General features: G+C 40.6%; 4 protein-coding genes and 4 non-coding genes across 11 annotated transcripts; 3 read left to right on the top strand and 5 right to left on the bottom strand.

Moving 5' to 3' along the window:
- Positions 1–57,212: 57,212 nt before the first annotated feature.
- Positions 57,213–57,353, bottom strand: LOC146382914 (U4 spliceosomal RNA). Its single transcript, XR_014800930.1, has one exon. It is a non-coding gene; the product is annotated as a U4 spliceosomal RNA (small nuclear RNA).
- A 534-nt stretch (positions 57,354–57,887) lies between these two features.
- On the bottom strand, positions 57,888–58,028 carry LOC146382913 (U4 spliceosomal RNA). The gene has a single exon (XR_014800927.1). It is a non-coding gene; the product is annotated as a U4 spliceosomal RNA (small nuclear RNA).
- Positions 58,029–58,751: 723 nt separating this feature from the next.
- Positions 58,752–58,892, bottom strand: LOC146382912 (U4 spliceosomal RNA). The gene has a single exon (XR_014800929.1). It is a non-coding gene; the product is annotated as a U4 spliceosomal RNA (small nuclear RNA).
- A 612-nt stretch (positions 58,893–59,504) lies between these two features.
- On the bottom strand, positions 59,505–59,645 carry LOC146382911 (U4 spliceosomal RNA). The gene has a single exon (XR_014800928.1). It is a non-coding gene; the product is annotated as a U4 spliceosomal RNA (small nuclear RNA).
- A 7,339-nt stretch (positions 59,646–66,984) lies between these two features.
- plxnb2b (plexin b2b) lies at positions 66,985–197,094 on the top strand. 3 transcript variants are annotated; one of them, XM_084933911.1, is made up of 37 exons: positions 66,985–67,767; positions 94,881–95,067; positions 151,131–152,260; positions 154,907–155,095; positions 155,224–155,355; positions 156,295–156,395; positions 157,684–157,810; positions 158,266–158,425; positions 158,995–159,106; positions 159,622–159,733; positions 160,082–160,183; positions 162,899–162,991; positions 163,527–163,614; positions 163,949–164,115; positions 165,201–165,349; positions 168,926–169,031; positions 169,741–169,877; positions 170,330–170,512; positions 171,501–171,594; positions 174,436–174,633; positions 175,953–176,138; positions 177,223–177,359; positions 177,728–177,828; positions 178,165–178,394; positions 180,275–180,456; positions 183,337–183,403; positions 183,851–183,997; positions 185,121–185,277; positions 186,111–186,211; positions 187,588–187,672; positions 188,082–188,233; positions 188,476–188,636; positions 191,360–191,507; positions 191,695–191,759; positions 191,888–191,963; positions 193,393–193,467; positions 194,036–197,094. In XM_084933911.1, the coding sequence occupies exons 3-37, from the start codon at positions 151,133–151,135 to the stop codon at positions 194,138–194,140; spliced, it is 5,553 nt and encodes a 1,850-aa protein (XP_084790037.1). In that variant the 5' UTR covers positions 66,985–67,767; positions 94,881–95,067; positions 151,131–151,132; the 3' UTR covers positions 194,141–197,094. The 3 variants fall into 3 exon arrangements, with proteins under 3 accessions (XP_084790037.1, XP_084790039.1, XP_084790038.1); XM_084933913.1 differs by lacking the exon at positions 94,881–95,067; XM_084933912.1 differs by lacking the exons at positions 66,985–67,767; positions 94,881–95,067 and adding an exon at positions 146,263–146,492.
- Positions 197,095–199,972: 2,878 nt separating this feature from the next.
- On the top strand, positions 199,973–225,562 carry tubgcp6 (tubulin gamma complex component 6). 2 transcript variants are annotated; one of them, XM_084933907.1, is made up of 25 exons: positions 199,973–200,259; positions 200,720–201,525; positions 201,691–201,854; positions 202,483–202,696; positions 204,034–204,192; positions 204,536–204,657; positions 204,816–204,879; positions 204,981–205,090; positions 205,223–205,314; positions 207,341–207,480; positions 210,947–211,096; positions 212,599–212,680; positions 213,233–213,321; positions 213,484–213,599; positions 214,729–214,867; positions 214,944–214,991; positions 215,137–216,949; positions 217,388–217,549; positions 219,698–219,866; positions 220,573–220,714; positions 222,346–222,540; positions 223,145–223,277; positions 223,974–224,187; positions 224,663–224,856; positions 225,064–225,562. In XM_084933907.1, the coding sequence occupies exons 2-25, from the start codon at positions 200,740–200,742 to the stop codon at positions 225,153–225,155; spliced, it is 5,589 nt and encodes a 1,862-aa protein (XP_084790033.1). In that variant the 5' UTR covers positions 199,973–200,259; positions 200,720–200,739; the 3' UTR covers positions 225,156–225,562. The 2 variants fall into 2 exon arrangements, with proteins under 2 accessions (XP_084790033.1, XP_084790034.1); XM_084933908.1 differs by lacking the exon at positions 214,944–214,991.
- Positions 225,563–225,632: 70 nt separating this feature from the next.
- Positions 225,633–242,468, bottom strand: appl2 (adaptor protein, phosphotyrosine interaction, PH domain and leucine zipper containing 2). The gene is made up of 21 exons (XM_084933909.1): positions 242,185–242,468; positions 240,608–240,706; positions 239,965–240,024; positions 239,049–239,120; positions 238,107–238,194; positions 237,936–237,977; positions 237,787–237,845; positions 237,315–237,461; positions 237,021–237,103; positions 236,597–236,749; positions 233,675–233,863; positions 233,545–233,587; positions 233,229–233,285; positions 231,921–232,015; positions 231,106–231,261; positions 230,836–230,888; positions 230,486–230,660; positions 229,431–229,467; positions 229,164–229,319; positions 229,021–229,068; positions 225,633–228,803 (listed from the first exon to the last, which is right to left on the bottom strand). Exons 1-21 carry the CDS (start codon positions 242,239–242,241, stop codon positions 228,672–228,674), a joined length of 2,001 nt encoding a protein of 666 aa, XP_084790035.1. The 5' UTR covers positions 242,242–242,468; the 3' UTR covers positions 225,633–228,671.
- A 4,672-nt stretch (positions 242,469–247,140) lies between these two features.
- Positions 247,141–258,837, top strand: c25h12orf75 (chromosome 25 C12orf75 homolog). Its single transcript, XM_084933910.1, has 6 exons — positions 247,141–247,538; positions 252,004–252,028; positions 253,859–253,894; positions 254,226–254,305; positions 255,066–255,096; positions 255,203–258,837. The coding sequence occupies exons 1-5, from the start codon at positions 247,496–247,498 to the stop codon at positions 255,068–255,070; spliced, it is 189 nt and encodes a 62-aa protein (XP_084790036.1). The 5' UTR covers positions 247,141–247,495; the 3' UTR covers positions 255,071–255,096; positions 255,203–258,837.
- Positions 258,838–286,812: the final 27,975 nt, after the last annotated feature.

Genomic DNA, 286,812 nt, shown 5'->3' with positions numbered 1-286,812 from the left:
GATCATCACTTTAATTGTCAATCAGCATAAGGGTCTTTTCATGTGATTGCACACGGTCATTAGATAGTTACTGAATTGCCTTCAAGCGCGCACTAGCATAGTTGTGCTTTTAGAGAGGTCCTTCTGCATAATATCAGGAGACCTGGGGGATGTGAGGGGAGCTCACGACCCATGACTGATGAGATGACCTCTGACCTCAAGAAACTCACGATATTAAAAGACAGTACCAATACATTCACACACTTAAGTCCGAGCTTGAGAATTCTAATGCACGATGATGCAATAATCTAAAATCTGTTTAATCAATTTTATGTGCTTCATATGTTTTGCTTAAGATCAGTGAGATAAATTACAGTTTGATGTGGAAAATGAACACAGAAAATGATAGCATTAACAAAGTGTTGCTGTGGTCAGACACAAATCTGAAATATATAAGTGGCAAAATACAGAGAAATTTCATATTATGATAACAGAAGGTTAGGTCAGTCAGGGTACTATAGTTGCTTTTAAATATTTTATGGCACTTCAGTGGTGGTTACATAGGAAACACTTTCAGCTACGGTAGGTGAAGGTGAGTGTAGCTCAACAGCCAGGGGAATAGGGTGTGAAAGACTATACACCATATTACTCTGAATAATTCATCTATCTACTCACAAGGCTTTCTTTGCCCTATTGACAAGCTTCAAGGCGGTGTGAGTGCACATTTCAGGCTTTCATGTTATCATGAATGTTTCTTATCTGTGTTGTATAGATAGCTGTGTGCTTTATAGATGAGTGCTGACCTCTGTGTGTTTTCAGGCATGACTGTCAGTCATACGCAGCCTGATTGGAGTTGCCATCTGCTCGGTGACTCATTGAAGGCCATGTAGCCTTACACAATGGATGGATAAATATAAACTGTTCAGTTGCTTTTTCCAATAAAAGAAACCCAGTATGTGGATGTACTGTCATTTTTAATGTTGCCATAATCAATAAAATGTCATTTCTAGCCCTCCTGTAAACTACGTGTGCAATCATAATTTCAGCTATAGAAAGTACTTTTGTTTGAGTTGCAAGTGTTTCCTAAAACTTTGAACAGGAAGGTGATTTAGATTCTTGGATGGACTAAGATTAAAAATAACATAATAATTCATACAGTGGTGTGAAAAAGTATTTGCACCGATGTCATTGTTGCCCAGTATCTTTTATCTTCTATCTGAAACAAGTATGACCAATATGTAAATGCATTGATCTCAGTTCAAAATGAAGAGGTGGACATTACTGTATTTGGTTGAGTTTAAGAAGAACACTGTTCAAATGTGTTTATGAATATAAAAAATATTGTTATTCTAAATTGTCACTCATTTGTTTGCAAAACCTTTAATAGAAGGCACAGTTTGTTTCATCACTGAGAGAAGTTGTTATTCACAAACCGTTTGTTTTACAGCTTCCCATTTCTGCAGACTAAACAACAGGCTGACTGGAAATTCCTTTACAATTCATCATATTCTTAAGGGATTCTGCCAGTGCATTACAACCCCAGTGGCCATCAGGCCTAAGCTGCCCCACAAGGTGTTTTCACACGGTTGTTTGTTTTGGCACATGTATTCAGCACCCTTTTTTCTGTACATCTTACTAGCACTGGGTTGAACCCCCTTTTAACTTCATGGCATGGATTCAACAAGATTCTGGAAACATTCCTCAGAGATTTTCGGTCAATACTACCATGATACTATCATTCAGTTGCTGCAGATTTATCAGCTGAACATCCATCATGTCAATCCCCCATTCCACCACATCCCAGAGGTGCTCTACTGGTGGAGCTCTGGTAACTGTGGAGTTCATGAACTCGCTGGCATGTTCAAGGAACCAGTGTGGATCATTTGAGCTTCGTGGCATGGTATATTGTCCTATTTGAAGCACCCATCAGAAGATGAATGCATGGCAGGCATAAAGGGATGGATATGGTCAGAAACAATCCTGAGGTGGGCTGTGGTGTTTAAATCATGCTTACTTGAACTCACTCAAACTGGGCCAAGAAAATATCTTGCAAACAATTTCATTACTACCGTCAGCCTGAACAGGTAATACAAGGCAGGATGGATTCATGGTATCAAGTTGTTTACACCAAATTCTGTCCCAGTGGGATTCAAGACTTATCAGACGAAATAATATATTTTTAATCTACTCTGGTGAACCTTGTTCTTACCTGACAGGAGCGATATCTGGTCTGGTGTTCTTCTGCTATAGGTTCGATGTGCTGTGTTTTCAGAGATGTTCTTTTGCATACCTTAGATGTAATGAGTGCTTGAGTTACTGTTGCCTTCCCACCAGCTTGATGTAGTCTGTCCATTCTCTTCTGACCTCTGGCATCAATGAGGCATTTCCCCCCAAAGAACTGTTTCTCATTTTCTCTTTTCCAGACCATTCTCCGTAGACGCTAAAGATGGTTATGCACAAAAAAATCACATGAGATCAGCAGTTTCTGAAATACTCAGAACAGCCCTCTGGCACCAACAACCATGTCACATTCAAAGTCATTTAAATCACCTTTCTTTTCGATTATGATACTTGTTTAAATTTCAGCAGATCATGTTGACCATGTCTACATAGCTAAATGCGTGGTTGTTGTTGACTGAGCTGTGGCTGATAACGTAATTATTTTTACTATTTATTTATATAGTGCCAAATCATAACAACAGTCACCTCAAGGAACTTCATATTGTAAAATAATGACTCCACAGTGATATAGAGAAAACCCCAACAAGCCAATAACTCCTAATGAGCAAGCACTTGGCAACAGTAGGAGCCAGGAAGAAACTTCCAACAGAACCAGACTTTGTTCACAGCTGTTAAATTATTAGCACCTTTTTGCCATTAATTGTTATATTAAAATACTTTTTGAGGCCATCTGCTGCCAGTCAATCCACATACAGTACAAACAGCATATGACATCTGCAAAGAGTTCCTTGGCAGATGTAAGAGTCCTCCTTATGCCGAACCAAACCTTTCTAAGTGTTGTATCCCATCTATAAACTGTAAACACCCCCCCCCCCCCCCCCCCAAAAAAAAAAAACCCAAAACAAAACAAAACAAAACAAACAAACAGCAATTTGCAATCAGTGCAGTGGAGTACAAAATGTCCCACTTTTTAAAAATGCGGCGAAGCATACCAATCATTCATATCTAGTTATTTAATTTTGTTAATACTTATATCTCGTCCCACAATAGAAGCTCAGACTTGTTGAGGTGTGGATATAGGTCCTCTGGAAGCTTGGGGCCTGGTTTGCAACAATAATTAGATGGGTGAGAAAGACCATAAAAAGCCATAGAGTGGACAGAAATAATATTTAGCCTGCTAGCAGCATGACTGTAGGAATGTTTTGACTGGTTTGACCACTTTGGCCTTTACTGAAACATTTCAATAAATACGCTACTGGATAGACTGTCATGAAATCTTTTATGCAAATTTGTGGAAGAAGTTTGAGAGTTTACATAAAAGAATCAGCGTTGCTTAGGATAACCTCAAAAGTCTCTTGGTACATTGGTCTGCTGTGTTTAACCATCTTAATAAAAATATTATTAACCTTAAAAAGATTTTCTTTAGTGCACTTAATAAGTTCTGTCTACCAAGTGGTTATTTAGAAAAAGAACATTTTCTTCATGAGTGAGGAACAAAAAACCCCGACCAATCTACCATCTTTCCAAATTCCAGAGAAGAAGAGGGATGGAAAAAAAACAAACAATGGATTTTAATTTTGTGATTCTTAATGCTGTCACGAAAAAGTATTAACTACTACAAGTAAGGGCAGAGAGCCAAGGACATCTGCTGACATTCTGCATTTGTCCTGCCAGCGCAATCCTTGATTACTGGTGTCCTTGGCGACTGGCTGAAAATAATGCATTAAAAAGAAACAGACTCCTCTAATACATAAACCTTTGTTTTTCCATGCACTGCATAGGGTTTGGCTGCACGAGACAGCACAAGAGTGACTCATCACCTCGAAGACCATTTATAAAACGAACAATATAATTTTAATAGCTCAAACGAAACAACAGGGAACACAGAGTACGAGAAGGGGAAATTCTAAAAGTGTTAAAACAACATGATCATAATTTTGTGTACCAAAAAAATATATCCACTAGATGTGCACTAAATAACTACTGCAACTGAACAGATCCCAGTTACTTCATCCTTGCAGAGCTAAAACAGGCTGTACTCTTATCACGTTTGGCCAATTATCTTCTGGTAGTTATGCAATTTATCAATGTCCTTGCTGATCTAAATCCCACAGTCAATGGTCTTCTGATACTAGTCACACACTGCTAATCTAAGTTTCCCCAATTTGCTTTGTTGCATTTAAGTAATCACTCCAAAGAAACCAGGAGAGACCCTCAACAAGGAAGATAGATGGGCAAGAGATTTATTAGCAGTATAGATCTCATTGCTCCCGGCAGACCTGCAACACAGCATTGAAAAATGTTACGAATGTAAATGTGATATGAGCCCTGTGCAAAGTCTCAGCAAATATCAGTCATCTTTTTTTCTCCCTGTGCTGTGACGTTATTTGAGTTATCGATATTTATGTGAAAACGACAGTGCTCAGAGGTTCTCAGCTGCTGTACTAAATCTCCTCCAAGGTGTCCTGAGATCACGCTACATGGTTGAGAGGATAATAAATGCATATCTGATTTGGAAATATGTTATCCCGCTTCCCGTCTTGACTTGGTGCTGACCTGCATTCTTTCCTTGGGATGTGAAAAAAATTCTGTAATTCCAGTCGTAGCTATGTATTCACAACCAGGCCTATGCTGAGCAAACAGTGACACTGTGTTTTGAGAGATCGCCTTAAGGAAAGGCAAGATTAGCTTTGATCATATCCACACACACACTTGTGCGCGCACACATACATACACACACAGTAACCAACAGACATTGTGTGCCTTGTCTTTCATCTGTTCTCACTGTTTGATTCCATCTGTCAATTCTTCAGACTTAACACACCTCAGGGTCTGTGTTTTATCTTTCCTGTGTGTGTGTGTGTGTGTGTGTGTGTGTGTGTGTGTATATATATACGTGCATCCCTTTGAAATTGGTGGGAGGAAGAGAGAGACAAACTCTCTTGCCCTCTCGAAAGCCTTGCAAAAAGCAGACAAGGTGATTTCGATTTGATTTGTCATGAATCACAAAAAACATTAACTCAACATGACACAAGACAGACATTACACACAGGCACTGACCGAACACTCGGAAGCCTTTTGCATTTAGAGGAGCATCCGCTGCAGGCTGACAAAGCTCAGTGCTTTTCGGGCTCTTGTTTCTTTCTGATTCACCACCACCAAGATGTCCAAGTATTCTTATAAGTCCAGTTCACTTAACACATACTGTTTATATAATAATCTAAGGTATGTCAGATTCATTTTAATATTATGTAGTTATTCATGAAATATTTAAGCTTATAATAATAATACTTTTATACAAAGCCTTCAGTGTTTGAATCAAGTAGTTCATAAAAAATAAAGTGCTCCAAACATCATTTTACTACTATTATTTACATTTGTAAGATACACAATTTCACTCATGTATAAAAAAAAATGTGCACAGACTGACAAACCACTTGAAATTGGGATGATGGTGAAAGAAAACTTTTATGACACACCTCATGAGTTTTCCTAAATTATAACTGATTGTGGCAAAAAAAAACAGGTGCGGGGGAATAATTGCGTCCTCAGTTATAATAATATTGGATTACTCTAGGCCACAGAACGTTCAGATTTTATTTTTATGCTCAGCAAATCTCAAAGAACAATTACAACATGCACTGATCATTAAACCGTAGGAGGGTTTGGCAAGAGCTCTGTTTTCTCCCCTGCACTGGCATGTAAACACACACGCCTACATGCGCATGCACAGATGCACCTGAGCGATGGATAAGAAAAAGAAGTTTGACTGTTCACTGAAGAAGGCAGATGCGTGTTGACAGCATACAGATAAAGACACGCAGCTGCCTGCAGCTTCGTAGAAAACGAGCGACCAGGCGGAAATTAACAAATAGAAAGTAATTTAATTTGATAGCATTAACATAGCAAAAAAAGGCCCCTCTTCTGTTGCAGTTAACTGCTGTTGACTTAAGTGCTGTCCATTAAGCTTGTTAAAGTGGGCAATATTATTACTGCCACATGGTTTTCTCTACCATCGCTCTCATTGCTTAATCACTTTCTGAAACAAACAGTGGTTTCAGTGGTTATTACTCAAAACATCCTGTATGTTTTATAATTAACAGCCAAATTACATCAAGCGTATTATTGACAGAGTGAATCAACACTAATTTTGCTGGGAAACGACTCATTCTTTTAACTATTGATGAAAACAGGATTGTCAAGAATTTAGAAATCTATACAAGAAAATATCCTTCCAAGAGTACATATTATCATATCGTTTTAGGTATAACCCTAACCCACATGCTTAATCACTTACTCATCAAATTTTACTCTCTAAATTCTGACAGGAAGTGGTTACTTCTTTTAGGATGTTATCCTAAATCATAAAAAGCAGGAACATTTGGACAGTGCTGTTATCTGTTAAGTGCTAGATGTGTTTTATTTTGAAACTTCAGCTGGTACAAAAGTAAATTTTGTGTCATGTCTGTGTAGTTTCTCGGTCATCCAGGTCATGGTAGTAAAAAGAGCTTGGAAATAAGGCGACTGAACTTCTTTAAGTTATATTTTTTTGTTTTTGTGTTTTTTGTTCAGCTCTAAAACCAAAAGATGGAGCATTCCAGGTATTTAAACCCTAGTGGGTGTTGTCCCTCAGGAGGGCCGTTGACCCAGTAATAATCATGTGTGTCATCAGATGAGCCAAGGTATAAAAAAATGTCAGTAGAGGTTGAGGTGCCTATGATCCCTTCCCAGGCATCTCAATCCCCACTCAAATCTTGCATCAGGCGACTTCAATAGGTCAGGCGCGTCTCTACTGTCACTCAAGTGGCACTGTATTGGACTGCTGTTGACAATGTTAGTCCAGAATTTCTGTCACTATACCAAGTTCAGCGTGGGGGTGCAGAAGAACTACCATCACCTACCTATTTATTTTCCCTGGTATTGTCTTTAGTTTGGATATATGACTAAACACAAATTTGCAACTTTTTTGTAATTTTACACTTTCTGAGGTACACCATTCTAGTACCAGTTTGAACCCATTTTGAATTCAGAAGTGCCATTAATTCTTCACAATGGAGTCCCAGCAATGTGCTGGGAGCATTCCTCAGAGATATTGGCATGGTAACACCATGTAGTTGCTTCTGATTTGTCAGCTGCACAACCAATATGTCAATCTCCCATTCCATTGCATCTCAAAGGTGCTCTACTGGTTTGAGGTCTGGTGACTGTGGAGGCTATTTGAGTACAGTGAACTCACTGTCATGTCCAAGAAACCAGTTCGAGATGATCTGAGCTTTGTGACATGGCACATTATCCTGTTGGATGTACCAATCTACTCTGCTCATAAAGGAATGGACATTTTCAGCAACAACACTGTGTCATTTAAACAATGCTCAGTTGGTATTAAGAGGCCCAAAGTGCGACAAGAAAATATCTCTCACACCATTACCACACCATTACCCACCCTGGGGCGCCTCTGTCAGTGCGCCCCAGGGTGGCTGTGGCTACAATGTAGCTTGTCATCACCAGTGTGTGAATGTGTGTGTGAATGGGTGGATGACTGGTTGTGTAAAGTGCTTTGGGGTCCTTAGGGACTAGTAAAGCGCTATACAAATACAGGCCATTTACCATTCACCATTACACCACCAGTAGCAGTCTGAACTGCTGGTAGAGTGGATGGTGTCAGATGGGTTGGCACCATCAACCATCTCACATTCAAAGTCATGTAAATCACCTTTATTCTCCATTCTGATGCTCAGGTTGAACTTCAGCAGGTCGTCTTGTTCATGTCTAAATGCAAAGAATTGCTCCAATTTGATTGGCAGATTAGATATTTGAGTTAACGAGCACTTGAACAGATGTACCTGATGAAGTGTCGGTTAAGCCTATACACTTGGAAGTCTATACGACCCTGTGACTTTGAATTGTTTGCTTTATGTCAGTAGAAAGTAGTTTAGTGTCTCACACACCAAACTGGAAGAGTGTCAAATAAGGTGGCCAAAAGAGGACAGATGTGGGACAGCAGGGCCATTTCCTGAAGCCAGGCCTGAGGGAGCCGGCCAGACTTGGAGCTATGGGCCTTGGCTTTCGACAGGCAAGGAGAGGAATGTTGAGCAGCACCAACAAGATCCACAGGCTTGAGCTTTCCCCCTGTGCTCAGTGCTGGCTCTACAGCCAACCTCCACAGTCAAGACTGAACCCTCAGTGACAACAACAGGTCCCTAGTACTGTGAAAAACAATAACATCTAAAAGTTAATTTGAAGCACCTGTAAATTTAAACTAACATAATAAGAAATAAAAAATGACTATATGAAGGTAAACAGGATTGCTTGTAGCAATAAATCAAAGCAGAACGCCAAACCCTACCACTTCTACCCCACCTCTACCTCACTCTTCCCTCTACCTTAGATCTTTCAGCTCCGTGTTTTGTTATCCACGCTCAAAGTTTCACTTATTTGATTCACTCCTGGGCAGCTGCTTTGAAAGTTTGGAAAATGAAAACAACCAACCTCCCCCAAGAACCGACTAAACACTACCTGCTGAGCACAAAACAGCACACAAATGCAGCAAGAAACTGGTGAACATATTGATGCACTCAGCAGCTACAGAGTCAGGTGTGTCCCTCAACACAGGTTGGAGAGTGCTAAGAAGCAAAAGGGAGATTGGATCTAGGACCTATGTTAATCTACTCTGTCCACAGGAGGTGTAAACAGGTCACCGTTTTCTAATTGTCTGCCAAAGTGCTGTGTTCAGAACTTGTTTTTCATTGCCCCCTAATGCTCAGCTTTTTGAGTTTGAAAATGCAGTAAAGACAGAATAACAACTGGGATTCACCATGCTCTGTGCAGCAAATCACATCTGAGTACCCTGGCGGAGGCACGCAAACAATTAAAGACTTAACATTTCCTTTGTGATACACTAAATGTCTGATCAGGCTGATGAAGCAGAAATACATCTGTATACTTGACACACTTGAGCTGTGTTTTGTCTGCATGTCACTGTTTTAAAGTAGTGCTTCTCCTAATCCGGCAATAGGCTGCTTTAATACTGAATTTCAATTTTCAATCAGCCCTCATTTGTAACATAGTGGTCTGCAAATAGAGTTACCATGCAGCACGTCGCACATGTAGAGAACAGCAGAAGGGGGAGGAACAAATAAAAGGCTGGATGTAATACTTGTGTCACTCTCTGCTGTCCCCTTTGTACTGTTTGAGCGTGTTTGCTCCTTCAAACCGCATATTATAATGCTTGATCATTACGTGACGCACCGCAAACAGAATACAGCGTGCTGTATTGGTGTGGACACTCTCTGATGTTAATAAAAAGAAACATTTGAAGAAGAAGGGGAGACGCTCACAAACAAAGACCAGTTGCTATGGCAGGGCTGACGCAAAAAGAGGACCATCCACACTCCCTCCACACACACAAACACAGAGACACACACATACACAGTTCCTGCCTATTTTAAGCTCCACAAGACTGTAATTTGAGTGCTCCATTTTTGACCATTGTAACTCAGGGTGCAAATGGGAAAAAAAAGAGAGAGGGACAAAAGGCTCACAGGGCTGGGGTGAGAGCCTGGCGGGTGAGCGCATTATAGGAAGACAGCCTGAAATGCCAGCAGGCAGGTCAAGGGAGGCACTTGTTATCCCGTCCACCTGTGCCCCTAAACACACATCTGTTTTCAGAGACAAAGCCCTCCTGTAGACACATGGATTGCCTGTCAAATTGCAATGTAATCTCAATGCGTTTTCACAGTAAGAAGCAAAGTTTTGCTTCTGTCTTGCTTCTAAAGTTTAAAAAAAAAAAATAGTAAAAACAAAAACAAATTGCTCTGTTTCATTTGGAGTCACAGATTCTTCACAATCACACATTTTCCTAAACACACCAAGGGACCCTAACCCCTTGTGTGACAGGAAAAAACAGAAGCTTTAGTGACTCATCCATGTGTACTATTCTCTAATCATACATCATACCCATACACTGACAGGAGAGTAAAAGCACTGGACAGATGCCACTTTGGATTCTTTGCGAGGTGAGTGGGTGGAAGTCAGATCTATTCTTGGACCTGGATGGGTTTGCTTTTCAGACATCAATTAGTCTGGGAATAGCAGCAAGTCAGAGAGAATATTACCAGGATGATTCTGAGAGGAGGCAGACACCTGTGCCTGGCTGTTTGTTACGGAAGTTCCCAAGCAGCTGTCCTGCACATCTGGGTAATGTCACAAAAGCTTATGTGTTACTAGTCTCCAAGACTTTGTAAACCACTGGCCCTCATTTGCTTACGATCATTAATATTTTATCATCTTTTTTCACCATTTAAATTAGAAACCGAACTGTTGGATATATTTACTTCATAATTTTCATAAAGAGTAATCTAAAAGCTCAGGCATCAGACCACTGTAATGATTTTTATTTTTTTAATTATGTGCTGGAGAAAAGGAGGACAATTTGTAACACAAGAGTTGCCCCCTGTTGGTCATTAAACAAAATATAGACTTGAGTTACTCCCTGTCTAACACCTTTTATATAGAATATATGACATCAAGAAAAAAAATTGCTACTTTTTTATATTCTATTTCTGTCTTCTACATTGTTGGACTTCTTTTTGTAACCACACTCAACGATGTTGGCTTTAAAAAAAACACAAAGCAGAAGCCTAAGCCCATGATTAGTATACACAGTCTAAGAGTATAGCTCACAAATGAAAAGTCAGCATAGCATATTTTAAAACAATAAAGCAGAAAAACTGTTTATAATTATTTCCCACACATTTAATATTACCAAAGACCAATAAAACTAGTCAACTAAAAATTTTAATATGTTGCATTTGTCATAATTTATCCATTACAATTTTTGCCACTTAATCATCAAACCATTGTAGCTATCAACTCATTTACCTCAAGATTTATCACATACTGCAACATGCATGCAATATTATCTGGTTGCCTGTAATTCCTTTCTTAAGGAATGCCATTAATTTTGGTCTTTTCTCGATTTAGGGTCCAGATAATAATATAGTTAATGACCAGGAATTTAACCAGGAAGACGTTTTGCATCTCTGTTTCTTGTAACGCAGCTCATTATTTGCACTAGACGTTAGATAGATAATTGGATATGGTGAAATATTTTGGCATGGACCCAGAGTGAAGCTCTGTTTTGGATGCAATTCATTCCATTTTCAAAGTCTTGTATGCTACACTGCATAATTGGCTTGTTGACAGCAAGCCTGTCACAGTCAATATGAACGTATAACGTTGTGACAGTGTGGCCATCTAGCAGCACTGGGTGAGTTATGAAGGCTAAGTGAATACCAGATGAAATGAAACCATAACCCTCTGAATACGGCTGCGCAGTAAGGAATACTCATAAAACATTCATATACAGAGACAGCAGTGAAGATGTGGACAAAAAAAACTGTAAGCAGTTTTATTGTTTTGTTTTTTTAACTGACAGCTGACATATACATTTGAAACTTTATTTCAACTGGTATATGCAGCATTGCCCCATTCAGACCAGACAATGTTTTTCCAAACTTCTGTTGTTCAATTTTGATGAGCCCATGCAAATTGTATTAGGAAAATCCTAGTAGACCATATCAGCACATCAGGTATTATCTATCATAGATTTTTAAAGTCACTTAAATCACCTTTCATTCTGATGCTTGGTTTAAACTTCACACAGGTCGTCTTGACTATGTCTAGATGACACGGTTAAGACGACCACGCAGTCGATGAGTGTATTTTGGGTATATACTGCAAAAAGTCTTAATATTCAGTGTTGGGGAGTAACGGAGTACATGTACCGGCGTTACGTATTTAAAATACAAAATATGAGTAACTGTACCACTTTTGAGTAACTGTTTAAAAAAGTGGTATTCAGAATATAGTTACTTTTTTTTTTAAATAAAGCGATAACTGCGGTTTTCCTGTTTCATATGTTAGGCTATGCCCTCTCTATTTTTCGTAATTCCACATCGGTGGAAACCCAAACAAAACACGCATTAAGAATGCCTGTGTCTCAATCTCGCGGCCCATGTCACCCCTACTTCCAGCTCGCAAAATGACGTGACGAAATATTTTTTTTTTTAATTCTTGTTCAAAAAACTATTTAATATGAAGGCAGTAGGCAGAGTGTTACAGGCAGTGTTGGGAAGGTTACTTTTAAAATGTATTCCACTACAGATTACAGAATACATGCCCCAAAATGTATTTTGTAACGTATTACGTTACTCAATGACAGTAACGTATTCTGAATACTTTGGAGTACCTATTATATTATCATGCTTTTTTACAACGACATGAATGCACTATTGCCGTGTGATTTATTACTATTACTGAAGGTTACTTGCCATACCAATACCAACTAGATGTTTAAATCTTAATATAAAATGAGTAACAGTAGGGTGGACATTAGGTAAGGCTGCACTTTTTGCAGCGATCTCATATAGAAAACTATTGCGCGCGTATATAAAACAGGTCAGCGGCTCCGAACCGTAGTAAAGGGACCTCTGGCTAACACGTCGGGCTCCGTGTCGGGCTCCGTGTCGGGCTCGTAGCCGAAAACTAGCTTTACTTTGTTGTCTGGGTCAACTTTGCTAGCGAGAGATGGGTTGAAAGGCTGCTCCAAAGGAACTTATTGTTTCAGAGGAAAACACGAACACAGTGTACAGTCGAGTCTTAATAGCTTACTTACAACTGGGCTCGTCAGGCACTCTTTTTGGCTGCAGTGGTTATTATTATATTTACATGCTTCCAGCTCCCGTTTTTGCTCAGTGACAACTCGTACTTTTCCTTTTTCTCCCTCCCTCGCTCACAGACACATAACGGGTACGGCAGTCCATTCTCCCTGCAGCACGGACTACACTGCCCATGAGGCTACATTCTTTAGGGCGATGCCTGTAACACTCTGCGTATTGCCTTCATATTAAATCATTTTTGTGAATAATTTTTTAAAAATATTTCTTCACGTCATTATGCGAGCCGCAAGTAGGGGTGACATGGGCCGCGAGATTGAGACACAGACATTAGAGCCTCTTAATGCGTGTTTTGTTTGTATTCTGTAATCTGTAGTGGAAAACATTTTAAAAGTAACCTTCCCAACACTGTTAATATTACACTTTGACATGACCAAAACCTTTCCCTTTCTCTAGGCTTCTTAATCACTATGGCTCTGCTTCAATCAAAATTAGCAGTTTATTAACATCTAGCTGTTTTCAGTCAGTATAAGTATTCCTCTTTGCTGTGGACACCCTTCCACTAATCACTGTGATCCCAGTGTCTCTGTGAATGTAGCTCCTGTGACATGCATATTAATTTCTCTTTTATTATCAAGACTAAATACCAAAAGAATATAACATCTAGCATAGGTGCTTAGAAAAGGTGTTATTTACTGAAAATTGATAGCACTCCATAATTAAGTCGCATCACTCCCCTGACAGCCTTAGTCGCTTTCTGAACTGACAGTATGCTTACAGACTGTGTGTAATGAGGGACCTCAGTTTCATTAAAATACTTTATGCAAACTAAACGAGGTAACAAGGGCTTGAGTCAAAAACGAGTTTTTGCATGGGACTGCAAATCATCCTTAGTTTGCAAATTGTTGCCACAGACACAAAGGAAGAGAATGAGGGAGAGAGAAAAAGAAATGTTTCAGTAGGAGTTCAAAGGCAACAGCAAATACGAACCATCTGTGCGAGCCCCAATTTCTTGGTTGTAAAATAAAGAAAAAAATTTTTTTTTGCATATTTTTGTTTCTAATAACTGGGCAGAGCGCCTTGTGGCTTTTTGCGAGGCACAGATTTCACAGAGTTCACTGGCGAACAAACAGTGAAACAATTAGTCATTGGTAAAATATACAATGTAAAACAGTTATAATGCTACCCAGGGGTCACATTTAGTTTAAAGTTGCCTGACATTCTTGGTAGCGAAAAAAAAAAAAAAATCTGCCCACAGTTCTGGATCTTCAAACACTGGTGGCAGCTGATAGAAGAAACAAAAGAAAGTGCCCTTCACAAGTTTCTTTCCATTGCTTCTTTTATATCTCGGAGTTGTAAAAAACTGTTCTGTGTCTTATTTCTCTCTGTCAGGAACTGAGCACGTTTCCATGGCGACCACACTGCCGTTAGCCAGCTGTCCAAAGTGAGATAATGCAACAGGCAAAGTTGAGAGGGAGTTCTATAAATCCCATAGATTAGGTGCAGCCATTGTGTTTGTAGAGGTGGAGGTGTGAGTTTACCTCACTGGAGCCTCATTAGATACCATCATACCACTGCCTCACGTCAGCTGATTTTAATCTGCTTCACAAGGAAAGCTCTCCGAACTTTTTTTTTTAGTACATTTGATACATTATACTACTTAAAACTGGTTAGCACTAATTAGCATAACTGTTGCCAGAAGTTTTCAATGTATTTAACACCCTTCCTGTACAACTGTACGGTGCAACCACATGCCCTATGGCATGAATGCATCAGTTAGGCCACCATCTGGCAGCTTGTGCAATATTTGTCCTGTTGTGCTCTGCAAGTGCTCTCACTGAAATGGCAGAATTGGTAATGTAGAAACAGCTTGTCTGAGACATATAAGCTTTATTTACATGGCTGTCCTTAAAGGAAAAAGCAAACTTGCGGGAAACTTATCATTTTGCATTATGGAAAGGAGGTTGTGCAAGTATATCCATATAGATTCTCAGTGAAGATCATTGCTAATGTTTGAAGATGCCATGCTCAAAAGTATGCATGCAGAGATACTGATGAGATGTACACCATATAACTGTTCAAAAAGGCCAATAGGACTGAAAAATGTGCATCTGTCTGCTCTTGCAGTGGCTAATAAGTTACCATGACAACCAGAGAGTGCAGAGGATGCCCTGGTTGAGCTTGAGCTCTTTTTTGCCGGAAAGGTTTCCCTGTATCTCCCGTGGCCTTCAGTAAGCACCTCTCAATAATCTTGAATATATAATAAAGCAAAAAAAGAAGACGTCTTAAAGGCGATCAATTTAGGAATATCCACACTGACTCCTGTGCTTTTGTTCCCGCACTTGATGAGCTCCTGCAGCATCAGAACTGTCAGTTCTTTGATGAAATAGCTTTTCTCCATTGGGGCTTTCTGTCCCTGTCATTTTCTATGTGAACACTAGTCAGTTTTATCTTATCTTAGCGTTGTCTTTCAGCACCTTTCTTTTAGAGATAGTCTTAGGTTGTTGTGGATTTGTGCGTTGTATAGAAAGACTTGTGAAACCATTTACCTAATACTGGAAAATTGACTAAACAAAAACCAAAATAAATAATAAATAAATAATGATTTTCATTAGCTTCTGCAGCAGTAGTGAGGAACCACTCAGTGAACCACTCATGGCATTACCGTAATCAACACTCCTGCACCTGTTGAAGAGGATTAGCATTTGAGCCCATTTTCGCATCTTTAATCCCCATTTTATATGCACTTCATGTAATAATGAACTGCTTGACTTCTCTGATAGCACGGCTTGAATCTGATTCAAAGCCACCCCGCAGCTTGTAGAGCTCCTTATCTGCCTCAGCAACTAAACTTTCTTCCGCTATTTTGTACATACCCTGCTCACCATCACCACCACCCCACCTCCATCTCCTCTCTGTCTTTCACTGCCTGCCAAGGGAGCACACATGTCGAAATAGCTACTCATCTACTGGCTGATCTGAGTAGGCTCCAACTGACAACTGAAGGGGCACAGTTCATCATTTTTGCGGTGGAGCGTTGCGGCATGCATGCTCCACAGCAAAAAGGCAAATGAATTGGGTCACGGTAGCTCCTTGTTTGTTTTTAAATCTCTAGTATTAGGAGGCTTTGATGAGGATTTTATGTTTACTGGTTGGAGAATTGATAGAAAATAATAGTTTTGTTTACTATTATCCCAATATTAATTAGTCTCCCAATTAGGAGTCTGTCAAAATGTAAAATGTAAATAAATAAATAAATAAAATTCAGTTTCCATGGGTCCCATTTTCAAATGTCACTGCTTTTTCTGTCCAATTAAAGGTCCAAAACACAAATTCATTTCATAATCATGGAAGGCTAGGAAAATCACAAAATATTTACATCCAAATGAACCTCTGGCATGGTTTCCCAGTGTCATTTTAACACTTTAGTGAATTATTTGTCACTTTGAGATGTAAACATGTAAGGGCAATAAACACTTGTCCACTCAAGTGAAACTTCATCATTCTGTTTTAATGCAAACCAACCAGAACAGCAGCTGAATATTGCATTCACTAATGTCTTTTCTTTTTCCAGAAGCAGGACATTCACAGACTTGGCTTCTTGTTTATCTAGACGTACAGTATTGAAGGATACCTGAAAAGTCTGACAGATGTTTCTCATCTTCAATGAATCCCCAGACCATTTGATCTGCCTTTGTTATGCCATTCTTTGCTTAATCATGAGCCACCGATTAAAATTTTACTCATCGTGCATAACGTGCATCACAGCATTGAGGCACTCGGAAAAACACACGGAGACAAAAGTGCAGAGGCTGACATTTCAATATTGATTCCTAGCTTTAGCAAGGAATTGAACTGTGTTGATTGCGTCCACAAGAGAGCGAGGAAAATTTGTCAAGGTGAGCTTGTGATAAATGAGAATGACAAATATTGTGACATAAATGCTAAAGGTCATGAGTGACATTGGGCGCATAGTGTACTGCTCTAACCAGGAGAGTGAGCCATGTCATTATCTCCTCTTCCAGCTCAAAAGGGGGGACCAGCAGGGCAACGGCCAGCTAAATGTCACATCTGCACTGCCAATGCATGCCGACGGAGCACGCTGACAGCCCCGTGGTGCCACAGGCTGCCACTTGCTTTGCCAGTTCATTATAAAGTACCCATCTCAGGACTGGCACACAATAGCTACTGTCACATCGTCACCTGAGTGCCTCGCCTCTAGCAGACAATGGCCGCGCCGCTGTTGCTCGGGTGGGAATGTGGGTGTTCTCGCATGTTTGGAAAGATAACTGAGTGTAGCCTGGACCTTTTTCTCAGCCCACCGCAATCCTCCTTCACCTCACTCCTCACTGAGCTCTCTGATTTGTTGGATCTTTCTTTGAAAAATGCTAGAAAACCCTCTTTGTTCAAAGAGGGATTCACTTGGTTATTTCTTGGACTGCAAGATGTGCTATTGTAAGCCGTCACGAAAGAGCAAAAAACCTGCAAGCTGAAACCTTACTCTGAATGACAGATGTCAAGCTGTTTGTGTGAGTTGAAAAGTACACAGTTCTGCTGACTGTAAAACACTTCAGTCATTCCTTTCACTTTGTGGCAGCTTGATGGGAGTATGCAGCTGTTGTCTGAAGGCATTATTGTATGATAAATGTGTTTTCATACATGTTTGGTTGCATATATCACTGGTACAATTTAACGCATCCATTTTATTTTTCTAAATTACTGGAAGAAGATTTGAAAGCCAATGGGGTAAAAGAAGAAGGGGGGGGGGGATGTGACTCTTATTGAGGGATTATGCATCATCATTGACATTTGCAGAACATTTTTATCAAGCTATATTCATTATCTGGTGAATTACTCCCTTTTTAGCACCTAATCAGCCCGCCGCGGATTAGCTTCAGCTCATGTAAAATTTATGTCATGCTTTGGCTTCCATGGAAGCAGGGTGCGAAAAACTACTCAGACCAGTGACTGTGCTGCAGGCAATGTAAATAAATGACACTTTGGACAGGTTGAATATTATATGGAGTTTCATTAAGCATATTAAGTGATCATTCCTAAATTACAAAACACATCATACTGTTCCACTTGATACACTACACTACAAATTTATTAGAAAAATAAATAACTGGTAAAAACATTTTCCAGGATTTCAAAGAACTGCATTTCTCCAGCCTCTATGCCATTCTTTCTCTTTCATGTATCCAGACAAGTTGCAATGTGACCGACCTTTAACTAGTGAGAGTATTAAGTTATCCACTAGGCATATTTCTATAGAGAACAGCACATCATTAATATGTTAATACTTGCCGATGCTTCCCTGCTTCGCATTTAAGAAAGGAATATTTGACCTTTGCTGACATTCTGCCAACAATGTCAAGCTGGCCTCATTTATGAAAGTTGTTTAACTTCAGTTGCCCTTTGCTCCAAAAGCACAGGGTAATACACTGATGAGCAAATGACAGGCGTGAAAAATGTCAGTGGGACCAGAAATGCTGCTATGATGTGCAGGAATGCAAAAAAAAAAAAAAAAGAAGTAAAGAGTAAAATTATATCATGTCTCTAAACTTCTAACCTGTTTTCAGTGTCACAATATGTACATTAATATACAATATGTATATTAAATTGCCCTCGTGGCTGCTTTTTTGGTGTTGTATCTGTGTGCTGTCAGCAGGGGGCAGTGTTATGAATATGTGGCACAACTGATAATGTGGGATATTGTTGTTTCTGTTGGTGATACTGTTGGTTCTTTACCTCAGTCCTTGTGGTGGAACAGACAGAATTCCAAATTTAAAAAGAGATTTACTTTCCATGGATGGATGGATGGATGGGTTTCTGTTCGGCCCAGCTTTTCAACCAATCTGCATTTAATGTACGCATAGTATTGTTGTGGCTGAGCAACACACTCATGGTGTTTTGCAAGACAATATATACGTGTTTCTTTATACCCTCTGGCTGTGAGATTTTGATAAAATTTACAGAATCCTTAATCCACAATTTCACCCTGTTATGATTTATAGAAATATACTCTGCGCAGTCAGTGAGTAATTTTTATGGACCGAATTTCAAGGCCCGGCCAACGGGAGGAGGGTATTGGGTTTGGTAGTCTAAGGACCTCATCGATCTTATTTGTGCATGACGTAGTCCTGTCAGTTTCATCGAACCATGACTTCCAGCTTGCACTGGGGTATTTTGGATGAAAATTAGCACCTCCAAGTCTAAAGCACTGGTTCTCAGCCAGAAAAGAGTGGAGTGCTCAATCCAGGTCTGGAATAAGTTACGAGTTTTAAGTATCACTTGTTCTTGGTCTTTAGTAGGGCAGGAACAGATGGATTGGTGGGGCGTCTGCTGTCACGTGTACACTGTACCAGTCTGTTGCATTGATGAGAGCTGAATGTGAAAGCAAACCTGCCAATTTACTGTACAACTTATGTTGACATTCTCCAGGTCATGAGCTCTGGGTAGTGACCCAAAGAATGACACTGCTCACACAAATGGCAGAAATTAGGGTGGCTAGGTTCTCCTTTAGAGACAAGGCGAGATTACTCTGCTTGGACATGACCTGGAACCAGATAAGTAGCACAAAGCTTGGATGGATGGATGGATGGGTTTCTATAGTATTTAGTCAAATTCAAACTAAATATGGGTTCTGTTTGCTACACTTGTGCTTCTTAACATCTGTGTCACAGACCACACAGCTGATATTTTATGGGGACCATTTTTTCAGCAGGGAGCAGCTCTACTGAAAGCTACAGACATTGTGTTATTCTTTTTCTCATAAAGATTCTAAGGTCAAAATCTCTGCAAACATAAACATTCTCTAATTTAATATAGACTTTAAGGGGCTGTATATGTGCGCATGGAAGTGTAATGCCTGCACACACTTACACAATGATCTCAAGAGTTGGATCAATGTGAACTCAAACGAACATTTCTCCTTTAAACAGAATATAGTCTAGTTGAATGCCGATTGGCTGCAACATTATCTCTGCCAGAGATGCTTTTGTATCACCACACTGAATACACAAGAGCAGAGTTTGACAAACACTAGTAGTGCTCCTGAAACACCAAATAGGCTTCATTGATCCATGGCGAGAGTAAATTTTTTTTTTTTTCTCCAGTGCCTTTAGGTTGACGAAGCCCATGAGGTTTCTCCCATGTACAGCAGGGACAGTGACAGTGACCCTTGGACGATAGTGATTTATCATCAGGCTTCTCTGATTCTCTGGGACTTCAGCAAGCTATAGGCTCAGTCTACAGTGGTATAGTGTTAAATACACACTGGTGATCCACTGGGCCAAACATTAAGGATTTTGTGGTAGCCTGAAATATTGGTAGAACTATAAAGAATCACAACCAAAAGGTACAAACAGAGCCAGACAAATGTTACAAATTCTTGCCGTTGTTCCCAGGCTGTTGAGCTTATATCCATCCAATTTTGTCCAATAATTGTTGCAGGTTGGATGACTGCCGTTTCTGTAGGTTTACTAGGATCCATCTGTTCCCCGCCTGGTATAGACTATGTTACTTTCTCTTCATGTTAAAGAGATGGGAGAAAAAGACAAAGAAAGAAAGACCACGGTTTTAGCCGCACATTAGTGTGTTGTCACGGAAAAAGCAGCGAGAGCTGCACCTACACAGTTTCACTGCTCCATCTGTGACATGCGGTACGTGTTATAGCAGTTGGACAGCGATACGTTAGGCATGTGCCACGTTTCATGTAATGTAATCTAGCAGCTATGAAGACAGTTCTCCTGAAATCTGTTAATTTCCTTTTTCTTATTAAGCTATAAGCTGAGAATTCCCTATATTAAATATTTCATAATACTCCCCAAAATATCAAAAAATCCACACAGTTTTCATAATTGCGCCTCATTAATGACATGATGCACTAGATTTCCTGTATGTTATTTTATGTGCAAAATGTGAAAATATTAGTGCAAACTACAAAAATCTGCACTTGAAAATTATTTTGTGGTATTTTGTGCAAATTATAGGTACAAAACATACTGTCTTTATAAATAGAGCTGTGACTTTTGTTTTAAAATTCTGATAGCAGAAGTATGATGATTATGATGACTGAACAATTGGCTGGCTTTTATATGTATAGCGTTTCAAATAACTGCACAGAAACCTGGTAGCAGAATTTCAGACAGGGTTGACATAACCTTTTGTTTGAAGAAATTGAATATTAAAACTTCATGTGCATTTACACATTACTAGAAGGACTCCGTTTTTGCCTGCAAAGTGCTGCTCAACCTTCATCACTTGACTGAAATTTCTTTGACACAGGTGCACAGCTGAATAGCAGTTCACAGTGACTGATGTGGTTAAATTACCAAGTCTGAAACTCAAGTTTGAGCTTTGTGATTTCAGCAGCACAGAAGGCCTTCCTGCAAAGAGCCAATATCTGTAAAAGATCTCAATGACTCAAAGGTCAAACTTAACACACTTTTATTGCAGAAGGAGAGCTGTGAGTCACATTCATGGAGTTCAATCTATCTGACAGTGTTCAGGGTGACTATTCTAAAGTGGAGAATATTTTTGTTGAATTTTACCAATTCTTGATAAAAGCAGAGCACTGTATGAAGCAGAAAGCTTTAAAGACAATATTCACTTACTATCTTTGTTTTAAAGACTTCTCAGTGAACCTGTTAAGGGGCAGCAGATCTTAAATGTACTCCTATTTCTGAGAACAGACATGTTATTGAAATACCAGTTTTATAAGTGAGTTCATTAGACTGTCTGCATAACACTGGACAGAGGCGCCTTGCAGCCATGGTATGAAATGAATGGTAGTTCAGCCCACTGAGCGTTTGTTTGTGTCAGAGCACATAGTTACTGACATTTGTGTTTAGATAGAGCAATAAATGGAGATAGCACTACTGTGCCAAACTAATAGACGGTGTCAGAGTTTGGTGAGGTGGCTGGCAAGTGGGACTCAGTCTCTTCTCACTTTTAATGATCTCCCTTGTGTGTTTTGGCAGATACGGAGTTTGAGCAACGTTCCAGCAACCGAGGCGATTTCATTTCACCAGACTGTTTAATGTGCACATCGGTGTGAAGTTTAGACCAAGCATACCCAGGGATGAAACAAGCTTTGGGCTTTTTTAAATTTAATTTACTTTGACTTGGAGGTGCATTATGTAATGCCTGACTTTCTTTGACCTCTTCTTGGAACTAATGGTACACGTATCAACATCATTAGAATTTACTTCTTCCCCACACAAGTTTCCAGTAAAGCCTCCCCCCTAACTCTGGGAGCGTAGCCTGCAATTAACATAAATAAGTCAAATAAGAAAAAAGAAGTAAATCTCCCTACAGAAATGTTTAGATTCGATATATGCAATTCTGGTGAATATCACGGATTAATTTCTTTTATCAGGTTCTGACTTGGGCTGTGAGGTAATATTTAACCTGCTTACACTTGACTGCTCTGGTGGAAGTACAGCAGGGGCTCTTCTGACAGCCAGATTCTGTTTGCTTTGCTGGGAGTGCTGGCTGACAAAACAATTAATGCTGCTGTGCCTTAGAGATGCACAGCTGTCCAGCTGCCAGCCTCTCGTCCTGTCATGACACTGTTGGAGCGCGACATACTGCAGCTCCTCACGTTTAGCTCTATCGTTTATACACCAGATTCCTTATTTAGCAAACATTACACTGAAAAGCATTTAAAAGCATATTGTAAATGGTTAATTAATTATGAGCTGCGATAGGAGGACGTATGCCTGCATGTTTTTCGTGAAGGGGATCCTTTAGAGAATCAAAATATGACAGAAATATATTAACCTAAATGCCATTTTTTCTCACTATGACACTGCATACTGAACCGTTTAATATTTCAGAGTCTTCAGAATATGCTATGCAGTGTGCTTGGCCACACTATAGAGCAATGCAACGACTAAGACAATGTAGCATTTGTCAAAGTTGGATTTCTGCATGCAGTGTTGGGAAGGTTACTTTTAAAATGTATTCCATTACAGAATACAGAATACATGCCCTAAAATGTATTCTGTAACGTATTCTGTTACGTTACTCAATGAGAGTAACGTATTCTGAATACTTTGGATTACTTAACATATTATCATGCATTTTACAACTACGTGAATGTACTATTGCTGTGTGATTTATTACTATTACTGAAGGTCCGCGGCTCCGAACTGTAGTAAAGGGACCTCTGACTAATACGGGTTCCGTGTCGGGCTCGTAGCTGAAAAATAGCTTTACTTTGTTGTCTGGGTCAACTCTGCTTGCGAGAGACAGAGAGAGGCCTTGAAAGGCTGCTCCAACGGAACTTATTGTTTCGGAGGAAAACACGAACAAAGCGTACAGTCGAGTTTTAATAGCTTACTTACAACTGGGCTCGTCAGGCACTCTTCTTGGCTGCAGTGGTTATTATTATATTTACATGCTTCCAGCTCCCGTTTTTAATCGATGACAACTCGTACTTTTCGACTGTCCTTTTTCTCCCACCTCGCGCTCACAGACACATAACGAGTATGGCAGTCCATTCTCCCTGCAGCACGGACTACACTGCCCATGATGCTACATTCTGCATTCTGCCTATTAGCTTAGCACAACAACAACAACAAAAAGGCGCTCTCTCACCCAGGAAACACGCAGAGCGAGAGCATCACCCTGTAACCATGGCAACCGCAACGCTGCCGCCTGGAACTACAGAACACAGCTGTCAAACAAAACCGAAACAGTCCTGACCCGCCACAATATGAAACAGGAAAGTACCGCCGTGTAATCCATTTATTTCAACAAAGTAACTGTATTCTGAATACCACCTTTTTAAACGGTAACTGTAACGGAATACAGTTACTCATATTTTGTATTTTAAATACGTAACGGCGGTACATGTATTCCGTTACTCCCCAACACTGTCTGCATGTTATAGTAAATATGGACAATATTTGAGTTTTGCCAGAGATAATATATGTGTAATTAAAGCATGTTTAAACAGTTACCACACATTACCTAAAGCCTGAAAAATCAAATCACATTGTGTGTTTCAGCACTGACATCAGTAAGATGACATCTCTAATAACAGATCCAGGTTGTAATTTAATGTTTTGTTTTGCATGGATTACACTTTTTGATCTATGTCCACAACTTCAATGTCAATTGCCCAAATACATTGACAGATTTCACGGGATAGTGATGCAGAATTTTGTTAAGCTAATGAAAATTTACATGTATGACATAAACAATAAATATTTTGCTCTCCTTTAGAGCAAAGGTTTTCACCAAACATCAGTCAGTTAAAATCGTCTTTGACAATGCCTGAAGAGAAACACTGTGAGGCTAATTATTAGGGAACTCATTTACATTTTTAAATCCACTTACAAAAATTTATCTTTTGCTTCACAGAGCAAATCATTGTCATTAAGGGAGCCTGGAACTTAAATCATCCCCAGTGATCTAAGACTGCTCTGTTAAAACTGACCACTTTGAATTTAAATGTATGTTTTTCAAAGACTAAAAACACAGACATCATTAACTCTCCTCTTTCAAAGTGCTATAGGTGCAGTCTGCATGTTGTTCTTACAAAATTCTGGCCGTTCAGTTAATTTCCCAAATGGCTTTATCAGCAGCCATAGAGCGAAGCTCCCTGGAGACAGAGGCTGCTATTTTAAATGGCATTTGTTGTTCCCTTCAATACGTATTTAAGTTGTCAGCTCAAAAGCCTCTGTTCGAAATCACAAAGCCGGGAAACTGATGGAGAGATAGAGACTGAACAAGTAAGAATGAGCTTCAAAGCTGCCTTTTGTACAATACTGAAGATTTATGTCCTTTGAATTTAAAATAAATAAAGTGGGAATGCTGGCCTCCGCATTTCATTCTATGTTTAGGTAATGAATCATTTGCATTCTCTAGAAAAATCTGCTTCTGTCATTTTGCCAGTGTAATGTGGCAACAAAACTTTAGCATTAAACAAGCTCATTGTCAAAATTATAAGACAATGCACAACAGTTGGGTTTATGTTTATGTAGGTGAACTTTTACAGTTGAGGCAATTAGTGCATGTAAAAGTTTCCTAACCTTTCAGAAGGCACACTGTATATTATATTTAGTGGATCTTTTCATACCTAATTTTCTAATAAAAATTTAAAGTTGTGAATGAGCCTTCTTTTTTTTTAAACCTAAACCAATTACTATGACTGATAATACATTTTTTTGTAAGTAATTTTTAGGTTATAATAATAATAAGTGAGCCAAGTCTAAAAATAACGACCCCAGTAAGTCCTGTGGTCCTTGATCGGTTCCTCCACCAATCCCACTTCCTCTGAACCAGCCAAAGCATAACTAATTAACTCCTAAACTATACTGTAAAGTAGTTTGATGAAATGACTTAGTCCTGAAAATGAAACTACATTTGTATATTTATGCCTTCATTAGTGTCAGAATTTGTGTGAAATTGGGGGACCTTTACCTTACCAAGGCAACCAATGATTTCATATGAGAAAAATATAAAACAGGTCTGAATTCTTTACTAAACACACCTCCGATAACAGCTCTATTTTACAAAGGGAAATCTTAAACATGAATTAAAGTGATAATAAACAGATTCCCAGTCCTTGTATAGTCAGCTGCCACTCCACACTTTGATGCCACTGTTCCTTTCTAACCGTCAGAGGGGATTAGTCAGTCCGTCAAATGCCTTTGATCAACAAACAGGCTTAAAAGGGACAAGACACTCCACTTCCCAGCAGCTAATTATCTTGAGTGAGCTACTAGGACAGTGACAAAGCCAGTGCTGAAGCCATCAGCTCTATACTACATGCTTATCATTTGCTGCCACTGATAAAATACCATTACAAGGTCGTAGCTTGGAGTCACTGTGTTGCACTTGGTTATAAATAATGGCCTGTTCATATGAAGGTTCCAGCTGACATTTTTGGTTTAAAGTGAGTCAGTTTCGTCTCTCATAATACAAACACAAGGCCAAATTTTCAGCTTTTTAAACTTAGATAAAGAGTAAAAAAGATTTCTGCTGCCATATTACACATATACCTATTATTGCTTGAAACAATATTTATACTACCCCGTTTAAACTTCAGCAAATTTAACCTAGCAAATAAAGGATTTCTAATTTGATAAATATGTGATTAACCTTATATATAATATGCTTTAACTTAAGATTAGTTTCAAATTGGTAACCTTTTTGCTTCCACCCCTGCTAAATCTTCCTAAATCTGATGTGTCCACTTACATTTGTGTCTGTTAAAAAAACAAAAGAAACATCCACAGCTACTAACTAAAACAGACACAACAATGAAACAGAGATGTGCTTTCCTCAATATGACACTCGATCCTATGCAAAGTAAGGTTAAACCTTGCTCTGAGAAGCCGTCCTGTCATCACCATAAATGTATCCTCCAGCTCTTACTGCTGAGACACAAGAGAATGGAGGGTGGTCTTTAGCCTCAGTGTATATGGCACCATTACAGCCATCCAGCCCGTAGGTTGGCTCTGTGCATCACTCTGTATTATTGTGAATGCGCATGCATTTCCATGAAACAACCTCCCCATCTAAGCAAGGACACATCCTTTCCATCATCAGCATCATCTATCAAAGATGAAAACGTCACATGTAGATGAAGCAATGACCAGAGAACAGTTTAGAACCAACAAAAGCTACAAGTATTGATTCTGTTCATCTGGTCATCCAGATGAACAGAATCAACCTTTTGGGATTTACCTACATGGATGATTGAGCATGCATCAAGACATACCTGATGCATATTTGTTTTTATCAAAAGCATAACTAACTGCTCTGTAAGGTTGTACTTGGGTACAGCAGTGCTTTGAGTTATAGAGTAACCAGTAAACTACCATGCTCTGTGCAGATGTTTAGCAGCATTAATGCTCACCGTTTTCTTGTGGTAGAACACAAACACGAAATATTGCACAAGGACATTTCTTACTTAATGATGGTGCTATAATAATCCTGTTTTGTCATTTTCTTAAAGCTGCTCTTGAGCGGTTTCTGAGCTGTGGTTTGGCGCACTGTCCTGTGGTGAGAAGCTGCTGCCATTAGGTAATGACTTTGCCATTTGGGGTATATGTAGCATACAACAGTGTTTAGGTGTGTGGAAATTAGCATCAATATAAATGTCAGGACCCAAAATTACGTATATAAACTCTGAAAAGTTTATCACTTGCATACAGCAAAATGTCAGATTTGTTTTTGACAATCTTTCTTAATTAGAAATCATACAGATCGCCCAGAACCTTAGTCCAATCAGAAGGTACATGAACAATAAAACCCACTGAAATTCTGATTTTTTCGGTGGGAGGCCAAGGAAATAAGGAAACGGCCACAGGTGCTCTCATTTTAAAATCAATATCCAAGCAGGGGAAAAAAGAGGCACAGATGAAAAACTGATGTGGAAAACAGTTCGTCTCCCCTTTTCATCATAGAAGATTATTGGTTTGCTTTTCATGCATCTCTGAGAGGATTGCCCTTTGAAGTAATCACTATGTAAGTAAGCTAGCAAGACAGAAGCTAAGCTCGTTGCAACATGGCAATTGCCTCAATGCTACCCGAAATTGAGCCTCCCCCACCCTCATTCAGATCTGGCGTTTGGAACTATCTTGGTTTTCATGTGAAGCATGACCCTGATGGTAAGCGCGTCATGGACAAAAGTAAAACAGTATGTCGGATGTGCCACGCAATGCTCAATTACATTGGTGGGTACTAGCGCGTTAGCGCAGTTAGCTCGTTAACGTGTTGATGCCGTCCAGCCCCAGGCACGGGGCGATCCGCGGTAACTCGTTAACGGAGGTTTGCCGCGTTATGGCGTTAATGTCATTTTAGCGAGATTAGCGCTGACAGCACTAGTGGGAACACAACGAATATGACTGCACATTTACGCCAACATCATCCTAGTGAAAAGACAAGTGGAAGCAGACAAAAACAACAAGCACGCATGCTACAAACTTTACCCGAGTCATTTAGACAGCCGTTAGCACATGATTCTCCTTATGAGAGTATACCCCAGAAGAAGCGTATAGTATAATTTTTATTTTGGAAAGAGCCATTTCAGTGTAATAAACTCTCTTTTCCAAAGATGAGTGATTTCTCGATCAGATAGATTTATTATTTTATCCCTTTGTTGTTTCAGCAACATTAAATTTAAAAACTGTACATTTGAGTTAAAATATATATTTATAATTTTAATAAATGACAAATTAAAAAAGCATGAACATGTTTTGTATCGAAAAAATATCGAACCGTGACACCAAAGTATCGAACCGAACCGTGAATTTTATGTATCGTTGCACCCCTAAGATATATATATATATATATATATATATATATATATATATATATATATATATATTAGGGTAAGCCTGAGCCTGAGTACTCTACAATGAGATCCTGAAATGTTGAATTCATTAAAAACATTAATAACTGATTTGATCATGCAATTTGAGAGCATGCTGTTGGCTGGCAGTACATGAAACGATGTAAAAGAGGATCCCTGTCATATCCCATCTTTGTCAAATACATCTGCAGAAAAGACAAACGCCCTAAACCACAGTAAGTTAGGGTGTTTGTTAAACTGCCAGGAACAACAATGACATGCAACTTTTAAGTGCTGCTATCCTGATAGTGACATTTAAAAGCTAAATTTAGCAACTGGCTGCATGGCTGGATTATCCTGTAGGGGGCCCCCTGGCAAAATTGAATTGCTGGACCCCTTTCAATCTTCCTCTTGCTCTCTGTGCAGTATGTGCAATGGAGCTCAACAGTTAGGTGAAATTAAAAAAACAACCATCCAACCCAGACTTGCTACAAAATAAAACATTGTCAAACGATGGTATGTGCTTCTGAATGAGATCAACCTTGCTTTATTAAAAACCCATTTTATTTGTGATGCTGAAGAAGAGTACTACTCAACCACTAAGTGGTGGAGGTAGCTGTTACCATGGAAATGTTGAAACCCATGAACGGCAGGATGCCTGTGTAGGCATGATTGCCGTCAGGAACGAAACATCATATCACACCGATCACTGCCCTATGCTTTATTACACAAACTACAAAAACGTAAACCAAGATGCCATTATACAATACTATTATTAAAAATATAAACATTCTGATAACAGAAAGGATTAAATTAATTCTAACTGTAATCTGGGAATGGCACTGGGCTATGGGATGAGTAGGTTGAGTAGACTGTAATTATGTACACAGTCTTGTACCTTTGCCTTTTTCCATTTTCCTTTATTTTATTTATTTTTTTAATCTAAATCAAACTGCTTGACCAAGAATTTTCTGAGAGGATTACATTATATATTGCTATTATTAAGAAATTGACTTCCAGAACTTGGAGACCTTAGTGGATGATTTTTTTGTCCCAGCATTGTTCCAAAACAACTAAAATTATCCAGAAAAATTGTTATCTACCTTTTATTAGCTTTTCATTCTACATTTTTCTAAAATTTAGGTAGGTCACATTTATAATTTCTGTATTTTATTATGCCCTACTGATTGGCATAAAGCAGACAAAGCTTCACTGAAAAAAATGCTATCATGAACTTGCTCAGGATGAGATTCTGCAACTTATGATTAACAATGTGATTCCAGTTGAGTTTGCTTAATGTTTAAATCTTGATAAATAATACCCAAGAATGTTTTTCATACCTGTGTGAATAACTTTTTAAAACCCTTTCATCAACCACACCAGAGAATTTCCATCTGTCACAATTCTTCTTAAAATGTCACAATTTGTTCAAAAAAAAAAAAAAAAACAAGTTAAAAAATGTTATTAAGGAAAATGACGAGACACCAAGCACATCACTGCTGGAGCAGCTATCCTTTTCCATGACCAGTATCCTTGTCTGTCCTTGCTAAGAAAGAAAGTGAGAAAGTTTGTGCCAGGTTTATACAATCTATATTTATGTTTGGAAAAAGGCATGCACATGGGTTCTGATGTGTGTGTCATGCTTTATACTCTGACCTCTTTAGTTCTTGCATTAACAGTTTGCCTCCTTGGTGCAGGCCTGACTGGGGGCTGACGTGCAGTAGCATCATTGTGGTCTGCTCGCTGCATGAACGAAAACTGTGCTGAATATCAGCCATATTTTACTTTTCTCTGATGTATTCCTGCTCTATTAAGGCTGTGTTTTTGCTACCGATGTACACAGAGCATTTCCTGCTTTTGTTGCTTCACACTAAAAGCCTTTCATGGTTAACAGCAGCATGTTGGCAGAGATGTTATAATAACAGAAATGTGCTTATCACACAGTTAGTGGAGATTTATAAAGGGTTCAGGTAAACCAACTCTGTGTGGTATGCTAAAGAAACACTCATGGTGAGCCAGAGCAAATGGATTGACTGTGGCTGCTCAGGACCACCCTACAGTGGAAAAAATCAATTAATAATGCTTATCAATTCACGTTTTTCTGGGGAAAACAATTTAGAAATGTAATTTATTCTCTTGATTATTCCAAGTTAAGTAAACCTGAACGATGTGTATACTGAAAGAGGGAGACTATTCAAATGTTGTTAAACAAAAACGAAACAGCCATTCACTGCTAACTTGGCAAATTGGGACAACTATTGTATTCTTTGCTGTAACAAGCTGTTACAATGTCTTCTCTGTTTCTCACTGAGTCCTGATGTAGGCTATGTCATTTTTTCCCCATCTGAGGATTCCCCCAGCCAAAATCATAATAACACTTATTTATTTCATATTCACTGGCGAGGCTCTCTTTCATTTGGCTATGCCGGAGGTCTTCCAAGAGGCTCCATTAGCAGACTTCTCGTCACAGTGTTTACTTTGGTTCCGACACATATGGGGGGGCAACATTCCTCGTGCTCGTCTCTCCATCACATGCTGGATAAATTATTCACAAGTGATCACATTCCAGAAGTATAATTATCACTGTCCGACACCATCACCTCAGCAGTTTCTTAGCAACTGCTATTGGCTCCTTTCTTTCTTCCACAACAGCAAGACCTTTATGTTAGTTGAAACCAGACTCGCTGTTTGTAGAGTTTATAGAAAAAAATATTGCAGGGATTGTCCTGAATATAAATGCACATGCTGCATCTTTATCAGTAACTCCTAAGCTAAAGTCATAAACGTTTCTTCCTTTAGTTGGAGTGACGTGAACGTATCCTTGGAAACACTGGTTCTTGATGGGGGAGTTGAAGACAAAGGAGAGAGAGGGGGAGAAAGAGACAGCTCCATACACATTGGTTGGCGAGATGAAAAACATAATGGACGACATCTAAGTCGTCCATTATTCATCCACCCTTTAGAGCTGGCCTGTGCTGTGCATGTCAGCATGGATGGCAGACAACCACCCCGGGCAACATGCAGAGGGAGTCAGTCTTGGTCTCCATGAGCCGGTGGCTCAGATGGCTGTGTGGATGTCAGCCAAGACAAACAGAAGGGAGGTTAAAAGAATGGAGTAGGGAAATCATTGCGGTTTTGTTTGGGAAGGTTTTCGAATCAGTGAACTGGTGCTTGGAAAAGTTAGCTTGTTGGCTGTTTTGACCAGATACCCCCAGGAATTAAAGTCAGGACCCAAACAGGAACTAGAAGTTACTTTTCTGAGTTTAGAGTTGAACCACATGTTAAGAAATGTTAAGCACTACAGCAGCTTTCTTACATGGAACATTTTTGTGCATAATGTGCTCTCATCCATCCGAACAAGCTCCCATCTGACTGAGATATCGATTGGATGTGGTAAAGATGTGCATCGCCGCCAAACAATCCCTGACCCTGCTGAGTGTTTTGTGTTTATTATTCTGTTCATAATGCACCCATAATAAAGAATTTAGAATTAGACATGCCTCACCAGGCCAATATATTAGCAGATTCTAGCTTAACCCATTACAAGGAGCATACATGGAAATTAAAAACGTCAGTGTTATTGGAGCATATTACAAGACTTTTTTTACTTGTGTGACTTTTTTCAAAATGTTTCATTTTTATAGCACAAAAGCAAGGTCAATTAAATTTCCATATATGGTTCCTCACGTGTTTACGATAGACATTTTTCCAAAACGCATGTTTTCTAAAAACTACACGAATAACATGTTTTTTCTTTATTCACTCTAAAAATCTTTACAAATACATACATACTAAAGTGCAGCCCTGTACAGTCACTGTTTCATGGTACTTGTGAAACTGCTGTAACATGCCAAAAAAAATCAGTAATTTCTAAAAATCCAACACAAACAACACCCATCTCAATTTCTAGAACAACTATTGAACTAAAAACACTGGGTTTCATCATCTTACCACTGTTAGGTTTGTTGTTATGACCACAAGCGTGGGAGTGGGTAGGGGTGAAAAACCCAATTTCTCAAATTCTGGAAGAACACGGAAGTTCAACATGCTCCAGGCCATTACTGACTGGCCAGATGCAGTAATGTCACTATCTGTCACATAACCTGGTATTTGCTGATTAGTTGTGAGAAATGCAAGTGGTTCTACAACCTTACAATGAGCCATGGGGAGGCTGCTTACCCAATAAATGGTTAAGCAGATATGTAAGTAAAAATGGCCTGTATTTATATAGCGCTTTACTAGTCCCTAAGGACCCCAAAGCGCTTTACACATCCAGCCATCCACCCATTCACACACTGGTGATGGCAAGTAAGTAAGTAAGTAAAATTTATTTATATAGCGCTTTTCACAGATAAAAATCACAAAGTGCTTTACAACACAGGAAATGGGAATATAAAAACAATATAACAGTAAATAAAACAATGTAAAACAATAAAACTATAAAAACAGCATAAGAAGAAATTAATCAAATGCTTTTCTAAATAAAAATGTCTTCAGCTGTTTCTTAAAAGAATCAATGGAGTCCGTGCAGCGAAGAGACAGTGGGAGAGAATTCCACAACCGTGGTGCCACAGTCTGAAAGGCCCGATCACCACGAGTTTTAAAACGAGTGCGCGGTACCACCAGCAGTCTCTGATCTAATGACCTTAAAGCCCGAGAAGATGTATGTGGTTTCAGCAGGTCAGATAAATATTGAGGAGCCTGACCATGTAGGGCCCTAAAGGTTAGAACTAAAATTTTAAAATGAAACCTAAAATTTACAGGCAACCAGTGAAGGGAGGCCAAGACTGGAGTGATATGCGATCTTCTCTTGGTGCCTGTTACGAGACGTGCTGCAGCATTCTGCACAGTCTGAAGACGATTTAAGGCTGATTTGTTAAAACAAGTAAAAAGGCCATTACAGTAGTCTAAACGAGAAGAAATAAAAGCATGAATAATCATCTCAAGTTCAAGCTTTGATACCATTAGTCTGAGTTTAGAAATATTCCGTAAATGATAAAAACAGTTTCGGACCAGCTGCTTAGAATGCTGCTCGAGCGACATCGAGCTGTCAAATATGACACCGAGATTTCTAAGGCTTGATTTTACATAAGGGTCTAAGAAGCTGATATGCTGTCTAATTTCTGGGACCATGTGGTCTGGAGCAATAATTAGAGTTTCTGTTTTATCAGAGTTTAGTTGGAGAAAATTGTCATATAACCATTTGTTGATTTCTGTCAGGCAATTACTTAAATTAGACAATTTATAAAACTCAGACATTTTGAAGGAACAGTATAGTTGGATGTCGTCAGCATAGAGATGATAGGAGATATATTTATAGCGCTTAATAATTTGGCCTAGGGGAAATACATAAAGTAAAAAGAGAATTGGACCCAGGACAGATCCCTGAGGTACCCCACACGGCAAAACTGTTGATTCTGATGTGACATGATTCATGCAAACAGTAAAAGATCTCTCAGACAGATATGATATAAACCATTTTAAAACAACACCAGTAATCCCAAACAAGTTCTCGAGTCTGTTTATCATGATACTGTGATCTACAGTGTCAAAAGCAGAGCTGAGATCCAACAGGACCAGCACTGTATATTCTCCAGAGTCTGCTGCCATCAAGATATCACTAGATACTCTAAGTAAGGCCGTTTCAGTGGAATGCAATTTACGATGGCAAGCTACATTGTAGCCACAGCCACCCTGGGGCGCACTGACAGAAGCGAGTAGTAGTGTAGCAACTGTACATCATCATTATTCTTTTAAAAACAAACAGAATAAAACCTTGTCAAATCATTTTTGTATCAGCTAAAATATTCTTCTTGGAATCTTCCTGACCAAACAATGAAAATAAAGATAGTTAAAAATCCTGGTCTTCCCCAGCTAGCCAATATTACTAAAATAACTATGCTAACACAAGGCCCAATTTGACTTTCACACACAGCATTGTTACATATTACATAAGGAAAGACAAACAAAAAATTATAAATATGAAGCAGTTTTGTTTGTCTGCAGCTGCAGCAAACATCAGGTCCTACAACTGGTAGAGCAAATTCCCTGGTAGCAAATAAAAAACTACCCAAAAACAAAAGATGTTGCAGTCAAAATGAAGCCACAAGTACAACACAAATGTATAAAGTTTCCCTAAAAAGCTCAAGTCAAAAAGGATAATTGCTCTTGCAGCTCCTGGAAAGTTAAGGTGATCACAAATTACGACATGCTTTTTGGCTGCACTACAGGGAGGCGATGACTGGGTGGTGATGTGTTCTAAATTTAACAGTTAGCAATCTGTCTCTGGAGGAGGCAATTTATTTCACCCAGTGACTTTAACACAGTTGTCACAGCATGGACAATGTTTGACTGAAATCCAGATTGTGAGGAAGCAACTTCCTACACTTTGTCAGACTCTATCTATTATCAATTGTTGCTATTTGGAGGAAGCTTTCAAGCAGGAGCTGCCGAAACAATCACCACAACAGCCAGTCTCCTCAATCTGCGTTTCATTTCGCTGCGGATATTAAAGTCCTGTTTTCTTATCAGTGTACAGTGAGTACTTGGCTGCACTAATACTGATATTTAAAGCGCTCCTTTACAAAAAGAAAGAAAAAACATATCATAAAGATGACAGTTGATCTCAACTGGCTAAATTGCCTTTTCACAATTTTTAGTGAAGATTTATGAGATGTTGACTAATTTCCTCAAAAGCTATTTGCTTTCAGCCCTGTTCACACAAAAGGTTGACTGAGTCCAATCACAGCAGGCCATTGGAAAGAGTGTTCAAACTGAAATCAATTACTTAATTTCCTGCTTATGTCTAATTCTGAGTTTGACATTTTAAAGTAGTCTGAGTTTGCTCACAAAACAAGTTATCATCGGTTTCAAATAAAGTTTGGGAATGCCAGGTGACATAAAGCTGGGACATTGTGGTTTGGCAACATCAAATAAAGTTGTCAGTTAACCTTGTTTACACTGAATAAACCCCATCTTTAACCTTTTACATATGCTGCCTTGACAAGTCAAGAAGCTGTCAATCTAGTTGTCAACAATTTGACAACTAGACTAAAACGATGTACCGATTTATGTACTAGGCTATAGATATGCTTTTAAATGAATGTGCAATTTAACGTTGGAGTCTGCTGGGATTAACTTGCTTTTTGAGGCGGCCTCAAGTGGCCTCTAGAGGAACTGCAGTTTTTGTCACACTGGCACAGGCCTCATTTCTAAGCTCTGACTTGGACCTCTCTGCATTGAATCATACTTGTTATTAACCTCTGGCTCTCTTCCACAGCATGTCTTTTATCCTGTCTTATTTCTCTCTCCCCAACCAGTCGCAGCAGATTGCCCCTCCCTGAGCCTGGTTCTGCCGGAGATTTCTTCCTGTTAAAAGGGAGTTTTTCTTTCCCACTGTTGCCAAAGTGCTTGCTCATAGGGGGTCATATGATTGTTGGGTTTTTCTCTGTATGTATTATTGTAGGGTTTACCTTACAATATAAAGTGCATTGAAATCACAACTGTTGTTCTTCATTCATCAGAAGTAGTCCTGCACAAAACTAAAGCAGTTCCATTATTTGCACGTTTGCAAACATTTTGTCCCTAAAACTAATTTCAAATTTACAATAGCTGTAAAAAGTCTAACAGACAGGATTCAACTGTACTTAAAGATGTATTTGTTTTTTACTAACCTCTGTGTTTTTATTTTGAAATCCTTCAGAAGTAACATGTTACAACATAATGTTTACATTTTGGTGTTTGTTATGGCTTAAAACTAAGAGACAACTGTACATGTACTACAAAATGCAGTAATTACAGATCTCTAATGCTGATCGGGGAGTTAGGAATGCAAAGGAAAGGAGAGGATTACAGGCTCCCTTTTCAAGGAAAAAATGCATTTCTGCTTATTTTTGTGTTGATTTCATAACTTGGCTTCTTTGATATTAAGTTGCTTGTAGTGATTGGAGTGGGGGCTTTTTTGTTTGTTTGTGTTTTTTTTATTTAGCAATGTGGAGCAGAGAGGTTATAGTTCACAGATTACAAAAACTCCAGGCCAGATCAAAAACTAAAACAAGGAGACAGCTGTAAAGTATTCACCTTCATCAACTTTTTCCTGTCAGCTCTTACTTTCTTATTCTGGGCATCCACTAATGACAGCCCTTACTCCGGTGTCTTCTCTTCTCTCCCTCCCTGCATCTCTGTATTCTTTAATTGGTTGTTCATTTGAAGCAGATGCCATTGTAGCCTGCTATTGCTCTGGCCAGCACTAGTTTACCTACCTACTAACAGACTGTTAAGGTTTACTGCATTGACAGTAATGGAAGCAGTTGTCATCATTTCATGTTCAATTACATTCACGCCATCTCTGTGTCCTCTGCTTGTTTAGCCCTTGTCCTTGCACACACACAAACGGTGAAATGATACAGGCATGGAGACACATTGTCTCTCCCAATGAATGAGATTCTCTTAATAACTTTCTTCTATGCTGAACGCTTTGCATTAACATATATGTACCTTTGGCAATCTGTAATAGTAATAACACATTTCAAAACTGACTTCACTGTATTTTACAGTCATAGGAAAAAGTGAGTTTTTATGGGTCTGTGTACAACACTGTGAAAAACTAAGATAACACCATGATTCAGCAGCTTGTAGAACAACCTTTAGCAGCAATTATTTGAAGTAATCATTCTCTGTATGACTCTCAGCTTCTCACATTTTTAATGGTCATTGCAAAATCAGACTTGACAGGAAGGAAGAAATAGCGTAAATGGGGGACAAAATAGGTGAAAAGATAAGTTCTGAATGAATTTTGATGCTTGACTTCATTGAGGTTTGCAGGCATTCATTTACATACTGCTCTCTTAAGGTCCTGCCACAGTATTCCACTCAGGTTAAGGCTTGGACTGCAACCCTCTGATTATTCAGCCGCTCTGTGGTAGTTTTGCTCCTGTGGGTTAATTGTCCTATTGCATGACCTAAGTTTGGCCAAGCTTTAGCTATTAGTCATATGATCTCACGTTTGACTGTAAAATAGGTGCCCATGTGCTGCAGCTGCAAAACAACCTCAATCATCAGCCCTCCACCCCTATGCTTGAAAGTTAGTATGAGGTGGTTTTTCTGATTTGCTGTGTTTGGCTTTTGAGAAATATGGTAAACAAGTGCATTATAGCCAAACATTACCACTTCAATGTCATCCGACCCAAGGACATTGTTCCAGAGGTCCTGCAGTTTGTTCAGATGCAACTTTGCAAAATGAAGCCGAGCTGCTATGTTCTTTTTAAAGAGAATATTTAAAATTTATTTCTGGTATTCGAAGCCTTTATTTGACAGGACAGAGTAGATAGGAAAGTACTGAGAAAGCAGGGGGGAATGACATACAGGACATGGTCTGGGGCAGACTCAAACCCAGGACCCCTGTGGTAGGCTTTGGGATATGGGTCACCAGCTTAACCAGGTGAGCTATAATGGTGTCTGTACTGTCGTGAGCTTTAACATTTAACATGCTGAGGCCTGTAGAGTCTGAGATGTAGTTTGTGGCACTTTTTCTGAGCACCGCATGGTGAATCTGCTGGGATGCCCACTCCTGGGAAGCTAGCGGCATTGTTTTAACACACACACCTGAATGCTCCAGAACAGTAAACTACTAAAGCTTCTGCTTTTATAGGAATGGTCATGCCTGCTCTTGATCACTTAGCCTCTTAATTCCTATGGAAGAAGTAAGGTTGTACTTTGACATGAATGCATATTTTCCTTTCTTTTAAAAGCAACACCAGCATGTACTTGTAACAGTTTTTAAGATCGACTCACAAACCCAAGGTAAAAATGTTACTGAACTCATTCTGGAAATGTTGAGTGACATTAGTGTTGAGAATGATTACATTAAGGTTGTTTTGTTCAACAAGATTTCCTCAAAACACATCAGTAATATACAATACAAGCAGAATTATGGCCAGATGGTGTTGTTGATTCACAGTTTGCATCTATTACTGGTCATACTATTGCCAACTGCATGGGTTTCATTTGATCCACATTAGTTTTACTCATCGCTAGCATTTGTTACACAAGCTTTCAGAAGTGTTTGTTACGCTCATTACCGTCTGGTAGACAATATTTCTTTTCATGATATAATAATTTTTAATATAAAGACACTGGTAAACAAAGACATTGCCTTAATCAAAATAATCTTAGTGGCAATCTTATTAAGGTTTCTAATAATTTCTCATTGGGGCAAAATAGTCTAGACCCTTTTTTCTCTTGTTTTCTGTCTGGCTTTGGAGTCTATACCGATGTTTGCTTCTTAAAAAGCTAGATATTGCCTCGAAGATAATGTTTTCCCTTCCATGTTTAGTAGGTGGAATGAGAACCCATCTGACAGGAGATTTGTCATGGATGTTGACCATGCACTGACGCTCTAAAGCTCCCGGGTTTCTGCGTGGGTATTTGTGACCTAACGGGAAACAAAGATCAGCCTGCTCTTTGGGAAATATTCACTGCTCACACAGGAAACAGGTAGAGGTTTGGGGTCCTGCTGGTTCATTGACATTCCTCATAAGTCAACATTTCCTCTTTATGACAGCGCTTGACTTACTGGTATTGACACAGAAGAGCTTTGTACAGCAAATGTCAAAAACGAGTAGTTTCATTGACTTGTCTCCAACCCCCACAGTTCAAGTTGCCACAAATAACAATGACTCTTTTACTTACAAAAGATCATGACATGCTGAGTCAGTTGGCTGAGTTAAATGGCAAACCTGTTGGAGGCATTCAGTGGAATGTTATTCTCAGCTAATTTTATGGGTGCAAAAACAAGTTTCCATTTGAAGACAGAACCAGTTACTGAAATGTTCAAAATGAGTCCCAATTATATTCTCTGTAAAACACATTTCATTTTGTTCAGCAGGTCGTCTTACATATTGTGTAACTGGCCGATCAAGTTTTGTATAGCGTGTGAGACCTGGAGCCACATTCATTAACCATTTTTTTGATGCTAAAAAGCTACTGTCAGGATTTACTAAAGAGGCACGATGCCACTTTTACAACTGAAAGGCATGGACAAAAGTGGTTTTGTGGCTAGCCTTAATGCATATATATTTGTAGGACCTTTCCCTTTGAGGGTGCAAATTTTAGGAGAGTATTTAAATTAACACACAAACTTAATTTGCTAAGGTCTGCAGCACACAATTAACTGGAAATTAAGCTAAATTTAACGATGTGGTTGTGATAGTATTTGCTAGCAGCATTAATCAATTTGGAATGCCAGGAGGCGATATTATCAGAATGAGTGCGTAACTGGCACAGATGGACAGCTGAAAGCTGCGAGCGCAGTGCCAAAGCTTTGGCTGTCTCCTATAACTCCTCAGTGAGTCCTCAATAATACCAGTATTTTGAAGAAAGAGCAAAACTTAACAGAACTGAATGTGAAGCATGAGAGGTTATTACATGCTATTACTGGCAGCCAAGGTTTTTTTTTTTTTTTTTAAAACAGCTAGCCAGTGAGTTTGTATTGTTTCAGGTTTTTACACAGTGAAGCCTCTATGCTGCACAAAGGCAGCCTCACATAGCATCCAAGAGAAAAATAGTCAAAACAAGTATGTGCATTAATATGCATGTGGGTCAAGATCTCACAGTAAGTAAGCTTTCCTTTTCTTGTTCTGCCATCATATAGGTCAGCTGTTACACACAGGTTTCAGGTAAGCAACTGCTCTACACATTTGACCCTTTAAGTGGTATTACACCTGAACCCCCCCAAAAATCTACAGACAAAATCAATATTTTAATGTATACCCAGTCACTTGCAAATACCCTCATATTTACTACATACTCTGTGCTGTGCACCAAAAGCCTTTAAAAGGAAATGAAACACGACAGACATAAACATTAATTTACATCATGAAGTCCTGTTCTCAAAAACTGACATGAAGCTGAAGCTGGATTTATGAAAAAAGTGCTTAAAATGTCAACTTTGAGAACATGTGCAGTGCCACCTTCTATCAGTATGGAACATCAATCAAAAAAAAAAAAAATCAAAATTTATTTATATAGCACATTTTAAAGACCGAAGTACACCAAAGTGCTTTCCAATAAAATCATGATACAGATAAAAATAAAAAAAATAAAATAAAAAATAAAAAAATCACAAATCACAATATAAAATATAAATTACAGATATAAATAAAATATAAAATAATTACATAATCTAAATTCAAAGCCAGATGTAAATTACCCTAATTAGCCTTGAATGCCAGGTTAAACATACATTTTTAGACGTGATTTAAAAGACTGAATGGAATCTGATGCGCGAATATGAAGAGGAAGAGTATTCCATAACCTGGGTGCGGCAACGGCAAAGGCACGGTCTCCTCTGGTCTTCAGCAGAGACCTAGGTTGCACTAAGAACAGTTGGCCCGATGATCTTAGTGCTCTCTGAGGGCTATACAGACAGAGGAGATCAGCTAGGTAGTCAGGTGCCAACCAACCACATGACGTCATGTGGTTGGTTGGTTAGCTGTTTGTAAAATACCTACATGTTAGTTTATGTTAACTAACTAGCAATAGAATCGATAACTCGGAGAATAAGGACACTAAAACTCAAAATCACTTTAAGGGGATCACATTTGCGCTGCCCCTTGCTGCAACAATGAGGTTTACGTTGATAAACAAGGATACACAGTCCACTTTCACTGTCTGTCTCTTTAGCAGTAAATAAATTATATATTCATAAATATAAAATATAGATTAAATCTACTGGGAGAAAAACATGCCAAAATTACTCCACATGGAAAAATCAATCTTCTTTTCACAACAGCGGTCCTGCCTGAACTTGTCTTTGTCACATCTAGCAAAGCGATTTCTACTGCACACATTTTGCCTGGCGCAATCACCACTCTTTGCCACAGTAATTTAGAGTATCCTATTCAGACAAGGAAGCCTTTAAGTTATTGCTCTAGTCAATCATCTCAGAGTGCAGACAATTAAATGTGACAAAGCTGATGGGGCTCTAAAAAGTGACAAAAAAATAAAGAAAAAACACTCCTCTGTATTTCTGAGCGAAAGGCTTCTGTCTGCCAGTGGCTCACACAATCTGGGTATAAAAAAAAAAAAAGTATGACTACTTTCTCTAAACCAGCTGGACCCTAAGGAGACTCATTTAACTGCCAATAAAGGCGCATAATTGATTCTGACCTCTAAATTTGATTTGTGCGGACGGAGAGATGAATTGCAATTCCAGTGGCTCTAATGACTGCTATGTTTCATGGGGGCAACCGCTACAACATCAGTGGGGAGCGTACTTGCCGTGCTATATTAAACATTTTACTACAATATGAATTATGCATACTGTTTCAATATTATAGTGAGTTAAGTGCCAAGAATAACAGAAATTAAATTTACTGAGAAGAAAAATTATGTATCAAGTGCAGTGCTAGTTATACTAATATCTGTCTTTTAAAAATAATGGCTAAATCCTGCCTATATGAATATTAAAGACTGTATTCTGTTTGCTCCTGTTTAATTATTCTCACTGCAAAAATTAAATGCAATTTACGATTACATTATATTTATATGGTGCCAAATTAGAACAACAGTCACCTCAAGGCACTTATATTGTAAGAGTAAAATAATACAGAGAAAATCCCAACAATCAGAAACCCCCCATGAGCAAGCAATTAGCGACAGTGGGAAGGAAAAACTCCCTTTTAACAGGAAGAAACCTCTGGCAGAACCAGCATGGGGCTATGTGACAAAGTCGGTGAGAAGACCATTTGTCCATATTCTTAGTTAACATTCTTGTTTTGATTTAACCATATTTCATATATAGTCTGCAACAGGCAAACATCTACTATCCCGGGTTTGCTTATGTTTTGCACTTTTACAGATTATATAACATCTTGGTTTAAATCAATTCCTACGAGTTTCTTAAGTTAACATGTTATTTATTTCAACTGTTAATTTGTATTGTTTAGAACTTACCTTACCTACCTGTCTTCCAGAAACAAAAGGAGGAAATGTAGTTTTACTTCCTGCTTTATACCTTCTGGGTTCATCTGAGGTCACAGGATGACACCAAGTGCAGAAGGGGAAGAATTCTTGTAATTTAATAAAGTTGATTTTAGAGTGTTTATGGAGAAATAGATTTATTGTTGTACACAGCAAAATCTCCAGTGTTAAATTAACACTCAGAGAGTGTCTATATGGGTCCACTCCTCTGAGTGTTAAACACTGTTGAGTGTTAAATTAACACTTTTGACAGTGTTATATGTTTAAAAGTAACCTAGTCAGTTTTGAAGATTAACAATGGCTAACACTGAGCAGTGCTGATTTTCTAACACTGGAAAATAACTCAAAATGTTAGAAATATTCCAGTGTTAGAAAATCAGCACTGCTCAGTGTTAGCCATTGTTAATCTTCAAAACTGACTAGGTTACTTTTAAACATATAACACTGTCAAAAGTGTTAATTTAACACTCAGTGTTGTATTTAACACTCAGAGGAGTGGACCCATATAGACACTCTCTAGTGTTAATTTAACACTGGAGATTTTGCTGTGTACTATGTATTGATTACACCATAGAGTTTATGTTGCCAGTAAAGAGTGGCAGTAGAGGTTTGAATATAACCATGTTCATCTTACCTACCTACTGAATGGAATAGTCCAGAGGAGAAATTGTTTGGTTCAGTTGACTATTTAAGCAGAAGAACTCAGGTGTTTGAAGAGAAAGGTTCAGGTCAGTGTAGCTGTGTGCAGTTTGACCTTAATTTCCGTTGATTTAAGTTCAGTTATGTTTATTTGAACTGAGTTAATTTGGAGTTGAGTTTCTTATTTGTTTCTTTGTAAATATTGTTTGGGTCACAAAATGGTGAATAAATCGGTTGCTGCACTGGACAGCATCAGTCAATTCAATTCAATTCAATTCAATTTTATTTATATAGCGCCAAATCACAACAAAAGTCGCCTCAAGGCGCTTCATAGATACAGAGAAAAACCCAACAATCATATGACCCCCTATGAGCAAGCACTTTGGCGACAGTGGGAAGGAAAAACTCCCTTTTAACAGGAAGAAACCTCCGGCAGAACCAGGCTCAGGGAGGGGCGGCCATCTGCTGCGACCGGTTGGGGTGAGAGAAGGAAGACAGGATAAAAGACATGCTGTGGAAGAGAGACAGAGGTTAATAACAGATATGATTCAATGCAGAGAGGTCTATTAATACATAGTGAGTGAGAAAGGTGACTGGAAAGGAAAAACTCAATGCATCATGGGAATCCCCCGGCAGCCTACGTCTATTGCAGCATAACTAAGGGAGGATTCAGGGTCACCTGGTCCAGCCCTAACTATATGCTTTAGCAAAAAGGAAAGTTTTAAGCCTAATCTTAAAAGTAGAGATAGTTTCTGTCTCCCGAATCCAAACTGGAAGCTGGTTCCACAGAAGAGGGGCCTGAAAACTGAAGGCTCTGCCTCCCATTCTACTTTTAAATACTCTAGGAACAACAAGTAGGCCTGCAGAGCGAGAGCGAAGTGCTCTAATAGGGTGATATGGTACTACAAGGTCATTAAGATAAGATGGGGCCTGATTATTTAAGACCTCGTATGTGAGGAGCAGGATTTTGAATTCAATTCTGGATTTAACAGGAAGCCAATGAAGGGAAGCCAAAACAGGAGAAATATGCTCTCTCCTTCTAGTCCCTGTCAGTACTCTTGCTGCAGCATTTTGGATTAGCTGAAGGCTTTTCAGTGAGTTTTTTGGACATCCTGATAATAATGAATTACAGTAGTCCAGCCTGGAAGTAATAAATGCATGAACTAGTTTTTCAGCGTCACTCTGAGACAGGATATTTCTAATTTTAGAGATGTTGCGCAAATGGAAGAAAGCAGTCTTACATATTTGTTTAATATGTGCGTTGAAGGACATATCCTGGTCAAAAATGACTCCAAGGTTCCTCACAGCGTTACTGGAGGCCAAGGTAATGCCATCCAGAGTATGAATCTGGTTAGATACCATATTTCTAAGATTTTCAGGGCCGAGTACAATAACCTCAGTTTTATCTGAATTAAGAAGCAGAAAGTTAGCGGCCATCCAGGTCTTTATGTCTTTAAGACATTCCTGCAGTTTAACTAATTGGTGTGTGTTATCTGGCTTCATGGACAGATAGAGCTGGGTGTCATCTGCATAGCAGTGAAAATGTATGCTATGTCTTCTAATGATGCTGCCTAAGGGAAGCATGTATAATGTAAACAGAATTGGTCCTAGCACTGAACCCTGTGGAACTCCATAATTAACCTCAGTGTGTGAAGAGGACTCTCCATTTACATGCACAAATTGGAGTCTATTAGATAGATATGATACAAACCACTGCAGCGCAGTACCTGTAATACCTACAGCATGTTCTAATCGCTCTAATAGGATATTATGGTCGACAGTATCGAACGCTGCACTGAGGTCTAGCAGGACAAGCACAGAGATGAGTCCACTGTCAGAGGCCATAAGAAGATCATTTGTAACCTTCACTAAAGCTGTTTCTGTGCTGTGATGAGCTCTGAAACCTGACTGAAACTCTTCAAATAAACCATTCCTCTGCAGATGATCTGTTAGCTGTTTGACAACTACTCTTTCAAGGATTTTTGATATGAAAGGAAGGTTGGAGATTGGCCTATAATTAGCTAAGACTGCTGGGTCTAGAGATGGCTTTTTGAGTAAAGGTTTAACCACAGCCAGCTTGAAGGCCTGTGGTACATAGCCGACCATTAGAGATAGGTTGATCATATTTAAGATCGAAGAATTAATCAATGGCAGGACTTCTTTGAGCAGTTTTGTAGGAATGGGGTCTAAAAGACACGTTGATGGTTTGGAGGAAGTAATTATTGAAGTTAACTCAGAAAGATCAATTGGAGAAAAAGAGTCTAACTTAACATCAATGGTACTAAGAGTAGCTGTAGATAATATTACATCTGTGGGATGATTACTGGTAATTTTTTCTCTAATGATAAAAATTTTATTTGTGAAGAAGTTCATGAAGTCATTACTAGTTAACGTTAAAGGGATGGTTGGCTCAACAGAGCTCTGACTCTTTGTCAGCCTGGCTACAGTGCTGAAGAGAAACCTGGGGTTGTTCTTATTTTCTTCAATCAGTGATGAATAGTAAGATGTTCTGGCTTTGCGGAGGGCTTTCTTATAAAGCAGCAAACTATTTCTCCAGGCTAAATGATGATCCTCTAAATTTGTGACACGCCATTTCCTCTCCAGATTACGAGTCATCTGCTTTAGGGTACGTGTTTGAGAATTATACCACGGAGTCAGGTACTTCTGATTAGAGACCTTAGTTTTCACTGGAGCTACAGTATCCAGAGTCGTACGTAGTGAGGAGGTGAAATTATTAACAAGATAATCAACCTCTGTTGGGGTAGCGTTCAGATAGCTGCTCTGCTCTGTGTTGGTACAGGGCATTGAAGATGATAACAGTGGGTGGATTATATTCTTAAACTTAGTTACAGCGCTTTCAGAAAGACATCTACTTTGATAAAATCTACTCTCCACCGCTGTGTAATCAATTATTGTAAATGTAAATGTTATCAGGAAATGATCAGACAGGAGAGGGTTTTCAGGAAACACTGTTAAATGTTCAGTTTCTATGCCATATGTTAAAACAAGATCTAGAGTGTGATTAAAGTGGTGGGTGGGTTCTTTTACATTTTGAGAGAAGCCAATTGAGTCTAATAACAGACTAAATGCCATGTTGAGGCTGTCATTTTTAGCATCTACATGGATGTTAAAATCACCCACAATAATTATTTTATTTGAGCTCAGAACTAAATTAGATATAAAGTCTGAGAAATCAGACAGAAACTCTGTGTAAGGCCCAGGTGGACGATAGATGATAACAAGTAAGACTGGTTTCTGAGTTTCACAGCTGGGGTGGACAATGTTAAGCATCAGGCTTTCAAATGAATTAAAAGTCTGTCTTGGTCTTTCATTAATTAATAGGCTGGTGTGAAAAATTGCTGCCACACCGCCCCCTCGGCCTGTGCTTCGAGGTTTCTGGTAGTTAGAATGACTCGGGGGTGTTGATTCATTTAAACTAACATAATCATCCTGCTGCAACCAGGTTTCTGTAAGGCAGAGTAAATCAATTTGTTGATCAATTATTAAGTCATGTACTAACAGAGACTTGGAGGAGAGAGACCTAATATTTAATAATCCACATTTCACTGTTTTACTCTTTGGTTCAGATGTGGATACTGTATTGTTCTTTCTTTTTGATTGTTTATGTTTAAGTTGTTTGTTGCTGGTTTTTAGTTTGTTTTTTGTCTTTTTGGAAGCTGACACAGTCTCTATGGAGATGGTTTTTTGGGGGGGTAGCAGGAGGAGAGAAGCTGCAGAGAGGCGTGTAAGACTGCAACTCTGCTTCCTGGTCCCAACTCTGGATAGTCATATTTTGGGGGGTTTAATAAATTTGTCCATATTTCTAGAAATGAGAGCTGCTCCATCCAAAGTGGGATGGATGCCGTCTCTCCTAACAAGACCAGGTTTCCTCCAGAAGGTTTGCCAATTATATATGAAGCCCACATCGTTTCTGGGACACCACTCAGACAGCCAGCAATTTAAGGAGAACATGCGGATAAACATGTCACTCCTGGTCTGATTGGGGAGGGGACCAGAGAAAACTACAGAGTCCGACATTGTTTTAGCAAAGTTGCACACCGATTCAATATTGATTTTAGTGACCTCCGATTGGCGTAACCGGGTGTCATTACTGCCGACGTGAATTATGATTTTACTGAATTTACGTTTACCCTTAGCCAGCAGTTTTAAATTTCCTTCAATGTCGCCTGCTCTGGCCCCTGGAAGACAATTGACTATGGTTGCCGGTGTCTCTAGCTTCACATGTCTGAGAACAGAATCACCAATTACCAGAGTTTGACCCCCGGCGGGTGTGTCACCGAGTGGGGAAAAACGGTTAGACACATGAACGGGTTGGTGGTGTACCTGGGGCTTCTGTTTAGGACTATGCTTCCTCCTCACCGTGACCCAGCTGCCCTCTTTCCCCAGCTGCTTGGGGTCTGCCGGGGAACAGCTAGCGGGGCCTACGCTATCTTCGGCTGCACCAGCTACAGGGGCCTGGCTAGCTACGGGTGAATGAAGGGTGCGAAGCCGAGTCTCCAATTCAGTAATCCTGGCCTCCAGAGCTGCAAATATGCTACATTTGTTACAGATATCATTACTGCTAAAGGAGGCCGAGGAGTAACTAAACATCTGACACAATGAGCAAGAAAGTGCAGGAGGGACAGGTGAAGTAGCCATGGTGCTAACGAGTCGGCTACGAGCTAAGCTAAGCTAGCGAAACAGTACAGAGACAGTGAGTGAATACTTTGGCTATAAATTAGGTAGTGAGTACACAGAAAGTGTGCTTCGGATGAAGCACGTGAAGATTATACTATGAAAGAAGAATGTATTTAAAAGTTGTTAATTAAATTGCTAAGCAAATAAGCTACTCAGAAACACCACTGTGTTTGAGCAGGAACAGGAAGTGATACTCTACCGCAGAGCAAGCGAACACCAAGTGACAGCCTCCTGTCCCAGTCTCCTGCACTTCTTTGACCGCTTAAGTCAAGTCCTACCACAGGCTATCTAACTGGTTGGGGATTAGGGGAGGAAGAGAGACAGAGGTCAATAATAAGTAACGATCGAGTGCGGAGTGGTGTATAAAGACATAGAGAGTGAAAAAGGTGAATGAAGAAGAAACACTCATGGGGAAGTCCCGAGCAGCCTAGACCTACTGCAATGTAACTAAGAGATGATTCAGGGTCACCTGATCCAGCTTAAAACTTTCCTTTTGTCAAAAAGGAAAGTTTTAAGCTTAATATTAAAAGTAGACAGGGGGTCTGTCTCCAGAATCCAAGCTGGTTCCACAGAAGAGGGGCCTGGAAGATGAAGTCTCTGTCTCCCATTCTACTTTTAAAAATCCTAGGAACCACAAGTAAGCCTGAAATCCGAGAGTGAAGTGCTCTATTAGGGTAATATGATACCATGTGGTCTTTAAGATAAGACGGGGCATCAAGATCTTTTACACAAATTCCATCCTGGATTTAAATCCTGGAAAAACTTCTAAATACTCTTCTAGCCTTTGTTCATAACCTGTTTGCTAAGTGTATTTTGGTTTGTTTGCGTGATAACAGTGTTTATATATTTCCATTAGAAATAACTGAAACTTTTTTCTTTAATACTTATAGAGTGATTTCAATCTCTCCCAGTATAAAAATGTATATTCATAGAAATGTATATCCATCTAAATAACATAGAAGGGGGAAATCGTAGCATTAAAGAGAAAAACATAACAGAAAAACAAATCATATCTTTCATAAATAATAACCCCAGTGTCTTGCATATTTATGCTGTATATAGTGCACATATTTTGAGCTCAAAATGAAGAAACATAATAAACAAAATGACAAAATTTACATTGAATAGCTATGTTTGTATCCGTTTCTTGTAAAATAAAGCAAGCACATCCCTGGCTAAGGCACCGATTGTTTTTTAACGACCCAGTCGTCTAAAACAGTCTCCGTGGGCTCAGCAGTGGCAACAATAGCGACCCAATATTTGGCAAGGACAACAATTCTTTCAAACATCTTTCCTTCCTTTGCAAGTTAAATTAGGTTGGCTCGTTTCAACAAGCTTTCTGTATTTTGGTGTGTTTGTAGACATCAGTATGTTTCTTAATCCTATAGTTCCCAAACAGAATACTCACAACTATAAATATCACCAAGGGGTTTTGATCAAAGTCAAGTGGTTCAACTTCTGGGGAGCATGAATGTCTTCCAACATGTTACACCAACCCATCCATTTTTTTTTTTAAGTTTTTCTGTCTAGACCAAAGTGGCAGACTGACTGATCGGCCAAGACAAATATTCCCAACACATTAATGTAACTTCCACTTGCTTCAACAGCTCTGACTTGAGTGAAACTTATTCTCAGTTGTGAAGTTTTCACCCTTGCTACTACTCAGATTTTAGCATGTGGAGTTCCAAAAACACATATGGCACTATAATAGTGCAAGCAACACCAGAACCCATTTTTAGCTGGCTATATAACAAGTGGCAAGACAAAGACAGATGAGACACAGCATGCAGAGCATGACACAGTGGATATAGAAGTTGTCTCTTAATAAATTCCCACCTGATGTCCCAACTTCAAAGTCCTGCACCTTGTTAAAATTTCCCAGCTGAGCCTCGTGAAAAGTAGCTTATATCTTACTTCATACTTTGCTCTCACTCTGCTGAAAAGCCTCTCAGCAGTAACATGAAAGAATACTATCAGAGACAGCACTACAACAGTGGACAAAGATCATATCCCATGGGTTGACCATTTTTATTGATTTTTAAATTTTGTATTTATATTTTATATTTCTTGATATTTATTTTTTTTCCCTGGCTATTCAAACGGGTTAAATCAACTACAACTGACTGGATTTCACTGCAGTAAACTGGTGTAAATCTTTCTAAATGAGCTTTTACTGAATCACTGAAACTGGGCCTCTGCTGCTCCGCTGACTTACCTTCCAATAATTCAAACGCATTCATTTCAGGTGACATTTTTCCATTAAGCCACACATGTTGAAAGTGAAATCACAATAATTTTGGATATTAACTATCTTGCAATTATGAACAATAACTTATATAATAAAGGTCCTCGTGAAAGCACCAAGTAGCTTAGCTCTATTAATTAAAACTTAAAACAATAAAACATTCAAATTGGCATGATAAGATCCTATTCTTTGTCTTTATCATTTTTTGTACCCATTCAGACATTTAATGTTGCTCATTTCCTCTGACTAATTGCTTTGACCAGGTTTGGACCTACTCTCCCGTTATAATAGGATTTTAAAAGAGCCTTTTTCTAAGGGATTATATGGCTGGCTGGTATAACTCGCTGGCTTCAGTACACGCTCTTCTTAAATTCTGTTTCATTTAAGAAGGTCAGAATACCTTGGAGGGCTGGGTCCATGGGAATAAAATGCTTTTATAACAGACTATACATTGGGGATTTCAGTTCATCCCCTGGTAAAGCTAGTTCTACAAATTGACTCTGGAAATATTCAGCAGTGGCACGTCTCTAATTTCTTCCATGTTGTGGTATTAAATAAAGATATACATGTATATGATTAATAGTGTAAAACTTATTGAAGTCACACTAGGCTAAACAGAGGATTACATCAAATTGCAACACTGGAAAGGGTGGGTGTAGGGTCAACACTTGGTCACACTGTAATTTTTAATCAAGTGAAAGTTCTTTGTGAAGTTTGCTCATGATTAAAGGGGCTATATAGGGACGCTTGTTAAAATACACACTATCCAAGTTTGGCCTGAGAGCAGGCAATAATCTTGTCAAAGAAATCCAATTAAAAGCACCTGGATCCTGGGGAAACACAGGAGACTGGTACCTTTTGATAAGTTATTTCTGAGAGCCGCGGGCTACTCTAGGCTACAAGGTCTCGGCACCTAATAGTCTGAAGCAGCTATGGTTTCCTTTTTTGACAACCGGTACACTTACGTGTTTATATGAACGTGCAAACATGATGATACTATACACTGACTTCAATAACAATTCCTATACAGCATAAATTTAGAAACTATTTGCCAATGATATTCTGGCTACACAGAAGAAGCCTCATAGCACAACAAGAAACTGAAACGTTCTGTTACGGACATCCTGGTTACATTGCAGTTCCACTGTGTGAATATTCACACATTCAGTCTGCTGTGAAAATTAGAAGGATTGAACCAGTTGTACACAGGAGAAGAATTAAAGACATGGCATCTGAGAACTGGACTGTGACGAGTTTCTAAAATAGAAAAGTCCACAATTAAATTATGTTAGACAAATTTTAAATGGTTTGATTTTCGTTCAACCTGTGTAATATTATTGCTGATCATTTCTGTTTTCATTTGTAGATATTATGTAAATTCGGATCTCACTAAGCTAACTCGTGAGTTGGACTGTATTGTATTGTACTGTATGACTGAATTCTTTAGCTTTACCTTTCTTACTAGCTTGTTACATCAATTCTTTCATACTTTTCATACACATACTGTTAATTTCCAGTACAATGTTATTATGCACTGAGGGAATTGTCTTGAGATTGTGTAAGTAATTAAATGGTAAATGGCCTGTATTTGTATAACGCTTTTCTAGTCCCTAAGGACCCCAAAGCGCTTTACACAACCTGTCATCCACCCATTCACACACTGGTGATAGCAAGCTACATTGTAGCCACGGCCACCCTGGGGCGCACTGACAGAGGCGAGGCTGCCGGACACTGGCGCCACCGGGCCCTCTGACCACCACCAGTAGGCAACAGGTGAAGTGTCTTGCCCAAGGACACAACGACCGAGACTGTCCAAGCCGGGGCTCGAACCGACAACCTTCCAATTACAAGGCGAACTCCCAACTCTTGAGCCACGATCGCCCCCTCACAGTGACTTGGATATGGCAACTGTGGGGTTTGTTTGACAGCACAATTAATATGTCCTGTTGCACTAAAGTATTTTTGATTTTTGTTCTGCTGTTAAGCTTGTATTGTAGAAACCATATCGTAAAATCAACAGTATTAAATAGTGGTATCATTGTAATAACTGCTGTTCATTATATGCAATGTTACATATGTATATAAAATATATATAAGCACATCTATCTGCCCATTTTTGCTAACTGGTTTTCCACTTCAGGGTTGCAGGGGGATAGGGCCAGAGTCTATGGTGAGATGCACACTGGAGAGGTCACCAGTTGATCACAGGTTAAAAATATCACTGTCATTATCTGTAGAGAATGGAACAAATGCAATACTAGCAGGCAAAACTGAGAAAGCAGAAACAAACCTTGATTAGCCAATATACCAAGTCCAGGAATAAAGTCCAGCATGTGAATCAATGGAAATCAAAAGAAATCCCATACATGCAGGAAAACACAAAGAGCACACGTGGAAGGTAAACAGACTCTAAGACAAAGAGTGAGGGGAAGGACTATTTATACACAAGTGGCCATAAGGAAAACTGAAACATGAGGGTAACAAAACACAGCTGAACCAAGTCCACACAAGAAGGGAAGTAAAAATAAATGGAAGACAAAAGAGACAAATAACTACCACATTAAAACAGAAATGATTAATAATCACTGAAACAGGGGAACAGAGACATAATGAACTCAAAGGGGGAAAGACACAGGTGTCTTGCTTAAAATAGGGATACATGATAATCAAATCCTAACAATAAACGATCCATCTATTCATCTATCCATTTATTTTGTGTTTATTTCCAGGTCCAGGTCATGAAGGACAGCCTAAAAAGAAAAGCCCTGACCTCCCTCTCCTCAGCCACATCCTCCAGCTCATCCGGGGTAACAGTGAGGCATACCCAGGCCAGCCAAGAGATGCAATCTCTCTAGCGTGTCCTTGGTCTGCCGCAGGGCCTCCTCCCAGTGGCACATGCCCAGAACACCTCATCCAGAAAGCCTCAGGCGGTATCTTAGTGAGATGCCCGAACCATCATAATTCAATGTGGAAGAGTAGCAGGTATCTAAATCTCCATGCAACATTGCAGAGAACTGTCAATCAAGGTAGCCCCACAACATCGAGAGCCCAAAGGAACTCAGAGCGGATCTCATCCGCCCCATGCACCCTGCCACAAAGGAGTTCTTTGTCTATTTCAGTGACCTCACCCCAGTGACGGGTGAGTCAGAGTCATCAGACAGAGCTGTCCCTAGACTTTACTTCCTCCCTTTGGAAGGCATGTCAGTGGGATTGAGGAGGTACTCAAAACATTCGTTCTTCAACTGACTATATCCTCAGTCAAAGTCATCAGCACTCCACATGCAATATACACTGTGTGGCTAAAACACCACTCTCCCTTCTTTGTTACTTACGGTTTGCCAGAACTGCTTCCAGGCAAACCAAAAGTCTTGTTACATGACCTCACCTAACTGCTCCCACACCTGAATCTTTGCTTCAGCTACTGCCAGAGCTGCACACCACTCAACCTGCCTGTACCTGTCAGCTGCCTCTTGATTCCCACAAGTTAACAGAGCTCGATGGGGCTCCTTCAGCTCTTCTCTCTTCAGTCCACCATCCAGTTCAGGGATTACCACCATGACAGACAGCAACCACTTCGTGGATCACTCTTCATCTGGCTCCTCACCCAGGATCAATTTCCATTTGGAGACCTACGGGACACACAAACCTATCCACCATGGTAAGGTGGGAAACAATGAGCTAAAATAAGAATAAAGAAACCATGAAGCAACTAAACAGAGAGCAACTAAAAACAAACAAGAGACAAATCCCAAAATTCAAAACTCTGGGACAAGAATCGTGAAAACAGCACAGTAATTCAGTTTCAACGCTGCGCTATTTTTTTTCCCTCATGTGTTCCTTCTTCCTCGCATTAACAAACTTCTGTTAACTTTAACTTTGACAAACATCACCACAGGAGGTAAATGTTCTTACGTTTCAAGCGCATTTCTTATTTATGTGCACTGACTGAGAAGAAAATATGCAGTTCATCTTTGAAATTATGATGTTTCTACAGTGTAAAAACCATAATTATTACCTTCATCCTCACTAAAAGGACTAATCGTCAGTTTAATGCTACAGAATATGTTTCGTGATGTACTGGCTATGCTATAAAACTAAGATGGAAAACCATTAAGACTGTAACCTCAAATTATCTGCTATTAAATGACTTTTTATAACCATTTACTCCTCATATAACTAAAATGACCTCAAAGTTCACTGACAATCAGGTGCAAAAATCATTTTGAATGAGTTTAAGTAAAATTACTGCACATTTGCATCCCCAAAAATATATTTCAGACATTTGTAAATTAAATTCATGGAACATTAACATCATGCTACACCTATTTTGATGAAAGAAAATCCAGCCGTATTTAAAACATTTTAAAAATACAGTTGTTAAAAATAGCTTCTTTATCTCTTTAGAATGGCGTGATTACAAAACACGGATACGATTGTTATCCAAACACGATGGACTACCCTTCGACACCCTGTAACAATCAAACGAAAGAAGACGGACAAAGAAAGGCAGATAAAAGACCCGAGGAGACCGTTCACCTCTGCCTGAACAGTTTTCAACGTAATTGAGGCTGAAATACAATCACAATAGCCGTCTTCCGAGTCAGGGTGTCACATGAGGCAACTAATTGGGGGCAACCCCTTGTACGCCACGCAGCGATTAAGAGGGAAATGGCATTGGAGGATTGTAACAAGTTTAATTGGGTGTGTTGAATAACTTGATAACTTTTGAGGTTTCTGCTCACTCGTGCGATCGCTACATTACTGGTTCTCTTCCAAGAATAGCGGACGTAGCTTCGAGGAAAAAGGGCCCTTACAAAAAGGTGAAGCAACAAGGATGTCCATAATTGGCCACAAATCAAAGCATCTCTATTAGAGTTGCACCTGCTTTTTTTTTTTTTTTTAAACATAGAATAGGCTGTGATGTCTCTGTCTTTGAAGAGAAGCTTGATTTTCCATTTGGAGCACGGAGTTGTAACTGGATTTGTGATAAACAGGATCAAAACAAAAGACCTCATGCAAAGCAGATTGCAAATTGCCCGCTGAACAAAAGATCTAAGGAAAATGATTAAAACAAGTTTTTGTTTACTCTGATCTTGACAAATGTCTTCATTTGCAGTGTGCTTCGTGCAAATTACAGTATCATATAAGCTAAAAGAAAGACATGAAAGCAGAGCAGTTAATTGCACGGTAATATAGAAAAGTAGGTCTGATATTTTAGGAAGCTTTGTCAACTCAATTTATTATGAAACATGTTTTTCCCCCTCCTTGTAAACAGTCTGTGGTATTTAAGCGTACCTGAATTTATGCTACATCTCTATGAGGGGAAATTACCTTCTGTGATGTGATACTGAGTCTACGCCATTGTCCAACCTGGAAAGTAAAAGCAATTCACAGGGAAAATTCTCACACATTTCCTGAAAGACCCGAGAGATACATTGGAGGTGGGGTGATGGAGAGAAAGACACCGAGAGTGGGGACACGCTGGTTTCCATAGCAATTGTCGGTACTGTCACATGGTTACCTAGGAACTAGTCCTTGTGATGCTGTGCAATTTATTTGTTTATGTTTGGCATGTCTGCAGCTGTCGCTAACATGAAAAAAACCCAAAGTCTTCCATTTCATTTCTGACACATACAGAGCTGTTATATGAAATCGGAAAGGTCAGAGTTTGAGAGATTACAATAAATGACAAAAATAAAAATAATAAAATATTATCGGACATTATTCCACTGAGAGAATAATTACCTTCTTAGAGTTAGAAAACACAGGGCCATAACCAGGTAACGAGGAATATTGAGTATGGCACCGGCTGATCAATGCTCGGTGGATGTGTACAACAGACAGTAAAAGCAAACTATTCATGGGTCACACTGAATGCAGATTAAATGCAAAAGCCGACTTGGGTCATTAATGGAAATACGAATCACTCTTCAAAGCCAGAGTGTCACCTTTGATGAACAAAAACAAATGTATTACTTGTCTGAAAGCGTTCTTTTTTTTTTTTTTTCACCCTCTGGTTAACAGAAATGGAGACTGATACGCTACAAGCAGCAAGATTACGTAAATCACATTACAACATATCTGATTAATTAAAGATACAGAAATAAAATGCAGGCTAATCTTATGATTGCTCAGACACAAATCAAAATGAGTCAATGTATTTCATTGTTTTTAATAGTGCTGATAATTTAACTGCAGTACTGTGAGTGAAAATGTATTTGCGAACATCTTAAAGCAATTTTTTTTTTTTTACGTATTACCAAAGCTGCTGACACAAGTTATAAATCTCAGCCAATGTTGCGCTGATTTAGCAGTGTTAGAAAAATGAATGTATCACAGTTTCATGTACTTACAGTATGAAAGGGGAGGGAAAGAGGGAAGTGCTTTCACGTGACAACAAGGGTGTAATAATGTTTACAGGCTTGACGAGTGGCTTGGAGCTCATCTGCCAAACGAGAACACCGCCTTGATTAAAACCTCCACCCCTGTGATTGACTAAAACCCACCCTTCTTCTAATCAGAGATCACTGCAATCACAAGTCTCTACAGGGTGCTGAAACATGATTACGCAAATGTCACTTTCACTTGAGAAAAAGAATCTCAATTACAAGCAACTACCGAGCACAAGGGACCATGATACGGCAATCACCATCAAATTTGAAAAACTTTTTTTTTAAAGCATATGTATAAATTCTTCATTTTTCTGCTAAAAAATAGATGACCTTTGGTTTAAAGACTTTAAACATACAAACAAAATACAAGTTCTGCTTTAGGCTTTTGTCATCCTCCAGTTCAGCATAACTATATAGTGACCCCTAATGGTCTGGTAGCTTCACTGCATTGTACACACTGGTGATTAAAAATGCATTAAAAATCCATGTATAAGAATTTACAGTATGTCACTACAAGAGAGCAGAGTTTTGAGTTCTCAATGAATATATCTAAAAGAAAAAGATTTCCAGTATTAACAGTAAAGACATACAGCAACTGTCAACAAAAACTATCCAGCCATGGTCTGAGTAAACCCCATCACTCAGGTCACTAATGCACACACTCTATTCAGACCATTCAGACTATTAAGCTGTTGCCTGCAGTCTGTCTGTGTTTAAGTAAGGTAATATAAGTGGCTATATTTTTAAAATAAAACTGACCTTAAAAATGTATCTTTAGCTTTCAAGCTCTGATTGTATTTTACAAGCCAATTAACTTTTTTTTAATGTATTTTAAAAGTAAAATTGAGTTAAAAAAAAAAAAAAAGAGTTTGTTTCAAGCTCTGGTTATACAACCTTACAGTGCAATATTTTCTCTTTTATGACTTCAGTAATATATGAAGGCAAGGGTGAGAATAACACACTGTCCTTTCTTTATAGTACCCTAACGTAGATGGCAACATAGTCTGGAAACTACAATATAGACGCTAATGATACACAACTCAAACAATTACACTGACCTCATGTAACTCTTTCTAACTAACAAGATCTTACTTCAAACAGAAGATAAGTCCCCGTAGAGACCGTCAAAAATTGCCATTGCCGACTATATTTCAAGTCGCCAAGGCGGGGTATTGGGTAAAGTTTTCAACTAGCAATAATCGCGCCTCGGATAAACCTCATAGGCTACAATACTGCCACTGCGCAAAGCTAAGGAGCTACTTCGCCGACAGGGTAGTCTCTCTGGGCCCTACACCTTTCTGTTAGGGTTTTAACCGTGGCCGTGGCTTTAACATGCACAATTTATAGAGCTGTAATTAAACGTATATATAGCTATAAACAATATTAGTGGCACAGAATATCCAAAATAAAAAATATACATAAAAATCCTTGCAAATGACAATGTTTTGATCATGAACAGAACACAAAAAGCGCTCGTTGTAATCCAAAACAACATCATCACGTGTGAATGCACGTGATGGCTTGTTATCAATGCGTGTAAAATCACGGGCAAACCGCCTGAGTAACTAAATAGCAACAACAAAAACACGCCAACAAAAATTATAAATACAAGTACTGGAAATAACTTGTAACCGGAAGTGATGTGCCCCGGTACGTCACTTTAGGGCTCCTGTATTCAGCCAGAAAGTTTTAATCGTGCCATTCTCGAAGTATTCCACACATTTATAGTACTAAAACAGTGGTGAATGTGCTTGATTAGAGTTCCTTTTTAACAAGAAAACTAGTCTCCTTAGAGACCGTCAAAAATTGCCATTGCCGACTATATTTCAAGTCGTCAAGGCGGGGTATTGGGTAAAGTTTTCAACTAGCAATAATCGCGCCTCGGATAAACCTCATAGGCTACGATACTGCCACTGCGCAAAGCTAAGGAGCTACTTCGCCGACAGGGTAGTCTCTCTGGGCCCTACACCTTTCTGTTAGGGTTTTAACCGTGGGCGTGGCTTTAACATGCATGATTTATGGAGCTGTAATTAAATGTTTATATAGCTATAAACAATATTAGTGGCACAGAATATCCAAAATAAAAAATATACATAAAATCCTTCCAAATGATAATGTTTTGATCATGAACAAAACACAAAAAGCGCTCGTTGTAATCCAAAACACCATCATCACGTGTGAATGCACGTGATGGCTTGTTATCAATGCGTGTAAAATCACGGGCAAACCGCCTAAATAGCAACAACAAAAACACGCCAACAAAAATTATAAATACAAGTACTGGAAATAACTTGTAACCGGAAGTGACGTGCTCCGGTACGTCACTTTAGGGCTCCTGTATTCAGCCAGAACGTTTTAACCGTTCCATTTCAAAAACTGAGAGGATAGCCAATGATACAAACTTATACAACACACAGAACATAAGATATTAAGTACGAATTAAAACTGCGATTCACACATTTACTCAATAAAATGTGAATAAATAAGGCATCATACTCTTCGTTATTAAACGCGAACACCGTAGCCCACAATAAAACCATTTTAATACTTTAACTACCAGCTAGCTTCTCGAAGTGTTCCACACATTTATAGTAATAAAACAGCGGTGAATGTGTTTGATTAGAGCTTATTTTTAACAAGAAAACTAGTCCCCGTAGAGACCGTCAAAAATTGCCATTGCCGACTGTATTTCAAGTCGTCAAGGCGGGGTATTGGGTAAAGTTTTCAACTAGCAATAATCGCGCCTCGGATAAACCTCATAGGCTACGATACTGCCACTGCGCAAAGCTGAAGAGCTAGTTTGCCGACAGGGTAGCCTCTCTGGGCCCTACATGTCTCTATCATGGTTGTAGGAGTGGGTGTGGTTTATAATTCAAAAGACTAAAACTGTAGAAATGTAGCCGATATCATTTACCGCGAACTCACGCAAATGAACACAAACACGAGAAAGCTGGGATTATACTGATGCAAAACACACCGAAGCGTTCCCCTTATCCTAAACAATGAACTGGCGGGGCTGGCAGGTAGTGTTGAATGTAACTGCGGTTAAATACCCAGGGGGCTTATCAGTGTGAATAAAGTCAAATATAAATATAAATGTTAAAAAAATGATGAATTAAGAGAATTTACTTTTAAGCGCAGCGGATATATATATCATAATTAAGCGCTATGGATTTAAAAAAGGAAATGACGTAGTCTACGGTACGTCTATCAATGTGGGCTCGGAAACTGAGCAGTTTAGCTTTTGAAGATGTAGTACTCTCAAAATCATCACAATAAACCAACAGTATAGCTTGCTAACCTTTCAACATGAGCTAGTTAAATAGTATAAACACTTAATCTAATGGTTTTAACTAATTTTCTATAATTTTTAGAACCTTGATGTTGTACAATAAAAGAAGTCTCCGTAGAGACCGTCAAAAATTGCCATTGCCGACTATATTTCAAGTCGTCAAGGCGGGGTATTGGGTAAAGTTTTCAACTAGCAATAATCGCGCCTCGGATAAACCTCATAGGCTACGATACTGCCACTGCGCAAAGCTAACCTCCTCTCTGCACGAGCAGAGGGGCCATTTCGCTGCATGCGATCCTTAGTTATGGTGCTATCGTTCATGTTTTTGTTTTGATAATTTTACGGTCCCTTGATCACAATCACAATCGTTCACTTGTCCACCGCCGATGTTTGCCGAAGTATGCACCATTGGTTGTTTAAAATTATTTAGAAATTGTTACCAAGCCGCAGTGCATCATGGGACATTCAATCCTCCACTGTCGTTTCAGCCCCGCCCTGTCCTTCATTTAGAGCTTCACGCTGCCCAGAAAATGCTTACACGCAAATAACACACCAAATAGCTGTTTTTTGTTTGTTTTTTAAATTAACATTTTACCACGGTTGGCAGCTTCCTTCGATAGTCAACACTTCAAACGTCCAGTGGGTTCAACAACGTTATTATAAAACACCACCAGATGTCAGTATAGGCACGAATACGCCTGCTTAGGTTTCAGCGAAGGCCTACAATACTGAAAAAATAATACGAATAAATAATTAAATACACAGGAAGGCCTGCGTGTATCTCCTAATTCCAAAATACATGTAAAATACTGTAGGCTTCAGATGCGTTGTCTATTAACTACTGGTTAGTTGAAATCGCATGTAGACCGCAGATTTAAGTTTGTGTTGGCCTGACTGACGCCACCTGACCATCACACGGTTATTTATTACCGTCCAAATACGTTTAACATTATCACAAGGGGATGAACGAGCAAAACAACTACGTAAGTGAATGAAGTCTGCAGACATAGATGCTAAACAAAGCTCAAGGCCCACGCTCAAACACACTGAAACTGGTGTTTCTCACCTGCATGCTCCTGCTCGTCGTCTGCCGAAAAGTTCAATTTAAAATGGGGGGAGGGAACAAATTTGGCAGTGTTAGTTATTTATATAGTGTTATATATAAATAAATAAAAACTAAGTCGGGCACTCAAGGTAAAGTAATTTCCTTTTTCCAATTCCTGTTGAAACGATGCACTCCCTGGTGATCCTCGGTAAAACTAAGTGGAAGGAATGAAAAATGACCAGACCGGAAATTGATTAAACACCTCCCCACCACCATCACCACCCTTGTGTTTTTTTAAGTATAGATATGTGAGTGTGTAATGGATTGCCTTTCATATTGCTTTAAACAAATTCCATATTTGCAGAAGGGCCATTAATTTTCCACTGATCCAGAGACTATTTTAGACTGTCATCTCTGGAAGCATGGGGCTTTGAATATTTATATCCCTGAGAAAGTTCTAAATACGTAAACTGCACTGTTGTTAGCAGTGTTAGAGTTCAAAATAAGCACCAACTCAACCTGCCGCTGGTTTAAATCCTTCTTTTAAATTAATGCATGAGTAACAATGATCAAATTATATAATATGTGATACTAACACTCACAAGGGATGCACTGTATTGAGTACTTTTCAGTTTTAATACTTTAAGTCCATCTACGTGACAAAACTAATGCACAAAATTCACTCTACAAAGTACAGGTTTGGGGATAAAGACTTAATTCTTGGGCATATTTGATCATCAGTATAGCTCAAAAGCTTAAGTGCAGAGTTTTAATGAAGCTCCCTTGAGTATGAGTTGAAGAAGCAACACTATTCTTTGTTTCATCAGTTTTGAAACCCTCTCAGTGTCGACCACCAGAAGACAGGGTGCTGAAAATCATGAGGTGTATCTCATGCTGTATGTGTATTTTTCATCAGGTTATTAGCCCCTCATACTGGCGCGTACTTTGCACGCTGTGTGTCTGACGCAGTAATTTCACTGTGTGGATATTAGAGGCCTTTTTCACTTGTTGTGAAGCTTCAGTAGGATAATGCAGGTGCTTTTGGGTGCTCAGCAGATAAGCACTGGCGTGCCAGGTGTTAAAGCTACCTGGGCTGACACATTAGACAGGGATTTTTCTACTGCCAGAATGTCAGGCCAATGAGGCTCATAGAGGTAGGCTTGGATCACTGTCAGGGACAGGTAAGTACACAGATAAGGGGATTACACCATGTTTGTGCCAAGTAATCTCAAATGAATCCTGCCAGCCTCTGTTTCATCCTCACCTGCAAAGCTCAAATTTGTCTTTTCTCATCCCAAGAAATACATTAGACGAACAAAGTTCAATTCACAAGATGATCCTTTTAACCTGGCTTTAAATGAATTTGAGGACACGCCGGGCTATGGTCACTTAACAACTGTGACAGTAATAATCTCTTCTAATTCTCTGAGGCACCTGATTGCTTTTTTTGGTATTAGTATAGTCCCTTTTATCACCAGCTCTGCCCAGTCAAGCAACGTGTGGGTTTTATAATCACCTGGACTGTGTAATAAAATGAGATCTGGCTTGGTGGTCCCTCACTGCAAGGCTTAAACTTGACCTGTTGAACAAATAGGAGTCTGTGAGAGTAGCTGAAAGTCCCTTTGGGCCGTGGCTCTCCCCCGCTGGTAGGCAGACTGATGAAAATAGAGTGTAACAGATGGCTTAGCTGTTTCCACCGTTCAGCACAGGCTGCTGGGCAGCCCACATAAAAAACATGGCATCCAAAAGGGGCTCAGTGGAAAGCCCATAGCCTTCAACAAGCTGAGAGCTATTTTCCTCCTGAACCACCAATCACAAGGCTCATAAAAGAGGAGAAAAAAAATCACCGTCACATTCAAGTCATGATCTAATCTGTCTTGCACCATGTAGAGCAGCTTGTAGTATTTTAAGAAACGCTGTTTTGGTTTGAGAAAATGAAAGATTTCCAGTCAAATCCACTCTGTGTATGCACCAAGCGGGCTTATCCAGCTTTTTTTACAAAGTGCAGCTTACTCGTTTTATTCCCACATTTACAGACGTTGTCAAGGACAAGGCAGCTCTTGGATTCTCTGATCAGAGTCTCAACAGGAAACAGGCAGGACACACATATAAGTGCAACCGGTGGATTTATGCATTTGTTTACTTACAAGAGTACGGCTGGACGTAAAGAGGCCATTGTGTAATCTGGTCTGTGTCACATCAGCCTGGTTAAGGACATTTATTAATGCTAAAACCCCCTCTATTAGCTCTCAGAGTGAGGCCACCTGGACCATACAGGATGAGCTGAGTGAGCTGTGATTAGATTGCGATATGAGCAGAAGGAGAAGGAAAACAATGACATTTTTCTTGGGTAAAATGACAGTTCGGCTGGTCTGAAGGGGCATCTGATAACACAAGACAAATGTTTCTTACTATGCCTTTTAGGTTCTGCAAAGACACCTTCAGCATTGCAGTTTCACTTCCGTAGGTCAGTAAGTTTACATGATACACATTAACTGTACATATCTATATATTCAACCACACCAGCCTCCTTTAAATATTGTGTTTTTCTGTCTCTCTGACACACACACATGCAAAATAAAAACACACACACACATGCTTGCAGACTGTTCACACCAACCCACACACTGCTGCCACCCTGCTATTCCCAGCTTGTGGTTATTCCCAGACTGAGTCAGAACAGCACCATAAGCCTGTCTATCCCTTTTATGCCAAACCTGATGTCTCCCTGTCGCACATGCTTTTTGCAAAGGATGTGAGCCCTGCAAACAGTAGCCACAGCTCGGTTTACTCGCACGCTCGCCCCTTTTTTAATTACTTGTAAGTCACACTGACAGCTGGAGATGCACTTCGCTAAGTCAGGAAGCCATTCATATCAAAGTGCAGCCTATGCTTTAAATAACCCTTCCCCTGTCTCCCAGTCGAGTCTCTCTTCACACCTTTATCAATCACCACCATGACAAGATCCTGTGTCTGTGAACTGCTCCATCTGTTGTCTCTCCGTCTTTATGTTTGCTACAACAGTATGTCTGGCAACCTTCACCTGGTGATAAAGGGAATAGCAAAACTGAAAGATAGTGACAATACACCTACACAGCGAGAGCACCGGGGCACAATTATGTGAACGTACAGGATGTTTTAACATCCTTATTCTTTACTGAAGAGATGATTGCGATGCACGCACACTGATGCTCACGCGCCATTACAAAAAAAAAAGGCCAGGACGCTATTACAAATGATTGGTTGCATGGATTTTTGTGTGAAAGCCAAGATCAACTGTTTTGTGTTATTTACCAACTGTGAAAGACTTACACAGTTTCATCTGTGGGACTCTCGTGGTTTCTAGTGAGGAATAAAGCCATATGAACTCCATATGCCATCTGTATGGGAGGAAACGGCGCGATAAGTCACACTGCAGTCAGTTTACCTTAAACACAATAAACAATCCAAAAACAAGACACAGTGCCTTCTGTGCAATGTGGATTCATTACATTCATTATATCACACCTATATTACTACTGTGTGTAAGAGACATGCATATGCATATATGAACTAAATGATGCCATTGTAGGAAAAACGTCAAACGAACAAAGCTACAACAAAGACAACACTAGTAATAATGAACTATTTGTGAGTTTTACCTGATTCTTTTTTGTCTTCATGTATGATTTGTACACAAAGACAAGTGCAAGATGTGTAAGTCACAGTACTGCCATGGCTAAAACAATCAAACAAATTCACAAGCACTAACCAAACCCCCCACCCCATCCGTTTTCAGAATTGGGCCACCTGGACCATATCTGCAAAGAAACCCTCTTAAATAAGCATGCAACTACTGTATGGTGCAATATAAAGCATTGCCCAATAGGTTGACTTAGGTTATGCTCCTGCTATTTTCAGGTTATAAATTACTGATTAAAAACAATATAAGCCGCAGCCAACAGAGGGCAGTCTGTCCACATGACAAACAGAGTTTGAACTCTGAACCTTGAATGTAATATGACCACTATATCACTATGGACAGCCAGAACGCTGTACCATAAATTACACTGTATAATATGTTGATAGTCAAACGTTTTACTGCCAAGACCAGCTGAGGGACACCGCGTGACAAATGGCGGTGTTTGACACCAGCTTGATAACATATCATCACTATTCAAGCAACATAAAGGCGAGCTGCAGGAAGGTATGGGCACATTGATCAAAATGTCATCACAGCCAGGCTATCTTAGCAAAACAAAGTGAACTTCTATTCCACTTCAGTGAATTTAGAAAGCCTTGACTTGGACTCTACAGAGATCCCCTGGGCCAGCATGTTCCACGACTCTCAGCAGCCTCATTACTCTTTAGACAAACAGATTTGGACATATTGAACTCAGACCCCAAACAAGCCAGCTCTACCCCCACCACTTTCCACTCTCCCAGTCCGACGTGTGATTGGAAGGTGTTTGTCTCTCTCACTCCATCTCTGGGTGTCTGTTTCCTTGACACTTGTCTGGCTTGGCCTACTTTCTTCTTGATCTCATCAGTCAGTGTGAGGACCTGTGAAGGCCATCTCCCCCATCTTCGCCAGCTCTGTGCCTGTGTCAGCACTTAGGGACTGACTCACACCCCCACGCTGTCTCCACTCTTTTGCTCTGGGGCGAAGGCAGCACATCTCCTCGTTCAACAGACAGTCTCATTTGCATGCCCATAAATCACTCTCGGAGCTGACATGCAGCCACACAACAAGGCATGACACAGTGTCACAAAACTCAGTGCGCCAAATTGCAATGTTATGTGATATTAGGCTCCAAGGCAAAAAAACAAAAAAACACTGGGTGTAACCTCTTGAGTGAAAAAGAGCCAATCAAGCTCAAAGAGCACTTAAAAACACATATGGCCCATATCTGAAATCAATGCTACTTTCAGTTCCTTGCTGCTTGCATGTCTGAAGAATCTGTAGAAACTCTGACTCATATTTTGTTTTAAGTGATGAAAACATATTGCTGATTTAAAGGTTGCTACAGAGTCATGGGCCAATGAGAGATTGTTTCACTATCTGGATTTAAGAGCTGCAAAGACGATGCTTCTCGTGATTAACGATTCACAGCTGAGGTACAGCGATCACACCACTAATTTGTGGTATAATGACTACTAATACAGCTCTTGTAAATTCACAGTCAAAACGGGGGCTTGGTGAATTATAAATAAACGACGAGTGGTTGCTTTTGAAAATATTTTTAAACCAAACAGAGTCCCCGGATTGCCTCCCTACATTAATCTGCATTCATTTGTATGGAGTGCTGGTGGATTATTTATGTCTCTGTTTTGTTGTTTATCGGGGTTAAAGGAGCAATTAACATAATTCATAATTCATCCACTTTAAATATACCAGTAAAGCACCTATTGTTTACGGCATTCTGACAGCTAATTTACAGTGACTGTCAGGTCGCTTTAAAGGAAGGCTTCTGCTGCCAATCATGATACACGATGTCAGGGAAAACTTGCTGGGGGAATCTCACAGGATCAACAAATGCCAGCTCAACAGCAATGTGTCTTTCTCTGGAGACATGACAGGCCTCCTTGTCAACAGTTCTTCCCGAGAACTAGTGAAAACCCTTTCCAATGCAATATGCGGTGGAAGCTTCCCACAGCGATGCCTGTTGATTATCCTGGACGAATGGAAATGATGTACTTTTAAATGCGCACTGATTTAAAGGTGCTGAAAGACCCTGCAAACTGCTTGAGGGAAGGTGGAGTGCAAACCTGAGGAGTGCATGCCCTGCAGTTAAACACATATTAGGCTATGCTTCAACAAAAGCTGCTGTAATTGTAATTGAGTTAATAGAGTCTAGAGAATCTATTTTGAGACCGAAGAATAAATAAAATACAAATGTTATGGTTCAAGAGTTGGGTTGCTCCAGGAAGAATTTGGGATTCCTGACCTCAGTATTTCATAAATGCACCGAGTGGAAGAAAGCTAATGAAACAGCGTGAGTGATAACTATATTCCATTAAGCCGCCTCGGCTGCTGGGTCCTTTTATGGGTCTATAACGGCTCAGTGCCACACCGTCATGGTTTACTGAGACGCCACAGTTAATAAATAAATAACCAAGACATTGCGTTGTTTTCTTGTAACCACCATTTCCTATCATGCATGCGGATGGGGAAGCCTTTATTATGTTATTTTGGTGGCAAAGATCAGCAGCATATAACTGCTTAAACAAAAATAAAATCATCTGTGGATTCCACGTGGTTAGTTGTCTGTTGCTTTTGGGGAACTAATTCCCTAACTTGTGATGTGGCGGGAAAACTGCTGACAGATTCTGTCCCAATAAAGGCGATTTAACGTGGCGAGCTCTAACTAGACAGAACTGTGCGTGTGCCTGTGTAGTGTACCATATACCCGGGTGAGAATGGGATCAATTGAAACCGAAACCTAATCGGCTGTTTTCCACACATTCCTAACAATTCTTTGCGAGCACTGCCTGGTTTGACCTGGAACCGCCCCCGCAGACTGAGGAGTCCGGACCACAATTTGGGAACCACAGCACGGCGGCAGGGGGGGCTTACCACACCGCTACCGTCGCGCGGAAATATTTCGGTGCGTCAGAGAACAGACGATACAAGTTGCTCCGTTTTCCCTCCCCGCTACTTCCCGGCTGTTGTCTCCTCGTACAGTAGCTTCGCCGGCAGAGTGGAGTAGGAGGAGAAGGAGGAGGAGGCGAAGGAGAGAGAGAGGGGGGGGTCAGACTACTTCCTTTTGCGATCCCAGCGACGTCTGTTCTCCGTTCAGTGCGCGCTTCTCTCTCTCTCTTCCTCTCTCTCCCCGTTTCATCCCATTCCGTTTTTCTGTATTTTTTTTTTTACTTCCCCATCCCTATGTACAACCTCCGCGTTTCCGGACGAGATGACTGTCAGAGCGACCGCACGAGCGCATCCCACAGGTGTGTCGCTTGCCAACTGATCTGCAGCTACGAGACACGCACACCTGGAAACTAACCTACCATGTGACTCGGCACCTGGGCGTGGAGAAAGTCCCGAAATTCTAAGCAAAGACACTCTTTTGTTGAAGGAGTTGTTCGCGTCGTCTCTCAGCGGGAATTGACAATTCGTGTAACCAAGCAGTCCGGGTTTTGTTTTTCTTTTTTCTACTACGGAATAGTGCCTTTCTGAAGCCCCCCACCCTCCTCACAGGAGAGGAGAGTAAAATGTAAACTTGCTTACGGACGTCTTTCTCCTTTTTTTGTATCGTTCAACCAGGAAGGAGGGGGTAGATTCTTCAGGATTTGGAGTGTTCGCGTTTGTGCCACTGTCTTCGCTCTCTCTTTTCCCCCTTTCAAGGTGAGTTCCAGGGGGGGGGGGGGTGCTGGTGTATCCCCGTTAAAGCGGGGTTGGGACTGTTTGCTTCATAGTTCATAAACGCAGAGTCAATTTCAGACCCCGGTGCGTATGGAACCAAGTTTGGATATCTTATTTTGCGCCCGATTGACGGAGCAGGGGAGCGTGAACCTTGTGCCAGGAACGCTGTTACGCTGATGTAACGCCGCTGTTCTTTGCTTGTTATTGTTTTACTTATTGTAACGTTTGTGGCTTGAAAATATACTACAAAGAGAGTTAAAAGGTGCTGTTTAGTTTTCTTAACATTCTAAAACAGTGTCCTTAACGCCGTCTTTTTACAGGGCTTTTCAAAATCTCATTACAGCCCGTAGTTGCATAGTTGTTGTTATGGCTGTCTGGGTGCCAACTTGCTCTACTTTTCTCAAACTCAACAGCTGATTGTTCTAGAAGACAAACCTCTGGGAGACATTCGTGTCTCGCAACCATGCATTTCACCTCAGCAGCGCTACGAGACGCCCGGGGAAGCTGTCTGTCCCCAATACACAGGCAGCTTCAGAGAGAAATGGGCATGCGACTGTGTCCCTCACCTCTGGACACTAGGCTGTATATCTGCATGAGAGAGGACAGAAGTGGTAGTGAACTACGCCTTCTGTTTGTCTTTCCTTTTTTTGCTTTCTGCCTTGTCTCTCTTGTGGAAAACAAGAAGGACAGAAGCACTATTCATGTCCCTGTTGAATCTCCTGTGTAGTTCTGTCAGTCTGTATCTCTCCGTCCCTGGCGCAGACCTCAACAGACCACTGTACTGCCTTGTTGCCTTTCTAAATAGTGCTTTTATTAACAGCCCTTGCCATCCTCTGCCCCCTCTTTGTGGAGAGGTCTACTGTATGTAGGATGCTCCATCGCCCTGGGGATTATTCTCATTAAATAACATTATACAAGCAGTCTCATAGTGGGAATGGATTAGTAGTGTGAGGGGAAACGTGAAAGCAAGAAAGGTGGCTGTAGGTGGTAGTAAGTACTGGTGGCTTGGAGGGATGTTACTGTAGAGCAGGGGTCAGCCTCCCAATACCCTGGCTGCACAGGGATAAATGCCATCTGCTCACATGGACACACACAGGCAATTGAGAACCAAGCTGCTTCCTTGTCCTTTCCCCCCCTTTTATGCCACCATCTCTCTCTCTCTTCTTTCTTTCTCTCAGTCTGTCCCACACTGCTTCATTCAGTGTTTATCTCCTCTGCTCTGAATAAATAGAGACACCTTATCTGCGCAGAGGAGAGCGGTGATAAATGTTTTCTCCTGCTCCCCGCAAGGGTGAAGAAGACAAGCGTACCGCGCTTCTTCATCATAGATGCTCTTTTCAGGACAACTGAATAGGAAGACATTTCTCATTCAGGTCATGCTAGTGTTTCAGGATTCTGCAAAACAATCCCCAAAGCCGAATGCAAGCTCATACGCTGTAATAGGAAAGCGGGGAAAACAACAAGCAAAGCAAGCATTTCCATGAGCCCGCTCTCACCCCTGCCTGACTTTTATGGGAAATATGCAGTTAGGTTTCAAAATGAAACTTTGCCATATGATCCACTGTGTGTATTTTTGGATCTGGTAAATAACCTCTGACCAGTTGAGAACTAGAGCTAGTGAATCACTGGGTAGTGAGCACTCGGCTGTAAAGCTGCTACGTGTTTTTGGTTGTGCTAAAGTTCATCCTGTAACTTCGTAGTGCTGCACAGTTTTTGCTCATATCTCAAAACCATGTCGTCTCCTACATATACACCGGTTTGCCAATATTTTTGAGGTCAAATGAATTTAAACTAATCCACTGTGGGGGTTTTATGTTTCCTTTGCTCTGGATTACTGACTTCTGCCGTTTTCATTTTAAAAAATGAAACCATAATCTTTGTAAGCAACAGGCAATCCAATTTCTCCTCTATCTGCCACAAATTCACCCCTAAACCGATACTTGACATGTGTATATTAATTGCAAAAGGTTCATGTCAGTGTATTACCGCTAGTTAATCTTGTTTTTTCTGACCATAATAAATATAGTATGTCATCTGATTCATAATTTAAATGCCGTATTTGTTAGGCTTACTTTCACTTTTGAAAGGCATACTGTCGGATATTATTTGCACAACATTTTTTGTTTCCGAGTGGACTTTGTAAACTTACTGGTCATAAAATAGGTGTGGAATGCATGAGTACTTTGCTCCTCTCCCTTAACAGAAGTACAAATAGGTTTCAGGGGAGTGTGGGTAAATGTTTGAAGGGTGTGTCAGTTTGGCATTAGAGATTTCCTTCAGATTGGCGATAGGCTCGTCTTTTTATGCCCGAGGATTATCCCGTGATGAAGGGACGTCATGCTGAGGTGGATTTCTGATCTTATCACCACAGGGTTTTACAGTTGCCACCCCTGTCCTGGGATTCCACAGCCTTGTCCTAAACTATCTTCTCAGCAGCATTCCTGCCGTTACACCACCATCTTGACCTGATTTGGTGTTGTTTGTACTATGGAGGTCATGCTACTAGATATATGGTATTTGGTCCCAGTACCAATAAACCTCCTCTGCTTATACACATAAACACAACAGTGAGCTAGGACCACTTCAGCCTAAACCACGTGACACCAGCCTTTGCAAATACTGTTTTCTAAAACAGATGGATATCAAACTGGTTTTCCAGTCTTACTAACCACTCCATTCACCCATTCATGGAGGGCTTTTTTGCCTATGTCATGCACAGTCATACACCACTTTGGAGCTCAATTACAGTACTGTGAAAAAGTATTTGACCTCTTGCTGATTTCTTAGCTTTTTGCATATTTCACAGTAAATACAAAATGCAGTTTATAAATGATGATTTCATTTATTAAGGGAAATGGGTTATCTAACCCTAACTGGAACTTTGTGGAAAAAAAAATCCCCCCTAAACCTAATAAGTGGTTGTGCCACCCTTGGCAGCAAGAACTGCAGTCAAGAAATGGCAATAACTGCCAATAAGTCCTTGACATCACTGCGGAAGACTTTTGGTCCACTTCTCTTTGAAGACTTGTTTTAATTCATCCACACTGGAGGGTTTTTGAGCATTAGCGGCCTTTTTAAGGTCATGCCAAAGCATCTCATTTTGATTTAGTTCCGTACTTTCACTAGGCCACTCCAAAAGCATCTCTCTCTCTCTTTTTTTTTTTTTTTTTGAGCCCTTCAGAGGTAGACTCGCATAACCCAACCTTGAGGGAACAAACTGATGACATTCTCCTTCAGGATTTTCTGAAGGACAGAATTCATGATTCCATCAATTACGGCTAGTCATCCTGTTCCTGATGCAGGAAAGCAGCCCCAGGCCGTCACACTACCACCTGACTGTTGGTATGATGTTCTTTTTATGAAGTGATGTGTTAGTTTTGTACCAGATCACGAGGAACACAAACCTTCCAAAAAGTTAAATTTTTGTCTCATCAGTCCACTGAATATGTTCCCAAAAGTCTTCCTTATTAAGATGTGTTTTGGCAAATGTCTTTAAGTTTTTGGGGTCTTTTTGGTCAGCAGGCATTTACTCCTTGGAAGTCTCCCTGTTTTGCCCAGTCTGTTTCTTATTGTTGAATCCTGAACTGTGACCTTAACTGAGACAAGTGAGGACTGGAGTTCTTTAGATGGTGTTCAGGGTTCTTTTGTAACTTCCTGGATGACTTGTTGATGCACTCTTGGAGTAATTTTGGTAGGCTGGCCACTCCTATGAGGTTTCACCAGTGTTCCAAGTTTTCGCTGTTTGTGGATAATGGCTATCACTGTGGTGTACTGGAGTCCCAAAGTTGTAGAACCGACTTTGTAACCCTTATCAGACTGATAGATGTCACAGAATTTGTTCCTCAGCTATTTCCTTAGATCGTGACATGCTGTTGGAGATCTTTGACCCTACTTCACTTCGTCAGGTGACCTGATTCAACAGGTCTTACTGTATTCAGGCCTGGGTGTAGCTAAGCTAAAACTAAACTTTAAAAAAATGTGGTAAATCAAAGTTAATGATTTAACAATTATTTATCTAATTTAACTATTGTTAATGTTTTTGATGATCAGAAACATTACATTCTAGCTTTTGGTTGTCTATGTCACTGATTGTCCAAATCAATCCCTATATATCACTTCAGATCTCATCACACCTGTTGGTGTGCATGCACTGTCATTTCATGTGTTCTTTTTATCTATAGGTACTCCAGTACCTGTGGCATCTTTAATGCCATCATGTTTTCCACAGCTTTGTATCAGCACGATACCAAAGCAATGTGACGTTCCGACTCAAATGAAACCCTCGCGACTCAGCCACATCCACTTAGAATTAAAAATAGCATAACAAACTTGCCAGGTGCGACAGTGGTAATTTTCATCCCTACTCCCTCAGCAGCAGGCTATGCGATGGGCTGTGTGGAGGAAGAAACCAAGGCGAGACAAAGCACCCATCTCCCTCAACAGAAAGTTCCCCGCAACGGTTTAAGCTGGTCTGCTTGCAGAGCAGTTCACAAATAAAGTGGTCATGTACAGCTCAGTGGGGTGTACTTTTACCACTATAACAATCATGACACTTTGTCAGCACATGCTGTCTTTTAGCCCACGCCAACAACCGAACATACCATGCAGTCGGTTCTTGAGAAAATGTTTTCCTCAATGCTGCTGCATACTTTCACTGGTTTTCCCCCCACTCCTGCCCATTCTGCTCTTTCTCTGTCCTCACGTCCACCTTTTAAACATTGTGACTCTTCTTTCCCCTCTCTGTGCTCAGAGCATAAGAGGAATGTGATGAATATTGTAAACACACTCGCATTCCTGAAGGAGCTAAATTATTTGCATAGGGAGGGAGCTTCCTTTTTATTACTGAGTTAAGTGGTTTTGTTCAGGATGTTCTGCAGAAGAACTGAGATATCCCATCTCCTTTTGAGGGCGAGAGAGCAGAGGAGGAGAAGACTGATGATGATGATGATGTATTCAGAGCTAAGCGAACACTTGAAAAAGTTAGCCCAGAGGAAATCATGATCTGCACTGCTGTTCAAAGGGCGTTTTTTGGGAACGAGTGTGGTATTGGCTGTCAGCGTCATCGCATGGATGAAGGCTGAACTCTGTGATGGATAGAGAACACAGATGTTTGCCTCGGTTTCTCCCTCCTCTCACCAGCTTCCCCTGTGGCATCTGAGCTGACTGGTTGAAACTGACACATAGTATCACAGAGGCTACTGATGTGCCTGCTTACTGGAAGCAAGTCAACCAAACCACCTATTTAGGCCGCTGGCAAAGGTTAACAACCACTGAGTCATTTTGCCTGACAGCCCAGAGGAGGGTATCTGAAAATTTATCACAAGTGATGAGATTCGTGGGTCACCTTGATTTATCTGAGCAAATGTGTTCACTTCACAGGTTTTGTATTGGCAGGAGAAAAGTGAGCAGCAATTTCATTTTTATTTTTTATTTTTTGCTTTGGTGCATATTGCTATGAAAAAAGTAAACACTTTAGGTCGTGCCTGCTTCAGTCAGCTGGAACGTGAAAGGTCCACCTCCCTAGCCATTACGATGAAAAGACAAGTCCTATCTCTCAGACTTTTAACACATAGAAGATGAGACGATGCTTAATTCCGCACAAATTGAGCCGGCTGTGCAGGATTTATCGGCCCATTGATAGATCTTTGTCGAGGAGATCTAGGTTTAAAAGAGGTTTGCAGAAACCTCTGAATAATAAAAACTATGTAGAGCTACTTATACCACCTGTACTGCATTTTCCCTGCACTTTTTGTTCTTGGCTGAGAGTTACTCTATCTGGAGTGCCATTTAATCCTAGGCGAGGCACCAGAGACTACAATTCATTTTTATCCAAGTGAGTCATTTCACAGTTAATCCTCAAACTGACCAATTTCCTCCTGCCAAGATCATTTTTAATTATCACCTCTGCTTTACAGCTAAAATGACGACCTGCTGGTTTATGTTAATATGGTTGAGTGCAGGCCCTCTTTTTTCTTTTCTTTGTTTTTTTTGTTTTTGTTTTTTTTGATCATGTACACTGGGCGATTAATTAGGAAGAACTGAATGTGAGTCTCAGCCAGAAACGGTGGGTGACAGATGCGTAAGGGGTCACTGCACTGGCAGCAGCTGCAGATGAAGGTCACACCAACCTGAGAGGGATGTGGGGGACCGTAATGTGGCAAACTGAGGAAGACATAGAGGAATGGTGTGTGCCAGTGTAACTTTGTTAAAGAGATGAATGATCCGTCTGAATCTAAGGAACCCACCTGGAGAGCCTTTAAAAAAAATACACAGACTTCTTAATGAATTGGGGTTTTAAAAGAATTTGAAATTGGGCATATGTTTAAAAACATATTTTTTGTTACCAACAGTGTAGGGCTGCCACAAACGATTATTTTGATAGTCGACTAGTCACCGATTATTTTTGCGATTAGTCGACTAATCAGATCATCATCCATTGAACGTATAACGTACAGCTTATTGCACCAGCAGCATCTGCTCTTATATGACTATCATTAGCTTACAGCTTTAAGTGTTTATGGTATGTGCTAACTAAAAATAAAGACAAGATGATAGTTTATTAAATTTTAATTAAATTTGCAGATTGTTTTGGTTAAGTTTAATAAACACCTTGCTATCTAAAATATAACAGGACACCGGAGTATATTCTCGAGCATCTCACACTTCTGATAATCAGCTGTCTGCTTGATGTTTATTCAGCTGTGTAAAAACTATAACTTTAATCTCAGCCAAACCGATTTACTTAGGAACAAATAAAATACTGAAAAAAGCCAAACAATAACATTTTGAAGTTATCTAAGTGACTTATATATCATGTTTAACCTGAGTAGCGAAAGACAGCGGTGGGTTTGAAAACGATTTGCCAGGAGTCCGGTGTTCTCACGGCTCTAGTGAGCCTTGCCCCCGGCTAGCTATCGAGCTAGTGGGTAACAGACGTCTCCGAAAACGTCGGAGCGCTTTTGAAAATATGTGGTGTCTTGATAAACTGAGCAGATATTTGAAGGTTTACACAACTACATTCTCGCCTGAAAATATGTTAAACGTTTATTTTGTGACCCAGAAAGAATAATAAGAGTAATATTAAAACTAACTAGCTGTCGCCATTGTTGATAACTGCTCCGGGCCGCGCTATGAATTATGGGACAGAGCTACTTCTTCTTCAGCGTTTAACGGCAGCTGGCATCCTTGTACATGCAGTGCTGCCATCTTCTGTTTCAGTCCGTTATTACACTCTTAAATCCTACTACTTACTCCTGCGTCTTTTGTGATCTTACAAAGCTTCAAACAACGCGTCGACTATTAAATTAGTCGTCGACGATTTTAATAGTCGACGTAATCGTGATTAGTCGACTAATCGTGGCAGCCCTACAACAGTGTAAAAGTTTCTACTTAGATAAAGTAAAGTAATACACTTTATAGCTTAAACATAGTACTGTATCACTTTACTTTTGGAAAGTAATTCAGTACTGTCTACAGTCATGTTATTATATTACTTTTACTTAATTAAAATTGTTTGACATTTTGTAATGAACCACTTTATATATAGTTAAATCTCAAATATGCCCACCTTAGGAAGTGCTCAAGGTCATCTTACAACACAAAATCAACACCAAGAACAATAACGAGAGATTTAAAATCCAGGAATAACATGATTGTAGAACAAGACGGTTGTAGCTGATATGCTGATGAAAACAGATGGGTTCTGAGCTGTGATTTGAACCCGTGTCAACGAATCAAGCTGATGAGGGTGAAGTGGTAATAATTTCCAATGACGAGGTACAGCACAAGGGCTCTGGCACCCGTGGTGATAATTTCCAAGCAAGTAGGAGTCAGGAGAGCAGCTGAAGCTGAGTGTAGGGCACAGGAAGGGGTATAAGGGTGAAGGACGCTTGAAAGATATGAGGGTCCCAAGTCATTGAGAGCTTTAAAAGTGAGAAGCAGAGTCTTGCTCCAGATACACTTGAGTAATGGGGATGCAATGAAGCTGGATGAGAATACGTGTGACGTGGTCAGCAGACTTGGTGTGGGTGACGACTCTGTACCGTTTGGAGCCGATTAAGGAGCTTTTTTTTTTTTGGGAGGGAACAGAGAGAATGGTCTTACAGGAATCCAAACTGGAGGTGACCAGGGAGTGGTCCAGGAGTTGTGCTGTGTTGAGAAGAAAAAAAGTGGCTAGTTGTTTATGTCCTAGCCATAGTTTGCTCAGTGCTGTCACTTAGTTTTCCTTTCTGACAACACATTTAAAGTAAGGTGCATCCACTGCACACCACTCTCTCACACAAACTAAGAGGATTGTTACATAAGCCTGCATAAAAAGTGAAGTCTAACAATTATGCAGATAACGTAATTGATTTTAATTCATAACTTTAATTAATAACTGTGATTATTGAATTTAGGAACTGTATGTGTGTTGAATGTGTCATATTGTCGCATTAAGAAAAAACATTATTACAATTATGCGCTACTGCATAATGTGTTGGCAACACCAGCTAGTGACATTAATACCAAAGTAATAGATTCAATAATATGAAAAGTATTTGAATTAAAAAATAAAATATTATAAATAAATACACATTTTATTGTCTGTTTTTTCAGATCACAAGCAACTCTTGTTTGTACATTTTAGAAACATCAGTATGCAATAGTGGAATAAATTCCCAAATTTTATTCCCCCCCCCCCCCCCCCAAAAAAAAAAAAAAATGGCATGAACTTAATTAAAATTTTGATTATTGCTGAAGGGTTAAAACAGGAATGTCTGTAGGTATGTGCACTAAAATAGTATGAGAAACCATATGCTGTCCTTATTATCTCTGGCGTCTGCTGAAAACCTGCTGGCAGATGGAAGTGGACATGGGGGTGGCAGCACTGCTGGAGGTTGGGTGTTTGTCCCTCGGTTGTCTGTTTCAGTCAAAATATGGAAAGAGGAGATGTTCCAAATACCTGTGCTTGTTAGTGTGAAGCTTGCAGGCCTTCTTTAACGCTTACTTGCCGCTGGCGGTTATGTCGTTTGAAATTACGATATAGTGCTAAACGAACAAAATAAAAAATATGATGGCGCGACCACATATCATTGTGCATCACCAGAACGTTACATAAATACAGGCCATTGCATATATGTCTATACGTCTTCTGCACTATCTAGGTCTAAATTCATAACCTTTTTCACAAAGGGCTGATGCGATGGAGGATACTGTAGGAGCAAGGTTATCTGCCTTTATTACATTTCATTTTGAAATGGTATTATGAAAATTAAATTCTTTTTTGGTCAGTATCATGTCCTTGTCTCTGTTAAATGAGGTGGGTATCTTGGCCTTTCAGCTGCCTATGATCCAAGAGGGAGCTATTAAAATCTGTTCATACAGCAATTGTGAAAGTTGCTGTGAATCTCGTTAAATGCCACTGGCTCTGTTGCTTCTCATCTGTAAACTGACAGAGCGTTTTACTGTGGTAGCGGTCTCAGCAACAGCGGTAATAATGCTGCCAAAGATACTGCTGTAACCTTAGAGACTGACATTTTTTTTTTTTTGTAGTGACCATTGGGTATTCAAATCTGTGTGTGATAGTCTGTGGTGTGATTTTCTAAGGTAATCCTTTTTTCTTTTCTTTTTTTTTTTTTATTTTATTGATCTGCCTGGGGAAATTAGCTACCCAGTGCAGCAGCAAAGCAATTCTGTGGGGGGGGAAAGATGAGTAGAATACAAGCAGCAAAAGAAATGGGGAAAAAAAAAAGAACTTTTCTTTTAAATAGTTTGGATTTTTAGAGCGCATCACCATGAGTCAGGTCTTTACCTTGGTTTTGACCTTGTCACATTGAGGCATTCTGGTGGACTAAAATCAGACCTGCAGCAGTATGCGCTCCCCCCACTGGCTCGTTATACCATCACCTCCCGTCGGTTTGGTGAATGTATACAGGAACCTCAGTTGTTCCACATCAGCCAACCGTGACCCATACGTTGGATCAGTTTAGAAGTACCCACTGCGATCACGTTTACAATTTCCTGTTAACACCCTCATCTCTCTTAGTTCTCTTTATTAGCAGTCTCTATCTGTTCTCTTGCTCTCCATAACTTTTTCCCCCTCCCGTCGGATCGTATTATTTTCAACTCTCTTCTTTGTCTTCTCTTCGTCGGTGTGTCTGTAGTGCACGTGGTTATTAATCCTGGTGCTTCAAACCTGCCTGGGGTACGGAGCTGTCTTCTGAAATGCGGATCTGTGGAGGTGTCATCATAGCTCTATGTCTTGGGTGTCTTCGCTTGCCCCCCAGCCTCGCTCTCCTATTCACGCAGCCATGATGACATGCATTATTCCTCACTGACTCATCTGGGCAGCCTCAAAACTTCCCAGTTTTTGCCCCCCCCCCCCCGCCCCCGCCCCCCCGAACTTATTCAGCCAAAAATAAAAAAAAAAAGAGGATGTTGTTGGCTATTTTATGCTGGTGTCGGCATATCCCATGAAGTGGTATTCGTTTCCTAATTTCTTGTTGTGCAATATACAATTAGTCAGACATGTGATGGTAGATGGTGAGAGCGGTAGCCACATATCCTTGTAAGAATGCCTAAATATTTACAAGCCCTCATAACACACTAACCTACCACTCAGCCTCCGATACGTTCAGCCTGAGCGTTTTTAATCTCAGTCCTGCGGTTACTTCCATCTGCTGTAACTACGTCTATTCCACATCCCTCCTGAGCTTATCCAATGTCAAGTCCCTCAATGAAGCTGGGCTCTTTAATTACGGTCATTAGCCAGAGTAGATCTGCTGCTGGGGTTACAGAACCTTACTACCAAGACCCTTGTCTCTTTACTTGTTACACACTTAAACAACCTAATGCTGCTCTCTAGTGCGTTCTCCAAAAACAAGCTGCAGTCACACTGTTTACAAAAAACATTCAGCCAGATTGGATCCCCAAATCACACAAGTCTCACCAGGAAAGATTTTTCCCCCCTTTTACTCCTGTCCTCTTTCATTTGGATATGGAGGAGCAGAGTGTAAAATTCCTGTAACAGATGGACGTGAGGTGGGGTGTAAGAGTCGCGGTCGCTTGTTTATTTGTAGACTGGTGCCGACTGCTACCGCGATCAGGCCCAAGTAGTCATTTAGCTACCGCTCTAGATCTCAGTAAGGATCGCTCTGTAGTCGTCCTTGTTTAAATCAGCAGCACACAACCGTTGACATGTCTCTCCATCTCTCTTAGCCACAGTTTTTTTTATTATTATTATATTTTTACCCAGGTTCTGTTCTGTTTCATTCCCACTCCCTGTTTCTGTGAGCTGTCATCGAGCATTCCTCTGTGTCCTTTGTTTAATTAGTAGTACAGAGTTGGTAATGGGAAAAAAACAAAGTCATGTACTCATCCCCACAGGGTTACTATGGCTCTCTCCACCTTCAGATGTACAGAAAACAAAACATTGTGTCTCCTGAGCATGTTCAAACTATGCATCTGTTCTCCACATGAGATATAAACAAACGAGTCCTAATCGCTGAAAACCAATGAGATTATTAAATTTGGTATAATTATAAGTGTATTTCTTACTCTCAGGATGCTTAAGCTTTGTAAAAAGATGCACCACCAAAAAAAACCCCCAAACATCCTACCCCTGTCCAGTTCCTCATTTTATGCCTGCTCCACAGCCTTGTGATAGAACACAGTCCTTTTGCACCTCATGTTGGCCAATTCTGATGCTGATAACAGAGCACAGCCTAAGCTAGACCCTGTATTTCAGTGTATTATTCGGAGCAGCAGACCACCCTTGGTGCTCAGACAAATAAAAATCCCATTTCCTCTCTTTCCATTGGTAGTATTAAGAGCTGAGGATTGTGCTGTTGCCTGAGTGCCAATGAAAAAGCCACTCAGTGTGTGAGCAGTTAAAGCCCTCTCGGCACAGCAAGGATTGAGGCCTTCCTTCTGTATGCATCACCCCAGCCAGCTTGATCGATTCACTGTTTGCTCTGTCTTGTCTAAGTGCGAGCTCACACTGCCCACTCTGCCCACGGAAAATAATTCGGTCTTTGACCAGGGCTGCCTTCCTCCCCCTAGGCTCGCCCAGCACACACGCATCCGCACACATGCACAAATGTATACATGTATAGTGAGTCCACACACAGTCTGTCTTTCAGCCTCGGGGAGCCGGGCAGGCCAAGCATGGATCCATGAATTCCTCATAACACAATCTGTTGGCTGATCAATAATTCAATTCTATCTGTGAGCAAGCATGTCTGGATCCAATCTCACCTGCACCTCCCTTGGCCTTCCCTTAACAAGGTGGGTGCCGTGTCCTTGAGCTGGGCTCGGCTTATGTCTGTGTGCGTCCGCGTGCTCCTGTGTGTGCTGATTAGCTGGGCAGGCTTTCGTTAGTTCTCAGGCAGCGGTTGTTCTAGTTCATCGTTGTGTATCCGCTTCCTCTGTGCATGGGCGCACACGCGCGAGAGCCCTTGGCCATAGTGCATTACAGACCGTTCATTATTTCAACGTTGCTTGTGTCTTTGTGTGTCAATGTGAAACTGCCCTACTGTTAGCAAAGCTGATGTGTTTGTATGTGTGTGTGTGTGTGTGTGTGTGTGTGTGTGTGTGTGTGTGTTTGTCTGAGCTTATGCATGATCTGTCTTTCCCTCCAGGCGGCTAGACAAATCAAAGACATGGATCTCATTAAAAGGTATAGAGCCCGCGGAGAGGTCAGCGGCTAAGTTCTCTGATTAGTTGGATCCAGCGGGCTGCCTGGGTGTTGTGTTTGGCAGCAGGGGAGTCGGGAGGGGGGGGACCCTCTCATTGACATGCCTCTCATCCTTCTCCAAGCCCACACCTGGCAGGTGCTGTGCTCAACAGTTTCTCAATGCAGGCCTCAGGGTCAAGGGCAATCCACAAGGGCACGGATTTACCCCCGGCTCCCACCGCCTGGCCCTCGCTATCTTGCCTACTTTCCATCATGGCCTGATGGGTTGCCTAATTCCAGTTCTGTTTTTATCCTTCTTTGAGTGTTTTATCAAAGGCCACATTGAGTTTCCATCCCAGTGACGACCTCTCTCGCTTCATATCAGGCTGCACCAATAGCCCGACGAGCAGCTTTCTGGGTCGTTAGTAACTCGTTCCAGGGCCCCGTCTCCTATCAAAGCCAGCGACCATGAACTAGGGATGACTTTGAGCCAAGGGCAAAGTGTGCACATGTGTGTAGCTTTGAGTTAGAGGGACGGGATGGGACGGGATGTGTCTGAAGGTTGCCTGATTTTTAGACACTTTCTTCCCTCGCTCTGAATGGCCTCTCTCTTTACTTTTACTGTCTCGTCCCCTGTGTGCCTCTCAGTTTAATGTGCTTCCAGATAAAACAACAGCAGCAAACTTCCTCTTTGTTTCTGGCGCTCCTTCTCTTCCTGATAACCACGCTATCTAAAAGTAGGCCCTGGCAGCACTCTCTGTCTATTCACTTCACCCGCTCTACCCCCCTCACCTCACCTACCTCTCTCCCACTGTATTGTATGTAATCAGTAGATGGGGTGGTGTTTTTTTTTCTTTCTTTCTTCTGTCTCTCTTTCTTTTTCTTCCCCTTTTCTTTTCTGGTCTGCCAAAGAAGGGAGTGCGTGCAATTGCGGATGAAGGGGACCGGTGCGTATCTGCTGACTGTCACTTCCATTAAGTGTGCTGTCCTCAACTGCCTCCCCTATTTGCCCAGTACCAGCTCTAAGTAAGCCCCTATTGTTCAGTGTCCAACCTTTGTAATCCACAAGCCCTTCAGTCCTAAACTTTTCCTACACAAGGATTTAGTAAGGATTTGGAGCATTTTTTTTAAAACGTTTTTTTTATTTTTATATAAATAACATCACAGTCGTCCACACACTGTCTCTCTTTTCCCATTCTCTCGCTCTCTGTCTCTCTCAGGCTCAATATGTTAATAAAACTTGACATTTATTGGAGAAAACAAATAAAAGTCCTCGGTTTGGGGATTGTGTCGTATAAAAAACTGCACTCCCGTTTTTGTGTTTGTGTTTACATATCAATGAAGTTCCCCAATCCCCGGACAACGGCGCACTGTCAAAAAAACAAAAAAATCAGGGCCTCGAAGGAACTTGGGTTTAACGCCGTGCAAGTGCCTCCTCTGAAGGGCAGTGCCACGCCTCTGGTTGTCATTGTCTGTTTACCAGAATAATCAGTGTTTTAATTAGGAAAACTCGGTTCAGAATATCAATTATAGTTTTCCTTTATCTGCAGTCATGTCACACCAAGGAACAATTATGACTGATTGTGAGCTTCTATTGTGTTTGGCTGAGGATAATTACTTACTTTTTGCTTATAAATCATGTTTTTTTAATAAATATCTTCCAGTCCTCGGCTCTGCTCTCATTTGCAATTTCTTGTACTATTTTATACTAATGAGTGTTTTTATGCTTTTTCCTTCCCTTAAAGCACAAGTTTGGGAGAGTCAGCGAGTCTGTCTTGAGTGCGTTCTATTTTGGTGAGAAGGCAGCGTGCTTGTGTTCAGAGCCTCAGGGTCCTGCTAGCGTTTTCTCTCAGTTTCGTCCTCGTACAGACATGCTCCTCGCTCTGGTATGACAAACATCTCCAAGATGCTCTCTCAAGCTCTAGCTGAACCTTGATCGAACACAGTCACCACCCCTCGTGCATGTATTCATACATCATTCAGTCACACTTTCCTTACACAATCACATTCAAACTGCCCTGCTTGCTTTCTGTTTAGCTTTCTCTAGCTGTTAAAACACCTTCACACAAACATTCTCTCGGCTGTCCTGTGAGTCTGAGAATGCCAGGCTCCGGGGTTCCTCTTCGTCTCTGTCCGAGGTAATGGTTGCGACCCTCTTGTCTGTTTTTGCGGTCTGATGGAGTGTGCACTCTTCTCCGGAGGGATGCCATCGGCCCGCAGTCACACCGTCATCACGGTTTGCCTTCCGTAGCAGGCGATGGATCTTCTCCCCGTCTCTTCTCTTTTCTGTTTTGTCTGTTATTTCTTTCCTATCTGACTGAAACAATTTGTGCGTTTTCAGTTCTTCCCCATGTTTGGAAGCAGTTTGTCACACTTTATTGTCTCTGAGACACAACTAGGGTATGGTTCTTTTCCAGTTACTGCAGAGTGGTTTAAATTTGCCAGTTGGCCCCGTCCAGAGTGGGTAAAGGGTGCAGTGGAACCAATTATAGCAATGGGTTTTGCGCGCAGTAAGTGTAGCATGGTTGTAGTGGGTGTGATGGGTTTTTAATGGGAGTGAACCTCAGTCACAGATGTAAAGGCTTGTTGTTTTTTGTGATTGCAATGGTCAGTGTGTAATAGGTATATACCGCCAGAGCGCAGTCTACTTGAATCTGTGACTGATTGTTGAAATCAAGCAACACTCTAAGCCAGATGGTTTCTCACCAGTGATTTTAAATCACTTGTTTGTTCCGCTGATTTATAATTGAAATGAGAGCATTATTGGCAAGAATTTTGCAAAAAAAAAAAAAAAAACCCAGAATGAAAGGTCTGTGCTGTTGGGGTTAAGTGCCTGTTCCTCCATCTGTTAGTAACACTGCTCTCAAGCTTTGTGTGGTAGTTATATCTAAGCACTGAGTGGAAAAAGAGAATTAAATAACCTGCGTTTTTATTTTCCTCACTCATAATTGATGCGCTAATTGTGTACTTATTGTCAGTGGGGGTTGTAAGCAAAAAAAAAAAAAAAAAAAAAGTCATTGTTAGGATGTTATCTTTTGAGTAATGAAAGTGTCCCTTCTCCAGAGCCTGTGTCTATGTGTTTCTTGCTAGGGGCTGTATGGTAAATGATATGGCTAGGGCCATTAGCGAGATCGTTGTCTGTTCATACTGCTGGCTCCCCCTGATAACTAAAGAGTTTTCTGGTTATTAACCGTACTGTCATATGCTCCTTTGTAAGGATGCATATTAGTCTTAATGCATTCTGGGACATTAAAATTCTTGCCTGCAGAAAACGTTGAACCACAAGAGGCTTGATCGGCTAAGAAATGAATGAGAGAATGCCAGTTCAGTAGTTTTTGCTTAGCTCAGTGTAGACTATCGAAGAAGTGATTTGTATTCGTGCTGCCTTGTGGTCCCCTTACTCCGTTTGCACTAGCCAATCTGGACAGAGGGTTGTTATCAGCAGGCCTGAATGAAACAGCTGCCTTGCACTCCTCACCACGGCTCTGTTCAAGTCCTTCTACGCCTTTGAAAATGTCAGGTTCTGCCCGTTGTGTCAGACACACTGCTTGCTAATGGCTCCTGGCTCTGATCCAACCTTATCCCACATTCTGAACCTGGCTTTGGTTGCATCAGTCCCCTCACACAACTAGGAGACTTACCTGGATCATGACAGCCTCTGCTGGGGGAAAAGGCTTTCCACAGTGGTTGAGGCATTCAGAGAATAAGCCCAAACTCATGGATGGATCTGAGAGGGGATGGCTAACACCTGCCACTGCTAACACGCTAATATTTAGCGATGAGAAGGGTGGGGGGATGTTCAGCAATGCCCTACGGGTAAGCCACAACGGATTTTTCACTTCACAAACCTGCCTAGTCACACTGAAATGGTTTTTCCTACTGTTTTGTCTCTGCCCTCTTCCTGCCCTTGACTCTGTGAGCTACTGTTGAAATCAAGTGCACGTACGGGCTTGTCAGCTCCGTGTGCCTGCTAGCAGTTAGCCCAAGTAGATCACCCTTATCTGTGATGTCACTTGCTTCCTCCCCTGTCCATGCATGTCTGAGCCAGGTCATAAGCCACCTCTACCCCCTCCCTAAACCTGTCTGTTTGGTTGTAATGCAGCCTAAGCCTTGTGTTGAGAAGGGCATTAACCTATATTTGTGGGCATGGGCGCTTTGTCATCCAGACTTGCGAATGGCTGCTCCAGATGGGTGATTAGTCACTTGTGTGTGTGTGTGTGTGTGTGTGTGTGTGTGTGTGTGTGTGTGTGTGTGTGTGTGTGTGTGTGTGTGTGTGTGTGTGTGTGTGTGTGTGTGTGTGTGTGTGTGTGTGTGTGTGTGTGTGTGTGTGTGTGTGTGTGTTGAGCGTGCAGAAGAATCGCTGATGTGTGTATGTGACCTAAGATAGGTTTGATTACAAGGGGATGAGACCGACAGTCTAAATGAAGATGAAACGCAGGTGCTTGCATCGCTTCATGTCATGCGCTTCTGTATGTGTACTCGTGCACTGTGTGTTTATCATCTAATGGCTCCACCCTAGCCCAATACAACCTCCCTCCTCCGCTCTCGTCCCCTCTCCTACCCAAGCACACATCCCCAGTGCAATCTCATCACTACCTCTGACTCGGCTAGCCAGGCTTCCATCAGCAGTTTGGAGTGCAGCTCTTATGCCTGTAGGCTGCTGTAATGATAGCTTTTGCAAGGAAAAAAATAAATAAAATAAGCCCAGCTGTTTGCTCACAAAGTATGAGAATGAAAAGTGGAGAGGAGGAAGAGGAGGAGGAGAAGGATGAAAGCGTCACCAGCCTTCTATTGTACAGCTGCAGTCTCATACAACTCATAGAGCAGACCTAACAAAAGCAAGAACACGTGCACTATGAAAGATTAATTGGTTGCTGTTAGCTCTCTCATCATCACCTGCAGCAGAAAAGGTAGGGAATACAGAAAAAATGTCTTGCCTGGTGCCGGAGAAGGTAATAAGGCACGGGGGGGCTTTTTCTCTTTCTGGCCGCCGCCTGACAAAAAAGGGGAGAAAAAAAAGTTTCCAAAGTCGAACATGCCAAAATTGGAAATTGAAGCTAAGGTTGCTTTGCGTTCACCTGGTGTAGTTAGCTGGATGACAGTCTCATCAGCTGGAAATGATTACAGGGTAGACATATTTAACAGCCTATTTAGATATTGTGCACGTGCGCATGCATGCTTGTATAAGTGTGCTTACAAGTGTGCAAATGTGTTACATTGTAGGTGTGTGGTACACCACTGTCCAGACACATCTGCCTGGCTTTAATTAGTTTTGGCTGGCACAGGGACCAACCAGTCTCTGTGGTGTTTAATAACAGCCCAGACAGTAGGCATTTATCAAGGTCTGAATACAGCTGAAGGATCATTTGGCCAAATAACTTTAAGTGATTATATTCTTTTTATTTTCTGAAGCTGCTTGCAGAGAAGTTCCTGTTTTGTTTTTTCTTCCCTGCATGCCAGGGTTTGTTGAAACAGAAATTGTCTCTGCTGTGCATATTTTGGATCTCTTTCGGTCTTCATCTATTTTCCTCTTTCCTCTCTTCTAAATTTTTTTTTTTTTTTTTTGGTTGGTCACTGTATTAATATGTTATGTCTCTGACCCACATTTCCAGGCCTTTCAGTTCTTTTAGGCTTCTTCCTCTTCCTCACTCCTCCTGCTTTTTTGATCAGAGCCATCGCAGTAAAAAAAAGTCTCCCAACTCAAAGAAAGACAAGAGATTGTGTTTCACTGTCTCCTCAGTCAGAATGGGTAAGTGGTGTTTGGGAGCAAACAGAACATTTCTTTGCTATTTTCCCCGACTACTGAATACAGTGGTTTCTAATCAGGACTGGAGACTTTTGCTGATGAATCAATGAGAACCGACAGACACCCTTTCTTCCCTTAATGCATTTTTCTTTACCCCCCTCTCCAGCCCTTCAATTTTGTGAATGTTACCTGATGTGACTTATTTGTCAGCCCTCCTCCCAGTTCTTCACTTTCCATCTACTTTCCCCAGCGATAGTGCCAACAAAACCGGGCAGAGGACACTGTTTTCCCACTCACGCACACAGTAGAGTCTGAAGAGACAGAAACTTAACGGAGCAGAGCCAAGGCACATGCAGGTGCAGCTTCTCCTCCTGCCTGAGGGATAGCTGTCAAGGTCTCTTCATCCCAGCACTTTTTTTTTAATGTCATTCCCACAGTAGCCTTAGTATGTCTTACTCAGGTCAAGATAAGCACTCTTACAGGACAGGGTGGTCCCAAGAGGCATAGCGCCCACAGGGGGCATCCCTGCAGCTGTTGCTCCAGCTGTTGCTCTTCATCAGTTTGCATCTTCTATGTGTTGGAAATGTATGTATATTGTTTTTGTTATTATCTCTGACTTACTACAAGGGCAAGTTCCCCATAAGGGATAATAAAGATTTCTACTATTACTGTAATATACTGCATGCCAGAAGGTGCCTGCAAAAAAATATGGTGACGAATTCAAAAGCAGCGGGAGCAGCAGCTAACGTTGCCCCGGAGCTCCACTTGCAAGTTGAGTGAATGCAAATGGAGGGATTTTTTTTTTGTTTTGTTTTTTTTTTAAGTAAAGCAAAGACTTTTATAGCTGTAATAGTTTGCATTCCTACCACAATGCTGCATAGTCTGATATTGCCTCATTCAGCACCGCACCAACTTCCTTTTAGGGCGGGATTGGCTGTCTGATTCCTTGCTCACTGAGGGAGATTGCTTTGATTTTGGGGCAGACTTGACCAGATTAAATAGAGTCGGTCCAGACCGCGTGGACGGATGGCTCCCGGCCATGTTCTCATTTGTGTTTCTCATTGTGGCTTGCATTTCCCCTCCATTTTTTTTTTGTTCTCTCCCCTTCCCTTTGTTCGCCTTGTGCTTCTGCTCAGTATCTGGCTAACGATTGATAAGACCCAATCCCTGACAATGCTTGGCACGCGACGCAGGATCGGTGGCAGCGGCGCTCATGCATTGTGGCGAGCATGTGTCTGTTCGGGCTTTAGGAAGGAGATGGGATGCGTCTCACGTCATTGTTTATCTACCTTTCCACTTCCAGATGGCACTCAGCAGAAAGAATGTGGTTCTTGACACACACCCTCTTTCCATGCCTCTCTCGTTCCCGTTGCTCGGTTCCGTCCTCCATCTCTCCCGTGGCTCACTCTGTTGTGTTGGAGTTGGTTTCAGGTCCAGAACACGCAGCGTGAGGCGATGGGAGGAGGCGGTGAGAGAGACAGGAAGGCAGACAGGAACTTGAGAGGAAGCCATAGAAAGTCAGGTGGTAGTCTAAGTACGTTTTAAGACTTGGTGTGAGAGCATATGTGCTAGTAATTATACCTCTGAGACTGCGGCACTTGATGAGTATTTGTGAATCTGAATCACAATAAAAAAAGTGATTCAGTATGACAACATATTTGAAACACATTTGAGACTTTTTTTTTCCCCCTGTGAGTCATTGAATCATAAAAAAATCGAGTCTCGGGCAACCGCTGAGTTGGCTAGCCCCAGTCCTCTTGGTTGTCTGGATTGATGGACGGTCAATTCTAGCAGCGGGGGATAATCACAGCGTGTCAGCCTCCACCGATCCAAACTCTTATCTCTGTCTGCCCACTGCCAACATGCCGCAAATGACCACAGGGACACACATTTTCTCTTTATTGTTCCAAAAACCCCAAGGGAGAGAATGTGTTTTTACCTACTGAATGCAGCCTTTGCAGCCCTGTGCGACTGTATCCGCCACTGGTTGAACACATTCACCTGGAGTGCACCTTTGCCACACGGGCATTTGCCTCCCAGTTTTGGAAGTGAATGCACTTATCTCAAGGCAGTGCTGTCAGAAGTTTTTTTTTTTCTTTCTTTTTCTTTCATTTTTACCTGCTGACTTTTCAGAGGAATTATGCAGTCTGAAGTGGCTGACGATAAGCCTTTTCGTTTCCGGTCTGAATCTTCCATTGTAACACGTCAGTAGTATCAGTTTGAGCTCTGGCATTGTCCCACGGCACTATAAGGCACTTTTTAAAAATCTTTTAAAGTCCCCCTGCCTTCACCATCAAGCATGATCAAATAAGATTATCTCTCCTGAGTGTTTATCACAACAATGGACTTGAACGAAAGTCCTTTTTCTCGCATCCGCCCTGCCGCCCGAAGGTCTTTTGAGGGGTTATTTTTCCCCAAGCGAGCGGTGCTAATTGTGGCCTAATGGCAAGCTGTTATAGCTTAGAGTGGTAAAAAGCAGTCAGTTGGTGAGGCTTGCTCCCTTTCCTGTGCAGGCTGATTACGCTGTCTAGTTAATGCACCCTCCTTAGATACAAATGGAGGGTGGTTATTGCATCAGGAGAGACAGTCAGCCTGTCAAAATCGCCCTCTCTAACAGACAAGAGAGGGAGATAAAGAGAGATGGAAAGGAGTGAGAGAGAAAATATTCTGGAGAGCCAATTTCACTGAGGGATAGAAGCGTGGTAGTGCAATTATGAAATATAGCTTTCTGTTTCAATAATGACCTTTTTCTCTGCAGGCTATATATAGACCAGTGTAAATGATTTAGAGAGTGATCTACACTGTCCTATACGTGATGACCTATGGATCCCTGCAGAGAGTTCAGACAGTTTCTGGTGAAAGGTTCAGTCTTGCTGGTACTAAGTTGAGCGAAAAATTGAAGCAAGAAGGCAGTCAAAGGCTATAGACACGGCTTCTTTTAGTTGTTGCCCTTGTGTTGCCGTTAGTCACTTCCAGTTTCCTGCACTTGGTATGTATGTGTGGGAGTTAACGCCTGCGTATTTCTGGAATTCCACAGAAAGAAACAGTGTCGCTGTCATGTGGGTTGTTTTTCTTTTTTTGCCATAATTAATCACCAGGGCATCATATGATTGTTTCAGCCCAAGTTTCATTTGAAAAAAAACAAACAAAACAAAAACGGTGTCTCTTAGGACAACTTCTGTTTCAAGTCACAAATAAAAGCCCAGTGAAACAAGGCCTCAGCGCTGCTGCCAGTTGTGCAAAACACCCACACTGGCTGCTTTGCTGCGTGCTGTGCATCTGTCTGGATAGATACTCAGAGGTGTTACAAACCAGCTACTCCAACAGTAGCTATGTCAAAGTTGGGGGAGAAAAATGGGGTCACGAACTGATCTGGCTGAGGTGGATTGGTAAGGGACTGTGTACCAGAAAACAGATGCTTCTGTAAAAACACTAAGCTGTTTATGCTTAATCAATCGAAGCTATTGCAGTGAATAGAAAAACACTGAATAGGAACAAGTTTGTGTAACTATAAGCACATTAAAGATTATTTGTCTTAAACTCTGCTTTGTACCAACCAGAAGTAAACTCCTGAAAAGCCTTCCTACATCACATTTACACAAAAATTAACTCTTGGGTTCAATTATAGACCAAGAAAAAATCCATTTAGGCTTGGAACAAATTGTCTGTAGATTATATTTGATTATTAATCAATTTATTCCTTGCGTATTCTAATGCATTTTCTGGTGATAAGCCTTTTAACTCCTTATTTTGAAACCTATGATAACATGTTAATGGTCAGGATGAATTCTGGTGTCCCATTGCATGATAACGCTTCTTTTTTTTTTTTTTTAATGACCATCAGCCCGGCGCCGGTTCCATTTTACAAGCGCTCTTTAAATCACTGTAACTCCATTACTGTTTCTGCTAGAGACAAAATCCAAATGGTTTCGCAAAGAAGAGAAGATCAGCTTTAAAGGGACATTCTGCGTTTCACGGTAGCACAAAGGCTTCACAAGGCACTGCTGACTGAACACAGAAAACAAAAAATCAGCTCCGCCTAGATGTTACCATGTGCGCTTCACATTACCATAACTCCTCAACCATTTTCGGGTAGAGAGAACATTCAAATAGTTCCTGAAAGATGAGAATTATTTTGCAATTTTAACTGCCAAAGTTACAAAGTAATTCCTGGCAGCCTGCATGATACTTGGGTGATAAAGGTACAAGGTGCCTATCTGAAGGTCATAGCAGGCACATACCTCGTGAATGTATATGAATTTATACCACGGTACACTGCCAGATTTACTTTAGTATGAATATCCTTTTGCCAGCCACTTTATTGAGTACACTTGTTCAAATGCTTGTTAATGGAAATATCTAAAAAATCATATGGCGGCAACTTGGCATATAGACATGATCAAGACAACCTGCTAAAGCTCAGACTGAGCATCGGAATAGGGTTGGCATGGTTGTTGGTGCCAGATGGGCTGATCTGAGCACATCAGAAACTGCTACTGGGATTTTCCCACACAACCATTTCGATGGTTTACATGAAATGGTCCAAAAAGAGAAAATATCCAGTGAGCAGTAGTTCTAATGGCAAAAAAGCTTCATTGATGCCAGAGTTCAAGGGAAAATGGGCAGACTGTTTTGAACTGATAGGAAGGCAACAGTAACAACCAAAGCATGCATAAGAGTATCTCTGTATGCTCAACATGTTGAACCTTGAAGCGTTAGGGCTACAGCAGCAGAAGACCACACCGGGTGACACTCCATTCAGGTGAGAACAGGAAACTGAGACTATAGTTTGTACGGGTTCATCAAAAACAGGCAATATGAGATTGGAAAAATGTTGGCCGGTCTGATGAGTATGCACTTCTATGTGACACTCGGATGGAAGATTCAGAAACTGACATAAACAACATAAAAGCGTAGATCCGTCCTGCCTTGTATGTGTACCTTTAGGGCCCCTAGGTTTGCTGAAATGCCACAGCATGATTGAGTATAATTGCTGATGATGTCCAATCCTTTATGACAACAGTGTACCAGCAGGATAACATGCCATGCTACAAAGCTCAAATCATATCAACTTTCTGTTTTTGAACATGACATTGAGTTCTTGTAGTCCAATGTCCTCATCATTCATCAAATCTCAATCCAGTGGAGCACTTTTGGGATGTGCTGGAGCCGAGGATGAATGTACGGCTGACACATCCACAGCAACTCCACGATGCTGTTGTGTAAAAATGGAAATCTGAAAGGAATGTTTCCAGGACCTTGTTGAACCCATGCCACAAAGACTTGAGGCAGTTCTAGAGTATACTTAATATTTACATAAAAACAAAGTTTGGATTTACACAGTTTGATTTATACGCACTCATATGTACCACAGCACTATACCATGAGTTATAGTGCATATTATAATGATTGCACGCTAAAACGTGGCTGGATGCAGCACCAGCAGACAGCATCATAACACAGCTACTGATGCTTATTGGGGCCTTCATGAGCAGTGAATCACCTCTGGACTGAGCCCTGTGAAGTGACTAAAGATCTGCCAATACAGGGAGGATCGAGGCTAGGACAAAGAAGACACAACTCTGTGGCTACCACACAGCTGCATCTGATCAATACCTTGTTGGGAGGTTGTAAAGGAAGTAATGAGGTAGTGCATAAGCTGTCAGTCAGTATGTTTTTGTTAGGTTCTTATGAGCGCCTGATGTGAGTAAGCACCTAATAACTAGGCAGGCTGGTTGAATGTAGAGCACCTTTGACATCTTCTAACATCTGGCTGTCTTCCAGTAATCTCTTTTCATTTTTCCCACCTCATTGAGAACTAGGCAAGCATTGCTATCGCTGGACCATTTACTGAGTATGATCCAACATCTGTCTTGCTCATGTCTCTTGTTTTGGCATTAACCCCCCCCCCCCCCCCCCCCCCCACTTCCCTTGTCTCGTCTCCGTCTTTCACCCCCTCTGGTAGCCGTCACAGCCGCTGAACGATTTCCTCTCACTGGGAGGCTCCTCCGAGTCACTGTGGCAGTGTCAGATGAGGCTCCTATTTAAGCTCATTAAATGTTTCCAAGAGAATAGGAAATCAATGGTGCATGCCGTTGCGCGAGAACTTTTCTCTTAATTTAATTTCCCCTCCCCCTTATCGTTTGCACATCTCTCTCTCTCCTTCTTTTTCTCCTATCATTCACGCTTGTTCTTTCCAACTTGTCGTTCTCCTTTAAGCCGCGGATGTGGAGGTGGGCGAGGTGGGGAGGAGGGAAAGCAGAAACGGTTGCCTTCAGAAACTATTTCGGACTTGTATCTGTGACAGGCACCGTGGTGTGAAGCTGTCCAGACTTTTCAGTGTTGTTTAGCGCGCTCGCCGCACGAAGCACAATCAGCCTGAAAGTTTTGCGCACAGTGACCCGACCTGGGGTTTTTAAGCTTTGCTTTCAGGCCGTGCTGTTAAGGGAACAGGTTGCAGCCAACCAGAGCAGAATGTTGCATTGAAAACATGTGGCGCAGTGACGTGTGGCTCGAGATGACCCCCGCCCCTCCCGGTTTAAAAATCCTCCCACCTCACGCTTGCCTCCCTCCTATTTTGAGTTTTATTCGTCATCTCATCTATTTTGTCCATCTGTTTAGTTTGCTTGTAACAAGTTTTTCTTCAATTTAGGCAGGCAAATTAATGTGTGTGTGCACGCTTGTAAATCCTTGTGAGTACATGTCTGGCAGGGCTTTGTGCCGTTTGAAACTATGCCTGCGGGCTGGGCCCACACCTTCTCTGGATCTCCTGTAATTGCTCTTTTGGGGCCTTGTCTCTGGCTCTGAGCCCGTCTCCATCACTCTCTCTCTCTTTCTCCCTTGCTCTTTGGCCTTCTTCCTTTTTTTTTTTTTTGCCCTCAGTTCCACTTTTCTCCCCCTGCATGGCTCATTATGGCTGATCCCCACCTGCCCAATCTGGGAATTGTCTGCCTGCACGCACGTACAACACACACGCACATAAACACACACACAACCACACAGCAACTCAGCAGTTTTTAGAGCTGCCTGTCGCTTCGTTGGTTTGTGTGCTATCTGCTATAAAACAGCTTTGCTAATACTGTTTGGCCAAGAAGTGGAAACAATAGTGCTGTCACATTTTTTTTTTCTCCTCTTCTCTTGGTGAAAACAGACAGTTTCTCGTCTTTGCTGTGGCTGTCAGAGCACCATTTTTCATAAAGCCCTGGCCCTTCAACCTTAGCGTCTGCTTTTGTATACCGTAGCCTGAACCACATGCTCCTAACCACAGGCCTCCTCCAGTTCCATTTCAGCCCTCCCTTCAGCCTGTCACCCAGCAGCCCCTCCATGCCTGTTCCCAGGCTAGGGGGCTTACTTTGAAGGATAATGGATGTGGCCAGTTGCAGCTGCTCAGCAGCAGGGCACTATCATAGGAGTTATCTAAGGGCCTGAGAGTGGTCGGTGATGAATGGCTGGGAGCTCTGTGTCTCCAGCAATCAATAAGCCACTAGCACCCAGATGAGCTAGATGCCCCTTCACTCTCCGCTTCCCCCTCGATCTACACATATATCTCCTGCTCATAATCTCCCACTATGTTTTGTGAACTTTTCCCTCCAATTCATGGCTTGAATTGGGCCATTGATCTTTTATCCTTGGCTTGTTTTAAATAAAGGGCCAGTATCTTCTCTCCACCCAAGCATGCAAGCTCTCCGACAGCAGTTATTACTACACAAGCGGCAAAGCTCACAAACATTACTTTAGACTGATCGAAGGCCCGTAATCTGAGAGGGAAAACAGAGAAAATGAAGGGGAGCGTGTATGAAGCTGCTGTCCCGCCCCCACCCAATCTGTAGCACTGCTGTGGTTTTCATTGCAAGGCTGATGCAAACAGAGGTCCCATGTGGATGTACACATTTGTAATGCAGGCAAACACAAACACACCCGCATACACCAAACAGTCTTTCTGTCAGGGCTCATTGAGCACAACCTGTCCCAAAGCACCTCAGAAAGCCTCATCCACCCTCTCTGAATTGTCTCAGTGTTGTGCGCACACTTATGCGATGCCTCTTCAGACAACCAAAGTGTGTAAATTTTTATTTCCACTGCAGAACAACAGGTGTGTCATAGTTACTGTCTGTGTTAGTTTTTGATCTTCTTTTTTCCCCCCACATTGCTGGTGAGAGATTTCCAATGAAAAGAGACAACTCGAAATCTCTCTTTCTCTTTGTCTTTCTTTTTTCTCACCTCCGGGGACTTTGAATAGTCTGTAGCCTCTTTCTTCTTCTAACACTACGCTCTCCTTCTCTCCTCGAACTCCAATCCTACCTCTGATTTGCTGGTGTCTCTGTCACAAAGAGCAGATTCTCAACTTGGTAATTGCATGTCTGTTCGCCACCACACCTGTTGCTGTCAAGTCAGTAGTGTGGGAAAGAGAGGGAGAGCTGCACCCTCTGGCCTCTATAGCCCTGACTCTCTACCCCACCATCACCACCTTTGTTGCAGGTGTAAGCCCACAGGAACACGGGAGTGTGATTCGGCCAATGTGTACACGTGTGGTATGGTGTGCTCTGATTGTGTTTATCTGTAACCTTGAGCGTCACCTCTAGGTGTGCGTGTTTGTGCAAATGCATGTGTGTATCTCCTCAAACCTGGCCCCTGCTGACAGTTTACTCTCTCACCTGCTAATCCTCTCCACCTCCTCTCCTCTCTCCCTTTATCCAGAGCCCAGGCCCTTAATGAAGCTGGGGGTCAGCGGTGGTGTGCGGCTAATTGGCCAAGTTTGCCCGGGGCTCCGGCAGCCTGTGATTGAAGTGTCCAGCAAGCACCGACTGTGCAGTCACTGCTGCACCCTACTCTGTTTCGCTTCAACAGCCAAGACAGTCGTTGCACCCCTGTCGGCCTTTCCCTAGTGAGTAGCACCCGAGGTCATTTTATTTTCTCACTGCACAATACTCCTTTCCAGTCTCCTACGCTCTTGTGCTAATTTTGTGCAAAGAAGATTTCTTTACCTATTTTATGGATCACCAGCTCTGCAATGTTAGAACTTATACTGTGGAATGTTTAGATAAAGATTTAAGTTTCTGTCTCTGTGTCCTATGCCTCTGTATTTTTAAAAAAAATTATTATTATTATTACTAGACTTTCATTCCCACACTTTATCCCAGCATTTTCTTGGCTTGCGTGACCCTCACACTCTTTGTCCTGATTTGCCACAGTGGGATTTAGGCAATTACCACGGTCCCCCATTGGCTAGCAGCCTAAAGAAAGAAAGAAAAAAAAAAACAATCCTCCAGGCCCAGCTCTGGCCAAGCTGTAGCTCAGTGTTCTGAGTTAACAGGAGGGGATGGAGTAATGGAATGGAGGTATTTCTAATTAGTTGAACCTCCTACTTCTCTTCATTAAGGCCTTCCTGACTCCCGGTTGTTTGGCTGTCAATAGCAGAGGTAGAATAGCAGAGGTAGGAAGTGGTAGTGAGCTCAATGGTAAAGTCTGAGCAGACAGGAGGTACAGGACACAGAGAAGGCACTAAGGCAACAACTCTGCTACCCAGCAGGCAGTTGTCCATCTCACCTGGGAGATATGCAGGCAGTGCTTAGCCACAGTACACCATTGAAAAGATCTTTTCTTTCTTGTCGTGCTTATAGAAGCGGAACATTGCTGACCAGTAAATGGTTTGTGTCAGGAAACAATGGTCCAATTATAAGTCAAGTCTTAGCCTACTAGTTGGGAGAAGTTCTAGTCTGTCAAATCTTTATTTGCACACCAGTAGGTTTCCGTGCTTGTTTATTAAAGAACACGAGTGATTAGATCTGCTCCGAGGCTTCATTAAATGAAGCTCCCCAGTAATTATCTACACTCACAATAGTTTTGTGTAGACAGCTGTAAAAACTAAATGTTTTCACATTTAATTTAAGCACAGAAAAAGGACCGTTGTTACCACTCGTCTGATGACGTGAATGAAAGGGTGAGCAATATGAACATGTGATCTCGTGAGGCATATTTCATCACTTCTTCTGAAACTGTTCCTGGATTTACTTTAAATCCCAAAGCTGCCACCAAGCCTCAGGACTTGCAGGTTTCTTAGGGTGTTACACTTGTCCATCTGTGGAGTGCTTAATGTGACAGATGACTCCATTTCTCACTCATCTTCTCCCTAATCAGCTGTTTTTTTTTTTCTTAGGTCATAATTCTTGTGCTCCACTTTCCCTTGCAGCATGCCTGCCAGCCTACCCGCTGGTGTTAAAGATAAACAAAATATGGCTCATTTGAAATATAGGCTACACCAGGTGGTTGTTTGGCCTGTGCTGAATGATTAGAAGTTTGGTGGAGCTATGGCTTTCATCAAAGTGCTACAGATGTGACTCCAAATAGATCACATTAAACAGGCATACTTTTCTGTTTTTTAATTTTTCTTTGCTGTTTTTCGTTTTGATCCTTTGTTGTTGGCTCAGTTTGTCTCACATCCCAAAAGATGGTGTGAATGTTATGGTAATGGCATGCTTTTTGGTATCCATAAGGATTAGGAGGTGCCAGTCATTTCTCCCATGAGGCTTTGCCTTGTCACAACCCTGGAGCAAAGACATACTTGGGGGATGAATGAATTAGGATGCACTTGAAAAATCTCTCTATTTTTTGTTGTCTTTTGCAATGTTGTGGGTCCCATAGTTTTTTTTCTTTCTCCCTTGTGTGTCACTGCGCCCCCCCCCCCCCCCCCACACACACACACACACTTTTTCCTTCTGCATTAAATTTTGATACTTTGAACGTAACTAAAGTAGTTTTGCACTCTTAGTTTTGCATGCTTGACTTGCTCCTTGTTTACCGTGTAAAATGTGCTATTTTTGAAGTATAATAGCAAAAATAAGTAAACAAGACCATTTAACTTGTAGTATTTCAAAGAGGAGGCTCATAGAAGATATTGTTTTCTAAAAAGGCTCCACGTTTGTTTAGAATATTGCTGATGGCGATACCCAAGCCGTGGCACTTTTGAAGTTGGTTCAGGTTAATCAAGTGAGGAGAAAGCTGTCCGACATCAAAAGTCCTTTCTATGATACTCAAAATGACTCTGAGTTTAAGTATGAATCCCCAGAAATGAGAGTGAATAATTCATTTGTCATGCTAAATCAAAGTGATGATCCTAACTTTAATGCCTGTGATCTATTGAAATTGTCACAGTGGTTTGTCAGATGACAATGTTTCATGTAATCTGAAGCCAACTGCTATGATTAGGTCATAGCAGGGTAAAAATCTTCAGGCCTATGCGGTCAGCACAGAGCAGGTCGAGCCTTTAGAAAATTTTCATTACCAAAAAAAAAAGTCACAGCATTGCAGGTGTATACTAACGCCTTTTAACGCTGTGCAAAAATGGCTTAAAAAGCCTGCTAACGTGCTCCAGGCATTACCAGAAGCCAACATACCCCCTCATCACCAGCCTAGGTTGGGTTTTCTCTACGGAAAATGGCAAATGTCGTGTCCTTGTGGTACAAAAATAATATAAAATACTTTCTCCCTGACTCATCACTCCTGCCCCTCCTCCTGCAAGTTCGCCCCAACTCCAACATGGTACTGCAGCCCTCCATTTCCACTGCCTCCTGTGAATATCCAAGCTGTCGAGGCTGACTGGGCTGAGCGTTTTCTTGCCAGGGCACAGTTGGACCAGATCCGGCCTCCGGGCCACATATACCGCACCACTCCAGCCCCTGCAAACAAGGCCTGCCCTGTGCAGCTGTCATCTAAATGCTAAGCGCTTTGGATCGCCACGGCCGATTCCTTTTGTACATACTTACTTGTTTTTTTTTTTTTGTTCAGTTTCTTTGCGACTACTTGCTTTCTTGGAACACGATAGCTTTACGTTCTTTACAGCTTGCTGACTATGAACTTCTATTTGTTCGTTTTGTGAAAAATACTGAATTTCAACAAGAGTGGGAGTATTTTTCTTTTTTAATAACAAGGTATATAGTTGCAGAAATCTGTATAGATGCTGCAGATGCTCTTCGTCTATTTTAAGGATTGTTAGCTTTTACTCAAAGGCAGGTTTTTAAGCAACAGACTGTTATCTTTCAGATGATTGTATATGACCTAATCATTGCATCTGCATCCTCTGGAGGATTAAAAAATGTGGTTGTCAGGCTTTATATATGTATTGTGAACCAAGCCCATTTTAAGGGGAGGCAAGTTGAGAGACAGATTCCAGATGAGCCTCTCAAACAGTTTCATGTCAAATCCACAGACATACAAATCTCCACAATGATCTGCCAAGTTTCTGCTGAATTCACTGGAGCAGGAATAGCAGAATTTCACACCCCAGCACTGAGCCCCCGCTCCCCTCCTCTCAGCCATCACTGGGCGCTGCTTGGCAGCAGAGGATGATGGGAAACATCTGTGAAATTTGCCGTGTGTGTGTGAATGGTTGAATACACTCACCAGATAAAGAATTTTGTTTTTATGTTGGGTTTTTTTCTTTTTTTTGAGACATCTTTTGTGTAGCATCAGGTGAGCACATTCTTTTTTCTTTTCTTTTTTTTTATTAAACAAACCTCACGGTGGAATAAATGTAGATGCAACAGGCAAGTTGTTTCAGTAGTTAAATTGCTCATGGGATAATCTTTTCGAATTGTTCAGATAAGTGAGCAGCAGCAAGTGAGGAAAAGAAGAGGCGGTTATGCACTTCCTTCGCAGCTAAATTACTTCCTGTGGCTGACAAAAAGGAAGGAAAGGCAGCCCCCTATTGGCTTCATTTTCTATTTTTACACAGCTTTCAATACTAACGATGCTGTGTTTGCACGCTGACTAGTATATTATCTAGAAAAAAAGAAAGAAAGAAGAAGAAAACACTGAGAGAATGATTCAGCTGATCATCTGGATGCTCCTCTGCAGCTGCCAGCGATGTGACTGCTCAGAGTCACTGAAGTCTCTTTTATTTGGGTGTGCTGTGCTATATAAATAATGAAATGGAGCCCGTAATTGGTGGTTCTTGGTAATTAGGACCAAGCTGTCAGCTAGCGAAGTTGCCTCAGTCTGATGGCGCTGTAGCTAGGGCAGTAATTACTATTATCTTTGGGGGCTGTTGACACAACAGTAATCCCATTCTCGTTGTAAGGATAGTGGGGCCTATGTTTTCTGTCCCTATTTTAAGAAGTCTGTCTGTAATAATGCCACAGACTCAAATTTTCAGGTATCTGCATTAACGCTCGTCAACACCAAACCATGGGTGCTAATGGAGAGGAAGACCTCTCTCCTTAAGTTTGCTGTTTGGTGACTATGTGTGAAGAGCTTGTCCATATTTTCATTAGTCAAACAGTTTGACTTTTCCCTTCGAGCGGTGTGACGCCCAACCATAAACAGCATTATCAACCATCTCAGCAGGTTTTCTAATACCCCTGTAATCTTGTCATTTCATTCATGGATACCGCTGGGGTTATACCGGGCTTGGAACGTATCTGCCCGCCTGTCTCTGCTCCTCTGTGTGAGAGATTGGATTCCCCAACTCCCCCTCCTGCTTCGTCTTGCCACACACAAACACACATGTTCGTGCCCCAATGTTCACTCATCACTTGTCATATCCTCACAGTGTAAATGGGCTGGTCAGACACGATGAGATGTATAGGGTACAGGGCGATGGCAACAACGTGCCCTGTGTGTAGGGTTTTTTTCCTAGTAGCAGATAATAACTTGCCCTTGCTAAAGTGAAGTTCTGTTCATCTGACTCGAGACTTACAAGCACAGCATGTACTACATGAGATGAAGAAAGTGAATGTCTTAAAAAAAAGGGGGGGGGGACCCAGGTGACATTTCCTTTTCCCTTTTCCCTGCCGTGTTGTAAACTAATGAACCTGCTGGAGACTTACATTGACTATATGCAAGAAAGGGTGGAGTGTGATTATTGCGTGAGTGGAAAAAAAGAGCAGTGAGGGTGAGCAAAGGGCAGAGGAGCTGCTGTTTCCGCGTGTACAGTAACACGCAAATTGCGTCGTGTCTGAATTAAACATGTGGCACCTCATTGCTTGAGGCGTGATGGACATTCAAACATATTGCAAGGCAGAGAAAATGGCTTTTTAAGTAGGCTATTGATGGCGAAGATATTGTATTCATTTCTTTATAATAAAACATCCATTACAGTCTGAGTGAATGGCGTGGGGAGGTGAGGCCGGCCGAGTGCAGCTCAATGTAATAACAACTGTGCGTCTGCTCTAAATGAGCCAAGGAAAAGAGCGGGTTCCTGTAGATATTAGTTTCCTTTGTAGGGGAGCTCAGATCTGGTGATATGCTTCGCGAGGAGTAATAAAGAAATATATCTGTTTTTATTGTGCCCTGGCGACAGAGTTATGTTTAGAGCTAGTATAAAGAGCTGGTACATGGCGCAAAATGATATTATGGCCCATTAGGTGGGGGCCTGAGCTGAGCGTCGCTACTGGTAACTGAGGACTGGGGGTAATGGGGCCGCGGCGTATTGTCTGTGATCTGCTCTTTCACTTCTCTTGATTGAATCGTCTACATCGCTGGCACTTCATCTCCTGGGGAACCGGAGTAGACAAGGTGATTTTGGCTGAAGACATCACTCTGTCAAACCTGGGAGATAAGAGAATAGGATGGGGGAATTGGAAGGGGTGCGTTCGGAAATGTAAAGGTAAGGTGACGTTCAGGAATTATGGTGTGTAGAGCAAACTGATCCCAAGGTTTATAGTTTTTACTTTGCAACAGAAATCATCTCATTCTGTTTTGTGGGTGCTCAAAAGAAAATAAAACAATAAAGATTTCTTTCTTTTTTCTTAAACTTTAGTATTGTTCAGTCGTCCCCCCCTCCTGTCGTTTTGGTCTGTTTATGAAACAATACAAATTTAATAACTTTTATAAGATCAAGGTTCTTGGGCTCCTCACGTTGCAGTGTGTGTCTCTGGTCTGTTTCTCTGACTCAGTTTCTCAGAATGAGTGAGAGATTTTACAGTATCATTGCATCTTTAGCTCACTTCTACTGTACTACTGACCCTTGACTGTACTGCAGTCAAGGGTCTACGAAAGGGGAGACGCTGTAAATTAGAATACCTGGGTTCTCAGGAGTCTCCCACTTGAGACCCATCCACTCTCAGAACTCTCCTGTAAATTCAGCTTCACTTCTATCACTCATCAAACTGCGTTTTTCCAGTTACATGTTGAGTAGATGAGGTATTGTGATGAGTGGCATATTTTATCTGTTGTCGTGCAGCAGTCAGCATGCGGGCTCAGGAAGTAATGTGAGCCAAGCAGGCAAAGAATTCCAGGCATCCTGAATGAAACCAGGTGTGTGTGTGTGTGTGTGTGTGTGTGTGTTTTGTAAAAAAATGTAATTCTACAATTTGTTCTTTTGGTGGATCTTGCTCGCACATAAGACTTACAGCCATGAGTGAATGTATGTCAATAGACCGGCTTTCATAATAGTGAAAGATTCAGTGATAAGAAACCAGATGAGGAAGATGTGACTGCTGGCTTGTTTATGTTTGCATATCATGCTGGCCTATCAGCTCTCTCCCCTTCACATACCGCTCTGGCTATTCTGCTCATACGTCTTTCCACATGTCGATCTTTTTAGTGACCAAAAAAGGAGTAACACAGCTCCCTCTGCATTTTTGAGACACTCTGTCACATTTGAGCTACCTTATGCTTCCACCTGCCAACGTAGAGAATGGTCAACCCAGAACGAGTGTAAAACAGGCGAACAACCCAAAGTACTACCAGTAAATTGAGAACACAAAGATGCTGAAGGATATACCTTGTTTTTTTTTCTTTTACACAGGCTGTTTAGCAAAGCCCCAGAGGTTGATCTGCCAAGAGAATGGATTTTGATGTCTCCCTGCCCCATAACAACTGCTAGTTTATTTTCTAATTTAATATTGCCTGTTTTAACTTGAAAACACTGCAAGTGTTATAAATTGGTTTAAAAAAAAAAAAAACACGCACACAAACAAAAAAAATCAGCTGGTTACTGGCATTACACCCACATTGCATAAGTTTTGACCCAAGGCTGTGACTAAAGCATTTAGATGGCTCTGACAGCAACGTGCGAAAGCTTTTCGAATTTGTTCCTTGTCCAAAGACTCCACTCCTTTCGCTTGGGCTCCGCTATGCCATCAAAGGAGATGGTGTTCATTGGCAGGGTTTTGCTAGCAGGAATGTGTGACTAAGTGTCTGTGTGCTTGTTGCCTGAACATGTACGCCCCATATCAGCCATCACCACAGGAAATGACCAGCCGTTTGCTTTGAAGTCCCAGCAGACTTTTTCATTATTCCTACTATCTCCGGAGACACAAGGCGACAACCCCCTCTCCCTCTCTCTCCCTCCCCGCTCCTTACGCACCCGCTCTGCACTCACCCTCTGCTGCTCCTCACTCAGAGCTGTGCCACCAAATGCCTGATAGAATGCAGAACAAGCGTCTATTAGCATAGAAAATGGGAGTGCTGGTGGCCACAGGGCACAAACCCCACCACTCCGTCCCCTGCGCGCGCGCGCGCGCACACACACGCACACACGCACACACACACACACACACACGCACACACACACACACACACACACACACACACTCTACTTGCCTGAAAAGGCTGAGAGGGCACGTGTAATTGCATTTTTCGTCTGCCTGTGCAGAAACTCAACGGAAGATACAGGGAATTCTAAGTTTCCCCAACCTTGGCCCATCCTTCCACTTCCCTTTTCTTGGTTATTTCCCACTTGCCTCGCTGCACACCTCCACCCCCTTCAACCCTCCACTTCCTCTTCTTACGCTCCTAGCATGTCGAAATGGGTGGCGTGTGGAGATGAAATTAATTGGATCCAACTGTAGAAAGTGTTCAGCCCCCCCGTGGTGCACTGCTGTGTGAGGTGGGATTGGCACACGCTCACCAAAAACTTACAGCGAAACCAAGAGTTGTTCTCTGCTGCCATTTTTTTGCCAATCTGGATCATCACTTCCTACACACAGTCTTACATGGAATCAAAAAATTGAAATTTTGCACACACACTATATTATACCCCAGTCCATATTTCACCCACATGCACAAGCAAAACAAAAAGCGCATATTTTTTCTGTTGATTCATACAATATGTATGCGCAAGTTTCCGAGCAGGAAGGCAGATGTGTTGTTTGTCTGCCAGTAGGGTGCATGCCAAGGCAGCGTGCCTGGGATGGGTGTGGTTGAAAAACTGGGTTAGGAAATCCCTTGTCGAGGTTATTACAAGCAGAAATACTAATGAAGCTTTTGCTCCAGTAATGGCATTACCAAATGAAAACACTAACCCACATGCTCTAAATGAGCACCTCAATTTCCAGTGACAAAATCCTAATGACTAAATATCAAGTGTACTATACAGTTTGGATCATGAATATTAATGGAGGCTTTTATGACATGTAAAAGCAGAAGCTCTATGGTTCTGTTTGTTTTCAGTAACTTATGAAAGACACTGACTGTGTATTATGCTGGTACTTTGACCTTGGCCAGTACAGCTCACTCCTTGTTTATTTATCAAATGATCTGAAACCTTTAAATGCATCAGTGTCTCATGTTAATACAAGCATTCCTGAGAGAAGGCAGATTCATGGTGAATTCAGGCGCTAGTCCCACTTTAGTTGCAGCTATGTATCTTTATCGTATGTTGTCCCCCAACTCTTTATCCTCATTTTCTGTAACCCCTCTACTGCCAGCCATTTAATGAAGATTTATAGCAAAGATGCATAACCATAGCCTGATTAACATAAGAAAATTTGTAATGAAAGAGTAGATTTTAAAAAAACCTGGCTTGGCACTGACTGTGAGTGACTTTTTGTAATATAAATATTACTGTAAATAGCACTGTGGATGCATTTCAGGCTGCAGTAACAAAGCCAGGTTCAATACCAGTGCTTCTATTATGTGTATGGAGCCTTTCTTCTGTCTTGTGGTGTTATAAATGCTTCCTCTGTCAAAAGGTTGCTGTTTGTTCCCCTCCTTTGTTGTCTGATCAGTCCTGTGTGGCTGTGGCTTTTTGACTTCTCTGTTTGGCCTTCTCTCTGGTCCTGCTGGCTGGCTTTGTCTGATTTATGACAGTCTGGAGCTAATGGTACAGAACCAGGATTTGTGTCTATGGTGTTGTGACTGGACCAGTGCCGGCTCATTGGCCTCCTCACTTCTCTCTGTCTCTCCGTCGCTCTCTCTCACTTGCTCCCTCTGGATGTGGTGAGCGACGGCCGGTGAGTGAGTCGGTTGTTGATCAGCATCCCCACACTCTACCTCATTTGTCTTTGTCCCCCCCTCCCTTTCTGCCAGAGGAGTCGGACTGCAGGCTGGCAGGGGATCCAGCTCACCTTCAGACAAGGCCACCAGACCTTGTCTCACCTTTTTATTTCTTTTCTTCCCTCAAAATCCCTCAGCACTTCTTTTTACACACTGAAGCCTCATTTCCAGTGCATAGTGCAGCTGAACTGGACTCTACTCATTAAAGGTAAAGTACGTACATTTTTAAGTTATTTAATAGACAAGAGAATGTTGTATTCATAAATATACATTGATTAGTGTGTAATTATGTCTTCCAGCAGTCTTACAAATTTAGAACTAATCCACAAATATGAGTGAGCACCAGGTTTTGGAAGATGCTGTATTCCCTCAACATCATGAATATAGTGGCCAAGATACATAATTGCATTTTATGTATGTCGCTAGAGACCGACCACATATACATTATGCAATAGAAGTTCCTTTTAATTTAAAGATCACTGCACTCTCTCCTCCCTCATTTCCACCTCCCTCCTTTCTCTCCTCATCTCCTGAATAGAAGTTGGGGCTGTAACACACAAAAACATACACAAACATGCCTATTTATTTCACATACTGTCACAGTTACTTAATCCAGCAAATTAGCCATTTGACCCTCCTGTCTTTGGACAGCTCACGAGTCGGCTAAATAGCAACAACAGCTCATTATTAGCTAGCGGTACGCTAGCTAATGTTGGACCGAAGTGTCCTAAAAATCACACTTTCCCTCTGATAAACAGTTTGATTTTATTCTGACATCATAAGATAGTTTTTTTTGCTTGGTGTGGTCCAACAATGCTAGATCTGTTTGAAAGAAAATTTCACTAACGGCGGCTAACAGCAGCTAACAGCAGCTAAAAACAGGTAAACGTAGCAAAAACAGAAATGACTACTGACAGAAAAGTTCAGGATATTTTTGACAGCTCACCTTAGTACAGTGGTTCCCAAACTTTTTTTGCTGGGCCCCCCTTTGTTTTACAAGAAAAATGTTCGCGCCCCCCCCCCCCGCGCACTCACACGCGCACACACATCCTCCAACCACACACACACACACACATATTTTGCTCCATTGTGGTTTATTTCACACCTCAAACATTTAGTAAACAATTAAGCAAATACAAGTAATCTGCAATAAATGACAGGTAGTAATAACATAAACTACTAAGTCTTTTACGTAGCGTAAAACACCTACACGGGTATTTTCGAAAATGCAGCTGTTTCGTCCACACGTAAACGGCGTTTTGAATCACCGAAAACTGAGATTTTTTTAAAACTCCTTTTTTGCGTTTACCTGTGGACGAGGAATACAGAGTTCGTCACTCAAAGGTATGTGCCTTTTTTCACGTCACGCTGTGCGCCACGTTATTGTTTACATGAGATGAATTGCAGAATGGCAGATAGAGACAAAATACTGTTAATCTGACTATCTGCAGGTTTTACACGCTTACATACACACGCAGTTACTGTCCCTCCATTTACAAAGGCAGAGGCATCACGGTGTGATTATTTTACGTGTAGTTGGTTTTTTTTCATGTGTAATAATATTCAACATTGCTATCAATACATTTTTCAAAAAATGCCTCTCTGTGCAAAATAGGTTTAAAAACATAAACAACTGGGGGATACTGTTTGTCCGTGATTTGAACCGGGGGAACAAATCGTGGCAGGATCAGCCTGATATCATTTGTATCCCGCTGTAACTTTACTGTATAAAGTATAGTATAGTATGTATATCTCCAAAATGTCAGCAGTAGTTAGTCATTACAAGAAGTGTTTGTGAACTAAAAATCACGAATGTGGGATACTGTTTGTCCGTGATTTAAACAGCCCAGCGCTGCTCCCGACAGGGAGAAACAGGGAAAACTAATTATGCAGGGGAGACCTACCTTGGCACTTGTGCAGGTGAAGCCAAAGGGAAGATATGCTTCACCATATTTTCTAGTCTTTGGCTTAGAATGAAGTTGGTTTGGAAACATATTCAGCGATGCTTCATCTCCTGCTTTGCGTTTCTGTAGGCGCCCGTGCTAGCAGTGTCCAAGCGTTTTGTTTTTTTTCACCCTTTTCATCCCGATTGATTTAACTGGTTTTGGTATATACTCATAATTTTCAGGTTATAAGTAAGAAACGGCAATTACAATTTTTGTCCATTTATCTGCCATGGCTGTCATATATTCCTACTCATGTGTCTGTCACACAAATGCCTTGGATTTTCTTTCTTTACTTTCATGCATTGTGTTTTTGTACTTAACTTTTAAAAAACCTCTATCTCATTGCATGACTTAAAGAAGGAACCACACCACAAAACCGTTAGGAATCATATCGCAGTTTCAGTGTCAGTTTGAGAGCTGTTAAAGCACCAACTAATGCAATAACTTGATGTCCTCGACTGTGATGACCACCTTAAAAGTCTCATATGTTTGATTAGGAGAACGAAATATAGGTAAGTACCTTGCACCAAAAGTAGAACCTCCACCACACTGTGGAAATGCAACTTCACATAGGCCCTTGCCAGCCCTTTGTGTCAGTGCTCAAGACCGAGGTCAGGCTGCGAGGCAAACGGGGGGGCCTTGTATGTGGAACTGTGTTAATTAGCACAGGAGTCTGGAGACGAAAAGCATGATATTTACTGCCACAGTCCCCCTCCCGCTCCCCCAAATCTCTCTCCTTCTTCCTCTCTTCCTTTTTCTATGTCTCTGGAGGTTGCTTCCATCACACCGCTTGCGTCGCCAGGTTTGTGAAGGATGTCGCTGCCAGCTGTCGTTTTCATGGACGGCTGCCAAGCTCTCTCCATATCTTCCGTCCGTTGTCATTTTCTCATTTATTCCCATCTCTTGCTCTCTTTTCCCCCCCACACTTTATCTGTTAATGAACTCTGTGTCTCAAGCCCAAGCTCCAGCCTTGCCTCAGGGAGAAGGTTTTTTTTTCTTTTTCTTTTTTAAAGATGAGGACAGTGTGGGAGCGCTCATTGGCACGTTGGCATAGTCATATGTACCAAGGTCGCGTAGGGCGGAGCGCGCACAGGTCGGCACACAGTCTGTGTCCGCCACACCATGCCAGCTCTGCAATCTGTGAGCAGTGTGTTAAGAGCAAAACAGATACTCAATTTCCCTGATGGCTTGGTGGTGTTTGCCTTCTTCATTGGCCCAATAAAGGTCAGAAGAGTATGGACAGACAAAGAGAGCTTTATATCCCTTCTGAACAATAAAAATCCCATTGATTGATTGGCAGCTTCTGCATGAACGTCCTCCCAGACCAAGCAACATGTTGGGTTTTTTTTTCCTGTCCTGCCGATGCTGACTTCACCCCAACTGAGCTCTTTGCACTTTGGGTGATTTGTCGCAAATTCCGCTTGTGAGTTTCAGATAGAAAGATATAGTTAAAGACAGAAGCAGTGGGCCAGGCATTCTGTTATTGTATATGTGTCTGAGCCATTTAGGGTTTTGAAAGCATGGCTAACATAGCCCACACAGACTGCCATCCTCATTCAATCAAAAGGAGAGGATTTTTCAGTTTGTCTTGAGATTTTGAATTTATCTGTGAGGCTTACTGTCTGTATGCGTGAAAGTGAATCCATTTGTTTGTGTGTCTGTGTTATAGTTCCTGAGTAGCCGTGTCTCCCCTGGTGTGCCAGAGCTGTTAAGCTCTGCACTTTATTTGACCCTGGCCTCCTATGAGGTGTCATAGCGAGCCAAATGTACAACAGATGTATGCCAAATAAAGACTTGACATCCCTCCTGTTGCAAAAGTGAAACAAACCCTCCTACATGGACACACAGACAGTGCATTTACAGTCAATTCTTTTGTTCACTGCTTTATAACTTTTGCTCCTGAGATTTCTGGCTTCGTAAATTAAGCTCACTTGGCCTCTGATTGTATCAATTAATCTGCCTTGGCAGTGCTTTGTGAAGGACATACTGGGCAAGGCTAATTGTGCCTTTAAACCAGATACATACGAGAATTTCCATGTCATTAGTAATCCTTCTACAAATACAAGAGACTATAAAATCATTTATATTCCTCTTTATTTTCTGTGTTATTTTATTTTTTACATCGTGTGCCTCTCCATTTGTCCTACACCCCAATAACTCTCCCAATAGTATTCCACCCATGGGTTGATAGGCTTTTGAGAGCGGAGTTTTAAATATCCTTTCATTGATGAAGTTCTTTGATACCCTTGTTAGAGTGAGCCGATTCCAACATTGGGGGAATTAAGGCTGCTTTTGTACACTGAAGCTCCTCGGTGCCATGCAGCGCTGTGATAGTGACTTCTCTCGGAGAAATAGAGGAATGGGGACAGCAAGGGTGGGAGGGAGCATCTCTCTGATCTTCTGCCTTTCTCAGAACCATCTGTCTGGTGCTGGCCCAACATTCTGTGCCGCTTAGTATTAGCACTTACAAATATATACATTTCTCACATCTAGCTTTTGAGAGAAGTCATACCCCACACTGAGATATGCTCGCCAGGAGATGGGAAGCGAGAGCAGATTGGAGCCGGGCATAGTTGTGGGAGCGATGCCTGCCATTTCTTCCTTGATGGGAGGGTTGGAAACGAGGAGGCGAGGAGTGCACACATTTGGATGGATAATGGAATCGGGACGAGACCTTGGCTGTGTGATCAGGGCTTATCATAAATATCCCAGACTAACTAATGAAATATGTTTTTTGCAGCTTGATATCGCATCAAGCAACATTTACTCTGCATACTGACTCACATATGTGCACATGTATCAGTTTCATACTATATCTTTGCTAAATCACCAACTTGTATTGAAAACAAGGCTCAAAACTGTTGATACCCGCTGTGAACACGACATATAAGTATTCACTTAGTTATTATTTATTCCGTTTGCTGCTGTACAGATAGTTTTGCTCTGTTAGTTACAGATAGAGGTGTAAAAAGTTCAGGAGCATAAGCAAAGTGAAATTCACAAATGCTAATAAGCTACATACAGCATAGCACTCTTCTTGTCACTTGTCAGCGTTAGGTAAGCTTCTGAATCGTACAGCAGGATGATTTGGTGTTAAGTCTGCCGTCTGTCTGTTCTTCTTCTTCTTTTTTTTATAGATATCTTGGGGTGAGCAGCTTTTATCCAAGGCTTCTATTTCTCTTTAGGAGCTAGTGACTGACTCTCCCACCCCTCCTCCTCCTCCTTGGTTTCTTGCTGCTGTGAAATGGAATTGCTTTCTCGTTCATTAAAGATTTTCTTGTTGCTGCCTCGTACTACTCCAGGAGTGAGATCACTTGAAATGGCTGAAAGTTCTCAAAAACCACTGGAGAATTTTGGGGTGGCAGCAGTGGTGTGGCAGTGGATGGGGGCGCATAAATAAGGAAAATTGCTTTTTTCCCCCATTTTTCTGAATTAAATCTGTTTGGGGGACCCCTTTTTTTCCCGACAACACACAAATTAATTCCGGCAAGTTGTCGCTTTACATTAAAGCATGAAGTGGCCTGCTGGTGTAAGGGAAAGCAATCCCTCTTCTGGTTGCCATGGGAGCAGGTGCATTGTACGATTGCATACCAGCTGTGTTGGTTCTGCCAAAACTGCTGCCCACCTATATCCTATGGACTTTTCTTGAGATGAATGGATTTTCCCTCTAAGAACATTTTGGATTGTACTGGTATTTAAAAATAAAAAATACTATTCCCATGTGTGGCTTACTCCAGTCTTTTCACGTGATCTCTCCATTTTCTTTCGAGTATCAAACAGCAGAGGATAATCTGCATGTTCTCCAAATAATCCCAGTCTTCCTGAGTGAAGTGTCTGTAAACAGTTGTTTGCAGTAAATGAGCCTTATGAACTTTCTCGCATAACTTGCCTCCTCCATACCTCTCGTTTTCTCCTTCACTTGCTTCCTCCTCTTTAAACTCTCATCATCATTTCCATCTGCCCCTAAACAACACAACTGTTCCTTGCGTCTCACACTAATGCCCCAGCACCCACAGTGTTGGCGCACCAGCGCAGCATTGCTCGGTGGGTGTGTAGCGCCAATCTTAATCACATTGGGTGAGCACACCTGTGAAAACAGATGTCCACCGGGGCTGGCATGCTGTTCCTCTTTAGGGTGGAGCTTATGTGTCTGTGTGTGCTTGTGTGTCGCTGTGTGCCACTCTTTCTCTTCCCTCCCTCTCTTCTGCACAGAGCTACTAAGGTTCCCAGCAGGCAGTCCTGGCCTCGACACCCAGACAGGAAGAGCCCACGGCAGCATCAGGCAGGAGACAGGAAACACCAGTCCCTGGATTTACCCCCTGCCCTATATATTTTAATACTACTCTTGCTTACAGATAATGAGACTGAATGATCAAAGCCACAGATCTTCTCTGCTTTCATTTCAAATAAACATGCTGATATATTACAAAATCATCTTTGAAGAAATTTGATGCTGCTAAGACCGAAACATTTTTTTTCTTTTTTTTTTTAAAGGCAGAATTCGATAAACACCAGGTGTTGACCTTTTAAATGAAGCCCTTAGATTATGAATGGATCTCAGCCATAAGAATGAGCTTACACTGATATTTGCCGTATAGAAAGGCATTAGTACAGGCTGCTATCCGATTTAAGTACTTTATGATGGCATTCAGTCAGTGCAATGTTGTTTTGTATAATTACATCTTTATCTGATAGAAAGCATCTTTTAAAGCTAGATCCACACAGCTTACGCCTAGAGGCGTTAGGAATAATGTACGTCGTTAAATCGGTTTGCCAGATAGCTACTGATGTTAATGAGTTAAACAGACAGAATAATCTGTATTAGTGAATTTTAAAAAGGCAATAAACTCAACGCTAGACATAGTAGGAAAGGATTAGCCTTTGTGATTTCTATCCAGCTGCGCTTTCCCATTTGCCCGCCTAAAGCCTCAATCCATTTGTTACTGCCAAATCCTCCTGGCTGCTCTGTTTGGTAGAGGAGCCTCTCCCAGGTAGCCATCCTCCACAGACACAGAAGTCGCCAAACGCTGGCAGACACTCCCCTTGTCCTGGTTCACAAATATCACAAAAGACAAAAAATATTTTCTGACTTAAATTCAGGTGGGACTTGTATCCGTTTTGGGAGCTGATGTGATTTCCTGGAGTGGATTTAATGGTACATTGATATTACTTCCACCTTACTAATTATTACTGCACAAACTGCCTGCTCAGTTTTTGATTAACCTCCATCTGGACAAATAATTTAGCTCATCTCTGCATTGATATACTGTGCATATAGGTGCAATCATTGTTACTAGGTTTCATCAGCTCAGCACACTGTGTGACAACTGTAGGAACAGAAAAGGAACCTGATAACTCATTAACATTTGTCAGCTCTCATAATGAGGGGAACTACTAAAGATATACTTTTGTTAGTGAGGATTGTGTTTTCACCTCGACTCATAGACTATAGTCAAACTGGAGCTATGGTACGCTTCATATAGAAATTATTGTTTATTTCCACTGTAAAAACATAGTCTAATCAACATTCACAAGAAGTTGCATAAGTAGTATTTTCTTCCCACTGTTAATTAATTAATTACAGCTACCCAGAGTAAATAATTTTAATATTAGAAAAGAAACTTTGACTCTTGGTGATGGTCTTATAATTTCCTGCAGCTTTTCATTGTGTATTACAAAAGCCCATTAATTTGCCATTGGCCTAAATGCTGTCTGGAACAACAACAACTCTTATTACAAGAGAAGAGGGAAACATTTCATTACCCACGCCTCTCTAATAGTATTCCTGTCCAAACCAGGGCTCATGAAAACTTTTAACACCACAATTAATCTCTTCTGCTGGGCTGGAAAGAAAACTATCTGCATTGCCTGAGACAGCATGTTATAAGTTATTTATTTTTTTAATTTATGATTGAGCTGTACCATCCACTTGCATTGATGCACATGGCACATCCAGCAGGTTCCCTACTGCAACAGGGTCCGTCCATGTTCCAGGCTCCACACGCTGCTCCATCTTTCCGTGCATCCAGCATTGATCCAGCCTCTTATCTCCACTCTGATCCCTGTGTTATTTCAGAAGCATAGGGATTGCTTAATGATCTATTGACCCGATCTATCGATCTGTACAGTCAACCACAATGGGCCATCCACTAAAGAGGAGCTTGTAGGGCACACACTAGTCTCTTGAGTCATGCCCTCCCATCTCCCATGCAACCAATCTTGATCCTCTTTGCTACCCTGCGTAACCTCACCAAGACTAGGTCCTAATGTGCTTTAGGCTTGTGGCTGTAAAGTGCTTGATATATTTTCGCTACTAAACAGCACTGTTTCTAAGATGACTTCATGCAGATGACTTTGCACAGATAAATCTTCTCACTGTTTCCATTTAACCCTAATGTCTATGTGTAAATGAGTTGCTGACAAAGACACAGCAGCATATCTGGTTTGTTTGAAGTGAGATTGCCTCATCTGGGCTGTGACTTTTATGCCCTCTGCAACAGGCTTGCTGCTTGATTTAATCAAAAAACAAGGCAGCAGACTGAGATGAATTTGAAATGCAGCGGCGCAATGTAGGGTCTTACCCAGCTTAGTTTACCTTTGTTAAACATAACCTTCTAATTTTGACAGCAGTAAACATAAAAGAAGAAGACAGCTTCCTAGCAGGTGAATAAGGATCTTATTTATAGGCCGCCTGCTGTGCATACAGGTGTAAATACATATAGTCTAACACATGAAGAAACCACTTGAACACAAGCGACACATTTGATTGGATCTTTGCCTGAGGATGAAATCCTCAGGGATTTGCAAGACACAAATAAATGACTCTGCTGTGCTTAATGCATTTGCGGGATTTTTGCCAGTGCGTTTGTGCTTGTATTTGTCCTGCTTGCAGTCCGGCTTAAAGATGGCAAGCATGGTTGGTCAGTGTGCCTGTTTGTCTGTGACAGTTTCAGGGAATTTTCATTAAATTTGTTATGGATTGTCATGGTCCAAAAAAGAAAGATTTTATAATTAAGTTTGCCTAACCTTTCATCTTGTGCTATAGTCTCGTAAAAAAGTTGTTTTTGAACCAGCACTTTAGGTAATGACATGGTGTTTTTCATTTTATTGTTCAATTTCACAGTGTGTAATTGCAGCCTAGAGAATTTTGTTTAGCAAGTTACTGATAATATGTTTTAGTGCGTCTCCAGAATCTTTGGGATTTGCCATTTACTGCAACAGCTGCATTTAGCATTGATGAATCACTGTCTCTTTCCTTTGTCAGTTTTGACTGCCATTGAGTTTGATTTTGCCATTTTGCATTGCAATCTGTCCACTCTGGCATTATAAATGATCTTCTGGGGTTCATAACTGTTCTCTTGTGTGCAAAAATGTAATCATTTATTAATCTGGTAGTTATACTGACCTGCGTTATGAAAATTCGGGCAGTTCTTTCAGGATCTGTAGGGAAAAAACTGTTGGCTATGGTCAATAATAAAATTGTCTGTATTTTAGTGTTTTGGTATAGTACTGTCATAGTTTGATTAACAATGAAGCCTGTGTGGGTGAGTAGCATGGTTTTAGATTCTTTGTTATTTTCTAACTAGATTTAGCATCTCATCAATAACGTTTTTGTTAGTAACCATGTTATTCATCCAAGACTGTCTCTGAAAATTACATTCTGAATATTTTTTACATTTTGAGAAAAAATACAGTGGAATGGATTTTTAACCAGATTGTTTAACACAATCGTTGAGAGTGGGGAGAGGATGCCTGAGAAATAGAGAAGAAGCACACTAGCACTGATTTTCAAAAGCAAGGCTGATGCTGTAGTAACTACAGAGAAATGAAGTTGATGAGCCATGAAGATATGGGACAGAGCCGCTGAAGCTAGGTTAAGAAAAGAGGTGAGGATCAGTGAACAGCAGCATAGATTTTTATGTCGGGAAAGGGCACTACAGATCCAATGTTTGCTTTGAGAGTGCTGATGGAGAAGTATAGAGAAGGTCAGAAGGAGCTGCACTGTGTTTTTTGTGGATCTAGACGAGAAAGAATATGATAGGGTGCTAAGAGAGGAGGTGTGGAAGTCAGGAGTGTCAGAAGTATGTGAAAGTGGAGCAGTACATGTATGAGGACAGACAGTGGTGAGGTGTTCAAAGGGAGGTTGGGACTACATCAGGGAAGGACAGGTTGAATAATGAGGTTAGGCAAGAATCTTCATGGATGATGAGGTTTGCATGGTGGTCTTTAGCGAGAGTAGTGAGCAGGTGAGAGCCTGGGGAGGTGGAGGTATGCAGTGGAAAAAAGAGGAATGAATGTCTGTAGAAGCAAGACAGAATACATATATGTGAATGAGATGGAGGCAGGTGTAACAGTGAAGCTGTACGGAGGAGAGGAAGTGAAGGGAGATGAGTTTAAATATATGGTATGAACCCTCTAAAGCAACAGATGTGAAGAAGAGAGTGCAGGCAGGGTGGAACTGGTGGAGATGAGTATCAGGATTGATTTATAACACAAAAAGTAAAAAGGAAGGTTTACAAGATGTATATGCCATGATGGTTTGGAAACCCTAACACTGAAAAAAGACTCGAGGTAGGAAAGATGAAGATTTTCAATAGGAGAGATTAACGATAGTGCATGAGTGCATAGGAGGGACAGCTCAGGTTGAGTGGTTTGGAGGCAAAGTTAGAGAGGCAAGGCTGAAATGGTTTGGAGATGTGCAGAAGAGGGATAGTGGATGTATTAGTCAAAGAATAGTTAGTATGGAGCTGGCAGGCAGGAGGAAAAGAGGAAGACCACAGAGGATTCATTGATGGTGTGAAGGAGGACATGTAGAGAGGTGGTGTGACATAGGATGGTGCTAGGGATGGAGATGGAGGAAGATGATCTACTGTAGCCACCCTTAAAGGGAGCAGCCCAAAGGAGATGATGAAAGTTTTCGTGCAGGCAAAATGGTGGAGGCTTAATCCCCAAGATATTAAATCACTTTGGTTGGACTTGAGCACCAAAAAACTTTGTTAGGTTTTTAGATTCAGGTAAAAATCATGGGTTGCCAGTCAACACATGAAAATCATCTCTCCCATTTTTTTTTAGTCATCTATCAGACCTTGCGTGGCGTACCAAAGAAATTTACTTTGTTCATGTATTTTTAATGCGTGATACATGTTGTAATGTGCGCGTTTAAATTATTATTTTTCAGTTATTATATCATGAGATCAGTGTCTGTTTTTTTTTTTTTTCAAGAGAAACCTGTGTAAAAGAGATAAAATAAACATATACACTTTAAAGCGAGGTAGAGAGAGAGAGGGGTATTGCACAGATATACATGAAGCATTTTTAGAATTAACACAAGGTGTGGTTGCAGGTATAACAATAATGATCTATAAGAAAACCATTTAAACTGTTCTAGTGAAATACTATTTGAACCCAGTTTTTCAGTCTGAAGTGACAGCTGCATTACACTGCCTGAAGACCTGACAGTCCAAGTACTGTTATAAAGGCTACCTTATGGCAGAGATTAGCAGGGATTTTTTTTTTTCTTTTGCAGTAAAGCCACACAAATGAACATCTCCCCACTGTTTGTTGAGCACTGACATCTTACCTATCTGTAGGAGATGCAATGGTGAGTGAAAATTGTCATGATATGAAACGCATTGCACTGCGATGGATGCAGGAGGCTTTAAGGTGGAGAGAAAAGCATGTATCGAACGCTGGCGTATTGATTATACAATGATCTCAAGAGAATGTGATTTCTTTCTGTGAAAAAAAACAAACCCTAATTTGACCATTTTAGTTTTTTGTTTTTTTTTGGGGGGGGGGGTTATTACAAGTGTGCCATATACAAGTCTGACATTACAGTTAAAGACAGTCCCACATTTCAACAAGTCATGAGCAGTGGAATGACAAGGTGAACAGATTCGATGATGTGATTATGATTGTCGACACACGGTATGTGGCATTATAAAAATTAATGTGGCACCGATCGATATCAGACAACTTTCAAGCAGCTCAATTTTATACTTGCTGCAGGGAACAGATGGTATCCGCTGATAATGTTGCCCGAGTTGGATCCATTGCAAAAGAGATACAGAGAGGGGAGACCAGATCCAGAGCGCACGAGACAGGAGAATAGAGGTTAAGGCACTGTGTAATACTTATTTGCCTAACCTGTGTGGATGACTAATTCCATAATCAGATTTATGTAATGAATAGTTAATTGCACATCAGCTCCTACTGGTTATGTACACAACATGTGACCCCCTTGAAGTTGTGGATTCATTTACACAAACATCAGCAGCACAGTTGCTGTGCAAACTGATGTCTGCGCTCCGCCGCCGTTATCATTAGCGGCAATGCTTTATGTAGCTGGAGGGCATAAATTTGTGTTCACACTGTGTTTCGAGGGAAAAACGTTCCAGTGACACTCAAATATTAAAATACACCCACAGGCATGCTAAAGCCTCAGTAGCAGAGTACTTTATGAGATGATTCTGCTTTAGAGACCTTAGAGTAACCTGTTGATGAATTTCTGCATGCAGAAACTTGTTTGTAATTGATCGGCCTTGGCGTTGCATTGATAGGAACGAGTATCCACAAGAAAATAGTCCTATGTGTACACCTCGTAAATCTATGTCATGTCGCGTTGGATCTTCTCAAACTACATACACGTCCTTAGGGAATTGGTGAATGAGACGAGCGTCCACTGCTGAAAAGCTTGTTATTGGAGCCCATTTCTGTTCTGGGATTCCTTTTGGGCCCCTGTGATTACATTGCCTTAGCCCGCTGTGTTTGTGTGCGGGCCTGCCATTATATGTGTGTGTATTTCTGTCTGTGTGCGAGAATATGTGCCTCGCCAGATTTTCTGCTCTGAAAGTAGGCCCGAATAAGGGATCAGAATTCTTAAAACGAGTCTGGGCACATCTGGTTTTGATTGGCAGAGGGAAAAAAGGGTCCCTGTGTTCTAGGAACAGGCAGTAAAAGCCTGACCCAACCCAGTCTAGCCCAGCCCAGCACAGAACCAGCCAGCACAGGGGGAAAAAAAGCACAAACAAAACACTAAGTGCAGGATTGCCCCTTCACCCCTCCCTAGTTATTTTGATTTTTGGCCAATTCTCATAATCCCACAGTAAAGCCCCTGGCAGCAGTTTTTTATAAACAGTGCTCAGAGCTCTCCCATTCCTTCCATTTCAATATAAGAAAGTAGGAGCTGCCATGAGCCAGGTAGACCCAGAGCTCCATTACTTTTGGCGGCAACTCTTGTGTCTGGGATAATGATGCCCTGGGGGGTTGAGTGTGTGCCTGAATGTCTGTTTGCTCATCTTGCCACCTTAGTCGAAGTAGAAGGGAGGAAAATTGCTATGGGCAGGCAGTATATTGAACGCCCTTTCATGGCGGGTGCTAAAGTGGGTAATTCTTCCATCTGTTTGATGTTCCCGTTAAAGGTGGGGAGGTCTCAATGTAGCAGATGTGTAAAGGATGGGCACGCTGTAGATTGAGCACGACAGAACAGACACCTGCCCCCCCAATTTCCCTTCAGCCAAGCGTAACTGAGAACGGTGGCAATTAAAAACTGTTGCCAGCATTCACAGCGGCTACCTGAAGCCATTGTTTGCCTTGCCTACTCTCATCACGCTCATTATTGGGACCAGCATTTTCACCTGTGGCACATCACTGCGGTGCTGGTTTAGGAGATAGCCTGGCTGCCTTCTCCCCCAGTGGCTGTGGCTGAAAACAAGCCCTGTCACCTCATGAATCCAGCTCTAATTCAAATCGAGCGTGTGTGTGTTTAGCCTTCTGAACCTTCAGCCCTCTGCTTGGACATGGAGACAGCTAAACTCCAGCTACAGAGAGAATATCATGGCTTCTGTTATTGTGCCTTTAGTGCTGAAGGGACTATTTGCCGTCCTTATTAAGCAGGCTGACTGGTGACTGGGCAGCAAGCCTGGGTGTGTGGGTATTCTCTGTGTTCGTGGTACGGCTCAGTTTGGGCTGCGCATGTGTGTCTGAGAGAATGTGGAGGCAGGCAGGACGCCTAAGGCAGAGCACTGAAGCCAAAGAACAACTGGTGTTTCCACACATGCCGCAGATCTAGTGACCCTCACCAGCATAATGACTGCGGGGTTAATTCCCCGGGAGTGGCCCAGCAGTCAGAGGGAAGAAATGAGGAGGGCAATACAGTAGGCCCCTTGCAGCAGGCTATACAATGCTGCTGCAGCTCTTATTCTTCTATGTAACACAGAGTGATATGTTTCTACCCCATCCTTTCTGATGGGATTTAGCAAGCTGCCAATAATACACTGGCACTGCAAGGAGCATTTCTTCCTCTTTCTTGCCGTTTCTCATTCTCATGGAATCCTAAACCTAAAAATAATTTCACCACAAATGGGTGAAAAGCGCAGAGGGAAGGGGGTTGTGTTTTTTTCCCCCCCTTTTTATCCCTAAATCATGGCTGAAATGTTTGAGAGAGGATTGTGCTGGCACTGAGCAAGAAGTGGAATTACACAGTGGCAATCTTGTACTCCATCGCTGAGGCGCAATAAGACGAGGCAAAAATGCCCATTTCCCCACCGCATTAAGTGATTTGCAGGGCACCATCTGAGGAGGATTTGAGCACATGAGAAATCATCCATTTGCATGACATTTTCTTTCTCAAGAGGCAGAGGGATGTTAAGTGCCGTTACCGTTTTCTCCCAGACACTGTTTGGGAAATTGCTCTCATAAATAATGTTTTCAAATGAAACTGCAGTCATGCTGTACACAGGAATGTCCCTGAACAATACCTCTGAGGCCTTTTTAGCTCTGATTGTATCTTCGTGTATTTACTTTCCATAGCTGTAAATCATTAGTGCCGTGTCTCTTTGCCAATAATGTCCACTAGTATTCAAAATGCACTAAGAATTGGAGGGGGGGAATGAAAGGCAGTGTAAAAAGAAAACAAACCCCCCCCCCCTAACAATCGTGCATTACATAGACACTCTGATTTCCAACAACACTCACCAAATCCACATTCCCATCTGCAGCAGCTACAGTTTGTTTTTTGTGTGTGTCGGGATTGTAAATGGATGTGAAGGGGGCCAGTTTGACTGTAATCTGGAGGGAGAAAGAGTGTGTGTGTGTGTGTGTGTGCACATGTAGGCAAGTGTGTGGAGAGCAATGGCTGCACTCCCTGTTGTTACATAATGATGAGATATTGAGTGTGTGACCTGGTACCACTTTATCTCTCCGTGCACAGATTGCATTCCATAATATAACGAGACAGATATTCTTAAATGGAAATCCTGGACAGGGTCATGATTACCGCGATAAAACTTAAGGTCACACTTCACGTTATACAAGACAGCCTTGCATATATGCATATTAAGCTAGGGTGTTACTGCTATGGAGAACATACTGTAATCATATGTCTCGTGGGGGTTTTTTTGGTTATTAAACAAGCCGACATTGCTCGTGCTCACAATAATAAATAAAAAAATAAAAAAAAAGAAAACCCATCACTGTGCAATTACCAATAAATCGGTTAACAAAGAGCCGCGGATCAGAGTCAACAAGTGCGATATGCACAATTTAGTGGATGTAGCTGCTGTAAAATGTGAAATTAATATATTCAATGTGGTCACATATCAAATGAGGTCAGCACAACTACTGGCACTGGTTGGGCATTAGCTTATAAAATGGGGGCTTTAAGTAATTCACACATCGCACAGACAGCATGCAGGTTTAGCTTGTGCTGTGTGCAGAACACAGAAGCAACCATATGTAAAGTCTCAGGAGTCCTGCAAGTTTGTTGCTGATTAAAAGCCTTATTGTCATTAACTAGTCTGGGACATTTGGCCAAGGTCTTTGCTAGTTTTGGCACTATGGAAGCTTTTCCTCTCCAACCCAAAAAAGAAAAGATTAAGTCAATATTCTTTTCTAAAAATGTTTGTCTGCCAGTAATTCCTACATGAGAATTCTGACAACATCAAAAGCCTGTGTGGGAAACCTTCTTTCAATTTAGCTTTTATGTTTAATGCATTGTTTGGGAGAGCAGCCGTGTTACTATTGTGCTAAATTTTTGAAGAGGTTTGATGACAACAGAATGAGTATGGTGCTGGCAAATGAGATATGAACATGGATGGAGAGGCACTGTGGCGGACATCATAATATGTAAAGTAAATGTCAGCACAAACTGCAGGCCCAGTTTTAAATGCATTTCTTGGACTGATCAACAGCGAGACGGAGATGCTGCGACAACAATGCCATCGTGCAAAGAAACACAAAGTCTTCACACCAGACGGTGAATCATCTTAATTGATGCTAAACAAAGTAAACAGTGGGTTTTAATTATGCCTGAATGAAAATAGATAGAGACACACCGTGTGAGCTATACAGCTGGTACAAGACAAGAAGAATTATTGCAGAGAGATTTGTGGTGTTTTGTCTTGCATTCCTTCGGCGCCTTTGGAGGGCTGCTTTTGGTTTCAGGTCAGTGTGGTTGATGCTGAGGGGGGGAGAGAGTCTGGGTTTCAGCGTCTCAAGTCAGAAGCTGCACATGCCCTCAACTTTCCTCTGTTTCTGACTAGCTACGTCTCAGTTTCCACTTTGAATTTCTCCTCTTTTTTTTTTTTTTTCTTTTTTTTTGTCTATGATCCACATTCTTCTTGCTGATGGCTTTGTATGCTTCATGCCGCAGAGGGAACCCAGCTGCACAGATCTGTTGCCCAGCTCGCAGTTTTTAGAACTTGCCTGGAGCAGCCACCCCTCCAGGACCACCGGCCCTGATGAAGAGCTGCAGAGCCTCCGTTTGGCAGCTTCCCATTCGACATGGGGCTTCTGTCCCCAGACACCCCCCCCCCCCCCCCCCCCCCTTCTCTCATCCTGAGTGTTCCTTTGAAACAAGGGAAAGCTGCCAGAAGGGGGAATCCATCATAGCTTTGGCCCAGGGCGTTAAATTTAACGTTAGCGCCCAGATGAAAAAACGTGCACAGCACAACAAGAGCGCTGTGATGTAGGGACCCTCTCTTCCTTTTCCTGCCGCCCATTGAAAAACTAGGAGAGGAGCACTCAGCCCACCCTTTCGTTCTGATTATCCATCACCCCGGAGCTTGTTGAAAAATCATTTACTGTACGCGAAGGTGATTGACGACTCCGAAACGGAGTCGGCATGCCTTTTTCATCAGTCCACCCCTGCAGACATAATACTTTCCCCCAGAGGACAGACATACACACAAACATATTCCCACCGCAATCTCAAATTGTTTCTGGAGATGTGACACTTAAAGTTCAAAGGAGGCCGGAGGGCTGTTGTAGGCAGAAAACATCACAGTTCTCAATAGTTAACACCCCTGGAGAAATGTTTTCCTTGTCACTCTTTGTCTGATTCTCTCTCAGAAATCCACACCTAACACACAGTGGTAAACTTGACCTGGTAGTTTCAGTGCCACACCATCAATCACTGGAAAAGGACTGAGACCGAGGCTAAAGATAATTTTGCTTCTTTTTTTTTGTGCAAAGTGACAGCAGTACTAACCAGCGTTTAGCGGCATATCACTCTGGAGTAATTTAGCCGAAGACAGGGAAGATGCTGCCTGATGTAGTGGGGGAGTCGACATGTCAAGTAATCTCGATTTTTGCTATAACGTCTACTGGTGGGTAAATTTTATGCGGATTAAGTGGAAACTTCTGGAGAATCCTTTCTAATCCACCATTCCTCCTGATCAAAGGGAACCAGATAGTTCTGACTTTCCCTTCCGACTATGTTTTTTAAATATCGCTGCTCTACTGTAGATCTGTTCAAATACCCGCTTTGGCCCTCCGAATGCTGTCTGAGAAAGTGGGGAGCCAAGATAGGAAGAAGGAAATTGGACTGGGAAAATCTTTTGTGCAGTAGGTGCTTTTCCAAAGCTATTGTTTTCCTATTCTCATTAAGCACAAATACGCAGTCTGAAATCACAACTTTGCCTAACGAGGTTTTAGTCTGTATAGAATACATCCTGCAACAGTCGTCAACTGTTGTAGCTAATAATGTTCTCACAACTGGTTATAGGTTGTTGTCCATGGTGCTTTTACATTATAGTTTATTGGAAGCAAAGCTTTCGATGGTCACTAGAGAACATTTAGAGAGAGAAATTATGAATATAGGAATGATTAGATATGAATGAATAGATTTAAGTAAAAAAATAAAAATAAACAGACAATTTTGGATATTATCATAATACAATTTCCCATTGTATCAACTACAAACAACTAGAAGCATTGCAAGAGCATGAACCTCTGCCAAGGCAACTCGTTATCATACAATTAGCTTTTAAAGCAAAAGGTCAGAGATCCAAAGTAAGATCATATATTACAATCCACATATATCATTATATGTTACCTATATGTTGTCAATACAAACAATGGCAGTGAGAAAGAGTTTTTAAAGAATCAATGTGTTGAGCTTGAAGGAGAGGTCAGAGGTCAAATGCAATGTTATATTTTAAGTCTTTGAGCGATACTTTCTATATGTTGATAATACACAACACTTGTAAAAATCATAGTTTCCACACTTTAAGGATTTTCATGAATTTGACCTTGAAGAGCTCGGTGCATGTAAGGCAAATTTTAATGGATTGTTAACATGACCCCACGCCACAAACCTACAAAGTTTGATCAGAATTCATTGAAAACCATTCACACTATTGTGTTTATACCAACCCCAAGATTGGAAATTGCTTGACATTATTTAAAATTAGCTCCACCCTGACCATCTTCCACAGTGAAATTCTTAACAGTACTTGTACTGCACAAAATGTCCAGGCCAATTATCTGCAGAAAAAAAAAAACTTTTTCATTCCTAAAAGTAAATTCTGTTGACAACTTAAGCAATTAGACATTTTCAAAGTGGGTGTTATTGCTTTTTGTTGATTACAACTTCCAGCACTGACGATAAACATTAGTTGTAGAGCCTACATAAGGAAATTAGTGTTTGATTTAATTTTCTGAATCTGTAAACAAAGCCAAACAATAAACAGTCCAAGATGAATTAAATAAAACCAGTCTTTTTGTTGGAAGTGTGATATGTTGCTGGCTGGCCCACCATCTGCTTGAGCTGATCAAAACAATTGACATGCGCGTTTTTACTGTGATGTTTTATTTAGAGGGCTTATTCTCTGCGGGCTTCATAAGCAGAAGGCACTGTGTTGCAATCAACATTCGCAAAGAGCTGAGACTTGTTTAATGCAAACTTGGAATGCCCCACACTATCACTGCCAGAAAGAAAAGGAAAAACCGACTACAGTAGTTTCTGCTGCGACTGAGGGAGGCCCTCAAAGCCCACTCTTTGCTATCTTAAATGTGATATTAGAGATGCACCCGTGGCTTTACTGAGCCTGTGTTTGAACGCCCTCCAGAAATACCGCGCTTTGTTGTAATATTTCATTGGAGGGACTGTAGCGATGAGGGAAAAAAAGGAGTGGAATTGGGATCTCCAGGAAATAAAGATGTTTGATCATCATTTTAAATAATAGTGCATGGGGGGGATTTTGAAAGCATGTGAATGTGCTGTGAATCAAGCGCTGACACCTGCGAGGCAGTTTCTCCTCAAAGAAATGGACAGCTTTGTGTCACTGCCTGGCTTTCTCTTTTTCAGTTTTCATACATTTATCTTTCAGCAGTCTTAAGTTGCGCTAGAACAACAGTAATGCATTTTAATGGCGTACACCTACTGGGTGATATTTTAAAATGGTACTCCCCTTCATGGGTCAGAGAAGGCTAAAAGTAACCGATATGGATTCTAATTTTCCCGTCTCATCGTCTTAGCATGCATTAAAAGTGCTGAAGCGTAATGGTCTATGGGAGCTGCCATTGCCCTTTAACCAGTGTTGACAGGCTTGCTGGACAATTTATTTTCCCAGTATGAAATGTAAGTCTAAAATATCTGCACTAACAGGTCAGCTAGAATCTTCAGATACTGCAGATGATAAATGATAGGAAACAAACATGTCGTGTTTCCAGAATGAAAAAGTGAAGGGAAAGTAAAGAGTATCTGAATTTGAACAATTTACTCTTTTAATGATGTTTACCAAAAACAGAGGTCATTAACTCCACTTCAGACTTGCTTGAAACCCTTTCATCTGTGCTCTCAAATTTGTTCATGGGGTTTGCTCCTCGGAGAACCATTTGCTTGTTTTTGAATAACACGATGAGGTCTTGTAGTGAGTCCTGTAAAACATGACATACAGTTACTGCTCCTCCCTCTAATTATTCTATCCACAGAGGTATAGTGACACTGATTACTCCCCAGCTGTTCACTTGTGTCTTTAAGTGGAAATAAAGCAAACTTTTTCCCAAGTTGTGTTTTCCATTGTGAATTAAAAACCAAGGAAGTAAACTTCTGGTGTTATTTCAGCATTTCTGCAGAAGTTGCTCTCACAGGGAGTTATGACAGAATATTGATGGCCCTCTTCTCCCTAGTTCCCTCAGTTTCTCCCCTTTTGCTACCCCCTAGCCAGCATTTCCTTTACCCTTATGATCCCAGCCGACACACCCTTCCCTCCCTGCAGGACAAAGAGTTCAAACTCCTGGCGGAGAGGAGCTGTCTGGCTCACTGTCAGCTGTCCTCCCTCACCCACGGGACTGCAGAGTTCAGATGTTAGACGTGAGGGTGGTGTGGGGTGATTGAATATAAAACCAGAATGGGGCAGAGGGATGCTGCTCTTCTGTGTGCGGTGGCTGTTAACATAAGTGAGTGGCTGTCACGCATTTTGTTAGCATCAACACTTTTCTTTGGGCAGGCCTGCGGAGAGGGATTGCTTGTCGCAGGGAGGAGATAGTTGTCAGAGCTGCGTTTGTGCCCCGAGGATGGCGACTAGCCCTTCTTCATTTCTAAAAGAAAGCGGCAGCGAGAGTGGGGGGAGGTGGGAGCGCGGGACAGCTTCTGGAGCAGACGGGTTCCTGCAGATCTGAGCAGCGAAGTGGAAAAAAAGACACTTTTTATCAAAGCTTCACTTCAGACAGCACGTTTTTTTTTTCAGACTAGTCTTTTTCTTTTTTTTTAAACACAGCACCCCATGGCCTAGGCACGAAAAAGATTGCCCACATCAGTGTTCAGGGGGAAGCAGAGATAACGGGCAGATGAGAAACAGGGATGAAGTAGAGTCCATCAGCACATAAGGTGGAGATGGAGCGGGACTCCTTTTCTTTGTGAATGATGGGGAATCTGCCCCTTAATCACCTTAGCAAAGAGGAAGTCAACAAAATTAGTACCTTGCAGAGCAGAACATTGCCACTCTCACTTTCACAGAGTAACTACAGTCTAAAAACTCCTTTTCAGGGCAGTAAATTACTGCACAGCTGATGCCGCACACTGTTCTGCTCTTTACCGCAAACATGATTTTGCGCCCTGCGTGTCCTAGCCATCTCCACATGCCTATAATCATATATAAGTAAAGAAATCGTCTTTCTTGAATGTGCAAAATGTGAGTTTCAAACCATGCAAGTTAAAGTCCTGATGTTGGAAATACTACCTCTGCTAGTTTGTAGTTTACAGGTAATTGTTTACTGAGCAGTTGACTCTGTATGATTGAATTTTAAAAAAATGTTGCAAAGTTGAGTCTCAGCTCAAATAAGGCTTTTAAATTGCTGTGGAATAAACTTCTCTGTTTCAGTGCAGCATGAAAACTTTGCTTTGCTTTTATATCTGGCGCTCTACTTTCTAAGATGGCAATTCCCGAGCTTCCCTTAATGAGATGTGTTAACACCTCAGTATTTATCAATACCAACGTGGTTTCACGAGCATTAGCATAGTTTCCCGGTTTGTTCAGAGACCACCCTCACTAACACCTGATTCAAACCCAGTTATTTTGTTCTATGGGTAGGCCCGAAATATGACAGAAACCGCTCAGTTCACAAATGAGCTTTATGGTTTACTCCTAGTGGGCTTTCAAGAGGTAAAGAGTTCAAATTTGGATCAGAAGCTGATGAAGCTCGGGGGATTGTTTTGGTAATTGAATTGTTGATTAAAAGCAATAGTGTCTGGACGCAGAGCTCTAAATGTTAACCTGTCCAGAAATACCTGGATGATACCTAATGATATTTGTTATAACTACATTAAAAGGGTATATTGTGAGTGTCGCTTGTGTTATTGAAAATATGGAGCATGGACAAAAGAGCTGTGAATCTGTATCGCATTTTTCAATTCTGCAGCCTTGGTTGGAGGCTCCTTGAATGTCCTCCTGGTGTTTGAAACAGAGCTTTCGGTGTCTTTGAGGTCAGAGTACGTGGCAAACAGACTTGTTTGTATGACATTTAGTCTGACCAAGTCTGAAGGTAAAAGTGTTTATTGCTGTTGCAAACAGCCACACTTGCAGGCAATATGAGAAAGCTGCCACCACAAAGTGAGGTAAGGTGCGATAATCATTCAAATGGTGTGTGCTTTTTGAAAATCTTTCCTCACAGGCAGTCATATGAGAAAGGCTGTAATTTGTACATGCGAAATGGGACTGAAGTACTTGTGTCAAGAAGGAGAGAAAAGTTCAAATCGTGCCTCTGCTTACCTGCCCGGTTGCTTCTGAGTTGAGCATAAATGTCAGTGTGATATTTTTATTTATTTATTTATTTTTGTCATTGTCTTTAGATAGTTGCTAAAATAGCTGGACACAGCCTTTCCCAATTGGGATGTCAGAAAATAGTGTGAGGGAGGCTTTTAGACAGCGTACACCATAGAGAAAGCACTGTTCAGCACGCTGAAGCCTTTAATCTCTCGTACACTCCATTTCCCAGTTTTTCTCTAATTGTCTGTCATCTTTGCCTGTAAATTTTTACATATTTCTGTCTAGCCACCCATGGCGTTCTTTATCCTCCGCTTGCTTTGATGCTCCTCCCCACTTTTTATCTCCTTTCCTGCCTCATTCCCTTGGGCCCCATCTGTCTGAACTCTGTCCATTTCCACTGCTGACCTCATAAAGACGAAAGTAAGAGGATTCCACTCTCTACGGTGTCAAACAAAATCACACTGCAGTCCTATATAGGATAAAGAGCTTAGATATTAAATATATTACAGCTTCAAAAAAGCTCCCAAAACACTCTGTATATGATGTCTGACTTGTGGTTATAGGCCGTTGCTTGATTTATCCTTTCCCCATATACAGTGTCATTGTGACTCTTTGAAACAAAAAAAGCTCACGTGTCTTCATCAGTGCACTCTGAAAGAACAATTAATTATTCATAAGGAAGCACAGCACTTTAAATGGCATTAAAAAAAAGGAAAAGAAACTTTATTTGCTTAAATGTGTCTCTTGAGCGTGATGCTCTTTTCTACTAAAAGGCTGATGCTATTTTTTTTCTCCCTGTGTTGTTGTTGTTTCCTGATATAGTAGTTTAATGAAAAACCCAAAGACCAGGCCGATAATCCCTGACAACAACCAGGCAATCCCCGATTTGTAATGTTGGGCATGCTGCATTGTAAACAGATCCAGACAGCATACCGAGGTAGCAAATGTCGAAAAGATCTATTAAGCCGCGCAAGGTCATAGCTCTGGAGAAGATTCTGTTTTTCCCCCACTTGTGCTGAATAACTGTACATTTACAACTGAGTGATATTAATAGAAAAGTAACTTATGTTCGGTATGAGCAGATAAATTAGACGAGAGCTGCATGCTAACATCATTTTTCCCCCTTTTTATAGACAGAAGTAAAACTAAACGTCTCATTTGTGCAGAGCCCAAGTATAATTCTGGTACTTTCCCTGCTGTCAAGAAGTCATTGTAGCAGCTCAGGATTGGATTTAGCTGAAAACCATTCGTCTCTGCTACTGTGACCCTCGGTTGAACTGTGTCTGCCGAGAAAATGCTTCTTCACCCAAAGTGTGCACCACAGATTATTTTCAGCAGACGCTGTCATTACGGGTTCAGTTTGATTTGTTTTTTATATTTTTTGGGGCTTTTTTAATGTTCACCTCTGCCAGGGAAATGTGAGCCAGTGCTGTTTCTTCATGTATGCATGTGTCCCGCCAGAAAACCCCATCGTGTCTGTTAGTGGTCTGACACTCTGACTCACTGAGAATCCGATATTGCTAAAGGAATGACTGTGACTACCCTGCTTAGTTTCCTGCTGCGCAAACACACACACACAGTCAATCTCTTATTCTCTGTCTCCCTCACGCCCTCTCGTACATATAAATCCGAGCCAATCTCCTATTATTCATTTCCACTGCTCTTGTCATCTCTAAACCCCATCCTCCTTTGCACTTTAATTTTAACACCCTTCCCTCAGCATTTAGCATTTGTAATCAATGTTATTTATTGTGATAGAGATTAACTCAGCCTAATCGACGCAACCCACCCAGAGAGAAACTCTAAACGTGCCCGTCTTTATTAAGTGCCTCCTAATAAAAATTCACTGTTTAAGTTGATGATTGGAGCGACTCAATGAGCATACCACAGCGAAATAATGATTAGATTTTTTTTAAAGCAAGCTGGCATTGATTAGATCCTTAATGCCTATTGCATAACTGAGAGCTGCTGTTGGTGTACATACTAGTCATTGATTGGGAAATAAGAGAGCACAGGCGATGTTGGATTATTGTGCAGCAGAATAGCTGTCTGTTTTTATAATCGCGACATAGAGCGTGTCTTGTTAGAATCATAAAACCTGCTTTCTTAAAAATGTTTTTTTTATTTTTTTTATTTTATTCTTTAGCCAAAAAGTAAGAAACCACAAGGGACCAGTAAGAGAAGATTGTCACTCATGAGAAAGCTGGTAGGTAGGATTTTAGGATTTCGCTGTCAGTTGAAAGCTTAGGCCAGATGAGTTTCCCAGGAAGATTGGAACACACTTTTGTACACACAAACACACAAGTACACACGCATAGGCAGACGTAAATACACATTTGTGTGCATAGACCACTTGAGCTCCTGGCTGACAGTGATTATAAACCTCTGGAATATCTCCCACGTGTGTCCTCACGCAGCTATCAAGGGCTGCACGCCGTGCGATCTAACCTCCTGATCCTTGGTCTGCCATTGCTATGGTAACAATCAGCAGTTACACCCCAACACCACCCCCACCACCACCTCATTCCTCCTTCCACTCCTACCACTCAGATGTGACTTGTCAGGGGCTATTCAGGATGTGGATTGCCAGGCCTCAAGCCCAGCAGCCCAGTCTCCTGCAGAGGTAGAATAGAACCAATCAAGGAAATGGACTTGCTCCACCAGATGCCACTTATTATTAGCATTACTTTCTTTGCACTTTCATATGTGCATCTGTACAGCTACTTATTTATTTTGTACCCCTTGATAACTGTGCATACTTCACTTTGCTTGAGTAATAAAAAAAACGGCATTAATTCAGACAAGTTGTCTTTATGAGTCTGACGTTTACGTGGGTACCAAGAAAAGCTCCTGCTGATTACCGTTCATGCTGTAATCCCAGTGTTGCCAAATGTCACATGTTTCAAGTAAGACAATTGCTTTTAGTCTCTGTGTCACACTCTTCTGTCCAAATAAATCTTGCACCTAATATGAGGAAAGTTCAAATGCCCACCCTAATTAGATGATCTACAAATGTAATTTTGCATAGACCAAAAGGCTTTCTCTGCATGTGGGACACAAAGTAGATTGGTCTTTTGCATGATTGCCAATTCAGCACTGGTCAATAAACAGCACATAAAGCACACAAGATGCAGTCTGTGTGCTTGGAGGGACTACATGCCCCTCTTCAAACTCAAAAAGCCCCTTTCATACATGTCGGGTTTTGTTTCATTAATTTTGTGCTGTTCATAAAATTTTTAACTGCTGCATGTGGAAAGGTTTTTTTTCATGAAAGGGATTCTGTAATGTCTCAGATTGCTTTCCAAAAATAAATATAAAAACCAGGTTGTGACTAGGGATGGGTACCAGTATCCGGTGCCATGATGGCACCGGTTCTGACATAAACGGTAGTAACCAGACCGAAAAGCAGCGCACATTTCGGTGCTTTATTTCGGTGCTTTTTTTTTTTTCTGAGCTGTGATACACTTTAGATTCTAGCCAATCGTTTTACGTTTCCGAGGATAGTAGGCGGGCCCAGGTAGGTACGTTCTTTTAGAGCAGAGCTACAGATCAAAAATGCCCAAGGCGAAGCGGTCAAAAGTCTGGCTGTACTTCACGGCAAAATATGCAAACTCAGCAGCCTGCAACAAGTGCTTTAAGCTGATACTGTGATACTGTCAAAGGAGGTAACACCTCAAATCCGATGAAACACCTGGCGACGCATAGCGTTTTTTTTAAAAGCCGAGAAATGCACCGTATTTGATAGCTTGCTGCGAGACCTCACACCGAGCACATCTACTGCGGGAGTGGTGCCTGTTATCGGACCCGGAGTTAGCAACATCCCCCAAAAACCCGAAGAGGAGAGTCCTGGCCCCTAGCCCTGCCAGTGTAGCAGAAATGATGAGGATGATGATGACAGCAGCAGCCGTTCTTCTCTGCGTGAGTAGCTTAATGTTGTTCGTGTGTAATTTGAGTAGGCTAACCACGTTATTACATTAATGCATGTAAGGTGAACTAGCAAACATCATCATAGCTACATGCGGCTGTCTTCTTGTTTGATGGCAGATGCTCCCTTCACCCTGGCCAAAAAGGCTAAAATGACCAAAGAAAAAGTGGAAAACAGCTAAACATGAGAGGTTTTTGGACAAAGTTTGTGTTTTTTCCATTGTTTAAGCACTGCTTCCAGCCAAGAGTGATACCATATATGCCCCATAGCTGCAGAAAAGGCTAACATTGTTATCTTTTTACAAAAAAACAGCTAAACATGAGAGGTTTTTGGACCAATTTTGTGTTCTCCATTCTTTAAGCACCGGTTTGAGCACCGTTTAAGCACCGGCACCGTTTCAAAAGTACCGGTTTGGCACCGGTATCGGATAAAACCTAAACGATACCCATCCCTAGTTGTGACAAAAAAAAAAACATTCAGTTACTGAAGTTATGTTTCTTGCCTACAGCCTTTTGTAGAAATCTTTCCTCTGAATCTATTAAATCCATGTAGTGTACAGGATCAGGATCTAAAACGAGCGTGCGTGGATTCAAAAAATAATCATTTTTGTGAAGATATGTATTTGTATTCACTTAGGTGATCTGTCACACAGTTACGCATGGGTCTCGAGCTTCATTCCAGCTTTCGGGGACAATTTTATATCACTGTTTGTAAAAGTGCTATTCATTCACTAAACTCTGAAATAGTTTCCTTTCATGTCAAGACTTTTATCTCAGGTTTTTTTCTTTTTCTTGGGTTGTGTGCAGTTCTGACATTATTGTGCACATTGATCTTAATTATACGTGGAATGTGATTTCTCTAATCATTACAGTAACATAACAAATTAAAGAAACAGGTAACCAGAAAAACAAACTGCTGCTTCACTGTGCACTATTAACATTTAAAATGAGCATTATTAATTGTCTAGCCTCTCGGATGATATTACCCCGTTGGTTCCCTCGCCCCTACAACCCACCAGTGCTGCTCAACTGTTAGCTGAAAATTGGCAACACTGTTTAATAGCAGCTGTGAAAAAAGAGGAAAAAAACACTACAGGAGTCCATTTAACCATGGCTAATTTCGTGATACACTCCAGTTGCTTTTCATTGACTTATGGGAGCGAATGCAGAGTAGAGTAGACCTACAAAGTTGTTAGCAGCTAACAGGGGAACATGCAGAAATGAATCACAACAATACCGTCTCCCTTTGACTCTGCCGTAGCAATGCCCCAGGAGACCATTATGTGCGCTCTGAAATGCGGCAAATTCGTACACGGGAGGGAAAGAAACCTTGCCGTGCTGAATGTTAAACTTTTTTCTTTTTTTTTTTTTGCAATAGCTGGGGAAGTTTCTGGGATCGGTTGCCCCTCTGCGGAGAGGGGAGGCTGTTCTTTTGGGAATGAAGAAAAGACTTTGATGTAGATTTACTTCCAAAGTGGTTGAACTTCTCATTCTGTTTTACCCGCGCGCGCGTGTGTGTGTGTGTGTGTGTGTGTGTGTTGTTCATCAAGTCATTAGAGAAACCATTTGTATATTAATCATTTAAGCTCTGCACTCCTCATGTCAAATGTTTCTTACTAGGTTATATCCTATCTTCCCTGAGGACCTTTTTGACAGTTAGTTACCACAGAGCGAAAGCAGTACTGGCAAGTACGCCTTCTGTAAATGATCAATTGATGTCATCCCTGCTTTGCAGGAAAAGCAAAACGATTTGTGCTACAATTACTGCGCATCAAACGGTCATCTTTTCTTCTTCTTTTGCGGTTGTTTGTGGGTGCCAGCTGGTGGATCTCACTCTGCAGGCTGTACTTTGCCAGTGTTAATCCACAAACTGTTGCATAAAATGCCACAACTGTAAGCTGTGTTGTTTAGCCTTTATTGTTGCACAAATATATATATATATTTTTTCACCACTTTTGTTATCAGCAAGCCAGACAAAGAGACGGGGACACTGGCATGCCAGGCAGCCAGCTGCTCACACAGGGAGCATGTCTTTAATTATTTTAAAGATAGATGAGCTGATCGTGACATCAGCAACTTGGGAAGTTAAGCGCCCTCTTTACTTTCCTCTGTTATTTAAATTATACTGTGCACGAACAAAGACGCGGAGAGTCTCCTCATCTGACTGTACGATCCTTTTGATTTGGGTCTAATTGGGTGCACGTTAGCCTCTGGTATAACAGATACAACTAATTAGGCCCTTGCTTGTGTAATTAAAATGATGTAGCATGGCCAAGCTTCCAGCAGGGTATGTCTTTAACAAAAGTAATTAAGAAATTTATCACCTGGAAAGATCCTTTATCCATTTTTGTCTTCATATCAGGCCCATCTCTGTTTGTTTTCACATGACAAAGGCAAGTCTGTGCTTTGTCACCATCTTCTGCAGCTGAAAGGGGCTCTGTGGTGGAGTTGAAGGTGTGAAGAATTAGGTTTGATCCTGGGCGGCTGGCACTTATCAGGAGTGTTGTGATATGGGGAGCTCAGTAACCTCCTCTGAGATTCCGCTTCTTTTCCCTCACACTCTTTATATTCTCCACTCCTCCCTGCTTCCCTCCTGTACCATTAAGCCCCGCATTAAACATTCATATGGCACCTACAGTGTATTCAGAAGACACACTACATCCCTGCTGCTCTTCCTCCCTCCTCACTCTGCCCCCTTCTTTTTCACCGTAACCCCCACTACCCCCGACTTCAGCTCCCCCCCACCCCCATATCAGTGAATTCCCACTAATAAGGATACTTAGAGTAAATCCTCACAACTCCCCGTTTCACAGCGGATTAGCGTTCTCACCCTTGGCGAAGAGAACAATTGGTTAAGAAGGGCAAAACAAAAAGAACTCCTTGTTGGTGATGTTCTGTTTGGATCCTTGAGCTTGTTTTCCGTCTTCCTCGCTCTCACGCTCTTCCTTCCTTCCTCTGGCTGAAACAAAGCGGTTACCCACTCCCTCCGTTTTCCCTTACCTCTTGCTCTGACTTTTCACTCCGCCTTGAACGCTCATCTCTCATTACCAGATTTGCCATCACTGCACATGTGCCCCTCTGACCACTTATGGATTTGCTTTCCATTAATACATTTCTAAGTCTGACTAAAGCTAATGACGTCCTTCAGACTGAACTCAGTCTAACAAATGATACTAGTAATTTCTGCTCAAGTGAATACAAGTTCCCCGAGGACAAAAACACAACTCCCCGACTCTTTTTATGTGCACTTTCCTCACAAAAAAAAAAGACAAAACAACGATAGAAGAGACAACAAAGTTCATGTAAATGATAAATAGAGTTGACGCAGGAGTTTATCCCTCTCTGTCTAAACCTACTCTATCACATGTAGAAACAAGGCAGCTCGCACTAGCCCCACCGGAGCCTTCTAGCAATTAGGCAAGTGCCAGAAAAACACATTAATCTAGCTGTTATATCTAGCCTTGTTAATTTATAGTTGGGTTGTGGAAGCTCACTCATTAATTGGCTGTGTTGGATGACACACAGCGAAATTACATTTGCATAGATCATTTTTAAATTGCCACCCAACATCCAGCTGGGAGCAATGCTGAGAATAAACCCTCTGGTTTTAAATGTTTGCTTGTTTGATGGCAGTTTAGTGATGAGAGAACACGGAGAAAAGGTGTCTGAGAGAGGTCTGTGTGAGCTGTTTTTTTTTTTTTTTTTTTAAGCCGTGGTAGCCATCTCGCCCACGCCTCCATACAAGCGGAGAAATTGGCTGTACTCAGCAGACCAGGACGAAGATAGCGAGCAGTGGTAGTGGCGGTGAGGTGGGGAAGGCAGAGGGGGTAGCAGAATGGGCACCCATGCAGGAGGGGAGAGTCAATTCCAAAAGGACTCTTGAGTTTCTTTCCAAAAATTGAATCGTCAATTTCCATTCAGCTGACCACTCTGCAGGATTGGAAATGAATGAGTGTCAAAGCAGTGGTTGTCCTGGAAATAGAGGTTAGCCCTGAAGTGAAATTCAACGACGACAGCGTGGGGAGGTCGGGAGGGAGGAGTGGATAAGTGGTAGAGGAGAAAGAAAGGTGGACTGGAATCAAAAGTGAAATTGAACACGGGGCCTGACCTTGCTGTGCTCCCTCTTGCGATGGCCTGGGTGATAATTCCTCTGGCTTGAGCTGCGCAGACTGGCAGCTTTGGTGTGACCGAGTCTGAAAGAAGGGACGGCTGTAATTATCGGCAGAAGGCTCAGGAGATAACGAGTCTGAAATGCAGGCTTCCACTGGCAGACATCAGCGCTATCTCATGCCCAACACTTGTCATGGCCGGTGCATCCGAGCACGTGTGCAGAGGTGTCTGTACCTTTTTATGTGAGGCTGCTGTATGCATCTTTGTTAGCCCCCCGCCAGCAGAAACCTGCAAGGACCCCCCACACCCACACACTGTCTGGATGTGACAGAATGTCAGCGCTCTCACCTGACATGAAAGACGCAGTGACACCTTTAGAGATGAGGTGCAGATGTTATCGCTGACATGCCTCAGCTACGCCACACGACTGGCCCATAATGCCACCTTGCTGCTTATCAGGCCATCTGCAAGTTGATTAAAGCAGCTTATTTTTAGACGGTGGGGGACTAATTCCCTCTGACCTTTGTGCCTCTGCATTTGATTAGAAATGGCAATCACACGAGGTCTGAGCAATTAATCATGAAGAAAAAGATTCCAAAATGAAATATAATCAGGTGAGAAACCACAGATATGGATCGCATTACACCTAAACCTTCAGCAGCGGTGGAAGACATATACAAATACTTCAAGTAAAAAAAACAAAACAATAATACAACAATGTAACATCACTCAAATACTAAAAATGCTTCAATAACAGCTCTATGTTAAACCCTAAACCCTTTGACAGTATTCACAGTTAAATTTTTAAGGGAACTGCATTACATTTGTTACTTTTACAAGTAAAAGTATATCATTTGGTAAAATAATGAGTCAGACTGTTGCAGAATGAATAATTTCACAAGTATTAAATATATATTATTTCTTATCCATTATCTTTCCAGTTGGTCAAGGTCCAGCTTCTTTTAGTGAGCACTTTAATCATTCACAATAAAAATACTGGCACTCTTTAGTTTCTGTTTGAAAAATTTGGCTTAACCTCGGAAGAGGATTAGTGCCACATCGCTGTTGTAGAAATATGAAAAATTATACTTTTTGTCAGAGCGATTTGACCCTAATTGATCTGCAGTGAAAAGAAATACAAGTGCATGTGTACGCAACAAGCCACTGGGAATGCAAATCACTGTTTTCATGATCAGTTAATCTCCTGAAAATTTTTTCCAGTTAATTATTTGATTGTTTTGTTTGTTGTTTCTCGCAGTTTATCCAAATTTTCAATTGCCCCATGTGATGTGTTCAATTTACTGTGTGACCACGAGTCCAGAACCTCATATTACTTATAATTTGCAGTGATATAAACCAGAAAAAATGCAGATTGTCATTCAGCAATTGAGAGACCAGGTGTGCTCAGGGTGATAAGCAGGGGCAGCATTGTGGCACGGGGTTAGCACTGTCGCCTCATAGCAAGCTGGATTCGACTCCACCATCTGAATGGGGCCTTTCTGTCTGGAGTGTACATGTTCTCCCCATCTCTGGATTCTCTCTGTGTACTCCAGGGTCCACCCGTAGGAGTGGATGGTGTGAATGGCTGTCTGTGTTAGCCCTGTGACAAACAGGCGACCTGTCCAGGTTGTATCCCACCTCTCGCCCTATGGCACCTGGGCTAGGCTCCAGCCCCACCACCCCACCATACCCTGATGGATGGATGCAGCAGTTGTTTAGCATTTAGAGTTCAGCATTCTTATTGTATGACTGGCTTAAATGATGTGCTAATTGCTTTAATGTTAAAAGGTTAATAATTAAAATGAGTTTTCCATTGAAATTAAGTCTGTATTTGTATCCAAAAACAAAAAGTGCCTCAGTGGCTTGTAACACTGCGTATCCTTAAACCGAAGTTTCAAGTGAACGAAAAGAAGGAAACCTATATTTTCTAATTAGTTTGTTGTTTAATTGCTTCAGCACCACCAGCTCACTCCCATTCCTTAATTGTTTATCTTTCTCCTTCAGAGTCACATACAAAATTACACTCTTTCTCTCACAGTTGGGCAAACAAACACCCCTCTACTTCTCAGATAGACTTAACGCTCTGGTAGTAGCAGGGACACAGCAACGGGAGGGTGTGTGTGTGTTCGGGGGGGGGGGGGGGCTCTGAATGAAAGTAGCACTGATCATCTCTATGATTTCAAACTTAATTAACCTGGGCACACACACACATCATCTGGCCCATCAGCAGTGGATGTTCACTATCTCCTCTCAGATCAACTGTGATGGCTGGAAGAGAAAGAAGAGAGAAAAAGGGCAAGACAAGACTGAGAATCTGTCATCCCACCAGCATCAAATACCTTAACCTGCTATTAAAGACCGATTCCAGCAATTCACAACCTGGGTCTTTTCATAGCTGTTGATGTGATTTCTATTGGGTATGACACTGTTGTACTTACCAGTTCATTTACTGAGATCTGGATAGATGACGACATCAGTCAAATTTGTCAGACTGAATAGGAAGAAGCATTGAGAGGACCAGACAAGTTGAAAACAGTTAGCAAAGCCACCTTATTTGGGAGGTAAAATTGAAAGTGAATAATGTACTGGAGCATGAATGATTCCTCACTGCAAAGGAAGAAATTTACTCTGCTATCGTGAGTCGAAGTTGAGTTGGGAAATTGTAAACTGGACTGAAGATCTGGTTAATTATTTTATATTTGTTTACTTCCAGATCAGTTGGGGTAACTTGGGGTTTACTTGAAACCTCTAATTGTCCCTTCATACTTCCTGCCTCACTGAATGTTATGCAGTAATATTTGTGGCTCCAGCTAACAATTATTTTCTTTCTTCAATTAATTCAGAAGTGATTATTTAATTAACTGTTTGGACCATAAAACTTAAGAAGCCTAAGAACCCAAAGTGATGTAGATTGCTTTGTCTAGCCAACAGCCAAAAATCCAAAGATGTTCAGTTTATCACAGTCCTGCCGAAGTTAGAAATTATATATATATATATATATATATAATGTTAACCTGTATTTAAATGATCCCCTCAGAAAACTGAAAAAACAGGAACACAGTCTGTTGTGTACACACACGCGCTTTAGAGCACAATTCAGAAGAAGTTATAAAAATATAATTTGGCTAACTAACTGCTGCTCTCAGCAAAACAAAGCCTCACTTGCCCCCTGCTCATGCCCTCCCCAGAGACCTGACTCAGACCGTCTGGCTGTCTGTCTGAGCTTTGAGAACACGGAAGTGCAGACTCAACCATTACCACAGTCAAACGGGGGAGGTTTGTGTACCCACAAGGGCCTGTGCAAAATTCCCAAAACTAACCATGAATATAAAAATACCTCAGCTTTGCTGCTTCTCATGCGAAGCAGTAGAGAAAGAGCCCAAGACAGCAGATTGATTGGTGACAGGGCACTCTCTTTCTTTCAGTTCTTCTCTTTTCCTTCCTTTTTAAGTTATTCCTCTTTTTTTAAAATCTTTGTCTCACAGCCTAAAAAAATCCCCTCTTTTTTTTAATGTTTTTTTTTTTTTTTTTTTTTTGTCCTCTCATTTAATGTCAAAAATGGACTGCATTTATATAGTGCTTTTTGGGGGGTCTCTTTCAGCTACCATAAAGTAATTTCATATAATTAGCCACTTCACCCAGTCATAGATTACGTATCCTGTAGCTACGGTACATTTTCTACCACATACTCGCACACCAGTGATACATTAGGTGTAGTTTTGAAGTTCATTATCTTGCCGAAGGACCTTCTGACATGCAAACTTGAGGAGCTCGGTACTGAACCACCAACTTCCCAATTAGTGAGCATCCCAGTCTACCTGTGGAGCTGTCCTTCATATCTTTCTGTCTCCTTTCCTCAATTGTCCTGTCTGTGTGGTCATCTCATTTAAGTCGGTGACATTTGATGTGAAGTGGCGCAGGCCCGAGAGCTTATAGCCACTGACTCATAAAAACACACATGCGCACAGAGGACTTGATGTGCAGGGAAAGGTCAGACCCACTCTCAGAGGGCCTAATCACCCACTCTCATTGAGTGGCCAGCTCGCTCAGTCACACTTGATTGTGTGCGTGTGTGTGTGTTTGTGAGGATAGTGTGGTCAGGGTGTGACTTGGTGTATGTAGGCAAGCGAGTGAGAGTGAGTGGGATAGATTGCGCCTCAAGAGTGTGGCGGTTTGTGTGCAAAAGTGTGCTTTCCCTACTTCTGAACGTACGATCAGCAGATGACCGTTTTGGGTCGGGTGACAAACACACACACACACAGACACACATTAACACGTGCATGCAAATACACGCGCCATCCTCTTGCCCCAAACATGTGGTGCAATCAGCAGCCTTATCGTGGGAGCTGTGGGGCAGTAACAGGCTCATTAACTTCTCCCTGAGCCTTTTTTAGAGAGGGAATTGGCCAAGACGAGTGGGCCACACTCGTCTTTACCCCCTCTCAGTCTATTTGTAACTTTTGCAGTAAGTGATTGTGCGTGCGCGTAGGTGTCACGCTCATTTTTATTCTAGCCCATAGTCCCTTATGTTTCTGTGCTTATTCCACCATTAGTGGACCTTCAGTGCTGCCCATTGCTTAAAACAGAAGCTAGCAGAGCAGGGCAACGGGGATTAAGTATTAAAGAGCCTCAGCTGCTCTGGGGCTCCTGTAGCTCAGCGTTTGGCCACTGCGGCCTGATAATGGTGTTTGTTTAGCCATTAGTCAAGCCCTGCTTAGCAGCTCTCTCCCCTCTGGCTGCAGCAGCTCTGATAGATGATGGATGAAGATTACAAGGGTTGGCGGATTGAGGAATGAGTGTCGTGGAGTGGTTTCAATAGCGTCAAGAACATTCGGTGGAAGTGCATGCATTGAGGAGTTGAGCTCAATGACAAATTGATTTTAAATCGGAAATTGTAATTTGAAACGCTGAATATGACAAATGGTAAAGTTACCTTTTTTTTAACGCAGTCATGTTGTGTAATAGCTGCTGTATGTGTGATTGTCATATGCACATTTAAGAAACTGATAAATGTTGCAAGCTTTTTATGTGTTGTAGTTCCCCTTCTTGCATTAAAAGATCAGAGCAAGTAATATTTTGATGCTATCGTTAATGAGGTGCCCGAAACGCCTCACCTCCTAAGCACGGTGTTTCAAGCACCTCATTAAGCACCAGAGCCATGTCCTGCCGGAAAGAGGCCGGGGCAGAATCAGGACACACTAGAGAGATTATATCTATTGACTAGCTCGGGAACTGGCTCGGTGTCCCCCTGGATGAGCTGGAGGAGTTTCTTGTGGAGAAGGGTGTCAGTGAAAGGATAGCTGGGCCTGTTTTAAATCTATTAGAACTGGTGCTTGTCTTAAAAAAAAAAAAAATCATATTGCAAATCAAATTGCTCTTGCAGTCTCTCAAGTATCGCATGTAATTTTTTTCCAAATCACTGCGCCGTACTAAGAAGAAGGAGCAGAACTAGTCCAAGCAAATGTGTTTGTGCGTGTGTTTCATTCGTGAGACAAAGAGGCTGTTAGATGGTGCCCTTGTGTTATGAGTTGAGGTTTTGTGTCGAGGCACACACGGTTTATCAGAGACTACCCTTCCTGTGATTAGTTCCCTTCTTCGGACTAATTAAAAAGTAGCCCAGTCTATTTCCTTTTGCACCACCAGCGGAAAGTACTCCTTCTCACTGATAGCTATTTAATTTTATGAGGTATTTCTTGCAGCTAATTTAGCCATTACCTTTTAAGCTCTAAACGTGACCTTTTCTCCATATGCTGAACAGCGCTTGCTAATCTTTGGGCCATTACCTGATAGCTGTTAGTCATTACTAAGAGCTAGAATCTTACTGGGCCTCAGCCAACGCTTATATCCCCACCATCACAATGCTCAAGTCACCATCCACACTCTGACTCATCCTGACAAGTGACAGGCACCTGCCAGCTCGCACAAAGGGGCTATTGAGACTCAGTCAGTAACGTGTGTGATTGCCCTCCCTCTGTTCCTGTCCTCCTTCCTTTCCATTCTGCTTTCTTTGCTGAAGTTACTAGAGCTTGTGCTCTATTCATACGCTACCATGTCTCTGTTTAAAGGATTGCATTTTTGTGAATACGCATTTGTTTTCTTTCTAAGAGTGAGTTAAGAAGATTGCATCAAACTCGTCCAGAGGGAGAAATACACCTACTGGCACTTCTAAAATGCAAAAATTACCATGTTGTATCTTTTTTTTTCTTAAATGCTTACACACAGAAACAGAAACCACTCATGTGGTTTGGTGGAAACTGCTCAGCTGAACTATTTCTTGGCAAACATAAACGCCTTGTGGAAAGATTCCTCATGTCTTGTCTTCACTGTCAGCTTTCATAATTTCTTTAATGTCATGTAAGCAAGGAAACTGGTTTCTGTAATTGGGTGGGCAAAGAAAGCCGATCTCCCTGATCTCCCTGCATGGGTTATTGCATTTTTAATCAGCCTTTTATTAGTACACATGTAGAGGGGGGAAAAATCAGGGAGAGAAAGGGAAAGGCAGAGTGGCTAGATAAAAAGGCACATCATTACATGGAGAGTTTTTCAATTATTCCATCCCAGTTCTGACTCAAACTGAAACTCAGAGTATCATCTATTAATTTACACGAGTTGGTTTCCACTCCTGAACCACTGACTGTTTAATTCACACACATTTACACTAAGAAAAAAAAATGCAGGGTGTTTACCTGTCTTCTCACTATGGTGTCTGCTACCAGATAAAATCAGTAAGGAACATCTTCTATTGCTCATCGCTTATGAAATAAGTCTGATAATGCCCAGACATTTAGTCAGTGAGCAGTTGCACCAGCATTCACAGTATTATGTATGTGTAGATTCGCAGTCATACGGTTCGTGTAGTCTTGAGAGGCTGAAAAAAGAAGGCAGCTGGACTACTTTAGGTCTGGAGTTCAATATGCAGTTGGTGGAGAGTCTCAGGTATTTAACCTGTGGTGTGGGTTGCCCCTTTTGGGGGATGGTGATGGGAAAAAGAACCACAAAACCTAAAAATTCCATGTCTCAACCAAGGCATGTCATCGTACTGAGCTGGTCAGCAACTTAAAAGCTGTGTAGCAAAGGGTTATATTGATTACACTAAATGAACAGAGAGACAGCTGTTAAGTGCCTTATTTATCAATGAAGTTAACAGAAAATGGCATATTCATAAATGGTATAAACCAGTTTTCTTTTTATTATACATATCTTTTAATAAAGTGCATTTTGATGTTTCACTGGGTAACCATGAGGCTTTAGCATTTGTGCTAACACCACACAGACATAAGTCCTGTCATGCTTCTCATCTTGAACACAGATAGGTGTACTGCTAATATGCTATAATGATTAGATTAAGATCAGATGCTAAAAAAAACCCCACAACACTTATGTCCACTACTACACAGGTTTCTTGTTCCTATACATGGGAAGGCAAGCAAATCAGAGACTATAAGATCAGTATTCCCCTTGAAACAAAACGAAAGCTGGGCACTGAGACTAAACCACATTACAAGATACCTTCATGGCTCATTGGCGTTTATGCTGGGGATGTGAAATCATTATAACCAATAAGCCGTGTAATGGATTCCTTCCCAGCAGTCAGTCTGCCTGCCTGACTTCTTAATTGTCATTGTATGTGTGTCAGTATGTGAGTGTGAGCTGTACTTTATATGTAAGTGCAAGGTGATTGTGGTCCTGGACCAGGGGATCACCTCAGGATGGTGCACGGATTAGAGAAGCTGCCCCTCAACCCACGGAAGCAGGGATTTAACTTTCTGTGTGTGAGAGCAAGCTTCCGACATGCTGAAATGCCCTTGAGCAATACACCGAGTTATTACCTGTTCTGAAAAAAGGAGTCTGGCCTCTGACAGAAGATGGTGAAATAAAAAATTCCCCGCAGCTAAGCAGTTGTTGAGTCAAAAGGAAATGAGGGTCAGCGCTGACACAGTGAGTGGATTGTTTGTGTAGTAGACTGACGAAACATTGGACTCGTTTTCTGATCTGTTGGTATATTATTCATCAAAACGATGTCAATAAAAACAAGACTAGAATATTAATTGACTGAGTTTCAGCTGTGGGTGTAGAAATACAATGCACAATACAGTACAGTTTGGACGCTTTATAAAGTTTAAATAAAAACAATATGGAATGATTTGCAACCCCATATATTATTCACACAGAAAACACACCAAACTGGTAAACTGAGAAAATGTACCATGTGGGAAAAAAAACCCAACATCTGGAGGAAGGTTTTGCATCTAATTAGGTTAACTAGCAACTGGTCAGTAACATGATTGTGTATAAAAAGAGCATCTTAGAGAGGCAGAATTTCTCAGAAGTAAAGATGAGCAGATGTTTTGCAAAAGTCTGCATCTATAAATTGTGGAACAATTCTGTGATCTTTGGACTCCCAGGGAGCACTGAATTACAAACAGGCACGATTGTATCATGGAAATCGCTGCATGGGCTCGGAAACACTTCCAGAAACCATTGTCTACAAACATAGTTCACTGTGCCATCCACGATTTTAGGCTAAATTTTTGTCACGCAAAGAAGAAACTATAAATGAACATGAACCAGAAACATCTTCTATGGGACAAAACTAAATTAAAATGGATTGAGGCAAACTGGAAATTTTAATGTCTTTTTGGGAAAAAAAATGGATGTAATGTCCTCTAGACTAAAATGGAGAGGGAACATCCAGCTTGATGCCTCAAAAGCCTGCATCTCTGATGGTATGGGGGGTACATTAGTGGAACTGGCAGCCTGTAAATCACGGTGTATGAAAGGTGTATAAGCAGATTAGAGCAACACAAGCGCCCACTGACTTTTTCAAGGAAAGCCTTGCATATTTCAGCAAGACAATGCTGAATGACACATGTCTCTATTATAAGATCATGGCTACATAGTGGAACTGTCCAGGAGCTGAATTGGCCCTCCTGGAGTCCAGACATTTGACCAGTTGAAAACATTTGGACTATCATGAAACAAACAACACGAAAAATACGACCCAGGACTCGAGTATCGAGAATTCCATATCAGACAGGAATGGGATAAGAGTCCTCTCCCAAAAATCCAGCAACTGGTCTCAGTTCCCATATGTTTCCAGACTGTAATTAAAAGAATAGAGGATGCTACACAGTGCTAAACTTTTTTTAATATTAAAATATAGGTTTATTATTTCCCAAAAATTGCATTTGTTTTGGGTTCGGGTATGCCTGTCTGCACCCTACAGCTGTTAGTATGCATTAGTAAATGTCTGGATGTGGCCGCGATGGCAGTCAGAAGAGGCACTGGCTCCTGAAAGTACCTTTTCTCTGCCAGGCCAGGCTGTTTAATCAAGTTTCCCGCATCTGCCAGCTGTGTCCACACTGCAAACAGCCACTCTGTCCCACTGGAGAGTTGCAGCATCCAGCTGGGGTTGGGGGAGGCCAGTTAGCATTGGGAGATTAGCCCAAGCTGCTGTTGGCCAGATAGAAGAGGTTGAATTTCTGTGTTTGTTTGAGAGACAAACAGAGATTGAGAGATTACAAGAGACACAGAGGTCAGCTGCCGGGCGGTATGAGGCAGAGAAGCCTGGTAGTGTGTGTGTGTGTGTGTGTGTGTGTGTGTGTGTGTGTGTTGCTGAACACAAGCACATTTAAATGTGTACTCTGCTCAAGTAGTTTGTGTGTGCAAGCCTGTGGTTTTGCGCTCTTGCTGCTCAAGTGTCCAGCTGGCAGAAGGGAGATAGCAGGAGCCTTGAAAATGGTGACGGAGCGGTAAACAGGCACACAAACAGTCTATCAGTCCTAATGAGGAAAACTGCTGTGCCTAAAAGGATCGTGTGCATGTGTGCACGCAGGTTATGCTCGCACCGGCTGACTCATGGTCATACATCATAACAGACAAACATACACAAGAGGACAGATGCATGTAGACACACACGTACACACAAGCAGAAACCCAGAGATGTGAGAATTGGGGCACATACGGTCTAATAAGAGAGCAACGTGTGATACACACACTCTTGGGTCATGGGCCAACTTTAAAGGTGTTAGCAAATTTAGGCCAGAGCAGCTGGATCCCGCTAAAATGGACCAGCCCCATCAACCCCACCTCCCACCCCCTCTGTGCCTGGTGCCCTGAATACAATGGCTGGGCTGGCTGCTTTTGGTGAGCATGGTTTTCCCAGTCAGTCAAATTGAAATAAATGAACTGCCAGCCCTGACGGCAGGGTAATTGTTCATATGGAAATTGGATTACCATCGTCACACCAGCCCTCCTTTACAACTTGTGAAACAATTTTACTCCGAGCATGGGACAAGACTTTTTGCATGTCAAAAAAGGAAGTGGTGGGGGGAATGGAAGACATGCAGAGAAAGAGTTCTCCACACTCTCCCGCTTCATGTTTCATCTTTTAACAATGCTTCTGTTCTGCCTGTGGTTTCCTTGGTGGTGGCAGGAAAATAAAGGACAAGGATCCACCCCTCAGTTCCAGTTCCTTGTCATGGCTCTCAACCTGGGTTGTTGTATTTCCTTGGGCTCACTTTATCATGCTTTTTCAGCATGCTACATGCTGTTAGAGACATGGTAAGGTTTGAATCAGAGCATTAACCCCACGTTCACTTCTCTTTACCCGGGGTCAACTTCTCTGGGGACAGGCTGCTAATTTAATCATAGTTCACTTTTATCAGTGTATAACAGTGAAAGTGGTTTCAGTGGTTTCACATCAGTGTCAGAGCAGCTCTCCAGTAAAGAAAGTGCTGAATATGAATGATCGCAGTATGGGGTGATATCCTATTAGATTTTCTGGGTAGGGTGTCTGTTTCTTTATTTATTATATCAGTTTCCTTTCTGTATCTATTTTAATAAGGGCGAGGGGACTCATGCCGCTTCAAAACTTGCCAGGTCAGCAATTATGTAACCGTTTGTGCATCTGATCTAATCTAATCATCAGAGACATATTTCTCCAGAATTTCAATTCTGCTATCTCCTTCCTGATCTTTTGCTCCCTTACCACGATACACTTGCAGACTTCCTCTTTAGGATTGGCCAAGAGGCGTGTGGACTGCCATGCTGGGTTTTAGTGCCCCTATGTCAAAGAAACACAGCATGGCAGTTTGAAGAGAAGAGTGTCTTTGTGTGGTCTGAGCAGGATTACCTCGTCAGCACTTCAAGCTGAGCTGGTTTCATGTATTGGGGCTTGCACATGTATCTCTAAGCCTGTGGATTTGTGTGTGTGTGTGTGTGTGTGTGTGTGTGCGCGCGCGTGTGTGTGTAGGGGCACACACCTTCCATTTTTCAATTTAATATCTTTCATTTTTTTCTCTGTTGAAAGCTGCTTCTCCTGTCCAGACATGGCCTACCTTATGGAGGAAGGGTGGAAGAAATGCTTCTGTATTTGTCAATAAAAGGTGTGCGTTTGCGCATGTGTGAAATGATAAGCAAGGAAACAAAAAAGGCACACCTATGTGCTACAGGCAAGCCTGTGCATGCCATACCTCAACAGTTTAGCTGTCCTACTTCGCTCCTCTCAAACCGAAGAAGTACATTTGAATTGGAGACTACATATCAGAGCGGTGTAGCACATCGTGTTCGCATGGCTCATTCAACTCTGAGCTGAATCTTCAGTTTGGTGTCGTTATGGTGAGGTGAGTAGTCGACTTAGCTTAAACAAGTACTGTTTAGGAAATGCGGTTTATTGACAACACTGCTGATATAGTTTGTCTGAGGAGAACAAGACAGTTTTCACAGGTCTTTATGCCAGTTAATATTGTAAGGACTTGACAACACAACTTACAGATACTGTTGAGCCTTAAAATGTTCAGAGCATTTAGGTATTTGAGGTTTGTGCATCTCATTTATAACAAATAACAAAATGTGTACTTCCTACTTTCTTCCACAATGGAAAAAATATTAGTTGCACTGCTCCTTTAGTTTTCTGTTGTTGCCTAGTTTCATTTTCACTTAGTTTTACATACCGAGTGCTAGAAATTGCTCTCTGGAGATCTGCCCCAAGACCTACTGGTAGCTCATATTTTCACAGCATTTGCATTAAAATTACTACATTTGTGCTACAATGCCATTCTTTTTAGATCAGAGGGTGGATAACTGTAGCATTTTTCTTTATAATGTGTTAAAATTCAAGAACAACACAAATCAGCAAATCCAAAAGAATGAAAGCTGAATACTAAAACTGAACATTATAACCTCCCTGAATGATTTATTCATGAAGAATTTTCAAGCACCGCTGTAACAGACAGCATTAGTTTTAACTAGGTGCAAACTACCTGTTAAACTGTTGAGTGACAGTGAGGTGACTACCCTGTGGTGGGACTGAATGAATTTTTCATCTCAAGGTTTCTACAAGCTTTGTAAATATATGCATAGTTAAGAAGAATGATACAGTTTTACATGTGTTTAAAGTAAATACAACCTACTATAAACAGTCATGAAAATAGTGCACCCCATGGTTCAGTAGCTTTTAGAAAAGACTTTAGCAGGAATGACCCAAAGTAATCATTTTCTGTATGACTCTGTCACATCACTATGAAGGAATTTTTGCCCACTAGTCTTCTAAAAGTAGAGAAGCTTCTAAAACATTGCTTCAGTTGTGGGCATTCATTTATGCACAACTCTCTTAAGGTCCCAACACAGCAATCAGGTTTTCGTAATTAAATTTTTTTCTTTTTCAGCCATTCTGTTATAAATTTGCTGTTTCAGCCAAACTTTACCTGTCAGAAAAATAGCCTGTGTGTTGAGACACAACACAACGCTCTAGACTGTGTCATTATTTATTCTTGTTAAATAAATAACACATTATAATATGTTTTGTATTTAACCTGAAGCTGTACTTACATAATTATAAAAACTGCTAAAGACCAGAATTGGCCCATTTAAGCATTCTTGTGAAGAGTTAAAGAAGTTCTAAAGCTCAAAGATTTTTTTCTTTCCGTAACCACAAACAATCACGTGAAAAGGAATGAGGTGAAATGCCTAATTTAAGGTCAATTCAGTGCTGGCTTCAGGCTGTTTGAATTTGAAAATTGACTTTCACCAGATCATATTTTTCAGATGTGCCAGCTTCATTAGTGCATGATGTGTTTCATTATTATTTATTCCAGGCCATTGGAGGCTTCATTAGCTGCAGGCTGATGCAGCACGCAGCCTCTAAATTTAGCAGGCTTTTATTTATTCAGAATAGCCGCGTGTTGGATGATATGCCCAGTTGTCATGTTCTCTCACAGCAGACATGTTGAAAAAAGAGGTGGGTTGGTCTGGGGAGAAATGGGCCTCATTCCACCTGTGCCACCCCCACCAGGCGTCTGTATCTGCTCAGCTCTTTGAAGCCTCTTTAATTCCAGCGTTAAGGATTAAGCCCATGAAAAAAAAAGGATAAAAAGTGACAGAGTGACAGAAGGAGACATCTTAGGAGAGAACAGGCTCTTTTGAAATATGTTAAGAAATTCGTTTGCACTGACCCACAATGCAACATCTGAGGGAAATTTGTGTGACACATTTTTTTTGTCTGATCAGGGACTGGCCATAGGATTTGCATGAATAGGAAAAGCACCCTTTGAAGTTGCAGTTGTAAGTGATTCTGGAGTTTTCTGAAACCTAAATGAGTGTCCAGAGATGATTGTCCTTGAATTTGTGGTCTGAGAAAGTTTTATTGGGAGGTAAAAGAAATCAAATAATTTTTTTGTCACAGATACTACTGACATAATCCACTTTTTTTCTGTGTGGTATGTCATATCAGGGTAAATTGATAGAAAAGGGGATATTACAGTTTTTAGTGAAAGACACAGAGTCATCTAGCTACACCATGTCTGTAGACAATCCATTAAAAAGTGGGAATTGTACATTGTGGCAGTATACAAACAGCTGTTTAATTTCATTCTGTAGGTGTGCAGATATGCAGTAGGTGTAATTGTATGTACAGGAGTGTGCTGACAAAGTGTTTTTGACAGGTATGTTCTTAAGCAGAAAAAAATGCACATTAAAGGTCATGTAGCTTGTTAGACTACCTGAATCTGTCTAGTCAAAACATAATAATAGTCAGATGGCACCTTTATATGAGAAAATTAGTATACCAACTTACATACTACATACAATCTCACCCTAAATTTGCTCAGAGTAAAGTTTTTGTTTACAGATCACTGAGCTGCTGATTTCATTCTATGGTGATTTTTTTCCTTTAATACCGTTTTTCCTTTTAGTTTTTCTCTGTGGACATTTTTGCAGTTTGCCACCTTACTTTGTCAGTGAAAGTTGTCTCTGTTTTGCTTTTGATGTCAACATTTTGAGGCTGTGAGGCTGTTTTGCAACTCGTGCAGTTTCTGTGAAGCTTCCCTGAAAACTCAAGCACAAGCGTTATTGTCCTGCCGCTTAAAGCTGACGCGGGCTTGTAATTGCCGATGGATATGTCCTTTGAAATTGAAGTTGTGTTACTTTAGAGCTGAAATAATAGTTTACATAATATACCCTTTATTTTGTCCACTCTGTACTGTGCACGTAAACTCAAGATTTCTTTTCTTTTTTTTGGTCTTTTCCTCTCAGTTAAATCTTGGCATAACACTTACCGCCCCTCCTTCTTAATTAAAGCTGTAAAAACCAGCCGCACACATTTCTGTCCTGAATAAGCAGAGAGAGGGATTTTATTGCACCATTCCAATTTTAATGGAAATATTTAAGACTATGAATTGAAAAGGGCACAATACATTTATGTAATGAAATGGGTTAAGGGGGGGTGGATAGTTTGAGGCAGTAAATGGGGGTGGGGGGCTAAAAAAAATAAAATAAAATCAAGAAATCGAATTGTGTCTACTTAAATGAAAATGAGTGTTGCCAGGGAAATTAACAGCCCCCCCTCCCCCCAGGCAAATGTCCAATCAGTGGTCTTCCCACTTAGTCCAGTGAGCAAAGGCAGGTTGACATAATAAAACACAGTTTTGGCAAGTGACTTTGACAAATGTGTCTGTGAACTTGACTGGCAAGATGAAATGAGGAGGAGGATACTACTGAGTGTGTGCAAGACTGAAACCACATGCAAACATACACTAACATTTGCTGTGTGGGCAATGGCTGCTTCAAAGCCACCTGCAGTTCCATATTTACCACAGCCTGCGCAAACAGCAGTGAACGAAGGCTCCGCAGGCACCTGCTGTTAGCCGGTACATGAAGCTGTCTGTAGTTTACAAGGATGTTGTGTGATCATATTTCCTGAGACAAAACAGTGTACTTCCTAAACACATTGTGCGGCTGTTAGGGGGGGAAAAAAGCAAGTGCAAATGAAGTTGGATGTGATCCAAGCTTTTTAAAGAGTTGTTTATTGTGTTATGGGTTGAGATGTAGTTGTTATCCTTCGTCTTTTTTACCCCTACACAAACCAGTTTTATTTTTTTCACCACTGATGCCCCCCCCCCCCCCTTAATATAACTGGATCAGGGAGTTGAGTCAGACACAAACACCTACGCCATGCACTGTCATCTCGAGGCAGTTTTTAGATTGTTTTAGCCCCATAACCTAAATCTGTGACTCTAAAGTGGGATATGCTTCATGTGTTGTACACCTTAAAATCCCAGTTCATTCAAATTACTTCCTGTTACTTTTGTATATACCTGGGCAATACAAACTTCAGGTGTATTGCCTAGTGCAACCCTATTAATGTCTCCATGTGCAGATTTTCTAAAAATACAATATATTGCCAAAAGTATTCACTCACCCATCCAAATCTTTGAATTCAGGTGTTCCAATCACTTCCAGTTGAATATCATCAAGAAGCTAGGCATGCAGACTGCTTCTACAAACATTTGTGAAAGAATTTGTCACTCTCAGGAACTCAGTGAATTGCATTGTGGTACCCTGATAGGACGTCACCTGTGCAACAAGTCCAGTCGTGAAATTTTCTCGCTACTAAATATTCCGCAGTCGCAGTCAGTGGGTGTTTCCTATTCCAACATGACTGTGTGCCAGTGCACAATGCAAGGTTCATACAGACATGGATGAGCGAGTTTGATGTAGAAGAACTTGACTGGCCTGCACACAGTCCTGACCTCAAACTGACCCTCAGCCCCTCCCAGTGAAGCAGGCTTGTTGCTTAGAACCACTGTAAAGACAACTGATTTACCTTCAGTTTTATGTATGAGTATATGTGTATGTATGTGGGGTTATATTAACTACACACCAACCCTTTGTTGATGTGTCATGTTGCTGATAGTTAATGTGCATTTAAAGTTCCATTTAACTTCATTAATAATAAAACACTTCTTCCTTTCTGTTCCTTACAGAGATGGCAAGCTGGGTCTCCATCCTCCTCTTCCTCTTCTGGCTGTCAGTCTCTCAAGCCCAAGGGGGGAGTGGAAAAATCCCCACTGTGGAATTCATCTCTGAAACCCTGATTAACAATGTGGTCCAGGACCCACAGACTGGTCGCATCTACCTGGGAGCAGTCAACAATATCTTCCAGCTGAGCCCGTCCCTCCACAAGGAGGCCCGCACTGAGACGGGCCCAAAAAAAGATGCCAAAACATGTACACCTCCTGCTTCAGGCTGTCAGGACACAGTGCTCATGCCCAACAGCAACAAACTTCTGCTGGTCCATCCATCCAATGGTTCACTAATAGTATGTGGCAGTCGATACAGAGGCATATGTTCCCTCCTCAACCTGTCTAATGTAGAACAAGAGTTGTATTACAATGACAACAAAGGAGAGAGGACTTACGTGGCTAGCATAGAGGATAATGTGAACGTGGTGAGCGTCATGTCCAACTACACAAAAAATGGCCGGACCTTCAAAGTGTTCCTTGTTGGAAAGGGCTATGGAAGCCTGGACAGTACAAAACTAATCAGCACACGAATCCTTGAGGACTACCAGGACTGGGTTGTGTTTGAGAACATCATTGAGGCATCAGCGGTACAGACGGCGCCATTTGTCCTCAAGTACTTACATGACTTCCAACATGCCTTCAAAGAGGATGGTTTTGTGTATTTCCTCTTTTCTCGGACTCTTGATGGCACAGATAACAAAAACTTGACTTTTGTGTCTCGTCTTTGTGAAAATGACCAACATTACTATTCGTACACAGAGCTCCAGTTAACCTGCGGTACAAACAACCGGTACAACAAAGTCCAAGCTGCATATGTGGCTTTTCCAGGAAAAGAGCTGGCACGGGTCATGTCTCAATCTGGTAATTATGGGACGGTCACCTCATTCACAAAAGTCCTCTTCATGGTGGCTCATCCAGATGACGACGAAAGCGACTCTGCTCTCTGCATGTACCCGCTGAACTCCATCAATCAGCAGCTGATGGATATAATCAGTGCATGCTACAGTGACTTTGGGGAGATTTCTGGGGTTCCTGCTGTGGACGTACCCTACTCATCTCAAACCTACACAGCATGCACTTCAAAAATTTCTGTAAGTGCTTCTTTGTCAGCTGACTCTAATTTAAAAGAATGTTTTGAAAAACTCAGATTGGTATAATCTGTAATGCAGTTATCACTTTTTACTATAAAATCTCAACATTTCATTCGTTCCCTGGATCACTTGTAATCTGACCAAGGCTTAAAAAACAAGGCTCATACACTACATTAACGTGCAATAGTGTCCAATAAGAATTTGTGAAAGACACAATTCTTGTAGTCTCTGTACACCACCACAGTGGATTTTAAATCACACAATCAAGACGTGGCTAAAGTGCAGACTTTCTACTTTCTACTTTCAGTATTTTTTGGGTTTTTTTTGTTTAGCATTTGTTTGAATCTTAGCAGAGAGTATAGCCCTGTACACTTCACATTTCATCCTTCTGTTTCTGTTTCGATCAGCAGTCACAGTAATCAGACAGTAGTGACCCAGTTTCAGTGGCAGCTATACATGCCCAATCTGATCATGAGCTGTTTCTCACCTCTCCATATTTTTCTCTACCCATCATTCTGATTCAGGCTGTTAATCTTGGTCTAAGAAGGTTGGAAAGAAAAGCGTCTGGACTTCTTTAAGTTGCTTGAAGACGTTTCGCCTCTCATCCGAGAAGCTTCTTCATTTCTAGGGTCAAATGGTGGAAAGTCCCAGATTTAAGCCCTGTGGGAGGATTCCCCCAAAAGGGACAATTGATTCTCTTCCTAATCACACAAGCCAAGGTGTAAAAACGGGTGTAGGTCACAATCAGCCAAGGTTTCGGATGAGCTCATTGTGAAACTTAGCCCCACCCTATCATGTGATTTCTAGAGGTCAGATGGCCCAGGATGCGAGTGGCCGTGAAGGGATCTCAAAACTTGATTATAGATGGCAGACAGTTGGTGTCGTAAGCCACCGCCTCTGTTCAAAGACGGCTGTTCACAGTGGACATAGATGGCTTCTTTCACTTCACTTTAAATCTGGGACTCTCCACCATTTGACCCTAGAACTGAAGAAGCTTCTCGGATGAGAGGTGAAACGTCTCCAAGCAACTTAAAGAAGTCCAGACGCTTTTCTTTCCAAGCTCCTTAGACTACGATGACCTGGATGACTGAGAACCTTCACAGACATGCTGTTTATCTTGGTTTCACCTGTGCAAAGATTTTTTTTTTTTTTCAGAACTGTAAAGGCTCTTTCAGATTTTCTTTGGCAAAGTTTAATCTGATCCTCCTGTTCTTGAGTGTAACCGATAGTTTGAACCTTGTTCTATTCCCATTCATGGAGGTGTCGTGATATGCCTACCTCCCCTAGGTGTTTTTGACTTAGATGTTACGAAGCCGTTTTTCTTATCTATGGAAATAATTTTTCTCAGGTCTTTATGTGTTGCTGAGCTCGCCATTTCATTCCTTATTTTCTAAGAAAGAACCAGATTTTTAATTTGTTTTATTCTTGAAGTTTTTATTATTTCTGTCCATCCAACCATCTATTCGCTTCCGCTTATCCTTTTTCAGGGTTGTGAGGGGCATCTGGAGCCTATCCCAGCTGTCTTAGGGTGAGAGGCAGGGTATACTGTGGACAGGTCGCCAGATTCTGGTTTATTTTTTCAGCTGAATGTTAGCCTGTCTCACTTGCACTGACATGTATTTGGGCATTTTTAATTACAATTAGAAAGAAAAGCTATAAAATGTAAATTCGACACTTCAAACCACCTTCAGATATTACGTCCGCTTCATTTGTCATGAAGTAACAAGGGAACTGGCCTCACCTGGAACTACTTGTCAGTCGAATATCGAGTTGGTTTTAAACCTCTAAAAAAGGTGGACTGTGTATAAAAATGGCTCAAATTCCCGAAGACGTTTTGGCAAAGATTTGCTAAAATGCCTTGAGTTAGAGCTTAAAGTTTAACTTCAATCACATATTGATTATTTGATTTAAAACCTGCCTTTGTGGTGTAGAAAGACAAAACCACCAAAATTACGCCTTTGTTCAAGTTATAGGCCGAACTTTAATATGGCTCACTCTCCTCTCACCATGTACTAAATACACCTGTCAAATTTGGCGGTCTATTCATGTTTTAAAATTTTCCCTTTGCTGCCTCTGACATGTCAAGACCGCTGCTACCCTGCACCACTGGTTGATATTTTAGCTGTTTCACATCTCCAGCTCCCACCATAGGGTCTGCAGCTGTAGGGTATTTACTTTAGAGAGTGACTGAGCTTAATACTGAGATCAGCACCTACTCAGAAATAATTGAAGTATTCCATGAACAATTTTCATGTGCTAAAGACTTTTTTAGTTATGGCCCAACTTAACTGGTTATTTTACATTTTTTACTTGCATGTATTTGTAGTTTCTTGTTTAGTTATCATTAACACGAGTTTTCCTATTGTTCTCGCCTCAGACTTCCAACTCTAAAGCAAATACTTACTTGTAATTTTTATTCATTATTTTAATTCATTGTTTTAATCAAAGAAGAAAGAAGAAAGATCAGTCAAAACAAAGCCAATTTTAGATTGTAGATTAAAATGGTCCAGTGTTCAAAGCACATTTCCCATCTCTGTTATAAAGTTTAAGTAGGATACGAACAGTATTGCAAGGACATTTAATGTTATTGGAGTGAAAAGCAAGCAACGTCTAATCGTCCCTTCTTGTTATCCTTTCCCTTTACAGAAGGATGCATTGGGAAACTTCAAGTGTGGTGCAGAGCATTTGCTTTCGCCTCTGGCAAGCAAGCCAGCATTTGCCTTAAAGGCAGATGCAGTGTTGACCATGTCGGTCCATCTGACTGCTGTAACTGTTGCTGTGGAGAATGACCACACGATTGCCTTTTTGGGCAGCGCCAACGGAGAGGTCTTCAAGGTTGAGTTCTCTTGTGGTTTTTTTTTTGTTGGACATTTTTTTCCTCAGTTTAAACTTTTATCCTTTTATCCTAAACTTTTAAAATCTCAAATTTGTCTTACCTTTTGTTTTTTGTTTATTTTGTCCAGGTACACCTGAGACCAGGTGAATATGGCAACGAGCCGTACTCCTATGTTGGCAACAACATAGGAGAGAAGGTCAACAAGAACCTTTTCCTTGACCAAAGCCAGAGCCACCTCTACATTACCACAGAGAAAAGGGTGTGTGTGTGTATATATTTAACACTTATTATACATTACAATTCAGGCAGAGTACTTGCTGGTGCTAAGACTGAGCTCCACAAAGACTGTATTCATTTAAAAGAGAAAAAAATTGATCCAAAGCCAAAGAATTATGCTGTGGGTATGCACGGAGAAAAGCCTGTATGGTGCCACTGTAGAAAGCTGCCTTGATTAAAATGAGAGATGTTGCTTTCAAAGTGTCTTATAATATAAAACAAAGTGTTAATAGCTCTGCTGAGCAGCCTCAGTCTAATGTGGAGAGGAAAGCTCACTGTCTTAGAGAGCGGGCACATACAATACCATTTAAATATTGAGATGGTATTTTTAGAAGGGAAGACATGGACTTCACAGATCACAATCAAAAGTAGCAACGCTAGCTGCATTAAGAATAGATAAACAGATCTATACAGAATCATGGCTTTGTTCTTACATCCACACAGCAGACCAATCACAGCACGAGTATTAGTATTTTATAATAAATAAATAAATAAATATATAATAATCAAAATTATTTGCTCCGTTGCTTTTTTAAGTTTGTGATTTCAGAAGTTTTGCTTTCATTATATTGACTCACATCTGTTTCTGCAGAGGGGGAAGAGTTTCTAATGTTGATGCTGTTAAACATTCAGATTTTATCTGAAAAATACTGATGTCTTGAAATAAGATCTAATGGATTGGCTGTAACCAGGGTGAAAAACAATTTCACCCTGGTTACAGTAAACATTCAGTGTTTTGTGTTGAATAAACTAAAGTAATTAAACATGGGGAGAAGACACGAGAGACCCCACTCGTTCCCACTCAGCACACCTGCAACATACTAAGGAACATTTATAGCTACACTTTAAATACTTGTTATTTTTGTCCAGTGTCTCCCTTAAGGTGCACCTTTTGATCATATTTCACGTTGTAATAATCCAGATCACCAAGGTGCCAGTGCAGACGTGCCTCGAAATGAAAGACTGCCAATCATGCGTGGGACTGAGGGACCCTTACTGTGGCTGGTGTGTTTTGGAGGGCAGGTGAGGAACACACACACACACACACACACACACACACACACATATAAGTACATTCTTGCATGCATTTACAAATGCATGCACACAGCAACAGACTAACACAAACACCCACACATGCAATTCCATCTGTAAAACACAGCAGGATATTTGTTCAGTGTTTTATTGCAGACACTTTTAGTACCCCTCAGTGTTTATATTCCATCTCCTGTTGTCCGTGCAGCCGTAAGGAATTAAAGCTGTTTGTCAGCCCCACACGGCGAAGGCAGGCTGTGCAATTTACTCTCATCAGTCTATATTTATCAGGGTCTGGAGGGTAGAAAAGTGTGCATGTATCATGTGTTTTACAGGGATGTGATCATGACTAGGAAAAAGAAGCAAACTCCGTCCCTCTGGAACTATCTGATATATCCGATGCTCATACTGTGCAACATTGTGCACGCTATTTAGTGTTAGAGCTGAAATCTGTTTATCAGTTGATAAGTCAATTGACAGAATATGAATCAGCAACTTTTCATGAAGAATTAATCAATTCAGTCATTTCTCAGGCAAACGATTCGATGATTTGAGCTTTTGAATAGGATAATTCTGCAATTTTTCTTTTCCTTCAATTGCTGAAAATGATTTGAAGCAGTGCTTAGTTCGTTTGCTTCTCATTTATGAAAAAAATCAGTCCGTGTGATTTACAGTGCAAATTTGATGTTGCATTATATCCTGTACTTCTGTTTATGTGCACAATATCAGCTCATCTCTGTGTTAGTTTGTATTTCCTTCAGAGTATGTATTTTAGTCTTTGCTGCATTTAGTGCTAGATTGATTTTATCAAAAAGAAGTCACATGTTTTTATCTCTCCTGTGTATTTTGTCTGATTGCAAAGTCATTTTTTGTCTTTAACAGTTTCATTTCTTGCATCATCACATAATATGAATAGCTTCATTAAAATTATGTTCTATTAACCAAATACCTTAGATGCTCACAGCTGGGAAGCTTGAACAAAGGAGTATTTTTTTAGTACTTTGCTTAAAGGTTTTATATGTGTGTGTGTGTGTATATATATATATATATATATATATATATATATATATATAGTTAAAGTTAAAATGACCCTACTAATGTAGTTACCATTGAGGACCTTGCATGTTTTTCTTTTTGATACATAAATCTTTATTTTGTGCACAGACCCTGCTGGAAGTCACGTAGGCATTGAGTTGTTATTTACAAACTGACTTTTTGTGAAAGCATTCATGGCATGTGCAGCTCAGGCTGATGGGATTTTCTCATCCTTCGTCTGAAGGTGTACCAGGAGGTCTGAGTGCCGACGGGCAGAGGAGAAGAATGGCTGGTTGTGGAGCCCCAAGCAGCAGTGTGTCAAGATTGTATCCTTCTCTCCTTCAAACCTTTCCTGCAGAAAGACCGGCAAGGTACAGCTCTGTTTATTCCTCACTCAAACTGTCTCTGACTTCCTTTGTTCTTTTTTTATTGTCCCTCTTTTCTCTGCAGTACCTAACTCCACTTACATGCAGTGACTGAGTAATAAACTGGGAATCAAAGACCTCGAGCTCTAGGTCTTCCAGCTCTGTATTGATACACCCAGAAAAATCCAAACTGTCTTATTATAACCTGCGTGGCTGATTTTCTGAAGATTGAGAGCCTCTTCCTATTCCCCCATTTTTTACTTCTTCTGTGTTCCTGCCCGTCTGACTCACACATGAATTCCCATCAGCAGCATGTCACTCCTTTCTCTTTCTCAGTTTCTTTCTTTAAAAAGAGAAACAGTTTCTTTATTATAACTTTGGTTACGCAGAGATACAAATTCAGTGAGATGTTACAGGCTAAGACGCCACAGTTTCCAGTCAGTATGTTTTTGTCTGTCCAGGTGAACATCAATATTCCCTCCCTTCCTACCATTGGACACTCTGACCGTCTGCAATGCAAGATTGAGTCTTTCCAGAGTAACGGCATCATGTCAGACTCTGGTGAGGTCTCCTGTGATCTGCCCCAGCCTGGGCTTATACCGAAAACACCTGAGGGCCAAGGTATGGTCTCTTTAACTAACCTGCCACGTTTCTGTCGTCTTTAAGGTCTAATGTCTGTGCTTCTCCATGATGGTTAATGCTGCATTACTAACTGGACAAAGTGGGAAATGGGCTGAAAAAAACATGAGGTTAAGTTAATGTCAGCTGGCAAATTCTCCATCATTTTGTTGAAGAACTTACAGTGTCCAACAAATTTGCACCAGAAAATTACACGAAGTCAACACACTAATCTAATTTAAGCTTTATTATTTCAGTTTATAGTTTTTTGTATCAGTAGTCAGCAAACATCTTGCCCAAAACAAAGTGAGTCCCATAAAAATGGCTTTATAAACAAAACATGAAACTTTTTTTAAATACAGCTCAAGTTTTGGCTTTTATATACTAATATGCCGTTCAGGCAGTTAAATAATCACTGAACTGATTCTGAGGAGATTTATCAAAATATTTAATCGCTCTGTTTTTTGTCTTTAAATGTACAAGCATACTTGACATCTTTAATATGATAAAACTTGTATTCACATAAACAGCTAGTGTAACACATTTTAACCACTGTTTTACTGTATCTTCAGACTTTGTGGCCGTGGCTATCAGGATCTTTGTGAATGAGACTGTGGAGTTGGCCACGCGGGAATTCATGTTCTACAACTGTGCTGCCACAGTGAGGAAATCTGAAAACACACCGTGAGTCAGGCTGTTAATCTTTCAGTTCTGCTCTGTCACTCAGTGAAAATACACAGTGACATGGAACACAGCATCATCTGACAACCTTGATGTAAATGTATCACCGTGCATGAGCAGATGAGAGATCAAGGCTCTGTTTGTAAATTGTGATGCATGGTGGTTTTGAATGCACCTCTTGCATTTTCTCTCCTGCTTCCGTTACCAAGCCGAGGAAATTGCCTCAGTTTCCTTTTCATTAATCAAAAAATGAAAGTCGATCCTGGCTGTTTTTTCCCCTCATTTTTTTCTGCATTTCTTTCACACAGAGGAACGTGTGATGAACGAGCTTTGCTTATGTGAAGTTGCAGAGATCCATTTCATTGTCAGCAACATAGATTTTTGTGCCGGACGCTCTCTGATGAGTTTGCATGTTTTAGATGTTGTTTGTGTGTGCTTTTATGTGTGCATGCTCTACCCTGATTGTGCATGTGAAAGTATTTCCTTATCCAAGTTGGTCCATATTTCTGTGTTTTCAGGTGCATGTCATGTGTAAGCAGTCAGTGGGGATGTCAGTGGAACACGCAGGACCACACCTGCAGCGATGCGGACAACAGCGTGGTTGGTTCCCACATCATCAAGCACCGTCAGGTTAGTTCTTTCTGACAGGTCAAGGACTCTTTTCTGTCATGTATGTGTATGATAGATGTGGAGAACGACTATAGCACAAGTTTTAAAGGACACATCTAAACTTTACATGTGATTCACCGCCTGAGTGGTCCAAACTCCTCCTGAAAATTAATAAATACACAAATCCCACTATCAGCTGCCACCATCTTGCATGACAAATGTTGCAGGGTGGAGGATATCAGATTCCAAGTCAGCAGATGTTTCAGCGATATAGTTATCTGTCGCCACAGATGAGGGTGTCTGTTAAGTGGTTAGCATGTTTAAAATGTAAATTATTAAATTATCTAATTTGTTTTCATTCTGTTTCAGAGCGCAAACTGTCCTCGGTTCGAGAATCCAGATCCTGTGCTCATCCCTGTGGGCTACAAGACTCGAATCAGCTTTGAAGGCATAAATCTGAAACATTACCAGGTAAACTGGCTCCACTCCACCCCCAACATGCATCTGAGTTCCACGGAAAGAAACACTCTCTTTCTGTTTGTGGATATCCCTTTGACAGAAAAAAAGAAAAACACAACAGGTTCATTTTTAGGCTAAAAGAAAGGAGAATGAGCCAAACTTGTTTCAGTTTTTTCTACTCTTGCATCTGTTAATGAGGGGTTTTAAATTGGCCATAGGTGTAAATGCCAGACTGAGTGGTTGTGTCTCTCCTTCAGTTGACACCTCTACAGGGTGTATCCTACTTCTTGTCCCATAACAGCTGGAATTGGCTCCAGTCCTCCCACCCATCCCCACTGTGTAGGATAGGGAATTAAGAAAATAAACAAAGTAATGCATATGTATGATATCACAGAGATGGGGTCCCCCATATCAGTATTAGGGGTGGGCGATATAAACGATATACGACAGAAACGATATAAATTTGGCCAGCGATTTTGACTCTACGCTCTATCGCATGTTGATGATGTCATCAAGCTGCGCCTGTTTTGGTCGAAAGCATCGCAGTGGCTAAAACCATTATCATCTGCAAATTATGGCGGGCGACAGTCATAGCAAAGAGATGAAGCACTTTTGAAATATGGGGAAAGCCAAAAAATTGCGCTTCCTCCACTTCCGTAACATTGATTCATTAATGTTGAATTCTCTCGCAGCTGTTCTATTCCCATGTTGTTGCAGTATATTAATAACTAACCTTGTATTGTGGATGAATAATCTCAGTTGTTCTCCTGATTGAAGTTTGGCCCGTGTATAGCATCCTGCTATGCGATTGCATTTGTCCCTGACCACCAGAATCCCTCACGTTAACTTTTATCAGTGGAAAAAAAGTTGGCGTTCATCCTCCAGCTTCACTGTGCTAATGTTATACTAACATAGCTGTGTCGCTAGCAATCATGTAGCACAACATTATATACCAGGTAGTTCAACTTCAGTAACCCTGCAAACGCCACTGCTGTTTAGTTTTCTGTCTTCATTTATGTTGGAAGTGGTAGCAGAGCTGTACGTTTTAATTAGTTTCAAAAATCTCTCAGTCAGAACATGGTATGAAATGTTTAGGTGTGAACTAGCGAGCAAACTTCCTGTTAACTTCTAACTCCGTTAAATTTAATAAATTCTGTTTTCATGGATGCATGGATGTTAAACTTAATTGTTACATCTGATAAAGCAGCAACGCTGATGATTTAATTAAAGATGAAAGAATTTAGACAGTTTTTAACTCTTTGACTTTGGGACCTGAAGGGACGGAGCTTTGGACCCAGATTACTCCGCGAAGCTCCTCACTACGGCAGCTGTAATGCTCTGACAATCCATCAAGCCGTGCGGCTTACCAAAGTTGTACTAAAACATTTTTTAACAGATTTCTGCAGCCAAAATCGATTCGAGGTCAGTAAGCACAACCAGAATTCATACATAAGGCACACTCTCGATTTTTGAGAAAATTAAAGGATTTTAAGTGTGCCTTATAGTGTGGAAAATAGGTTATACAGAAGAAAAGAATATATCGTGATATATATCGTTACCGCACATGCTTCAAATTATATCGCGATATGAATTTTAGGCCATATCGCCCAGCCCTAATCAGTATACAGTTCTGGCTGTAAGTGATGATACCGCACTCTTACCAACTGTTTAAATGTTGCAAATAGGGGGAAAAAAAGTTAACTTAAAGAGATTGAAAGGAAGCAAAAATGGCTCCTTTAGACAGTGAATGAACTTTGGGGGCCACACCAAAGTCCAATATAAGATAAATAAGGATTATTTTGTCTGTGAATCATGCAAAGCTACTCTGGTAAAGTTTGATTTTGGAATTGGAAGTAATGATAATAGTTCCCCTTTAATCCTCTCAGGCTCAAATTACACTTTTTGTTGCTAATGCACAACCAAGTCCTGCAGTGGTACTTCTGAGTAAAAAAAAACCCATAAAATATGTATGTGGGGTAATCAGGTTGTTAGTTTTTAACAAGTTGCAAATCGGCAACGCCTGCCGTGAGAGGGTTAAGACTGGAGTGTTCTGCTGGAAGAGGGCTTAAAACGTACTTTTTACCATTCAACCATAGCGAACAGGTGCGAGGACACCTGTCTTTGTGAACAGACTCAAAAAATCTTGTGAATACAATTACTTGGACGTCTCCTTGGATGTTTAAACTTACCATAGGCAAATCTAGGAAGTTAAGGGGTGGCACTGGTGACCGTCAGTATTTTTGTTTTTTGTCATGATTATGCAGAGTATCTTTCCACATGAATAACATTACAAATCCCAATTCTTTTACAATCAGACAGCAATATAAGCTGTAACAGTTCACTTAGTTGTCACACAAAATACATCTTGATAATTTTCTTTGAATGTGTGACTTCTGATGGACTTTATTGGTGCAGGTTCCCGGAGATCCATTCATGTTTCATCAATCAACATTTTGACAGCTGATCTTTCACAGCTGTGAAAATCAAAACTTTTAAGCCCTGTGTGAGGGTTTTATAATCACACAGCTTTCTGGGCTGTTTCCTTTTGGTTGTTGTGTGTATATGTTCAGTGTTGCTGATGTGATTTTACACACTTGAGTAGAAACAGAGAAACTGCTATTGTTTCCATGCTCTATACAAAGAAGAGCATCAAAGAACAGTACTGTAAAAGTATGATCAGCATGAATACACATCAGCATTTTTGTGTTTGTTTGTGTGGTTCTGCAGGGTCATCATTTCACCATTGGCAGTGAGCTGATGACAAAGGAAGAAGATGTCTCGTTTGAGGGGGGACCATTCTACACTTTCAGTGGCTTCAATGTGAGCATGACCCCTCGCTTGACATTTGTCTTGATGCAACACACTCAACACAGGTCTTTGCACTGTGACTGGTTTGTGGTCCTAGTATTCAAAGTACAACCCAGAAATACACTGAAAGAGTGAATGTATATATTCTGCAGCAAAAAAACTGTGTGAAGACTTTCTGTTTGTGAACAGCTGTATTTATGTTCCACATTTATAAAAGAAGTCAACCTTTAGCCTTTTTTCACATTCCCTTTGATATTCTCTAGCTCCCTCTAATGGACATGCTCCCCTCGCTGGAGAGTTAAACACCATCTCCACATTGTGAACTTTGTGATTGGGAAGCTCAAACAGTGCTTAGCCTCCAGCTATGTTCTTTTCCAACATTGATTTCTGTAGCTGAAAATCTGCCAGACTGGGTATATATTCTTTTTTCTTTCTTATTTTCCCTTGGCGTGGGGGAGCAGCAGCCCACACTGTTTGCAGAGAAGAGCTTAAGTGCCATTAATCACAGGATTCTGTATTAATAATTCATTTTCTTCCAATTTCTTAGTTTTTCTATGATAAGTCACCGGAGACCAATGTTCTGTTCTACGTGAAGGACAAGGAGTCTGGCGAGAAGATGGACAGCACGGTGAACGGTGTGTCTTCACATATTAATGAGGAGATTTTATTTTAACGCCCTGTGTGTACACGGCAAGTCCCACTGTGGGGCTTCAGCTGGATTTAAGGAAGCTACCTTTAATCTGCACTTGAAAATTACAAAACATTACTGCATAATCTAACATCTTTTTACATGAAGGATTCAGATAAATGTATGTTACTGCAGAAGTCACTTGAAATTAGATTGTTCGGAAAAATGTTGCATTGAGGATGCAAGAATATGCTCTTTGAATGTGCAATAACATAATATTCAAAAATTAGCATATTAATATAATCCTAATTGTTTTTGTTTCCTCACTATTATCTCTACAGTCACACTGTACAACTGTGCCGTTGAGAGGAACGACTGTAGTCTTTGTAAGAACGCTGACCCAAAGTACAAGTGTGTGTGGTGCAGCAAGAAGCAGGCGTGTGTGTATGAGAAGCTCTGCGATCCTCTCCCCAGCAACACCGAGTGTCCCGACCCCGAGATCACCAATGTGAGTCGTCACAGTGCTGTCATGACTTCATGTTTACCTTTGAAATGGAAACTGTACCTTCTTTAAAATCTTGTGATTGGATGTAAAAACACATTGACTGTGGTGATTGGACTGAGGTCTTCACTGGCCGTGTATTTTTCTTCCACAGAGGAGTTGGGAGTGTGTTTCTCCTTGAGAGTGTGCGGCGCTGTTCCTTAGCACATGTCGATCGGATCAATTCTTTGTTTGTTCACCTAATTGTTCGTGCCTCTTTGTCATTGATAAAAATCCATCAGTAATTGTGTTTATATCATTCTGACAGAGGCTATCACCTAACCCGCTGCAGCCTGACAGACAGAGATACTGCAGATAAATCACCATGACTTTGTATGTTGTTGAGATTCAACTTAACAACTATACAAAGGATTGCAGTGAAATTTTCTGAAGACGTTGAGAGTCTGCAGTGTTGACCTTTATGCTTTTATTATTCATAGACACTTGTGCCCTCTTTTAGCCCATGTTCAGGTTAAACGTATGATAAGGTACACAGTGCAGTAAACATCATACCTGCTATACATTAGCATGCTAGCTTTGTCACTGTGAGCATGTTAATGTTACAGTGCAGTGTGAAGCACCATTATCTCTTTAAGTACAGCCTTACAGGAATGCTGCACACTGTGTGTGTCTCGCATTAGTGTATTTTATTTGAAGTTGAATTCACATTTTTTAAATTAAAAAATTACAGGAAAAATATTCAAAATTCATTTTTTACTATAAAATGTTCAATTTATCTCCGCACAAAAATGTTTGTTTTTGTTTTGTATTTACCAGAACATCTGCTTTTATATTTTAGTCAGGTTTTCTGACCCACAAAAACAATATGGGTCATGTTCAAATACATGCACACATGCATACAGATGTGACTCATACAGTATTGATGTAATTCTCCACTTGGCCTTGAATATTAAATACTTAAGTCAGCTCAATACTTGGTTAAACAGACTGTGTAAATCTCTTGTATGTTCTTATTACACAGATAATCTGGTTAAATCCATTTCCAATCCCTTCTTCCTATAAACACCCTCCTATTACATCTCCACATCCAGATCAGCCCTCTTTTCGGCCCCGTGCTGGGAGGCATCTCCATCACCATCAGCGGCTCCAACCTCGGCATCGATCAGGGAGACATTAAAAGCATCACGGTGGCTGGGAAGCCCTGCATTCATGAGCCAGAAAAATACTCCGTCTCCAAAAGGTAAAGTTGCCCACATGCAGTTGTGCACTATGCACAGGACATGTAACCCACCTGGAGGCCATTCAAATGTGGACAGGTTTTATCAAGTCTCTTTTTAAATGTTGTATACTTAACTGTGTTAGGAATACTTTCCTTTTGCTCAGGGTAACCTGACTACAGGTTTTAATTAGCTCATTCTACAACTGTATTGATCTGAGTCTCCAGACACAGTTTGATTTAGAGACAGTCACAGTTTCCAGAGGGAAATGTCAGTAGTAGAAGAAGTATTCACTTTTTTTCCTTTTCTTTTCATAAATGTGCAAGACAACAATGTAAAAAAGTCGCGTTGCAGATTGATTGTTCAGTAAACTTTTTATAACCGTTCAAGCCAGGGTCAGTCTAAATGAAGAGTGGGCCAATCAGCCTTTTAGTGATGTTTTGGTTTTTAAGCATATCATTTGAATATATTTAAGTTATTTTCTGGATAGGAACCTAAGGCGCAGATTAAAGTTGACAGAAACTGAAATTAAAGCTATAATATTTGCATGTAAAATATAGTGAGGTATAACAGCAGAATATTGAAACACTTTAGTAAAATACAAGTACATGGAAATTCTACTTAAGCTCTGCACTTAAATAAATGTACTGAACTTATTTGCCTTCTGCTGCTACTACACCACTGAATGGCACTCAAGCACTTGCACATGGCTGCTGATTGAGAGGGTCTTCCTTTTTGCCCTAATGTTGCACACATCCTTTGAGATACATGTGTTCATCAAAGCACTATAAGTATATGTCAGTGATTTGATAGTGTCACACACAACTTCTTCTGGTGGTCTATTCATGCTTCAGGCACTACCTCATCCTTCTACCTCAGGTGTTAAATGGACTGAGCTCTGTGAAAAACATTGAATGAACTTTAGGTCAAGTCAAGCAAACTGTACTTCAATAACAGCTGTGTTTAAAAAGTGCTCACTTCATACAAATGGTCTATAAAAAAGAAAACGGCCACATCATTGCCCCACAGCCGCTGGCCAGAACTGTTGACACCTGGCAGGATGGAGCCACATTTATGACAAAATCTTGCCCCACCATCTGCATGATGAGACATAAAATAGGATTTATGAGACCAGATGGAAGTGTTTCTCCCTTAAATCATCCACTCTTGGTGCTAAATGCCTCTGTGCTCCTGCTGTTAGCTGTCCTGCGTGTTTGTGCAGCAGGTTGTTCCTCATTTGCCTAAAATCTGGGCAGAGTTTGCATTGTGTTATTTCACTCTTTCACATCTTAGTTTGAGCTGCTGGTTGTTTGGTCATGACCTTCCTGTTGGAGGCGTGCTATGAATGATGACCATTTCATCAGCTCTGCATTTTCCCTCAGAACTGTTTATCACATGGTTTCTGTTAAACTCCAGACATTGACATTCAGAAAAGAAAATCCCTACAGGGACAGAAGCAGAGAAACTGTCTGAAGAAATCACGCTACACTCATAGCTGCTTAGTCAAAAAAAAAATTAAACAGTTGAACCTGAATGTGAACAAACAAAAACAACTGCCTGCAGTTTTTTAACTGTTGCCTTATCTACTAAACTAAAACAAGAGACATTAGTTGTTAATAATGGCAAAGATGGGCTAAAGATTACAAAATCAGACTTCTCCAGTGTTTCCAGTTTGTTCTCTTAAATGGCAGATCCAGGTTCAATAGCTGTGTAGGGTGGACACCCTGTCTAAATGGTGAGACCTAAAAGGCACATACAGCTGACTGTCATCTGCATAGACATGATAAGAAATGTCAGTAAAAGATTGGACGATGCCAAAGAAAGGAAATAATATAATATGAACCCTGTGGACCTGGACTGAACCCTGTGGAACCCCACACATGAACCTGCTCATCCTAATAGAGAAAGTCCTGTCTGACAAGGAGGAGGAAAATCAACACAGCACCAGAAATATAACCCAAAACCTAGAACCTATTAAGTAAAATGTTATGGTCAATGGTATCAAAGGTTGCACTCAGATGAAGTAAAATGATTACAGAACAAATCCCTGCAGCAGAATCCACTGAAAGACCTTTATGGATAAAGATAGGGGTCTCAGTGGAGTGCTGCTTTTGAAAGCCAGACTGAAAAGGGTCAAAAATCTGTCATTTGCATAGTAAAGATTTGAACTGGCTTTCTAAAATAATTTTAATCATTCAAAATTACCAATAGAGGTGGCATTAAATTGGGCTTATTCTGTAAAGGAGTTACAACAGCATGTTTAAAGTAGGATTACCTCAATGAGCTATTAATGAAGCAATGATGGACCAATGCTTGTGAGAGTCCCAGACAGGACAGAAGGAGGAACTAACTGTATGGTCACCATGAGCATGATGAGGTTTCATCTTGCCTTTTACTGTAGTCAAGTCATGTAGTCAAGAAGTAAATGATTCAGGACACCGAGCACCATTGTTACAGGCGGAGGAACCCGAGGAGATTTTGAAGTTCAGGACCATCATCTTACTTACAAAATGACTGAAAAAACAATCACAATCAGAAAGTAACAGAACATGCAAAGGTGCTGTTGACGGTTTCAAATAATACCCTTGGATTATTCTATTACAGTTTATTATTAAAATAAGAGGATCTAGCTTTTTCATTGCCTTATTATAAAAGTGAAGAAATTCTCTGAAATATTTACCATGGACCACTCAACCCATGGACTTCCACAGCTACTCTGCTTTTTAAAAGGAATGTCCAAGGCCACAAGTTCAGAGTTATTACCAGTTTTGTAAGGAGCGACCTGACTGAGAATTGCAAGGTAGTGTTCATTAATGGTGGCAGCAAGGAGCTCAACATTATTATCAGAAGAATTAGAAAAATTTAAAAAAGAAGAAAACTTGAAAATAACAGAATCATCAATGAAGCTCCTGCGCTTAACACAAACTTTGAAAAAACAAGTACGAGTTACACGAAAACAAATTAATTTATGTGCAAATGGTCAAAGATAACACCATAAGTTAGGACCAAGTATGTGTGAGTAGGGCCCCAAACATGTTCAATAAATTTAAAGAGAGGAACTCCTGAGTTGTAGTGCCTGATGGATCCTCAGCATGAATATCCCCAACAAATGTGATTCTGTGTATATTTAATAGTGGAAGATAAAAATCTTTAAAATAGCATACATAGCAATTTTGATCATAGTTATCTCAAAGGAGCTATAAAAATTATATTAATATATTATATAAAAAACAATAGAATTTGACATAAAAATATATTTTTCAAAATTTCACGTGTTCCACGTCTACAGCCGGACATCTGCAGTGTACTAAAAGTGAACGTTCTCCATGACATTGTTCTAAAAATGTGAAGCTTCATTCTCACGCTGCCACGACTCAGAGATAAACGTAAAATTCTGTTTCTCACTACAAAAAAAAGTCATTTTAAAAATATGACTTGTTAGCAGTAGAGTGGACATTACCATCATAAAACTGTTGAAACTTGCCTTAATATGTAAATAGTAAATAATTCCTTACCCAGTTTTGAGTTTCCAGGTCAAGTCCCAGCATTTATTTTTGTTTATTTATTAATTTATTTATTTTTTCTGTTGTTCTGATCAGAGTTGTGTGTGAGATTGGACCTGCTGATAAAGCTGACTGGGGACAGGTTGAGATCGAGGTGAATGGGGGGAAGAGAGGAACCTCCTCTGTTTCCTTCACCTACAGGGTAAATGCATATACACACAAACACACTCACAAACACACACATATACACTCACAAACACACACATATACACTGTCCTCAGCTGCACATCCTCTGTTGAGTTGTACAGCTTCTTATTGAGAAATTAAACTCATCCAAAAGCTTTCAGCTGATTTTGTTGTTTTATGGACTGTTTTATGTTTTCCATTTATTAGCTCCAGAGAAACTCTTATCAAAACATACCAAGGGCATGACAGTCAAGAAGACTGACCAAATACAACATGCTAAATGTAACAGTAAATTAGGCACCTAGATGCACATTGCTGTGGTAATTTACTGTACAGTAAGTCAAAATGTGCAGGCATTCCTCTTTAACCAGATGCTGTGCAGCAGTTCCCTTTGTCACTTTAATACTCTAAGAGGCTACAGCGTAGCTGTTTAACTGGCTTTTCATATCTCTGGCTCTGCTAAAGCTTCCCCACAGGGGAGTGCTCCTCCTAACTGTTTGCTCAGCAAATTGAGGCAGATGTGGTGCTTGTGGGAGTTTGTGTGTCTGAATGTTTCCGAAAGAGTGGGTCGGGTTAGATCAGGCTGAGAAGCAATGTTTCTGACATGGAGCTGTATCTGTGTGTGTTATTCTTGTGTGTGCCAGCATCTGCCAGTAGTTAGAGTGTACTTGAAATATGAGTGTGTATTAAGGTGGTATTTGGTGACACCCTCTCCCCTTCATTAGGACCCGATGCCTGAGGAGGTGACGCCAAATAGAGGTCCTAAAGCAGGGGGAACCCTCATTACAATCTCTGGACTATTTCTGAATGCTGGCAGTAAGGAAGATGTCCAGGTTACCATCGGAGGGGTGAACTGCAGTGTGTAAGGATTTCTTTTTTTCAATAATTCTCATTCAGGCCAAACTTTTTCAATTCAGCCTCTTTAGTTAATAGAGCTACTTGTTATTCAGACATTTAATTCTATGCAAATTCTGCTTTGCACACATTTTGAAGTCCATAAATTGATTTTTTTATATATGTGTATATTCTTGAAGCAAAAAATTGAATTGACCTAAACTTTAGTGTCACAATGAGGAGGGATTTTTTTCTCTTACAATTTTCCTGTACTGTTGTGACCACCAGTGCTCTGTCAAAACCAATTCACGGTGACATTTTAGACAGAGGTAACAGAAAAATAACGAGCAAGAGAAGCAGCAAAACCAGATTTTAACAAGCTGTCAGCCTGCTGCCATGTTGGCTTCCACTGCACGGTGACCTTGTGCCACCCCCACTCCTTCAGCCAGCGAGTACTGAGCTATGTCCTTGTCTTGGCAGGGAGCACTTTGGAGAAAATATCACCTGCAGGACAGGAGAATACCGCGTGGATAAAGTGCCCTCTGACCCTCTCGACGTCGTAATGAAGTATGGAAAGAGAACCACAAAAAGCATCCCGGCTACCTTTCGGTTTGTTGAAAACCCCACTGTGCAGGATCACCAGCCCAAAGCAAGCTTTGTCTGGTCAGTTTAACACAGCAGTATGCAGTCATGGTGTTTGTGACATTTACTCTATCTGTTTGTTACATGTTGTATTTTTACTGCCTTCATTTTACCTTTTTTTTTTTTGCTGAAGGGAGTTCCAAGGATCTACTTTTCATATTCACTCTGAAATATCTGAAATATCTACCTAATAATACTAATATAACCAAGTACTAAATGCATTCTGTACATACATATGGTCTTACTGAGTAGGTATGATCAAAAAATCATAGTTGGATAAGAAACTCTCCCTCTCTGACTTGACTAACTCTGTTATTTTGCGAGTCCAAATTTCCCCAACCTGTAAACCTCAGAAGTGTGAAAATGCCATTCTGATTACTGTCTTAATGGCCAAAAATAAGAGAATAAGACACAGGCTGACTTTTACTTTTGAATATTTGCTTTAAAATAGAAAGAAAAAAGCTTCTAAGTTGACATTAGTGACACAGGCAAATAGGATTGTTCTGTATGTAGAAAACTGAACACTTAGAAACTTACCTGCCTTGTTCTTTGCCCTGCAGATTTCTGTCTGAAGCTTTGGGAAACCTTAATAATGTCATTAAACTTCTTGTGTTTAAAACTAGGATCTAGGATTTTTTTCCTCCAAGAGTTGCTGAGTGTGCATGCGTGCGTGCGTGTGTGCATTTAATTGTGATTGGCTGAAACTGGCTGAACCAATGCTGCTTTTGGTGTTGTAACAAACTGCTTGATAATTGCTGAAAATTGATGCATTTGATGGTTCCCTTGCTTTTTCTGCTGCAATTCTGACACATGATTAGGTACACTGACTAAAACAACAGACGACAGTTTGTTTTCATCTCCAGTGAAAATTACCCCATGTGTATTTTAAGAACTGTCTGTCTTCCTGTGAGCTTGTGCTCTCGTCTTTGTTTGGCTGGGAATACATTTGATTAATATGTATTTTCCTGTGTTTTTGGTGTGAATAGATATGTTTGTTTGTGTGTTTTAGTGGAGGGAGGAACATTGTGGTAAAAGGCTCCGGATTTGACATAATCCAGACTGCAATCATGAAGGTCCAGGGAGGCAACTGGTCGGCTTCAGAGGTTCCTGTTCATTTTCCGTATCTTCATCTGAGTCAATGCACTGATGCATCTGACAGTCATTATCTTAGATCTTCTTACCCTTTCTCTTAAATGTTGCTTTTTCTCCCATGTTTTCCCTCTCTCACAGTACCACCACTCTTCAATCCCCCCACTTCTCATGAACCCCAACTCTAGTTTTGATTCATTCAAACTCTGTGAAGCATTGCAATTAAACGGACACACAACAATAAACAAAACACACATGTCCACTCCTCCTTGCTGCCACTGATCAGTGAGATTTTATAATACTTCATGTCACTTCCTGAGCCATAAATCCCTAAAACCTGTAGGATTGCAGATATTGCCACCACTGTTTCACCCTCACCCAGAATGTAACTATGGCCCTCGTCCAGCTCAATCAGGTAGGACTGACTGTGCCAGGGAACTTTAAGGACCTGCACACAGCTTGCCACCGTTTGCCCTCCAGTGTACTGGGCAGTCTTAAGAAGTAGCAGTTTTGTTCATTTAATTTAAAGGAAACAATTTTAAACCAGAATTAGGGTTACTGAAGATTATGTGCCTGTTTCACTCTTCACGATTTTACTCCCGTCCCAGCGAAGTCCCCTGGCCCTGCTACCAAGGGACAGAAAAATAATTTTCTGGCTGCCACAAACTAGCAGTAGATGTAAAGTGTTATCTCAAAGACCTTGGTTGGTCAGCCTCACAAGCTTCTCTTGGTTTAAGTCCATCTCTGAGCTAGACCCAAATATGAGGACCCATTATGGCTGCTGGCATATATTAAAAACATGTAGATTTCTAGGTCAAGTTGCTGACCTGAACTTTATTTATTGTGCGTGGTTTTATTCTCTGTAAAGACCAACTAGTTCTTATTTTGGATTTTAAACTTCCTGAGAGTCCTTGAGTCTGTGCAGCATATGTTTGTAGTTACAACCTAGATGGATTTTTATAGACTTCTAAATCGGAGTTGATTGGACCGCAGAAAATCCTACTAAATAGTTGCTACGAAATGTTTACTTATACCAAATGTGACTGTTGCACACCTAATGGAGCCAACAAAAATAACTTTTTAATGGATGGATCATTTTAAAGTTCCAGCACATACCTATGGTACAGTATTGTTTGTGCTGTTGGCAAAGTGATGTACCTAATCACACTGAGAAAAGTTCTTTTAAAAAGGTGGGTGGTTGTTTATCTAGAAGATAAATATGGGACTGATTTAATGTTTATATACAGCAAAATGGTATGGATTTATATTTGTTCCATCAAATAGAAATCTATATAATAAAAGAGGATTTCATAAATGTTAATAACATTCAAAAGTTATTTTGAAGACTGGACTAATTCACATACCTTCAGATCTCATTGTTTCAGGTACATTAATGCAGTGATTTATTCAACATTAAATTTTTGATACAGTCTCTAAATAGAGTAAACTATTTTTGTGGGTCCTCTGGAGTTCTTTAGTTTTCCTCCACTATATAAATGTAATTGTAGTTCAGGTCAGGTGGTTGCCAGGCAATGTAATGTTGTCATAATAGATGCCATAATAGTCAAATTAAGTGGATGCAAATTAGATACAGCTACTGCTGTCAAATGAAAATGATACAATGCTTTTATGAAGTTTTATATTTGCATATATGCAAAAAGTTGGTCATTTGCAGTCTGATTGTAGGTGGCTGCTAGGCAACATAATGTTGTCAAATCTAATCTAGATAACATGTAGCTGTGTGCCACATGTGGATGCTGAATCCTGATTGTGTAGGAGTATACGGACAGAGATTTGGCATGTTATAGTAGTGAGTGTAAATATATATTCAAAATGCCTTCATATGGGCAATTTGCAAGATTTTTAAAAGGTGAAGGGGAGAATTTGAAGAAATTCCGGTTTTGATATTATGCCAGAGACTTCTGTGACGTGCTTCTTCTTTCAGCTGCTCACAATAAGCATTAGAGAACCCGGTCCCTGCGGAAAGCTGTGAGTGTGTCTAAAACTGGTAGTTTTACACGTATTTCTATTGTATTCTACTTCTAAACCAATTTTAACCCTGTATGAATCACTTTTTAAAAGACAAAATATTTCAGAGAAAATAACAAATATCAAATTAACACCTTTTATTAACTTAATTATTAGCCTTATTTTCTGAAGTTTGGCACTTGTCTTAAAATTAACATTTGACTTAGAGCATGTGAATTTACAATGACACCCTGATTACAGTCTAGAGTCCAGATGTTTCCTAACCACCTATTGACATGTTTAGAAAGAGGGTGAGTCCCAATCACAGGATATTCTACATTGTTACACTGCACACTAGATACCAAAACATAGGAATTACTATTATGTCTGAAAACTTAAAATGTGTGTTCTCAGTCTTTCTGTTATGTATTAATAATGACATTTTGACGCCTTTGCTTTGTTCTGTTGGAAAACTTTACCTACTTGTAGAACCGTGGAGTTTAGCTGTCATGCACGTAGTGTCGAAACAATGAGAGTGACAGAAATATCACCATCAGTCCAGTTAATCACAAACAAGCATAGAAAGGCAGTGGAGGAGTGACTCAGTGTGAGTTATGATTCATCAGAGGCCTCATTCTATGATTGAAGATTGAGATTTTAATAGAATGACTGAAAAGACGCACATCATTTTACCTTCCCCATTGTACCAAAACAAGCTTTTTCTTCCCCCCCACAGTCTATTACCATGTATTATATTCACTCCAGTAACGCCCAGTGTTTGCATTATTATTTTTAGTGCTGCTCCATATTTTCCATGCTGTAATTTCCTGCATTTTTTGTCATGCTTGTATTTGTAAAACGTTTTACTGTCCTTCTATCCAACTCAGCTTGCCCATGAGAAGAACGACACAGTCATCCAGTTTCAGTCTCCAACAGTAAACAGCTCCTTAAACCAGCACTTGAAAACAGTCATCAAGCTGGACAATTGGGAGAAGGAGCTGAAGCCCTTTCACTACCACCCTAACCCCAGCTTCAATAATCTACAAAACAAGATCATCACTGCGAACAGCATGATTATCGTTACCGTGAGTACAACCACAAGGTCACTTTAATGCAGTTGCAGTACTATGTTTTCCCTTTTTTTCCTGAAGAGTCGGTGTCTGCTGTGTGTCCTAATTAAGACAAACTGTCTTATTATCTGACTTGAGGATAAAAATGGAAAAGATGCTGAGTTGCATTTGCTGCACATTTGTCATTTGAGCTCAGTGAACGCTTTGGCTTGGAAGTAAAAAAGATATTTTTTTAAAAAAGCAGCTTTCAGATAATGAACAATTTTTTTTTAATTTTTTTTTTTTTTAAATGTTCATTTTATGATATAATAAACACGCTTTTAGTGTAAAGCTGTAAAACTGTTTTATGACAAACACTGCAGGGTCACAAAAAGATTAACACCAGAAAACGCACATGCAAGTGTTTACACAAAAAGTAGTTTCGTAACACTTATCTGAAATCATGCAGTGTTTTTGGGCAGGGGCCCCAATTAAACAAAGCTTTGTTTTAAGTGGTGTTAAGCCAAATGGTTGAAAAGCCCTCCAAGTCTACCCACGAGTACACATTATTGTTTTAGCCACAGTATAACGAATGTTCATCTTTACGATAGCTAATCTGACACTTTGTGCTCTCGATATCAGACAGTATGTAGATGAGCTAGTAAATAAAACCCCGGTTTCTTTCACTTTTAATCTTTTCATCATCATGGATTTATTTTCTCATGTGTTTTGCAGCATTATTTTTACCTCTCAAGGGTGCCACTTCTTCTTTTTAAAAAGTCCAAGGTGACACTTTCACATTGCTTGTTTTGTTTGACAAGTGCAATAGAGCATTGTCACAAAAGGCAAAGATATGCAACAAACAAAAACAACTGAGAAGCCTGAGCCAGAAAATGAATCGATTTTTCTTATAGCTTATTTTTATGGCTGTTTTGAGCTCCCAGAGTATACCACCTCAAAGTTTCTGTTGATAAACGCACTTGTGGGGAAAGTCATATGCAAAACGTGTAAAACCTTTTCAGTTACTCAGGCGCTGATTAATTTAAGCTGGTTTCACCTTCTTCCAGCCGACATTAGAATAATTAAATGTCTGTAGATCCACAAGTGTGCTGCAAAATCTCAAGAAATTACTGAGAGTGAGGTGCTTACAATAACTCCAATCTTTATCTTTTTAATTACTTTTAGCTCATATTGGAGCAGTGAGGAGCTGTCGTACAGCACACTTCCCACCCATTACTCATAAAATGCTGCCGATAATGTTTTCAGTGCTCATCGTAGGATCTGTCTAATTAATTTCTCTCCCATGTACTTCAGTCACTGCCCTTAGAGCCTCGCATTCACTCTTCCCCCTGCAGGGTCGGGGATTCTCCAAAGCGATGACAACTAAAGAAGCACAAGCCTTCGTAGGCGACGTTCAGTGTGTGGTCAACACCCTTCAGGATGATAAGCTGTTCTTGGAACCACCTTCCACCACGCCTGGTGCTCGTACTCGCTCCAAACATCAGCACAGAGAGACGGGGTCGGAGGATCTGGAGCTAATGGTCAGAGCACACTAACAAATGAGTCCTGACTGATGAGCACTTATTTCAGTGAACGTTTTAATGCAACACTGTAAGATCACTGCTTCATAAATAAAAGTACTCGCCTCAAAATCTTAGTATGTTAAAGTTTTAAAGATATCTTAAGAATGAACTTTAAGTACTCAAAATAATGGTCTGTAATGGATAAAGGCTCCTTTTGGATTCTATGTAATCGTTTATTATAATTATACTGCTATATGTCATGCGTTACACACAAGCAAGCTTCTTTTTAGCCATTTATTTGAATCATAGACAAATTACTATGCTCTTTTCTTTCTTTTTAAAAAAAATTATATTGTTTGGTTTGTAATAAATTAGGAAATAATACGAATGAAGGCAGAGGACACTGGGTACTACTCAGGCTATTAGATTAATGGATAGTGGAGTAAAATACAGCATTAAAACTGAGCAAAGAAATCTTTCGTGCCCATGGTCTTTATCCTTGTACATGTACCTCAACTGTGTACTTCAGCAAAGTACTTGAGTAAATGGACCATTGCAGATCCATACACAGACTTGAAGATGAGAGCATGCATGCATCATGAACCTTTACTGTTCTTCTCCCGGCAAATCGTCTATACAATTTGAGATCCAATTTTTTTTTTCCACTGGTTGAACAATTTTCATGTAGCTACAGGCTCTATAATTGCCTGTAATTATAGGTAAGCCACAACTATGATGAATACCATACCTCTCCCTGGGTAATTCTTATTGTTATATGTCAGCGGCTGCATAAAGAAGTGACACCGCTAGACTATAATCCAGCTTTTTCTATATTGGTATCTGCTGCTGTTGATAAAGTGTCAGACTTGGTACGTTTATGTAATTATCCTCTTTATGCAACCCTACCAACCTGAACATACATACTTTAAAAATACTTTTAAGGTCCTAGAGCTGCTTTAGCCGAGTTGACGGTTGGAATCTAAACTATTCACATTTAGTTTTAATCTTTCTACTTCCTCCCCAGTATCGTCCGGTCTTTGCTTTTGACTTTGGCTAAAATGTGGAGAGCTTGTGCAAATAATAAGATTTTTTCTTTCTACAGATCAAGTTTGGGAAAGGGGAGTGGGTGGTCGACTCGGTGCAATACGAGAAGAAGAATGATTTCCCGCTCTACATCATCATCCCTGCTGTCATTGTGCCCATGCTGCTCATCATCACTATCTCTGTCTACTGCTACAGGTGAATTGAGCTATTTTAGGTTAACTTTATGCAGCAGGAGCACACAATTGATTGTGTTTTTTTTTTTTTTAAGAGTATAGGTACTTCTCCAGTCAGTCCCAGCTTTTTCTGCATTGTGTTTGCTAGTTTGTTTGTTTTTTTTAAAAACGACTTTGTTTGTTACGTGTCTGTTCCAAGAAATATGTTCATATTCATAAGAAATTATTAGGAGCACACCAACAGCGACTGCGTAATAAGAACTAATAGATACCTTGCAGCTAAGTTAGTGGCCAAAAGAAAAGAACCTCTTTGCAACAAGTTAACATTCATCTGTTTGACCTTATTTTCATGATGCGTTTTCTTTGTGTGTGTGTGTTTAATCTTTTCAGGAGGAAGAGTCAGCAGGCAGAGAGGGAGTATGAGAAGGTGAAACACCAGCTTGAGAACCTGGAGGAGAGTGTGCGAGACCGCTGCAAGAAGGAATTCACAGGTATAAGCTGTGCAGCTGTGCAGAAGCGTCACAATATTGCTAATGTCCCTCTAAGGATCCGTGTTTCTAAGAAGCTGTAAAGTAATGAACTGGTTCATAGCTCTGATTAAATGCATAAATTCTCCCACTCAATGTCATCTTATCATCATTATTAGAAGCAGTTTTGCAGTAACATTAATAGAAAACAATATTTCACTGTTGAAATCATTTTCCTGGCAATGCTCTCCATTTTCTGCCTCTTGCAGCATTGTAATTGAGACAGACGAGCAGTGTGAAAGTGACAAGAGTTGCTTATTAAAAAGAAACCATGTGGTGCTTTTTGTTTCTTTCTCGCAGACCTAATGATTGAGATGGAGGACCACACCAATGACCTGAATGAGGGACGAATCCCTTTCCTGGACTACAAGACGTACACAGACCGAGTCTTCTTCCTGCCCTCTAAGGACGGTGCCAATGATGTGATGATCACAGGGAAGCTAGACATACCAGAGGCTCGCAAGGCCACCGTGATTCAGTCTCTCAACCAGTTCTCCAACCTCCTGAACTCCAAGACATTCCTCATTAATGTAATTATACTGCACACGCATCATCAAATTGTCAGCTGTGAGCTCGGACCGATAATGCCTGCTTACAGAGAGTTTGCAGTCCTTTAAAACTGTGCAAAATCAAACCACCAAACACTGAACAATGCTGGATACATCTAGATTTTCCAAGCCTTCTTTTTAGCTTCACTGGCACCAGGACTCTGAGGATGTCAGAGTCAGTTGGTACACTTCAAATAGATCACTGTCAAGTTTTACAAAGACATTTATGATTCTTGGATGATGGATGGCTTTGGTGATCCCTGTAACGTCTCTAATAATACCACCAGCAGTCTGGGATTTGCTTGTCTGAGTGAAATGATGCCGGTTGCTTGAGAGACTGCACAGACATTACTGTACCCCACAGGATAATTTGGAAAAACTTGGGTGTTCCAGTGACTTTTCCTCTTGAACTACAGTCAGCTCAGAAAGAATATTTCATCTAATTTGGGCTAACACAATAAGAAGTACTTAAAAAATATTGACATTCCATCAACCTCAGCTGTAGTTTGTTTTTAGTGCTAAATGGCAAATGCTAATTAACATTACATGAGATGATAGTAATGTGAGACTATTATACCTGCTAAATATCATGCAGCTTGGATCATTTTGGCATTATGACTTTAACATTTAGCTCACAGCAAAGACTCTCAGCTTGCAGCTAGCACAGATTTAGACTCTTATGAAACATCAGTCAGTCTAAATTTAGACACGTAATCACTAATGTTACTTCATATGTTATATAAATGTCAGTCACTGGAGGCTTATTTCTAAACTGCATTATTTCAACTGCTCATCCAAGTGAATCCAAACCCATCAGAGCACCATCAATACCAGAGTCCTCATGCATCAAGTTTCAAGCACAGTGGGTGAACAGATGTCGAGAAGGGTGACGAACAGACAGACAGATATAAAGATTGGCCTATTAATTCATGAGATGTAGCATACTGTATACCATAAATGGAGTTGACTTGCAAAAGTGGCAGCATTGCAACAATTTCCTCTGAGCTTGCCAGATTTGCACCACTGCATAAACTCTCTAGGCATAAGCTGATTTACTGAGAAAATCACAAATGTAGTTGTGGAGTTGTTTCTGAATGAACTAAAGTGGCCTTGTGTAATGAAAGAGGTAAATCACTGAATGCACCAATACAGCTCTTTTATATGTATTTAGACGACAGTGGAGTTTTGTGGCACAAGGAGTCACGAGGTGGCTGTGGTAATAGGACGGGAGGAAATAGTCTTGAAAGGCAGCAGGATAAATGCAGGGGAGGTTTTCTTTTTCACTAGTATTTCTGATAATATGTGTGTGGGGTTTTTTGTTTTTGTTTTTTTTTAAAAAAAAAAGGTCAGGTCCAGCCATTACCTTGAGCTACTTAGCTAAATGTTTGTATGATACTATATTGATGGTGTTTTTAAAATGGGCTGAAGACCTCACAGATTAAGGATCTATTCTAACTTTAAGCCGCCCCCTTCCTTTGAAATGAGCACTGTAGTGTGTTACAGTTTTGCAGCATATCTACAGTAATACAAGCGAGAGGCAGAGGACATAGCAGAGGGAGATGTGTGAAGATTCCTGTTAATCCAATATTGCTGGCACAGAAACAGCCTCTGAGGTGCTAACTGCACTTGTGGGGTGATTCCTCTTCCACTAATTGGTATCATTTCTAAGCCACAGTATTTTACAGGGCAGAACTAAATTTACCTTGATAATTATAATTTTCACTAGCATTGGTCTTTTGATAATTTAAAAGCATATTATGTTGGATTTGCTTCTGTGTGTGCTTCATCACGATGATTAATTCACCTCATCATTTGCCTCCTGTTTCTGTGTGTGTATGTGTGTGATTTTTGTGTTTTTGCAGTTTATCCGTACCCTGGAGCGCAGTCATGACTTTAACGCCAGGGCCAAGGTTTATTTTGCCTCCCTGTTAACAGTAGCTCTGCATGGGAAGCTGGAATATTACACCGACATTATGAGAACACTGTTGTTGGAGCTGATGGAGGAATATGTCAACAGCAAGAACCCCAAACTAATGCTGCGCAGGTGAGTGTGGTCCAACTCTCTGTTGCTTCTTAATGGTTCTCCTGTATTGCTTTCAGGCTTAATTAGTACAACATTTTTACATAGCATGAATCCAAAATGTTTTGGTGCTTGCTTCCCATTCATCGCCTTGAAATCTGGTGCAAACATTCATATCCTCTTTCTAGATTAATTGTAGTTACCTTAGCCAAATTTGTTATGTAGGTCAAAACTGTAACAGTAAATACCTGCTTTTTGCATGCTAACCTACTTAGCTCTGTGTGCTGCTGCCTCAGTCTAGCCTCTCGGCGCCACTCTTCTGGATGGACTCTTAGATTTGTTTAGCAGTAATTGCTCTGAGATTGTAAAATGTTCTCCTTCTGCAGTTTTGAATCAGAGTCGCTCAACTCTGGCACTGATATGAACCAGTTGATGCGGACTGGGATTCAGTTCAGAATGCAGCGGACTGTTTCATTCTGTTGCCATGTTTTCTGTTGAATTTTGTAAAGACTTACTGTAGTCCATTATCAAGAGCCAGACTGCTGCTCCATCTATTCCAGTCTTCCTCCATCTGCTCATCCTTCTGTTTTTTCCTCATTGGAATCCAAGTAAAATGTGCTGGACAATTTTCTTTCATCTCGTCTTTGTCATCTTCACCTTCTTATCCCTGCTGATTGTAACTAAAAGATCAGCTTTAGTGCTTGAGCCAGCGTAACCCTAACCCAAATTCTATTTTATTAGTTTGACTTTCCAGCTAAGTGGAGACTGGTTGTAAAATTTGGGTTGGTGTGAAATTATAAGTAATTATTGTTTTGCTAACAATAATTAGTATTTTTAAAAACTGACTAAATACTGGTGAGTTATTTTCTGTCACTGATTTGATCGTTTTAATAGTAATCGTTCGCTATATTCTTCCTGGGCAAAATTTCATAATTTCTTTGTGAAATTTGAGTCCATAAACATTCAGCTTATTAATCTGATTGAAGTAAATAGCCTTAAGAAACAAAGCTTCCAGATTTTGGTGTTCTTTGATCTTTTTAATGATCATGTCAAGGTCAAGTGATCCATTGACTGCTGCTTCCCCTCCCTCAGCAGGACACACTTGTCTGTCGGCACAGTTGCTTATCGTTTCTGAGGGGCAGTTTTGTGATCTGAACTATTCCCTGTGCCTAGGCACGCTGTGACTGACTGTTATGCAAGTACACATCTTAATTATCCCCCAATGGAGTAGCTCATTATGCTGATTAGCCCATTGTGCCAAAACAGACCTTCTTATATACAAGACATCTAATTAGGCATGCTATGTGCATCAGCGAGCATCACCAGTGGATAGTTGACATTTTGATGGGATATCTGTCAAGTGACCAATGACATGAGTTCTGAATAAAAATATCTTGACACTGACAAGCTGTATATAATTCGAGGCCCATAAAGTCCCACAAGATGATTTAAAAAATATAATAATGGTTATGTAAGTTATTTATACTATGCTGTTTATCAAAGCCTTTATTTATTCTGTAAATAAATGATAAATGTCATAAGGCCTTTTCATATTGCGCTAAGAAGTAGTCTTAGCCCCCTTCCTGATTTCCTAGTTTTTATACGTTTGTCGCACTTAAATGTTTCACATCATTAAACAAAATGAAATACTAGCAAAACATAACACAAGTAAACACAAAATGCAGTTTCTAAATTAAGGTGTTTATAATTTGGGGGGGGGTCCAAACCTCTACATGGCCCTGCGTGAAAAAGTGATTGCCCCCTAAACCTAATAACTGGTTGGCCCAACCTTAACAGCAAGGTTGGCCCAACCTTGCTGTGGCATGACCTTTTTAAGGTCATACCACAGCATCTCAATCAGATTCAGGTCAGTACGTTGACTAGGCCACTCCAAAGTCTTCATTTTGTTTTTCTTAAGCCATTCACACGTGGGCTTGCTGGTGTGTTTTGGATCATTGTCCTGCTGCAGAACCCAAGTTGTCTTCGGCTTGAGGGCACCAACAGATGGCTGGACATTCTCCTTCAGGATGTTTTGCTGGACAGCAGAATTCTGGGTTCCATTTACCACAGCAAGTCCTCCAAGTCCCGAGGCAGAAAAACAGCCCCAGGAATTTTTTCCCCTTAATAATAAACCTCTTCATTTAGAAACTGCATTTTGTGTTTGCTCATGTTATGTTTGTCTAATATTTAAATTTGTTTGGTGATGTGAACCATTTTAGTGTGACAAACATACAAAAAAAATAGGAAATCAGGAAAGGGGCAAACACTTTTTCCACACCGCTATATATAAGCTTACATCACATTATGCAACTTCAGAGGCTCTGTAGTGTAGACTTTCCCCTTATCAACAAACACTATGTAGACAAAAGTACTGGGCTGCATACATGATACACCTACAGGAGGCGCTCAACCATGGAAATCCTGCCAGGAAGCTCGCTGTGCACAGGGTTTGCTGATGTTAATGCCAGAGGAATTTTGGAACTCTGCAGTTATTGAGTCAGCAGTGCACCTTAGCAGTCAGCAGCCCTGCTCCGGTCTGCCACATTGTGGCTAAGTTGCTGTGGTTCCTAAATGCTTCCACTTTACAATATTATCATTTATTACTGCATGCAATGTCAAAGAGTGAAGAAATTTCACAAAGTGACTTATTGAAAAGGTGGCATGCTCTTACAGTACCATGCTTGATTTTAGTGAGCTCTTTCTTTCACACGCATGACTGCATGGCTTGATTTTATTGGAACTGAAAACACCTGAATTCAAAGATTAATAGGTGTGGCCCAATACCTTTATTTATACTGGTGTCTGTTTCATGCCATGTCTCTTGATATACAGTATTTTACACTAAATAAATACATTTTATTTTCATAATAAGAGTAAAAATAACTCAACAAATATGTTTTTCAGGTCAGAGACAGTGGTGGAGCGGATGCTGTGTAACTGGATGTCAATATGCCTTTACCAGTTTTTGAAGGTAATGTAAGTTTTGGGTCACTGGAAATGATGCAGTGACTGACAGAAGATTGATTTGATTTGAATATTTTCTGGTTGCAGCTCTGATATGTTTTGATTTTAGCAGCTGTTCCGTGTTACAGTGAACTTCATGGTATAGACTGGTGGTCTGAAAAATATAGATGTTATTCAATACATATTTTTTAGAGTGAATATACTTTATCAGTTAGTTTAAAAAAAAGTATGATCGCATGCTTCAATATTAAACTGTGGGCTTTATGCATTTCTGCATTTCTTTCATTAGTGCTCGTGTTGAAAGTGCCAATTTATTTGACTTTTAAGCTGCTAATCACAACAATTAGCTGCTTTACAACAGCTGTGTCAAGCTAAATGGATTTGTGTGCCTCTCTCTGTGTGTGTGTGTGTGTGTGTGTGTGTGTGTGTGTGTGTGTGTGTGTGTGTGTAACAGGACTCTGCAGGCGAGCCCTTGTACAAACTGTTCAAAGCCATCAAGCACCAGATTGAGAAAGGCCCCGTGGATGTCAGAGTGAAGAAAGCCAAATACACCCTCAATGACACAGGCCTGTTGGGTGACGACGTAGAGTACTCTGTCCTGGTGAGATCAACGTGCACACACTCACTCACTCTCTCTCACACACACACACACATGCACAAACCCACACAGAGCAACCCTCACAAACAGTCATAGAAATTCAGAAACTCAGCGTCATAAAAACTGCACACTCTGCTTCAAGATTGCATGGTGTTTTGTGCCTGGTGAGCAATACAAGCACGCACACATACACACTGTGCAGTTGCCGTGGTAACCCCCCCCAAAAAAAAAAAAAAAAAAAAAAAAAAGCCCTGAGGCGACTGCCCGCTTTTGTGTGACATCCATTTTCAGTGTCAATGTTCTCAGCTCAGAAACGACACAGCCAACACATTCCAGCGTAGCAGGGAAATGTGTGGCTTAGGTTAAAGTCCTACAAGTGGGAACAAGTATGGAGTACAAGCCACCTCCACAACCTCCCCTCAACCTCGCAGCCTGCACCTGCTCTCCGTCCATTTGGGCAGCTTTCAGGAGTCAGGAAATGCCCGTGTGTCTCGTTTTGATATTGTGTCTCGGTAATGGAAGCTAATATGAACCCAGCTGTTTTTTGTTAAAGTCAGCACAAATAAAAAGACCCATGGGTAATGGCGTTGTCGAGGACAATTATCAAATTAGCCTGAGTTACACGTCTCCTTCTGTGATGGATTGCTTTCTGTGATTGAATTACACAGGGAGGAGGGGAAAAAAAACGCTTGAGAGATTTTAAAAGCAGATGCATTGCTTCCTACTGGCTTAAATTTACAGCGTGCTACTCTTATGCACTTTATATGCAGCTGGGCTGATAGGGTTGCCATTGTGAGTGTATTCCCTGGCTCACATTTGAAAGCGTTGAATGGTCAGTTATTTCTAACAGAATTGGATGTGAGAGGCGAGGCGGGTCAGAGTTGGCTCCCGCTGAGCTTTGGTCATTAGCTGGCCAAAAGTCCTGTCAGGTGTCACCAATGTGTGTCTGTGTGTGCCTGTGGGCTTATAAAGCCCTGTTGCTGTGACAACAACATCCAAATAGAACTTGGCGTGGGTGGGTGCCTGGGTGCTCTGACCATGTTTGAATATTTCTGCATGTTTGTATTTTATTAACGTAGGTGCACGTTATCAGCGTGCGGTATTAATGTGCGATTCTGTTTGTCAGACCTTGCAAGTGCTGGTTCAAGGCGAGGGGCCGGATGTTACGCCCGTCAAGGTGCTGAACTGTGACACCATCTCGCAGGTGAAAGAGAAGATCATTGAGCAGGTATACAGGAACCTGCCATACTCCCAGCGGCCCAAAGCCGACAGCGTCACCCTGGGTGAGTAAATGAGGGCCACCTAAAAAAAAAGCAGATGAACTAAAGCAGGAACGTCTAGTAATGATAAATAATGTAACTGTTATTTCAGTCTTAAGTGAAATTAATTCATAATTAAATGAGAAGTGAGTTATCTGAGAGGGTGAATAATTATTTCATTTCACATGTATTCAGTATATTTTATTATTTTAATAAAACAGCTTTTTATTTCAGTTTGTGGAGTAAAAGAAACCAACTTAGCTTAGAATTTATTCATTGTCAGCAACATGAAAAAATCGTTCATCCCTAAACAAAGCTATGCTCGCTACTGTAATCAGAAACCTTGGGGAGTGACTTGAAAGGCTAAAGCTCCACAGACATTTTCTAACTTCAAAGTCATTTTTTTTATTCCCACGCACGCTGTAGATCTCATTCCTTTATACATTTTAGATAAGCAGAGATCTATTTTCTTTCAGGCTAACTGCCTTGTATTTGGTTTTAGTTGTAAATGAAATGCCGACGGTGGTGGGCTCAGTTATGCAGAATGTGTTTGGGTGCTAACTTTTCTATTATGTTTCAATTATGCAGAAACTACTGACATGTGACTTCTTCACCCGAGTTCAGCCATATAGCTAACAGGCAAATTTAATAAATGCATCATTAAATCCCAAGAGATAACTGAGCAGATAGCTGCATTCGTTAAAGATCACATTATTACAGTGTAACCACAGGACAGCTGCATCCCAGGATAAAAGTAATTGAAATAATATAAAAAAGTATTTTATTTGAAATGTTTTACTCCCACAGCAGAGATAACTTGCGTTTTGAATAACTGTCTCATCCTGCCTTCATCACAGAGTGGCGCCCTGGCTCAACGGGGCAGATTTTGTCGGATCTAGACTTGACCTCCCAGAAAGAAGGCAGGTGGAAACGCATCAATACTCTGGCACACTACAACGTGAGTACTGCAAAAATTTACTATGAAGTAATAAGAATTGAAATTACAAAACCAAATGACTGGGGTTCAGTATCTGATGTAAATCAGTGACCATTTAATGTGCATTCAGTTCGAATGTATAATGTAATGTATATGTAGAGTTTCTATATGTATTTTTTTTTTCTTTTTTTCACAATAACAAAATGTTTAGTTACCTTACTTTTTTACCACCAATTTATACCTAATCTCTCAGTATAAATAAGTATACATATAAATACTTATTTATATATAAGCATTTAAACTTACCTTTAGGCAAAAATAAATTGCTCATACTTGTCTCTTTGCATACTAGAAGTCTCTTCTCTTGGTTATCTGTCTTTCTGTGCAATCCTACATTAAGCCATTTTAGTGAAGTATTTTCTGCAATAAAAAAAAATAGCATGAAGTATGGCTTTCTGCTTACAAAGCCACATTGTAATGTGTTGTTTTGTCAAACCATATAAAATTACAGTCATGCAACAGCTCACATGTGACCCTACCTGAGGATACAAGAGTAAGATTTATTTTTTATAAAATATGAATGAAATACCATAGCAAGAGAAAGTAAATGTGCGATATGTTCTCAAGGATAACATTGGAAGCTTCCTTTTATCTTTTTATTTGACTCTTTAGTTCAAGTCCAACAACCATCACAGAGTTTTCACTCTCCTTTCTATGCTAGTAACTACTAAAGCTAAAGAAAAAAAGCTTTTATCCTTAAAGTGCTGCTTAAAGATTTCATCATTAACTTTTATGGAGTGTATAGGTGTTCAAGATAGATAATTTACGATAATGTTGGCCCAAAGAATATGCTATGCAATAGCACTGTAACAAAATTCTTCACTTTTTGTTTTTATCACCTACAAATGTTAATTTCTTACCTGCGAGTCCCATAGCTTTCTCTTTGTTTGGTCTTGTTGGCTCTCAGTGGTGACAGAATGCCACTAAATCTTCTTGGCACTGTATTGATCCACAGAAAATAAAGGTCACTCGCGAATATCCCCTACCTGTTCTTCTTTTCAGCCACTTAAATCCGCCTCTTTTAAAGGTGCTCGAGTTTCTTTCATCCTACCTGCTGTCTCGCTGTTGCTCCTATAGATTCATTGGCTGTGTCAGGGTAGCGCTAATCACAGTATTTGTGGGGTCAATAATAGGTTGACACCAAAGAAAATGGCCTGTAAATATCCCAATAAAGACTCACTGTTCGTGTCCGCTCATTCGCATTGATTAGGAATTAGATCTGGGTGCTAAAAGGCACTGCTGACCACAGTCACAGTAGCTATTAAATTCAAAGGTGTGTGAAGTTTGCATCGTTGTGTGTGTTGTCATCTAACAAAATGATTGACTGTACATTCCAGGTGCGGGATAACGCCACATTAGTTTTGTCCAAAGTGCAGCACATGCAACAGAACTATGACCAGAATCAGGAAAACCACGAGGAGCGTACGTATCTCTAAGTACACGCATACCGTGCACATAAACACACACGTGTTGAACCCAGAAGGACACAGATGAAATGTGTACTTGAGAGTTCCTGCCTTTGTTTTGTTTCTCCAGGGTTTTTGTCCATATTCCCATGACCAATTAACATGCTAATACATGTTGTTTTATGTATAACACGCTTTGAGATTATGCAGAAATAGTATGTCCTTTTATCTTCAGCTTTTTTATGTACATTTGAGAGTATTTGATGGTTTAGCATTTCTTCTAGGATAGTCTCATTCAAATTCAGTAGACACACCCTCTCATGTTTTAATTTTAATCGTCTGAATGTTTTCTGTAAGCATGTGCATGAATAAATAAGAAGTAGAATCGTCAAAAGAAAGTTTACACTGGTGTTTTCCTCCAATAGGAAATGCTTTATTGGAAGATGATAAAGTGTTTCACTTGGTGAGGCCAACAGATGAACTGGATGAGACCAAATCTAAACGAGGAAGCATAAAGGACAAGTCGATGACCAAAGCCATTACAGAGATCTATCTAACAAGACTCCTTTCCGTAAAGGTACAAGAAAAAAACATTTATGCAATTATTACAGTAAGTAGGGCACTGTTACACTGACTAAACAGTAAAATTCTGCTTTACAAACCAAGGTTTTTCCAAGTTAAAGCTATTTTGGAAAGAGCCGAAAATGCACAGTAATAACTTGAATAGCTATACTCTCCTTGCAAATATATGTGCCTCTGGTATTTCTGGCTGCGGTCTGTGTCTCTGCCCTGTCTCACATTATTTGTGGCCCCTTTCAGGGAACACTGCAGCAGTTTGTGGATGACTTCTTCCGCAGCGTGCTGTGCTCTGGGGCAGTGGTCCCACCAGCTGTCAAATATTTCTTTGACTTCCTGGATGAGCAAGCGCTGAAACACAACAATGTGGATGAGGAGACTATCCATATCTGGAAGACGAATAGGTAAAACAACAGGTCGACTGCATACACTAATGATCACTCTCAGAGTTCCTTTTTGTATGCTGTATGTTAGTATGTGGATGTACTCCAAGTATCAAAAGAAAAGGATGTTGTTCTGCAAAGTTTACTGTGTGCAGTTAATTTAGTCCAGTCTTACAAAGAGACTCTACAGCGAATCAAGATAAATGATTAAATATGTAAAAAGAAAAAAAAGGTAAGGACTCAGCACCACAAATTTGTATTTGTTTCCGGCCTCATTCCATGAAATCAATCAGTCCACATGACTCCCTCAGAATAAGCATCAGACATTGACTATTTCTGTGTTACTGTCCCCTGAAGTACGTATGAAGTACAATTTTTCCCCAGATTTTATGGGCCCGCATAACTTTACAAGTACAGGAGATAGCCACTAAAACTTTATTCTCACCTGAAAAGCAAATTTAAGCTCTTTTAAACACAGGAACCCACTCCAAGTGTTGCAATGTAAAACAAAAATCTTGTTTTTATTTGCCAGGATTTTTTTTTCTATGACCTACTTTATGCATCAGTATCAGAGAATATATCACAGTTTTTCACTGCAACAATTTATTGTCTAAGATTTAGAGTAACAGAAGAATCTGTGCCTGGGATTTATTTTTTTATTTACTAGAGGACAATTTAAAAAGTGGATTTGGGGTCATTCTCAAGGGTTTTATCTGTATAATATTTTGGACGTAATACACTGATCAAATAGGTTTAGGTCCTAAAGAAGTTTTCCAATCCTTGCAATCAGAGCATGGAAAAGGGTGGAGATCGCAGAGTGCTCCTCTGTGGCTCTATGCTCCATGTAGTCAATATAGATATCAGTCTTTGCCATTAAGGGATGTTAGCAGCTAGTTCATTGTTGTTGATGTTTCCTTCCCTGAGAGGCATTTTTTTCCCCACTTGCTATTAACGGTATTTCAACCAAATGTCTATAATTACTACATCTTGTTCCTTCCTTCTTAATAGAACAGGAAATTATGCAGATAGTTTCATACATTTTGACAGTACCTTTTACCTAAATGTTTAAAGTAACATGTTGTATTAGTGGACTATGGGAAATCTTTTCATCTTCAGTTTAATTAAAAAAACAATCGAATCAATATTTTCACCCAAATTTGGACTGTTCATGTATTATTGCCATTTTTGCCAGTAGAGGGGGAAAGTATTTGCTTTCCCCCTCTTTCCTCTTTAGACCTGAACCATCTGAGCACTAAATGGATTGGATGATTCAGTTAATCTTAATACTTTTCATTAGATACAGGTTGGGTTTTTTTTTATTATTTAAATCAGAAAACCAATGAGTAGCTATTACTCCCGAAAATGTAAAATAGTAAGAGCAGCTTTCTAGGATAATTTCGTCTTAACTATAGTGGTGCAGAAGTATGGCATAGTATGAAAAAATACATCTTGAGTGAAATACAAGGACCTCTCATTTAGATACGACTGTGGTATACAATTTCACAACCAGTCCACACAAGCACAGCTATCCGATTTCATTCCCACCAACAGAAATCCCTCTGCCTGAGACACTGTAACTCTCCAAGAAATAAAACTTACTTATCCCAGAATGGACAGAATACAAATACCCAATTTCAACTTACTTAGTTTGCATTTGCAATCCCCCTGCTCCCATGTGACATTTAAGTGCATAAATTAGTGTCACGTCGGCTAAGGCTCAAGCATACAAGACGACGTGTTGCATGTAGATGCCGGTGATTGACGCAAGGCTGGCAAGAGAGCAGCCACACAAGGACAGAAGATGAGCGATTTAATTACTTACTACACACCACACTCTGCATCCGCCCGTTCTGTTTATCAAATCAACTGAGGGCCATGTACTAAATATGAATGTGTGTATGAGGCATAACAACAAACAAACATGGTAATTATGTCCCAAGCTAATTTACTTCTGTGATTATGGCAACATTGCTATTTTTATGCTTCCATTGTATTCTCACGGCAGCCTTCCCTGGAGATATTACCAAACCAGTATGAATTTTATGCGGTGCGTTTCCTCTCTCAGATGGCAGAAGACGTTCTCACCGATTGGGGAGGAGTTTTTTTCCTAAACCATTGTATTTGGTTGTTCTTTTGAATGTAAAAGCTGATATGAGTTTGGAAGAAAGTCTGTGGAGTTTGTTTTTCCGTTCAGGGGGGAAATTAGCAAGACCATTCGAGCATTGCATTATGTAGTCTGGGCTTTAAGTTGTTAGGCTGCACAGGAACCTCAGGGGTCAGCTGCTTTATCATTTCTAATCATTGTTTGTTAGAGTAGACAAGCGTCATTGGATGTTGCTTTGTGCAGATCCCTTTAGTTGTTAAAAAAAAAGTCTTCAGAGATAATTTTTTTTCTTTTTCATTAAATTTTCTGTGAACAGCAATAGTTCTCACAGAGGTCAGCATCGTGTGAAACAGTAATATAAACTGACAGTCAAGGGTATTGTTCTGAATAAACTGACACCGACAAGAAAGACTTTTCTCCATCGCTGTTATTATCTTGTACTGCACTCAATTGCACCTCAGGCAAGTGCTCTCACACATGAAATGAAATGCCTCCCTGACTTAAATTAATTCACGGATGTAATGCGGTTGATGAGGACCCCCCCCCCCCCCCCCCCCCCCCCCCATTCTGAAACAATAATACCGATAACAACCAGTGATGATAGACTGATTTCTTGCCCCTCTTTTTAATACCCGTGCAGCCTGCCTCTGCGGTTCTGGGTGAACATCCTCAAGAATCCCCACTTCATCTTTGACGTCCACGTGTCTGAAGTGGTGGACGCCTCACTCTCTGTCATCGCCCAGACTTTTATGGATGCTTGCACCAAGAGTGAGCACAAACTCAGCCGGGTGAGTGGAAACGAATGGACAAGAGGAGGGAGGGGTGGGAGAATATGAGATGGAGGAGTGAGGAGGAAAAAAGGAAGATGGGTGAAAAGATGGACAGAAGATGAGAACAAATTTGATTATGTGAGAAGGTTATAGGCACGTTAATTTAAAGTGCCATTTTCACTGAGTTGTATCCCTCCCCCTTTAGGACTCGCCAAGTAACAAACTACTCTATGCAAAGGAGATCTCCACCTATAAGAAGATGGTAGATGAGTAAGTACTGTCAGCACTTTCCATCTGTTATCATTGGAGACTGTAATACCTTTTTTTAAATATCAGTTAACATAATGGAGCAATTACCACCTCTTGTCTACTCTTTATGTGTGTGTCTGTGTGTTTAGTTACTACAAGGGCATCAGGCAGATGGTATCTGTCAGCGACCAGGACATGAACACTCACTTGGCAGAGGTGTCACGGGTAAGGAATACATCTGTCATTTTTGGATAGAACACAATAGAGTAGAATATCTTCATTGTCACTGTAACATGTGCAGTTAATAAGTGCAATGTCAATAGTGCAGAGATCACTCACAACAGTCATAAAACTAAATCTGTAAATTGCATAAAACTATATAAGAGATGAAAAAAAAACAACTTTTCTCCATTCACCTAAACTGCAAAACCCTCCATTGCACACAGCACAATCATGTGGACAATGCAGCATTTAATGCTTTTACAGCTCTGGGATAAAAACTTGTCTTGCTGTTAATGTTGCAATCCTTAAGGTTTCAGTCTTGGATTATCATCCAAAACATGATTTTTAACATCCCTCAAGTGTGGGTATTGAACACATTTAAGATTGTTGGGTTTTTTGGTTTTGTTTTTTTAACCAAATGCTCCCGGGGACTTAGTTATTGATATAATAAGTTAAGAAAAAGGTATTTCCTTTCTAAAGACGAACTGCCAACTCTTGAGCCACGATCTTGGCACGATCGTGGCTCAAGAGTTGGCAGCTTGTCTTGTAATCGGAAGGTTGCCGGTTCGAGCCCCAGCTCGGACAGTCTTGGTTGTTGTGTCCTTGGGCAAGACACTTCACCTACCGCCTACTGGTGATGGGCCGATGGCGCAATATGGCAGCCTCGCCTCTGTCAGTCTGCCCCAGGGCAGCTGTGGCTACAACTGTAGCTTGCCTCCACCAGTGTGTGAATGTGAGAGTGAATGAATAGTGGAATTGTACAGCGCTTTGAGGTTCTCAAAAAGCGCTATATAAATGCAATCCATTATTATTATTAAAGCCTCTTTTGTACTGGCATGTCAACTGTGAGAGATTCATAGTCCACTTTCAAGTCCATAATGTTAAAATATTTTTTTTGTTCCATTTATTTTGGGTGTTTTTGTCTTTAATTGTCAGCAGATAGGATAGGGTGACACAGGAAACCAATGGAGAAAGTCATAATTGAATCATATTGCGTTGATGTGGCATCCACATAACATTTTCCACAGGAAGGATTGTATGAAAATTTTATTTTTTTACTTACTGCGCCAAGGGTGCACTTTGCAACTACATGCTGCTGAAAACAACAAAAGAGGAACTGGTGTATTTGTTTGCACTGTTGCCGAATTAACTCAAATGGTTTTAACCAAAAAGCATGTCAATAATTGACTTTCTTTATATTGTAATATGAAAAACAGGATTTGAGTTTATGAAAATCTTAAGGATTATAACTTTAATGCCCGGTGGCATTACATATCAGCATTGTTCAGAGGCTTATTTATGTGTGTGCAGTAATTCTCATTTGCTCCTCCACAGTTTTTAAAGCCTGGGTGTAGTTTATTCAGCTGGGTCCAGGTTCATGGTTTGGTTGGATTTCCACTTTAACCTTTAAATTTCTATTTATGTTTTTCAGTCTCACACAGACAAACTGAACACACACGTGGCTCTCCATCAGCTTTACCAGTACGCCAGCAAATACTATGATGGGGTAAGAGGCCCTTCTTTTTCCTATCACACCCGAAGGAGGCTATTCCACTGAATGCACTACTGCCCACTATATTATTGGTTCTCCTTTTTTTTCTCTCTCTTCACTCTTGATATGCCAGAAGAGTGATTGTATGAAATTTTAATTGAAAGCATTTCTGTGGGATGTGAATTGGAAAATTGCTCTGGGAATTGATTTTTAAGAGTCCATTGTGCATTGCCACTTGAGGTCACGAAAAGGGGATAAACAAAACCTAATGAACAAGTTGGATAAACAAATGGGGCTGTCAGTCTCCCCTAAGTGGGACTCGCAAAGAATAACAGCTTATATGACGCGATTGCTGATGTCGAATAACACCATCTTCTCCTCCCACTCTCCACCCTTCTTCTTCTTCTTTGTCCTGTGCTTCTTCTCTGTCCATCCCCCTCCTCCTTGTTTCTTTGCTTTTCCGACATTACCCTTATGCCATCCTCTGTCCAACTCTTTGTCTCCTCTCTATCCTCTACACCTATTATACCCGACATCTCACTTTTTTTTACTGTCCTTCTTACCTTCCTTTTTTTTTCTTCAGATCATCGCTTCTCTGGAAGAGGACCCAGCTGCCCAGAGTAAACAGCTAGCCCTGCGGCTCCAGCAGATAGCAGCCGCCCTGGAAAACAAAGTGACTGATCTCTAACCCACTAAGTGGAGGGAGGAACCAAGGGAAGGGGGAATATCGCCAGTGACTACAGGGGCTTATTTCTTTTTTCTTTTTCTTTTTTTAGTGAATAAATTCCAGAAATGAGGAAATGTGAGAAGGGACCGATGTGGGTGTGTTTATTGTACAACTTGGCCCTGGGGTAATTTTCTGTTCTGTGTGGAGTAACAGACTAATGAAATGCAGAAAGAGAGGAGACAGGAAGAAAATGGTGGGTTACACTGTCATAGGTACGCCTTAAAGCTCACTTGCCAAACCTTAAAGGTCTGCGCACTCATTCATGCTTCACTGAATATTGCTCCCACAATGCAGTGCGGCAGAACTCTCTCTGAGATTTAAGCCCCTCTGTGGAGCACTGGCATAGGAGATAATCAGATGTTCAATTTCTCTCTGTGTAAAAAAAAAAAAATGGTTTTAAGAGTTGTATTATATATTTTTTTTATCGTGCAGTCTTTATGCGGAAAGCTTTATAAGAAAAAATATCTTTTTAAATGGATCACCTTGTGGTGCGGATAGTGTTTTTATTAGCCTGTGTGTGCGTAGATGCCTGTGTGAAGTACCTGTGTGAAAAAAAACAAAAAAAGAGTGTGTGCTGCTGAATTTAAGTGTGCGTTTGGGTGGATTGCACGTGTGCGAATGTGTGAAATTGCGCGTGCACACACGGGATGCCTACTGTCAGGCGCGAGGGTGACAGGACGCCTGCTTTGTCGTTTTAATTCCCCCATACTCAGTAACACACTGGAGCCTGTGCTCTCAATGAGCTTTATGACAGAGACCAAAGGGTCCTCAAAAGGACGCTGGTTAATCTAGCAATGTACAGGCTCATATGAATGACAGGTCACCAGGCGTTTCAGAAACATTTGAGTTATATTCTTTTTCTTTTGACTCGGATTTGGTTCCGGCTGGATTGCCTGTTGTGCTCGTGGAAATTGATAATAGCACAGTCTGTCTCCCTTTATTGTACAGTGCCATGAAACATTCCACTTCAACTAAAGCACAGAAGGACATTTAATACGTTTTAAAGATATTATAGTTAAAGACTGTGTTTAAGTTTTTTTTCCTTTGCTATATTGTTTTATTTTTATATTCGTATATGTATCAGCAAGAAGCAACCATTTTTCCTGCCACAGATTCGTGTCACTCATATTAGCCCTGCAATAATGTCAGTATACCATGAGCCACAATCAACAGTTGCATTTGCTTACTAAAGTAGCAGTTCAGCAATATGTTAGAATACTATTCAAATTGTTTTATGCATTGCTCATGTTTATGATTTTTGTACCATATTTTTAGTATTACCCTTGTAATGTTCCAAATAGTCATCAAGAATTCTGCCTCTACAGCTATGAAATAGCCTGTCGCTGATGTTAATAATTTAGATGAGATTCAGTCGGTACTTAAATGGCATGCTCTGAACAATTATCGTGGATTTAGCCTCTGTATGATGTCGGGGGAGGGAGGGGGGGGGGGGGTGTTTGGTTCAGTCGTGTACATAATTGTTATATTAATTGGGTTATTGATATGTCAGTGTCAGAACCGAGGTGTCGCCAGGGTAGGTTGGTTATTTCTTGGGCCATTAGACGCCGTCCCTAAATTGTAGGCCTTGCTGTTGACAGATGATTTAATTGTACTCGCTGTATCTGATCATGGGTGTGTGGATTTGACGGCGCATGACGCTCTCCACAGCCCCAGGAATGTTAATGATTCCTGCCTTCGCTAGAGAGAGGTGTGCACAGACCTCGAGCTTGCCTGCCTGCTGTCTCAGCATGGCACCCTGGCATCCCGACCAACAGCACTTGGCACTGCCCACTCAGCGCAGTGCAGAGTGGCACTCTGTATAATGGAATCAGCAGGGGAGGCTTTTGATCTTAATTGCATGCCGACTGCAGGCTCCATCCTTGTCTCCGGTGTTGTTTACTGCTGAGTCCTTTCTTACTGACAGAGTTGATGCAAGAAGCTTCTTTCAGAGCCTTTCTTTCACCAAAAATGTGCCTTATATAGGATATTACATATATTGTTTCTAAATTATTCTACTGGTAACCTAGGTGACTATGATGATGATAGTGATATAGACACAGCAATGTATTTGGACTTGTGATCTTATGTGTGCTGTCTCAAATGCTAGATGCCCTGCTGCAGCCATTTGCGTGCCAATAGGCTGAAGATGTTTCAGTAAGATTTCTTTTATGGTTGCAATTTTGATGTGTGCATTTCCTTTGGGTGTCTGTGGTGTGTGCTTAGTAGGACTTTGGTGGGTAAGGCAAAAAAAAAAAGAAAAAGAAAAAAAAAAAGCCAAACTGATTAAATGTAAAACAGTGGCCAATGTGATTTGGGTTTCCCTTGAAAATGTCTGGCATTCCTAAATTAGTCTGAAGCCAAAAGGTTATCCTTATGTAGATGGATATGCGCAAAATTGTTCCAGTTGTGTTCATTTTTTGCCCTGTGTTTCTCAGCTATTCCACAGTGTGTACGATAAATGACTATCTATACTCGACAAATGACCTTTCTTACTGCTGTGCAGTTATTATTTTTATTTCTCGTTTCCTATATCATATAAATCTTTGTAAAACACGTTGAAATACTGTATTCTAACTGTATAATCCTATGCATTGAGTCCTGGGACAAAAATAACAAAAGTGAAAAAAAAAACCTGTTTGTGCAGTTGTCGAGACCTTTTTTTTTTTTCCATTTTGAAACTTGTGAATGTGCTGTGATGATAAAAGAAACTGGGACGCTCCATTTTCAGTACAGGACCATTAACGGAAGCCAACGTTTTCCTTCACATCCGAGGCAGCTCAGAAGATTCTTGATCTTGTACCTGATCTGGTTGTACTGGATGAACTTAATTTTACAAAAGTTGTGTGTGGACGGAGGGTTACAGGTTTCATCATACACTCCTCCGTTAATAAACTCAGAGACATATACGCTCTTCATATCTGCTGTGTTTCTTTCACCTTCAGCATATTGATTTGCTTCAATTTGACACCCACCTCTCACGAATAATGCATGAGAAACAATCACCTTGGATGATAGAATAGCTTTTTCCACCGCTGAAGGAAACTCTCTTTTGTGCAAGTCTTTGGTATTTCTGCATGACCTTATGAAGACAACATGCACAGGCAAGAGTAATGGTGGGGTTTCTGAAAATTAAAACCACCATAGCCCTATTTATGAAGAAGAGGACCAAGTGTCAAAAGCTGACAGTTTTTTTCCCCCTTATCACACATATTCCTTCATATTATGACCCCAAACGACTTTGTTGATAACATCAGTTGATATCATCAGTCTTCATATGCAGCATATCCTATGATGGCTGATGCTTTTACCCCCAAATGCCACATCAGGTTCCTGTCACAAGGCTCGGAATACAAACTAGAAGCCAAGGTCTGGCTTCATGAAATGAGTTGATAATATAAATAGCCGCGCCGCATCTCTGTCATCGGCGGTGAAGGTTGGAAAAATTGCGGCAAAAAACATTAATTAAGTACTGACAGCTAAGAATGAAATTGGAAAAAAGAAAGATGAAAGGCAAAATTGCCTCATCTGACTGCTTAACAAACCCAGACGCAGGGGTGGAGATATCAAAGACAGACTAGGAGCCTGCACGGGCCATCTTCGAACCGGGCGGATCACTGATGCAGCAACAGATAGAGCAACTTCAAGGGCTGCTGCCTAAGCAAGAGTGATTACACTTGATTATCGCAAGCACTGCATTTTGTACACTATCCTTGATCACTTGTGGGAAATCAAAGGCGATACCGTACTTTATATTCCTATTAGGACACGCACCTTACATCATTTTGGGATTCAACATTATTTGCCGCGCACAGTGCTTGTGATAAGATTTCTAAATAACCATGCCCTTCACTGTCTAGAAATCAATGATACTGCACACTAAGAATAATTATTTTTCAGTCAGCCTCTGTGCCGGGTTTCAAGAAATTGGGTTAAAATCTGCACGATTCCTGGCTTCTGTTCTCCCGCATAGGATGCTTCTTCACACAATGCAGCCAGCCTCTCCTTCTGCAGGTTAAGTCTCACCTCCACGTTTGAAACCTCCTAACGAGATTTGGCTTTGATTCTCTCTGCCTTAGGGACGGAGGAGGAGAACTTGGAGCAAATAAAAACAATGATGGTGTGGTGTCATTCTAAACAGTTGTTCTGATGAATAATTTAAAACCACGCAGGCAGTTTCTGACTCCGGGGTTCTCTAAGCTCATATCCTGTGAGCAAATTAAAATATCTCGTTGAGTTAGCTTGGATTTTCACATATGGGATTTTATTAAGCTTAGTATGAGTTTATATTGGTTGTAGTCTACTTAACTATTGAGTCTAACGAGTAGTGAGGGGCGGCAGTATCTCAAGAAAACTGATTTACTGATGTTTCAAAATCACACACAAAAAAGACCCTCAAAATGTTTTTAATTGTGTGATATACAACTTATTATAGGCAATAATTTAAAAAAGCCATCAATATCACTACATGCTTTTTTAAATGTAATTATAACGACTTAATTAGGTGTACATACAGAGCGCCTCCCACTTCATTTGATATGTGTGCCAGAAAAATATAATTAAAGGAAAATAACACTCACGAGCAGTGTTGGTCAAGTTACTTGAAAAAAGTAATCAGTTACTAATTACTGATTACTTCCCCAAAAAAGTAATCCCGTTACTTTACTGATTATTTATTTTCAAAAGTAATTAATTACTTAGTTACTTTTTAAAAACACGATTTGCAACCTGATAAAGCGATAGATCTTTCAGCCCAATTCTACTTTTTCTACATAATCCATCATACAAAATGTAATCAAATGGAAAAGTCCTTTTTTAAAACTTGTTTTATTAGTTTTAATCTTTTAACTTTATGCATCAAGCAAAAATGTAATTATATGCAACATTCTCTGACTGGAAGAAATTTGTTTAATATTTAAACCTATTTTCTGCACATTCCAGCACATAAAATATTTTTTTTTCTGTTTACACTCACTCTTAAAAAATAGATGCAAGTAAAACACAGCAGAAAATAAATAAATGCTCATGCTGGCCATTAAAGAGGTACTCTTTCCTCAAACATGAGGGACAAAGCCCACTTAAATCTAAAACAACTTTAGCTGCAGGTGATCCTTGGACTGTACTGCAAAACAAGAACTATCGGCAGGTTTCTCCGACAGGGATTACTCCTATTCTTAGACTTAAAGATAAATTCAGTAAAGACCTCCATTGGGGACGGGGGTATGGTTAGTACTAGGCCTGATCCATTTCTGGGAAGCTGAGCCTATCGGTTTTGACCCAGGTCATTAACTGCATTCACACTAGGGATGCATAATTGTTGGAGGCTGCATGAGTGCCTGTCAACTTTTTCAGGAATCTGATCAGCGAAAAGAGGAGACCATATTCAACCATCAGGTCTGTAATTAGAATGTATTCACCCATAAGTAGTGGAAACTGCTTAGGTGTTTTGCTGATAAATCATTGAAATGGTCTATTTATTAAACGATTTTACTCCCAAACAAGCAGAACTGCAGTACTGGCTGCAGTAGCTTTGAAAGTGTTTTCTCTGGATATCTCTCTTTTGTCATTTTAAGAGTTCTGTTCATTAATAATTATCGTCAATTACTTAAAAGTGTCCTGTCATAGTAGACAAAAAATAAATTTTTCGTGTAACACCTGAATGCAGCAAAGCGCGCTTACAAATGACACTTTTCTCATCTCCTGACGGACTAACAAAACGGACCAATCAGTCTGCCCTCTGCAGTATCATTAGCCAGTCATTTGCAGAGGAGAACTTGATTGTCCAATCAGAGACAGGGGGAGGCAGATCTACTGTTTGTTGTTTCCTTGCGGCGGACGATGGAAGATGAATGAGGCGCCTAGCTTGCTTTTAGCTCCTAAGTGCAGCAACACTGCATATTAATTTGTAGCTGAAGTAAAAAAAAAAAAAAAAAAAAAATCAAAATAAATATATAATTGGCCCGACTGTTATTGCGCTTAAACGTGGCTGGAAAGCTAATCGATGCAGAGGTACATTGGTCACAACAAACGGTAGCATGCACGGGAGGAGTCGCTGGAGGTGGATGCAAGGTTCAAATTTTCAGGTGAATTAATACATATAATACTATACCAAGAAGATAGAAAACTACAAGAAGGAAAGATAGTTTTAGCTCGGAATAGCACAGGGCTTGCTAAAGAAACAAAAACATGCCGTTTGATATCTCAAACGTTAGCTAATAAGGCTAACAGTGATGCTAGTTAGCTGACACACAGTATACATATAAAAACAGCCAGAGTAAGCGCACTATGTATAGGATACACACACACACACACACTGTTATGTACAATGTGTGTGTGTATATAACACACTGTTATATACAGTGTGTGTGTACGTATGTATACTGTGGTTTATAAAGGAAGTAGTCAACAGTAATATGTCTATCACACCAGTGTTGGTTGGACTGAGTTATTGTCTGATGTCTATGTGTTGTTAGGAAAACGTCTGTTATAGTTACAGTTGTTCTAAAAGCAATCACCTAAAACTTGTTTGTTTTACTCATACAGGCTGAGGGAAGAGAGCTACCATGAACCCAAGCCTTAACAACTACATGATGCCCAGCTGTACCAGCAGCAGCATCACTGAACTGCTGAGTGCCCTGTGTGACTGCAGCCTTTCTGGGGTGTCATGGAAGCGCAGAGCATTGGGAGGAGTCTCAAGAGAAAGTTTCCACAGGGCTCTTAAAAAACGCGCCTACGGTGCCCTCCTGTCTAAGCTGTTTCAAGATGGCACCAAAGGACCTGCACCAGGACTGAGTGCCACAGCTAATACACCACCGAGAAATAAAGTCTTGATGATATGTTTTGATTTACGCGTGGCTGGCTGTCGAGAGGAAGCAGAAAGGCTGGAAGAGCAGCTCGGGAGGCTGCCAGAGGGAGAATACTCTGGTTTGAAGGAAGTGGATGCAGTCCTTGACCTTCTTGTGAACCTTGCTGGGTCGGCACCTCCTCCCCCTACCTCGTTCAGCAGGGACTATATGAGAAGAGAGAGGCCTGTGCTGCGGATGCCTCAACCATGGAGCTACCAAAGTGAGGACTTGCAGAGGCTGGAGGCCCGGGCATGGGGTCTGGTGTGTGGGGAGGAATGGGGGACTTTGGAGAGTCTGTATGGAACCCAGAGGCTGATGGATGCTCCACCTGGCACAGGACTGCTAGCTTTGAGAACAAAACTAGAAGCAGAAGAAAGATTTGAAAAGGAGACCAGGCTGACGCTGTTTGGAGCACTCCAGCACACTCGCACCTCAGACATGGACATAAGACTAGATCTGCCTCCAATCCCCAGTAATATTGATGTAACAGGGTTGGCGATACGAGTAAGACACCATATTATATCCTTAAGTAATATATTTAGTTTAGCTTAGGCTGTTTTATCACATGTCCACTTCAGCAGCTCAGCGTATTCATATTTGCACAGTGTTCGATTTAAATAATTTATCTTTGCATTGCTTTATGCACTCTCTCTTTGTTGTTCTCTGCAGGTGCCTCCTTGTTTAGATCAGTGTGAAGATGAGGGCTTCCAGTCAGCCTCCAACCTGACCCCAGACTCTCAGTCAGAGCCTAGCCCCATTCCAGACTTTGATATCTGGGAGGCTCTACGCACATTTGAGCCTGGAAGACGCCGCTGCTGGGAGTCTGTTGGCTGGTAAGCGATGTGTCAATTTGATTATGCTGTAAGCATGCCAAACTTCTTTTCGTATTTAAAAAAAGCAGCTGTAACCCACTAACAGTTGTAAATCTAGTTCCTCACTATAATATGAGAGCAACTACTGATTCTTTTCTTAGTTTTATTGTTCTGCCTTTTTTGAAATAATTGATGGGTCTATAAAATGCCAGAAAAAGCTGAAAAAAAAAAATATAAATAATGATAGATTGAATCATAGAAGCTTGCTTACTTTTTTTGGTAAGACCGAAGATGCCAAACTAATGAAAATGTAAAAAAAAAAAAGGGGGAAAAAAAGCATTTTTGAAAAAAATAAACCAGTCTGTGTTTGGGTTGTGAGGTCTAACATAAATAAACATCTAAATGTTAAATGACAACAAAATCTGTGACATATAAATGAACAGAAATCCACTTTAGCTGGTAGATACTGAATTCAAGAGTATCCTGAATTAAACCAAAGCCTTTAGTTTAGAAAATGACATAATGACACATACACTATTAACTACAGAGTCATCAAGGTATTGGAGAGGCCCACTTGCTTAGTTTTTTTTGGTTTTGTATTTTTCTTCCCTCTGGAAAACTGAACTGAATGCCTTGTTTGTCTCACTAGCCCTCCTGGAAAAAGGGAGTCTTTCTATCTAACAGAGGGAGGCAGGGAGGCCTTTGATCAGCTCTATCGGCTTTGGGAGGGTGAAATGAGGGTGGTGAGCACGAGCACACCGTCTCCTGTCCTCCCCTTACCCCTGGACTCCCAGAAGCAACTGGTGTCTGATCTCCTTAACGTCCTGATTGGAGTGGCTTCTACTACTTTTCCTCTCAACCAGGTGCAGTTCGTTATCTTTTATTAGTCTCTAAAATGCACTTTATTTTTTTTTGTTTTTGTTTTTTAGTAGTCTGTCAGGCAGAAGTGATAAAAGTAACTAAAAGCGCCGTGACATCCTACAAATAGAAAAACAGATTAAAAGGAGAAGCTGGAATGTGATATAATGGGAAATTCGTGCATATAAACAAGCTGTACTGACTCATAAAATGTAACAGTGTGAAGTGTATGCTTAAGTCAGCTGCCTGATTAAATGATCATGAAATAAAATAAAATATTCCTAATTCTGAACACAAAAACCCAGGGGAGCTCTGCTGGTAGTTTATTGTTTCCCATTAAATTCTTATTTTTTGTCAGAAGATTATACTTATTTTTACAACATAAAGTGCATCCTACTTATCTTGTTTACTTCTCAACTCCTTATCTTGACTCTCCGGCATATTTTTATGATTAACATCAGTGTTTCCCCTTGGCTGAGTGCTGCTGGTGGGGCTGCTGGTGGGGCCCCAGGGGGTACGGGGCAGGCATAGCTTTTCCCACTTCCTTCTTTGTTATAACGACAAATCTCAGTCATTCGCCCCTGTTGTTTTACGCAGATTAACATTTGCTGGGAAGCTTTTTGTGCAGTTGCAGTAATGTGGCGAGTTGTCTTCAACTCGAGTAATGCAATCTTTACTTTGCTTCACTGCCCTGCTCTGTGCTTATGGTGAGTGGTTTTACACACAGTGAAGCCGGAGCAGAGGAGAGAAACAAGGATGGCTATAAATGACGGCAGAATGCATTAGGGGCATATGGCAGTGCAAGGAAATTAAATGTATTCTCATAAAATTGGCAAACCAAATAAATAATCATCACCGTCGCCCACTTTTGGTTTTTTGAAACTATATAAAGAATATATTGTATATATGTGTATGTGTATATTGTTATCTAAGTGAGTTCTGCCTCCTTCATTGGGTTGCCTTGAGGTCAAATTTTGTTTCTATAGTTACATAGGAGTTTTCTTTACTGCAAGTGCAATCAAGGCTGTGGATCAAGGCCTCCAGATGTGTGCTGTCTTGAAGTACTGTAAATATCTCTCTATAAAAAAAAATCAATGTGAAAGAAAAAAATAACAAAAATAACACACAGCAGATTATGTGATGCAGTCTAAAATAATACCAGCAGAAGCTGTGCCTTCAAAAATCACCATGGACGTGACTCTCCTACAGCCTTGGCAAAATTCAATATCGAATGCACTAAAGACAGTCTTTGCTGCCGGGCTGTTTTATTGGATTTTATTAGACTGTACAGTTATTTATTGTGTTTTGTCCACCATCTGTCAATATGCGTTTCCCTTCTTAGAGTGTTCAGTTTGACGTCAGGCCCGGTGTGTGTGTGTCAGGAGCCTCTCCAGAGAGCGTGTCTCGTCTCTTGGGGGAATTGGCCCAGTACGGCACCTATTATTTGAGGCTCAGCCGCTTTTCTCTGCAGAGTGCTGACAAGAGGGGCTTAGTCTTCCAGGTATGTTTGCATAAGCATCGTTAATACCACTAACGCTGCAAATTATTTCCTCTAAGTTCTCTGCTTGCATTGTACTGTTGTTACTAGTGTTGTGTTCAGAAATTGGAAATAATCTTCCTGAATGGGCACTTTGAGACAGAAACACATGAGCATCTTATTTGCATACGCAGCAAAATAAATAAATACGTCTAAAAATGTTATATAATATATAAAAACAGGGAAAGAAAAAATTAAAGTGCCCTAAATGAAGCAGTCCATAGCAGGCAACAAAATCCAACACTACAAAGGTACAGAAAGAAGTCCACATGCATTTTAATCTGTGAACATATATTCCATCTCTTAGGCTTTTACCGGTGGCTTGAGGAAGTATCTGCATTACTACAGGGCTTGCGTTCTTAGTACGCCACCCACTCTTAGCCTGCTGACCATTGGCTTTCTCTTCCGCAAAGTGGGTCGCCAACTCAGGTGAGGTCAAATGCTTTTTACGTGCTGGTTTTCTGGTGTTAACTTTGTCATTTTGAACCTCCACCTCACTTAGTTGACAGTACAGCCATATCCTTTCAAAGAGGACCTTGATGTAAATATCAGCAAATCAAAAATGCTTTGCTTTCTTTTAATCTAAGATACCTGTCAGAACTGTGCTGTGTGGATGGGCCTTTGGGTGCAGGCCAGGCCACCTTCCCTGTGGTGAGTGCTCTTTTATCTGCAAACTGCAATATGTCTTCTATCACAGTTGTGTTTAGCCTATCAGATGAGTTGTCAGCTTAGTGCCGTGTGGCTCTCCTCAGGGTGTTAAACTGCTGTCCTACCTGTACAATGAAGCACAGAATAACTGCAGCAACGAGAACTACCCTGTTCTTCTTTCGTTGCTGAAGAGCAGCTGTGAACCTTACACACGGTCAGTTTCTATGTGCCCCATGCAGACAGGCATCCCGAAAACAGCAAAATATACCCTATATAGCTAAATGGTTGATAAATCTGTCTAAGAGTGACACCACTATTTTGTTTTGTTTTTCTGTGCCTCACTTAGGTTTGTGTCTGACTGGGTGTACAGTGGCGTGTTTCGTGATGTTTATGGAGAGTTCATGATCCAGGTCAATGAGGAATACCTTAGCTACAGAGGTGAGGAGACACAGTACTTGCACACACATATACACACACGTCACCGTATCAAAACCTTGGCTTCGGTCTCCAGGCTCTGAAAATGAAAAACCTGCCAGATACATAGTTGAGCAGAAAAAAATAGATTTTATTACAGCGTTTGTTGCCTAGTAGGATTTGTCCTTGTGTCTATAAAAGCTGTCATGACGTTATTGCACGATAATCAGTGGGAAACTGAATCAGATACCCCAGCTGGAAGAACCAGAGATATCTTCACTCAGTAAGCCATACAAATAAGTAGTGGTCCTTTATTCTTTTTAGCTGGTACAACTATTCTGGTTCTGGTTTAATTGCCATGGACACACATGGACCTGCTGAATTTATTTTTTGCTTCCAGAAAAATTAATGACTTTATTAATGACTTGATCCCTTGTGGAGACCAGAAGAGACCAAAGAGGCTTTGAGGCCAAATTAGATGCGTTTGTACTCTGCAGGATCTGAGGGACTTTGTGTGTCTCTGTATGTTGCTTTGCTCACACTGCTTTTCATTGTCATGTCTAATTTTTCATCTGTGGTCATCTTATCTGTATTGTGTAATGGCTTTAATTTCATTAATATCAAAACTTGAAAAATAAAAAACATTACAATAGCTGTTTACTATATACAAATGTTGTTGTAGCTTATCTGTCATTTGATTGTTGTTGCTATTATCAGAAGATGAACAGCTATATATTATTTTTTTATTGTTCACAGTCCTGGGTGTTGTCCTTAAAGGATCAGAAAAAAAAACAGTTTAAAAAAAAAAGAAAAAGGCCAGTGTTCAAATCTCACCGAATTATTTGAGAATAATTGAATATTAGTCAAGTGGCAACCATGCCAACCATGTGCAGTGGTACAGTAAACAGTGAAACAAGACAACGTTCCTCCAAACCATGGTGCTACATATGATGTATAACAGACAATCAACGCAGGACTACATAAAGTACAATGTGCAAAAATTGCAAAAAACATAACAAAGACAGTGCAACACCAGACAGAGCGCAACAATACAGACACAAGACAGTGAGGACGCAAAAGTGCAATAGATGTGCAAAAGAGTGAGTATTGTGCAAAAAGTAAGTTGGTGCATGAAGGTGTGCGTGAGTGTGTGTATGAGATGTGCAGATAAGTGCTTGGTAGTGACGTGTATGAAGATATGAGTGCCAGTCCAGTCACTGAGTGATTGATTAGTCAGTTGAACAGATGATTAACCACTAAATATTTTTTTAATTGGCTGATAATTTAATTATTCGGGTAAGAAAAAAATGTTTGCCGTTTGATGGTATCAACTTTTGGATTTTGCTGCTTTTTGGTTCTCTGGTTTTTAAATTGTTAGCCAGGCAGAATTGTACGTGAAAGCATCCCATTTTAGTTTCTTCGTTTTTTGTACACATTTTTGTATACATTTCTTTTTATTTCCATTTTGACAGTTACTCCATATATATACTGCTACATGAATCAAGACTGTCCAAATATTGTACGTCATGCAACACCCCATTCAAGGTCAGACCACCACCTCAGCTTTGTCTGACTAACAGGTCCATTTGCTCATCGGCTACACCTCATCAACTCCTGCAGCGAACCTCTGCACTTCACACTGTTGCTTTTTTGGAGGACACACAAATGTCATTGTTCTCCTCGAACTCCATCGGCCAAGGAAGCAATCAGCAGCTAAGCTTTCTTGGCAAGCCGCGGGCTTTCTGTAAAGAGCTCTGGAAGCCCCGTGCATTCATGTTCTCTTATACTTTTTGCTGAGGTTCACTGAGCTAAGAGCTTACAATTTCCAAGAGTTAATTCAAGCAGCCAGAGTTTTGCCATGCCCCGTAAGTCATACTAATAAGGAAAAGTTTCAGCCCCAGCATGGGCTGGGTTTTACTCCACCACCATTGCTTTCAAGATGTTTCAGTGCCGAGTACGATGTGCTGTTATAAGAGGCATAATGGAGCAAGAAAACTACTTACTCTAAATTGTAGGACAACACGTAATAGTTATCTTTGAATTCCTGCAGACAAACACTTCTGGGTCCAAGGCTACACTCTGATCTCAAAGGATGTGGAGGATTGTGTGCCAGTCTTCTTGAGACACATTGCCAATGATGTGTATGTGTGTGGAAAGACTATCAACCTCCTCAAAATCTGCTGCCCACAGGTTTGTTTTGCACATTCACAGATCCACATTTATGTAGATATACATACATATAACGTAGATAGCCTTCTTAATTTACCCAGTATAGAATTTTTGAGTCTTGTAAATACAGAAAACACGTTAAGAAATGGTTAAAAGTACCTAGCCATTTTTTCCTCTGTTATTGCTGTTGATATCAATTGAATTGGCTGTATGTGCTTGTATATAAATGCCACAGTATAAATTCTATTCACTTGAAACTCCATACTGGCCAGAAATAGTGGAAAAAACAATCATTACTGCAACAGATGGGAACGTGGTCTCTTTGAAACTTTATTAATATGCTGTCATCAGAATTGTGATACATTTCCTGTTATTGTCAGGTAGATGTTTAGTACTCAAGTTTGACTCCTGCTTTGGAAATAATAATATTGCTATTGCTGTCCTAGGTATCATGAAATATTACTTTTTAAATCACTCAGCTGGTTGTCAAAAATATTCTCCAGTGGTTTTCAGTAGTCGTATGTTCACTGACAGAGTGTTCTTTGGTGGACAAACTATACACCGTCAACATGGTTGAAGGGTGGTTGTTCTTTCTCTTCCTTACATTTATTAACCATCATAAATACACATCCTGATAAATTGAAAAAGATTAGCCTGCCAGTAAATTGGTCCGCCTCTTGTCAATCAGGAGTTGAAGCTTCAAATTCATTCACTTTAGTATCATAACAAGAGAATGTAGAAAGTTTTCACATTTGACCAAAAAGAACTTAAATTGTAAGTAAATGAATCACTTATTTAGCTAACCAGGGGAAAAATCAGTAAAGTGGTGAAGTTTTCATGAAAATGTATTTTGCATAACTTCCCTACCTGCTGATTCCCCAGCATGATGTTTTTTATAGTCTGACCTCCATGACCTAAGCTGCAGGACCTTTGTTTCTAATTGGCATTCTGTAACTTTTCCTCTCTCTGTTCTTTCCCCTGATGCTTGAGTCTTTCTAGCCTGCAGGGTAGTTATCAATACCTAGGAAGAATTTATGGATTAAAAACACAAGAGTGAAGTGATGGGCATTAATGTGCTTACTAGCTGATATGGCACATGAATCCATGTCTTTAATTAAAGAAATACTTTGTTACCGTTATCTTCTGAATGAAATATGTAATGCAATGTACAGCATAAAACCGATATGCAAAACAAGCGCACAAAGGAAACCATACATATTTGAACAAAAGTACAAACTGGATTCCAAAAAAGTTGGGACACCAAACAAATTGTGAATAAAAACTGAATGCAATGATGTGGAGATGGCAAATGTCAATATTTTATTCAGAATAGAATGTAGATGACAGATCAAAAGTTCAATCCGAGAAAATGTATCATTTGAAAGGAAAAATATGTTGATTTAAAATTTCACGGTGTCAACAAATCCCAAAAAAGTTGGGACAAGTAGCAATAAGAGGCTGGAAAAAATAAATTTGAGCATAACGAAGAGCTGGAAGACCAATTAACACTAATTAGGTTAATTGGCAACATGATTGGGTATAAAAGGAGCTTCTCAGAGTGGCAGTGTCTCTCAGAAGCCAAGATGAGTAGAGGATCACCAATTCCCACAATGTTGCGCAGAAAGACAGTGGAGCAATATCAGAAAGGTGTTACCCAGCGACAAATTGCAAAGACTTTGCAGTTATCATCATCAACTGTGCATAACATCATCCGAAGATTCAGAGAATCTGGAACAATCTCTGTGCGTAAGGGTCAAGGGCGTAAACCCATACTGGATGCCCGTGATCTCCGGGCCCTTAAACGACACTGCACCACAAACAGGAATGCTACTGTAAAGGAAATCACAGAATGGGCTCAGGAATACTTCCAGAAACCATTGTCAGTGAACACAATCCACCGTGCCATCCGACGTTGCCGGCTGAAACTCTACAGTGCAAAGAAGAAGCCATTTCTAAGCAAGATCCACAAGCTCAGGCGTTTTCACTGGGCCAGGGATCATTTAAAATGGAGTGTGGCAAAATGGAAGACTGTTCTGTTGTCAGACGAGTCACGATTCGAAGTTCTTTTTGGAAATGTGGGACACCATGTCATCCGGACCAAAGAGGACAAGGACAACCCAAGTTATTATCAACGCTCAGTTCAGAAGCCTGCATCTCTGATGGTATGGGGTTGCATGATTGCGTGTGGCATGGGCAGCTTGCATGTCTGAAAAGGCACCATCAATGCAGAAAAATACATTCAGGTTCTAGAACAACATATGCTCCCATCCAGACGTCATCTCTTCCAGAAAAGACCCTGCATTTTTCAACAAGATAATGCCAGACCACATTCTGCATCAATCACAACATCATGGCTGCGTAGGAGAAGGATCCGGGTACTGAAATGGCCAGTCTGCAGTCCAGATCTTTCACCTATAGAGAACAATTGGCGCATCATAAAGAGGAAGGTGCGACAGAGAAGGCCCAAGACGATTGAACAGTTAGAGGCCTGTATTAGACAAGAATGGGAGAGCATTCCTATTTCTAAACTTGAGAAACTGGTCTACTCGGTCCCCAGACGTCTGTTGAGGGTTGTAAGAAGAAGGGGAGATGCCACACAGTGGTGAAAATGGCCTTGTCCCAACTTTTTTGGGATTTGTTGACACCATGACATTTTGAATCACCATATTTTTCCCTTAAAATTATAACTTTTCTCAGTTTAAACTTTTGTTCCGTGTTTTATGTTCTATTCTGAATACAATATTGACATTTGCCATCTCCACATCATTGCATTCAGTTTTTATTCACAATTTGTTGACTGTCCCAACTTTTTTGGAATCCGGTTTGTACAAAAACTGATTCATGATAAAACATAATTACATGAAACAATCAAACACACAAAAGAGGCACGGTGTGATTTAGATAAAAAAAACAAAACAAAAAAAAAAACAACTCTCCATATTTTGTGAAGTGTCTTATGTCACAGGCAATGTAATTATTCATTTCTGAAGTCTGGGGCCAGGGGATCTTTTGATATCCATTTTAGTTTTTCAATTTTGGCAGTAATTAATACAGTTTCTGAAGGTTTGACTCTGATTTAATCCCATGCAGTCATAAGATCATAAACGGGAACAAGGCCAGTTACAGTGTCTGCATTATGCTTTCTTCGTTAAACACAGTATAACAGATTTGTAGGATGGAATAATGAACACTTTGATTTTTTTTTAATTAAAAGCAGCACCACCATAACCAGGTCATTGCATAGCTTCTATTTCAAATTCATTCCTATACTTCAGCATCATCCTAAATTCATTGCTGTTTGTGTTGTGCTGGTAGCTGTAAAAATGAGTTACATTTTCAGACAGCTGGTAACACATATTTTAATATGAAATAAACTCTGGGGTTATAAAATATGTCAAAATCCACCAAATGAGTCATCCGAATTGATCCGTGAAATTTTCTTTCCTCTTTTTATGATACTAAGATTCTGTCAACTGTGTGTCCACAGCACTACATCTGCTGGTCGGAGCTGCCAGTACCCCGCATCGCTGTCACCTTCTCTCTCCAGGAGGTGGAGGAGATTGAGAGAGACTGTGCAGTGTATCGTGGACGCATGGAGAGAATTGCAAAGCACAGTGCTATCAGCAGGGAGGAACAAGTAATGACACACATGGATATTCTTGTGCATCTTAGATGGCTGTGATGTATTTTTCTTCTTTTTTTTCTGAGTCTGAGATTTTCTCATTGCTCAAAATCATCAGTTACATTTATGAGAGCTTTTCAGCTATATAGCCTAGAGTCGAGGCAGTGAAAAAGGAACTTTAACAAGACAAATCATTATCATAGACTATATGTAGTCCATATTTATATGGACATAGCCACCAAGATGCCATCCATTGGTTTGTGGACTAGCATTTAAAGCCTAAGTTTGGCATTTTGGCAGTTGTCACGTTAGGTTTTTGAAACGAGATACAACAACAGGGGTTGTATCTGACTAAAAACTGAGGATACTGCAGACTTACACAATAGTTACACTGGACTACATGGGGCTGTCTATTCCCAAATGAACAGTATATGCAGGTTTAGGGTTCTTTCGCATTAATCTGTGAACCAAGTTTAGTTTTGTATTTTTGTTTCATTAATTCATTTCAGTCTTTATTTAACTTTTGTTTCAATTCAGTTTGGTTTCCATTTCTGGACAACAACAACAACAACAAAGAACCTTTATTCGTCACATACGCTATCATACAGAGTACAACATGTTGTGAAATGTTCCAAGCAGACAGGCTGCAGACGTGGCTGCGCCATTTCAGGGCTTGGTTTTAGCATGGGGGGACTAGCCAGGACCCTTACTGAATACCACTGCCAGGTGGGAGTTGAACTTGCGACTCTTGGTCCAAAGGTGTGCAGTCTTACACTACCAGCTGGAGTAAATTTAATAGATATTTCAATACAAACGCAACACTTTGGGAAGGCAGTTGACTCAGTCTTAATACATCCTCCTTAGGCAGATTACACTAATATAATAATAATTAACTAAAAAAATTTTTTAATTTAGTTTTACTAAACTTATGGAAACTGTGATTACTGTCAAATAGCAGTTGATGGTTTCAGGATTGCAGTTAAGCAAATACAGTCCAAAGTTTTTGCTGACTGTTAGCCTGCATGCCAAGAAAGCCAGGATTGGTTAGTACTAATCAGACTGAAAAACGGAAACCAGGACGCTTCCACTGCTTAAAATCTTGTTCTCTGATTCAGCAAATTCATATCCAGACAATGATGTTTTTACAGAAATTCCTTCTATGCTTTTTAGATCCAGAGGGTGTGTCCATCTTTTATATACAGTGTTTGATTACAGGTCTTGTCCTGTAAGTCAAAGAGAAAGGAGAACTTTTTTTTTTCCGCTTTCTTCTTCTTTTTTTTTTTACATTACACAATCCATCAAAGTGGCACTGCTCTTCAAGTACAGAGGATTTCAGCAGCAAGTCATTAAAATGATGTGGATGAAGTCTCGAGCTTGTATTTGATTTAGTGTAACAACCTGGCTTGTATGGCGGATCTTGTGTGAGCCTCTGGCTGAGGAGGGGGAGGAGAGGTGAGAGACAGGGCAGGGACATAGATCTTTGTTAATGATGATATTTTTTTTCTGTCTATTGTTAGGCCCTGAGGGCAGAGCAGGCACGCCAGGAGCTGATCAATCAGGTCAGAGAGTCAGCAGCCAAAACCCTGGAGAGCATCCGCGGTCAGTGTAACATTTATACACACACACACATACACTGTAAGTAGAATTTTATATACTGCGTGACGTACATGCACAACCCACATCCTGCTGGGTATACCTTTAACAAATGGCTCAACTCTAGGTATAAGCCTGATTCGCTTGTTGATTGCTAAATGCGAGAGCTTCCTTCAGCTCCATTCCCACCCCTCGGGTGAGCAGAGGAGATGCATGGGGCAATTGCAGTGAGGAAGGCTTTGAATACTTTCCAGTACCATGGGTTGTGAAATCTAATCATCACTTGCACAGTTTAGCTCTAACTCTTCACATCATTTATTACTTCAGAGGATGTGTGGCACTGTTGGGGGGCAGTGGTGGCTGGGTGGGGGGGTGGGGAGTGTTCAGCCTGATGCGCTTTGCGTGTCTTGGCACGGGCATATTTGAGTTTGTTTACATGGGGCAGATGGTGATGTTGTCTTGTTTAAGAGTGTGCAAGAGGCAGACAAGAATGTTATGTACTTTTCTGTGTGTGTGGAGGGGTAAACAGCTCACTGTTATCTCCCCCGCCTCCTGTAGGGCGCCAGGTGTCACAACGTCTGGCTGAGGAGGCCAAGAAGAGGGAGCGTTTTGAGGAACTGAAACAGCACCTGGAGCAGGAGCAAGAGGTAGTAAGACATGAAAGAGAGCGAGAGAGAGAGGGTAAAAAAAAGTGTGTGAATAGGAATGCCTAGATTAAACTGTGTATTGTCAGGTATTGCATGTGATCCTCAGATAGTAAGAAAAGACCATGTGATAAACAGTAATGATGTATGTGCGTGTGGTGCCAGTGGAGAAGTGCAGCCAAGAAGAAGCAGGAGGAGGATGACTTCAGCTTTGCCAGAGAGCTGAGGGACAGAGAAAAGAGACTTCAAGCTTTGGAGGAGCAGCTGGAGCAGAGAGCTAGGTCTGACTGACTTTACAGCTGTTAAGATTTTATTTGAAAAAACTATATTAACCTACTCCATGCAAACATGATGGGACATCAGTTCTGTGTCCCGTGTTTTAATGTGCCAAATTTCCATAACTGATTCAGCACCATGAGCAAATAATGTGAACACTAAGCTTTTATTTACTACAATGACATGGCCGAGATCAGAGGGTACCATAGCTTAAAAAAACCCACCTGTCATCTACAGCTTTTCCTCCAAACAGTTCACATCCTTACTTCTCCCTTGGTGCAACCTTTGCATTATTCAAAATATAAATACCTTCTAACTGTCTATAGATAGATAGATAAATGGATACTTTCTTGATCCCACAAGGGAAATTATTGTGTTTCAGCTGCAGGATAAAGAATAAAAAAAAAAAGTAGTGCAGTCTACAATAAATAAACAACACAGTTAAAGGTGCCACAGGTGCATAGTGATAGCTTTATATTGTGTGATTTAATAACTGTTAAATATACAACAGTGATTAGAAAACAAATAAAATAAAATTAGTTTATGTTAAAGAAGAATAAAAACAAAGATCCAAGACAGTCGTGCAAATTGTAGTAATAAATAATATGTACACTGTAAATCTGAGAAACAGCTGCAGTTCTTGCTGTGCTAGGCAAAAAACTAAATTCTTTTCATGTGTGGATAAATAAGGCTTTTGTCAAAGAAAGCACAGGTTTCATGTTTTTGCAGGTCTTACTGATTAATTGCCTGTAGTTTGTTGAGGAAATTAGTTCTAATTAAAGCCAACACGTATTATAAGCACACAGGTTACCAGTACTCTCAGAGTCCCTCTAAACCACAAGCTCAGGTGGGGCGAACATTTTGGATATTTCTGGATAATTTTCTTTCAAATTTCAGTACAAATTAATTGCCAGTCAAATAAGACACACTACTTTAATATGACATTAATACATCACAGTCATGCACAAATATGAATAAAAGTTTAGCACAAATATAAAAAAAAATCACTTAATGGTCAGTTCGGGAATGGCAGGGCCATTTATACAAGCATTTACTGCAGACTTCAGTAAGCGACTGAGGATAAGACCTTCAGCTACTTTAACTTTTTTTTTTTTTCCATTTATTTAATTCTAGGAAGGAGCTGATCGCTCAGTACAGCCGTCTATCGGAGGAAGCAGCTCGCAGAGAGAGACGAGCCATGTGGAGAGTGCAGCGAATGAGGCTCGATGAAGCTCGTGCTCACTTTTTCAGGGATGACAGGCAAAAAACTCAGGTTTGTTACAAATGAATAGAAAACAAAAACATATAACCAAAACTTTGTAACCGAACCTTTTGTGATTTGTTTCCAGGCCATACTGGAAAAATATCCCTTGGGTCAGGAGAGACCTCATTTGGAAGTAATGTCACCTGTTCCCTCAGCACAACAGATTCCTCCACAACAAACAACAAGCTAGTTTTTGAACATCCAGTCTTTTTTCCCTTCATGGTCACTTGATGTGTGTTCCAGAAACATAATATTGAATTGTTAACATATCTTGACAGGAATTTCCCACCCAGGAGCTGTCAGAGCAGCAGACAACAAAGGCTCAAGAATCTGAAGCTGTATCACCACCACACGATCTGCCTTCGCCAAAGATTGCACAGGTTACAGCGGACCCTGCCCTCATCTCTGAGGAAATTGACATCGGTGACTTTCTTCCCAAGTCTCCGAAGTCTGAGAGTCAGCAGGTAGATATGGCTCTACAGGAGATTGGCTCTGACCTACCCAAAGCCTGTCCTACAGCTCCACTAGTAGACTATGACTTCAGTGCCCCCTTTAGTCCACTTGAGGGTATCACTGGCCAAGCGTTAGTCCAGCCCAGGCCCCGCTGGGGACCTGTAGTCCTGCCTGACATGATCCAAAACCACCTCTTTCACATCTCCTCTGAAGAGAAAATTCCTCAAGTCCAGGAAACTGTAACCAAAGCTAGCCCGCTAGCCGGAGCCTCTCAGTCCAGCTCTCTAGGCCTGCACACCCCAGAGGAGTCTGAAAAGAGCAGTGTGTGCGCGCAACCTTCACAAGCCTCAGCACAGCAGGTGGATGAGAGTGGCTCAAATACAGGCAACGAACACAAGGAATCTACACCTATACTCCAACAGGATGCAGAAACAGGGATTCTCGAAAGTAAACCAGAAGACAGACAATCCAAAGATGACGTGGTTAACAAGGCTCTTTCGACTACAACAGTGCAAGGTGACCAAGGTGATCACAAAGTCCTGACAAGTCTTTCTGATGATGGTGGGGTGGAGCCACAGGAGACAGGCACTAAAGAGCAAAGCTCAGACACACACAATAAAGATGGAAAAAATATTCCTTTGCCAGACATTCACAGGCCTCTCTCCAGTCCTCATTCAGATGTCAGTCAAACTTCACCCACCATCCATGGACATTCCTCTGATGCTCACATAAAGATTGGACAGTATGTATCAGAGGTAACTGCTGCACTTCCCTCGCAGAACATCCACGGCCATGCATCAGATTCACACATCAAAATTGGAGGTCATGTTTCAGAAGTCGATGCTCCTGTACCTTCTCCTAACATCCATGGTCACGCTTCCGATGCTCACGTCAAAATTGGGGAAAACGTTTCAGAGTTTGTCGCTCCTCTTCCTACTCCAAATGTCCACGGCCACGTCTCAGATGCCCACATAAAAGTTGGGGAACTCATTCCAGATGTAGTTGCCCCTCTACCTTCGCCCAGTGTTCACGGGCACAGTTCAGATGCTCATATTAAAGTTGGAGAAAATGTATCTGAGATTGTTGTACCACTCCCTGCTCCCAGCATCCACGGTCATTCCTCTGACGCAAATATAAAGGTTGGTGAGTTTGTGTCCAACGTTCCCGAAGCAAAACCTCGTTGGAGTAAGCACGGGCACGCTTCAGACAGCACCCTTCAGCCAGGTTGTCTGGTATCTGGAGCAGAACCATCCTTGTCGCCTTTGCCTGGAAGCTCTTACGGACACTCATCAGACTCAGCGTTAGGTGTTGGGTGTGTAGTTTCAGGAGAAGAGCCCAAGCGGTCTCCTCTGCCCGGCAGTGCCCACGGCCATTCTTCAGACTCAAATTTAGGTGTTGGATGTGTTGTTTCTCAAAGTGAACCGCTTCCATCACCGCTGCCAGGCAGCAGCTATGGACACTCGTCTGATTCGACACTGGGGATAGGCTGTGTGGTGTTGGGGACTGAGCCACAACCTGCCCCATTGCCAGGCAGTACTTATGGACACTCATCAGATTCTTCACTTGGTGTTGGATGTGTGGTGAAGGACAAAGAAACTAGAAATCAGCAGAAAGTAAAGGGCAATGAATACAACAAAGGTACAAAACAAAGCCTGTGTTATACACATACACATTCTGTTGTGACATTCATGTAATTAACCACATGTTACACTCAGTAATTATTAAGATTTTACGAACTCTGAGGATATAAAATTGAACCCAAGCTCTTTAGTGTTCATTTGCAAAATTATTATTCCTTGTATCCACATTGTTGTCTCGGGGCTTGTAGTGGGGTATTAAGTAGTATATCTGAAGTGTATTACCCCTGTTAACCCTGTTTTCACATTAGCATTTTCATGTGAAGCTTAGCGTAATCACCGTTTTATTGTAACGGCAAAATTTGTGTCACCTGACTCTTTGCATGAAGGTGTGAAAAGCTGGAAGTGTAAAGTGTTTTTTCATGTAGTGTAAATTGAGATGTCACTGCAAATTATGTTCTTTCTTTGTAAAAAGTAATTAGTCTACACTTCTCCTTAGGTTTTGTGTCAGAATGCCCCAGTGAGCAGCTGGCTGAGGGCATGGGGTCCTGGACAACCTGCTTAGGGTTGTCCCCTGGAGAAAAGTCCGAGCAGGAATACCTCTTGGCTTTGGCTGCCCAATACCAGGTGGAACAGTATGAGGACTGCTACAACCTAATGGGTTAGTTGAAAATATCAAGGGCTCGAAATGAACGGCTCCTTTGGGACTTGTTTATTGAGGGCAATGTGAAGTGCGACTTGTATAGGGGTGGAGGGGTGGGGTGGAACAGTATTTCTGGCCACATCTCGTGGCATCTCCTTTGTGTGTTGTGGACAAGAGGTAACATAATGTAGGTGCATATGGTGTAACTGATCAGTTTGTACTTGGCATTCAAAATCCAGCACAGCAGCAAAATGGAAACAGTTTGTTCCTATTTAAATGGCTCATTGATGTTTTTGTGCCCAAGAGAATATTTTCAATTTATGGCTTGTAGGATTTTGTTTTATAAAACCCTTTCAGTTTAAATGCAATTTCAGTGCATTCAAATAATAAGCTTATCTATCTGTGTATCTAATCTGTCTGCCTATCTGTCTATACTTAGCGAGTAGCTGAAAAGTTTAATTCCAAAACTTTACATGAACGGCACTCACAGAAGTGCTGTAAATATCAACAATTTATAATAATGAATGTACTTTTGTCTTTTCTTTTTATAAGAGGGCTTTTTTTACTCTCCATTTTCAATACTATTTATATTAATTTGTGCCATTAATGAACCACAAATAATTCCTTTAAAACTGCTATGTTTTTTCTTTTTGCTGAAAATGAGATGAAACTCAGCACATGGAGCACTTTAAGGCTAATCTGTTCTTGTAGAAATTAAAATAGCTGCAGCCTACGCCAAGTAGGCCTTGGGCACATCTTTTTAAAACATCATTTCAAATATCAAAGAAGTGAAAATGTGTAACAGCTTAGGCTTGTGGTACATACTTGATGTAAATTAAAACAATTATTTTTACATGTTCAGGACTGTTGCAAATCCAGAGGCTGTTGAATATTTGCTCCATCAGCAAGCAAAGGTTTGCATAAAAAGCAGTAATATTTCATAAAGGTCTGCTTTATGCTCGGGTGGGATGCCTCGTGGCTCGGTGGAGTAATATCCTGTCTTGTTCACTCTGTGTTCAACATTCAGTCATGCTGCTATTATTCATCCCTGTTTCTGGAGTTACTGTGAAATCAGTCATGGAAATCTACTCAGACAAATACGTGTTCCACACCACTGAGCAAAGTCAGGAGCAATAATTTAGGACGTTTTATGAAAGATATGAGGCTACGAAAAAACCCCAAAATGACAGGATCAACTTGCAGTAAATGCTATAGCTATTCAAGAAAATCAAAGTGATGGTAATTGTATATATTCTGAATAATTTTTAATTAGACCCAATTAATTTTTCCTTCATTTTAATCCTATATGTACAAATAAATGGTTACTCCCAAAAGTTTCAAATAATAAGGTCAGCATATGTGCAAATAATCCCAGTAAGCCTAAAAGCTAAACTTCAGACAACTTTCAACACTCAGTTACTGACACATTTTTCTACTCCTGGACCTTTGTGATGTCACAGAGGGATGGAGCTGGTGGTTGTGACCGTGGAAGCCCCACCCACCTGCTTTTCCAACTTTGTAATGGCCAAACGGGCAGAAGAAAATAGGCTCTTTGAAAGAGCAGCCTTAAGGTTTCTCTCAGAAGATGACAGAGGCACAGTATAAGATACCAACTCCAATATTATTAATATGGAGCTGGAAATGAACATTACAGAGCACCTTGAACTCTTTACCCCTATAAAGAAGATTTGATATCCTCCCCAGGATCCTTAATGATGGGTTTTGACACCTTGACGACCACTAGAATAGTTTCCGGATTTTTCCGAGGGTAGCTGCAAAGACTTCTTCACTAACTTCTGACACAAACCCACTCATTTTGGTCCATAAGCAGGCCTGAAATATGAGAGAAACAGCTCAGTTCAGAAAACAGATTTAAAGGTTACTGCTAGGAGGCTTTCAATAGGTAAAGAGTTAAGGTAGTAGCTCAGTGGCTGTAACAAACAAGTATAAGCAATATTCATTTATAGGCTTTGGTTCTCAACAAGTTGATTAATCATTTGGTTCATAACAGCTTAACTGTTTGAAAAATACATTTTGCTTGAATCCATTTTCACCTACTTAAATGACTCTGGGTTTTTTTTTTTACACTTTGAGGCACGGCACTGTTGTTTGCAGTCGTCAGAGTGATATTTCCTCAGCGGCATGCCTGTCATCTCTCTCTCACAGCTTCTTCCCCTACGTGTCAGCTGCTGAAGCAGGTAACTCGGGGCCCCTGGGGCCTTCCTGTGGACCCCACACTCCACAGAGCCACAGACACCACAGCTGTCCAACTCAGCGAGATGGTTTCCCTGCCAGTCCTTATAAAACACTCTGTGACTGCACCGCTCATCACACAGTGAGTGTCTGGAAAAAAAGAGTTTGTGTTAGAAAATGGTAATAACATCCTTAACAAGTGAGTACCGAGTGTCTGTGTTTAAAGCCAAATACAATGTTTAGAGAAATGCAAGTGTGAGTTTTCATAGATTCTATTCAGGCCACTTAAGCTGTAGTCGAGTATATATTCGGAGCTGCAGGAATAATTTAAATTCTTATTGCCTTTCATCCAGTTTAAGATTCCATCAGAACTCCAGACAAGCTTGTCAGTCTTCACCTGCAGTGTTCCTGCACCCCATGCAGTCAAGCCTTTGTGTGTAAAAGAAATGGCTTTCTCATCCCTCACTGCACACAGAAAGGGTGCCGAATATTTAGTGTTAGCTCGTAATTTTTATTAACACATTTTTATTCCATGCATAGACAATGCAGTGTAGTTTGACAGAAATCTATTTTCGACTCTTCCTTGCTAACTTCTCAGTGAAAGAGAACCTTTTCGCAATCAGACTGTTTTATAAATGTGAATTGCTGAGAGATGATTTAAAGTAATGCCACATAGAAAGCCATCTACGGGGTGAAAAATAATATGCTGGTATATTCTCCGAGCTTCGGTAGGGTTGATGCCTGTCCTATCTACAACCTGTATGAAATTTGCAAGTCAGCACCTTCTTTACTTCACAAACTTTTCTATCCTTAACTTAGCCATTCCTTTCCTCACCTTCCATTCCCAGTGTATCTTTAGTGAACAAGGCCGTGGTGGACTACTTTTTTGTGGAGCTCGGTGTGGAAAGACACTTTGAGGCGCTGCGCCACTTCCTGCTGATGGAGGACGGCGAATTTGCGCAGTCCCTCAGCGATCTGCTGTTTGAGAAGGTGACGCTCTTTTGTGCTTCATATTTTTTTGTTGTCTTTATTTGAAATGGGCTGGTTGTCTCTTTCTCTCTGGTGTTGAATTCTAGCAGCGGACAGGAAAGAGAATCTCAGAGCAAGGTCAAATGCCCGGTCTCCATTTGGGAATTTTTATTTTTATTTTAAATCTAAAGCCTTTTGTTTTATTTATGCTGCATGTATTAAATGTTGTCTGCTTGTAAAAAGCAGGCACGGGTAACCTTGAAAATTCCCCGGTCATTTATAACTCTAAACAGCCACAGTTTTAGAATGTATACGCCACAGTTAGATAGCAGTCGTTTCTTGCATCATTACCCAGAGGGTCAGTTTCTAAGGGTTCGTATGTCCTCCTGCAAATGTGATTTAGTACCCTAGAGCCTGTGTGTGCACTGTGGTTCTGTCACATATAAACTCACAACATCGCTCATGTAAATTGCAATAACCCAATTTCCAAAAGCTGCATCAGATCAATATTTTGATATTAGTAATAGACTCGGTGACTACATGTATATATGGGGGTTGGAGGGAGCTTTTTCTATTTTAAAAATGTCTAAAATACCACTGTTTGCTAACTGCATGCTAACATAGCAAGTGGATAGTACATTTATTGGAGTATTTAGCAGTTAAAGAGACAGATTTCTGGTTGGTGTTTGTTCATCTGCAGTCTCTGGACAGGTGGACACAATAACAAATAAACTATAAATGCTAAATAAAAGCACAACAAAATAATATTATATTCATGAAATCTTAAAAACTGTCCAGCACCACACCACCAACAAAACACATACACATTATAAAATCTTCATGTGCACTTTACATTTAAAGCCAGACTATCCTATCAGTACTTAAGTGGCTGAAAAAGCTGTAAAAGGTTTTAAAAAGATGAGTGCTCGGTGATTCGTGTAGACAGTTTTTTGGATGACGAGAAGAGATATTAAAAACCTACATTTTTCAAATTGGTCGGGAGCTTGTTAAGATCTTTAATGGACTTAAATGAAAAAGACGATTCTGCACAAAAGTGGAGCGTCTATTAGGATTTACCTTGAACACTAATGCTGATGTTCTGCTCATCTGCTGTGAGCAAAGTTGTACAAATCTTTATAAAGGTGGCCGTGCAGTACTGCGAACCATTTTCAAACATCCGAATACAAAATTAGGTTTGCAAAAAATTTAATATTTCATAAATCTCAAGAATATCACAGCGGTGATGCTGTTGTGCTTTTCTGTTTAGAGCTTTTAGGGCTCGTTCATAAAGAGAAGCAGGTTTAACTTTTAACCTTGTAAGCAATTTATATCCAATTCCATCTCTGTTTGCTTGTTTTGAAGCACACAAAGCATCAGTGTGATATTTCTAGACTCTTTACTTCAACCTCTTCCTGCCAGGAATTAACAAGCACAGCCTTTGCTAACACCTTCTTGCCTTTCTGGTGAAATGATCAGGTACACCTGTCTCTTGACGCTCACGAGACAGAAGGTTTTGTTTATCCAGCTTAAATGCAGATTTCACTGATTATCACTCCTTTTTACCCTAAATGAGTCAATCAGCTCTTTCTAAAAATGAACATGCACCCCAACAACACATTACTTTTTTTTCTTCTTTTCCATCTCCCACCCAGCTGGCCAGTGGCCAAACCCCAGGCGAGCTCCTAACTCCCTTAGTCCTGAATTCCATCCTCAGCAAGGCCCTGCAGTACAGCTTACACGGGGACACGCCTTTGGCTGGAAACTTCACCTTCGCACTTCGCTTCCTCCCCGAGACCTTCCACCCACATGCCCCGGACTCTCTTAACTGCTTGGAGCTGCGCTACAAGGTGAGGCTGAGTGTTTTAATGGGGTGAATGAGCAAGTACCCTTGCATGGGTGTGCTTGTCTCAGCCTGAGTGGCAGCTTGACTGTGACAGCCTGTCATGTTTTGACAAACTGCTTTGGGTGTGGAAAATGAGCTTATCACACACTTAAATGGTTCAAGTTCATAGATCGATTGGAGTCGCGTCTTTTGGGTGACATGCACAATGACTAATGCTGGACATATTGTCCTGAGTGTTCGTTCCCTCCTTTGGCTCTCAGACTCTTCCTGTTTTTGGTGGATCTCAGTCTTAACTGTCCTGGCCCACTTCCCCTCCTCGTCCTTCTCACTTTGTTTCCCCACATTTCTCCACCCAATTTTTCTTCTACCTCTAACTCCTCTCTCTCACCACTCTGGCTTAACTTCACAATCCTCTCACCTCCTCTGTCAACGTCTCTGCACTCACACCTTTTTCCTCTCCTCCCCCACATCATCCATCACTCTCTCTTTACCTGTTTTTCTCAGCTCCTTTTTCCTTCACTTTCCTTCACACTCAAAGCTCCACGCGCCGTTCTTCCTTACAGCGGTTACATTTTTTCCTTCTTTTTTTTTCTCGCAACATCTCCCAGGTCGACTGGCCGTTGAATATCATCATCACAGACAGCTGCATGAACAAGTACAACCGCCTGTTTTCATTCCTGCTGCAGCTCAAACACATGGTGTGGAGCCTCCGTGATGTCTGGTTTCACCTCAAGAGAACAGGTGAGAGGACGGAGCTGCTGATTCAGAACCCAGCTTGAACTCCAGGTTACCTCTGAGAAGCAAGAGTTAAGAATCTCCCCTGTTGTGCTGCAGTGGTTTATAAAATATACATGGAAGGGAATGTTGAGATTATTTTTTTTGTTTATACAAAGCAAACCTCAGACCTGTGGGATTGTCGTAAAACCGCGTGCATCACTGGGTTAGGTAATATTGATCAGTTAAATGGAGGTCCTGATAGGATTAAAAAAAAAAAACCCTAAATGAGTTAATATTAATAATACAGAAATAATATTATGACTCAGGCAGATCCTTTAGTGGTTTTCATCTGTAAACTGGATGAATGTCCCACATGCAGGAAAATACAATCCACCAAAGTCTATCTGTTTCATAAATGTAGTTTCAGCTATCAGTTATTTTCTGTAATGATTTATATATATTGACTTTTTGTCAAAAAGTCAAAACAAAACAAAACAACAAAAGAAGATGACTGCTACAAGTTCCCAGAGCCCAAAGTCAGCTGTAATAGCCTTTTGTTACACTAAGAGAATACAGAGAGCCTGGAGGCTTTGATTATTACATTGATTTGATACCAGCCACAAATCCTTGCGTGTCAGAGTCTGTAACCAGCAGATGTTTATGTTCTAGGTCCTTGCAGCACTGAGCATAACTTGTTCTGATGGCCTTTGTGTCCCTCAGCGCTGGTGAAAGGCGCAGGTCGCTCGGTGCAGTTCCGTCAGCTGCAGCTGTACAGACACGAGATGCAGCATTTTGTCAAGGTGATACAGGGATACATCGCTAATCAAATCCTGCAAGTGTCCTGGAGTGAGTTCACAGCCAAATTGGCCACTGCCAACGACCTAGATGCCATCCACCGTACACATGCAGACTACCTCAACAGAGCCATCTTCAGGTGAGTGCTGGAACTGCAAATGGGGAAATGCCGCTTAAGTAATTATTGCCGTTTGATTTTTCTGTTGACTATGCATAGATTAGGTACTAGTTTTTGGGCGGATTTATTTATTTATTTTAAGAGGTCAAGAAATAACTTAAAACAAGATCAAAAATTCTGAATGAAATACATTTTTCAACAACAAAAATCAGCCTTTTGAGTGATCACAGCTGCAGTTCAGCAGATTAACAACATTTCTTGAGGCTCTGTACGGGCAAAGCATGTCAAAGTAGCATTTAGCTCCCATAATTTCATCTAATATTAATTAAACCTCCACGTAACAAGTTAATTAAAATTCCAGCTGAATCTGAGGCTAACTCTTGAACTCCATGAAAGATTTAATCTCATTAGGAGAGGTTGTCAGTATCACACTCATATTTGTCGAACTTCAGCCTGTCTGAAAGTCATTCCGAAGTTTCTTGTCATGACTCTCCAGGGGTTTGCTGACAGAGAAAGCAGCTCCGGTCATGAACATCATCCACAGCATCTTCAGCCTGATCCTCAAGTTTCGGGCCCAGCTAATTGCACAGCCCTGGGACAAACAGCAGGGGGAGGCAGTGCACCCAAGCTTCATTGCCATGCAGCAGTCATATAACACCTTCAAGTATTACTCTCACTTTCTTTTCAAAGGTAAGGCCAGGGAATGTTGTTTTGTCTGTCTGAATGTAAGTTCAGCTTGTTTGTCTTCCTTCTAAGCTCAAAGAGGTTTGTTAGGGGTTCACGTGAGGCATCAATAAATAAGTTAGTCTCTGCAGTCTTAGTATTTTTGACTTTGCTGAAAAACTGGTTTCATTGAGTGTAAAGCATTAAAAAATGTCTCTTCCTTTCTTCTCTCAGTGGTGACCAAGCTGGTGAACAGAGGCTATCAACCACATTTAGAAGATTTCCTGCTTCGCATCAACTTCAACAACTACTACAAAGACTCATGATCTTAAAGGAATCCTTTCTTCTAAAAAGTGGGTTTAATATGTCTGTAATTATTTTTTTTCACCTTCATTTCATGACCAAAATACCTTTAAATGCTGCCTGCAGGATATTATAGGACGTAGCTGTGACACTCAAAAGTTTTTAGGCATTCGTCCTGAATCAGTGTGCAGAATTTAATGTGTGCTTGAATAATTAAAAACAGCTTTTGAATAAATCTATGTGCTGCCTGCCTGCGTGTGTGCGTGAGAAAGGGAGAGAGAGTGTGTGAGCGAGACTGAGATGACACTATTGTAATACATCACTTGCTGAGGTGTGCACACAGCTGTGTATATTTTTAAAAACTATAAGTGTCAGGTAAATGTACATGCTACAGCAGATGCTTTTCTAAATAAAATCTCTATTCTCTGGATGTGTGTGTCTCTGTGTTATACTTTTTAAAGTTCTTTAGTGGGATAAAGAAAATACAACATTTACACAAGTAAGAAAAATGACTCATGTTTATTAAAGGATGCATGTTTACACAGTTCTAGAAAATTAGGACAAATTAAGTGCAAAGCTGTACGGGTAGTGGCAACTTCAGCCTTTTACAAAAAGACAGGAAAAAGAGAGAAAATGCAGTCCTTGCTATATTACAGAAATTTATTTTCTACAACTTCATAACCCACATTTTTACTGACTGTGCATTACTTACAAGAGAATATGTCAAGACTATGCAGCACAGCTGTAATGAGCGTAATGGGCTGCATCAGGCTCTATACACTAAGATTTCTTTTTGTGACTGGGTAGAAACATTTAGAGCAAATCTCACCAATTAAGCCACTGCTCAGCAAAAGCACAGGCACCCGCTTATATGTGAATCATCAAACTCCAAACTACTCACTGTTGGCCACTGCACTAAGCACAATTTTAGTAAAGGTGTAATTAAAGTGCCTCTGCCGTCCCCTGAGAAAGGAGGATATTGGATAAACTGTTTTATCTATGCCGCATCAAACAGCCTGCTAGTTTGGAGTTTCCAATCAGGCCACAAAGTTAGTCGACGTTTAGGGAAATGTGCTTGGTTTCCTGGAACAGAGTCGGTGTTTACGTGTGTATTCTTCTGGCTCCAAGCGACACCACGAGTTCATGAGTCAACTCTGGGAACTCAGCCATTAAAAGAAAAAGGGGAAAAAAAAAAGCTATTCTGACAAATTGCCCAGATAGCAGTTGTTCCCTTGGAAGTGCGAGACTCGCTCTTCTAATGCTCTGGTGAGCTTGAATGTGCTTCTGACTACCGCACATTTCTGACAGGTGATCTGTAATCCTCATTACCTGTTTACTGCCTGAATCAATACATGCCATAAACATCCACACCAACTAATCAATTAGCTCTCTCCCAGTGAATCCAAACATGCACTTCTTCATTTGGTTGGTATATTTAACCCAATTAACATTTTTGTTTGGTGCAGCCCACTTTTATTTAGATGGGTTTAAATTATGAGAGAACCTCATGATTATGAGATAGCGGGGGCGGGGTATAGATCCTGGAAGCTGGGAAGCTCTAATAATCTGCCTTTGGTCCTATTTACACGTTGCCTGGGTTAGTAAGTGTCATAAGCCATCTTAAACATGTACTTGATTGGACACTAGTTTGTATATAATGTTCTTAACAGACTTTTTATATCTTCCTCTTCTCGAATGTATCCATGACATAAATATTAAAATGCTGCCTGCTGTAAGAAGCTGAGTATTTACGCCTGACATCAGTGTGGAACGTCTCCAGCTCGAGTTTAAAATGTTCAATTTAGAGATTTCTGACCTGAATGAAAGGAAGCATTAGTCTGTCAATTACCATCTGCTACATGGGTGTTGATTTTTGTATACAAACAAGATCTATCTTGTCGGTTAAGTAAACCAGGATGGTCTTTTTTTAAACTTCCTCTAAGAAAACAAAAAGAAATTCTCTTTGCAAATCAAACTTGCAATTCCGATGCGTAGGGTGATGAGCAGTCGAACAATTTTTGTTAGTGCAGCTCCAAGTTCTAAATAAAATGTGTGACATGTTTCTGCTTCTGGCACGGCGATTCTGGCACAAACTGCACTGGTCACCACGCTGCAACTTTCAAGTTCTACTTCCAGCCAGTTTCTTTTCACCTTTGCCTTTTCTAAACACGGTCACACACTGACACTGCATAGGCTGCCGCTGTCCATCAAGATTTGTGTCGCAGCTCAAACGGACTGAAACTGAACAAAACTGCGGTGGCATCCAGAGGGGGCGATGAATTTCACAGGTTGCGTTACCATTAGTTGTTCTGCTCTGATTAGCATTCATATGTAAAGAAGAGCAAATTGCTTCCCCCCCCCCCACACACAAGTGCACTGTGGACTGTGACAGTTGAGTTGATTCTCTTTTAGCGTTACGGCTCAGTGCTCATAGTATAAGCTTTAATCTTCTGCAGAGGGAACTAGATTGAATGCCATTATTTAATCATGCACTGCAATAGATCCTAGCATATTGACTCTGGTTAAACATACATAGACAGATCATATTTACACGGGCTTTTGGGGAAACGAGCGTGAAGTCGTTTCTGGGCCGTTTCCCGCTGACATACAAATCATCTTAGAACTTGTTTACATAGGTAGCCGAGGAAAATGTCGAGCATAAAAGTAATTCAGTTTAGTGGGAAGGCTTAAGATAGCCAGGGTGCCAAGTCTAACTTCACAGTGGCAAGAGAGCCGAGAAGAAAATGTTTTGCCAAGTGTGTACCCTGCTTTGAGACACACATTACGAGGCTAAAAGGATAAAAATATTAAACTAGGCAAGAGCGGCTGCTCTAAGGATAAAAGGAGCTGATGTCTTTTCAACTATCCTACACTATCATAAAAGTCTCAAATCCTATCAGTGGTAATTTGATGGTGTTACACAAACCTCAAAGTGCAGTAACGTTTTCTTTCATAAATAATCAAGAAATGAATGCCAAAGTATTTGCGTAAGAGCCTCACATACGTGTTAACAAGCAAAGTAAGGTAAAGGGATTAAATTCTCCAAACACAAAAAAACACTTCAAACTATGTAAACCTAAAAATAAATGTAAACCTAAACTGAAAGAAAATGAGTCACCACTCTGTTAAATGGCTCGGGATTTTAGGAGACAATGAAAACACATCCAGTATCTATGTGGTGTCCCTTTTGATGTGCGCACCACCTACAGTGGTGCAAAGACAAACTCCACATGCAAAGACTCATGTTGCAGTCTGAGCACGGGCGAAAATAAGTTCTTTTTTCAATTTTTCTTTTTAGTGTGTGTGTGTGTGTGTGTGTGGTCAAACCCATGTCAACATCTTAAGATTTTAGCACAGCAAAAGAGAGAGAGAGATGTAGTTACTGAGGGTCGGTGGATGTGGCCTATCTAATATTGATGTCACGGTACCAGGCTGGGCGTCAGAATGAAACCTCTGGGGCAAAAGCAGAACTGTGGCCCTGGTTTTGGTTGGCTCATCTTTTTTGGGGGTGGTTAGGTGGGAGAATAATCTAACCGGAACTAGGCTTCAGACTCCAGATCTTCTTGTCCTGCTCCTTCGGTCGTGTCACCCGTCTCAGGCTCAAGCAGCAGGAACTTGCCATCATTGGTTAGAGGCATGTTCTTCATTAGCTGGGCCAGGGCTTCCGGGTCCTTAAAAATGTTAAACAGATTTGCTGAGGAACAATATCCTTAATTTATTTTATGCCATTTTTTCCCCAACTTTCATCAGCTTTGTTGGCTACAGTTACTCAGGATCATGGTTTGATGTTTGATAGCAAGAAATAATAATCTTAATCAAAACATATATTGGTTGTTTTTAAAGCTCAAAGCAAAAAGATCTAAAGTTTTACATTTTTTAAGACGTTACCTTCTTAGCTTCTGTAATCTCCTTTGCCAGGTTTATGGTGTAACATATCTGTGAATAGACAATCACATATAGTGTGTTGATATTATATTACATTTAACATGTTCTTCTATTTGAAACAGAGTTGTTGATTCTGGGTTGCGAACCTTTTCGCCCTCCGTGTTGCTCTCAAAGACGAAGGCGCTAAACGATGGTTCTCCCTCCTCGTCTCCATCGCTCCAGTCTCTGCTTTCAACCACAAATCCCATCAGCCTCCCATTCTCCTGGTGGGCTGCGAACTGACACACTTCTCCAAGCTGGAACTGAGAATAAATAAAATAAAAACTGAGAAGTGTCTTTTAAAGAAGTTCAAATACAGAAAACCTGACAGAGCTCAATAAAAGAGCAGCTGTGATACCTGTTGTGATACTTACACTTAGTCTTGTAACTTGAGTCTGTGGGTCTATCAACCTGTTGAGAAAAACAAAACAAACCACAAAAACACTGAAGTCATACTCGGGATTTCTATTCTGAGAGTGTTAAAAAAAAAAAAAGCAACCGTGGGTTACGTAGCAATTCAACATCACAAAGTTTATTCTTTGCTGCCAATATTCGTGCTTCACAGGGTTCCTGCTTCAAGCTTCTTTTTGTCGTTTATCTCAGGCAATGACCTACGGCAACTTGCCAACTTTAAGATTGTGTTCCTGTGGCATCTTGACATTCTTTTGTTTGTTTGTTATTTTTTTCAATGGCTCTCACTTAACTTCAATACATTTAAAGTTATGTAAATAACTTGTGCTGCCTTGGTGCTACAGACAACTTGGATTTGCGTGCTCAAGGTGAACGAACTTCAAGTTCTCCATAAGTGCTTTGCATGGCGGGCTTGGCTACAGGAAACAGACGTAGCTGTGATCAAGGTCCAAACCAGACTATGTCACTCAGGCTTTAATGCAGTAAATGTAAATATAAAAAACACTGACAACCGCCAGCGTCTCAGCTTAGCCTCAGCTTAGCCTCAGCCTCCCAGTAGATGCACAGACCTAGGTCGCATCTTTCTGTTTTATGTGTTTACAAGATTTTCAGAAAACCTGACCTGCGATTTGAAATGGATTTTTACTATCAACTTGACAATCCTACATCGTTGCGCTCTTGACTTTTCGTGTTGACAAAATTGGGTGTCCACACTGCCCGTCTGGCTGCCCACACAGCAGATTAACAACAATACTTTGTCAACCTTTTGCAGCTGAGGTGTAATAAAAACTAAAATTAAAGTTTAAAAAATATTTGTCAAGGTGTTGAAACTATTGGAAGAATCAGGGTAACCATGAGTTGAAAGGAAAACACTTTTTTTTTTTACCTTTTTGGACATGTACCTGCACCACTGAAAAGAACTTTCTCACTCTCTAAGTGCCTCAAAACAAGTCCCCATATCTGTCTCCAGCAGGTTCATATTGATGTAAAACGTATTAAAATTGTGCTGAAAGTCTACCTGAGGCTACTGCTGGTGACCATGAGGTGGGCCTCTGTGGTCCTGAAGATGTTGTGAATGGCTCGGGCAGCCAGCACCTGCCTCATGGCCTCGTAGATCACTTCCTGATTGTCGCCGCAGCGAACCGCCATGGAGCCCAGGAAGCGCACAGCGAATACCTGCTGAAGCAGGGAGTCTGCAGAGACAGACAAACACCATGCGCAAGCTAAATATGTCAGCAGAATAAAAGCACAAGGACAGTGAACAAAGAAGTTGACCGATGACAACCACACACTGAGGTTAAGGTGAACTTAAAAAGTACTTGAAAGAGAGTGGACTATTAAAGTGCACTTAGAACAGGAAATTGTTACCATCAGTATCTGTCGAACAGTCGTCTTCTGTTTCTCCAAATGGGTTTGTGCGTCTGTCGGGATGGGAGCAAACACCAGCAAGAAAAAAAACAATTAAAGCACTGCGCTACACAATTACGAAGCTATTTGCTTTCTGGAAATGACGTGAGAACCACAATGAGACCAACATTTAGGAAATTAGTGTCATCGCCCACCAGTAACTCGCCCCTGTCTTTTGCAAAAACACAAACAAGCACCCACACAAACTTCCTGTCTCAGCTGGGCTCTCACCTCCCCCCAGTTCGGTTCTGGTCCTGAAATTCGGACGCAGGCAGCATGATGTCAAACTGAATGGGCGTCCCCGGGGCTATTAGGTCCTCTGGTTCTGGGGCAACTCCTGTTTTCTGAGAACCACTGCTGGTAGTATGAACACCTCCTGGCTTAGCTCTGCAGGAATGAGACAAAATAAAGATGAGTTCTAAGGAATAAACCAAGAACACACCCACCCACCCCCCACCAATAAAGGATAAGACAGATTGGAAAAATGTGAACCTAATACTTCAGTCAGCAGCAGCCGTGAAATGATTCATGGAGTGTCAGTGAGGGGGCAAAAATCTACAATCCTCAAGAGAGGATTTCACACTAAAAATTCCTAACAATGAAAGATAACTACTTAAGACAGACTTCAAAGTGTATTTCTGGTCTTCCACCAATTCTTAAACTTTAATTTGCTTTAAAAGCAGCATGAACAGAAGGAAAGATTACAGCAAACAAAACCCGCCCTCCTCTGTTTAAAAGAAAACACAAAGCTTAATCTGAGGAAAAGAACCCTGTTCAACAAAGGGTATTTACAGGGATGCATAAGATGTTTGGCTTTGGCCACATTTCCAAAGCTCAGTGGCACTTTTTTATTTTTTAACGTTACCCAACTTCATTTGCAGGAGCTTTTGTAGCACAGAACTAAGAAAACTGCATGTTTCATCACCCTATAAACATTTGTTTGTCCTTTCACCATGACACGAAACATTACATTACAAGCTTTGGATTGTTATGCAGCACTGAATGTAGGATTCTGAACACACTCTCACATAAGCTACATGCCTGACCTGTCGGGGTTGGGTGAGCCGTCTTGTCTCTTCTCAAAGCTGGTGATGGGAGTCACTGCCTGGATGGCGGTTTGGTTCAGTCGGATAGCCACAGCCTAATATCAAAGAAATCAGGGACTTTTCAGTATCTCACATACCTGTAGTTTGAGTCATTTAGGGAATATAAAAGATCCTAAAAACAAGTACTTTCCAAGTACTTGTTTCATTGTCTTCAGTGTATTTTCTCAACCTCATGTTTGCTCTGTGTACCATAAGCAGTTTATTTAGTGGCATCCCTAAAAAACAGCAGATGATTTCCTGGTTTCTATTTGTTATTTAGTTCATATATAATTACGTATAGGATTTGAGGGATGTAATTATTTACAGTAAGGTGGAATGCTAACTGGAAAAAGAAACCAATCACTGAATAATAATTAGAAATCCTGCTTTAGTAAATCCGAAAAAAAAAAAAAACCCTGACCAAATTCTGTCGAGAATGTTTTATGTAAAGGATATACTGGAGATCAGGTTTATTCACTGTACTAAGAGTTTTCACTCTAATTAAGAAAAATCCACCAAACAATTAACAAAAGTCACATCACTGACGAGACAAATGAGGGTGAGGTCACGCAGCTCTCCACGAACACTTGAGTTGGGAGAGAGAACGGAGGCAAATTGCACAACTTTAACAATTAGATAAACAAGAGAAGCTGCGTCGAAAATCATTCTCCATCTGCTGCCTGGCGCGCTAAACTTCATTACCAGCTCTTCTGGTAATTCTATCCAGCCCACTCAAAAATTCTCAAACTCGGAAAAAAACAAACAAACAAAAAACCTCACTCAGTCCAACAGCTATTCACTAGAAATCCTGAAATGATAAAACCATAATTTCCAGGTCTATAACAGCGCACCTGTTAACGGTGTCTGAAATCTATGTGAAACCCCCCCAAACGATTACCACGGATGAAAAGTAAGCGCATAAGAGTGAGGGCAGTTTTGGATGCAGTTATTTCATTATTAGAGAATGTGAAGAATAAACATTTGCAGAGCAAATATACAAGATTTTGGGACTGAATAGCTCTCAAGGCAAAGACAACTGAGATACTGTGAGGGCGTGACGGAGTAAAGGTTTGTTAATCATTACTTGTTATGTTACTTAAATAGATTAAACATTCGCCAGTTAATGTGTTAACTGGATGTGTGTTAACTGGATGTGTGTTAATGTCTTAAAATGTTATCCTTAAATGACTGGTTAATCGTCTTTTATTTTATTTTATTTTTTTTAATTTAAACAGTGTGTATCTGTGCTGGTTAGTATGAAATCTTTACCTCTGGGTTGTCAGTCAGGTAGATCTGTCTGGAGATGTTGTTCACAGTGCAAATCCACTGAGAAAGAAACAGAAATTACTACATTAAGGCTTCATCTAGCTCAGGCACAGCGTGAAATCCCTTGACTGATACCAGCTGTGACAGGCCAGTCACTTGTGTCCGAGCACAAAACTTAATACAAAAACCACACAAATGAGTCTTGACAGTCTCTCCATTGTTCTATGACAGATACTCGTAGCAGCGGATAGCTTCGTGAAGTGGATGTAAAACAAAAACGAAGGTCAAATGGAGCTGTTTGAGCTGCCCCTTCACTCACTTCTTCATACTCTTTTTTGCTCTCGGCTTGTAGAATCATTGACCTGCAGAGACACAATGTTTATGTATTATTCTCACTGCTGAACATGGAGAAATTAAAAAAAAAAGAAAAAAAAAAAAAGAGTACATACGTTTTTCCTGAAGGGGAGGTTATCTGAAAACAGTAGCGTCTGTCCTCACAATCCACCGCCATGACAGAGCTGTTATCCAGGTCCAGCACCATGCCTCCTGCTACAGCCCCCCGCGGCTGGCACATGAGATTCCCTCCCTGGGTGAAGAAATACAGACGATCCCAGGCTGTGGTCACTAGGCCTGTTTTACTGGGGAAGAAAAAGAAGAAACAGAAGAAACAGCGTTTGAATCAAAGCCATAAATGTAGATCCAGATCATAAGTGTAAAGTAAGATAATGGATACTATATGTATGCAATTAGCTTCGAGGTGATTTGAACAACAAAGTGGACGATTTTTATTTTTTCTTTACAGCAGGTCTCTCCATCTGGTAATTTCTCAAAGGTCATAATGACCCAGTGACCTCTGAGATTAGTCTCTTAATCTGCGCCTCAGAGGGATCTCTTAGTCTTTTTAGTGACCTTACATTCTACAAGTAAAATTACTGTGTCAGACTTATCTGTATGAAAAAGCAAACACAGCTCGTTATTAAACAGCCTTCACAAATCAATGATATATGTCAACATATAGGCCCCAGAGGACCTCTATCCCATCTGTACAAAGACAAAGGCAAGACATGATTCAGTGCAACAACTCCCAGTGGTTGTATGGCTACAGTAACACTTGCCACAGGACAAATTTATATGAGCCGCTTTAAAAACACATATAGATGAACTAGTCCTGTAAAAACGTCTCCTGGAAAATATATTGAACACAGAAACTACTCTGCAATTCATAATGTTATTATAACTGAGATGCACGTGCAGCGGTAGGTTAACTTTATCCATTCATCCCGTATTTATTCCATATTTTATTCCAACATCTTGCACCACCGCATATATAAATATAAATATGCTATACGTGTAGTTGTCTGTATCGCCTGTTGTCTACTCTGTTACGTACATTGAGAGCAAAGAAATAAACAGATGTTATACTTGTAGCAGCAGATCTATAGATGTTTACAGACAAGTTTCCCACTTACAAACAATGGAGGATGTGTATTCAGCAGCCAGACAGAAGCCTTGCACAAGGTCATATTATACAGCACAAACAGTGGGCCCTCAAAACACACCCGATGATTAGAATCACTGCTCAAAAGCCATCATAATGGATAGTGATTTTGCATACCTTTGGAAAACTAGAAATGTTGAAAACATGACAGATTTCTGATTTTAAAAAAGACACTGTGTGCTCATCTATTAGCTGGTGCTATTTCCTGCATTGACACATTAGTAATATTTAATAACCAGATATATGAGCACACAAACAGGGCACCTACTACTTAATTCCTGGCATTACTTGAACTAAGATCTGACAGGCGGGTAACCTTCTCTGAATAATAAAGATTCACCTCGTTTTAATTTTCAATCCATGCAGCTTAAAGCTGTTGATAAAGCTTTAATTATGAGTCGCTTACAGCCCACCTGAGCTCACATTTTAATAATGACTCGTAAAACACATTTATGCAAAGCTCACAGAAAGATAACATCTCCTACATGATAGACACTTAATTACTTCATCCATTCATTGCATTTTTATGGAATATTGCTGTGGTAATACAAACAGGATAATGTTCATTACTGATTATTATTATTATATATTCATGAATGCTTGTTACCTAAAAGTTTCACAGATCTCCATTTTCCTGTCATTTTGGTATTTTTTTCTTTTTACGTTTTTTGTTTTTAATAGGCAGAAATCTTCTTATCCATCTCCAAAAAAGCACTTAAAAGCAATAAATGATTAGAACAAAACTGCACGTATCTGCTGTGGTCTGCTATATTCCTTAGAGTTCGGGTAATTGTACAGAAGTCATTTTTTTTAGCTTGCACTTAATGTCTCGTCTTCGGTAATGTGAAGAATTTTTATTGAGAATCTAAAACACGAACTGCACATCCATTGTTGAAACCATGATTAACTATTTTAATAACATTTTCACACCAACAATTTTTCCTGCTCATCATTTGATTCCACAAGTAGATCCTGAGTTGTCTTCTTTTTTATTTTTGGGTTCTTTTATTTTGGCTCTAAATTTGTTTTGGCTATTAATGTTGTATATGCAATTATAACGAAGCTAGGATGTAACTCAACTCTGAGTCACCCCATTTCTGATCTATACATGCGTGACTCATTTCAACTGCGCATCTGTAAACCTTCAATTTTGTACGCTCTGTTCACCAAATATTCCCAAATAAATGTCCTTTGATAAATACTTAAGTGTATGGCTCATGTTGCCCTGGGTGACTCAGACCCTTAATACTGAGAAACCATTTGAAACAGAAAATGTTTTCTGGCCTCAGCTCTATTTGACAAGTGTTTGAGGCTGCTGGCAGTGTGTGTCATTAAACAGAATGGCATTCTGTGGAAACCTTTTCTCCGGTGTCACAGACATTTGTCAAAGACTTTGGATGTATATGAGGGAGAGACAGAGTTTGACAGCTTTGACATTTCACTAAATCACAATGTGAGCTACGCAGCAGTTTTATCCCTTGAAGCCATTAAGGAAGTTTCCTTTGCCATACATCTAGTCTAGTATAAGCTGACAACGCACACTGTCAACATGTTACCTGACACACCTTGTCTGCCGTGACAGACTTACTGTTTACCGTGTTCGGGCTTATTTTTAAGTGTATTTGCTGAGAGAGAGAGAGAAGCAAAAAATCATTTCCTGGTTGTGTTTGGTAATTTAGGCATTTGAAATCTCCCGGAGCCACTGTAGATCAATGGCACCATCTACTGAACTGCATTTAATTTCCTGACAAAATTGGAAATGCCACTTCAGTTTGTTTCCTTTCGTGGCATCCTTTAACATATTGACTTGGTAGTAAGTAGGAAGTGTCCTTAGATTTTCAGATAGGGCCATAATGAGTGTAATTAATCTTACTTCCGAATGTTGAGGTAGCCAGCCTTCTGGATAAGCGTGCGATTGACAGGCTCTGTGTCCTTATCTGGCATGTAGACAGTGTCTTCCACAGACAGAAGCTCCCTGTGGGACACTCGCATAGCCTCCGCCTCTGAGTCCAGCTGGGCCTGGATGCTGAGATGGAAAACCGAAATCCATCTAAACTCGCTCCAGAATTTTTTTTTCTCCCCCCACAGAGCATTTAAATACAAGGACATTAAAAAAATCATTCAATACTATTATGTAGAGCACACAAAAAAAAAAAATATCATAGTAACATTATGTCTTTTTCCAGTCACACACAAGCATCAATACCCCATAATACTTGCTCCAAAGCCATATTTCATCACTCGCTATAAACCTCACCACCCAAAACCAAAACAGTTGTGAATGGGATTGGACTTACCTTTGTGTCATGTTGGAAACAGAAGCGAGAAAACTGTCCATCTTCTTTGACACCAGCTCAAAGCCTTTCTTAAAGAAGCTGATCTGCGAAATCAAAGATAACACTGAGCCACTTTGTACCATACTGCACATGCATGTTGCAGCTCACATGCCCATAGATTGGGCATTTATTAAAAAGGATGAAATTGTACATCTCTTTAAAGCTAAATCTGGTCTAATGAGGAATCATTTCCCTCTCTTTTTTAAGCACTTAATTTGAATGCTGATATGATGACGGGATGGGGTGATTGAGTACCTGTGCCTGAGTGTAGCCTAGCATTGGTTCAAGCATAGCTACTCTCTTGCGATACTGCAGGGCATTCAGGGCACAATAATACTGCAGTGAGGCCTGGTGCTGCTTTCTTCTGGTGTAAGCCACCTCCTTCACCAAGTCCGCCTTCAACTATTCAGACAGGAGAGAGACATGCAAATAAGCAGCACAGCAGCACAATCTTGTACATCCAAGAAAACACGTTGATATGTTCAGCATAGCAAAAAGAGTCTCATCTTTGCACCCATTATAATGCATACACTGTAGTGTGGTTACAGTCACACTCCCACGAGGAGGCACGGCAGCAGAGGATTATTTAGTTTAATCCATTTGTACTTCAAATGCTTTTAAAAGACTCCCACTGCATTAATGAGAGCATTACAGTGTTGCGTGCTCATTTTACAGCTTGTGATCAATGAGAAAGAGAAGCTAAGAAAGCACTTGGCAGTTACTCTACCTTCTCATTTTCCTTCTTCTTGGGCAATCGACTGTACTTGACCATAGCTGCCTCATGCTCTGCACAGAACAGCAGAAAGACCGTGAGCATCAGATAGTAACTATTTCCTGTCATTTTCTTTTCTCAGACTGGCAAAAGAATGTGCTTACCATCAGTTCCAATGGCAAATATTTCCTTCAGTGTGCTTATCTCTGCAAAATTGACAAATATTATTAGAGCTACATCTACAAGAGGTATTTAAAAATGCATTATCACCTAGGTTTTGTTTATGTTTTTATGAGGAGGGCTTTTTAAAAAAATCCAAGTCTGTCAGAAGCTACCTGTGAGGTCTTTCTCTCGGAACTGGATCAAGGGGAAGACCATGCTGTCAGCCATCTGGTTAGCTAGCTCGGAGTGGAGTGCATTCAGCTGGATGATACAAAACAGATTACACATATGAGGCGCCGTGCAAGGACACAAACAGAAGATGAGCCTCCCCCAAACATCTTGAGGGATTTCGGTTTAATATTTACAGTAAAATTTTTTGCCAGCAAGCTGGAAAATTGCATTTTCAGTGAAATGGGGGCATTGTGGCAGACAATGCCTCCCCCTACATCATAATAAAGCCATACTGTGGAAGAGTACATTTCATAAAGAGAATAATAAAGCTTAGTGTTTACTCTGATACTGGAAACAGGGCTGCATATCAGACAAATTCAGCTATTATTCCCTGTGGTTATCAACAAGCCACATGACGATTTAGCAAGTTCTAAAGTTCACAAGATTAGGTGCAGTTTAAGCCTAATCTCAGTGTGAAATTTGTTTCCTGTGCATGACAAGGTAAAAGGTCAAGCAAACAATCAACGTGTGTCCTCTGAGCATATGGGTGTGTGTCATGAGTGCTGACTGGGCAAGGCTTGTGGACCCCCATGGCTGACAGTGACAGGCCCATCTGTTTTGTCTATATACGTGAGCCGGCACACCACTCCATCATCTACTCATCCATCCACCCGCCCACTGCTGTTTCCCTGTATTCCTCCATCCACTGAGATACACTGATCAATCAGTTCCGGTCGCACAGTCTTAAAAGTCCTCTGCCCTTTTCCTTGAGCTCATTTTCTCTGCCATGCTAGGGGAACGCAGGTGCAATACCCTTTGTAACATGATAAAAAAACAACTACAGACTCCGGGACTGAGGTCATTATCTCACTCTTTTGCTGTGCACGCACACACCCCGCGTAAAAATACTCATAGAGCAAGAAAACTGCAAGCACGGGCCTTACCTCCCCTACAGTTTTGGCAAAGTTTTGCAGCGTGGTGATTACCTCCTCATCACCTCTTCCAAGGGCAAAATTCTAGACAGAAAAAAAGAAAGAGCAGTGAGTTTAGACGATGAAACTGTGAAATTTGCCATAGATTTATTTAATGTGTAGGAAATGGAATGGGCTGGCACTTATATTGCACTTTTCTGCTCCTATGGAGCACTCAAAGTGCTTTAGACCACAAGCCACATTTAACCATACATTAAAACACTCTAAGCACTTTAGCTACCTTACATCGAATCGCCAATTCACCTAACACATATGTCTTTTGATTTTGAGAGAAAGCCTGAGCCTTGAAGACACAAGGAGAACATGCAGACTGCGCTTAGAAAGACCCCAGCTGGGGTTCAAACCCAGAATCTTCTCGCTGTGAGACATATTTTAAATAACCGCCCTGTTCTGCCAGGATTTCTGGCACATCCCTTTCATTAAACAAGGCCAAAGATATCTGTGTAGGTTCTCGGTCATCCGGGTCATGGTAGAAAACACAGACAAGGTCAAAGATGGTAATAAAGCCAGTAGTTAATGTCAAGATGCTGAGTTTTAATCATAAGAGTGCTAAGAAAGTTCTGCAGTTACAGATCACTGCTGTTTTTGTTTTTTTAGAGTGTTCACATTCACCCTGCAATCCAGAACAAAGTCTACCAACAAAGGTCAACTATCCACATATGTTTCTCTAAATGAATTAACAGATTTGTTTTTTGTTTTTTTGCTGCACACAGGAGGAAGGACACATGCAAACTCACACACGGACAGAAAGTTCAGATCAAAATGATAAAAAAAAGTCTCTATAGCCCACATGGATACTACTCATAACACAGACTTCTGTCTTTTTTGTGGAATCACACGATTAAGTAAGCATATGAACCCTACTTACTTTCTTCTCGTATTCCAAAAGTTGCCTTGAGAGCTGCTCTGTGGCCAGTCCCATCTCACTCTGTGGTGGAACGAAAGAAGGAAAATAAATACATGTTAACAAAAAGGACTGATTACTCCTTCAAGCTCAAACATCATGCATTTTTTTTTTCACTTACTGAGAACATTTTTAAAAAAGGTTTTTTGGGTGCAATGTGATTCAATATCTGTTGAAAAGCTGGCAAAAACACCAGAGGGCACCTTCAATAATGAGATACCTCAGAGAACCAGGGTTACATTAATAACACAACGTTTAAACCACAATGTAAATATAGGTCAAAAACTTGTACATCAAATGTTTTCTGCTCCATTTCTACAGGAGACAAATTTTCTGTGTGGGGCTGAGAGTATGGTGTTGCAGTTTGGTATGTTTCTCATCAAAAACAGTAGCTCAAATGGCATCCTAAATCAAATCAAACACAACACACTGCTGCTGTTCAGTGATGCAAAACCCCAGAATCAGCAAGTTAAATTAGAACTCATGTTCATCTACATACATAAGGGGGGAAAAAATCTCCTATTATGTGTTTGAACATGTGGCTCTGTTCCAAACAGCAAATGGAAAGGAGTGCAAGCATGCGCCTGACAGTAATTTGTTTTGGTACCTGTGCTCCGAACACCCGCTGCATTGATTGTAGCAGCTGGTTGGTGTAGTCTGTAAGCATTCCCACATCTTCCTCAAACACACTGAGCAAAGAGCGAGTCTGTGGGTACGGGGAAAAAACAAAAACATTACAGATTCTTCTGATGAACACTATAATGGCATGAATAGCCGAACACGAAGTGAAAAACCTTATCCAACAATTATCCCACTAACTTACAGAACTTAAATATTCTGATAACTGATCTCAGTTACTTCACAAGGTGAAAAATATCACTGTGGCTTTTTTGTTGTGGTAGATTTGCATGAAACCCCATATGAAAGCCCAGCATCCTGGAATATTGTAATGGAAACTTTTAAAACTGTTTTCTGACCAATGAAAAAAAAAAAAGAAGAAAAAAAAAAAAAAAACTTTGAAGAACAGATATACTGTAAATAAACAAGTACTTCCGATGATAAATACTGGTCTTAACCTTAAGTCAGATAAAAATCTACACAAGTCACTGAGCTCAAGAAATGTGGGTAGCCGGATTATACTCAAGCAAAACTTAAAGTTAAACTAAAGGCATACGTGTTTTACTGCAGGGTGGATATGCAAACAGACAAAATCCTGTCTGGTGAAGTGTTTTCCATAAACAGGTGCAGCAAGGTAGGGCAGTTCAAGCAGAACGGAACACACCCAGAGAGTGAAGTCTGTTTATAGTTCACTCAAGCCGACTTATCCAATAAAAGGACCATGATTCATTTCACACCAACAAGACATCATGACGTTTGGCTGTATGTGTGTTACTGTACAAAGATGCCAGGTCCATTTCTTGTTTTGAGGAAGCAAACCACTAAGCAGACGGTGACCCTCCAGCGTGGGCTACACTTAATCAGAACCTCCAAAGATGTCAGCCCTCTTTAGGAGAGAGTGATGCAACAGAGAAAACAGGATGCATTAGCTGTAGCAAGGACGGAATTCATCACCCACGGTCATGCATGAAAATGAATGCCGAACTTGGTGAATAACTTGTACACAGTGTAAGCGTTTTGTACCCTGTAAAAATTTGGCATCTTATTTTTGCAGTACCACTGCCCTGTTTGCAGACTGTTGACTAATTCCAGGGGAGTCCGATAATGGAAACCCCTCCCACATCCTGGGAATCAGGCCCAGAAAGGCTACAGAACAGAATTTAGATCAAAATAACTTGACGGCATTAGAAAATAAAACGATTGCAGGACACAGAGTCTGGTGGAGCTATATGGCTGTTACTGACACAGGTCTGGATGTACAGCAGATAAATCATCTCTGGCAGAGAGATGGAATCCCTAAGAAGGGCGGTAGCTTTGTAAATACAACAGAGACACAAAAAAACAGATAACCGTGACATGCTGTAGAAATGACTGGAAAGTGCAGCTACTGCTCACAGGGGGATTACAATTCTTGTAACAATGTGTCAATTGAGAACTGTCATCGACCAGTGGAAACAGACTACAACGGGTACTGGATACTGTCTGGGCTAAGCTAACTTCGGCGCTCGTAACGCCTTTAATGAGACAGCTGGGTACGCAAACATGAGAAAAGAGACGCAGGCCTACCTGAGGACTGTCCTGTAAAGCGTCCTCCAGGAGCAGTTTGTGATGTACGGCCGGCATCTTGTTAGCTGTGCAGGAGAAGAGAACGAGGGCTTGAATTATTTAGAGTACGGACTCAATTTCCCACACTACTGCGCGAAAGAGAAGCCGTATGCAATTGGTAGCAGGCCCAGTCGTGATGTCATCTAACAGCCGGTGACCAGTAAGAGTAAACATTCTCAAACTCTGAAGTTGTGTAAAGACATATAGATCTATATGTATATCTATATATATATAGTTCAGTGTTTAAGTTGATTTTGTCCTCTGAATTATTTACGGCAAAGAGTCGGCAATAATGGCCATGTATCCTAGGAGATTTTAATGTCAACAGTGACCCCGTGTGGTCACATAAAGAATTGCAGCATTTTTCAACTAGGGCTTTAAACAAATTTAGAGGAAAAACAACACAAAGTTTCTTCGTGAGGTGACGGAATGTAGTGCTGTGCAGTACTACACTTTTTAGTATCGATGCAATATCAAGTAAATAAAGGGCCACTACTGCCGATACCAATATTGACAGCCACGATTTAAAGCTATAAAGCTTACGGAGCGGAGAGCAGTGTCATGTTGTATGAGATAAAGCCTCCTTAATTGACAAATTCTGAACACATTTTAATGAGTTTAATAAAACAAACACACATTTCAGTTTTTCATGTATTTTGAAATTTGGTTTTTCAGAATTCTAAATGTTCCTCTCTCTATTTACTGTTGTTTAAATGTGCTATAGGCTATTAAAATAGATTTGACAGTCAACACAAAAGGGTTCAGACATTTTTCATAGCGGATATTTTTTTCATTTCCAAAAAAACAAAGAAAAAACAAAACAAAACATAAATAATGTATCCCAATTCATTATGCTCCGTACTGAACTTAGAGGATAGAATCAGAATCGTGTTTATTGGCCAAGTATATGTGCAGACACATACAAGGAATTTGGTTCCGGTAGATGGAGGCTCTCAAGCACAGCAATGTAAATCACACGCACACACACACACACACACACGTGTCTATATATACACATTACACATACATACACAAAGCTGTGTAAACCAACTGTAAATAACCAATCTAAACTTATATACATAGAATACAGAAATGAAGTGGAATGAATACAGAATGTACATAAGGTGCAGTTGCAGTCTGGCAGTGGGAGCAGTGTGACAGGTCAACTGTTTAGAAGGGAGCTGGCAAGGGGAAAGAAACTGTTCCTAATAGGAACAAAGTATCAATCTGATACCTATCCCATCCACCAACCTCTGGATGGATCATCATGTGCCAGTAGAAACACATTAGTGCGCCACTGAATTCTACTGGAGTCCTGTTTAAGTGTTGGGAGAAGGCACTGTCTGATTTATTGGACCAATGTCTTCCATAGATGTTCAGCTGGGTATAGATAACATAACATTTCTATAAAATTTATACTCATCAATCCATTTAGTGGCACTATTACCCTGGAAAAGCTCACTCCACTCATGACAAAATAAAATGTTCCTTTACTTTGTGGAACAACAAAAAACCAGCACAAAACAAAAAGATTATTGATTGATATGAGGAAGCGGTTAGTATTTATTGAGAGATAAATGGATGTAGACCGATGGATGGTGATAAGTTGCACAAACCTTTTAAAATTACATTTTAGTCTGGTAAGTAATCAGGACCAGAAGCTCTTGTCTTGATTTGCATCAATCGCAACTGACAAATTGGCTGAGCATGTGATGTGCTGCGTTTCTGGCTCTCTAATTAAATCGCACTTACTGAAAAAGGCTATACAAAGTAAAACAAAAACAACAACTAAAACATATGTACTGTTTTGCCCTAACAGGTAGTTTGAGAAATAAACCTTTGCAAAGTTAAACCTTTATATAACTTTGATATAATGAATATGAGAGTACTCACTATTTTTTTCTCTCTGTAAAAATCTGTATTAACATCAGCCCTAAAACTTAAAAACCTAAAACAAATCCAGCTATATTAGGCTGTGGCACAGTAAGAAGACAGCATGTAATATGCACTCATGTAGTATTTTACATTTTTTCCCAATGTGAATAACTGTCTTGTTGACTTGTTAGGATGGCCATGTCATGTTGTGTTGTGCCTCGATAGGCAAGCTGTGACAAGCACAGCCTCTTCATCAAGCTTCCAGGCCGTGTTGTCCAGGCAGCCTGAGTGGGAGATCATTCTTCGCTCCCCAGTGGACTTGCCTTGTTTAATTGGTGTAGTTGTGGCTGTAAATCAGACATAGCTTTTCAGCTCTAACTTTGATAATGAACTATGCTTGAAGTCTGGTAAAACAGCAATGCATAATGTCTGGATAGCCTCTTTTAAATGAAAGAGTGATTCAGCTAACCAAAGACCACCCTGAAAGGAGCAAGCTGCATTGCCACTGATTATCTGGCGTACAGTTAATAATTTTTGCTTTTCTAGGGCTAAAGTAAAGCCCACCTAGTCAAAACATACCTTAAAAGTCATACTAAGTCATACTAATTTTAGCATGTTAGCCTTCTAACAGTTCCTAAATAGTGCTAAGTACAAAGTGTAAATGCAAAATAGACTGAGAATATCTCAGTCTTGTTGATATAAAATAATTACACTCATGTTCATGAGGTAAATGTGATCACTATCCCTCTGTCAACCTCTCTCACAGATAATGCAGTTATAAACCTTGTCAAGGTGCCAAAGCAAAAGTCAGACGAGCACCAAAACTTTTAGAACTTCTTCTACAAACATAAAGGGGATGACAGACATCTTTTGAAATACTGACGCATTTTTATCCAGAAGATCCTCTGCTTTCAACTCATACCCCTGCCCAGTAACCATATAATCCCACAGACTAGTCATACAGATCTTTTCATATACATTTAAAACAGCTGTTAAGAAAGCAGATTGCTTAGCTAACGCCTGGGTGTTAATATATATTGTGTCTCATTTATTGACACATATATTGTGTCTCAGTGTGATTTGGAAATGGCCGTTTATTCTTTTGTTTCTCACACCTCGATTAATGTAATTCATTATTGCTTTGCCTGAGGAAATTATTCCTGAATCGGTTCTCAATGTTACTACGAAACTACTCACCGGGTCCTCTATAAGGTCCATTGTGACGCCGATTTGATCTTCTTCATGCTGGTAAAATTTAGGGTTCAGTTTTGGTTATCACATTTAGAACGCTTCATAATCAGATGTCCTGGATTTGGATTTATTAGTCTTCTACATCATCCACATGCAGTTGCTAGGTCTCTGAGATCAGCTTGCTGGCTGCACCTAGATCTAAGTTAAAGACAAGAGGAGATTAGGACCCACCTGCCCGCAATCACCTTTAATTAGTTTAATCAGTTTATACTGTTTTAATTGTTATGTCTTATTTTGTGACTTTTGATCTTGAACACTGCAATATAACTAGACAATGCTTACTTATTTACATGGCCTAAGGTCAACCATCCATGATGATCTCTTGATCATATTGTGTTGAGACCTTTTCTGACAGTTCACCCCCAGACGTTTAAAATGTGCCTTCTGTCCTGCTCTTGTGTGCCACAAAGACTGGATGTGCTGAATTTCATGCAGATGCTTTACCACTCAAGGTCACTTTTTTATGATTCTCTGTGTGGGTGGCTAACAGTGACAGGTACAGAAAGATGATCTTTTAGAGAGAAAAGTTGTTCATTAGCACAATCTGAGCTGCAACTGACAGTAGCTCACCAAAGCTTGGAAGTACATCCAAGCAGGTGGAAGCTGCTGTGGGTGGGGCTCCGTGGCATTCTGCACTCCTTCATTGTGGTAGCAGCAAACCATTCCAAGTGACCGCTGACTTCCCCGGGATCTCTTACGCCCTGCGTCCTCACAAACGCCATCAGCTCTTGCTGTGTAAGGAGGTGAATCAGGTCCAAAGCTGATTTTTGCAGCCCACCTTTGGATAGAGCCCCAGTATAGTTGTTTCCTCCCGTTTTCAGTCAGTGTGTTAAGCTAACCAGCTGCCAGTTTTACAATGAACTGACAGATGGCAGTGTCATCAGTCCTCTCACAGCGCACATAAAAAGCAAGCATGAGGCAAAAAAGCATTTTTCCTATAATGTATTTTACTTCAGATTGCAATGGATTGTGCACAACAGTTTAAGACTGACTTTACTCTACACAAAGTCTTCTTATTGTTCTAGACACTTGTAATTGTATATGAGAAATTTGAATACAATTAGTCTCACACATCAATTCATCTACACATAAGAAGCATCTCAGGCCTGTTTAAGGGCCTTTGGAAATGAGTCCATCTAGCATAAAACAGAAAGGGAATTCATGATGTCTTTTTTTCCCTTTGGGAACTTCTCATTTGAATTTTAAACATCTCGACTCCCATTATAATATAGATAACACCGCTAACAGAAAGTGTGAATTGGTTTGACTGGTGCAGAGTGCTAATGTAATGCTTCTTGCCATCATACTCTACTCATGTGACTGTTCTTGCATTTTAAGCGCATACATCGGGAGTGAAATGAAGAACAGAGATGCTCTGAGAATCACTCGGGGCTATAAAGAGGCCTATGCATGACCCTTTGTGGTTCCACTTGTTCACTGTTCAAGGTTTTTCCATATTCTCATTCTCACTGATTGCCAGCAGCTCAAGTATATAAGCTTTAGGTCACGAGTGAGCATGAACGTGTGCGTCGCCTCTGTAAAAAAAGCACAAGTATTGCTTCTCTATATTTTAGCATACACAGAACACTTTGGGAATTTTACAGTATGCCACACAAACATGCTGATATATGGATGCCATTCAATGTATTCCAGTTTTTTTTTTTTTTACACCTTTATATATAAAGGAAGCTCCTTATTGGTTGGCTCTCACTCCACCCTCCGCCCCCTTTCCCCTGGTTTCCCGGGCAACCTTGTCAGGGTGGAGGAAAAGAGCAAATCATGTGAGGGTAAAGCATCTTTCTCTCTCTCTCTCCCCCCTCATTCCCCCCTCTCCCTTGTTCTCTCTTGTCAGTGAGTGTGGTGTGTGTGTATAAAAGCCTCTCTCGCCATGCTGTCACTTCACTCTGAGCTCTTCATTGCATCGCAGTAGGCAGGCGCAAGGGTTGAAGACAGGGGAGGGGATACAACCAACGGGGGTCCCTGCTAGGCATTTCCTTTGACCTTCCCTCCCTTTGTGCCTCTGTCACCTCTCCTGCCCACTTTCCCCTCTTCTCCCAATGTGTTGTACATTCCCCTCCTGTCCTCCCCGTCCATCCACTCATTAAACGTGTCCGCTCAGCTTGGACGGTGGCTGCATCGATGCAAAATGGGTTGTGGCAATTCCTCAGCCACCAGCACCACAGGAGGGGGTGAGTGTTTCAGGAATCTCTGTGTACATCCGTTTGTGTGTGCAATACTGGGTGAGCGTGTGTGTGTGTGTGAGGTGGGCGAGGGGGTTGGAGGGGTTTGAAAGAAAGAGTTGCCACTGTATCTGCAGCGATGGGAGAAGATGTCTTGAATGTCAATGAAGTGTGTCGGGGTTGCCCTTGCGTTTAAAAGAATGTGTGTGTGTGTTTGTTTGGGGGCGGGGTTGTGCGTGTGCATGCCCGTGGTGGTCTCTCGAAGCCATGGGTGGCAGATCGATCACGAAGGATCTCCCTCGTCTGAGGCACCTGGGTCTGAAGAATGCGCCGCTTTGACGCAGATCGTGGCTCCTGACACCATAAATGTGGCGTTAACATCTAAGTGAACAGCTTCTCTCTCAGCATCTTAGTGCTTGTTTGAAAGGGTTCGCTGAGGATGGAAGACAAGCAATTTCACTGACATCCATCCATCTTTGTCTTCCCGCTTGACTGATGTTGGTTGTGCCCTATAAGCAGGCGGCACTAAAAATGCCTAATCAACAGCCAGGTTCATTCATAAAGCCTGGAGGACATATTTGAATGGAAAAAAAAAATCCTGTATCGCGTGATTTTACCAACTCTCACTGGGCTATCGTGCTTTTCCGTTTGTTATTTTCCTCATAAAACACCTTTCTTAGTCGATGTAGGCTGATTTTAGACATGTTTCAAGTTTTGCGAAGTAAATCTCTGGGCTCCAGAGTCAAATTGAGGTAACTATTTTCCTGAAGTATCTGCAGGATTACCTCACCCACCACTACCTATTAAAGCACGGTGTGTGTTTGTGCTTCTGCAAATGTGCGTGTGTGTTTGCAGGTACCTAATCAGTACTTAGCAGGTGCTTTAACAGAGCTCAGAAAGCTACAGGGAAACACAGTCCAGTGTTGTTTCATGCTTTAAATGAGATCCACCTTGAGGTACACAAACAGCATCTCGGCAGTTGTGTGAGTGTACTGTAACTGTGGTTTGTTTATCTATGAAGGACAGCAGCTGTGTTTGTTTCTGCATGGCAGGCCCTAGCCACTTTTTCTGCTCTTAGAGGTCAGCGATCAGCACAGTGTCAAGGGCATGTGACATCCTGTCACTCTGATAAATTTCGACTAGTGGCTGCACTCATTTGTCCATAGAGGCTGACACCAGGTCAGAATCAAGTGTTTCGCTTTCTGTAAATAAAGATAAAAGCATTTCTTGTTTACATTTCCTATTATTTCAATCTATGAACAATTATTTTGTCCCTATAATTTGTTCTGTTAGTGATAAGTCGCATATATACACACACATACCTATAACTGGAACGTTAGCCTGCAAGTATTCATCACAGAGAACATTAAGTTCAATAAAATTAACTTTGCTTTGATTTGATTTTAGTGAGGGACAACGTCAAACCTACAAATGCCCATTTTCAGGTATAAAGTTTAAGAACTCTGATGTGAAGCTGTTATTTTGCTTACAAAACTCAAAATGACGGCTTTAGTGGTTCTATATCACATTGCCTGTCCCTAGTCTTATGCACCCTGATGTGCTGCCTTGGATATGAATGAGCTTTTGTCAGGCCACTGAATAGGCCCCTGTGTCATGTCAGCATTCCCTCTACGAGGATAAAATGTACTGTAGCCTATTTGTGTGTAATGTAGATTATCCAATTTTCTACTATTGCAAGTGATTCTTGTGGTGTTCTTTTCAAGGTACATTTCTACTCTTATAAAATAAGGTATAACATGAAAAAGCAATTGAAGGACACAACTGAGGCTTTTGTTTCACCGCTGTTGTCAATGTGCGACTGTACATTCAAGAAAAAAGTCCGATTATCCTCCTGCAGAATGCATTATGATGTTATTACAATTCAAATCAAGCTCAGTTGACTGCCTGCAGTTTGGCAAAGCACAAAGTGTTGTCGGTCCATAAAAGAGTCAAACAGCATGGAGATGAGCTCAGTGGGTATCTGCAACTGAGGCATCGTACACTGTATGTCCAAAGTTATTTTACAATATGTTCCTCTTTGTAGATCAAGACATCATGATGGTTCTTATCAACCTGTTAACGTGCCATGTCACAAAGCTCAGATCATCCCAAACTGGTTTCTGGAACAGCTCATTTAAAGGCTATGAGAATCACAGGCATCTCAAACATAGGCTGTAAATGCTGTTAAATTGGGAATGTTCATGCTGTGTATTTGCCGTTATAAAAAACAAATGAATAAATCCAGCATTAGCTATAACTTTGGTCACTAAGTCTTTGAGATGGTGTGCAACTACCTCCACAAAAAGATTTCAGTAAGTAAATAAATAAAACACCAGCTTGCAGTGATGTTGTGAATATTATTGTGAGCACCAAAGATTAGTGTCACCAATTCAGTATCCAACTAAATGTGAAATAAGGCCAATATCACGTCTTCTGTTGCTGAATTATGGTGGTGAGTAATGGCCAGAAAAGCATTTTTACAGAACATTATAAGATCACAGAAGTTCACCGGTCATCACCTCTATTTGATCATATTAGGAATTTCTATTTGTCACAATTTGCATATGAATTTGAGTGGAAGTCAAAAATATGTTGAGTGAGGATCTTTGACCACCAGATTCTAATCAGTTGATCCTTCTATCCCAGATTTAACACACTTCCAACCAGGTGTTTCCGAGATATCCTATCATTTCCTGGATATATGTTATTGTCCCAGTACTTAAACGTTGTACATTGCGTATAAGGTTTAATGTGTGATCTGTAAAATGTTAGCTGCTGAAAAATGTTCTAAGGCATTAGAAATGAATATCAAATATTACCTTTTGAAATGTAGTGAAAAAATTAACAAGCATCTGATAACAAATAACGACTTTAAATAAAAACGTCTCTTGTACCTTAAAAGGTTGTCTCATTCGCAAAATTTAGACTGCACTAGCTAAGTACCTTCTGTATCGTGCAGCTTTTTATTTTAATGGACGGATATGAGTTGAGTGTGTGTGTTATTTTTTTTCAAGCATTTCCGAAAATGACCACGTCTCTGTAAATCCTGTATCTTAGTCACTGCAGGGTGCACTAAATTGGCTCCATCCTGTTGTTCAGCAGCAACATTTCTCAGTACAGGAAATGCATCTGCTGTGACTGAGGGGAATTGCAGTGAGGTAGTCAGCAGTGTTTACTTGAGTTTAAGCAACAAAAGCATTTTGAATATAGTTGGCAGAAGTTGTGGTTTTGGTTAACAGTTCATTCAGCTTCAGCAAATAACAATTGTAATGCCTGGTTGAATTTCATGTTTGTCGAAACCGCACGTGATAATTGCACTGGGAGGGGTTCGTTCTACACCTTCCGAAAATATTGCCAGTTAACGGTTCACTTTCGTCACCCTAGCAATTAAAGGAGCCAATAAAGTGTTGAATTTTTGCAAGGTAAGTCTGATAAGTGTGGCAGATACAGAAGTAGTGTAGGCATTGTTTATGCACATTGAAGTATCTAAAAATACAGTAGCCAGTATACTAGGCAAGGCCTTGTTTTGCTCACTAAAACAGCCTCTATTCTTTATGGCGTGGATTCCTCGAATGACATATTTGCATTACATCACTCTTGTAGAATCGTCAGCTGCACATTCATGCTCCCTTTGTGCTACTGGACATATTAGCAGTGTTATGCTGAATGCAGATCTGCTGACTTGAGATACTCTCAGATCCATCAGACTCGTCATGAGACCAGTGTGAGACAATGTTTGTGATGTGGTGTTCTGTCATACTTTATGGGAACATATACTGGGAGCATAAAGGAATCAATACATTGTAGCACATTGGGTGCATGGATTTTTACCCTTGAGACATTGCACTGCACTCTTGCAGCAAGACTGACAGATTGGAGAATGATGTATGAATCAGTGTTGCCAACTCCTCAGTAAGGAAAATCGCTATTGGTTGTCCTAAAAGTCGCTAGAAGTCGCCACATGACGTCATCACCTAATTTGCATAATTGGTCATGCTAATCTAATTGTAACCTATGTTGTTGGAGAGAGAAATAACATCGTGGAAGAGACATAAAGTGAGTAAAAAACGTCCTAAATGCATTTAGAGTTTATTTAGAACTACAAATTAAATTTCTTTTAGCAATTATTGTTTTTTTTAATGTCACAATTCCAACCCTGCTCCTCCTTTTTAGCGACTTTTTTTTTTTTAGAAAAAAAGTCGCTAAGGGGTCTGAAAACTCGCTAAATATAGCGACAAAGTCGCTAAGTTGGCAACACTGGTATGAATGACGCTGGTGCATAGGTGTTCTTAATGAAGTGCTCAGTGAGTGTGTAGTTCACATTCAGTGACTGTTGATTAAAAACCTGCTGTGCATTTCACTGATCGTAAATGCAAAGAAATTAATTATCAGTTTGGTAAAACACACCTGCTTTGACCACTTGTACATGTCATAATGGAATGAAATTAACTTCTGGCTTGTCATCTGTTCTCAGGGCCAGCAGAAGCCTCCAAAGATGTGTAAGTACTTAAGCCATTTTCTAATTATTTAAAGTATTTCTAAAACTCCTTATCTGCAGGCTCCAGGCCTTGAAGGTTTGCATCAAATTTTACACTGTACAAAATTAGCTTTATACCTCAATGCTGTATATTAACACTGACACTTAGGGTCATTTAACAATGGTAAATATGCAAGGGTTTGACAGTAAAGATCATCATTGTTAACATTTTTTTAATTTACATGTGTCTTGATGCATGCTCAATCATCCAGGTAAGAAAATTTCCAAAGGTTGATTCTGTACATCTGGACGTAGCGTTTTCAGTGGGAGACACGTTTTGTCACTCATCCAAGTGACTTCTTCAGTCTCAGCTGACTGCAGGATTCCCTAATCTTATAAACAGTCAGCTGAGACTGAAGAAGTCACTTGGATGAGTGACAAAACGTGTCTCCCACTGAAAACGCTACGTCCAGATGTACAGAATCAACCTTTGGAAATTTTCATGTGACATGTGAAGTTGGGCACCACAGTGGTGTGGTAGTTAGCAATGTTGTCTCACAACAATAAGGTCCTGAGATTGACTCTGCCATCTGGCTGGAGCCTTTTGTGTTGACTTCACATGTTCTCCCTGTTTTTGTGTGGGTTCCTCCTACAGTCAAAGATGAACAGTTAACAAAATCTTAGGCAGCATAATGTAAAGTATGGTTGGTTACACCGTTGTGCAATAAAGAGGATGTACGTTGTATCACAAGACAGCTGATCAGTTTGTTTCATTAGGTCATTTACACAAGGCATTTTGTAGAGGTTTATAGCAAATTTGGCAGTTTGTCGTCAAACAATAACTGTAATCTGGACTTTTTTCTCAAAATAGAATTACGACTTTATTCTTAAAATGATTTTTCCCTCTAATGTGGCCCTAATACTCCTGCGTAGTTTGCTAACTGCAAAAATTAAAAGTAAATTTACTGTGGGTCCAAAAATGGATTGTCCCAGTTGACAGTGACATAAATATTTTAATTTCAGACTAACCACTCTGCTTTTGTTGTATATACTTTTGGTTAAAAATAATTGATTTTGGCCAACAAATAGTTTTGTGTTCTGTTCTTTGGGGTTTTTTTTGTTTTTATTTTAATTGAAATACAGAAGATATACTTTTCTTTGCTATCTAGAATACAGTAAAAAGCTTTGGGAGGGGCAGCTTTTTCCAAAGCATTTCCTGGAAACACTGTGTATGTGTGTTTGTGCTTTATTGTAGTTTGTGTTTGTGTGTGCAAGTGTGTGTATTCTCCTTCATAACCATCTGAACAGCCAGCACAGGACCCATGAGAGCTGACAGTAAAGCATTGACTCAGTGAAGCTAATCACAGCTATCTATGTCTGCACTACACAACAAACTACCACACAAAAGCTCATGCACACTCACTCATACACACATGCACCAACACACACACTCACAGAGCAAGACACAGTTAAGGGAATAATATACACACAAAACTGAAAAGTGTGATACAGCTTGGCTTGCATAGGGATAGTGCACACAGTGAATAAACCTTCACATCGGCTTCATGTTGTTACCATGTTTGATCTTAATGATCAGCCACCACATCAAACCTGAGACCACTTTAAGTTTGTTGCTCAGCAGGCCTGAAATAAAACTGGCGGTTTGGTCTATAGAAGTTCCTGACATACAAGTATTCCCTACAGGGCTTGAGCAGCATACTGAAGATTTCTGAGGCTAAGCAAAAGAACAATGTTTGCACTTTCTCTCTATTTTGTATATTTGTGATTTTTTTTTTTTTTTATTTCCTCTCTGCTCCCATATGACCTGACCTGTGTCCATTCTCTCAATCAGGACAGAAGATCCCTCAGCAGAAGATGAGAAAAGAAGGTACTTTGCAGCGCCCTCGAGTGCATTTTGCTAAGACGGCTATACTTGAAATGAAATATACTTGAAATTTCTTATCGCAAAAATGTCAAATAGTTTGTTTTGCAGCATTCTCATAATAAAGTGCAAGGTTTAAACAAGTAAATGAACAATAACTCAAAAAATAAATGAATAAAATGATAAATGAATTTCATTTAGAGGTCTGTAAGTTTGATGGGATACTGGTAATGCTATTAAAAACATCCACTAAAACAAAAATCAATGCCATCTATGGTTTTAAATTGCTACTTGGTCTTTAAAACCTCTCCTCCCCTCTCATCTGCTCTCCTCTCAGGAACTATGGTGGTGTGTATGTAGGTCTGCCAGCAGACCTAACGACTGTGGCTGCCAGCCAGTCCAAAGCTACACGTAAAGGTGAACTGCAGCACGCATTACGTACACGAATCTCTCACATTTAGAAGCAGAACTCGGTGTGGCGAACAGTGAGCTGTTATACCGCCGACATCTGGCAGCCTCTCAGGCATCTCACCACATGAAACCACGCCACCACGTGGAACCACGTCGCCAGCAGCGTCTTCGGTTTTATTTGACCTTTATTTTTACTGAATATTAATGAGAAACATTTACTTTGCTATACCCAACAGGGTACTGATATTTGCAAAGTTAAATATAGTTGACGACAATTATTCTGTCCAAAAATTGTATTTTTAATCAACATGGGCTTTACAGAGAGCCACATTTTTGTGCATATTTTAAATGTTATTCATTTTCTCTGTTTACAAAGTAAAACACCTTTATGTATGTAAATGACTTTCTGATGGAGAAATATAAGTGATAAACTGCCATGCCTCCTGAATTAAGAGTTTAGAGTAAACTCACATCGCTCTTGCGTGTTGCGGCCCTGAGGGCTTTCTTCTCGCATACATTCCTTGTGCTCATTGAGGTTAAATATAATAATGGATTGATTCAGTTTTGTATCCTCTGGCATGAGAAGTATTGGCTCTTGTTTTTATTGAAGCCAAGATGTTCAAACTGCTGGGTGGAGTGTGTGGGTGTTTTTCAACACAGTCTTGACTGTGAGACAGAAACACCAGAGAAGAATAAAAAAATTTTTGTCAAATAATTGTCCTATAAATATCTGAACACTGACTCAGTTGTTTCTTCCTTCTTGCAGACTAGCAACCATCCAAGGAAACGCAACAGAGGTACCTGAAATATGAAGCCTCTTTGTTTGGCTTTTAACATTGCTTATTCAGTGCAAAAGACTCATGTGAAAGCCGCTGACTCCATTTTTCTCTCTCATCTCGACAGGATCCTGCATATTAATTTACGTACAAACAGTCACATTACAAGAAAAGAGCATGTAAGCCCTCTGATTCTGCCCCACCACAGACTGAATAAAGTCTCAGGCACTAGTACTCTACGAAGATGTGGACGGCCTGCAGGGGCTGGGGGGATGTTCCCTCACAGAGTAATGGGTGGCAAAGTGAAACAGAGGTGCACATCAGAGGCCTGCAAGTGGATTGTATCATCGCCCTTTACTTTGCAAATACTAGGAAAGCACTCAATCTGGGACTAGCAGCTGTGGACAGCGGCACCGGACTTATCAACAGTCATCTGGATTTCTCGGTCAATTCACTGGAAATTTCTCTTTCTCAGGAGGAGACAGATGATCAAGCCAACTTACTAAATAACTGGGTGGGGGCTGACACACTCCCAACAGCCCTCTGCAATAATAATCACTGCTCAGTTATTTCTCTAAAACGCCATCAGTGATTCATTGTGTGGCAGGGATAGAGTTATAGAGAGACAGAGATAAACCAGAGTTTCTCACACACACACACACACACACACACACAAAAGCAGCAAACACTTCCTGTTAACGTATAACGGAACATCTCAGTGTTGTTGAAAATAGTGCTGATTGCAATCAGGGTCCTGCTGCTTAAACAGAAAAGTCTGAAATGACACTGATTTTAACAATGGCTCTAAATGTTAATAACAGCGACGAGTCAAGTCGAGGGTTTCACAGATGATGTTCCTAAATGTCCCGAGTGCAGCAGGCAGGTCGTACCTGATGTTATCACTTAGCTTGGCCCCAGACTGATTATGTAACCACAGCATATGAGTCATGATACTTAGAGGAGCTCTCCCCGTCCACCCGTCTCTCTCTCTCTTTCCGTCCTTCTCAGTTGTCTGCAGGATTGTATTTTCCTGTTCCCCCTGTTTATACTGCTTGTGGCTCATTCACATAATTCTTATAATTTCGCTCCAGATGTAGAACTGACACAGTTTCTTCAAATCTCACAACATCCATGTATGTTATACACAACTGAAAAAAGAGAAAAAAACACGTCTTAATATTTCATATACATTTGCAAAAAAAAAGGAAAAATAAAAATAACAAAAAAACGTGAAGAATAGAGACAGCTGCCCGAAAAAGTGAATTCTTTTCTCTTTTGTGAAACTGCCGTTGTAGCAACTCCATTGAATTTATTATAATTCTACTTTATACTGTATAAGCATAGTTGTTTTATGTTTGTTTGCTTTTTGTTATCTTTATATGAAATGTGTTATTTTGTATTTTTTTAGACTGTCAACAAGTCCTAATGAAAAAAAAATGAAATCAAAGATTCTTGTGTCTAACTTAGGCTTTGCTCAGTCCACTCTAAGGTTGAGATAAACTCTGCGACCCTGTTCACACTTAATGCTAAAATGCTTCTCGGGCGATTGGATCAAGATTGGACTACAGAGACACGTTGCTGTTTTATATCTGCGAATCTGTGACAAACATGTGTCTCCAGCTGTCTTTGCTACTGTTGAACACAGATGTTTCATTGCCACTCAAGTGCCAGATTTACTTTAGGTTAGCAAAGAGAACGAGAACTAATATTTGTGTACGAGTTATTCCGGCTATTGATATTGTAATTTGTGAGACAAAATGAAGGAAATGTTCTGTCTGCAACAAGGACGATGCTTCATAACAATTTTCCAGGTTTTTTCTTGTTTTAGGCAATTCAGAAAATGAAAGCATTGACCTTACAATAAATATGTGGCTCAAACCAACACAGAAAGCGCTTTGAGTAAGTGGATCAGATTGCATGATATTGATTGTTCTTTATCTTTAGCACTGTCCGTGTGTAATTTGATCGCAGAAGGTGCAATTTATAATCAAGTGTAGGCAGGGTCTATGTGTTTCTCCACCATATTGTTAAGAGATTTCTTTTTAAAGAATTTGGGCATTGCAGGAACAAATGAATTCTAATAGATGGTGCATTAGTAGATCAATTCGTTGTTGGGATCGGTCCATTTGTGAAGTTTGTTGACCTCGAGAAAAAAATACACAATATAATCAGCCTTATACTTTAACAGTAAAACCTCATCAAACACTACGATGTTCCCAGAAAAGAAAAAACACATTACAGCTGGGCGAGCATTAAGGTCTAAGGTCATTTGTCAGCCAGACTCTTGACAGTTCTCTCCTCTAATGAATGTACAACATCTTCCACTGACCAAGACTTTAGGGGAGGGTGGAAATAGGCCAACTTTAAACACTTGAGATTCAAGAGATGTTCTGTCTGAGCTACACAAAGCTCTTTATACGCCTGTCTGTGTAGCTCTGACTGCCTCAACTGACCAGCCTCATAAAAATGAGGACTTCTTTCACCCTGCCAGCACACAAGCTTACTGTTTACTGTTTTATCAGTTTTTCTTGCGGGTGGCGCTTCACATCGACGCCCACTAGCTGCCAAGCTGCGTCGCCAGTTATCAGTCGAGCTGATACCAAGGGATTTCGTGTAGTGTCTTTTAATTGCGAGCCATTTGTCTACTCACATTGTTGCAGTGTGTGCATTGTTCACCTGTTGTAGAGACAGATTATACTGCAGATACAAAGAGCTGCTTCATGTACTTTGTAGTTAATGGCGAATAATAAAAGGAGCTGAAGTGTGCCTACAGTGCCAGATCACAAATTTGTACAGCAAACCCACCTGAGACGTTGCATTTTTGCTGTCCCTTTTCTTTGATGTCTACATTTTTTCCCTACTGCTGTCCCCACCGGTGGCCTTTGGCTTTTACAGCGTGTTGTGCTGCCTGCCTCTCCCTCTTCTATCAGCCTCACGTTGCCCTTTATGGTTGTTCCTTCTGTATATGATGAATGTCACTGCCTTTGCCCTATTCAGTTAGCTTAACAGGGACAAGGGGGCAGAATGTGGATGAATATAACCGTCTGATGTCCTCTACATTAAAATGCTGCCGTAGTTGCTGCAGTACAGCGTGTTGAATGTAGTAGGGGTGGGCTGTGCTTATAGAAGATTTTTTGGGGGAGGAACTGCTATGGACGTTAAATGCTAAGCAAAGCTAGCTACCAGCAACCTGTTAGCTTAGCGTAAACTTTGGAAACGGAAACAGCCTACCTTTAAAGGTCACCATTTAACACGTAACATCAAAAGTAAGTTTTACAAGGACACGTCTGTTGATACAAGCAAGAAAGGAATGAAATGCCTTTCTTCAAACTGTAATACTATTCCTTTTGTGTATTAAATATAAGATTCTTACGGTTTAGTTGTATAATGATGCTGAAAATTCTGGACACCACCTGGAGTCAAAGTAGCTGTTAAATAATTTATTTATTCCAACACTAGAAAAGACCTGAAGTAGTCATAGAAAACCCTCCACCCCCCACCAATGTCACTTCATGGTTTTGACCACTGTAAAATTTTATGATTCTTGGGTTGTTCAATGATGTTCTATGCTTAAAAAACAGTTTATGGGATATTTATCATGTCTGTCTTTCACGCAAAAATAATATTTACTCATCACTCCTTTCTAAACCTAATCTATCAATGATGCTGAAGATTAAAAAAAATGTGACTGCCTCTGTGCAACAAATCCACAATTTTCTGATTGAATTATCAACAATTAAAGACTTTTGTATCGTCCGCACACAGCTGTGTTTATTGATTGTGGTCTTTGCTGAAACGTATCTGCCTCCTGTAATCAATAGGCTTCAGACTTGAGGGATTAAAAGTGTTCTTAGTAAATATTCCAGACTGCATGAAGAAATAGAATAAGATTTGCTAACTGCCGTGAGCCTTTGTGCAATAGGATCAATCGCAAGTTCATCTTGATAATTGGCTGTGCTGAGATCGCATGAGGAGAGGAAAAGAGGAGCAGGCTGGGTTCACTGTCCCCTCTTTTACTGCATGCAAACAGTTTGAGCCTCTCCACTGGTCACATATCATGTTCTGCTCCTGGTGCAGAAACTAGAAAATATAAGCTGTGTGTGAAAAAGAAAAAAACAGAACTTCCCTAATAAGTAATCAAGGGACATATATCTGCAGCATATAGGACTGACTCACATATGAATAATTTTTTTTATTATCATATATTCCATTTTTCTCATATATTGTCATATACATAATAGCCTTCATGCACATATAAAACATCCCAAAGAAGCAGATGTGGTTCTCTGTGACATGCAGTGTTAGCTGAAATACTTTGTTACACAAGCTCTGCTAAAGAGTTATTTCTTCCAAATTACAAAGGGGAAAAATGATAAGTTCTAGTATTTACTGAACTTTCGAACTCTGTCTATTGAAAAATGTGTCCTTTGTGTTACGTCACAGACTAATTACCTTGCATTTTTTAACTTTAAGATGAACGAAATCAAATAAAAAAAATCTATTCAGTACTTAAATTGTTCCGAGACTAGAATTTCAGTCAGAGAAATCTCAGCTCTGACAATTAAAATCAAGGCCACCTACAAGACTAGGCACCATGAGAGACAGGAGAAAAAAAATACCGTAGTCTGTATTCGGTAATATAAGTGAACAAGCTGAGGGAAACGTTCCACTCAACAGAACACCAACATCAAACACAACAAAAAGGTTTGAACAAAATTGCTCCCGTCTTTGTGTTGAGGTAATCATGTATATGTATCATGCACAGATAGAGATCTGACTCTGTGTGAACAGTGAGAGGTACGTGATTGAGAGCAGGTCCTTAATCATATCATCTGTGCATCTGGCCCACCATGAAATAGCAGCTGTTCTTTCTCAAGCTTACATTTTTTAGTAAACACTGGCGTCTGCCTTTCACTTCATAGCATAATTACTCACACCTACTTGTTTAAAAAAGGAATTATTATCCGCCTAGGACCCTGCGTCCACATATGTGGACATCACATTTTGGGTTATTTAGACCAAAATACTCAATTTTGCTCTACAAGGGCCTGATATCCACTTACGAGGACATTATACTGCTACTGTTCTATCAAAAATTTAAACCAGTAACCTCATATTGCTCTTATTTTTCTTAAAAACAAAAATAAGGTAAAAAAAATAAATCTGGTAATTCTTTGTTTTTACGTTCATTGGGCCCCAATCAGCCCAAATATCAAAGAGAAATTCAAAATGCATGCCGTGGAAGAGTTCGGGTCTTAGGAGGTTATAGAAAATATAAACGTAATTTTTTTAATTTTAATTGAAACGAATTCACTGCTACACCCAATAATCTATTTTTTGATATATTGTGAATATTAAAAGAAATACCTCTGACAAATCATAATCGCAACTTCTAAACTGCAACCCAACTGCAACTCTAACATGCCTAAAGTCTAACCTTGTGGTATCAAAATATATCCTTTTTGCCTTGGCAATCATTGGGCACTAAGTGACACACACAAACTATTGACATTTATTCCAAAAATGTCACTTTTTAAATTTCTCTAAAGCACATAAGGCTAGCATCAGACCTAACCCTGGACCTAACAGTGTTAATTTAATTTTGCTGCAACAGCCTCTCCATTTTCTTTGTGCTTTGCACAGCAGGGCAGTAGAGGATAGCAACAGCATCAATGGCACACTTGAAAATCAAGTGTTTTTTAAGTATACTTAATTTTACCATTTTTTGTTCTCATGGCCACTGAGCAGCTGCACAGGACCAAACATTGGTTCGTTGTTACAACTATTTTGGCTCATGGCATAGACGATGGACATAGTACAGTATGTTATAAACAAATTCATGAAGAAAGGATATCTTAAGATGTGTATAGGGCCACCAGGGAGAGCAAGCCTGTAGAAACTGAGATGTAGCCTTTGATATTTTTCTTTTTTTTTTGCAGTTTCATTTCGTTTCATTCGTTGCATTGCATGATCTGACCTTGGGGTGAATTTGCTCAGCTGTCTGCTCCTGGCAACATTTGCAGTTGTTCTGAATGTTCTTCAAGTGTGAATAATCTTTCTCACTGTAGAATGATGGACTTCAAATTGTTTGAAAATCACCTTATAACCCTATAAGACTGATGGAGAGCAACAGTTGGTTGCTTAAAGTCATTCCTGCTGTTTTCCTCCTTGGCACTGTGTTAACGAACTCCTGAATGTTCCAGGAAGCTGCAAAAACGTCTTCTTTAACAGAGGTCCTCACACTTGTCCTGATATATAAAACCTTAGAATTTTAAAGAGGGTGTGCTTCCTTTTCTTTCTTTGACTGTTTTTTTTTTTTTTGTGATCCTCAATAAAAACGAAGACAGTGATTTATTAGTAAGATGGTCCATTTCACTTGTCTCCTTTCAAGGTCTCCCTTATCTTAAAGGACAAATGCAGTAAGCAGCCCTATTCGATTAAATATTATGCACTGTTTTGGCACTGCTGAATTATTATTCAGACAAAAAAATATTACTTTGCCACCTATTTGAAATTGTATTTGTAATTCATCCTTTTTACCAGTAGATGTCACTGCTGCACAGCGTTAGCTTCAATTGTGGCAACAGCAGCAAAAATCTTGTGCACTCTCACAGTACTTTTGTCTAAAATCTTTCCCTCTGTAATAGCCATGAAAAATGAGAGGCATGTTTTCCCGCCCTCAAGGCCTCTGCAGCTTCTTTGAGATCTACAAAGAGACAAAATCATTAAAGCCAGCTATCAGTTCTAACAATCTTATTCATTTAAATTGAGAGGCCAGAGGTTTGCACTAATCTTGGCACCAGAGTTGCTAATCAAGCCCAGTACATGCAACAGGGTGCAAATTACTGTTTTGGTTGCAGAAGGGGGGGGGGGTCGTACCAGCTTTCAGGGCAGTGAGGCCAATTACATACCCCTGAGTTTAACCTGAAGTGTATACAGCCAGTTTTAAGATCAATCTAGAAGTTTTTTATTATGTTAAGTTTTAAACTCTAAAATGGGGGCGAACAGCTACCTGGTCTTTGATTCTTTTTAAAAATCCCTGTCAAGGCCTTATGTTCTCCTGTAATATTCCAAATATTGGAGGCAAATCTTAACCTGAGATGGTGAGGTGTGAAAGCAGTTCTTTAAACTTAGTGTTAAACATCCAACTGAAGTAGGAATAGTCACAGTGCTGTCTGCAGACCTTTGTGATTTTGTGTGAAGGAGGAAAATATTTAAACCTTCATTTTTAAACCTTCATGTTTTTGCAAAGGTGCCAATAATTTGAATCTATATATTTGTCTATTCCTTGTGTTGGAGCTATTTATTTTTAAACCTAGCTTTAGACTTGCCAAAGAGCTTTATGTGCAATACAGAGTGCTGTTTTTGTCCCCTTACATTTGTGATAGATATGCTGCATCATTGTGACTTTTGATTTCAGCAAATATCATAAATTCCTCTCTTATGCAATCCTGTTCTGACACAAAGACATTATGTAAGAGCTGATGATGCTCGTTTCTTGCATCCATGGCCTGTCCCGTTTAGACATCACAGACCGTAGCCAATGAATAGTACAGTATGCTGCTTGTGTTCTAAAAACATGTCAGACCCAATGTCAAGGTCTCCCTCCTCAGCAAACTCGTAACTGTCACTCACATTTAAGTCTTAGGTTCGAGTGCCACAAAGGACATGTGATACAGTCGTCCCACTGAACTGAGTCTGACGTGTATTGCCAGGTCAGTTAGTTCAATAAGTGCTCTCCCACTTGGCCTGGACCAAAAAGTGGCACCCGAGACCCAAAGGGAGGGGATGTGGGGCGGGAGCAGAGGAAGGGAGCCTTGTCGGCTGTGTCGGCTTCGCTTTACTTTTGACTTCAGAGTGCATGTGCTTCCAATTACAGACAAAGGAGAGGCGGTCTTGTGCAGCATGTGGTTCCATTTAGAGCAGGTGAAACAATGTAGGAAAATAGATCCGTCATCCGTCGCATTCCAGAGGCCAGTGAGAATCAGCGCCAAATCATAGCAAAGCTAATCCTGAGAGGAACGACTGGGGTAAAGGCAGTTGAGGGTCCTGGAGCCAACCTCAACAAGGACATGCTCACACTGGTCAAAAGGTCCTGGAATTCAGAGAAGTATGTGAACTTGATAGATTCATCCCCTTTCATGTTACCTTGGATTTCTATTGGCTCTGCTAGTCTCCTGATCCTGAGCCGTGTTAGCAGCATGGGTCGATGGATGACGCTGTCAGCCAGACCAGAACTTCGGTCACGAGTGAAATGTTGCTGCAGAATCTGACAGAGACAGTCGTGTTCCTCTGATGATGAATTGCAATAACTTGGCAATCCCGACTCTTTATTTAGGCTAAGACTTAGTAAAGCTTGGAGTTTGTATTCTTCTCGGTCTTGTTTAGGTTTAGTTCTAAACATTACATGCCTCTTTGATTTCTTGCCAGATTGCACTGGGTTTTTTTGGATTCATCATTTACATCTCAATTTAAATATTATCAGAAAGTCTCAAGGTGGCATCTTGAGATGATCTGATTTTTCAGAATATCAGTCCAAAACCCTTAAAAATTAGGTTAAAAATGATAAACAAAAGCAAAATAGAAAATCCTCACATCCCGACACTGAGTTTCTTGTGATATTTGTCATATTTCAGAGAGTAAAAGAGTCTGAGGCCAGACAAGGCTGTGGAGCAGGGTTGTGTAGGAGAAAAGGCATGTTGTTGACTGCCCTAGTATGCAAGAGAAGGTCAGCAGCTGATTTTATCAGACCCTTCCCTTCATCTGCCCTTCACGTGAGCTCTCTGTTGGGGCCTGGAAGGTTTTCCTCTTTTCAGCATGTGGTAATAGTCAGTTCATGCAACCACTCTACTCTATTGGAAAGAATTTAGGTTAATATAGCAAGTGGGATCTGGACATCTCGCTCTCATTTGCCTTTTATAGCCCATAGGAGCAAACGCATAGCGTGTGCTCCAAGCTGTAAATCAGGGGATGTTTGGCATCCCACTACTTTACAGGAGGGCGGCTGTAGGGCTCAGTTAGGCGATGGACCAGCAGCACCCAGTAAAGCTCTCACGTGCAGAATAAAAAGGAGGGGAGATGAAAGAAAAGGAGAAATATTTTTAGCTTGCATAAAAGCCCAGTGAGTGTCAACTGGACTCGAGTTAACAAGGCGTATTTGGGTGATTACTTCACAGCTCACATGCTTTCAGAGGCGTACCTTTTCCTGCATGCTTCCGCCAGTACCTATATTGTGGGAATTAATAAAAAAAGGTATAGATTCCAAGGTGGTGCTGGAAAAGCCATGGGAAAATGAATCCAGTCACACATTAAAAAATGTGGCAGCTGATTTTCCATGGTTCCCCTCCATCCATACTCAGTTTCAGGCCTTCATGTGCTAAGAACAGAAATTAACTCTGACATTAATTTCTTACTTCATTTGTATTCTCGGTTAATGAGCAAGATTTTCTTTTGGTTTTTTTTGTTTTCTGGTATTTTAAATCTGTTTTTTATTTATTTATTTTATTTTCAAGATTGGTCAAAAATTGCTGTGCAGGTTGATTACTGATTGCAGTTAATATCAGGAAACAGACGATTTCAGTCCATTAGGTTGATCCCCCAGGATTGATTATACCATCTCTCATTCCGCATCCCACAGCCCATTCCTGACTGTCAAGGCTCTCGCGCTCTCTCCTTGTGACTTCTGCTACACAAATTCTCTTATATTATGTCTGCTTGAAAGCTACCTCACGCTGTTCACAAAGATGTAACTTAAACATCTGTGGTTTTATGTTCCAAGTTTTTGGAAAATTGAACTGAAGTTCAGCCAACACCAAACAACTGAGTCGGATGGAAGTTTGATTGTGGATTATTGGGGTAACAGATGGTATACAATTAGTATCCTAAAGAAAATACTTAACCAAAACATGCCAATCAACATGTCTAATACAGCTAAAAATTTAACTTGTCATTTACTGTAGGCTCCAGTGCACCTTTGCATAAAGTTTCCCCATTTTAAAGGGGAGGTAAGTGCTTTTTCTGAGGTTATTTAATAGAAAAAATAATGTATTTATGCTGTACTCATAAACATATAGTTAATTGTGTCTGTCAGCAAACTGATGGGAAAAACTTAGAATTTATCCTTAAAAAAAACAAACCCAAACCATAGGAGCAGACAGTGTTTTGTGTCTCTGATACATTGGCCCAGATGGACATTTCTGTTTCAATTTATGCTTGTGGCTAAAGACAGACTATGGAAGTAGTACTTCTTATAAGTTTCTTGCAATTTAAAGATCACAAAAAGCTCTTTCAAACTATATATGACTGTTGCATATTTGTACAACACTGTTACATTTATTTCAGAGAAAGTTCAACTAACACTGGTGAGCAACAGAAACTCATCTCAGTATCACTGTCATTGGACAGAAGTGAGCTTCAGTGTATCTGACTGCCATATTGACTCATTCTATGCCTTTACACTCTTTCTACCCATTGTGCACACACTCCAGTGGATGGTTCAGTGTCTTGGCCTGATATTCACACAGACTGATATTCACACATGTATTGTATAAACAGAGATCAGATAGCTGTTAGGCCTGCAGGGCATTTCCACTCAGTTTTATGGTGGACAGACCCTGTGCAGCTGGATTAGTGCAGGAAATGCTCAAAACAAATTGTGTTTAATTGCTGCAATACTCCAGTGTAGCCTCCATTCCCTGATCTCTACTCCTTTCCCTCCATGGCCTCAGTTGTCCAAAGACAGGCTGAGAAGGATACACAAGCCCTTCTAAGGAGATAATGAAATGTATGCTCAATCTAATAGCAGGTGAACCTGTAATCACACAAAAGCTAGCAGCCTGCAGGCACAATTCCCACTCACCCAACAATTAACCTAGCAATAAATCATTCCACAGCTGCACCATCACGTGGGTTCCATCACCCGCTGCAACCCCTCACTCTGAGATAGGGGTCGATGAGAGAGGGGATAGCACCCAGAGGTTGGGGTTACAGATGGAGTGTTTGAAGTTTGAGATGTTATGGTTGGTGTAGGAGGGAAGAGCCCCCCTTGAGAGAGTGTTTAGGGTTTGGGATGAGAGACTTAAACAGTGTTTTAGATTAGGCTCCTAATCCCTCTAATGAAGGCCAACTTTAGTGCTCTACTGTTGTGTAAATTGTTGTGCTTGTAATGCCCAAGCAGCAGTGAAAGAACCAGCTTCTTGTCTTTCATCAACACAGCAGTTCCACACACAAGCAGCTGTTAATCAAGTCAAGCTGATGTGGGGAATGGCAGCATGTGTATGAACATACACATGCATGTATGCAATTAGCTCAGAGCGTGTAAAAGTGTGTCTGCACACGAATGCGGGAGTGTGCGCACATGCGCTTGTGGTTAATGCACTCTTTGCTAAAGGAAATGCTGGAGCACTAAATTTGGAAACAGCATGATTATGCCTTTGTTCTGAGGAGAAAATCATTTTGCCGTTCACAGCCGAACTACGCTAAGTGTTCACTTCCTATTTCCTGAACAAAGCCTTGATGTGTGCTTAACTGCTATCACACCCACATTATTGAGTATGGAGCAACTAAAAAGCCATATATTTTCCTCAAGAATTTGCACAAAACAGAGCTAGACTTTGAGCAAAAAGGACTGCTTTATGTTGCTCTGTCTGCTTCAAATGTAATTACACATTCAAATTTTGCTAAATTGACAGGTGGTGAATGTTTTGCTGCAAAGAACGCATTTATGACAGGTTGCTGCTTTTAATTATGCAGAGGAACATAGCCAAAGGTGGAAAACATGATGGTCTTGTTTTTTTTTCAATGAGTTCTTGTCAGACACTTTAAAAAGAATTGGCTACATATTTGTTAAAAGCATAGACTATATCAAAAAGATAGCAACCCCAAATCACTTAGCAGTAGGCTCATTCTCTCATAGCCATCAGATACATTATTGCAACCTGAGGTCGATTGGAGGTAACGAAAGTAAACCCACTTTAGCGCTGTCAATTTTCAAGCTTTTATATACAGTCTGCAAATCAGCAACTCTGACTTCTTTTTGCAACCAGTGTGACCAGGAGTCCCCCCTACTGGACTCTAGAAACAGTACACATCCTTTATATGCAGCCTAATGTTAGAACTTTTGTGAAGAGTCAGAAAATATAGAAAAGTGTGACAGAAATGTACCAGGCATGGCATACTATTTAATCCTCCTGAGAAAGAGAAAAACAACACTCCTACCCCCTATATGTACACCCACAGACAGTGGAACAGTGCTTTCCTCTAATTATGCTATTCCAGGAGCCATAATAATCACCCTTTTCCCTCTTTCACACTCACTCAATAAAAACCCTTTAGTGCAATACAACACAATATTCTCTATCCATTAGCCAAAGAGGCCTGATGCTCACCAACGGTAGCTTGTGCCAAGCCACTCCTGTCCTCTCCACATCCTCTCACCTCACTCCTCCTCCTCCTCCTCTCACCACCCATAGCTTCCCTTTAGCAAAACCCACAGCCTATACAAACACAACTGCTTGGCAACGGACTTCTCTTCTCTGTGCTGTAGGTCATTAAACCAGTCCTGGCCATGCTTGATATCGATGTAAAAGGATATAAAGAGAAATTCAAAACAAATGAGAGTTGCTGATAGATGTGGTGTTTTGGCTTTGTTTGGAGACAAAAGCTTGTTTTCTGTACTGAGCTCTGAGGCGGAGGTGGTGGCTGGAGAATGGAAGGAGATTATGTAAGATCAGAGATGCCAATCTGAAGTGAGTGTCAGCTGTGGCACGAAGAGCTGCTGAGGACCTGTCAGCAGGGAGGCTTTCCTCGGGAACACATATGTGCATTACACAATCTGCACTTCACTGTTAACATCAGTTGAACATTTCCATGATAAAAGCCTTAATTAAGCATGGGTGGTGTTACTGTCCTTTTCATTCACTCCTAAATATTTATGGTGAAAGTTCAGTTTATTTTAATTAGCTTTTATTGGAATTGTACTGTGATTTTGTATGTGAGTCTTATATAAAGAACACATGATACAGTATGGCAATAATTGGTCAACTCTATATAGTCACCAGATCAAATTAGTAGTATTTTGTCTAATAATTCAGTTTATTTTGATTGTTTACTCATTACTAACATGACAGAAAAAAACACTCAGCTTTCAGATGTGTTTGAGTCATTCACTCCATCACAGTAAGTATCAAAACCCCGTCATTTTCTTTAATTGTTATGTTGTCATGTAAAAAAACAAATAAAGCTGGATGTGGCATGAAAAAAGCCCGATAAGTATATTTCACATGTACATGATATGTCAGCCCATTAATGCCACAGCACACTCACAGGGTCAAGGTTTCTGTTAGTGTGGAGTTTAAGGAGGCTTTGAAGTGTGCTCGTGGTGCGTGTTTACCATCAGCAGTTTCGAAGAGGATGAGCACCATGGTTATACCCTCAAGGCTTTTCATGCTGAGCGCTTTTGAATAAGTTCTGACAGAGCCTGTAATCAGCAGGTATACATGAGATGCGTGTGAGACAAGCTGCACAACCCTGTGACACACTTCATATCTGACTGGACTTCAGGGTCAGGCTGTGAGGTTAAAATAGCGTGCGGTGTCATTGGTATCTCACAGTGACATCCTAGCTGCTTTTGGAAAGTGCAGTGCTTGTTTCCCTGTACGTCTGTGATCACCATCATGGAAATTTTGAGGAGAAACACATGCACCTCTAGTTGAAATGTATTCAGGGCTGAGTGTGGTGTGGTTTTGAACGCACCATTGGCATTGGCATTCTGAACCGAGGACAGAATGTGCCAGCAGCACCATCACCACACCCCGGTGAGGGAAAGCAAAAGACAGAATCGGCTGCATGTCCCACATACCTGGAGCCCCCATCGGATTAAGAGATCAGCAGCGCACAGGTGGCCTATTTCATCATGTCTTTCAAAAATGCTGATACACAAATCTGTCCTCCATAAAGCTTTACTTTGACAGAACGGAGATATACACAAAATTCACAATTTCTGAAAAAGTTGTAATCTAAAATTCACAAAAATTTATTCTTTTGTATTTTTTCTGAGAAATCATATACAAACTTTCATACAGGTTTTGTTTAGACTATTAAAACTATAGTATCCCCATACCAAATGTCATTGTTTAAATCATAGTGTCACAAAATTCTACAACATCACATCAGCTACATGAACCCATAAACAAGGAACAAGGAACAGGAAAAATAGGACCTATGTTGTTTTTATAACGCATGGTCACCTACTGTATGTACGACCAGAATTTAAAGCCACTGCTAACATTAGCAAGCTGAGCTAACTATGTTACAAACATACTAGGCATAGTTTCGACGGTTATACACACAGATATATGTACATTATCTGGACTTCTTAAGCCCTAAGCAATATCAACCTAAAGCTATAGGATCACCGTGATGCTGAATGAGAAATTAGCAGCACATTTTGCTTTGTCAGCTACTTTTCTAGCTCTAATACAGTTTCTCAGAAACCTCCTACACTGTTTGAATGTCTGTGTCTTGTTATACTGTTATCATGGAAAAATGGCTAACTACACAAAAGAATCAGGCTTAGAATCCCTTATTTATTTACTTGCAGATAAAGTAAAGAGAGGCCAAATTTCACTTATGATGCTGGGCTGTTTTCCATGTTATCAGTAACACTATTGTTTGCATTCTGTGTTCTGTTTTGAAGAGCGTTCTGTTTTGCTGGCTGACTTTTGATCTGGTAATAAAAGGGCCAGAGGTCAGCAGGTTTGCAGACAGGTTAGCAGGTGCTTATGTAACTGTGCAGCTGCAGTTTAAGTTCACTGCGTGTGTGCTGACCTGTGCAACAGCAACTGAAAGATTGGAATAAAGGTGTTAAAATGCTTGAGTGGTCAACAGCGACAGACAGACAGACGGATGGAGGATGAGTGAGATGCTTGAGAAAGAAAAATGCCTTTTGAATGCTTAACTGACTGTGTGCGTGCAAGCGTACCTCTGAGTTATGACTACGTGTGCTTCTGTGTGAGTGTGCGTGTATATGTCTGCAGTTCTCTGACAGCAGCACTCTGTCATTAACAGCCTCGACTGCTGATTACTGGCACTGCATGGCCTGTGGAGGTGCACCTGGGAAACTGCTCACACCTGTCTCTGTCCTGTTCAGGTCTTAATCTGATTTAAGGTCTCCTGTTTGCTTCCCTGTCCCAGAATCAATGATCAGACTACTCATTTCAATGTTTTATAATGCTTTTGCTCTCGTGAATCATCATGAAAGAATGCTTTGCCCTGGTCTGAAACCTCTTATGTAATGACGCAGGGACAACATGTAATATCTCCTGATGTACAGGACCTACACCTGTTGGAACATGTTGCTCTTGGTTGCAATGTGTGCATCATCATCACCTCTAATCCACTGTTCTGAGAATGACAGCTGTGGCTGTAGCTGCATTGCATGCTTTATTGTTGATCAGGTGTTAGATTACATGACTGTGTTTTTTTGTTTTATTTCACCATTATACAACCTTCAGATTGCACAGTGCTGGATGTGCAGTTTAATACAACCTAAGGTGTATACTTACTAGATTCAAATGAGGAACAATGCAAATGTTTGGCCATTAGCTTGCAAACATCACCACTGGGAGCATATTAGCAGACATCAGTACTTAGGATAGCTGTGGACTGTGGACTGAAAACAGTCGAAACAGTCAGGGTTGTTGTCCTGACTGATAAGGGGGTGTTATCTTAAGATATCAGTAAGACACGATATACAAGGAAGTCCACTTAGTGTATTTAAAGGCTTATCAGATGCCAAAAATGCAGCACAAAGGTTTCCAGGTGAGATTTTTCCAACTGTGTAAACAAACAGAAACAAACAAACAAAAAATGATGGCAAAACAATTTTATCTTATGATGATTTCGAGGTAAACACATAGGTAATCTGTGGCCATGCAGCACTGTGGGTTAAAGCTCAGTCTGATTTAACCTTTTTTGGTAATGAATTAATTTTTTTCTGGTACACTTCGCATTGTAGCGCTTAAGTGCTGCTGGACTGGCTCCACATTTCAATAGAAAAGTAACCCTGAATAACAAATTGTTACTGGAATGATCTAATTGAAATATAGAAAAAAAAAGCCAAAAATCATTAAAATGATTAAAAAACAGCTGATGCTGAATAATCTGAAACTGTATTATTACGTAAAGTAATAAAGTATATTACACCAGTGTTAAGCATCTCAATTAGGTTTTGCAACTTGAAAAAAACAATCTGTGCCTTTACTCTTTCTTTATTCGCTGACTTCTATTGTCACTGATCTGTACGTCACAGAGATGTGTTTAACTAGTTTCTTCAGATTATGGTGTTTTGCTGCTGTTAGGGTAAAAGGACTATTGAATTCACATGTTTTTTGAGAAGAGAAGATAAAGATAATGATGAGGTTTGAGGTCTGCTGTAACAGGAATATTAATGTGAACTAATTTGTTGGCTCATATTTATAGATTTATTTTTCTGTGGTTGTTTTCCCAAACTGTTGTTGCTTTTAATTGTTCTATTGCCATGTTTCAATTGACTTATTTTATTCTAATCCTACTCACTTCACCAGTAAGTTCTTTAAGTTCTAACCTTATAGAAAAATCTAATTAAAAAAAGAGAATTAATATTTTAAAATGCCACAAATCTGCAGCAAATTGTTGCAACAAATATTTATCGTAGAACTAACTCATCTAAAAGTCTTCTTTCTCATCTAAAGTCTAAAAGCAGTTGTAGTAAAAAGTGAGTCTGTGCTATTCAAACAGAGAGAACTCTTGTCTTCTGTTTACTGTTAAAATAAGTGCATGCCAGTCATTCTGACCTACTATTGTCAAAGGTTAGAGGTCAATACCATAAGAGGAAATGCTGTTAGGCTGCACCTTTGTTTGACAAGTCAGGAGACATTAGCCAAGGCTTTCGTTTAAAGGCTGCACATTCACTGTCTTGGCTCCTGTCTTCTGTCGAGCTCATTAGAGTTACAACCTGAGATAATATGCTAGTCATTTTATTTTTCTCTCTCTTGTTTTATTATGTTCTCTTTATCACTCCCAACTCCTATAGCTGCCTGCATGATTTGTAGGCTGAACATAAGTGGCCTCTTCACTCACATACTGTACATATAGGGGCTGAAGTGGGGTTTGTGAATTGGCTCTCACTTTGAGAATGAAACTCCAGCTTTTACTTATTTCACCTCCTTTTTTATTTCTTTCAGTTTCTGGTGATGTTCTCTTCTACAAAGACAAATGTAGCACAGAGGCCAAGAGGTAAAATAAATTGCTACTTGTACATTTGCAGAAGTATGTAGCCACTCAGCCCCCGACAACCCCCACCATTTGGTTAGTCCTGCTCTCCAAAGAAAGCCTGCTTCATATATCATCTATGCACCACCTTGAAAGTAGGTCAATAAAGGAGAGTTTGGAGTGCGATTCTCAGAAAGCAAAAAGAGGACAAGGTCTCAGAGGTAGTTGAGTGTGGAATGTGCCAGTTATCATGACCTGTGGCGTTCATGTTTCTAGGCTATCCTCTTAACATAGGAAACACTTAATACGTAGGACTTTTTATCCAAAGCTTGTGACACTTTTATGTCAATTCTAAACTCTGAAACACTGCAGCACCACAAGATGCACGCAAAAAGTCTGCCTTATTACATAGTTATGGTGAATTGTGGCCCATGGTATGTTCATTTCCAATTGAAAATGAACCTCACAATAACACAAACCGACCAGCATGTAGCAAAACTGCAGCAGGTAAGCAGCCTTGCAAAGAAAGCAGACCCAGTGTGGTATGCAGTTTCCAGAGAACTAACCCTGTGTGTTTACTTTTATTAAAACTCAAAGATGTATGTCGCTCTAAGGTATGTGGAGGACTACACCATAGCTTACAGCTCTATTTTTCCACCTACCTTTTTCTCGTGGCCAAATACCCCACACAGCTTGAGTTTAAAACTATCCAATCCAGTCAGATTACACTCACAAAAATGAAGAATTAAGACCTGAACACCATGAGAACTGACACTGAGTTCAATTTGCTGTTTCCTTCTGAGACATGAAAGGATTTCATTGTTACTTTGAATTTGCATTTCATTAGGGTTTTCTTTTCAACACAAACATGTAATCAGCCAAACGCATGGCAGCAACGCAATATATTTAGGGATGGTTTCGATGACCTGCTGAAGTTCAAAGCGAGCTTCAGATTGGGGAAGAAAGGTGACTTTGAACATGACATGGTTGTTGGTGCCAGATGGGGTGGTCTGAGTATTTCAGAAACTTCTGATCTACTGGGATTGGATGGCCTGAAAATGAGTTCTCTGGCCAAAAATGCCTTGTTGATCTCAGAGGTCAGAGGAGAATGGCCAGACTGCTTGGAGCTGATAGGAAAGCAACAATAACTCAGATAGTACTGTTTCTGGTGATATCCACATCACGTTATGACCACGGTGTACTGCGTCCTGACGCCCATGCTTTCTTGAACATGACTGTGAGTTTGCTGTACTCAAATTCCCTTCGCAGTCACTAGATCTCAATCCAACAGAGCACCTTTCACATCATGTATGTGCAGCTGATACATCTGTAGGAACTGTGTGATAGTGTCATGCTAAAATTGGACAAAAATCTCTGAGAAATGAATCTATGCCACAAAGCATTAAGGCAGCTGTGAAGGCAAAAGGTGGTCCAGCCCAGTACAAGCATGATATACCTAATGAAGTGGTACTACTGTATAACAGGGGTTTGAAAAAGTGAAAATAAAACAGTGTGAACGTACTTTGTAGACAGATATAAATACAATTAACAGCAGAATCTGTAGTATGGAGTGGGAAACACTGTTCAATCCTCAATATGTAAGACAAAGTAAGCAACTACCTGGATAATTCAACAGAAGCATGGTTACAGATTACATGGAGACATAACATAAAGAAATCAATACAAACATGCAGTATTTACATTAGCCTATATCTTGCCCAATTTCTGATATACAACGCTTCATAGATCAATAGAGACTTTTTAATACACAGGTATATCACAGGTAAAAGTCAGACCAGAAGAGCTCAGTTTGACCTTGTTAACTCTTGTTTCATGCAGCTCAGTTCAAAGCTCTGTGGCCTCTCAGAGGTACGCTCCATGAGCTCTCATGTGTCAGAAAGTCCACAGTATCAGATGCCTCAGAAGAGAGGAATTAAAACAAAAAAAAAGAGGGCATGAAAGAGAAAAGAACATCGGAGAGTCATGGGGAAGCTTAGACATCGCACACGCAGACACACTTCCACTTGTGCATTCCTAATAAATGAAGGCCACGCAGGAGTGTTTGTTTCACACAGGGAGAGCTGTCAGTCTGTTGTTCTTTGGCGGCAGTTTGAAGACGCATGAGTAGATGGATCTGCTTTAACTAAAATAAGAAATATATCAAATTACCTTGCCACCCCCCAATCCCCTCTGGCTCTCTTTGGTGAGTCAGTCCCAACATAATAACATTGAGTGGAACTGATTTAATAAAGAGAGAAAGAGAGAGTAAGAAAAAGACCAAAAGTGACAATAGGAAGTTGCAGCTGAATATCGCTTAAAAAGAAAAGTGTGGAAAGAAAGAGTATGCCAGTTGATAATCAATGTTTGTATCCCACACAGTGTTGACAATGTGAAAACAGAGGCTTTCAAGGAGCACATTGCTGTTGTTTTAGGCTCAAACCTGATTGTGAAGAAGATGAGGGAAGGATGGTGAGCTGAAAGTAGGAAGTTAGGTGGGGAAAAGCAGATGCCAATGGGATTTGTTTTTAAAATACACATCTTCCATCTGGCCCTCATTGAATAGATAAACTTGAGTATCATCCCAGTTATGCAACTCAGTTAAACCACCTTAGGCTTCCTTGTCAGAGAATCACCAGAAACATCTCTGTATGAGTCGCTCATCCAAGAGGTCATGCTTCAGCTAACCACCTCAGCTCTTTTGGGGTGAGATTTAGTGTCCTGGTTCACTCTGTGAGTGAGCTGAAAGCAAGTTTAGAATGGGTGGACATTGGTATAAGGTCTCGCCATTGTTTGTGAGCCAGAAAGAGCTTGTACTGCTGAGAGCCCAACTGCAAGGCAGGAGACTGTAGTGGGATCCCTCTCCACAGGCCTCAAGAAGGTAGTTGTGTTGTTGGGATCTGCAAAGTGTTCTTCCTTAGTGGCAGTGGGTTTATTGTTCTAGTGAAAGGGGAGAGGATTGATGCTATAGGTAGCAGGGGAAAAAAGCCGTGTGCGGCCAGAGTGTCTGGAACGCATTACATATTTGTCTCCCAGTCGAAAAATACCTCACCTCACAACATCGCACTCCCCATGTGGTCCGGCTCGCTACACAAGTTTCATGTTACAGAGGGAATTGCACGCTAACAGGCAGCGTTTGGTTTTGATCTCTGAGTTTAAATGGTAGAAAATATTTCTGGGGTGAATGGAATTTGATATATATAATGACTGCAGATATGACTTTCTTTTCACATTCAGAGAAAATGTGAAAAAGTATTTGCCCCCTTCCTGAGTTCCTTTTTTTCATTTATTTTCCCGAGATCATCTCACAAATTATAACATTTGACAAAAATATCCAGAGTAAGTTATAAAAATGATTTGATTTATTAAAAAATTGTGAAAAATTAATTGCCCCTTAAAACTGTTAACTGGTTGTGCCAACCTTGGCAACAAGAACTTCAATCAATGTTTGGAACAACTCGCAATGAGTCCTTCCCGTGAAGAATTTTGGCCCACTTTTCTTTGCAGAGTAGTTTTCAGTCACACTGAGGGGTTTTCCAGCATGAACAGCGTGATCATGCTACAGCATCTCAATCTGATTTAAGTCTAGACTTTGACTAGACCATGCCAAAACTTTTTTTTAAAATATCCATTTAGAGGTGGACTTGCTGGTGTTTTAAATCATTATCCAGCTGAATAACTGTAACATGGTAGACTAATGTGCCTGTATTAATTCAGCTCCATATTACTGTGTGAAGTCGCACTGGGTTGGGAGTGGTTGTGTGTGTGTCACATTTTTGGTGAGCCAATGGCTGTAATGGGGTTGGACTAATTAGAGGCAGGTGTAATTGATTGCACTGATAACTGGTCTACTTATAGCCCACACTACAAACACTGCTGTGTTATTTTGTCTCTCTGTGCAGGTATGTAATGTGATGAAACCTGATATGTTTGGGATGGATGGATGGATGGGTGGGTGGGTTTTGCACTGTGGATTATATAGTGAAGGTGTTATTTTGTCTCTCTGTGCAGGCCAGGGCCTATTAAATGCCACAGCCTGAAGGCAGTGGAGTTGCAGAGGCTGGAGTGACCACTGGCTATCTACTTGCAGGGTGGTGGGTCTCAGAGGACAACTGCTAACCCTGTTGAAGTCGATGTGTGGAGTGCAACTGGCGTTGTGGCATAGCTGGCTCTGGCCTTGGGACTATGTTTTTACTTGATCCGCAAATGGGACACTGGACTGTTTTATCTTATCTTTTGATTACTGTGTCAATAAATTATCTTTTAGAATTTTATTGACTGTCATCTTTTTGCCCATGGCTGAGACGGTTGGTCAGACCTAGAATCTTTTTGGGTGTGTTACATAACCCAAGGGTGCTTAAGCTTCAGGCTGATGGCCGGACACTTTCAGGATTTTCTGGTAGAGAGCAGATTTCATGACGTCATCAATTATGGAAAGTTGTCCACATCCTGATGCAGGAAAGCAGCCCCAGACCACCAACATGTTTGCCTGTTGGTATGATGTTCTTTATGAAATATTGTATTCATTTTAACAGTACTCAAATATTTCAAAAAGTTCAACTTCTGTCTCAGGAGTCATTTTCCCAAAAGCCTTCTTCATCAAGATGCTATGTTGCGGATTTCCTCCAATACGCTTGCTCAACACTTGTAATATAAACGAGGCAACTCAACTTGTGTTAAGACTTTTCAGCTGCTTGTTATGTACCTGGAGTGCATGACACCATACATTTATAGATATAAGCTTAAGCTAAGTCTTTATTGTCATGGTCCTCAGTCTGTAACTCAGCAGTTTTAATTATTATTATCTTATGTTTAAAGTTAATTCTTGTTTTGATGTTCTTTGCGGTTGGGTTTTGGTTATATTTTGAGCTCCTTCTGTTCTGTGTCTCTGTGCCCGCCCTGGTCCCATGTCTGTGTTTCCCCTGAGTCTGTAAGTTCAGTTTGTGCATTTCCTGTTTTACTTTGAAGGTCAGTGTCTCAGGTTAACGTATTCTGTTTTGCTTCCCTCAGTCTCGTCAGGTTTGATTGCTCCCAGCCGTGCTCTCCTTGTGTCTCATTTCCTCGTTACTGCCTTTTGTATTTAAGCCCTGTGTTCTCCGTGCTTAGTGTTGTCATCAGTGCCTCCTCCCTGAAGCTGTGTGGGGTTTTTTTTTTTTTTTTTTTTTTTTTTTTTTCCTTCCTTCTTCCCCTTTCTTCTCCTTCCCCTGTGGTTCCTTGTGTCTGTTTATCATTCCCAGTCTAGTGTTATGTTCCTTTTCATTGTTAAGCCTGCAATAAAGCAGTGATTTTTGAGTTCAGTTCTGTTTCCGGGAGTTTTGCATTTGGGTCCTCACCTGCCTGCACACAGCCAGTTCATGACATTTATTTTATGGCGTGCTGCGGGCAAAAACATGATCTAATGTTTGTCTTTTTGAGCACCTGATGGCTCTGTTTTGCTACTCATTGATAAACTACTCTTTCAAATGATTATTGCTTAGGTGGTAGAAGGGGTTTGTTTTGGTAGTGTCTGTGGTGGGGGATGGTTTGCTGCATATATTGCAGTGCCGTTTTCTGCTCTAAGTCAGAACCAAACGATGTCCACGCACAGAGGTAGCCCCTTGTTCAGCTCAGCCCCCCCTTTTTTTTTTTTTTTTTTTTTAAACTGAGCTACATACGTCTTCCAGTGGTGTAAAGGAAACCGTCAAAAGTAATCACTCAGAAATAAAATATGCAAAACAAAAACATTATTTTTGGTTTGGCACAACAAAACCAAATTTCAGGCATGTGAGACTGTTAACTGCACACCGTTTACTCTAAATTAAACGGTAAACAATTCAATACTTTGAGTGAAACAACCTTTTATGTACCACACACGTAGATTTATTTAAAAGGGCTCAGAGACCAGATAAATTATACTAAGTTAAATAAAATGTTTCAGAGTCACCATTTATAACTAAACCAGCTGTGAATAAAGAAGAAAGCTAACTAATGCCAGCCAGTGCCCATTTAATTAGTAAAAAGAGAACACAACATGGGCCTAGATGGGAACATACAATAAGCCAAAAACTAAGAAAAACAGTAAAGCAAAAGCAACACAAAGAAACACAGCAGTGTTAGTGCGGGACAGGCCAGAATCGCCGCTACTGTCCCCATGATGCATGAATAAATTGTATTAGCATCAAAGATGATGATAACTAAAGTTAATCTAGAATTGCAAGAAGCTAACCTTCTGAATCAGTCTTCAGATTTAGGGTGGATTCAACCTATATGGGGCTTATCCAGCTACAACCTGCAACCAAAAAGCCTGTTTACTGCCAGTAAAATGTATTTTTAAGCTTTAAAGAGCTACACAAAACTAACCTGTGGTTAGGTAGGGAGCAAGCAAGACATATACACAGATTTGTTAAACCACATAAGGAGCACACAACCAGCCTCAGCATTATAGACAAGCCTTGTGGGTCCAGGTTCGCCCAATAAAGCCACCATGCCCCCTTAGCTGAATTCTACAGATACACGTTGTTTTAATTTTTTTTTTTTTTTTTTTTAAAACACCTTTTTCAGCTTTTATTGACAGTAACAGTGAAGAAAGGACAGGAAATTGGAGGGAGAAAAAGAGGTGAAGAAATGCGGCAAAGGGCTCTGGGTCAGAATCAAAACCAGGTTGGCCACTCTCAGCCGTATGGCATGCCGTCGCCCGCTCAATGCACTGAGCTATACATTAATTCGTACTGCGTCCCAATAGAATACTTGAACACCCATGTCACTGATGAGTTATTGCAGTTGGAGCGCAATCAAATTACTTTGTTAACAGTAGTTTGGTGCTTCTGCAGCAAACGTGTTAACTAACATCACTGAGGAAGACAGTGGATGGACCTGTACAGTTCAGAGTTTGGGAAGCACCCCACGTCTCTTTGAAAGTAAAAAGACTAACTTGCACAGCTAATTTTAAAGCATGACCCTTCTTGAAAATTGCAAAACTAATGGAAATGTGTTGTGGATACTGTGCGCTCACAGTGACCTGTCCTAGCGTGTGGTGAGTTCATTGATCCACTTCTGTACCTCGGGAAAATCTCCTGTTTGTTTCCTCCTTTGCCTCTGCAATCTAAAAACAGAGATATTTTTGCACTTTTATAACTGTGGCTACATCTCTTTGCGAGTGTACTGTGCATGTATGGTTGTAATTATGCATAGCGTGTGAGTACATTTTTAAAAAAAAAAAAAAAAAAAAGGAAAGAAATGGAATAACAAAGTGATTTCAGCTGAATGCCCCCCTGTCAATGTTGATTTCCTGTCCACTTCATACGGTCTGCTGCCAAACCTGGACACAACAAAAGAATAAACACGGGAATCAAAATATGCATGATTTGATGACGTGACTGGAAAAAACCATTTAATCCACCTATTTAAAGACTACAAACAAAGTACTGTTTTCATGCAGTGGCAGACACTAACTTCTGCTAAAGACAAAAGTTCCTAAAATGAAGATAAAACTGGATGGCTTTTTTATTTGTATATTTGCTTTTTGTTATTCTTGCTGCTGCTTTCAAACTGACTAAAGAGATGGAACTAGTCAGCGGTGGACAATAACATTCAGTTTCAGTTAGCATGCAGGTTTTCAGATTTACCTTGCAGTGCTCAGTATATTAATGTGTTTATAAGTGCTATATCTTTGCTACTAGGCAGAGCACTGCAAAAAAGCAGGTGTAAGCCAGCTGTGAATGGGTCCGTGATAACACAAGAGGATGTTTTGGAAAGCTACCTGGCAGCGGCAGTCTCCCCTGGCATTTCTGAAATTCCTTTGTAGACAAGCATTCATCTTAAGCCAATAAGGTTATTCTGTTGCCTCCCTTAGCCATTTCAAAATGATTTTATGGCAACCCATCTGAAGCTATTTGGGCTCCAGCTATCCAAGCGCTGGCGATCTCAGTTGGGTCTTTAAACTGTTCATCAGACAACTGTTGCTGTGTGCTGGCACATTAACACACACATGCGCACACACACTTAAACTGAACTCCATCTGTGTAATGTATAGGTTCATTCTAATCCAAACAACCTCTCAGTGGTTCAATCAGAGCTCATATTCTGTGCCAATCCATTCTTCAAAACATGAGGCCCAACGTGATCTAAAAGCTACCAGCCTCTTTTGATTTATTATTGTGGGAGTGATCAAACCTAAATACACACACACACACTATAACCACAGTTTCAAATGCAGCTGCACATACGCCACGTCAAATGAATTGTTCAATTGTTGGTAATCATGAGATCTATATTTTCCCCGAAGAACCAACAATCTGGCTTGCATTAGCCTGTCCAGGAGCAGAATGAGCCCTGAATTCAGCAGGGCATACCTAAAGAGTAAAATGGTTGCCCTGTCCACATGTTGCTTGGAGGTCTGACCAAGAAAAGACAAAAGCCCATTCTGTTGTTTTTCTGAGACACAGCCCCCTCTTTGAATTGACCGTGCCATGTTAGGGAGACTATCTGCCGAGCATACAGATGTCCAAAGACTCGAGTCAGAGCAGCATGCCATTAACTATGGACATTGAGTTATTATTACACAGCTCTGGAAATTGCTCCATTATTAAACCCCAAGGATTATTTGGGGCTTCAGCAGAACTCCATGTCTTTGCCACAACAGAGATTAGAGTATGTCTGAGAGTGAGGGAATGCAGAGTATATCAAAAGAACAATGGAGGTTTCTCAGTATTGTAAAGTCCACTATTGGAGTTAAATTAAAAGGTTAGCACCAGATGAAAGTATTTAGGTGACACATTAGCTCAATTACATCTGAACATGGGAAACGTTTTGAACGTTTTGTCTAATGTCAATGCAACTCCACTCAAACACTGTAGCACATTATACTCCCGTGAGCCCTGATGACCGAATTATGTCAGCAGCATGGACCTCCTACATTCTTCTCAAGTCTCATGTTGCACAGGCTGTCTCAGCGTGGAGGCCATTGGACTCGAACAGGCTTTTAATTGGCTTTAATTGCTTCAGTGTTGTGGCTTAATGAACCATGCCTTCAGCTGTACTTTGCACTCACCAACAGCCATCTGAAACTGTATTAAGCCCATTTTAAAACATGTTGATCACCAATCAAGACCTCAAGCTGGGCTTACTTGTGTGTGAATGAGGCCTGATTCAAAAATAGTCCCCTGACATACTAAGCAGACAGAATATTTTATATATACTAAGTGGTAATTACCTGCCTTTTGCACAATATAGCATTTTATCATTTTACTATTGGTTAGAGAGGTGCCATTATGAAGCATCAAGCACTTCTGTTGTCCTGTCTGTATTTTTACTGCAGTCCAGATGAAGTTGGAATTACTCCCAGTCGGAATTTTTATCTGAAACATTCTCAACTTGGAATTGCAACCAGGAAAGTTGGAGCAGCCCCACCTACATGAGTTGACAATCTGAGGTAGCAGCACGGAACATAAAACTGCGAAATCTGTGCTGCTACTATTGAGTATTTGTGACTCGCTAAATAAACTATGCACAGACTACTGATCAAGCCATGAATGTACTGTGTTTTGGAAAAAACAAACAAACAAACAAAACAAGTATTGTGCAGTATTCCTAATGATGCACGGATTGCTATGTCTGGCAAGAACAAAACAAATTCTGCTTTTACTATTGCAATGCACTTAACTCGAGAGCGACGTTTAGAGACTGGGTGACATTTCACGCTTGTTTGGCAGAAGAGACTTGCTAACACAAAGTAAGCCTTTCCTAAACATTGGCCGGCTTTATCCTTCCTTCTGACTAAGGGGTTGGCAATGAATTTTCCCAAGGGTCCACATGAGCTTCACCAAAAAACTGAACTCAATTTTGCTCAGTATAAATTTTTTATCACTTACTAAAATCCTACTAGTAAGATATGCTACAATTGAACAATGAAAACAATTAAACTTTTTTGGACAGAAATCTAGGCTATTTTGTTCTTGAACAATTGCAGTCAAATTCAATATCTCAGGTGGAAATACGTATGACAGACAGTCAAACTGTTAATATCAAACACAAGATCTCCTTTCCATTCTGCATTTGAGAGCTCTGGAATGTCCTTACCTTTATTCTCACAAAACACTCAAATTTCTGCTCTCAGGTCCCGCAGTATTTGTACTTTGCCCCTGCTGAGGGCGTTTGACTACATTGTGGTAGCCTATGTCACCATGTTCAGTATCATGCTCCTCCAAAACAAACTGTGATTTACTGCTCTTGCCTGAACAAGTTAAATCTACTCTTTCAGTTACAATAACACGATTAATTGTTAATCACTGACTTACACCACACCTTGTGGAATATAATACAATGCAACAAATACCGCTTTTCATCAATTTATCTTGTATCCACTTCAAAACTGACATTTTATCTTTTGTACTACCTGTTAGTCTGTCCCATTTCAGCCTAATCTTTTAAGCATGCAAGTTACCTCTATGAACTCATTATTCTCTATTGTAGTCCCTTTATTAATCTGATTCCTTTCACAGAGTTTTACAGCCTCTTCCAGTGTATATAGATGTTGACACCTAGCATATTGATAGATGAGGGAAACAGCAGACTAACAGTCACACTCACTCACTCACTGTAGATGAACAACTGCCATAGTATTTGAGGTGTCTTATGGGTAATATCATAAAATATCACAAAATATTTCAATGAAACATATATAACTTTTATTTTTAACTTATTGCAATGTGCTATATCGATAGATAGATAGATAGATAGATATAATATAATATAATATAATATAATATAATATAATATAATATAATATAATATATATATATATATATATATATATATATATATATATAAAATGGTCCCCAACCTTTTTTGCGCCACGGACCGGTTTATGCCCGACAATATTTTCATGGACCGGCCTTTAAGGTGTCGCGGATAAATACAACAAAATAAAACTAGTACCGGTACCGAAAAAAAGAAGATTTATTCATAACACACGTGAAAAGACCCAGGAAAACCGAGTTAACGATAAAAACGATAACAAAATAACCGATAAAAACCCTGAAAACCATACATTTCACACCTGAGCCTCAACTCTCGCGGCCCGGAACCAAACGACTCACGGACCGGTACCGGTCCGAGGCCTGGGGGTTGGGGACCGCTGGTATACACAAACAGTATGGCCTGAATTTAATGTTTTTATCTTGCTTGGCTGACTAAAACTGTAGTTTGTCCTACAGTAATCACCACATTGATGATTATATGGGGAAGGGTAAGAAAAGTCTGTAATCTACTGTTTACGTACACTGAGATTTTACAAATTGTACCTTTAAAGACGTCACATGACAAAAAGTTTGAAATCAATGCAATATGAAAGTTTATTTCTTTGCAGCATGCCTGAAAGTTTTGTTTGCTGTGTATTTTTTATGGAAAGCATCAACTGTTTAAGATCTGCACAGCATGTGTTTAGTTGATGTCGTCACCAACACCCTGGAAAAGTTTTCTAAACCTAAACACCTGGAGTTATTGTGCCAATCCAGATTCACCACTGTGAACATTTACAATAACAATAAATTCTCATAGTGTGTGTTGGCGGTGATATAGGACTAGAATCATCACAATAAGTGTTTGTTATACATTCAGTGGGTACAACATTCACACAAACTACTCAAGTCTTATTTAATCCCTTTGGCTGATTGTGGAACAGCTGTGGTGTTGGCTCTTGAGGACATACTTCTCTATTTCAGAGTCAGTGATGGTTTTGACCACAAATATCCTCACTCGAGTTTAATCTTTCCTCACTTTACCTAAGGCAGTGTCCCACCTTCTCATACTCAGCTGCCCAGGTATCATTCAGCACATCCCAACTTTATCCCCCACCTTCAATTTGGCTTTATTGCTGGCCTGGAATGCCTGGTATGTCCACAGGCACACCCAACCTCTCCATCCACACATACAATCAACAATGCAAGCACACGCCTGGACTTGTACTTATGGTTTTCCACAGCAAAGTGGCAGGCCTGGCACTGACTCATTCAGACATAGTCGGATAGGGTTTAGCCAAACCTCTGTCGCGGCACAAGCTTCAGGCCCTTGTCTGCATGTCTGACACTGTGAGCAGGTGGTGTCTACAAAGCACGTTACAATCTGAGATTTCACCTCCGCTTACCCCACCCCTGAACTCACCCAGAGACCTCTCCTTTGTGTCGGGTGGCACAGAGGAATCATATTGCGTGTTTGAAATATTCATGCAGTACAAGCTTTGATGAAAATCTACGTTCTTCTTGCTCCCACCTTTTCTGCGGAGGAAGTGTTTAAGTGGGCTCGCCATGGGGCAGAAACAGAATAGCCTATGGATGCTGGGAAAGTGTGTCAGGATCCGAGAGTCAAATATCCCAAAGCCAGAGAATTTGAGTGCACGCATACCTTTGCATCCACAGACACCCACGCAGGCACATAAGCAGAATGCAATCAAAGTCTTTTTTTTTTCTTGTGTGCATGCATACATGTGTATTCATGCTTTGCTCAGTGGAAATGATGGATGATGTGCATGAAATTCTTTAACATATTTCAGACCTCTAACTCTCCTACATCACCTCACAGTGGGAATAGGTGGAGGTCCTCTTACACTTTAGCTCTGTCTTGAGAAATGTTTTAAAAAAAAAGGCTTAACATGTGGTGCACATAAAGTCTTTTCTAGGAAGTTTACTGCCCTAATAATATGTCTAAACAAAAAAGTCAAACAAAGGGCTCTACAGAGACAGACAAACAAGAAACATCTACATGCTCTTGTCTGCTGATTGCTCAGCGAAAGGCCCGACCCTGTGAATCTGGGAAGCATTTACCTCTATTTCATCTTCATGTATAGACAAATATCCTGCATAACACGCAGGATTGATTCTGGGACACTTTAATGTAAATTAGAACAGGATGTAGAGGTTGGATTTTGATGATTTTAATGGTAAACTAAAAGGAAAGCTAATGAATGCTTTCAAAAGGAGGAATGACATCCAGGTAATAAACACTTTCTCAGTTGCACAGCTTAGCTCAAACCCCTCTGAATCTTTGTTAATACGTGCATGCATTCTTGTAGACGGTGTCCTCACAGCACCTCAGCTGCTTTGGGAGGTGCTCGCTATGCTCTTTGTGCGCCGTTGACTCTGAAAAGCGCCACTTCAGTGGAATAAGCCTAGCCTGTCATTAGTGAGCATGGCATAGGCATGCTGTTTAACCATTAGCGAGGAGTGGAGCTACAGCCCCACGCTCTTCCAAGAACAGCAATGCTGTGCCACGAGGACAAGGAGGAGAAGAAAGGCCTGCTGCAGTTGAGAGATACATTTTACACTCATTTTGCTTTCATATGGGAAGTCTGACGCTTACTTGCTTACTATAATTCCTTTTTCTCTGTAACCATTCCTAGCTCTCTCCATTCTCCCCATTATCAAACCACACACTCCACATTGATTGACGGCCTGCAGGACCCCAGTCTCCTAAAGCAGCCGTTCAACATGTTTCACAGAGCTGTGGGCAACGTGGCGAATACGGACGAACGCACTTGTGACGCAGACTGGTCAGGGGAACTGTGGAATCGGTGTCTCTGAATTACAGAGTACAACTGAAGGCACGCTGCTAGAGCTAAACCACCTCATTAGGTCGCGGTGACTGCATTTAGCCGGCATTTCCCCCTCACACATCCAGAGAGGCCGCATCAGACATGGTGATTAACTGCAGAGTAAACATGTCCATCTCAAAGGTCTCAGGTCTCCACCGTGCAGCGCCGATGACAACAAGGTTTACTGTAACAACCAACAAAGAAACACCCGAGCCCCCCCAATAAGTAATAAACCATGATTTTACAGGCTTGGAGAATTCATAGCGTTTCACCAACACTGGGTGGCAAACTTTTAGTTACAGTATGTTGTCAGTTGAAGTTCATTTGTAATTTAGGTCAGCGTTCCTTCAGTTTTTTTTTTTTTTTAATTGTTGCCTCCAATAATTTAAAATGTTTTTTGTTAAGGCACAAAGGAATGCTGTATAATTACCCAAGAACTCCGGGGGGAGGGGGGAGGAATGCAGCTCTGTAAACTTTTAAGAAGATGTTTCTCAGAAATAATAAGAAATAACACAGTTCCCAAGGCAAATACACATGAAGGTATAGTTTAAAATTTGCCTCATCTAAGACTAACTTGGCCAACAGGACAGAATACCGCAGCAGAAAAGCATGCAAGACCTACATTAATTATTGCTACATCTACAGCAAAGCAGGGCTAATTTGCAGCACACTTCATTTGGTTTTACTACCCCTTGTCTCATGGGGTGTTGTAACAGAGTTTAGCTTCGTCTGGGGAAGTTTTCTACCCTTTTACTGATGTCTGTAGTCAGTGGTTTGATTTTTAATGTGGAGCATTTGCCAAGGCTTTGCTGTTGCTTGGTGGAGAAAAAAAATGAAAAAAGACAGAGGGGGAACAAAATAAGCTGAGAGCACATTTTTGTTTCTTGTGTTTACTGTACTGTAAATGGTACTCCCTCAAAGGAATA

The sequence above is a fragment of the Perissodus microlepis genome, chromosome 7 (assembly GCF_051167445.1).
Source record: "Perissodus microlepis isolate ML-2025 ecotype Zambia chromosome 7, ASM5116744v1, whole genome shotgun sequence".
Lineage (NCBI taxonomy): Eukaryota > Metazoa > Chordata > Actinopteri > Cichliformes > Cichlidae > Perissodus > Perissodus microlepis.
Note: the sequence above shows the minus strand (reverse complement) of the source record. Positions and strands in the feature narration are given on the sequence as shown.

Excerpts from the sequence above, each read along its gene's own strand:
- plxnb2b (XM_084933913.1), top strand. The coding sequence starts at position 151,133 with ATGGCAAGCTGGGTCTCCATCCTCCTCTTCCTCTTCTGGCTGTCAGTC. Across the intron at positions 177,360-177,727 it reads ATCTCTGTCTACTGCTACAG|GAGGAAGAGTCAGCAGGCAG; the intron begins GTGAATTGAGCT and ends TAATCTTTTCAG. Across the intron at positions 193,468-194,035 it reads CCAGCAAATACTATGATGGG|ATCATCGCTTCTCTGGAAGA; the intron begins GTAAGAGGCCCT and ends TTTTTTCTTCAG.
- tubgcp6 (XM_084933907.1), top strand. The coding sequence starts at position 200,740 with ATGAACCCAAGCCTTAACAACTACATGATGCCCAGCTGTACCAGCAGC. Across the intron at positions 205,315-207,340 it reads GGAATACCTTAGCTACAGAG|ACAAACACTTCTGGGTCCAA; the intron begins GTGAGGAGACAC and ends GAATTCCTGCAG. Across the intron at positions 207,481-210,946 it reads TCAAAATCTGCTGCCCACAG|CACTACATCTGCTGGTCGGA; the intron begins GTTTGTTTTGCA and ends GTGTGTCCACAG.
- appl2 (XM_084933909.1), bottom strand. The coding sequence starts at position 242,241 with ATGCCGGCCGTACATCACAAACTGCTCCTGGAGGACGCTTTACAGGAC. Across the intron at positions 237,846-237,935 it reads ATTTGCCATTGGAACTGATG|AGCATGAGGCAGCTATGGTC; the intron begins GTAAGCACATTC and ends TGTTCTGTGCAG. Across the intron at positions 233,286-233,544 it reads GCAAAAAAGAGTATGAAGAA|TGGATTTGCACTGTGAACAA; the intron begins GTGAGTGAAGGG and ends TTTCTTTCTCAG.
- c25h12orf75 (XM_084933910.1), top strand. The coding sequence starts at position 247,496 with ATGGGTTGTGGCAATTCCTCAGCCACCAGCACCACAGGAGGGG. Across the intron at positions 252,029-253,858 it reads GCAGAAGCCTCCAAAGATGT|GACAGAAGATCCCTCAGCAG; the intron begins GTAAGTACTTAA and ends TCTCTCAATCAG. Across the intron at positions 253,895-254,225 it reads GCAGAAGATGAGAAAAGAAG|GAACTATGGTGGTGTGTATG; the intron begins GTACTTTGCAGC and ends CTCTCCTCTCAG.